At 47.2% G+C, this 215,543-nt stretch overlaps 1 protein-coding gene across 2 annotated transcripts; it reads left to right on the forward strand.

Moving 5' to 3' along the window:
* Nucleotides 1-8,030: 8,030 nt before the first annotated feature.
* Nucleotides 8,031-197,438, forward strand: KSR2 (kinase suppressor of ras 2; the record flags this gene model as incomplete). 2 transcript variants are annotated; one of them, XM_081841791.1, is made up of 19 exons in its annotated part: nt 8,031-8,197; nt 34,098-34,238; nt 41,827-41,977; nt 58,617-59,124; nt 94,094-94,275; nt 112,612-112,681; nt 115,472-115,555; nt 117,612-117,679; nt 123,371-123,489; nt 127,757-127,925; nt 132,474-132,515; nt 133,779-133,842; nt 143,572-143,620; nt 145,013-145,374; nt 167,922-168,018; nt 177,762-177,895; nt 187,595-187,726; nt 190,954-191,083; nt 192,109-192,246. In XM_081841791.1, the coding sequence occupies exons 1-19, from the start codon at nt 8,105-8,107 to the stop codon at nt 192,244-192,246; spliced, it is 2,733 nt and encodes a 910-aa protein (XP_081697917.1). In that variant the 5' UTR covers nt 8,031-8,104. The 2 variants fall into 2 exon arrangements, with proteins under 2 accessions (XP_081697917.1, XP_081697916.1); XM_081841790.1 differs by lacking the exons at nt 8,031-8,197; nt 34,098-34,238; nt 41,827-41,977 and adding exons at nt 55,325-55,418; nt 194,746-197,438 and having other exon boundaries at nt 117,612-117,796; nt 192,109-192,242.
* Nucleotides 197,439-215,543: the final 18,105 nt, after the last annotated feature.

Consider the following 215,543-nt stretch of genomic DNA (forward strand, 5'->3'; position numbering starts at 1 on the left):
CCCGATTTGTTTTGATTTTGCATTTTGACAATATGATGATAAATATATCTCTTAAGATCTGGGCTTTGGAACAATGCTTTAATTCCCCCCCCCCAATTACTCAAGAATAATAAAACACATACCCTCTCATTTTTTAAATATATGAATGTTACTTTCATTTTAGAATACAACAGTGTTTCCAGGCAACCTGTTTATCTGAATTTTCATTCTTTTACCTATTTTATCTCATTCATCCTTTTTTATTGTTTAAAGGTACTATTAAAATGATCTGCTGTTTTCTGTTTTTCTGTCACACAACTTAATGGTAAACATATCTCTTAGGTCTGGGTTTTGGCAGAATGCTTTAATTTTTGCCTTCTCCCTAATACCCAGGATTAAATTGTAAGGCATATACATACCCCAATTATTTTTTACAATATAGAAAAGTTACTTTTATTTCAGGATGTAAAGGGGCTTCCTGGTGACTTGGTTACTAAGTATTCTTCGTGATTTTTTTGAAGTTAGATTACACGACACTGGCTAATTAGTGAGCCTTGATTCTGATTTGTTTGTGGGGAGGTTATATGACGTTTCGCTTATCGCAAAAAGTTTTATCTTTAGTGGAGAGGATTTGTTGCCCAAGAACTCCCAAACAATTATAATTGCAGAACTAGAATTTACTTGTACAGAATGTGATTGAATCCCATCCAAAAATAGGTTCAGAAAAGGGCAACCAAGATGATCAAAGGGATGGAGCAACTCCCTTATGAGGAAAGGTTGCAGTGTTTGGCACTTGCTCGTTTAGAGAGAAATAACGAGTAGCAGGTGACATGATGGAAGTTTATCTATGGAGAAAGTGGATAGTGAAAACTTTCTCTCTTTCATAACACTAGAACTGACAGGCATTCCAGGGAAACTGAATGTTGGAAGATACAAGAAAGTACTTCTTCATGCAGCACATAGTTAAACTATGGAAATTGTTCCCACAGGAGGCAGGGAAGGCCAACAGCATACATGGCTTTAAAAGAGAATCAGACAAATTCATTGAGAGGGTTATCAATGGCTACTGTAGCAGTATGTTTCCGAATAACAATTGCTGGAAACCACAGGAGGGGCAAACTACAGTTCCCAGGATTCTTTAATGTGGGTGGCGCTGTGGTCTAAATCACTGAGCCTCTTGGGCTTGCTGATCAGAAGGTTGGCGGTTCGAATCCCTGCGATGGGTTCAGCTCCCGTTGCTCTGTCCCAGCTCCTGACAACCTAGCAGTTCAAAAGCACGCCAATGCAAGTACCGTAGATAAATAGGTACTGCTGTGGTGGGAAGGTAAATGGCGTTTCTGTCCGCTCTGGTTTCTATTACGGTGTTCCATTGCGCCAGAAGCAGTTTTGTCATCCTGACCACATGACCCGGAAAAGCTGTCTGTGGATGAACACCAGCTTCCTTGGCCTGAGCACCACACCCCATAGTCACCTTTGACTGGACTTAACCGTCCAGGGTCCATTACCTCCTCCTCCTTTTTTTACCTTTATGTGGCATTGTTTGTTGTTTAGTCATGTCCGACTCTTTGTGACCCCATGGACCCCATGGGGTCCATGGACCAGAGCATGCCAGGCATTCTTGTCTTCCACTGCCTCCCACAGTTTGGTCAAACTGGTAGCTTCGAGAACACTGTCCAACCATCTCGTCCTCTCTCGTCCCCTTCTCCTTGTGCCCTCCATCTTTCCCAACATCAGGGTCTTTTCCAGGGAGTCTTCTCTTCTCATGAGGTGGCCAAAGTATTGGAGCCTCAGCTTCAGGATCTGTCCTTCCAGTGAGCACTCAGGGCTGATTTCCTTAAGAATGGATAGGTTTATCTTCTTGCAGTCCATGGGACTCTCAAGAGTCTCCTCCAGCACCATAATTCAAAAGCATCAATTCTTTGGCCATCAGCCTTCTTTATGGTCCAGCTCTCACTTCCATACATCACTACTGGGAAAACCATGGCTTTAAGTATATGGACCTTTGTTGGCAGGGTGATGTCTCTGCTTTTTAAGATGCTGTCTAGGTTTGTCATATAACACAGTAATTTCTTTAGGGCTTTCCGCAAACATAGCTTGACAGTTTGACTCCAGCATATTATGATTCTTTCCTTATGACCAAAGTTTCTCTGCTGATGAGAAATGTGCCACGAAGGAACAAGACATGCTAGCAGCTCTCTTAAATGTACCAGGTGGTTTCCGGGCTCCCCAGCCCTGCCATAGATAAGAGATGTGTCAGGGTGAGGGCAAGAGTATCACCTTTCTTGGCCGCAAGTGGCCTGTTTTGCTTGCTACCTAATTTGCGGGCGGGGGAGGGGGGACGACGACAAAACCTTCTTTGATATGCAGTGATGCAGGACTTTGGAGGCAGAAGTCTGCAGTCCCACACAGGTTTGGTGTCTTTAAGTGAAGCTCGCTTGGGAAGTGCTTTGCTCAGCAAGTGATAACACTTATATCTGCGCATGAATTTCTGCAGATCAAAATGCTGATTTTTGCAGATCAAAATGATCTCCAAAGTGCAGAAGCAAAGCGGACTGCTTTTATTGGTCTGCATCAGATTCCCCCCACCCCCAGTATTATTGTGCAGCTTTCTCACGCACATATAATCATAATCAGGTCAATGGGTTCATTGGGGTTAAGCTTCCAAGAAAAAAAAAGGTGTGTATTGTACCTGGACAGTTTGATCCCACATTCAGTTATATCTAAGGACGCCAGGTCAGGAGCATCCCAGGCCTGGCAAGTACAGAGCCCAAAGCTGAGAGCTAGGGGTAGTCCCCTGGTGATTCTCCCTTTGTGCTCCCTCCCACTACTGAGTCCTGGAGACGGAGGTTAATTGGGAGTGGGGGGAGGAAGGAACCGAGGAGGGCAGACTCCACACTCTGATAGTCTAGGCAATAATTTGCAGCTAGCTTCTACCAGAAGTGTTGGGGCTTAAAACCTTCCTGGACACTATATTGTTTGGCCAGGAAGACCTTTGTCAAATAGTCTGAAGATCTGTGCATCTGAAAGCATACATTCTGCAAAGCTGGTTTCTATAGGATCAGGCCATCGGTCCATCTAGCTCAGTATTGTCTGTAGCAGGAGTGGGGATGTTTCCGTACCTCAAAAACATTTTTTTAGAGTTGGAAAAGGTTTGGGAAAGAGCAATCGAAAGGATCAAGGGGATGGAGCAACTCCAGGAAAGGTTGCAGCATTTGGGACTTTTTAGTTTAGAAAAAGGGAGACTAAGAGGTGACATACAATTATACAATTATGCATGGCATAAAGTGGATAGAGAAAAACTTTTCCTCCATCACTCATAACACTAGAACTTGTGGGCATCCCAGTTAAACTGAATGTTGGAAGACTGGGTCAGAAAACAGGAAGCACTTCTTCCTGCTGTGCAGAGTTAAAGGATGGAACTCGCTCAAGAAGGAGGCAGAGCCAACTCGATCTGGGTTTGTTCCCGCCCTCCCGCTCACTGCTGTGTTCTAGGACTCAGCTATACAGCTGCAAATAAAACGTTTTAAATGTGTTGTAAAGTGCAATGTACAAATGTGACACTAGATGGTGACAGTGAGCTATGCCAAATTTGACATATTTTTCAAAACTTTATATATATATATATATATATATATATATATATATATATATAGCATTTTCACAGCCTTTTTTCATGTGTGTGTAGATTCCACCGTAGCATAGGGCAATGCTGAGACTAAGGAGATGCAGACACACCTCCTTGACAGGTTGTAAGCAGGAAGGCAGGCATATGAGGGCTGGGTGAGGACAGGATGAAGTTGGTGGAATGGTGCTCCATTTGGCGCAATGGAAACCACCTCCACTGGGTCACTAGGTCACTACGTTTTCTAGGTTTCAGATGGACTTTCCCTCTTTTCAGTACCTGGAGATGGCAGAATGCCTGAGACATTCTGCATGCAAAGCAGGTGCTTAACCACCTGAGCTACAGCCTCTCCCATAAATCACATGCAGCTTATGCCATCCTACCATTAAGCAGAGTGAGGCAATCCACTCAGGCAGCTGCTGTTGGATGTCACGAGGAGGCAGCAAATTATTAGTTATTTCATTTATTGTTGGTGGCTTTTTTGCTTCTAGGAACAGATGCGTGTGTGGGATCTTCTGCCTTCGGTGCCAGAACAAGCTGGCTGTCCTTGGCACTGTGCACCTTGGCACTTCGTTGTTTTGCCTAAGACATCCAAATGCCAAGGACTGGCAAAGCTCAGCCAGAGATCACCTGCTTTGAATGCAATGCAGAATGTCCAGTTTTGATCCCTGGCATCCCCAGGTAGGGCTTTCATTGCAAGCTGCATTCTGCTGAGTCAGACCATCGGTCCATCTACCACAATATTGCCTGCGCTGGCTGGCAGTGGCTTTCCAAGCTGTCAGGGAGAGTTCTTTCCTAGGCCCACCCGGAGATGCTTCTTGAGGATTGGACTTGGGAACTTGCACATGCAAAGTAGATGCTCTCCCACTGAGCTATGGCCCTCCCCAAAGTAGCATTGCCCTTTTAAAGCAAGTGATGTTGAGACAGAGAACATAGAGAGATGCCTTGTACCAAGTAAGAACATAAGAAGAACCCTGCTGGATCAAGCCAATCGCCCATCTAGTCCAGCATCCTGTTCTCACAGTAGCCAACCAGATGTCCCACTGGGGAATCCCGCAAGCAGAACCTGAGCGCAACAGCACTGCCCACCTGTGATTTCCAGTATGCCCACATGCATCAGCAAGGCATGATTTAGAAACACTTTTCTGCATGGAAATGCTCCCCCCTCTTTTTTAAAAAATGCTTTTTATTGATTTTCCAAAACAAAGATAAATAAAGCATATACTCTTACATTGAACAATTTTGTGTCTACTTATTTACCATGCGCATTATCGCACCCGGACGTCCCTCCCTACATCGGCTTTCACAATTAACATCCTCTCTTACCGATTCTTATTTACACTCTATCCACGTCACAAGATTTATATTAACCCTGCTACAGTCTTTAAGCTTCTACAATTATTCCGTATGTACTCAACAAATTTACTCCACTCCTCTTCAAACTTTGTTACTTTTTGGTTCCGAATCTTATAGGTCATTTTCACCAATTCTATGTATTCAAACATTTTTGTCTGCCACTCCATTAAAGTTGGGATTTCCTGGGTTTTCCATTTTTGAGCCACTAGAATCTTAGCGGCGGTTGTGGCGTGTATAAATAATTTATGGTCCTCTTTTTTGAATTCATCCCCTATTATCCCTAGCAAAAAAGCCTCTGGTTTCTTTGGGAAAGTGTATTTGAAAAGTTTTTTCATTTTGTTATAAATCATGTCCCAGAATTTTTTCATTTTTTCACATGTGGATGTCTGTCCCTAATGGGATGTCTATCCGGAGAGAACTTCCATGCATTACAGCTGAAAACCCCCTAATGCAGTGGAGGGAGGTCCATTTGGGCACATGGGACACCACCCCGGCCTGCCCTCAGCCAGCTCTCACCTGCCTGCCTTCTTGCTTACAACCAGTCTAGGCGGGCAGCCCTGCCTGTCAGCTTCCTTCTTCTCCTCCTCCTCCTCAGTCTCCGTGTTGCCCTTGTAGAACTCAGCAGTGAAGAAGAAGGGGACAAAACTAGCATCAGTTGGCTCCACCTGTCACTGGATCTGCCTGCTGTTGACTTCCCTGCTTTCTTCTGTAAAGTCCTAATGGGTACCAGTCACAGCTGCTTCTGTTTTCAGCAGATGCTGACCACATATTCCCTCACCTGTAAAAACAAAAAGTTTAAAAGACAGACTTGGTTTGATAAGGAATGTCAGAATAGCAAAAAATGCCTAGCTAGGGAACTTAGAAAATTGAAGTTAAAACAGGATAAGCACAATTTTGCTCTACAAGCTGAGGTAGCCCAATTACGATACAATTATAAATTATTACTTAAAAGCAAGAAACAAATATATTATGAACAACAGTGGAAAGCATTGGGAGACGCAGCACTTCAAAAGGACTCACGGAAATTTTGGCATCTGGTTGCCCAAGGTACAAATGGGCTGGGCTACTTCTTAGAAGCATCTGTCCAAGGAAAGGTTTAGGTGACATATTTTACAGGAATATATGGCCCCTGTCCTGACTCACCCCCCAAGTTTACTCAGTTATTAGAACTGCCAGAATGGCCAGACATCATGCCCAATCAGATTAAGAGGCTAATCACAAGCCAACTAGCTAATAAAGCTCCAGGAGAAGACATGATCCCAATGGAGATCTATAAGATAAGACCTGATTTCTGGCCACCCATTTTTGCAAAATTGTTTCATATTCCCTCACCTGTGATCCCCAACCACTGGTATTCAAAGGCAGAATACTCCTGGCTGTGGAGGCATAGAATGGCAGCAGCTTTCAGGATTGAAGTCAGGTGTCTCTCCCAGCACAACCCAGAGAGCCTGGGGATTGGACCTGGGACAGTCTACTGTATGTGCAAAGCAGGTGCTCCACCATCCTACAGCCCTTCGCCAACCCAATATAAGAACAGAGAAATGGGGGGGGGGGGGCGCACGCGAAGGTACTACACACCAGGTCTACACCACTGGGAAGCGGCTCCTCAGAGTTTCGGCTAATGGTCTTTCCCAACTTTTGCTGGAGATGCTGGGGAATTGGATCTGGGACCTTCTATAGATGAAGTTTGTGCTCTATGCCTGAGCTGTGGTTGGTTCCACTTTTGTATTTCTTCCCAGATGTGTCGACTAGCTGGACGGGCCAGGTGGAAAGGTGGGACAAGGGAAGGCAAACAACCCCAATTGCAGGTTCAATCACCAACACCTGGGGGTTGGTTTTTCTTTTTTTAAAAAGAGATACAGGGATACCTTGGCTTTTTCATCCATATCAACGGATAAAACTTCCTTTCAAGAAGGCAGACCTTTGGTCCACGTCTCCTTAGAAACCGCCCAACCGCCCTCCCGCCTACAAAACAATAACCAAGGTGACAGTGTGGTGTAGTGGTTAGAGCGCCAGACTGGGAGACCAGGGTTCAAATCCCCACGCAACCATGAAGATCGCGGGCTGCCCTTGAGCCAGTCACGGCCTCTCTCAGCCTAACCTGCCTTTCAGGGTTGTTGGGCGGATGAAAGTGTGTGTGGGAGGGAAGAATCACACGCGCCGCCTTGAGCTCCATGGAGATAAAAGATGAGCTATAGATGCAGGGAAAAAAGCCACACACCTAAGTAACTGAAACACTGCGGCCCTCTGCACATGTTCAGAGAAACTCTCTCTCCCCCCTTGATGACTCCAGCCAGGACTAACTACGCTGATGTAGGAAAATGAGTATGGAGGGTTTCTATATTTTTAAACTCCCCTCTACCTCCTCGCGGGAGTCCAGCCGTCTCGGGGACACACGTCTCCTGGGCTGGGGGGCCCGTCCAGGCGAGGCGTGCGCCGCAACCGTTCCTCGCGTGTCGCGGCCGCGCGGATTGACAAGGCAGGACGCCTGCGTGTGTGCGCGCGTGTGTGGATGCGGGAGCCGGGCGGAGCGAACGCTGCGGGCCGGGCGAAGAGCAGCCCCCAGCCCCGATCCAGGCTGCCAGCGAGCGCTGGGCGAAGGAAACCGCGCGTAGCCCGCGGAGCTGCCTGTGAACGCCCCGAGGGGCTCCCCCGGGGCTCCGGCGCGCCCCGCCCCGACCCCTCCCCGGGAGGAGGCGCCGCCGTCGCCGCCGCCGCCGCTGCCGGAGAGATCGCCCAGGCTCGCATGGAGGAGGCTTGACAGCCGGGCGGGCGGGCGGGCGGGCGATCGCGGGCGAGCGAGCGAGGCTGCGAGCGCGCGGGCGAGGCGGCACCGGGGAAGGTCTGGCGCGGTGGGGGCGGCGAGGAGGGGGCGGCCGCGGCGCCGCCGCCGCCGCCGCTGCCGCCGCTTGGGGGGATCGGGCCGGCGGCCGCATCCCCCTGATCCAGGAGGAGGAGGAGGAGGAGGAGGAGGAGGAAGAAGAGGCGGCCGAGGGGCAAGCCATGGAGGAGGCCGCCGTGCCGGCCCCCGGCCACCCCCCGCCGCCGCCGCTGCTGCTGCCCCCCCCTCCGCCGCCGCCCCCGCCGCCCCCTCCGCCGCCGCTGAGCCTGCAGAAAGCGCTGCAGCAGTGCGAGCTCGTCCAGAACATGATCGACATCAGCATCTCCAACCTGGAGGGGCTGCGCACCAAATGCGCCACGTCCAACGACCTCACGCAGAAGGAGATCCGCACCTTGGAGGTGAGGCGCGGCCCGGAGAGGCAGGCGGGCGGGCGGGCTGGCGAGAGGGTGGGGGGCTGAGAGTGAGGGGTCGTCCAGGGATGGACGGACGGACGCGGGGATGGGGGACTCTGGAGCTCAGGAGGGAAGGGGGCGCTTCTCTCGTCCCCCCCTCCACCCCGTCCATCCCCAGTCCGGGCCCTTGAAGGCTATGCCACCGAGGGGCGCGCGGGGAGACGCGGAAGGGGGGGGGTGTTCCTGGTCGTAGCTGTGAGTGTGTTTGTGTGTACGAGAGAGAGAGAGAGAGAGAAAGCGCGCGCCACGGAGGCTGCGCGTCCTGCAGGTGCCTAAAGGTGTCGCTGGCTTTCTTTCTTTTTTAGTAGGGGGGAGGGAAGAGAAAGGGATCTCCCCCATCCTTGCCCTCATTAGGGCAATTTTCCTTCCTGGTTTTCTCCTTGCTCAGCCACAGAACGATAGATCCCTCTGTCTCTCCCCCCCCCCCCCCAGAAGGAGGCCGTCGGTGAATACAGCCTCCCTCTTGTCGTGGCTGCCTTTGCAGGGATAGTTAAAAATAAAACCGTCTCTGTGGACTCTTGGGAAGGTGGGGAGAGGCACCAGAGAGAGAGAGAGAGACCCCGAAGGTGCCTACTGGAGCAGCTGATTGGAAGTGTTCCCCTCACCCCAGCCCAGTCCTGTTGGGAGCCCAGAAGGCGAGATTTTGGTGGGGGTGGGCCTCTTTTTGCCACGCGTGGTTGAAATGTGGGGTGGGGGGGGAGGGAGAGAGAACCAGATCCACGTGTTCGGCACGCATGAGACAGGCGCCATGCGGCCTTTGACTTGGGAGCATCAGCAGGGGCTATTGGGTCAGGCCGAAGGGGGCCCATCTCGGCCACCACCCTGTTCTCACAGTGGCTGGCCGGAGATGCCTTATTGTGGGAAGTCTGCAAGTCCACAACTCTCCCTGCTTGCCGTCCCCAGCAGCTAGTAGGCAGAGGCAGATATGCCTGGACAGCAGAGAGAGGTCAGGGCCATTGTGGCTGGTAGTAGCCACTGAGAGTTGCTGAGAGTAGCCTCATTTCCCCTTAGTTCATCATCTGAATTGTCACCCAATTGTCAAAGGCCTGTGTTTCTTCCTGCCCCCCCCAATTTATTCATTTGCAACTGTGCCTGGCTTTGCATACCTGTTCTCTGAGCAGCTTTGCAAAGTTTACATAAGCACTATCGCACCTTGACCCAGGACCCCAGCCTTTTGCAGCTTCTGCTGGCAGCATGTCTGCCACCTGTCTCAGGTCTAGATGCATGGAGGGTGTGTTATTATTACTACTATTTTCCTTCTTGCATTCATACCCCACCTTTCCCTCCAAGGAGGTGCCTGTTTCTTCCCCTTCTTATTTAATTCCCACAACAGCCCTGTGAAGTAGGCAAGTCTGAGACGTAGAGACTGGCCCCCAAGGTCACCCAGTGAACTTCATGGCCAATGAGCAGAGATTTGAACCTTGCTCATCCAGGTCCTAGTCCAACTCTCTAACCACTGCACCACACTGTTCTGCAGGCTCTTTCAGACTGGTGTAGTGGGGAGCAGCTGGACAGGTGGATACTGTCATTGGTGGGCCCCCTCTCCAAGTGGACTTGTCCCCTTTTCGTTGGTGTCCCCTTGCTTTTCTCTCCCCTCTAGGCCCGATCCATGCAAACCTTATGGTGGTGCAGCAGGCACATTTGCAAAGCTAAGCAGGATCTGGTATGGTTTCAAACTGGATGGGAGACTGTATGTTGAGATTCCTGAATGGGAGAGGGTTGGACTAGGATGATTCTATAATTCCCCTCTAGGCCCAATCCATGCAAACCATGCTGTTGATTGGGTCCTTAAAGAGGGCTGGTGGAGGAGAGCTTGTAGGAGCAAGCAAGAGGGGTGGAATCAGGCCCCCAGACCTCTGTGGGTCAAAAGTGGAGCTATGTAAGCACCGTACCTTGGCACACCCCTTGAATGTAGTTCCTGACCCCTGATACCTGCCCTGCTGCCTTGGTTTGACCTGTTCTTGTAAGTCCCCTTTGCAGTTCCTGGACTCTGCATCTTGAAGAGCTGTGCAGAATGGGGCATTATCAGCTGTGGCAGAAGTGGGAAACCTCCAGCCCACAGGCCAAATGCGCTGCTCTAGGGCTTTCTGTCTGGCCCCTGAAACCTTCTCCAGTTCCACCCTTATTTCCAGGACACACCATTCACAAGCCAGGCTTCACACCACAAGAGTTTTGGGCTGGCTGGAATGTGTCCCTGAATCCTGATCATGTCTCTTGATTGCCTGGATGGGAATGGAGGAGAGTTTTTTTTGTGTGTGTGTGTGTGTGTGTGTGAGAGAGAGAGAGAGAGAGAGAGAGAAGTATCCTGTAGAAATCAGCCTACTGCACAGAAGTAGAATCGACTTCTGTTGCTCCACCCACTTCTGCCTCTGGATCCGCCCATCATTAGCATGTGGCCCCCAGAATGTTGCGCAGGAAGGATTGTGGCCCTCAGACTGAAAAAGTCTCTTCTCCCCTGACCTGTGGGCCTTCCTTAAAGCTACAAGGGTAAAATCGTGGTTCGGTTTGCCAGAAATTAGTAAAACGTGCATCCCTGAACACTTGTCCAGTTGTGGGTTCTCCTGTGGCAAATGCTCATTTAGTGGCTTGTATCTCCCCTCCCTGCTGTAGGTTTCTTGTAGCACAATAACTTTTTCCAAGGAGGGCCAGATTTGATGAAGTGAACATGTGAACTGCCCCAGGGGCCACATTAATCCAGCAGATGGGCCGGATTAGGTCCCCAGACCTGACTTTAAACATACCTGTTGTAGCAGAACGTTCATGTCAGGACTGGCTGCCATGTAAAGGACGAAGCATCTACTGGGGGTTTGACGATGGCCTTGATAGCTTTTATTCTTTTCTTTTCTCAAGCAGCTCTTGGTTATGGCAGCTTAGTGATACCTCCAGGTTCAGACGCAGTCTACCATGGAACTGAGAAACACATATGTAGGAGGTCCCAGGCACTGCTCAGATCCTGACTTGATAAAGTTTAGCAAAGTTATTTCCTTTAGAGCAGGCATTTGTCTGCAGATCTGTTCCTCAGCAGTAGAACATGTACTTGGCTAGTTTGATGTCTGGCATCCCCGGGAAAAAGGGATCACGGGCGTTGGGAACTGGAAAAACTCTTCTGCCTGGGGCTGGCTTTACACATTGCACGGCAGCAAATTCTGTGCTTGCGGAGAACTGCAGGTGATTCCGTCCTTCTCACTAACTTTTCTGTCTGACCTGCGTTTGTGACGACTTCTTTGTTGCGTTCACACATTACATTTTCACATGTGTGCTTAAAACGTCTTTGGTGGATGCCTGGAAAACTGCAGGCGATTCTCAAATTGACTTTGCTGCCAGACAGACAACTTTGCAGACACTTCTCTGTTGCATTCACACATGTACATTTGCGTATGCCTGAAAAATGTCATGTTTGACATAGTCCTTAAACCTGGGAGAAGTGCTGGTGGTTGAGGTTATTGGACTGACCATTCGGTCTGGATGAAGAGAAGGACGCTTAGGTCAGAAGCTTCCTACTGAAGGTTGACCCAAGTCTTGTCCTGTTGAGGGGCCACATGCAAAAGTGCCCACATCTCACTGATCCAAACGAATGGCCGAGGAAGCACCCAAAGTAACAGCAGAGTTGAAAGTTTTGGATGAACATGAATGATAGTTAAAAATGTGATCATATAATTATCAGGTTCACTGTACATCACTAACAAAAGAAGAGTCCTGTTGGGTCAGGCAACTGGCCTATCTCATCTTTGAAGGCCATCCAAGACCTTCTTCATGCAGTGCCTAATTAAACTGTGGAACTCACGGCCTAGGACCCTTGTACCTACGGGACCGCCTCTCCCGGTATGCCCCACGGAGGACCTTAAGGTCCATAAATAGTAACACTCTAGAAGTCCCGGGCCCTAAGGGAGTCAGATTAGCCTCAACCAGAGCCAGGGCCTCTTCAACACTGGCGGAACGCTCTGTCTCATGAGACCAGGGCCCTGGATCTGATTTCTTTCCGCAGGGCCTATAAGACAGAGTTGTTCTGCCTGGCCTTTGGCTTGGAATCAAATTGATCCCCTTCCCCTCTTCCTTTCTCCTTCCATGATGGAACTGCTATTTGGGGACTTCCCTGGCTTTTTTCTGGCCCACGTAGGACCAGTCCGGATAGCTGGCCTTGGTGAAGACTTGACGTTTTCATCCCCCAAAAAGTTTTTGATTTGAGTTCCTGCTGAAATGAGGCTGCATTTTAATGTTGTATTTTAGTCTTGTTTTTGAGTTGTGTTTCAATCAATTGTTTTTGTGCTGGTGTTGGCTGCCCTGAGCCTGGTCTTGGCTGGGGAGGGTGGGGTATAAATATAATAATAATAATAATAATAATAATAACAACAACAACAACAACAACAACAACTCACTCCCACAGGAGGCAGTGATGTTCACCAAGTTGAATGGAGTTAAAATAGGATTGGACAAGGCTACTGGTAGCTACTAGCTATGACAGCTCTGCTGTGCCTCCGTGGTTGGAAGCAGTCAGTGCTTCTGAATCCATTTGCTGGAAACCACAGGAGAGGAGAGGGCTCTTGCGTTCGAATCCTGCTTTCTGGTTTCCCACAGGCATCTGGTTGGCTCCTGTGAGAACAGGATGCTGGACTAGAAAGGCCATTGTGCTGGTCCAGCAGGCTCTTTTTATGTTCTTTACGAGAGTGGTCACACAACCATCGGTCCACTTGCTCTTGCAAATAGATGTGATTGTTCTGAAGTAAACAGTCTGGGGAGTAATTTAGGGAGGGAGTCTATCCTAGCCCTCTTTGGAGATGTCGGGGATTGAACACGGGACCTTCTGCATGCAAGGCTCTACCAGAGAGCAATGGACTTGCCCATGCAAACATCACATGGCTTGGCAGGCTTATTGGAACAAAGAAGTTTTGCAGCAGTCGCCAAACGCAGTACAGTGAAAGAGCCTGAAATCAATGAGCAGGGAGTTCCAAAGTGCACACGCTGTCATAATAAAGGGCCGATTTCTTGCAAGTGCAGAATGAATCTCATTTGTAAAAGTGCCATTTCCACATTTCGGTGATATAGAAAAAAATGCACATTGGCAGAGGAGGGATCCCACCAGAGGACCTTTTAGACTTCAACCAGCCTCTGCCAAAAGCTACGAGGACTCAGTTGAAGATTACGTGTAGAAATGTCTCAGTGTTTAGAGCACCATAAGCAAGACATGCTCAGGAGTGACTACCAAAGTGCTGTAGGCTAGTTGTTCTGAAAGCTTCCTCCATTCCATTTTTTAAAAAAATAATAATCTAGCAAGGCCACCTTAAGGTTTGGGTTTAACAGATGGGCTAAGTAGCCTTGACTTTTTGGAAGTGAAAAAAAGAGATATTATAAGGTTATGTCATTGGCCTTATCAAGGAAAAGCATCAACCCAGCCTTGCAAAAAGCTTCCCCTTGCCGCTTGTTTAGTTACTGGCACACAGAAATTGCTGACACAGAACCTGCACTAGTCTTTTGTGTCTGAAAGGGGGGAAAACAAACAAAAAACACCACCACATTTTGTAAAAGTTCCCTTCTGGGATGCTAATGGGCAGTGATGGTTTAAAACAAACAAACAAACAAACAAACAAACAAACAAACAAACAAACAAACAAACCCACCCTCAAAACTGGGCAAGGGGCAGTTCATATGGCAGCTCAGTGGCAGAGCAGCTGCTTTGCATGAAGAAGTTCACAGGTTCAACCCTTGGCCTCTCCAGGTCCCCTCAAGTCTGTACTCAGATCAGCTATCCTAGTAGCTGATGGGCCACAAGGCAGGGAGCCTGACAGCAGGTGGCGCCGATGACAGGCGAAGCCAGCTGATGCTAGTTTGGTCCCCATCCTCCCCCATGCTGAGTATTATAAGGGTGGCACTGAGGAGGAAGGTGACAGGCAAGACTACCCATTGGACTGCTTGTAAGTAAGAAGGCAGGATGCCAATAGCTCACCGAAGGACCCAGGCTCTCTCTATCCTTGTTGCAATTATGGTCTCTCTTCTTCAGCGGCTACATAGGAGCCTGCCTCAACCCACGTAGCCCAGTACTGGTTGGCTGTGGCTCTCCACAGTGTTGAGCAATGTGGCAGCTGCTCACTGGAACTGGTAGGGCAGAAGGCAGGGAGCCCAACAGTAGGTGGCGCCAGAGCCAATGACAGGTTGAGTCAATGAATTCTAGTCTTGTCACCACCCTCCTTTGAGTTCCACAAGGGCAACACTGAGGCTAAGGAAGAGGAGGAGGAAGGCGACTGGCAGGACCACCCTGTGGACTGGTTGTTAGTAAGGGGGCTGGCTGAGGGCAGGCTGAGCTGGGTAGGGCATTGCCCCATTTCCCCAAATGGGCCAGCCTCTGCTGCTGTTGCCATGTTCTCCACTGCCTCCGTTCCCCTCTTTCCTCACCCCTTCTGTGTCAGTTTTGAAGCTGCAAGATCCTCTGGGCTGAGACTTCTGTTCTTTAAGCTATAAGCTTCACACAGATTGATGGGGCTGTCTAATTAATAAGAAGGACCGGCAGGAATCTCTTAATTAGACGCCTGGTACAAATGATGCTATAGAATGAGTTCCCATTCCTTCCATTTCCAGTGTTGAAGCACTGAGTGATGATGCTTAGGTAGGCGTGGGCGAGGGAGGCTGCCCCAGGATGGCAGTTTTCTGTTTGTCTGTTTGTTTTGGAGTGTGTATTCCGCAACATGTCAATAGTGCAATCATAGTGGAGTTATACTGGACCGTCCACACATCATTCTGCATTCCCAGTTGTTCAGCAATGCCAGCGCATTATTGCCATGCTGAAGAGCACCATTATTTTTATTATTACAGTGGTACCTCGGGTTAAGTACTTAATTCGTTCCGGAGGTCCGTACTTAACCTGAAACTGTTCTTAACCTGAAGCACCACTTTAGCTAATGGGGCCTCCTGCTGCTGCCGCGCCGCCGGAGCACAATTTCTGTTCTCATCCTGAAGCAAAGTTCTTAACCTGAAGCACTATTTCTGGGTTAGTGGAGTCTGTAACCTGAAGCATATGTAACCTGAAGCGTATGTAACCCGAGGTACCACTGTATTATTATTATCCTACCCCAGCTTTTTCCCTGACAGGGACTCAAGGTGACTTACAGATAAAATAATAATACTTAAAAACATGGAGAAAAAAATAATTTAAAAAACAACTAAACATTAATATAATTAAAACACAAACAAACATATATAAATCTACTAAAAACATACTGATGATTACCATAAAAACAGCACAGCACAAACCCTTTCATTAAAAGCAGTCAGTTTCCAAAAACCGGTTGGAATAAGAAGGCCTTCATCTGCCGGGGGAAAGACAAGAAGGTGGGAGCTAGTCCAGCTCTTCTAGGGAGGGAGTTCCAAAGTCTGGGAGCAGCCACCAAGAAGGCCCTCTACAAGCTGAAGGTGACGTGTGGTCCTCACAACAACTCTGTGAGGTAGGATAGGCTGAAAGTAGGCGACTAGTCCAATATCACCCCAGTGAGCTTCATGGTCCTTGGTCTCGGACCTTGGTCTCTCAGGTCCTAGCCCAACACGCTAATCACTGCACCACCACTGACTTTAAGTAACAGGACATGCACAGATTGTAAATGAAGCAGTGTGTCCCCCACAAAAAATAACCTGTTGAAAGTAGGATTTCATAAAACTGCCCTGATTCCACCGCGAGCTGAAATCAACATGAGTGCACAATAAAAAAGGACATCTGGTGTGGGGAACCTTTGGCCCTGTCATATGTTCCTGAACTACAACTCCTACCTCCTGGGCTATTGGCCACGCTTGCTGGGGCTGATGGGAGTTGTAGTTCAGCAACCTCTGCAGGGCCAAATGTTCCATGTACCTGCCTTAGAGTGTGCTTCCGACTATTTTATTTGCAGCTGTGGCTTCGCATGCCAGCTGGGTCTGTTTAGGAGGAACTGGGGGGTGGGGGAAGAGACACTCTTAAGCTTTCTCCCAGTTCTTTCTTTGAAGTATCACCTGGCATCATATCATGCCAGGAGATTGACAGTCGGGTGACCCTGCCCACCTGGCAATGTGGTCGAGTACTGGATCCGGCCTGCTAACTGAATCCATAGCCACACCTGTGCTTTATATGGTGATGACACATGGCGGAATTGTTTTTTTTTTTTGGGGGGGGGTGATAGCATTTTGTTCACACCACACTGAGCGACTGGAGGTGATGACATTTTATTTTCATTTTCTCTGCTGGCTGCCCATGTGCTGTGGGTGTTTGAACATATCCCCGTTTCCAGAGATGGCTCCAGTTTATTATTATTTTTTGGAATCTGCCGGAGGCAATTTTTTTTTTTAGATGTCCTCCCGTCCTATACCTTTCTGAGACAGCAGCTTGGTGAAGGAGGTCACCGGCTCTAAGCTAAGGCAAGGGGGAGAGGGCGTGTGAAATGGATATATTGCTGAGCAGCAGGGATGGGCAAATTGTCAATTTCAGTTTCTCATTTTTCTAAACTTAAATCCAGCTCCCCACATTTGCACACCAGCTTGCAACAGATTTGTCTTCAGTTGGGTTAGGGATCAATGAATTGGTCTGTTTTGGTTTTTCTGAGGTTTCGTACCTGCCAGACATTTAAAGCAGACCAACTTCCCTAAAAGAATCATGGGAACTGTAGTTTGGTGCTGCAAAGTATAGCTCTCTCTGTGTGTGGTGTAAACTACAGTTCCCAGGACTCTTTGGGTGAAACCATGTTCCTTATATTTGCTTTAAATATACAATGTTTATGCAGCCTCTGTGTCTCATTTCCCCCATTCTTCAGCTCAGCTCTTCACATTTCCACATCACTTTGTGCTATATTTATTTTAAAAAGTCTTCATGAAAATAATCCACATTTTAGTACAGATGTCTACTCATGTACATATGTATGTGTGCATTTTTGCTTAAGATACACATTTTTGCAAAGCAGTTCCCTAATATAATTCATTTTGGTATGTTATTTTTGCTAGCATATGCATTTTTCATGCACACTTTCTCTGAAGTATATACATATTTTTTTGTGCACAACTTACTTGGCTAGGAAACTGCATTGCAAAATTCAGAGGAGTGGTGAGGTTCAAAGGAGGCCCTGGTTTCGGTTCGTGGATTGTTTCAGAATGTGTAAATGAGGTAGATTTCACCTCTAGCTGGGAGCTGAATCAAATCTCTCCCCATCCCTATTGAACAGGACCTTTTCTAATAGCCAGAGGAGAGGGATTGCATGCACGGAGTTGAGGTCCGAGGCCCGAGATAACTCTGAAAGTCCCCCGCATATTGCACTGATCCAGATTCTAACTACAGAGATGCAGATCTTAGTGCCACCTGCCCAGCAAAAGCGACACACAGACGAGGCTGTGCCTCTCCAATTTACGGTGAGAAATGCAAATATTGCAAAGCTTGCAAACGTAATGAATGTCATCTGCTTTGCAAATGGATGATAAATGTTCTTTGGCCCACAACTCATTTAGTGTGAGGATATATAGCTTCCCTGGTAGAGCTCTGCATGCAGGAAGTCTCAGGTTAAACAACATCTAGTTGCTTAAATAGGACCGAGAAAAAGTTCCTGCTTAGGCAGGAGTGAGGAGTTTAAAAGTTGGCACAAAATGCACCTGCTGAATCTCTGACAGAGAGTTCCACAGGATGACAGCAAAGGCTCAGTTCCTCAGTGTTGTCATAGTTTTATTTATTCTTGCTGTAAACTGCTCAGATTTTTTTAAAAAATGAATTAATGGTATATAACAGTGCGGTGGTGCTGTGGTCTAAACCACTGAGCATCTTGGGCTTCCCAATCAGAAGGTTGGCGGTTCAAATCCCCGCGACGGGGTGAGCTCCCATTGCTCGGTCCCTGCTCCTGCCAACCTTGCAGTTTGAAAGCACGTCAAAGTGCAAGTAGATAAATAGGTACCGCTCCAATGGGAAGGTAAACGGCATTTCCATACGCTGCTCTGGTTCGCCAGAAGTGGCTTAGTCATGCTGGACACATGACCTGGAAGCTGTATGTTGGCTCCACAACCCCAGAGTTGGCCATGACTGGACCTAATGGTCAGGGGTTCCTTTACCTTTTTTAAACTATCTTTTATAATAAATAACTATCAAGCGTAATCAGCAAAGAGCTGTTAGGTAGGGCAATAGAGATTATCTTCTTTAGTAATGACTGAAGTCCACAGGGGATCCGGTACTGAGGGTCGGACCTCAGTGATAACAGTGGAAAAACTGTGGGTTAGCTGTTGAGAGCCTCCAGTCTCCCAGCATTTTGGGGCAGGGATATGAGCGCCTAGCAATAGTTTAGATTTGTAGAATTAAGGTGCTGTGTCACCCCATCATGACAAATCTACTTTGGAACTCCTTGCATATTGACACCAGACCGGCCCCTTTGCTATATCCTTAAAAAAACAAACTAATTAAAAAACATTTTTGTTTAGACGAGCTTCTCGAGACATGTAGAGCAGGCACCCCCAACCTGCGGCCCTCCAGATGTTTTGGACTACAATTCCCATCATCCCTGACCACTGGTCCTGTTAGCTAGGGATCATGGGAGTTGTAGTCCCAAAACATCTGGAGGGCCGCAGGTTGGGGATGCCTGATGTAGAGGGTTGATATGTGCTTTGATTTCCTTTTAGATTCCTGTTGATTTAAACGATCCCAGATTTCTCTTTGAGGTGGGATTGCTGCATTTCAAGCCTGTACTGTGTGCATTGCCTCCTCACCTGTGTTCTTTGTTGTAATGTCAGAACCTGGGACAGCACCTGGTTAAAGCTAGAGATGCAGATTAGGCCAAAAATCACATAGGGGTTTTGTCTGAAAATATAAATATAAATATAAGTATACAACACCAGCAGGAAGTGCCCGGTGCTGCTTGTAAATTTGAAGAAACCAAAATACATTGTGAATTTTATATGGAAAGGGTAATTTATGAGTTTTAGGGCTGCATGCACTCCCAACCCCACCAATCCTGCACTCTGAACTGACCTGGGCAGCTCCTGCTCCAGTCCTGAATCCATTTTTATTTTTGTGCATAGGTGAGCTAAAGTTTAATTAGGGTTGAATCAGAAATGGCACCCAGTGTCCAAACATAGACAGAAGCTACTGCCTCCACTGGGATGCGGGTGGTGCTGTGGGTTAAACCACAGAGCCTAGGACTTGCTGATCAGAAGGTCGGCGGTTTGAATCCCCGTGACGGGGTGAGCTCCCGTTGCTCGGTCCCAGCTCCTGCCAACTTAGCAGTTCGAAAGCACGTTAAAGTGCAAGTAGATAAATAGGTACCACTCCAGCGGGAAGGTAAACGGCGTTTCCATACGCTGCTCTGGTTCGCCAGAAGCAGCTTAGTCATGCTGGCCACATGACCCGGAAGCTGTATGCTGGCTCCCTTGGCCAATAAAGCCCCAAACTCGGCCCTCCAGCTGTTTTGGGACTACAACTCCCATCATCCCTAGCTAACAGGACCAGTGGTCAGGGATGATGGGAAATGTAGTCCCAAAAACATTTGGAGGGCTGAGTTTGGGGATGCCTGCCCTAAAATATACATGTTGCTGGCATCCGTCTGTCTCTGTAGACAATGGAAGAGTGTGCCTTTGGGGGTAAAGTCAAACCGTTAGAGAGTTACAGCCCCTGCTGTGGCTTTAGAGACCGGTATGGGAGAGACATGTTTTGTTGCAGCCGGGGCAGATGAAGGCATCCAGTTTTGCTGCTACAGGTGCACCATGGGTTTTCTTCTCTTTGCTCTCCGCCCAGTAGTCATTCCTCCTCTAGTCACTGCTGTGAATACACAACCCGACTGTCTCCAGGCACTGCAATTATCTGCAAGGGATTCCCATACAGAAGAGTTAATGTCACGCTTTCAGACATCTTTGTAACACAGAGTTGGTCTGCCAACAGGCCTAGTGCCTGAAGCCAGCTCCCTGCAGAGCACTTCTTTGGGGATCCTGCCATTTTCCATCCTTTGAGCATGACCAGGCCAGTGTAGACGTCGCTGAGACAGGAGTGCAAACAGGCTGGGGATTTGGGCTTGGGAGAGCACATCTTTGTTTGAGATTCTGTCGCGCCATTTGATGCCCAAAATCTCCATGATGCAGGCTCGTGGAAGGTGTTAAGGTGTTGCTCCTGGCGGGTGTAAGTTGCCCATGACTCATTTCTATATAGCAGCGGGCTCAACACACAAGCTTGGTAGACCTTCATTTTGGTATAATAATAATAATAATAATAATAATAATAATAATAATTTATTTATACCCCGCAGATCTGGCTGGGTTTCCCCAGCCACTCTGGGCGGCTTCCAACAAAACACTAAAATACAATATCCTATTAAACGTTAAAAGTGTCCCTAAACAGGGCTGCCTTCAGATGTCTTCTAAAAGTTTGGTAGTTATTTTTCTCTTTGACATCTGGTGGGAGGGCGTTCCACAGGGTGGGCGCCACCACTGAGAAGGCCCTCTGCCTGGTTCCCTGTAACTTGGCTTCTCGCAGCGAGGGAACTGCCAGAAGGCCCTTGGCGCTGGACCTTGGTGTCTGGGCAGAACGATGGGGGTGGAGACGCTCCTTCAGGTATACTGGACTGAGGCCGTTTAGGGCTTTAAAGGTCAGCACCAACACTTTGAATTGTGCTGGGAAACGTACTGGGAGCCAGTGTAGGCCGTTAGCACCACATTGCCCCATATCTTTTTGGAGAGGTGAGCCATTGCTGTAGCTGCCTTGCCAATATGTTTGTCCAGCTCAGCATTGATGGGGAGGTTGCTATGTTCATCGGAACATAGGAATCTTCCTTAGATAGAGGCACATGATGAATGTGTCTGGTGGGCACCCCCCTTGCTTTCATTCAAGATGCTTAGTGCTTGCTTTGCATGCAGAAGTCCCCAGATTCCACCCCTCCATCTAGGACTGCCTGAAACGCTGTAGAGCTGCTGCCAGTCAGTGTAAGGTAAAGGTAAAGGGACCCCTGACCATTAGGTCCAGTCGTGACCAACGCTGGGGTTGCGGCGCTCATCTCGCTTTATTGGCCGAGGGAGCTGGTGTACAGCTTCTGGGTCATGTGGCCAGCATGACTAAGCCGCTTCTGGCGAACCAGAGCAGTGCACAGAAACACCATTTACCTTCCTGCTGGAGCCCTACTTCCTGCTGGACCCCTATTTATCTACTTGCACTTTGACGTGCTTTTGAACTGCTAGGTTGGCAGGAGCAGGGACCGAGCAACGGGAGCTCACCCCGTCGCAGGGATTCGAACTGCCGACCTTCTGATCGGCAAGCCCTAGGCTCTGTGGTTTAACCCACAGCTCCACCCACGTCCTGCCAGTCTGTGTAGACAGTACTAAACCAGATGGACCTTGGGCCTGACTCGATACAAGGCAGCTTTCTCTGTTCGTGTGCCGTAAGGGAAGGGCTGCAGTGCAGTGGTTAGAGCATCTAGCTCAGTTGGTTAGAGCGTGGCGCTGATAATGCCAAGCTTGCAGGTTTGATCCCCGTGTGGGACAGCTGCCTATTCCTGCATTGCAGGGGGTTGGACTAGATGATCCTCAGAGTCCCTTCTATGATCTGAAAGTCCCAGGTTTGATCTCTAGCATTTCCAGCTAGCATTGGCAGACCACCCTCTCTGAAACCCTGGAGAGCTGCTGCCAGTCAGTGTAGACAGCACTAGCTTAGATAGGCCTGTGCTCTGACTCGACAGCTTCCTATGATCCAGAAGAAGGGTTCTGACTACAGTGGTACCTCGGGTTAAGTACTTAATTCGTTCCGGAGGTCTGTTCTTAACCTGAAACTGTTCTTAACCTGAAGCACCACTTTAGCTAATGGGGCCTCTTGCTGCCGCCACGCCGCCGGAGCACAATTTCTGTTCTCATCCTGAAGCAAAGTTCTTAACCCGAGGTACTATTTCTGGGTTAGCGGAGTCTGTAACCTGAAGCGTATGTAACCCGAGGTACCACTGTACTTGGGTGAAACAAGTTTAGCCGCCTTCCTCCCCTCCGAAAGAGAGACCTTGCTCCTGTTAAAATGGCATCTCCCTTTTGTCTGCCCTCCGACGCACAACCAGCTGTCCTTTTGGGAGCCTGGCACAGTCTTGGGGATCATCTGTCACTATAGTCGGGCTCTCACCTAATGTTGGAAATATGCATTCATTAAACTTTCAAGCACAACCTCCCTTTGCCAAGGGAGCTCTCCAAGGTGGGTTGGATTTCTGCTCCTCCTCTGACGGAATCGCTGGTTGACCTGCTGGTGGGGGACGGGCAGACGATTGTACTCCACCTCGAGCGGCTGGCTCCGTGCCTCTAATTTATCACTATTATTATTATTTTTCTCTCCACCTGCGTTTCTCCTTTGTTTTAGCGAGATCTTAATCTCCCAGCAGGGCAGGCCGAGGGAGCAGTTTCCAGCCTTGGCTGACGTCAGTTGCAGCTCCATCGATTAGTTGGCGCTAGGCACTGGGAGAGAGGTGCAGCTGTCGTCCCTCTCCCTGGTGACCAGGTTTAATGCCATCCTTACCACTTCTTGCTTCAGCAAGTTGACACAGTGTGGTCGTCCTCTGAAGCTCAGCAGGGCATGTTTACTCATTTATTTCGTTGCCAAGTAGCTCTGCCCGCTTTGCACAACAACCCTGTGAGGGAGTTTAGGCTGCAGTTGGCCCCCACGGTCATCCACTGAGATTTATGACCGAGTCAGGATTCGAACCCTGGCCTCCCGGGTCTTAGTCTGACATTGTTACCACTACACCACACTGGCTCTTCTGTGCCTGGGGCTTGCACGGAAACAGGGTGGTGCTTGCCTCCTGAGTACATGTTAGTTTTTCCAGCAGTTGTAGGAAATGGAGGTACAGGGGCAGTGACCCAATAATTGTTTACTTTTCCGGCTGGTTCACCAGCTATGACCCCTCTTGGACAGAGGTGACTTGGCCACTGTCCTCCGTGCTTCATGCTGAGTTCTGGACTGGATGACTGCAATGCGCTCTACATGGAGGTGCTCTTGGTCCAAAACGCAGCATGCGGATTACTGGGTGGACTTGCCGATCAGAAGGTCGGCAGTTCGAATCCCCGTGACGGGGTAAGCTCCCGTTGCTCAGTCCCTGCTCCTGCCAACCTAGCAATTCAAAAGCACATCGAAGTGCAAGTAGATAAATAGGTACTGCTCAGGCAGGAAGGTAAACGGCACTTCTGTGGGCTGCCCTGGTTCACCAGAAGCGGCTTAGTCATGCTGGCCACATGACCTGGAAGCTGTATGCCGGCTCCCTCAGCCAATAAAGCAAGATGAGCGCCGCAACCCCAGAGTCGGCCAAGACTGGACCTAATGGTCAGGGGTCCCTTTACCTTTACTTAATCCATTTACAGTAGATCTCATGTAACCCCCTGCTTCCTAACAGCTGTGCTGGTTGTCAGTTTGTTTCTGGGCACAATTCAATGTGCTCACGTTGCCCCTATTTTCCGGAGGCAATCCTGGTTTTACAGAAGCTGTCCCGGTTTCATGATTTGATCCTGGAATGTCCTGCGTTTCCTTAGCGCATCCCTATTTTCATCAGAGAAATGTTGGAGGGTCTGGTAGGACACCCCTATTTTCATCAGATAAATATTGGAGGGTATGGAGTTGTGTGGCCCCCGAGCCAAGGAGATATGTAACTATACAATCTTTGGAAGTCATCTGAAGGGAGCCCTATATAGGGAAGTTTTAAAAAATGGTTTCTTATGTTTTTATCCATGTTGGAATATTTATTTTAAAAGTTCCTCATGAAAATTCCTCAACGTTTTATTGAAAATGTTTCTGTGACACTTTGCCTAATATGCACTTTTTTTTTTGAAGAGCAGTTTTCCCACTAAAACGCTGACGAATTTTCATGAGTAATTTTTTTGTTTAAAAAATAATAATGATGCAAACGGATGTGGAGAACTGCACTTATGACTGGAGAAACTGAGAGAAACCAAAATGGATTGGTTTACACATCTCCAGCCCACCTTTCCTGTGAAAGCGAAGGTGCAATTGCTTCGCCCTCCTCTCCTATGGTAAGGTTCCATCTGCACTACACATTTCAAGCAGTATCACCCCGCTTTTAAACCGTCACGACTTCCCGCAAAGAATCCTGGGAACTGTAGTTTCCCAGGGTGCAGAGAGATGTTGGGCAAAACCCCTATTCCCTTCCCAGAACTACAATTTCCAGAGTTCCTTGGGAAGAGGCACTGACTGTTAAACTACTCCAGGAACTGTCGTTCTCTGGGGAGAACAGGGGCATCCCAACCAGAGATGGAGCTAGCTGCTCCAGCACGCGGTGGGGGGGGCATGGGGGCAAGGCGAGTGTCCCAGGGGGGTACCACAGCAAGCGTCCCAGGGGGCAAGACGCCCATGGGGGTGGAATGGGCAGCCCATGGCAGGCCACACCGCTTTGCCAGCAGCCTTCCTCCCTTCCCTCTTCTTTTGACAGCTTAGGGGAGGATTCCCCCCCCCCCCGGAAGTAGCCCGGGAGCAGGGGGCAATGGCGTGCTTCCCGCCCACAACTCTCAAACCTCCCCTGGGCTGTCAAAACAATTGGGGGGGAGGGGGGAAGGTCGCTGGCAAGGCAGTGCAACTCTGCCCCTTCCCCTGACAGCTTGGTGTTGGATTGGGAGTTGCGGGCATGCGGCGTGCTGAATGTCACCCCCCTCAGTGATGACACCTGGGACGCACCACCCCCACCGCCCCCCTTCCACCGCCCCTGATCATAACAACTGTCAGCATCCATGACAAACTATCCTATCTATCTATCTATCTATCTATCTATCTATCTATCTATCATCTATCTATCTATCATCTATATCTATCTCTATCTATCATCTCTATCTATCTCTATCTATCATCTATCTAACGAAAAGAATCCGTTCCGCGAGTCTCTTCGTCTAGCGGTTTTTTTGTCTTGCGAAGCAAGCCCATTGACGGCTTAGCAGATTAGCGCTATTAGCGGTTTAGCGGCTTTTAGCGGCTTATCGGCTTATCGGATAAGCGGATAAGCGGCTTAGCGGCTTAGAAAAAGGGGGGGGGGAAGGAAAAAAACCCACAGGAACTTGCAAGACATTTTCGTCTTGCGAAGCAAGCCCATAGGAAATTCGTTTTGCGAAGCACCTCCAAAACGGAAAACTCTTTCGTCTAGCGAGTTTTCCGTCTTGCGAGGCATTCGTCTTGCGGGGCACCACTGTATCTATCATCTCTATCTATCTATCTATCTATCTATCTATCTATCTATCTATCTATCTATCTATCATCTATCATCTATCTATCTATCATCTATCTATCCATCATCGATCTGTCTTCTTCTTCTTCTTCTTCTTCTTCTTCATCATCATCATCATCATCTATTTAAAAATATATAAGGCACAGCCCCCATTGGAGAGTTTGTAGTGCCATATCACATTTAAACCACAGCAGAGGTGAGAGAGAGGGGCTGCTTAAAATGGCGGCCGCTCGAGCGCTGCTGCTGCTGGCACCAGCAAAGCCCAGCCCCCTTCCTCCTCTAGGCAGGGCAGGGAGAAGCCAGGAGGAGGGAGGGAGGAGGCGCTGCTGAAGATTTGGGGCAGATAAATGAAAGGGCTCCACACAGCGGAGAGTTAATCTGTGAGAGATTGCTGTCCTGATCCACAGGCCCAAAGGAGGGCTCAAGGGATTGGTTGGGTGCAGGGATACCGAAGAAGGATGTCCAAAAACGTTAGAGGGATCAGTTCTAGTGCTTGATTAAGGAAAGGTGTAGACTTACAGCAAATCAGCCTGCCAGGTCTCCTAGTCTTTACTGAAATGGGTCAGACACCGCAGCAAGGAGACGGCTTGTCCACACCCAAGCAAACACCCATGCATTCTTTATACACAAAGAAGAAAACACCAGTTTGGCTAGGACTACCCATCTGTCCAGGGGAGGGCACAGGTGGCAGATACCCAAATCTTACAGATAGTTCCCCCTTCTGGGCTCAGATCCCAGCAACCCCAAGCCCAGAGATAAGGAGAGCATCAAAGGGAGCCAATTAGCCTATATCAAAGCAAATGAAGAGAAACATCTATGAGCTCATGGCGAACCAATTAATTGTGGAGTTATCTTGACTGCCAAGATGGTGTTTGCAGAGCACCTGGAACGGTTCAACACACTTTCTTCTGCAGGGGGCAGTGGTGGCCATGAACTTGGAGGGCTTTAAAAGAGGATTAGACGAATTTGTGGAGGAGAGGGCTGTTGAAGGCTACCTGTCAGGATTGTTATGTTCTCCCTCCACACTTGGAGGCAGTAATGCTTCTGAATACCAGTTGCTGGAAACCACAGGAAGGGAGAGTGATCTCATGCCTAGGTCCTGATTGCGGGTTTCCCCTTTGGGCATCTGGCGTGCCACTGTGAGAACAGGATGCAGTAATAGATGGGTCATTGCTCTTCTTGTGTTCCTACCATCTCACTGGAGCTTTCTGATAGTATGGGAGCAGAACTCTTCTCAGTCAACCCTACTTGGATCCAGCTTCTTACTCTGTCTCCCCTTCAGGTTCTGATACTTCCTGGGGCCCCAGTTTCACCTCCCACAACCCACTGGGACTTTCCCTGGGGTCATCAAGTGCCATCTTGCCAAACTCCTCCCATTGCTGCCAAGGACTGGACCATTCCTTCCATGATATCTCCAAGGGCCTTCGGGCCTCGGCCCAGTATACCTGAAGGAGTGTCTGCACTGCCACTGTTCAGCCCGGACACTGAGGTCCAGCTCCGAGGGCCTTCTGGCGGTTCCCTCACTGCGAGAAGTGAGGTTACAGGGAACCAGGCAGAGGGCCTTCTTGGTGGTGGTGCCCGCCCTGTGGAACACCCTCCCATCAGATGTCAAGGAAATACAGTGGTACTTCGGGTTAAGAATTTAATTAGTTCTGGAGGTCCGTTCTTAACCTGAAACTGTTCTTAACCTGAGGTACCACTTTAGCTAATGGGGCCTTCCGCTGCCTCTGCGCCTGTGCCGCGTGATTTCTGTTCTCATCCTGAAGCAAAGTTCTTAACCTGAGGTACTATTTTTGGGTTAGTGGAGTCTGTAACAAGAAGCGTCTGTAACCTGAAGCGTTTGTAACCCGAGGTACTACTGTAAACCAACTATCTGACTTTTAGAAGACATCTGAAGGCAGCCCTGTTTAGGGAAGTTTTTAATGTTTGATGTTCTATCGTGGTTTTAATATTCTGCTGGGAGCTGCCCAGAGTGACTGGGAAAGCCCAGCTAGATGGGCGGGGTATAAATAATAAATGATGATCATGATGATGACGACAGTAGCAATGGTTGGCAAGGCTCCCCCCTTTCCTATTTGTGAAGAAGGGAGAAACTTTCAATGGAGTCTGATCCATTAGCGTGGATGGGGCGCTGCCCTCAGCCAGCCCCTACCAACCAGCCTGCCTGGTTTCCTCATAACCAGCCCAGGGGATGGTCCTGGTTGTCAGCTTCTTCTTCCTCAGTCTCACAGAATGGAGAATGGGGGCAAAAATAGAATTAGCTGCCTCTGCCTGCCATTGGCTCTGGCTCCCCCTGCTGTTCGGCTCCCTGCCTTCCGCCCTACCATTCCAGGGGGCACCAGCTACCCCTGGGTGCGTTGACCCATTTTCTTGAAGGAAACCTGTTGTGGAGTCCTGAGGCAGTTGAGCAGCTACTGATTGTCCCCTCTCATCACACTGCTCCCCCCTTCTCCCCCTTGTCTGCCATCTCCATGGAGAATAAGCTGTTTGAGGGACACAGAGAGGGGGCTGAGGATAAATATTTTCTCTTATCGCCTCGTAGCCACAATCTCTATTCAGGTATCAGCTTGCAGGTTGCTCTTTTGAAATGAGGAGAGCCTGGGCTTGTCCTGGGCAAAAGAGATGGAGAAATGAGCACCACTATTATTCTGCATGAAGAGCTGCAGAGCTTTTGTCTGCTTTTACTTATACTTAATATTTGCATACCCTCCTTTTCTGTTTAAACCCATAACAAGGGATGGACAGAGAACCTGTCTATTTCGGTTTCTCATTTTTCCAATCCTAAGTTCTCTACATTTCCACACCAGTTTGCAATTTTTTTGAAAACGAAGTCCTCATGAAAATTCATAAGCATTTTACGTGTGAATTTCTCCCTATACACATTGTTTGCATTCAATTTTCCCCGATATACACACTTTTCAAAACGATTTTCCTAACGCAATGCATCTTTCCATGTTATTATTATTATTATTATTATTATTACTACTAAAGTTCATTTGTGTGCGGATTTTAGTATATGTATATTTGCACAAGTTACTTGGTTAGAGAACTGCCTTGCAAAATTCAGAGGAGAGTGAATTTCAGAGGACGGCTGTGGGTTTCAGTTTGCATATTGTTTTACAAATTGCAAATTAAGGGTTATGATTGCCTTAAAATGTGAACTGAGTTGAATTTCTCTCCCATCCCAACTCATAGCCAAAATGACTTGCAATGCCAGGAGAACAGAATACAATGAAGAAATAAAACACTGCAGGGATGCATCTCTGAGGACAGTGTTTTTTTTTATCTATCTATTCATTCATTTTATTTATTCATTTATTTAATAACTTTATATCTGAATTTTCCTCCAAGCAGCTCATAGTGGTTCTCCTCCCTCCTCCTCATTTTATCCTCACAACAACCCTGTGAGGTAGGGTAGGCTGAGAGGCAGTGACTGGCCCAAGGCCACTTCAATCAGCTTCATTGCTGAGTGGGGATTTGAACCCTGGTTCTTCCAGGTTCAACACTCTGTGCCACATTGGATGTCTGTCCCGCCCCTTCCTCCCTAAAGGGTTAGCTCCCTTACACAGAAGGCAGAAGGGAACAGGACCCTGGACAGCTGCCAGAGAGCCCTGCAGGCTGGCACCCCACTGCCAGAGATGTTGTCTAAGCAAGGAGCAGAGGGTAACCAAAAACTCCATGTAGCCTGAAGGCCAGGAGTGTTGTCTGCTCCATATCTCTGGATTGCAACAGAGGCACCGCCTGATTTTGCAATCTGTGGCTTCAGCAAGGTTTGGGAAATGAAAATACTGCAGTAGACTTATCCTTTGAGGATGGTGGCGTGGCAGGACTTTGCCCTCTGATGGAGCAGTACTTAATAATAATAATAATAATAATAATAATAATAATAATTTATAATAATTTATACCCTGCCCCCTCTGGGCGGCCTCCAACAGGATATTAAAAATACAATAAAAGATCAAACATTAAAATCTTCCCAAAACAAGCCTGCCTTCAGATGTCTTCTAAAAGTCAGATAGTTGGTTTATATCTGATGGGATGGCATTCCACAGGGTGGGCGCCACTACCGAGAAGGCCCTCTGCCTGGTTCCCTGCTCACTTCTTGCAGTGAGGGAACCGCCAGAAGGCCCTCGGAGCTGAATGATGGGGGTGAAGACGCTCCTTCAGGTATACTGGAACGAGGCCCAAGTACTGGGGTAATTTTCCACAAGTAAACAGCTCAGACCAGGGGTAGGCAAACTAAGGCCCGGGGGCCGGATGTGGCCCAATCGCCTTCTCAATCCGGCCTGCGGACGGTCCAGGAATCAGCATATTTTTACATGAGTAGAATGTGTCCTTATATTTCAAATGCATCTCTGGGTTATTTGTGAGGCCTGCCTGGTGTTTTTACATGAGTAGAATGTGTGCTTTTATTTAAAATGCATCTCTTGGTTGTTTGTGGGGCATAGGAATTCGTTCATTTTTCCCGCCTTCAAAATATAGTCCGGGCTCCCACATGGTCTGAGGGACGGTGGACGGGCCTACAGCTGAAAAAGGTTGCAGACCCCTGCCTCAGACTGTGCCTTCATCTGTGTCCACATATATACATGCAAGGTGATGGGGGGAGTCAATCTCAGGGTCGTGGCTTGATTATTGACTGGGAGCGAGACAGCAGTGATGGCTCAGTCGGTGGAGCATGAAAATCTCAGGGTTGTGGGTTCAAGCCCCATGTTGGGCAACAGATTCCTGCATTGCAGGGGGTTGGACCAGATGACCATTGTGGGCTCTTCCAACTTTACAATTATATGATTCTAAGAAGGGAGGAACAGGAAAGGAAACCATTGTCTCAAATGAGGCCTCAGCTAATAGAATCAAACTTTCCAGCGAATTTCCAATTGAGGTGGTTTCATGCTGGCGTATTCACTTGCTTGCATGACAGAACCAGGAAAAGGAAAATGGCAGGAGCTCCCCAAGCTATGGGCAAAGCATGATGGCAGCAAGAACAGCATCGTTACGACAGGGAAGAGATGGTGCAAAAGATGAAGAGAGTGGGGGACTGGAAAGCACAGCAAAAGATATATGTGTGTGTGTGTGTGTGTGTGTGTTTGTGTGTGTGTGTGTGTATATATATATATATATATATATATATATATATATATATGGTTTATATCCCACCTAATGAGAAGCTAACAGCCAGGATTACTCTGGCTGGAAGCATTTGGAGGAATCAACACTGAGATTGGTGGGGCATCTTTCCATCTCTGAGCCAATAGTGTCCATGCTGCTGTCATCGCATACATAAATAATCGTTTCTGCTCCTTTGGAATCTCTGTAGCTAAAATGCCAACCAGAGACAAATGGCTGATGAAGATGATGGGCTATGCCAAAATGGCGAAACTGATTGGGAAAATCAGAAACCAGGAAGAGAAGAACTTTGAGAAGGAATGGGAAAATTTATAATGTATTTAAGAGAACACTGTAAACAACTAAAAACTTTGGCAGGATTTGAGTAATGCTTGTAATGTACGAAAAACTATCGTAAAAACGAATTATTTTTTGTTAAAAAAAAAAGAGAAAGTAAGAAAAGCAGTTGGGGGGAAAAACATATTGATAATGGTAACCCTGGAAGGGCGGAGGGGAGTCAAAGGATTCAGGGAATTCTAAACAATGAGGTGGTTGTTTTGTTTGAATTTTATTTTTTAATGTAAAACTCAGTAAAAATATATTAAAAAAGAAAAAGAGATTGGCAGAGCATTGCTCCGTTTGCCTGGCAGAACAACGGACACAACCCTTTACCTTTCGTATGGTAGGTGACATTCAAGCCACACAGAAACCAGAGGTTTCTACAGATAATTACCTCATAAAGGAAAACCTCTCTCCCTCCTCCATCCAGGCAAGCAAGAGGCGTTATCACAGTTCATGGGGCATATTTCAGCCAGGCAAAGGCTCTGAGCAGCACCAGTGAGAGTTGTGGCCTGGGAAGAGTCCTGAGGTCCGAGCAGAGAGTACTGGAGGGCCACATTCACCTCATCCCTGTGTCAGCATCTGCCAACACACACCTGGTGAAGTCATATCCAGCCCACAACCTGACAGTTATTCTTTTGGGGTGTACACGTCCTCCTGTCTTGTACACTGGTACCTCGGGTTACATACGCTTCAGGTTACATATGCTTCAGGTTACAGACTCCGCTAATCCAGAAATATTACCTCAGGTTAAGAACTTTGCTTCACGATGAGAACACAAATCGCGCAGTAGCGGCGCGGCAGCAGCGGGAGGCCCCATTAGCTGTGGTGCTTCAGGTTATGAACAGTTTCAGGTTAAGAACGGACCTCCAGAACGAATTAAGTACTTAACCCGAGGTACCACTGTAATCTCGACAAAGACCTGAGGAACGAGATCACCACCCCACTCGTACTAATCATCCCAGGGTGCTCAACCACTGCCACAATGTGCTTTCTTCTGTCAGATCAAAATGAGCAGATAACAGCAAAGGTGGCTAGGTTCATAGCAGGAGCAATCAGAATAAGGGCCACTAACTGACGGCTGATTCAGGACTTTAAATTGTGCTCTTATATCAAATTTCCTTTTCTGCGTATACTGTGATGTTTTACTGTTGCTATGGCCATTGGCTAATGCAAATAAAGTTTTATCTATCTTTTGGGGCGCTGCTATGGGACACCCTTTGGTGTCTCTGCAGGGGAAGAACCAGCAAGGCTACGAAAAAGGATGAAGAGGCAGACACCCCTGGATATATAATGCAGTGCCACCTTGTGTCAGGAATGGTGAGCTGCAACTTAGCAGGGATGCCGTTGACGGGTTCATGATGCCCAGCATGGAGAGAAGTTTTTCTCCCCCTCTCATAGCACTTGGACTGTGGACAAGCTAAATGCTGGAGGTTTAAGGGCGGATAAAAGAAAGGACTTATCCATGTGTGTGGCATGTTGTTAAACTGTGGAACTTGCTGCCGCAGGACACAGATGGCCATCAATTTGGATGGCTTTAAATGAGGGATTGGACTAATAATAATAATAATAATAATAATAATAATAATAAATTATTATTTATACCCCGCCCATCTGGCTGGGTTTTCCCAGCCACTCTGGGCGGCTTCCAACACAATATTAAAATACAGTAATGCATCAAACATTAAAAGATTCCCTAAACAGGGATGCCTTCAGATGTCTTCTAAAAGTCAGATAGTTGTTTATTTCTTTGGCATCTGATGGGAAGGCGTTCCACAGGGTGGGTGCCACTACCGAGAAGGCCCTCTGCCTGCTTCCCTTTAACCTCATTTCTCACAGTGAGGGAACCGCCAGAAGGCCCTCGGAGATGGACCTCAGTGTCTGGGCTGAACAATGGGGGTGGAGAGGCTCCTTCAGGTGTACTGGGCAGGAGCAGTTTAGGGCATTAAAGGTCAGCACCAACACTTTGAATTGTGCTCGGAAACATACTGGGAGCCAATGTAGGTCTTTTAAGACCGGTGTTACTTGGTCTTGGTGGCCGCTCCCAGTCACCAGTCTGCCTGGAGGAAAAGGCTATGCTCTATACCTCCACTGTCAGAGGCAACAATGCCTCTGAATATCCGTAGCTGGAAACGGCAGGAGGGAAGAGTGTTCTTGTGTTTGGGTCCTGTTTGCAGGGTTTCCCATTGGGACATCTAGTTGGCCACTGAGAGAACAGGATGCTGGACTAGATGGGCCATTGGCTGGATCCAGCAGGCTCCTCTTACAAACTTATGTAAGTTTTGGTCAACTCTGTGAGCCTGCGTGCCAGTGATGCGCTTGGCCAGAGGCAAAAGGAGTTAGAGCAATGAGGGCAAATTTTTGCCTTTGTGCAATAGGCTGGCTTAACAACAACAAAACGAAATACCTTTTTCAGTCTGCTTCAAAAAGGACAGTGACTAGGAAGTGTTGTTGGTTTTTTTTTGCTTAAATCCTTTTGCAATGATGATAATGATAATGATAATAATAATAATAATAATAATAATAATAATAATAATAATAATAATACATTATTGCATTATGAAAGGGGATCTCTGAGATTTGAAATAGCTGGAACACAGGGTTTGTAACTCTGTTGTGCCTGGATCTTATTTGCATTTACCTGTTGGGCTTTCTGAGTTCTTTTTGATTTTTGATTTAAAAAAAAAAATCTTTGTAAAAGAAAAGGAAAGAAAGAAAGAAGAAAGTGGTGTGGTAAACTTGAGCAAAATTACCAAGAATGAAATACATGCTTCTGTTTCCATGGGAAATAAAATAAGTGTGTGGTGTATGATTGACTCTTAATTTCAGGGTCACAGGTTCGAGTCTCACATTGGGCAAAAGATTCCCAAATTGCAGGGACTTGGACTAGTCCTTCCAACCCTACAATTCTATAGTTCCATGACTCTCCTCGTAACCACTTTTGGGTCTGCCCCCACTCCTTAGTAGCCATGATGGCTAGATTCTTCCCCCACTGTCAGTTGCAATATACCCCTGTGTACCACTTTTATTTATTTATGGAAAATATTTGAAAGAAAGAAATAAATGGCGGCGACACCCGCAGGTGTGATTCATTGGGGGCCAGGTCGCGAACTGCTAGAGGCTGTGGAAGGGAGCATGGTGGGGAGAGGAGGGGGGAACATGCCTAGGGGGTAGGCGGGATCTCCTGAGAGACAGCTGCCTTGACTCTGCCTACTTCCTGTCTCTTCCCAACCCTTTCTGTTTTCCAGAGCAAACTGGTGAAGTACTTCAGCCGCCAGCTCTCGTGCAAGAGGAAAGTGGCCCTCCAGGAACGCAATGCCAAGCTCGAGGGCTTCCCACAGCTCCTGCACTGGTTCCGCATCGTCAACGTCCGCAAGGAGGTCATGGAGGTGAGCTGAGCACGGGGTCTCGGAGGGGTTGGCCCCTGCCTCTTCCCAGGCCTCCCTCCTCCAGCTCCTTGTCCCTCCAGCCCCCCTTCTCCCCTTCCTCTGTTCTGTGTGCCTTTGATGGTGCTCTACGAATCGTTCCTTTTTGGAGAAAGCGCAATAAGACGGGGACCAAACTGGGGTCGCTAAGAAGCACAGTGGAAGAATCATGTGCTGCGAGCTCACAGTGCTGAGGTGTTTTAATTAGTTTAGTTAGTTAATTAGTTGATGTAAAGCACAGGCGGGGGACGCGGGTGGCGCTGTGGGTTAAACCACAGAGCCTAGGACTTGCCAATCAGAAGGTCAGCGGTTCGAATCCCTGCGAAGGGGTGAGCTCCCATTGCTCGGTCCCTGCTTCTGCCAACCTAGCAGTTCGAAAGCACGTCAAAGTGCAAGTAGATAAATAGGTAGCACTCTGGCGCGATGGTAAACGGCGTTTCCGTGCACTGCTCTGGTTTGCCAGAAGCGGCTTAGTCATGCTGGCCACATGACCCGGAAGCTGTACGCCGGCTCCCTCGGCCAATAAAGCGAGATGAGCACTGCAACCCCAGAGTTGGTCACGACTGGACCTAATGGTCAGGGGTCCCTTTACCTTTACTTAAAGCAGAGGCAGTTGAAAGCACACTGAGAAACTGAGGTTCTCTGCAAACCTTCACTTCACTTTTTCTTTTTGTAACATAAAAACTTCATTAGGGCCAAAATTTACAATGTGGTATGTAGTTACAAAGAACCGTTTCTAGGATTGCCGTATTTTGTACTAGGGGCCTTGTAGTTATAACTCTAATACAGGCATAGGCAAATTCGGCCCTCCAGATGTTTTGGGACTACAACTCCCATGATCCCTAGCTAACAGGACCAGTGGTCAGGGATGATGGGAATTGTAGCCCCAAAACATCTGGAGGGCCGAGTTTGCCTATGCCTGCTCTAACAGTAGTTTGATCTCCAGTAATGAGTACATGATCATGTTTAAATCCATGCAAATAACGTATTTCATTGGCAGATCTCCACAGGCTGGTCTTTTTTTGAAAGGCACGAAAGGAGGCCAAGATATGGTCAGTTGGCAACCCCTGACTCTTTTCCAAATTACAATTTCTGCTGACTCTCCAAGGAAGCAGTTTTTGAGATATGAATATACAATGACTCAGCAGAACCCACCTATGGCAGCAGCAGCATCTACCAGTGTGGTGTAGTGGTTAAGAGCAGTAGTTTCGTAATCTGGGGAACCGGGTTCGTGTCTCCGCTCCTCCATATGCAGCTGCTGGGTGACCTTGGGCCAGTCACACTTCTTTGAAGTCTCTCAGCCCCACTCACCTCACAGAGTGTTTGTTGTGGGGGAGGAAGGGAAAGGAGAATGTTAGCTGCTTTGAGACTCCTTCGGGTAGTGATAAAGCGGGATATCAAATCCAAATTCTTCTTCTACTTCTTCTCCTACTAAGCCAATTACCTTTCTTCTCTCTGTCCCCTTACGATTTGAAGCTTGCTCAACAGATGACAACTGGCCATTGATTACTGGTGCTTGAGTGTACTAGTACTGTATCCACTTTATCAAAATGATTGTCGGTTTTATTACTTTTATATATTCTCTGATCAGATCCCTCTTTTAAGGTAAGAGACAAATAAAAGGAAGCACTCCTGAATATAAGCCGCACTCTCCTTCCAATTTCAGACCCTGAAAAGTTAAAAGTGCGGTCACACTTCTTTGGTGCACTGTCTCCACAGGTCCACAAGAGGGCAGCATTGCTCAACTCTGTGAGTCTTTTTCCAAAACAACTTTGGCTTCCTAAAAGGAGCTCAACAACTCTGACAATGGGTAGATCATTGCCAGTTTTTTTTAATACAGACAATTGGAAGTTGGACGCCCCTGATCTAGCTCATATGCATAGGCTTAGCTGGCAGCTCCTGACTAAAACACCTCCTTTTTTTAGCATTAAAGGGAGCAAAATGAGAAGTAGGATTGGATTTTTCTTTTTATGTTGGGCCACTTTCTCAGTGGAAAATCTGAAAAGCGACATAGGACCGTAGGAAGCTGCCTTAGCCAGGCACTTGGTCCATCTAGCTCAATACAGGCAACTCTAACTGGCAGGGTTTGGGGCAAGGGACATTCCTAGCCCTAACGGAAGATGCTGAGAGTTGAACGGGAACTTCTGTGAGCAAGGCAGATGCTCTACCCTTGAAACTATCCAGCAGTATCAAGTTATAGGAAAACTGGTGCTATTTACAGTAATCCTTCTAGTTGGTTAATGGGTTCGGCAACTTCCATGCACGTTATTATTATTATTATTATTATTATTATTATTATTATTATTATTTATACACCGCCCATCTGGCTGGGCTTCCCCAGCCACTCTGGGCAGCTTCAAAAAAAAAATATAAAAAAATAAAAAAATAAAAAAAATTAAAATACTGCAATACATCAAACATTAAAAGCTTCCCTAAACAGGGCTGCCTTCAGATGTCTTCTAAAAGTCTGGTAGTTGTTGTTCTCTTTGACATCTGGTGGGAGGGTGTTCCAGAGGGAGGGCGCCACTACCGAGAAGGCCCTCTGCCTGGTTCCCTGTAACTTGGCTTCTCGCAGTGAGGGAACCGCCAGAAGGCCCTCGGTGCTGGACCTCAGTGTCCAGATAGAACAATGGGGGTGGAGATGCTCCTTCAGATATACTGGACCGAGGCCGTTTAGGGCTTTAAAGGTCAGCACCAACACTTTGAATTGTGCTCGGAAATGTACTGGGAGCCAATGTAGGTCTTTCAAGACCGGTGTTATGTGGTCTCAGCGGCCCTCCCAGTCACCAGTCTAGCTGCCGCAAGACTGGCTTGCGTCATCACATGACGGGTGATGCTAATTATTTTCCCCAAGAGTTAAATGGTAACTAATCAGAGGTAGCTACAGGAGAGCTATGAGATTCAGGTGAGGGTCAGATCCCAGCGGGTATATAAGAGGACAACCTGGCCTGCCCAGGTCGCCTTTTCCCTGTGGTAAGCAAATCTTGAAACTATAAACCGCTACTGATAATACCCAGGAAACACCAAGAGCCGCAGCTCAGCAGAATAGCATCTGTTTGCATGCAGAAGTTCCCAGGTTCAGACCCTGAAGGCATCTCCTGCTAGGGCTGACAGAGAGACCCTTGTCTGTAACTTTGCTGCCAGTCTGTGCAGACAGTCCTGCACAGATGGACCAACTCGATGGATCAACGGTGGCCCTCCAGGCATTTTCATCTGGCCCTTGGGACTCTGCCCAGGTCCTGCCCCGTCTTGTCTTCTAGGGTCAGGCAGTCCAACCTCTCTGACCAGGCAGGCTGCAAGAGTCCTTCGACACAGATAGTATTGTTTATTTTTTTCAATCTCACTCACTTCTTTCTTTCTTCCCCCCCCCACACTTATCTTTTTATACATGAAATTTTCTTAATAAAATATTATTATTAATAGTAAAAACAACAACACACAGATCCCAGGGGCTGCACACTGAATTTTAATTTCCCTATCGTAAATCAAAGCTGCTCGCAATATAGTTAATATTATTTAACATGCACAGTTAAAGGCTCAAATGTGTCCTTGAACTGCAATGGGGCCTCTTAGAATCATAGAATTGTAGAGTTGGAAGGGATCCCAAGGGTCATCTAGCTCAACCCCCTATAATTCAGGAATCTCAACTAGACCATACGTTACAGGTGCCATCAGACCTCTGCTTTTGTTGTTGTTCTTTAGTCGTTTAGTCGTGTCCGACTCTTCGTGACCCCATGGACCAGAGCACGCCAGGCCCTCCTGTCTTCCACTGCCTCCCGCACTTTGGTCAAACTCATGCTGGTAGCTTTGAGAACACTGTCCAACCATCTCTTCTTCTGTCATCCCCTTCTCCTTGTGCCCTCCATCTTTCCCAACATCAGGGTCTTTTCCAGGGAGGCTTCTCTTCTCATGAGGTGGCCAAAGTACTGGAGCCTCAGCTTCAGGATCTGTCCTTCCAGTGAGCACTCAGGGCTGATTTCCTTCAGAATGGAGAGGTTTGATCTTCTTGCAGTCCATGGGACTCTCAAGAGTCTCCTCCAGCACCATAATCCAAAAGCATCAATTCTTCGGCGATCAGCCTTCTTTATGGTCCAGCTCTCACTTCCGTACATCACTACTGGGAAAACCATCCTGTTGTCTTTGTCCATGGAGTTTTCTTGGCAGGGATACTGGAGTGGCTTGCTGGTTCCTGCTGCAGGTGGATCACATTTGGTCAAAACTCTCCACTATGACCTGTCCATCTTGGGTGTCCCTGCATGGCATAGCTCATAGCTTCTCTGAGTTATTCAAGCCCCTTTGCCATGGCAAGGCAGTGATCCATGAAGGGGCAACCTCTGCTTAAAACCCCCCAAAGAAGGAGAGTCCACCACCTCCCGAGGGAGACCTTTCCACTGTCGAACAGATCTTACTGTCAGAAAGTTCTTCCTGATGTTTAGTCAGAATCTCCTTTGCGTTTAGTTGGAATCTTTGCATTGTTCTGTATAACTGCGGTTTCAACGAAAGATCTTTTGTTCAGTTCAAATCTCTCTCTCTTTTTAAAAAAACCATTTATTTGAAAGTTACAATGCAGTACATTTTCAATCAATATATCCACTCCACAGTTCAAATATCTGAAACCACCATTCTGCCTGAGCCCCACAGGAGCCCCACAGGTCAAGGTTATGCTTATTTTGCAGGAGAGCTGTTTGCGATGTCACCAGGTAATCTTTGCTACCCAGAGAAAACTCTCAGTTGCCCTTGGCAACCGAGCAAGTGACTGAACAGCTTGATGTCACATTCAGAATGCAACTTGTTAATACCTTCTTGGCGTCTTGCTTTTTTGCAAAAGTCTCTTGGAGAGCCCAGTACCTGGGAGCGATCTTGCCCACCCCCGCAGCGCCTTAAATTGCCCCGAGGTGCAAAGGCGCACCGACCATTTCCATGGGATTGCTGGCCCTTGGCTATTTCTAGGAATAGAAACTTCATAAATATTGAATCTGTTACTTACCTTGGCTCCATCTGCAGCACACGTTTAAAGCGGCATTGTACCCCTGAAAGCCCTGGGTTCCCTTAGAGAATCCCAGGAGATGTAGTTTGTTACAGGTGCTAAGTGTTGTTAGGAGACTCCCCACACCCTGTTCCCTTCACAGAGCTACTGTTCCCAGAGTGGTTTAACAATCTATCCCTCTGGGAATTGTAGCTCTTGTGAGGGAAACAGAGATCTCCTAGCAACTCTCAGCACCCTTAGCAAACTACAGTTCCCGGAATCCTTGGGAGGAAGCCAAGGCTATTTAAAATGGTACGACACTGCTTTAAATGTGTAGTGCAGATGAAAACATTTTATGATCCATGGAGGAGAGAAAAGCAGCGTGTTTATACTCTTCAACATTTCTCCAAAAAACAGGGACATCTTATTTCATAATAATAATAATAATACAGTCAAACCTCGGATCACGAACGCCTTTGTTTTGGAATGTTCTGGCTCCTGAATGCCAAAACCCCAGAAGTAAATGCTCCGGTTTTTGAATATTTTTTTGGAAGCTGAACGTCTGACATGGCTTCCGCTTGAGAGCAGGAAGCTCCTGCAACCGATCGGAAGCCGTGCCTCGGTTGCTGAACATTTCAGAAGCTGAATGGACTTCCAGAATGGATTATGTTCGACAACTGAGGTTTGACTGTAATAATAATAATAGTAATAATTTCATTAATTGTACCCTGCCCAGCTGACTGGGTTGCCCCAGCCACTCTGGGCGGCTTCCAACATATATAAAAACATAATAGAACATTAAAAAATTTCCCTGTAGAGGGCTGCCTTCAGATGTCTTCTAAAGGTTGTTATCTCCCTAGCTTGCGGGTCTCATAACTCCATACCCTCCAACATTTCTCCGATGAAAATAGGGATGTCCTAAGGAAAAGTGGGACATTCTGTGATCAAGTCAGAAGCTGGGATGGCTTCTGTAATTCTGGGACTGTCCCTGAAAAACAGGGGCACTCAGAGGGTCTGTTATACTCACTAAAGAAGATCTAATGACAAAACATAAGAATTTACTTTTTCGTTTATTTTGTATTTGAGGTGGTGGGTGATGTAAATGTAAGATTTTCTTTTGTTTGTTTTTTGTTGATGTGTAAAATCAAGCATAAACTCAAAAAAGAAAAGAAAAAAGAACCAGCAGCAAGGCTCTTCCCAGTTATTTGTTTATTTATTTGCAAAGATGTCTAGACTGCTAGTGTTAAGAGAGAGAGAGAGAGGGAGAGAGAAAACAGTGGTGAATATCTTAAAAATCAATAATACAATTGCATTCATAAGCACGTCTTAAATCAAATCAATAGACCAATATATATAACTGGATCACCCCTTAAGGAATACCTTGTGTTAGCAGTAGCAGTCATGGGAGCAGGTGCCTCTTGGAGCTGGTAGGGTGCTAGGCATGGAGACCAACAGTAAAGGTAAAGGTAAAGGGACCCCTGACCATTTGCGTCCAGTTGCGCCCCTGTCCAGTTGCAGATGACTCTGGGGTTGCGGCACTCATCTCGCTTTACTGGCCGAGGGAGCTTCCCGGTCATGTGGCCAGCATGACTAAGCCACTTCTGGCGAACCAGAGCAGCGGATGGAAACGCTGTTTACCTTCCCGCCAGAGCAGTACCTATTTATCTACTTGCACTTTGGCGTGCTTTCGAACTGCTAGGTTGGCAGGAGCAGGGACCGAGCAACGGGAGCTCACCCCGTCGCGGGGATTTGAACCGCTGACCTTCTGATCGGCAAGCCCAAGAGGCTCAGTGGTTTAGACCACAGTGCCACCCACGTCCCTTAGACCAACAGTAGGTGGCACTAAAGACAAAGGCAGACAGAGGCCAATTTAATTCCAGTTTTGATCCCATCCTCCCTGCTGGGGTAGCACTGAGATGGGGTGGGGAGGAAGCTGCCAGGCAAGGTCCCTGCCCTAGACATTCTGTAAAGAAGTCAGGCAGGCAGGCAGGGACTGGCTAAGGGCAGGCTGAACTTGATGGGGCAGTGCCCCGTTTGCCCTGGGTTGCATCCAATATTACCATTTAATTTTTGCCTGGTTTTGTGCCTACAAAACAAAAAGAAAAGATTAAAAAAATGTAAACCATAAAGCAACACAGCCTGGAAGGACAGAAGTCCAAAAATACAGTATGGCTCCAAAGGGATAATAAAGTGTTAACTCATTCAAATGTTCCATTTACTAATAACAAAGGTATGCAAAAATGAGAATTTTCTCACAGGATCAATAATAGAGGTTCTATAAAGCCTTAGAAGAGCCAGACATTCGCTTATGCTGGTGACAGAGAGCACTTGTCTGCCTCAATATTCATATAAGAAATTGCACCCAAAATTTGTCCTCCTCTCGGCAAACCCATTGGAATGAAGGAACCTGATTCAAACAGGACCATTAATCCCAGCAGGTCTTTTCTGAGTAGGATTTATTTGGCTGCAACCCTTTACATTTCCGGAGGATGCGATTGAGTTGTTTATCTCTGGCAGATTTGCTTGGCCTGATGAGACTCTCTTCCTCCTTCTTTTGACACTTGCCTTCCCCCTGCCTCCCTCTAGGAAATCACTCCCGGCCAGTTGAACCTGGAGGACCTTCTGGAGATGACGGACGAGCAGGTCTGCATGACGGTGAAGAAGTTTGGGGCCAACCAGGAAGAATGCGCAAGGCTCAACGCCTCCCTCTCCTGCCTCCGGAGCGTCCATAAATCAGGTGCGAAGGTGTGCTCTCCCTCCCTCCCTCCCTCCCTGATGACTGGGTGTCTAACTTTCAGTGGAGAACCTTGGGGCTCTCCCAGTTAGGTTATTATATAATAATAATAATAATAATAATAATAATAATAATAATAATAATAATAATATATTATACCCTGCCCATCTAGCTGGGTTTCCCCAGCCACTCTGGGCGGCTTCCAACTGAATATTAAAAACAATATAGCATCAGACATTAAAAACGTCCCTAAACAGTTGTCTTTTAAAAGTAAAATAGTTGTTTATTGTCTTGACATCTGCCTGGTTCCCTGTAACCTCACTTCTCGCAGCGAGGGACGCACCAGAAGGCCCTCGGAGCTGGACCTCAGTGTCTGGGCTGGATGATGGGTGGAGACGCTCCTTCAGGTATACAGTATATATATATTTTAACCCCAGGCTTCAGGACATTATCTCCAATGGCCCATCTAGTCCAGTATGCTGTTCTCACAATTACCACACTGACCTATGCGCAACAGTGCTCTCCCCTCCAGCAGCTGGTATTTACAAGCAATGCCTTCAGTCATGGCTAGTACCCCCCCAGTAGCCTCCTCTTCTCCCCTGAATTTTCCAAACCCTCTTTTAAAACCATCTAAGTTGGTGGCAAAGGGTTAAACCACAGAGCCTAGAACTTGCCGATCAGAAGGTCAGTGGTTCGAATCCCCACGACGGGGTGAGCTCCCGTTGCTCGGTCCCTGCTCCTGCCCACCTAGCAGTTCAAAAGCACGTCAAAGTGCAAGTAGATAAATAGGTACCGCTCCGGCGGGAAGGTAAACGGCGTTTCCGTCCGCTGCTCTGGTCAATAAAATGAGACGAGCACTGCAACCCCAGAGTCGGCCACGACTGGACCTAATGGTCAGGGGTCTCTTTACCTTTTTAAGTTGGTGACCACCACTGCCTTCTGTGGGAGGTAAGTTTGCAGTTTAGCTAGGTGTTCACCACTGGCGTGCGGCTCTGGTTGCCCAGATGAGAATAAGAGCATAGGAACATAAGACGAGCCTGCTAGATCAGGCCAATAGCCCACCTAGCCCAGCAACCCTCCTCTTAAAATGGGCAACCAGATGTCTCCATGGAAAGCCCCACAAGCAGGACCTGAGCGCAAGAGCCCTCTCTCCACCTGTGATTCGTGGCAACTGGCATTCAGAGACATTACTGCCTCTGATCGTGGAGGAAGAACATAGCCATCATGGCTAGTAGCCAGCCATAGCACTGTCCTCCGGCACTGCCTCCTGTGGGAGTGAGTTCCACAGTTTAACTATGCATTGCATGAAGAAATACTCTCTTGTTTATCTGTCCTGAATCGTCTAACAATGAACCTTGAGCTTCATTGGCTGTCTGTGAGTTCCAGTGTTATGGGAGAGGGAAGAAAGCACTTCCCATTAGCCACTTTCTTTAGGTGTAATTTTTATACACCTCTGGCAATCTCCTTTTACTCGCCTTTTCTCAGAAAAGGTGAAACTAGAGCGGAAAGTAGGGTGGGAAAAGCCTCTTGGCTTCCCTGATCTGCTTATAGCTTCTAGTATATCCTAGAACGGCTGGCAGGACCCTCCGGTTAGGGGTGCCTGGAAATCTTGCAGCTTGTTGACGTTCCTTTATGAATTCTCATCTGCCTCTCTACTTAACAGTTTCTTCAACAGCTGTAAAAAGAGTGTGCAGCAAACTTTGATCGCAACTGCAATCTTGCAAACCTCTTTGTCATTTCGGAAGTGTGTATGTGTGTGTTGGGGGCAGGGGGAGAGACCTAAGTGGATGGCTTCTCAATGCACAGGGAATGGCTGTTGCTCAGCAGCTGAGCAACTCCTTTGCATACAGAAGGTACCGGGTTCAACTCTTGTTGTTTCCAGGCTGGGCTGGATGAGAGCCTGGTCTGATATCCTAGAGAGCCACCACCAGTGAGTATTGACAGTACAGTGGTACCTTGGATTACAGACGCTTCAGGTTACAGACGCTTCAGGTTGCAGACTCCGCTAACCCAGAAATAGTACCTCGGGTTAAGAACTTTGCTAAGCTGGTACGTCAGGTAAAGAACAGTTTCAGGTTAAGAACGGACCTCCAGAACGAATTAAGTTCTTAACCCGAGGTACCACTGTACTGAGCTGGATGGATTAATGGTCACGAGTTGATAAGACAACCTCCTGAGTATGTGTTTTTAACAGTTACTACAACCCTCCCTGGGACTTAAGGTGAATGGAGGGTAATAGTCATCGCCATCACCATCATAATCTTCCGTAAAAAAATAAATAAAGTCTGCCTGCTTGGCCTCTTGCAAACAGCAGAGGGTGCTGTGGGATAACAGAAGCCACGCTGAGCTCAGTGTGGCAGTTGGATGAGGCGGGTCTCAAAATTCGCTGCTCTGGCTATCGGCAACCAGCTGTATTAATGGCATCATAGAAGTGGAGAGATGGAAGGGACCCCAGGAGTCATCTAGTCCTGGGATGACAGAAGAATCCTTGGCAGGTGGCCATCCAACCTCTCTTTAAAAATCTCCCATGAAGGAGAGCCCACCATTTTCTGAGATATTGCCTGTAAGCTTCCAGCAGTTGGAGGACCTGCACCCATGCTGAGATTCGACTGCCCACCACCTGACCGTGTGATCAGCAACTCTGTGGTTGAGGAGGTCTCAGCTATGGGCCACCATGGCTGTGCTCTACCTCTGCCGTCAGGGCAGCATGCTTCTGAATGACAGTTGCTGGGAATGACAGGTGAGCAGAGCGCTGGTGGTCTCAGGACCTGCTTGCGGACATCTGGCTGGCTGCTGTGAGAACGGGATGCTGGACTTGCTGGGCCAACCTGGAAGGGTGTTGCGTTCAACCGCCTCCAGCCCATTGTGATAATCATAATGAACAAACAGTGAGAAGGACCATGTGCGGAGGAGGGCAACCAAGATGATCAAGTGTCTCGAAACAAAGCCTTATGAGGAACGATTGAAGGAGCTGGGTATGTTTAGACCGGAAAGAGGAGACTGAGAGGAGACACGGTAGCCATCTTCAAATATCTCAAAGGCTGCCACATGGAAGAGGGAACAAGCTTGTTTTGTTCTGTTCTGGGTGGTAGGACTCGAACCAGTGGCTTCAAGTTACAAGAAAGGAGATTCGGACTAAACATACAGAAAAAACTTTCAGACCGTAGGAGCTGTTTGAATGTGGAACATTCTCCCTCAGGAAGTGGTGGACTTTCCTTCCTTGGAGGTTTTGAAGCAGAGGCTGGATGGTCATCTGTCATGGATGCTTTAGCTGAGATTCCTGCATTGCAGGGGGTTGGACTAGATGACCCTCGGGGTCCCTTCCAACACTACAATTCTCTTATTCTATGACCTTGGCGTGACCCTAAATCAACTCCTGATGCCTTCCCCTTCTTTGCTTTAAGGCAGAGGAATCTGGCATGGGGGAACGAGGAAGAGCTGGAAGGCTGCACAGGAAAGCGCTGATTTCACCCTTCAGAGGTGTGGCTGGTTGTTGCATCCTGGGACAAGCCCATCACAGTTTTCCATCTTCCCCGCCCAGGGACAAAGCTGGCTTCTGGAGTCTTGATGTTAGAGGGGGAGGAGAAATCCCCCCCCCCATCCCAATGTAATTATACCCTCACATGCATTTGCCTCTCCCTCCACTGGTTTTTCTTCCTGGCTTCCTTCAGGCATGACATTAAATTTGCCACTCTTAACACACACACATAAAGTCGACACTGGATCCTGTTCTGCCTTTCTGCCAATGACACACTCCCTTGGAATCTAGCTACTGCCAGGTCACAGGATTGATTCCAGAGGTGGGGAACCTTTTCCTGTCCGAGGGCCGCAGTTCCTTCTGGGTAGCCTTCTGAGGGCCAAATGCATTCCTTGGAGGCCAGACCTGCTGCCTCTGTGCATCCTGCCGCATGAGGCAGTCCCCTCACCTTGCCTCATGGGTGGGTCAGCTCTGGGCTCCATGACGTCAGGGACAGGTAGGAGGGGGACTCAGCCTTTTTCTGCACCCAACTTGTCCCCAGGTGACTTTTGGGGGGGAGAAAGGTACAATGGTACCTCGGGTTACAGACGCTTCAGGTTATAGACTCTACTAACCCAGAAATAGTACCTCGGGTTAAGAACTTTGCTTCAGGTTGAGAACAGAAATGACATGGCCACAGTGGGAGGCCCCATTAGCTAAAGTGGTACCTCAGGTTAAGAACAGCTTCAGGTTAAGAACAGACCTCCAAAATAAATTAAGTTCTTAACCCGAGGTACCACTGTACAGTGGTACCTCGGGTTACATATGCTTCAGGTTACAGACGCTTCAGGTTACAGACGCTTCAGGTTACAGACTCTTCTAACCCAGAAATATTACTTCGGGTTAAGAGCTTTGCTTCAGGATGAGAACAGAAATTTTGCTCCTGCGGTGCGGCAGCAGCAGGAGGCCCCATTAGCTAAAGTGGTGCTTCAGGTTAAGAACAGTTTCAGGTTAAGAACGGACCTCCGGAACGAATTAAGTACCTCTGTACTAACTTTCTGCTCAGGCTCCAGAGTCTGCGACATTCTGAGGCAGTTGAATAGCTCCAACTCTCGGAAATGCTTCGCCTGTGCTTTCAGTTGCTGCACTACAATGCTTTTCATAGCTAAGGCCTCTTCGCTGTGCTCTGCACCAAGAAACGACGGGCGAGCAGTTTGTCTCGAGCTGCATGGAGTGTCATGATGCCCTATATTTCCGTCCCCCCTTCCCCCGCTCTCTGCTCGCACGTTACTCCTGTAGAGATATGTCCTAGGAAATTGGACCGCTCTAATGAATGACTCATTAACCGACATTGACATTGTACCTTATCCTAATTTATTAATATCAATCTCGACCCTTCCATCTCATCTGCTGCTGACTCAAAGGTGCTTTAAAGGGACAGAAGCTGTTTCTTTATACTGCGCTCGGAGAGCAGAGAAGGCTTCCCAGAACTTTCCACTGACTTCCAGGAGCGCTGTGCCTTCCAGGTGACAGCCTGCCACTTCCCTGAGGCCTAGAAATGTGGTCTTGAAAAGAACCTGACAGTTCTAACAGAGCTTGGCTGCAGGGCCCGTGCCTGGAGGTGGGAGGTCCCCCATTCAATGTACACAAAAGAACCTTCCTGCTGAATCAGACCATGAGCCCCTCTAGCCCGGACATCCTGTTCTCACAGTGGCTGAACAGCTTCTTATGGCAAGCCTGCAAGGAGGACTTGACTACAACAACACTCTTCACACTTGTAATTCCCAGCAAATTTGGGGGCATCTTCTTCTTCTTTGGCGATCCCTCGTAGCCGAGTAAGATTGCCTTCCACAAACATGGTTTTAACATTGAGTGCATAAGTGACTGTGGAGGCCAATTCTGGATCCACACATCCTTCCACAGTGGGGACATAGATTTCGGGTTAGGAGCTGATCATGGTGAGGGTTTGCCAAGTGTGCCTTCCTCTTAGCACGTTTCTCCCTTTTGTCCTGAGTTTGAGTGTCTTCAAAGCCTTTGGTAAAGGCTGTTCTCCAATTGGAGCGCTCGCAAGCCAGTGTTTCCCAGTTGTTGGTGTTTATACTAGATTTTTAAAGACTTGCCTTGAGAGAGTCTTCTAAGCTCTTTTGTTGACCACCAGCATTATGCTTTCCATTTTTAAGTTCGGAATAGAGCAGTTGTTTTGAAAGACGATAATCAGGCATCTGCCCAACATGACCAGTCCAACAAAGTTGATGTTGAAGAATCATTGCTTTGACACTGCTGATCTTTGCTTCTTCCAGTTCACTGGCATTAGTTCGCCTGTGTATATACTACCTCTGACAGTGGAGGCAGAACATGGTTGCTGATAGCCTTATTCTCCATCAGTAAAAGAATAATAACATAAGAACAGCCTTGCAGGATCAGGCCAATGGCCCATCGGGTCCAGCATCCTGTTCTCATGGAAGCCAACGAGATGCCCATGGAAAATTTGCAAGCAGGACCCGAGCACAAGATCTTTCTTCCCTCCTGTAGTTTCCAGCAAGTGGTATTCAGGATTACTGCCTCTGACCGACCATTGAGGCAGAGTATAGCAATCATGGCTAGTTTGGGACTAGCTGGGTGTTTTTAACCTCTCCCTTATTAACTGGCTTCAATTAAGTATGTTTACTGTGATTCTGTTGTTTGATCTCATACGTTGTCCTGAGAGAGAGCTCTTGCCCTTAAAGGCAGGCTATAAAATATTTTAAATAAAAATAAAACAAAAGCTTCCTTTTTAAAGGGAAGGCAGGGATGTTAAAGCCAACCCCGCCCCCATCGAGAAATTCCCGTTTGGCTCTTGAATTTTCCCCAGCCACAAAATAATTGCAGCTTGAACGCCGATAAAACCAGCACCTTTCTGCAGCGGGAAGTTTAGCAGGCATCTGTGTAACTTTTGCATTTCTTGTGTAGAGAAAACCCGATCTTCTGGAAAGGTCCTTGGAAGTGCAGAAGGGCCATTAATGCAGAGGAATTTTATTTTATTTTATTTGTTTTAAAAGAAAAAAAGGGTGGGAGGAAGGGGGTGGGTTGCTCAGGCTTCTCTTTGGCTAATTAAATAAACCTCGCCTGTGATGATGGACAGGTGAGACGAAGAGATGGACAGCCGGCTGGGAGATAAATGAAGAGGGAGGCTGTATTGACTCTGCATCACGACCAGAGCCTCTGCGGTTCCGTGTCGCAGATAAAAGGTCACCCGTGTCGCCACGCCGTCACTTCTTCAGAACGGGCGTCTGACGGATGTGCTTTCCACGCCTGCCCTGGTGACGGATGTCTGGGGGCTCAGAGAGAGGATGGCTGTCAGCTGATTTCCCTCTGCCTCTTTCCCTTATGGTCTCATCCAACTTCTGCTGCTGCCCCCCCTCTAGGGGTGTGTATAGATATCTGCAGCCAAAAAAGGCTCTGTCCTGTCCTCGGTCTGTTGGCGTGTGTCTGTGTGTGTTTTTATCCTTCTCTGCTGCCATTATCTGCACTCGGTCAATCGCTTCGATCCGAGAGGCTGTTGCTACTGAAGCCTGCAGCATGCTGAATTGCTGACAGAGTGGGTAACATTTGGGTTGGCATTGCAAGTAGGGTAACCCTTCAGGTTGCATCGCCATGGGGGCACCAGGTGCCTTGTAAGCATTGTTATCGATGGTGAATATTAATCACAGGGGAGCCATATTGCAATAAGCACGCTGGGCCATTAATCAGCTGCTGGCTCGTGAATGCAGTTGCCAGAGTCCCAGCAATGGGGGTGGGAAGAGGAATGATCCATTATCGCTCCAGACGAAGGAGGTGGGGGTGAGGAAGGAGATGGATGGGCTTCCATTTGTCATTTTTGTGTGATGGCTAATGCCTCTTCATTAGGATGTATAGGACCGCCCTCCTAAAGCATTGGAGAATGGAGAATGGGCTGAAGGCTAATCCTGACCTGTAGGGCATTGGCACTCCACCCGTCTTCCATTTTTAATCTATTAACTAGCTCTGACTTTGCAGTCTAGATTGGGACCACCACCTTGCACAGGCACCCACAAGATTCCAAAATGCTTTTTCTCTACCCAACAATAAAGCTCAGCACTTGAATACATTGAAGCATTCCAGACGCACCATCTTCCTGCTTTTACAACAATCTTATGAGGTAGGCTGGGCTGGGAGAGTGGCTTGCTTTGAGGCAGCAGGGAGGAACTTGTGGTCCTCCATATGTTATTGGGACTACAACTCCCATCAGCCCTGATTACAGGCTCTCCTGACTGGGTCTGATGGGAGCTGGAGTTCAGCAGTTTCAGAATGGCCACCTAGTGAACTCATGGCACTGATGTGTTTTGAACCTGGAGCTTAGTGCAATCTCTCAGCTACTGGGCTGCATCGGTGCTCTTGCAACACAACTGCGGCACATTGTCAAAGAATCAGGGTCCAAGGGATCTGTGTAGGCCAGCAAAAGGAAGCAGAGCCTCTATGTCCAAAGTCAACCCAATGCTTTCCCTCTAAGAGGGTTCGGCAACTTTCAGCAGCCTGGGTCCCTTCAGAGCCACAGATTTGGCTCCAGGTTTTAGAGGAGAGAGGAAGAGCCAGATCTTTGGTTCTTCTGGCTAGTATTTTCAGACAGGGGGTCCCTCCCTGGACGACCTGGAGATGCACCTGGGACCTTCTGCATTTGAAACAGAGGCTCTTTCATTGAGCTGCAGCCCTTCCCCACTCAAAGCAGTTGGCCATTTAAAACAGCGGCTTATAGTCTAATGCAGGGGTGCCCAAACTTCTTCCAAAGAGGGCCAGATTTGATGAAGTGAATGTGTGTGGATTGAAGTTGTTGAGCTTTTTTTTTTTTTACAATTTTACCCCAGGACATATACTGTCACGGGGGCCAGATTAAATCATTGACTGACGAGCCCCCAAAATGGACTTTGGACATGCCTGGTCTAATGAGACATGATGGAAAAGGAAGTGGAATGGGAGGGAGGGAGAAGGAAAACAGGCTGGTACCAAGGCTTCATTTTGTTTCTAATGGCCAGACAGAACGGCTGTGAGTGGAGGTAGTTCTTGGACCAGGCAACTAGCGTGAGCCAAGCTGGTGGATGGTGCCTTGAAACATCTCCTTCTCCACCCAGGCTGATCTATGCCACATTAACACCACACATTGAAAGAGCACCATACCATTTCCCCTTCCCCCAAAGGATTCTGGGAGCTGTAGTTTGGTGAGGGTGCTGAGAGGGTGCTGTTAGGAAACAGTCCCCTGCCCACCTGGAGATGCTGGGATTGAACCCGGCCTTCCTGCCTGCCAGGCAGATGCTTCTACTCACCTGAGCTGCGACTCCTCTGCACCTTTCACTTGCGTTTGGATGCAGTGCGCCCGTCGCGATGAGCAGCAGCCCTTCGTGACATTTTCTGCTTTTCTGTGGCTTAAAATTCCTGGTTGCCGTAGTAACTTTTGCTTTTTCTTGTGGGGGAGGAAAGCTAGAACACACTTGAGGAGCAGTTGCCGTCTCGGAGAAAGCAAAAACGAGGGTTGCTTTCTCACCTCGGAAGACCTAGTGGCGGTCAGCCGAGGGATCTGGGTAAGCCTGCGCGAGGGCCCCAGCGAAACGCAGGGCGAGGGACTTGCGGTCCTGGGTGGTGTGTTTTTTGAGGGATGCCTACCTTGACGTGATCCCGTTGGGTGCTCCGATACTGCTATGGGTCTCTCTTTGAAGCATTGTTAGGGCCGTTGCAGATGACTAGGTAGTATGGGACATGTTATATTCAAAAGAGTCCCTTGGGGAGAACTGGTGAGGCTTGGGAGGAGGCCTGGCAGAAGATCAGCACCACGGACAGCTCCCTGGGTGTTCTGGACAGAGCCCGCAAGGCAGGATGTTGCTCTAGCTGGGACCTATGGCTCACTGAGGTCTTGAATCAAGGGTGGGGAAGCTCAGGCCAGGGGCCACATGCGGCCCACCAAGCTCCTCCATCTGGCCCTTGGGATTCTCCTGGGGCCGCACATCTTCTCACCAGGCAGCATCCCTTCACTGGCCCTCCTTTAGGAAGCTGCCTTATGTTGATTCAGACCCACTAGTCCATCTAGCTCAAAATGCCGTGAGCTCAGCTGGTACAACATGAGACTCTTAATCTCAGAGTTCTGAGCTCGAGCCCCACAGAAGATTCTTGCATTGCAGGGGGTTGGACTAGATGCCCTTCGTGGTCCCTTCCAACATTACAATTCTATGATTCTGTGAAAGGGAGGGTTTCAGGCAGGGAGTCTCTCCCAGCCCTACCTGGAGATTGCCAGGGATTGAACCAGAGACCTTCTAGCTGCTAGGCAGATGCTCTGCCACTGAGCTACGACCCTTCTGTGATCTTTTGCTCCCTCCTTGAGTGCTTCTGCCTGGCTGGGATGTGTCCTTGAGCTGTGATAACGCCTGTTGCCTACCTGGCTGGAGAGCTGTGTGTGTGGCTGGAACGTAGCCTGCTGTAGAAAGGGGAGATTGGTATCCATTGCCTGCCATTGGCATGCAGCCTTTGGAAAGTTGCCTTTTATGGAATGTGGCCCTTGAGCTGAAAAAGGATCACCACCACTGGAGTAGAGGAAATAAAAAGCACGAGGGCAGAAATAAAAGGATGGGGAGGTAACAAATCTGAGGGCTTTTAAATGTCTGCAAATGATGAGGTGAAGAAGGGGCTCATCACAGAGAAGTCACAGCCACGAACTGATAGATCTGCCCATGAGAGCCAGTGTGGTGTAGTGGTTAGTGTGTTGGACTAGGACCTGGGAGAGCAGAGTTCAAATCCCCATTTGGGCCATGGAGCTCACCTTGGGCCACTCAGGGCATCTCAGCTTAACCTCTACCTCACAGGGTTGTTGTGGGGATTAAATGAGGACAGGTGTGTATGCTATGGGTAGGCAAACTAAGGCCCAGGGGCTGGATCCGGCCCAATCTCCTTCTAAATCCAGCCCACAGATGGTCCAGGAATCAGCGTGTTTTCACATGAGTAGAATGTGTCCTTTTATTTAAAATGCATCTTTGGGTTATTTGTGGGACATAGGAATTCGTTCATCCCCCCGAAAATATAGTCTGCCCCCCCAAGGTCTGAGGGACAGTGGACCGCCTCTCTGCTGAAAAAGTTTGCTGACCCCTATGCCACCTTGAGCTCCTTGGTGGAAAAGGTGGGATAGAAATGCAATAAATATACATATAAAATGAAAAACGGTGCTGGAAAAAATAGTAGCTTGAGGGGTTAATTCTGCAATGAAGTTTAATTGGCAAGAGAAGGATTTTGCCCAGGAAGCCAGGAAGCATCATAGCCATGTGCAGGAATGTAGCTGTGACCAAGTTATGCAAGGCAGTTTGAAAATTTTGTGCTGGGTGCTTGGGGAAAAATATATAGAGCTGACACTTGTGTGCTGTGGGGTTTGATCCAGGTGATTCCTTTTTTGTTTAAAGAGAGAAATGTGTTTTTTGTGGAACGTTGGGAGCAGATTCCTGGATACTTACCGCTATCATGACAGTGACTGGATGAAATTAACTAGACCAGAACCCGCTTGATGTGGTTTAGTCAATTGCAACTTTCCACTGGTTTGTATAGAGCCATAGCCCAGTTCAGACCTTCAGAGATCTTGGTGGTGGTGGGATAAAGCATGTCTTGGAAAGGTGCATGTGGATTCCAGTAGCCGTAGTGTGATACTTAGTAGGGGCAGGGCAGGCTGAGGGAACAAGCTTATTTATGCTGTTTTCCTGAGTCCTCGCTGTAGGTGTCTCTCCTGAGCGCTATTCAGGTGTTTGCCTTAAACAGAAGATCAGGGCTGTGCATTCCCACAGGCTGCAGCCTCATAGCTTCCTGAGTCTGGCAAAAGATCTGGGTTCCCAATAGTGGGGACGTTTCTAAGCCGAATGCACTAAAAGTTTGTATTCAAGCACCCCATTCAGCATGGGAAGGTTGAGGGTTATGCCCCCCATGCCTCATACATGCTTTATTCACCCCCCCAGTTCATTGAAGGCCTGAATAGGTCACTGGTTTTGTATGAATCAAAGAGAGAATAATAAAACAAATTCCTTCTAGTAGCACCTTAAAGACCAACTAAGTCAGTTCTTGGTATGAGCTTTCGTGTGCATGCACACTTCTTCAGATACACTGAAGAGAGAATAATAGTTTGTCATGTAAAATATTGGCTATGATGCACCCACATTACGGTAATCTAAAGTCTAACTGCCGCATTCTGGATTAATTGTAGTTTCTGGGTCATCTTAAAAGGTAGCCCCACATAGAGCGCATTGCAGTAGTCCAAGCAGGAGATAACTAGAGCATGCACCACTCTGGTGAGACAGTCTAGCAGGCAGATAGGGTCTCAGCCTGCGTAACAGATGGAGCTGGTAAACAGCTGCCCTGGACACAGAATTGACCTGCGCCTCCATGGGCAGCTGTGAGTCCAAAATGACACCCAGGCTGCGTACCTGGTCCTTCAGGGGCACAGTTGCCCCATTCAGGACCAGGGAGTCCCCCACCCCTGCCCACCCCCATCCCCCGAAAACAGTACTTCTGTCTTGTCAGGATTCAACCTCAATCTGTTAGCTGCCATCCCAGAATCCCTGACAGATGGCCATCCAACCTCCAATGAAGGAGAGGCCACCATCTTCCCAGGTGGTCTTTTCCACTGCCCAACAGCCCTTACCATATGAAAGTTCTTCCTAATATTCAGTTGGAATCTTCTTTCTTGTCATTTGAGTCCATTGGTTTGAGCTCTGCCCCCTGGAGCAGGAGAAAACCTGCTTGCTCCATCTTCCATGTGACAGCCCTTCGCAGATATTTGAAGATGGCTCTCATATCAACACCCAGGGCTTCTTCACACTTTGGACCTGTGCTTTCCAGGCTTTCAATCTTCACGTCCAAGTATTCTTTTTTGTTGTTGCTCCAGAGCTTTCCCTGCAAAAAAACAAAACCCCAAACCCCAATCTTTAAAGCTGAAGTGAAACAAATGGCAATTCACAGATCGCTGTTTGCTCCAATTCAGCGGTAAAGATGGTTTGCACAGGGATAGCAAAAACAAGAGTGCTCGGACTCAGAGCTTTAATGCTGGAAAGCACAGAGGAAAAGTAAGTGTGGGCAAGTTCTCAGCCTTGTCTTCTCCAGGCTGAACATACCCAACTCATTCAAGCCTTCAGCAGAGGGTTTGTTCCACCACCTTCGCACCAAGCTATGCACATTTTCTTTGAGCCGAGATAGACATGTATTCTACGTGCTTGTTTCGGCGTTTCCAAGGGCACAGCACACACAAAAATGTTATGAAAACCCACCAAGGAGGTTTGACAGTCGACGGTGGCAGGATGCAAAAATCTGAACACACCGATTCCGGGTCTGTGACGGCTCAACAATGCCAAAAACTGAGTCTCTGAAAAGCATCCTGTATGCTTTTGTGTGAGCAGGTATTAGCTGAGAATGGGCTCCCCAAACTCTACTTCGATATTTTTAGGCATGACGCACTGGGAGAAGCATCAAGTTATTTTTACAAGGGTGCTCATCAATCATGTAATGACACAGCCATCAAAATAAAAGAGCAGATAAATGAATGCAGGCAATGGCAAGGACATGCCTGGAGCCTGGGCTGTGGGGTTTAATGACCCCAGATTGGGCTCCGATATGAAGAGCCTTTCTTGGTTGGACGTTGGGCTACCCTTCTCTCAGTCGCTCCACACCTCTGCTTAGCAACCATCAATCATAATTAATTAGCAATGTGGTAATTAATCTTGCCAAAGAAGGTGTTCTCCCTGGATAATCATCTCCTACTGACCAAGAACTGCAAGAGTTTGTCTCTGTTAGGGATTGGCCCTCCAATTATTGCATCACAATCAGCTGCTATTTTGCAGGGTGCGGAAGTCTACTCACCTCAGTCGGATTGATTGGGGTTGGAAGGCTCTGTGCAAAATGGGAAATGGTTGCCTTCAACACGTCCCTAAACTGCTTGACGTCTTGGCTGGAGAGTGAGGAGAGGCGCGATGGGTCAGTGTGTCTGGTGGTTAACCAGAAGGTTGGTGGTTCAAGCCCACCCAGGGATGGCTGTGGGCAGAATTCCTGCATTACAGAGGCTTGGACTAGATGACCCTTGCTCCTCTTACGACTCGACAATTCTAGGGCCACCCTCCCCCCTTCAAATACGGTGTAGTTCAGAAGCGGTCCTAGGTATTGCAATGTTGAATCTTTGAAAAAAATGGGGATAACAAAAGTAACAAGGGATTTAAAACATCGAGTGACAGAGAATACAAAAACAAGCTCGATTGTGCAGCGTATCGACTACTTCTGTGGTATTAAAGAAGAAGTTGGTGCCGCTTTCCTCTTCATCACACTAAGCAGGAAGTTAGCTGTCATCTCGGTAATCCAACAGTCAGAATCCTGCAGAAGAAGGGACACTATCCAAGGCTGGATTGGGAGATGAAGCTTGTTCACGAGAGGAGTTAGAAACCGAGATCTTTCATCTGTCCAGTTGGGACAGAAGAGCATTACATGTTCCATAGTCTCCAGAGCCGTGTCATTGCAGGTGCACGTTCTATTTGCGATGGAAACTCTGGAGTAACGACCCGAGAGAACTGCTGTAGGAAAACAGTTGAGACGGGCACAGGTAAAGGCCCTTCACCTAGCCTCCGAGGGAATTGTGAAGCAGTATAGAGGGATCCCTTCAGGGGGTGGAATAGCTAGGGCTAAGCCTGAACACGGCCCTCTTGCATGGGAAGCTGTGTTAGAGAAGTCAAGTTGCTGTAGCTTCTTTTTGATTGGAGGTAGGGCCGCCGGGCTAATACACTCTAGGTTAAAAACAGTTTTGCGGTTCAAGTTGAGAAGAGAGCGAAATTTGAGATTAATTGTAGTTTTCCAAGGAGAATTATGGATATCTCTTAGGATCAGATTGGAGAAACCACCTCTAATTCGAGGATCCGATGCTAGTAGGTGGGAGCTATAGGAAATGGCTCGACTCCATGCTCCATGCAATGTTGAATCATAGAGCTGGAGGGAGCTTTGCAGGCCAGCAGTGGGAAACCTCTGCCCCATGGGCCTTATTAGACTCTCTAGGCTCCCCCATTTGGCCCATGCAGCCATGTTGGATGAGCAACATTCACCTGTTCTATACCTTACATCATATTAATCATGTCCGCTGTGGGACAGGCAAAGGCACGGCTTCCCTGCCAAAAGCAGGGGCTTCCAGGATCCACCAAGCAGCTGATCATCAGCACTTGCAAAGAAATGATGGGGTTTAGCAAGTGTCACTGATCAGCTGATTTGGCAAGGCTGGTCAACTGATTGTCGGCACCTGCAAGGCGATGGGAATACAGGATGCCTGTTGACTGGAGAGGAACATAGCATAACATATTTTTGCCTTCTTCTGAGCTGCGTCTCTGTAGAAGCAGCCTAGAGCAGCCTTTGCCAAGCTGGTGCTCCCCATGGCGGGAGTGGCAGTCCAAAACATCTGGAGGGGGCACCCACAAGACTGCCAAGACTGGTTGGGGGTGTTAGTGGGGCAAGACATTTTCTCTTTTTCATTCATTTCATTTCATAAACTCCTCAGAGATTAGGATGCTAGTTTGTCGGCTGTCTGATCACCCAGGTGGGCAGAGAGCGCTGAGGACATTCCAGCATCCAAACTGGCTGATTCAGATTCCTTTGGGATCAGAAGCAGTCCTCCTTTTGCAAGGAGGCAGATCTCCTTGATGCTTAACTCTGTCAGCTGCCCAAATTCACTTCCAAGTCTTTCTGCAGCTTCTTTCTCCAGACGCCCATTAATTTTCCTTTGGAGAACTCACTTGTCTGATCTGCTAATGCTTTCCACTCCCAATCAGTCCAGCCCCTCAAACTCCACCAGATCTCTCCCTCTCTCTCTCCGTCTCTGCACCAGACCCCTTTCAGCCTCTCTCGAAACATCCTACTGCATTAGCAGCCGAGACAAAGAGCTCTGCACAGGCACCACTTCTCCTTTCATTCCCCCTTCCCGTTGACTGATTTTCTTTTTATTAACCAGCCTTGGAGGGAACAATCCCAAAGACACCCTTGTCACACTTTTTAAAAACTAAAAAACCCCTCCTTTTAATCAACCCTTCTTCCTTTTTTGTCCTGCAGCTCATTGCCTGTCCTTCCCTCTCCCTTCTCAAGAGCTTGAAATAAATTGATTTCCTTGAAAAGGAAGTGGAGATAACAGGGCTATCAATTAATAATCCTGAGTGGCGTAATAATAATAATAAAAAAGAGTCGGGGTCGCTATGGACTTCTTTTTTAGAATGCAAATATCACCTTTTTATTCATGAGTTCTTAAGAGGCGTTGGATCAAGAGTGCTTGGGGGGGGGGGGGAGAGAGATGGACTCTATTATTTTGCCCAGTAGTACTTTTGGGTAATGATGTGCTTCTTAGGATTCCTTCCTGAATGGATTCAGGAAATGGTGGTGTGGGGGGTGCATGAAAAAGAGGGAGGCAGGAGTGGGATTAAAGGCATTCATGGAGCCTAGTTATGCCGGCTACTGGGCCAGCTTCACTCTGCTCACCAACTCCAGCTACCCTCTTACCTGACCAAATCTCCCTCCCTTTACACCTCAATTACCCTGACCCCTCGCAGCTTCCCCCCAAACCTTTCCCTTCTCCCCCAAGCCCCACCCCCTTTTAAATGGGTGGGGAGGTGCTTCACAGAACGGCTTGCTAAACTGCTATAGGGGGAAGTGCAAAAAACAAATGTATGCATTGTGAAAAGGATGTACCAAAATGCATTGTTAGCTTGCAACAATGTGCGTATTTGTCAAAATTACATACAGAAATGTGTATATCAGAATAAATCCTATGCCTACGTTCATGAAACGAATATGCATGACTGCATTATATATCAGGAAACAGCTTGCAAAAATGTGTGCCGTAGTCAAAACTGCACACAAAAAAAGTTAAATTTGCACGAAATTGCTAATTAATCTTGATGAGGTTTTTTTGTATTTTTAAAATTGCAAATTAGAGAATTGGAGAATTTTAAATTGCAAACTGGAGAATTGGAGCCTGGGAAAAAAATGAGACACTGAAGGAAAAGGGTTTCCTGGGATGCTCCCTCTGGCTGCATTGACAGTTTAAATAAGTTCTCAATGTATTTAAATGTGTAGCATAGATTTCCTCTTGTTAAATCACCACTGCTTTTCAAGTGTGCGCATGACAATGATTTCCCCCTCCCTTTCCCGTTTGTACAGGTGGTAGCCTTTCCAAGCAAGACTGGACGATCCAGTGGCCGGCAACGACTGAGACGGGCAAGGAGAACAACCCCGTGTGCCAATCGGAATCCATGCAGTGGATTCGAACCCACCTCTCTCCGAGCCCCAAAGCTCAGTCCAAATGCATCCAGCACTACTGCCACTCGACCTTGCCGCATGGACCGGTGTATGCCCATGTGGACAGGCTGACCGTGGAAGGCTTCCCAGGGCTGTGCCCGCCACTGGAGTCCGGCCACCGTTCTTTGCCCCCTTCCCCACGGCAGCGGCATGCTGCGCATACCCCGCCACGCACCCCTAACATCGTCACCACCATGACGCCACCAGGCACACCGCCGGTCAGGAGGAGGAACAAGGTGAAGCCCCCGGGAACGCCACCCCCATCCTCCCGGAAACTCATCCACCTTTTCCCAGGCTTCACCACCTTGCACCGCAGCAAGTCCCATGAATTCCAGCTGGGCAACCGAGTGGATGAGGCTCACACACCCAAGTAAGTGGACTGAGGTGGGAATATGTGCATGGACAACACGGGTGGAGAAGGGGGAGGTGGACTTGTCCCCCAGGGACTAGGTTGATGATCAGAAGGTCGGTGGTTTGAATCCCTGTGACGGGGTGAGCTCCCAATGCTCTGTCCCAGCTCCTGCTCACCTAGCAGTTCGAAAGCATGCCAGTGTAAGTAGATAAATAGGTACCACTGCAGCGGGAGGGTAAACGGCGTTTTCGTGCGCTCTGGTTTCTGTCACTGTGTCCTGTTGTGCCAGAAGCGGTTTAGTCCTGCTGGCCACATGACCCAGAAAGCTGTCTGTGTACAAATGCTGGCTCCCTCAGCTTGAAAGCGAAATGAGTGCCGCAGCCCCAGCCTATGACTGGACTTAACCATCCAGGGGTCCTTTACTACTTCTTTTTATAATCCCTGTATCTGCAATGGACCTACTGATGACAACAATACATTGATGTAGCACTTTCCAGCATTAAAATACTGCTACTTCTACCAGCACCACCACCATCGCAATTTATATATACTGTGTATATGTTTCTTTCTTTTGTAAATGAGAGCTTTAGTTTCTGGGAACAGCAGCCTGGGGGAGAGTAGGCCTGCTGGTCATGTACCCACCTCTACGTGATGAGGTGGAGGAGACAGGGTACTTGGTATTGCACAGTTCTATGTGTAGGTGTTTCTATTGGTTCAAGTGCTCTTATAGGCTGGCTGTGTACTTAGGAACAATCCAAAGAAGGTGCAAAGTTTGGACAGAGGAGGATACAGAGGTGAAAACCCCACCGAGACCAGGAGAGGGAGCCGGTCAGAGCTGCATGCCGGGAGCTTCTCTGTGGCTGCTGCCACCTGCGCCCCTTGGCCGTCATTGAAAGATGGGATGTAAAGATAACGAACCCTTTTGCCTTCCATTTCGTTTCTTTCAAACGAGCAGGAGGCAGGCCATTTAGCCACCAGAGCTTGGCAGTGCCACATACTCTGGGACGCTGATGGGGTTGCCAGCTCATTAGGTCCGAATGTGGCCTCCCCAGAGGAGAAGGGCTCTCCGTTCCTTCTAATGAATTGTTCCACATCAACAGGGGTGGCGTTGTGGGTTGGGGGGAGCACCTCCCAGCTACTCTGTCCCTTCTCTCAGCCATTACAGATATTGCAATGTAGTCTCTCTCTCTCTCTCTCTCTCTCTCTCTCTCTCTCTCTCATGAATTTTTTTTTGTGTCTTTGTTGGTGAAAACATTTGTTATTTTGTGCAGGGACAGGGGTGAGGAACTGCCAGCCCAGGGGCCAAATACAGCACTTCAGGCCTCTCTGCCTAGACCTCGGTGCTCTCTCCAGGCTGCACCCTCTCCTCAATCACACCCTGCCACTCCTGCCTCGCAAGGGCCCTTGTGGGTGACCACATAGTAGTCTGCATGTTGTAGGCATGGCCTGCTGCAGACAAGGAGTCCCAAAGCTGGTGAAGCTTGGAAATCAGGACCATGGACAGGAAATCAGGACCATGGACAGCTCCCTGTCCATTCAGGCCACATACAAGCGCACACAGGCTACCATGTTGCTCCAGCTAGGTTCTGTGTCTCTGAGGTCTTAAGTCACGGGTGGGGAGCCTCAGGGGTGGCGGCCAAATGCGGCCCCCAAGCCTCCCCATTTAGCGTTCATGACTCCCCCCAGGCACACTGCCTCTCTAGCTCTGCTTCACACACGGCTCAAGTGTTTTAGCTTGGCTGGAAATAAACTTGCCACTGGTCTGGATGGAGGATAGAGAAGGGTGTGCAAGTCTCTGTAGAGAAGCTAGCCTACTGTACAAAGGTGACATTCCTATCTGTTGCTCTTCCCACTTCTGCCTCTGCCTCTGCCCACAGCTCACATATGTCCCCCCCCCCCGAAGGGAATGTGACGCTTGGGCTGGGAAAAGTTATCCAGGTGGAGGAGTAAACTGCCTCTTGAGGAGCAAATGTCCCACTGGCTACCACTTTCTGCAAGGCACCAGAGGAGGGTTTTTGACTTCTTGGTGTGTTTCTCAGAAGTTTCTGGTCAGCTCTTGTGGGATGCTGGACTCGGGACTGGGTGGACCTTTGGTCTGATGCAGCAGTGCTTCCCCCTAGGTTCTTATGCTTGATCAAGCTAGATCATTAAGTTCCAAATCTGGATTAGATAGTAAGTATACTTGGTGGTGGGATGCTTGCTATGTAAAAGGGTCTGGCCATTGGCTCTAAATGAGACATGAACATGGGATGCCAGTGGAGTAATGAGCAGAGACAAGTTCTTTGAGATGAGAGTTCAGTTCATTATGTGTGTTACTAACAAAGATAAGGCACCCCATCTCCCCCTTTGGTTTGACTCAACAGTTTCAGCCAGAATGCAAACTATTTTTGCCCCCTTCTCCATCCATCATTATTCAACCCATTTCCCCACCTTGGCCACTACGATGATTTTGTATTACCTTGAGCTTTTGCAAAAATCGTTCAACGAAAACCTTTTTTAAAAAAACAAGCAAAGAAAAAACAAAGATATATTCTATTCAGGCACAAACACCAAAGGAGGATGCGAAGCAGGGTGTGGCCTGGGCGAAATTCCAGGGGCCAGGTAGCGATGCCTGGGGTCCACTTTGAGGTGCCCCAGCCCTGCCTTACAGTTCTGATGAAGACTCTCCTTCTGCTCTCTTCCTGAATCCGGTCTGAAGTCTTTCTCCCATCTCTTGTGGCTCATTCTGGATGTCTGAAGCATTGCCACCATTTAATTAGATCTCTCTCTCTCTGTATGTGTGCTGGTGTGGGAGTCTGAGGCCTCCTTTCCCCTCTGTAATTAAATGTTTCAGGTGAGCTCGAGTGAGGCTCTGGGCGCGACAACCAGGATGGGAGGTAATCAAGCATTTCCAGTTGTTAATTGCGCAAAGGGACCCTGGAGCCCCCCCCCGCAAGCTCTGTTCCAGCCGGCTAGACCCCCCCCTCCACTTCTTCCTTTCGGCGGGACTCTGGCGCTCGAGGTCAGGCTACCTTAATTTACAATTAGTGAGATGCAGCCCCTCCGCAAGCCCCGGTTCCAAGAGGAGAATCCCCCGTAGGCAGCGGAGTTTATTAAGCTAAATTAATCGAGGGGAGAGAAAACAAATATCAAAGTGTGTTCTGGTACCCCGGCATCCAACCAAGGGCTCATTGCTTCTAGGCAGGGAGGAGAGATGTCTGGAAAGGACCCAGAAGCTCCTCGGTGGAAGAGTGGAGGTTAATTTACTCTAATGGGGCTTAATGATTTTCAGGAGGCAGCCACCGAATCTTGCCTTCTAATCCCATTAGTGTTTTCGGGATCATAATTAGCGCATTAAAGGGAGGGCGTCTCCCCCACCCCCCACTTCTATCCTGCAGAATCGCACAGATGCTCCTGCTGCAGTTTGGTTTTGAGTACAGGGAAGAATGGGCTTTGCTGTGAGGGATGAGGGATGCAAGAAGAGCTCTGCTAGATCAGGATAATGGCCCATCTGGTGCAATGTCCCGTTCTCACAGTGGCCAACCAAGATGCCTGTGGGAACCCACAAACAGGACCTGAGCATGAGAGCGCACACCCCTCCTGTGGCTTCCAGCTACCAGGATTCAGTTGAGCAGAGCATAGCCACCATGCCTAGCAGCCATTGATAGTCCTGTGTATAAGATGATGTTTTTTTGCTAAAAAAATAGTCAGAAATTGGGGGTTGTCTTAAACATGGATGGTGAATGCACAGGGGTTTGGGTTTGGGCTTGGGCTCTGGCGTGGGTGGCCTGGGCTCGGGTTTGGGCACAGGTGGGTTGGTGGCAGATGGTGGGGGGACGGGGGACGGGGACGATCACCAAAAGAAAGCTCAACAACCTTTTGTGCTATCACTCTGAAAAGGCTGTCCAGATGTTTACATCTTGAAATATGGCAGCTCTAACTTTGGGGGACCTCTGCAAAAAAAAAAGCTCAATTTCTCTGACCATCGCTTATGTTTAAATATACAGTACTAAATATCCCGATGCTTTGAATATTTAAGAAAATATCAAAGTTGTTCTGTTTGTTGTTTAAAATATTGATTTATTAATTTTGGGTTCAAAATCCCACAGCACTGAGACCCTGGACTGGCTTTGTGTTTCTGAGGCTGGTCCCGTAGGCGATTCCCATTCTGATTCAGAGTCCTCATTCCCATCCCCAGAAGAAAGGGGACCAGACTTATGTGGGCCTGCCCTTGAAGGTTGTCCAGAGACCTCAACTTGTCCCAATAGCACCAGTCTCCTAACCACTCGCAGCCCCCTTAACAGTATACAGCTCCCAGAATTCTTTGAGGGAAGCCACAACTGTTCATAAAGTGGCAAATACCGCTTACAGTGCTGGCCCATGCACGAGGCAAGCGAGGCAACTGCTTCAGGGGGCAGGATCTACAAAGGGCAGCAGATCTGGCCTCCAAGTAAGGCAGGGGTCAGCAAACTTTTTCAGCAGGGGGCCAGACTATATTTTGAAAACAATAAAATAAACTAATTCCTATGCCCCACAAATAACCCAGAGTTGCATTTTAAATAAAAGGGCACATTCTACTCATGTAAAAACATGCTGATTCCTAGACCGTCCGCTGGCTGGATTTAGAAGGTGATTGGGCCGGATCTGGCCCCCTGGGCCTTAGTTTGCCTACCCATGAAGTAAGGCATCACTTGTTGCTGCCACAGTGGCAGTGACGCCCGTGGACTGATCTGCTGCCTCCTCAGGAGATATGCCCCCCCCCCATGCTGCCCCACAGGACTCATGATGGGACCCTGCACTTATGACTTTGCCACTATGCAGCTGTGTACAGGTCTTTTGTACACCATAGCCAGCAACTTGTTATTTTGCTCGGTAAATGCCAATTGCAGACGTTGATTGATAGGGATCAGCAGAATGCAGCAGGGGCTTCTGTGCGCTCTCTGTATGGTTTTATTGTTCCCTTCCTCTGATTTCTCAATCAACGGAGATGGTTATTTTATTACAAATTTATTGGGAATTGAAGGCCTTTTGGTTTAATGTCTAAATGACCCAGCGCTGGTTCTCTGGAGCACCAGAATATTCTAATTAGCCTTTGCGTTTCTGGCTTGATGGTGATTGGCAATCACGAAATGCTTAAAAAAGACCCAAGGAAGTCATAAGGTGCTTTTCATATATTACCGGTGCTTTCTCTCAGCCTCATCTGTTTTCCAGGCCACCGCTCTGTTGATGATTACGGACGGGGGGGGGGGGGGGATTTCTGAAAGCATAAGGAACCTTTCCAGCACTAATGTTCCAGACCTTGGCATTATGGTCAACAGCCGTAATTTGGGCAACGCAATTCATTATTGTAAGCAGTAACCCACTGGCTTCATTTTGTAGAAGACGGCCCTTAAGTCTGGAGCAGTTAGAACAGGGGGTCAGCAAACTTTTTCATCAGGGGGCCGGTTCACTGTCCCTCAGACTTTGTGGGGGGCCGGACTATATTTTGAAAAAATAATATATGAACGAATTCCTATGCCCCACAAATAACCCAGAGATGCATATTAAATAAAAGCACACATTCTACTCATGTAAAAACACGCTGATTCCCGGACTGTCTGCGGGCTGGATTTAGAAGGTGATTGGGCCGGATCAAGTCCCCGGGCCTTAGTTTGCCTACCTATGAGCTAGAAGCTACACATCAGGCCACTTCAGAAATTAATTGAAAAGTCTGGTTAGTCCAAATAAGTTGGGGTTAAAGTGTAGTTTATGAATCTGGCTTGTGTGTGTGTGTCTGTCTAAGAGTTCCCAAAGTCTGGACAGAACTTGGGATGGTAGTTCATTTAAAACCAGGAGTGGATACTTCTGATCTCTTCCTGTGGTTCATGAATGACGCAGTCTAGGAAGGGCAAATGTCAGGGACTGAACTGAGGAGGAATGATGAAGACTCCCCCCCTTCTCCTGCACTTCCCAGAGAAGAGGGAGACAGTATAGATTTAGAACAGTGGTTTGCAGAAGGTCATAGTTCAGAGGCTGCAGAGGGCAGAAGTGGGAAATATTGGGAGGGGAGCAGGAAGAAGAGGAAGAGGCACCAGGGGAGAGACAGCTGACGGACTCAGTGTCTTTAGAAAGCATCCCAGACCCCCCTTCTCCCAGAACGCGGCGGGCATGGAAAGCAGGAGAACAGAGAGCTCAGAGGCAGAAAGCACAGATCTGCCAACATAGGGATGGCGTATAATAGGAGAGATGGAGGGGGTGGGGCTTTACTCGGAGCAACGCCATTACTGCAAGAGAGGCACTTTTCAAAGTCTCTCTCTGTGAATATTGAATAAAAGACATGGTAAGAACTCTTCTTGCCAAGTTACAGGGAACCAGACAGAAGGCCTTCTCGGTGGTGGCACCCACCCTGTGGAACGTCCTCCCACCAGATGTCAAAGAGAACAGCAGCTACCAGACTTTTAGAAGACATCTGAAGGCAGCCCTGTTTAGGGAAGCTTTTAATGTTTGATGCATTACGGTATTTTAATATTTTGTTGAAAACAGCCCAGAGTGGCTGGGGTAGCCCGGCCAGATGGGCGGAGTATAAATAATAAATTATTTTTATCATTATTATTATTATCATCTAATTCTTGGCTCCCCACCGTGGGAGGAATCGGATTCCCTGAACCCTGACAGAAACAGAGGGTGGTGATGGTAGACCTAAGATCTCTCCCCCGCTCCTGCAGCCACCATTAAAATTGCAGTCCTCAAAAAGGCAGGGCAGCAGCCGCTTGCAAATGTGCTGGTGAATCGAGGGCAGCCATTCCCAGCTCTGCTGAGGTGTATGTTTGGGAGGGGCAAAGGGCACCCAGCTTCAGCGGGAGTAACTGATGAGAAGGGATGCGTGGCACTGTCCGTTTCAGTTTTTCTTGCTTTTATTCATTTCGCCCCAGTCTTAAATGCATTTGCCATAATTTCAAAACTGTTTGAAGATTTTTATTTTTTTTTAAAAAAAGAGTTATCTCCAACTTGGATGGCTTTAAAAGAGGATTGGACAAATTCACGGAGAAAGCTAAGTCTGCTGCTGGCTACTAGCTATGATGGGACGCAGGTGGCACTGTGGGTTAAACCACAGAGCCTAGGACTTGCTGATCAGAAGGTTGGAGATTCGAATCCCGCAACGGGGTGAGCTCCCGTTGCTTGGTCCCTGCTCCTGCCAACCTAGCAGTTCGAAAGCACATCAAAGTGCAAGTAGATAAAGAGGTACTGCTCCAGCGGGAAGGTAGACACCGTTTCTGTGCGCTGCTCTGGTTCGCCAGAAGCGGTTTAGTCATGCTGGCCACATGACCTGGAAGCTGTATGCCGGCTCCCTAGGCCAATAAAGTGAGATGAGCACCGCCACCCCAGAGTCGGTCATGACTGGACCTAATGGTCAGGGGTCCCTTTACCTTTTTACTAGCTATGATGGCTCGGCTCTGCTTCCACGGCTGGAGGCAGTCATGCTTCTGAAACACCAGTTGCGATAAACTACAGGAGGGGAGAGTTGCTCTTGAGCTCAGGTCCTTCTGCAGGTTTCCCGTAGGCCTTTGGTTGGCCACTATGAGAACACAATGCTCTTATTACATTCTCAAAATTTGTTACCATTTTAGCATGCATTTCTCTTAATTTCGCACTTCTTTTGCAAGCAGCATTCTCCGTAGGTTACTTTCCCAAATATAATTATCATTTCATATTAGTTGCTTGTTACCTAGAGGTCCCCAAGTGACTCACAACACAACTAAACCATTAGCACAGATACATTATACCGTAAAAAACCCCAACTCTTTAAAAATACAAATATTTGCATATTTTGTGTGCCTACATTTCTGGGGACTTGGAGAACTGCATTGTAAAAATCAGAGAAGTGGGGATGTCGAAGGATGGTTGTATTTCAGTGTACATATTGTTTCTGGGAAAGATAATTCAGTGGGTTCTCATGAAAATGCAAGCAGAACCCTATTTCTCCCCCAACTTTACCAACTGAAGAGGAAAAAAGGGGATTTTTGCACAAGCCCTGCCCAGTCTCCCTCCCTCCACTGCTGCCCACTTAGTCGATATGACGGTGCCGTTGCTGCAATTACCCACACTCTCTGGCCTCTGGCGCACTGCAGGTATGCAATCCCAGTTAATTATCGCTGTGTGGCATCTCTGTCGAGAGGAGCAGAGGTGGTTTTTATTTTATTTCTTTTTCTGATAAAAAAACACAACCCGCATTTTTGTGAAGAGGCACTTCTGTGGCCTCCCCCCGGCGAGAAGTCTTACCTTCTCTCGCTACTTCTTCAACAGTGAAGCCATGATTGGGAATTTGGATGAGGGTTTTACGTCTCCATGGTGACCCCAGCTGGAATCCAGAGATGCCTGTGTGCAACTGGGATGACGCTGGGGTGGCCGGCGGTGGGAGCAACAGGCAATGTCAGAGGTCAGACATTAAGCAGATGGTGCAGTCATCACCACAGTCAGTTTGTTTACATCCCACAGCCTTTGTCAACTTAGGCCCTGTCTGCACCATTGATTTAAAGCATGCTTAAACCACTTTAAATAGTCATGGCCTTTCCCCCTTGCAAAGCATCCTGGTAACTGAAGTTCCTCAAGGGTGCTGGGAATTTTTAAGGACACCACTTTCCCCCTCACAGAACTACAATTCCCAGAGTTCCCCGCAAAGTGGAATTGTAGCTCCGGGAGGGAACTCAGGCGCTAATTATTTTATTTATTTTTACATTTATATCTTACCTTTACTCCAAGGAGCTCAATGTGGCATGCATGGCTCCTCCCTTCCCTGTTTTATCCTCACAACAACCCTGTGAGGTAGGTCAGGCTAAGAGACAGTGACTGACCCAAGGTCACCCAGTGAGCATCCTAGTTCACTGGGGATTCGAACTCTGGCCTAGTGATAGAAATCTTGTAGTGAACAGGAAGAATGGGAAAATTTGGAGAGGAGTCAAAAGTTTCAAGGGCTGACAGAAGAAAAATCCTAATGTTTTCAATGTTTTCATGGTGTTGGAATGGATTTGAAGGAGATTATATATTGTTATTAACCTTCCTTGCTCACATTAGTGAGATCAACAGAGTACCATCCTTTGCAGCTTAAACTTGGAAGATAATATTGATTTAACCTTCTAGAAACAATAATCTAGGATGCTTTCAGACAGACTGGGTTTTCCTGGTATTACCTGTTTTCTCCCCCTTAAAAATAACAATGACACACACATTGTTTTGTGAAGAAATAAGAGTAGTATTTACTTACATACTCTAGGTCTTGAAGCAGTACTTACAGTAGCAAAATGAAGGCAGGTTTAAAAAGTACTATACAAGTTACAAAAGCACAAAATGTAAGTTCAAAAATGGTGTCTGAGCTGAAGAGCTCAGACATGCACGTGTGGTCAGCTTGGAAGCATTGTGAAAAAAGAGGTTGGTTGCCCAGGAAGGAAGGAAGGATATAGTGTTACAGCTTCCTGCCAAGGCAGACAAAGGAAATGATTTCACAGAGTTCCCTCTAGCCAATTTTACAGGAAAGCTCTGAGAGCCTCAGCCCCTTCATGTGCCCACCTGGCAAAGCATGAATTATTGGTTTGACTGCAATAATGTCCCACACAGGGATGGGGGGTGATTTGGCAAAAAATGGAGGGGGGCAGAGAAGCTTGGGGTTTCATTAAGAGCCTCCTACCTTTATCCTCCAATAATTCAGGCACTGACAAACCTAGACAGCATCTTAAAAAGCAGAGACATCACCTTGCCAACAAAGGTCCGTATAGTTAAAGCTATGGTTTTCCCAGTAGTGATGTATGGAAGTGAGAGCTGGACCATCAAGAAGGCTGATCGCCGAAGAATTGATGCTTTTGAATTCTGGTGCTGGAAGAGACTCTTGAGAGTCCCATGGACTGCAAGAAGATCAAACCTCTCCATTCTGAAGGAAATCAGCCCTGAGTGCTCACTGGAAGGACAGATCGTGAAGCTGAGGCTCTAATACTTTGGCCACCTCATGAGAAGAGAAGACTCCCTGGAAAAGACCCTGATGTTGGGAAAGAGGGAGGGCACAAGGAGAAGGGGAAGACAGAGGACGAGATGGTTGGACAGTGTTCTTGAAGCTACCAGCATGACTTTGACCAAACTGTGGGAGGCAGTGGAAGACAGACGTGCCTGGCATGCTCTGGTCCATGGGGTCACGAAGAATCGGACACGACTAAACGACTAAACAACAACAACAATTCAGGCACTGAAGCAAACCCAGCATGGACCCCCTTCTCTGTTTTCAGCCTCATGTCAACCCTGTGAGGTGGATCAAGCTGTGAGAAATGTGTCTAGCTCCAGGTGAAAGAGGGAGCACATTTGCTGGATGGGAATTTGAACCCAAGTCTTCCTCATCATAGTACAAGACACTTAAGGCAGAGGGTGGGAGACCCTTTCAGATGTCGCTGGACTATTATCATCGCTGACCATTGGCCATGTTGACTGGGGTTTATGGAAGCCGGAGGCCAGGGGCATTCATAGGAACACAGTTTAGTCCCTCCTGCTTTGAACCAGCCTTCTGCACTGCCGCCTAAATGTTTATGATCATGCCGTGAAGATTCCGGCAATTCCCTGCAGCACAAAAGGCTCATTTCAGATGCTGATCACTGATTCCTCTTTGGCACGCCTTTCTCATTTGCTTCTTGCATCTCGTCTGGCTTCCTCCAATTCTAACTTTAGTTTCCAGAAGTCACTGAGATTCTGGAGTTTGGAGCTATGTCCGCCTTGTGTCTTTGAGAGGAAGGAACAAGGAGAAAAGTTCTGCTTGGGTTTGTTAACACTCCCTTCAAAGAATCCCCATTTTTTAATATATATATATATAATCTGTGGCATATTAAGAAGTTACACTTTGTGCAACAGAAAAGGGAATAATAGATCAGTGAGACTTCCACCTTGAAATTCAACCATCCTGGGGGGAGCCAGGACAAGCAAAGGGATCAATAATTAACTGGCAAGCCTTTGATATGAAGAGCTTCCTTTTTCTAAGGAAATTTCCCCGCTTTCGGTCTTGCCCCTCAGAAGAACAAGAACTTATCTCTCCCCCAAGTTCTTTTTGCTCAAAGCGCAGGAAGGCAGTTTAAATCAGCTGTCCGGGGAGTTTCTGAGCTGCGGGGGAGAGTGCCTCTTCTGCCTGGGTCCTGCTTAAGGGTGAAAAAGGCAAATTCCGTGCTAGGGATCCCTAGGGAAAGAACTGAAAATAAAACTGCTGGTATCATAATGCTGTTATGCGCATCTGTGGCTATTGGACCGAGCCAGCAGGCTCTTCCTATGTTCCTATTATTTTATCCATTGAGAATGAGGCTATCAATGGCTACTAAATCAAAGACTCAAAGCAGATGGCTGCAGGGTGGCAGTGCTTGGGGGCTTCCCATCTGGCTGGCCACTGTGAGAACTGGGTGCTGGACTAGATGGGCCATTGGCCTGATCCTGCAGGCTCTTTGGATGTCCTTATGTCACACAACATCTCCACCTGCAGAGCTAGGAGTGCCCCACATGCCGTTGCTGCCTTAAGTCAGGAGTCAGCAAACTTTTTCAGCAGGGGGCCAGTCCACTGTCCCTCAGACCTTGTGGGGGGCCAGACTATATTTTTTGGGGGGGAATGAACGAATTCCTATGCCCCACAAATAACCCAGAGATGCATTTTAAACAAAAGGGCACATTCTACTTATGTAAAAACATGCTGATTCCTAGACCGTCTGCGGGCTGGATTTAGAAGGCAATTGGTCCAGAACCGGCCCCCAGGCCTTAGTTTGCCTACCCATGCCTTAAGTGCTGATTGCCAGCGTTCTTTTCACTTCGTTTCACAACTTTTATATACCACTTGGTTCATCTTCATCAAACTTTATTTCGGTCGCAGACCAGCATCAGATAAAAACATGCGAATAAAGCAAAGCACATGACAAAGAGGAAAGGGATAAAAGATACCGCTTGATTATTAGTTTGCTTCATACCCTCCAACTTTCCTCAGGCAAAAATAGGGACATTTCTCACTCCCCCCAACTGACCCTCCTTGTCCCCCCCATTTTTAGTCATCCCCCTCGCCCACAGAGCATTTCTTATCGAAAGAAGGGAAAGTGCCATCACCAGGACGCAGCATAAACACCCCCCACCATCCGGAGGAAAACCTTAATCCCAATTTGGTTTGATTTTATTCTTTGGTAGATTTACAAAAAGAAATGGGGACATTCCAGGACCAAATCAGAATCTGGGATGGCTTTCGTAATTCCAGAATTGTCCCTGGAAAATTGGGACCCTTGGAGGGTATGCTGTTTTGAGGGTTTTCACAAAGAGTCCTCACCTCAAATCTCGTTCCCCTGTTGGGTGACCTAGAACGTTGCTGGCATGGTTGATGTCCTTCGTAAAGAGGCCTGCTGGGTCTTTGATAGCCAGCGAGGGCAACCTCAGGCCCAGAGCCTCTGTGTGGCCCCACGGGTCTCTTGATCGGGCCCCCGGAGCTCTGAAGAACCAAGACCCCTTTCATTTCCTGAGCTTGCTTTGCGGAGGAGAAACGGCAAGAGTACGAGCTGAGCTCTCCCTCCTGCCTCCCTCTTTCCCTCCCCCAGGAAAGCCTTTTTGTTGAATCCACTGAGCATTGGAAGGTAACACAGCACTGAATTAAACATAGTGGAAACCAGTCAACCTTGCCAGTAACTCTCCTCCCCCATCCATTAAATTGCATCTTTTTATTATTATTTCCCCCCCACCACAGCATAAAATTAATTTGGGAACAACATGCCTGAAGGGCAAACGGCTCTTTGCTTCGCTGCTTCAATCTTTTATTGAACAAAGAGGCTCGAGCGAGCGCCTGCCTCCTGCGTATTGCGGGAAGCCAAGAGGGTGTGAAAGAGGAATGGGCCCAGGGCAGAGTGGGAGGAGAGACTCAGGTGCAATCCATAGCTTGGGTGGCTTGCTGGAAGCTGCATTTGGGGTATGGTTGCTAACTGACCCCTCAAAAGACTACCCTAACCTGGGAGGTTCCTGTGATTATTATTATTGGTGGTACTACTGAGAACTGCTTTTAATATTGTGTTGTAATAGTCTGTTTCTAATTTTGCAACCCACTATATGGGACCTTAGGGAGGAGTGGGCAATTAATGATAATAATAAGAATGACAACAAATTATTATTATTATTTCAATTTATTCACATGGTCCAATATCATCATCATCTTCTTCTTCTTCGTCTTCTTCTTCTTCTTCTTCTTCTTCTTCTTCTTCATCCAATCCAATAAAAACACAAAGAAATACAATAAATTAGATAGCATTCCATCAGGAGGGGATACATCACTTATCTTGCCATAGCAGAATGCCCCTCTGGCCCTGAGTCTTTAGTCTACAGTGAAAGGGAGAAGGGAATGGGATTTAAATGTGCATCATGAGGCAGGCAGTTCCCAAGATTGTTGGCACTACTATGGGAAAGGGCTTGGGCTTTAGCTCCTTCCACTGCACAGGATCATGTACTGCCCTGTGAGAAATGGAGAGAGGAAAAGAAGCAAAAGATCCATGAAGATTTGCTCCAGCTAGATTATCCTGCCCCCAACCAGGCTCTATATATCTGTTGTAAAGGTAAAGGACCCCTGGGCGGTTAAGTCCAGCCAAAGGTGACGATGGGGTTGTGGCGCTCATCTTGCTTTCAGGCCGAGGGAGACGGCATTTGTCCACAGACAGCTTTCCAGGTCATATGGCCAGCATGACTAAACTGCTTCTGGTGCATCAGAATACTGTGACGGAAACCAGAGTGCACAGAAACACTGTTTACCTTCCCACCACAGCAGTACCTGTTTATCTACTTGCGCTGGTGTGCTTTTGAACTGCTAGGTTGGCAGGAGCTGGAAGAGAGCAATTGGGGCTCACCCCGTCATGGGGATTCGAACCCCCAACTTTCCGATCGGCAAGCCCAAGAGGCTCAGTGGTTTAGACCACAGCGCCCCCATGCTCCCATATCTGTCTGTCTATCTAAAAATATATAAGGCACAGCCCCCATTGGAGAGTTTGTAGTGCCTTGTCACAATCCTGGATTTGCACAAGGTGGGTGAGAAACAGAAGAGAAGCCAGGCTTTTTAATGGCAGCTTTAAACCACAGCAGAGGTTTGACCAAAGCAGGGATGGAGAGACATGGAGGAGCTGTGTGGGGATGTGTGGGGCCTGAAAGAGCTGTCAGGGGCTGGGAGGTTTGGGCAAAGTGTCAAGGGAGAGGGTCGAAGGTTGGCAAGGGCATGTGGGGCTAGACAGGGGCTGAGCAATGCGAACAGGGGCAGCAGCCCCTAGTAGTTGATATGACTTGCCAATGGCCTTGAAAAGATTTGTATTCTGGAAGGCAGGATCTGAATAATTGCAAGAAACAAACATTGCTAATCTGCTCAAGGTAGAAAGCTTAACCTTTTAAGGTGAAGCGCAGCCTGTTATTATGACCTTAATTAGCAGGCTGGCTTGGAAACAAGTGGGTGGTCCTTCAAATACCCTGGATCCAGGCTGTTTAGTGCTTTAAAGGCCATAAGCAGCATTTCTAAATGTTGCTGCAGAGGTGAAAGGAAGCACATTCTTTTTTTAAAAAATATTTTTTTTATTCAATTTTACAACGTACATTTGAATTCAAACAGTGATCATAATCATAAATATGTATGATTCCCTGAACCCTTAAGACTCCCCTCCACCTTTCATTATCAAGCTTTTTCTACTGCATTGTATAATTTCTCCAGCTTTCTTTTTAAAAACCCTATTTTTTACCTTAGTCTTTAATACATTATAAGTGTTGCTATAATCCTTCCAAAGTTTTTAGTTGTTTACAGTGTTCTCTTAGGTAACTTAAATCCCCCCCATTCCTTATTAAAGTTTCTATCTTCTTGGTTTCTGATTTTCCCGGTCATTTTCGCCATTTCAGCGAAATCCATCATCATCTTTATCAACCATTCATCTCTGGTCGGGACTTTATCTTCCTTCCATCACTGGGCCAGTAGCACCCACGCTGCTGTCATTGCATACAGTGGTACCTCTGGTTAAGAACTTCTGGAGGTCCGTTCTTAGCCTGAAACTGTTCTTAACCTGAGGTACCACTTTAGCTAATGGGGCCTCCCGCTGCTGCTGTGCCACTGGCATGTGATTTCTGTTCTCATCCTGAGGTAAAGTTCTTAACCCGAGGTTCTACTTCTAGGTTAGCGGAGTCCGTAACCTGAAGTGTTTGTAACCCGAGGTGTTTGTAACCTGAGGTACCACTGTACATAAATAGTCTTTTCTGCTCCTTTGGTATTTCTGCATCTAGGATTCCTAGTAAAAAAAAGCTTCTGGTTTTTCCACAAATGATATTTTATACATTTTTTTCTTTTTTTCTAAAAAATAATATTTATTAACATTTTAAAAACTGCAAAAGAAAAACAAAGAATTAAACAAAGCAAAACAATACAATACAAAAACAAAAACAAAAACAAAAACACCACACAACACCAACCCCCAAACATTAAATTAACAAAACCAAACACAATTTAAAAAACATCTAATAAGTTCAGTATCTTAACTTTCATTTACTTGTTTCAACGACCTCCTCACACCTCCCTTTTTGTATTCCACTTTAATTAACTGTTTCAGCAATTCCTTTCCATCTTCCTCTGTTTTCTGTCCTGTAATTTATCTTAACATATTCTAACCTTATTTTTCCCTTTAATAGATAATTGTCTTAACATATTAACTTTATTTTCCCTTTAATACTCTAATAATCTATTTGTACTTAATTCCTTGTAACATTTCTACTAAAGCCATATAGCTCCTTTCCAACATTTTTCTAAGACTCATTAATTTTACAATATTTTTATAAATAGTCTTTAAACTTTTTCCAATCTTCTTCCACCGACTCATTTTCAACTCATTATATATCATTTCCCAGAATGCTTTTGTTATTTTGCACGTCCACCACATATGGTAGAATGTGCCTTCCTTCTCTTTACATTTCCAACATACATTTGAAGCAAGAAAGGAAGAACATTCTGGGGTGGGGATGTGTATAGGTGCCAGGAGAGGATATCTTTATTAGATATTATCCTTACTCACATTTGTGAGTTCAGCAGAGTGCATCTCTTTGGAGCTTAAAAGGAAACTTAGGCAGGCTAGTTTTAGCCTTTTCGTTTAAGTAATCTAGGATGCTTTAAGGCAGACTGGATTCTCCTGGTACTCTCCTCTTTTCTTCCTTTAAAACAATCACACAAACAGTCTCATGTAAGGTAAAAGTGTTGTGGAAAGGGTGTGGTGGTTATTGGGCTGCCTTTGTTTTTGTTTTGATGATGTGTTCTGTGTTTTTTATATTGTGATTTTATGTTGTGAACCGCCCTGAGACCTATGGGTATAGGGCAGTATACAAATTTAGTAAATAAAATAAAAACATGGGTTTGTAGCCACCAATAACCTGACCTTCCATGATAAATAGTCTGACCTGACCTGGTATACAGTAAATGAAGTTTCCCAAGTTCCTTGCAAGGTGTGATGAACAGCTTTATGCCTTATGGGGACAGGAAGAGTAATCCATCACACCCAGGCAGTTTCAAACATTTGCTGCTCAGTGAAGGCAAACGTGCAGAATAGTCCCCAGAGAGTTGTGTGTTGGGGGACAGTAATGAATGAGCATCCCTGAGGATTCTCTACAAACTGATGGTCCCGTCTCTGCCTTGCTTACATCCTCTCTTCCATGCTAGTGCTGGAAAAAAAGCCTGTTGACTGGTTGTAACTTCCTGCCACCTGAAGTGATCCTTGATCTTGTGAGGAGCAGTGATTCCTTTTATCCTGCTTAGCAAGAGGGAGAGGGGGATTATAGCATCGCAGTCAAAGCAGAAGTTTGTCAGGGCTGCTGTTGACATCCATGGACGGAAGCTGCAAGAAACAAGCTCCCATTTTCTTGAGGAAAGGCAAGGAGTGGTTAGGGATGGAGGGAGAAATTCAGGTTCATTTTTGCATCGAAACATCCTTAATTTGCATTTCCTGAAACAGGCAGTGAGCCAAAGTACAGCCATCCTCGCAAATTTGTAACTCGCAGTGCTGTTCTGCAGCCAAGCCACGAGTACCAAAAGGCATCTGATAGGGTAAAATGTATGCACTAAAATGCATGCATTGGTAAAAACAACGTGTGGAAATGTATTGCACTAGGGAAAATTGCTTTGCAAAAAAGAGAGCGTAGATTAGGGAAATTGCATTAAAAATGTGTGCATTAGGAAAAATTTGCATGGAAATCCTGATGAGCTTTCATGAGGACTTGCTTTCCATATCCCTAACCATGCCCATTGCCCTGCTCAGAACCCATTTAAATGTCTTTCTGCCCCTCTTTTAAAGTTTGACTCCCAGAACTGGACACAGTATTCCTCTCTATCAGATTTGACTAGTAAATATAAGAACACAAGGACAGCCTGCTGGATCAGGCCAATATCCCATCGAGTGCAGTACCCTTTTCTCTGACAGTGGAGGCTGAGCATAGTCATTATGGCTGGTTGTCATCAGTAATCTTTTCCTCCGTGAATTTGTCTAAAATCCTTTTAAAGCGTTCCGATTTGGTGGTCATCATGGGAACGAGTTCCCTCGTTTCACAATGTGCTGCATGAAGAACTTTCTTCCATCTGTCCCCAGTCTCCAGCTTCACCAGATTTCTACAAGTTCCAGTGTTATGGCAGAGGGAGAAAAACTCTCTCCATGCCATGCATAACTGTATAAAATCCTAACATCTTGCCTCCTAATTGCCGTTTCTCTAAACTAAAAAGCTCCAAATGCTACAGGGTTGCAGCTATCCCTATTACAGTGTCCCTCGCTGCTAATATTCTGCACAGCAGCAGGAAGCCCTCTGCCTCTTGCCTCTCTTCACGTGGCTGTTGCCCATCAATCATCCCCCATCATCACTTCTCTGGCAGATGCTTCCAGAACCTAGCTTGACATCCGCCCATCATTTCTCACATCCGAGACAAGAGAATGCCATTGATCGGTGGCATTTCACAGCTCCCCGGCACCGGTCTCTGATCTTGCATGAAGAATCATTTAGCTCTGGCCGTCATGGACCATTTCTATGGCATGTTAAGCAGCATCTCTTACCGTCCCCCCCTTCCACCATACTGGTCTCAGAGACAATGGTTGGGGAAGATGGCAGGAACAGCAGCAATTCCAGCTGGATCTGGGATCCAGCATAGCCCAGGAATAGCCAAGCAAGACCCATATATATGACTGAAGCTCCATTACAAAGTTGGAGAGCCCAGGGATGTTTCCTGGCTGTATGAGCCAGCCAGTATGATCCTATATGAGCCTGCCTGGGCTTTGAGTTGTCCAGAGGAGACCTTTTTCTCAGTCCCACCCACCTTTGCAATCCCATTTGGTGAGGACATGAGAGAGGGCCTTCTTGGTGGCTTCCCCTGGATTGTGGGTCTCCTATCCATAAGAGGCTAAGCTGGCCCCTTCTCTGCTTTCCTTCTGCTGGCAAGCAGAGACTTTGTTTGTTCGTTCAGTATTCAGTTCCATTTCTGATGAGCATTTAAACTCCAAACGTCAACAGTAACTTTGTACAAGTGAACCAGGATGGATGTTCATTAGGTGTGTTGTCTGAAAGTGACTTTCATGAAGGAGTACTTCCTTGGTCTGTCTTGAATCGCTTTCATGACAGCTTGATGGGATAACCTCTTGTATTTAAAGGCAAAAACTTCTCTTGCGACCAAGAGGGTGGAATGACTCTCCTATGTAGGAAGGTGCAATCATTCAGGTCTTTTCAGTTTAGACTCCCCAGGAAAGGCAAGAAAGCAGTGACAGGATAGAAGTCCATAAAATTATGCATTGCATGAAGAGGGCAGAGAGGGAAAACATTTTCTCCATCTCCCATAACCCTAGAACAGGCTTCCTCAACCTCGGCCCTCCAGCTGTTTTTAGCTTCCATGATCCCTAGCTAGCAGGACCAGTGGTCAGGAATGATGGGAATTGTAGTCTCAAACATCTGGAGGGCCGAGGTTGAGGAAGCCTGCCCTAGAACTTATGGACATCCAATGAATATTGGAAGATTCTGAACAGATAAAAGAAAGACAACACGGAGTTAAACTATGGAACTCACTTCCGCAGGAGGCAGCAATGGTCATCAACTTGGATGGCTGTAAAAGTGGATTAGACAAATGGATGGAGGAAGAGGATTTTGATGGCCTCTAACCACAATGGCTGTGCTCTGCCTCCAGGGTTGGAGGCAGCAATGCTTCTGAATCCCAGATTCTGGAAACCACAGGAGGGGAGAGGGCTCTGGTGCTTGAGTCCTGCTTGCAGGTTTCCCACAGGCATCTGGTTGGCCACTGGGAGAACAGGATGCTGGACAAGGTGAGCCATTGGCCTGATCCAGCAGGCTCTTCCTGTGTTCTCTGTGCTCTTGCCCCCTTCCATGTAATGTGAACCTTTATCATCATCATAATAAAATTTTATTTATACCCCACCCTCCCCAGCTGAAACCTGGCTCAGAGTGGCTAACAACAGTAAAAGTAACACAGTTTACATAAAATCCCAATCAATTAATAGAAATACATTCTAAAATCAATTCATTCTAAAATCAATTCAGAATCAAATTAATGGCAACCATTGGGCTAGAGTTCTATGAGGATTACCAAAAGAGGGAGTCAGACTGTGCCTTGGCCAAAGGCCTGGTGGAACAGCTCTGTCTTGTAGGCCCTGCGGAAAGATGTCAAGTTCTGGAGGGCCCTAGTCTCTTGTGACAGAGCGTTCCATCAGATCAGGGCCACGGCCGAAAAAGCCCTGGCTCTGGTTGAGGCCAGCCTAACCTCCCTGTGGCCTGGGACCTCCAAGATGTTTTGTTTGAAGACCGTAAGGTCCTCCGCGGGACATACCAGGAGTGGCGGTCCCGTAGGTACGAGGGTCGTAGGCCGTATAGGGCTTTAAAGGTTAAAACCAGCACCTTAAACCTGATCCTGTACTCCACTGGGAGCCAGTGCAGCTGGTATAGCACCGGGTGAATGTGATCCTGTGGCGAGGACCCCATAAGGGCATTCTGCACCCGCTGGAGTTTCTGGGTCAGTCTCAAGGGCAGCCCCCTTCGTCTCCTCCCCCTGCAAAGCCCCACACATTGTAGTCTCCCCCCATATGAAAGGCTCTCTGAGCTCTTGCTCTTTTCTTCTCCACCATCTGTTTGACACAAGGCAGCTGCAGATTCATTCTGGCTTTATGGGAACTGGGAAGGAGAGATTGCGCCCAGGTGCGACAGTTGCAATAGAAAAAAAAATGGAGCCTTAATAGGAGTTTTCCACGTCAGTAAGTCTTAAGTCACTGAACCCGATGATCTCAAAAGCCTCCTTTGGGGAGAAAAAGCCTGTTATTTATCTCTTCTCAAGAAGTCCCAGTTTGCTCAGGAGCCATCTGCTAGACAACGAGTCAGGTATCGGTACACAATGATCCTGCTTTATTGCAACACTAAGCACACACCTGCACTCCACACCGTTTAGGGGACTGGCAAATGTCCAAGTCCCAGGATAAGTGGGGGGGAAAAAACCTCCCTTTAGCTTTGTAATTTCCAGGAAAGAAATCATAGGGGTGTTCGATAAACGTGCTCCCAGTAGGAACGCGCCTGCTGCACATGCCACTCTCATGCCAGGGTGCCTGCTGGCCATTCTCTGTACTCTCTGGCAGGGGCTATCCAGGGTTCCAGGCAGGACTGTCTTCCGGCTTAACTTGGAGTTGCTGGGATTGAACCCGGGACCTTCTGCATGAAAAGCAAGTGCCCTACCTGCTGACTAAACATCAGGAAAAACGTACTGTCAAATGTTGGACAGTGGAATGTCTCTGGAGGGTATAACTCGAACCAATGGCTTCAAGTTACAAGGAAGGAGATTATGACTAAACATACGAAAAAACTTTCAGACAGTAGGATAATAACAATAACAATAACAATAATAACAACAACAACACTTTATTCATACCCCCCCCCAATCTGGCTGGGTTTCCCCAGCCACTCTGGGTCGCTCCCAGCAGAATATTAAAAACACAATGAAACATCAAACATTAAAAACGTCCCTAAACAGGGCTGCCTTCAGATGTCTTCTAAAAGTCAGATAGCTGTTTATTTCTTTGACATCTGATGGGAGGGCATTCCACAGGGCGGGTGCCACTACCAAGAAGGCCCTCTGTCTGGTTCCCTGTAACATCGTTTCTTGCAGGGAGGGAACTGCCAGAAGGCCCTTGGAGCTGGACCTCAGTGTCCGGGCTGAACGATGGGGGTGGAGACACTCCTTCAGGTATACTGGGCTGAGGCCGTTTAGGGCTTTGAAGGTCAGCACCAACACTTTGAATTGCACTCAGAAATGTACTGGGAGCCAATGTAGGTTGTTCAGGACTGGTGTTATATGGTCTCAGTGGCTATTCAACTGTGGAACAGTCTCCCTTGGGAGGTTGTGGACTCTCCTTCCTTGGAGGTTTTGAAGCAGAGGTTGGATGGCCATCTGTCATGGATGCTTTAGCTGAGATTCCTGCATTGCAGGGGGTTGGAAGTGACCCTTGGGTCACTTCCAGCGCTACAATTCTACAATTCTATGATTCTATGATTCTACCTCTCTCCTAACACCAGAACTCATGGACACCCTGTGAAGCTGAGTGCTGGAAGATTCAGGACAGGTACGACAGCACTCCCTTCCACAGGAGGCGGCGATAGCCACCAACTTGGACGACTTTAAAAAGTCCCCACTTCCAGAACCAGCTGAGCCAGGGCTGGGGCTTGAGCCTGAAGGGTCCTCACCTGTGCTGAATCCTCAGGTGCAGGCACTAGCTGAGTCTGCTCTGGCTCCTGAGGTGGTGGAGGACCCATTGCCTGCAGGTGCTCCACTCCCAGCCCCGTCAGGGGAAGCTGAGGTTGCCTCTGGGTCCAGTAACCCTCCAGCCTCTCCTGAGCTGCAGAGGCTCAGGGCAGAGAGGCGGAGGGAACTAAGTTCCCACAGGAGGAGTGCTCACCTCCAGGCCAGGAGAAGCGAGTCACCTGTGGACCGGGGCCGCCCTATGCCTCGGGGCAGATAAAAGCCAGCCAGCCCCAGTCCCAGGTTGCGGGAGCAACATTGTTGGTAGCCTGTTCCTGCCTGCACCCTGTCCTGCTTTCTGCCAGAGTTCCTGACCTCACCCGACTCCCTGCCTTGGACCCAGCTTCAGCTTTGATGGACAGCCTCCATACCGCACCCTCGACCTCGGACTGGGCTCGGAACTCACTGCACGGTTAACCCTCGGGACCAGCACAGGCTGCTAGCCATGATGGCAATGATCTGCCTCCATGGTTGGAGGCAGAAGTCCTTCTGAATACCGGTTGCTGGGAATTGCAGGAGGGGAGAGTGCTCTTGTGTTCAGGTCTTGCTTGTAGGTTTCCCTTTGGGGCATCCGGACAGCTGCTGTGAGGGCAGAACGCTGGGCTAGATGTCCTATGGGCCTTCTTGCATTCTTGTCACTCACCAAGTCACAGGTGCCCTTAATTGATCGGGGTGGGGCAGCAGGGATGGGAGAAAAGTGCGGGCAAGATTAATTGACTCGCCTTAGCAAGGTAAAGAAGTTCAAAAGTTTGCCTTTCATTTGGGAGCTCGGTAGGGGATGAGTGCTAAGTCCCTCAAACCAATCACTGGAAGTGCTAATAAGCCTTGATGAGTCCTGGCATCAAAGGCCTGGCATCAAAGTGGGGGCACCACCCTGTGGTCGGGGTTGAGGCCAAACCCCTGCGGCTGCTGCCAGGAGAAGGAGGAGGATCAGATTGGGATGAAAGCGCGATGAATATGTTTAGCTGGGCTGCAGGGCAGGATGTGGTCCTGACTGCCCTGCAGTTACCTCCTAGATATTTTTGGTAACTAGGCAACCTGTCACCTTGCCAACAAAGGTCCATATAGCTAAAGGTATGGTTTTCCCAGTAGTGAAGTATGGAAGTGAGAGCTGGACCATAAAGAAGGCTGATCGCCAAAGAATTGATGCTTTTGAATTATTGGTGCTGGAGGAGACTCTTGAGAGTCCCATAGACTGCAAGAAGATAAAACCTCTCCATTCTTAAGGAAATCAGCCCTGAGTGCTCACTGGAAGGACAGATCCTGAAGCTGAGGCTCCAATACTTTGGCCACCTCATGAGAAGAGAAGACTCCCTGGAAAAGACCCTGATGTTGGGAAAGATTGAGGGCACAAGGAGAAGGGGACAACAGAGGACGAGATGGTTGGACAGTGTTCTCGAAGCTACCAGCATGAGTTTGACCAAACTGCGGGAGGCAGTGGAAGACAGGAGGGCCTGGCACTCTTTGGTCCATGGGGTCATGAATTGTCGGACACGACTAAACGACTAAACAACAACAACAAGGCAAGCTTGGGTTGTGTTCAAACTCCAGTTTATGGTGGACTTACTGTGTTTGCAGCACCAGGTGTTTCATCCATGTTTGCACAATGTTTTCCAAAACGCACATCTATCCTGCACTTGTAGGGCTGCGGGTGGTGCTGTGGGTTAAACCAGTGTTTCCCAACCTTTTTTGGGCAAAGGCACACTTGTTTCATGAAAAAAATCTTGAGGCACACCACCATTAGAAAATGTTTAAAAAATTAACTCTGTGCCTATATTGACTATATATAAAGTAACTCTCTTTAATAAGAATCAAATAAACACAAAGAAAGTATTTTATAATTACTTTATTATGAAATAGTAAGTACCGTATTTTTCGTCCCATAGGACGCTCCGTCCCATAGGACGCACCTACTTTTTTGAGGGGGGAAATAAAGGAAAATTTTTTTTCCTTTATTTCCCCCCCAAAAAACCAGTCGGGGAACAGTGGGATGGCGGTGCTGCGCCTCCCCGCTGTCCCCAGAGCTTGTGGGGCTGGCCCATGTCTGCCTGGCGCGAGGGGCGCTCTGCTTCAGGGCGCCCCGCGCGTCCGGCGGCAGGCTACAGTCCGCAGCATGGGGAACCCTCTGTTTCAGGGCGCCCCATGCGCCCCCCGGGTGCGCAAGGCTTGCCAACACGAGCGCGGAGCACGGGGCGTCCTCCGAAGGACGCCCCGTGCTCCGCGCTGCCAGCTGCCGCCCGCAAGCCTTGCGCTCCTGGGGGGAGATCCCCCGGGTGCGCAAGGCTGGCCAACACCAGCGCGGAGCACGGGGCATCCTCTGGAGGGCGCCCCGTGCTCCGCGCTGCAGGCTGCTGCCCGCAAGCCTTGCGCTCCTGGGGGGAGATCCCCCGGGTGCGCAAGGCTGGCCGACACCAGCGCGGAGCACGGGGCGTCCTCCGAAGGGCGCCCCGTGCTCCGCGCTGCCAGCTGACGCCCGCAAGCCTTGCGCTCCCGGGGGGAGGTCCCCTGGGTGCGCAAGGCTTGCGGACACCTGCATGCAGCACGGGGCGTCCTCCGAAGGGCGCCCTGTGCTCCGCGCTGCCAGCTGACGCCCGCAAGCCTTGCGCTCTCGGGGGGAGGTCCCCCGGGTGCGCAGGGCTGGCCTACAACAGCGCGGAGCACGGGGCGATGGGATGTGGGAGGGAGCTCGCTCCCCGCCCCGCGTGTGCTCGCCGCCGCCGCCCCGCCTCTCGCCGCCCGCCTCGCCCGCCTCCCTCCCACGGCACACCAGGCAACGTCTCGCGGCACACTAGTGTGCCGCGGAACACCGGTTGGGAAACACTGGGTTAAACCACATAGCCTAGGACTTGCCAATCAGAATGGTCAGCAGTTCGAATCCCCGCGGCGGGGTGAGCTCCCGTTGCTCTGTCCCTGCTCCTGCCAACCTAGCAGTTCGAAAGCACGTCAAAGTGCAAGTAGATAAATAGGTACTGCTCTGATGGGAAAGTAAACAGTGTTTCCGTGCAGTGCTCTGGTTCACCAGAAGTGGCTTAGTTATGCTGGCTACATCACCTGGAAGCTGTACGCCGGCTCCCTCGGCCAATAAAGCGAGATGAGCGCCGCAACCCCAGAGTCAGCCACAACTGGACCTAATGGTCAGGGGTCCCTTTACCTTTTACCCTGCACTTGGATCTGCCAGCCCTGAGCCGCTTTGCGCAGCTGTGATGATCTATGGGCCACGCCGGCTGGCCAGGCACCCCCCTTTGTGGGTGGGCAGGTGGCACAGCTCAGCACAACGCCACTTGGCTCCTGGTGGGGTGTTGCTCTGGTGGTGGCAGCAGCAGTGAGGGCTGGGCTTTTGTGGCAGTCTCCATCTGCCCTCTGTGCCCTGCTCATGCACCCGTCCCGGGCACCAGCAAACCACGCTACACCACTGCCCTCCCTTCCCCTGTGAAACAATTTCTGGCCTCATTCCTAAGCACTCCCCATGGCTGTGAAGTCGAACTACTTGTTTTAGTCCCTTTGGATGCATAAGGGACTTAAGGCATCTGTGTAACATTTGCCTTACAGATATACGAGAAGGGCATTGAGTAGACAAATGCACTCCTGTAAGTAAATAGCACAGGAACTGCTCCATCACCACATCCCTGAAGAGAGAGCCTCTGCCTTCCACGCCGAAGCACCTCCAAGTCAACTCACAGCTAGGGATCAGGGAGGAGGCCGGTGAAGCCAGCATTTAAAGGCAAATCTGCCTGATTCGCAATGTCCAAAACAGCACGCAAAGCAAAACACAGGCCTCCTTTGAAATTTGCTCTTGTGCGAATCTTGCAATGCTGCTGTCCAACGAAGGAAGGCAGGAGCCAGGCTGAAATGGGCACAAACATGGATCACGTTAGTGGAAGTGGTGTGCAAAAAGGCATTACGTTAGGAGAAATTACCTTGCAGAACTGTGTAGTGTATTTGCACTAAAATGCTGGTGAATTTTCATCAGCTCCCCTCTCCCTTTTAAGTGCAAACTGATGTGGAGAACTGAACTCCAGAGGGGGGAAATGAAAAACCTAGAGAAATAGAAATTGACAGAATTGGTCACCTCTATTCACAGCCAGCAATGTCTCTCTCTCTTATTCTCTCTTGGTTTGGATTGTTTATCTCTACTCCTGGCTGCCTAGGGAAGGAAAAATCTGTCTATTTCCAGTGAGCTATTACTTTTGCATCCCATTTTTGTAAAAGAAAAGTGGGGGAGGGGAACCTCACTTTAAAATGTGCCTTGCAGTATGTATTTACATTTTTAAAAATGTATTTCGCCCCCTCAAGATATGCATGCATTTGGGCCATAAATTCCTTCAGAACACCCAGCAAAGACAAGTCAGCATGTAACTCGGTATTTATTTATTTTATTTATTTTTACATTTATATCCCACCTTCCCTCCAAGGAACTTGAGGTGCTGTATGTAGCTCTCCTCCTCTTCGTTTCATTCTCACAACAGCCCTGTGAGGTATGTTAGGCCAAGAGACAGAGACTGGCCCAAGGTCACCCAGTGAAAGTCATGGCTGAATGGGGATTTGAATTCTGGTGTCCCAGGTCATAGTCTTTACATATGATCTATTATAAACAGATTTATGCAGTAATGTGCACCTGTGTCTAAAAATACATATGTGCTCAGTACCAATGACCCTTCTGAAGTATACATAGCAGGAGATGGGAAGTTTATTTATACATTTATTTCATAAAATTTAAACAGTGCTTGATTGTAAAAAAATCCCCCCCAAACCTTCAAAGTGGTTTACAAAGATGATAAAACAATAACATTATCAGTAAAAATAGTTAAAAACAACTATTTAAAACCCTGGGGCAAAGGGGGGGAAACTGTGAATTCAACCATAAGCTAAAAAACAGATTAAAATACCCATCAACTTTCTACAACTAATCTGCAGCTAATCCAGAATGCAGCAGCTAGACTGGTAACTGGGAGTGGCCACCAAGAGCACATAACACTGGTCTTGAAAGACCTACATTGGCTCCCAGGACGTTTCCGAGCACAATTCAAAGTGTTGGTGCTGACCTTTAAAGCCCTAAACGGCCTCGGCCCTGTATACCTAAAGGAGCGTCTCCACCCCCACCATTCAGCCCGGACACTGAGGTCCAGCTCTGAGGTCCTTCTGGCGGTTCCCTCACTGCGAGATGTGAGGTTACAGGGAACCAGGCAGAGGGCCTTCTCGGTAGTGGCGCCCACCCTGTGGAATGCCCTCCCATCAGATGTCAAGGAAATAAACAACTATCTGACTTTTTGAAGACATCTGAAGGCAGCCCTGTTTAGGGAAGTTTTTAATGTTTGATGTTTTATCGTGTTCATAATATTCTGTTGGGAGTTGCCCAGAGTGGCTGGGAAAACCCAGCCAGATGGGCGGGGTATAGATAATAAATAATAATAATAATAATAATAATAATAATAATAATAATAATAATAAATTATTATAAACAAACAGGTTTATCAGGTGCTGAGAAGAATACAGTGATGGCACCTGCCTGTTGTCAATAGGCAGGGAGTTCCAAAGTTTGGGTGCTGCCCCATTGAAAGATGGATTTCTTGCAAATGAGAAAGGTCTTTTATAACATTTATAACAGAGCAAGCTCCACAGATGGAAGTGGTCAAGTGGACATCTATGGGGCAAGGTGATCTCTTAGCTAAACTGCAACCCTATATTTGGAGAGGGCTGGGGGCAGGGGTCTGCTCTTAAGTAGCTACACCTTCCCCAGCCCACTCCATTGCATGGCCAAGGCTACAGCCAGCCTTTCGTTGGCCTTCACAGCAATAGAGGCAGATGAATGATGTCAGGCACTGATCATCATTCGACTCCCCTCCTCCTCTTTTAAATTTATTTTCCGGAGAAGGGTGGGGGGAGGAGGGGGTTATGGGGGAAATCTCTGCTGAGAATCACTCATCCTTCCTAATAATGAGAGCTGTCACTGGCGCTGCTCCCTAGGAAATGATTTTCTCGGTAAATATTTAGCCTGTAACTGATTTATGGGTGGAGAGAGGGAGAAAAAAGAGGAGCCCTCCTGAAACTTTGTTGGGCTAGGAAGAGGGCTCCAGGGAGCGGGGCTGAGCACGACATTGTGGGGATGGCTTTGTGTACGTGCTGGGGGTGTAGCCCCAATTAGCTGTCCTTACCATGCCTGGTTTGGAGGCTCCAAATGGTGCAAAGTGCCGTGGCTAGACTGTTGGTGGGGACAGTCCATTGCTAGGACATAACCCTGGAACTCTGGGGTTGTGATTCCCGCATTGCAGGATGTTGGGCTAATGACCCACGGGGTCCCCCCTGACTCTATGTGTTATGTACTGAAGTTCTCACCCTGGGCCAGCAGGGGGATACTATAGATAGTTATGCAAATAAGGGATCGAAAGTGACGTTCAGTGATTGGATAGTTTTAGAAAATTGTTACAGTTACGTTGTACTGGAGCTCTATAAAAGAAGGCTGACTGAACCCTTCAGTTCAGTTCAGTTCAGTTCTGGCCTCTGAATAAACAAGAGCTGTTTGAAGAATCGCTGTGTCGTCTGATATGTTCACCCACAACTTAACACTATGATTCCAGATCTATGATTCCATACCCCAGTGGGAAACCCACAAGCAGGGTCCTCCACACCTGCATACTGCCTCTGACATCGGAGGCACAACAGAGCCATTCATGGGTAGCAGCCATTGATGGAGCATCCAACTCCATCAATAAAAGAATAAGTGCACCAGAAGAGCCCTGCTGGGTCTGGCCAAGGGCCCATCTAGCCCAGAATCCACTTCTCACCATGGCCAACCAGATGCCACAATCGGAAAGCTACAAGCAGGACCTGGATGCAGCAACACTCTCCCCACTGGTGGTTCCCAGGGGCTATCCATAGGCATCATGTCTCCTGAAGCAGAAGTAGAACATACTCACCATGCCAAGCAGGACGTGAGTGCAATGGAGCTGTCCCCACTTGTGATTCCCCAGTGACTGAGACTCAGAGGCACGTTGCCTCCCAACAGCAGGAGCTATTATTTTTCATCTCCCTGTCTCTTTGGGAAACAAGAGTGTTTGTGGCTTTGAGGACCACTGCCGACTGCTCCGACTCTCGGATCTCAGGCCCGGAGCGTCTCCCTTTCCTCTTGCTCTCGCATGGAATCACAGCTGCTTGTAGAGATGAACACAAAGGAGTCTCTTGACATGACAGTCCTTCTCACAACTTGTCACCGGCAAAGCGCTTCCAGCCCGCCTGGTTTTCAGAGTTTGTCATTGAGATCTGAGGTGCTGGATGTGCTGAAAGTCTGTGTGTGTGCCTCTTCTGTGGGATGTGTGAGACTGATGGCATCGTTGGTGCTAATGACCCAAAACTGAGTGATAAATGGGAAGATTTTGGGAGAAGAATATGAGCTTCTGCAGAGTCATGTTCGTAGAATAAATGCTGCAGAAAGACGTTGGGTTGAAACTGGAGACTCAAGAAGGAGGGGTTGGCCTGCCTAGCAGGGAATGAGAAGTGTGTGTGCTTTTTGTGGTGGCTTTCAATGACTACTAGTCACACTGCCTATATTTCCCCCCCAGTATGCCTTTGACTTCCAGGGACTGGAAATTGCAGGTGGGGAGTGGGGCTTGTTATGAAGACCCCTGAATGTAGCAGTGCTCTGGAGATCAACTGCAGGGGCACCAGAGCCCACCTGTATAGTAGACCTACAACAATATACTGTATTTTTTGCTCTATAAGACTCACTTTTCCCCTCCTAAAAAGTAAGGGGAAATGTGTTTGCGTCTTATGAAGCGAATGCAGGCTGCGCAGCTATCCCAGAAGCCAGAACAGCACTTTCACTGTGCAGCAATCCCTCTTGCTGTTCTGGCTTCTGAGATTCAGAATATTTTTTTTCTTGTTTTCCTCCTCCCAAAACTAGGTGCGTCTTGTGGTCTGGTGCGTCTTATAGAGCGAAAAATACAGTAATTATGTTGTCTGATTTTTACTCCTTTTTATGTTGTTGTTGTTGTTGTTGTTGTTGTTGTTGTTGTTGTTGTTGTTGTTGTTGTTGTTACCCCAGTTGTTAGGTTTTCTTTGCTGCAATTTGTACTTGTTAGTCGCATCAAGCTCAATCTTATTATAACAACATAAGGATGTAAGATGCTCAAAGAGATCGGTGAAACAATGCTGAGATGTACTGGGTGAAAGATGCTCAATAAAACTGGCAGCTGGATTCCGAACTAGTCCAAATTCCTGAACACCCTTCATAGCCTGGTCTGCATCGATACCCCAACCTGCTTTTGGAGTAATCTCACCTGGGTGTTACAGAAGCATGGAGAAAAGTGACAGAATCTGGTTCTCTTGGGGAAGGCTGCGGCAGCGTGACAGGTTTCAGGGGGTCCTAAGCAAAGTGCCAGCCATTACCCCTCAATCTGGATGCAACCCACATGCAGAGTTGGGGGCTGAAGGGGCACCAGAAGGGGAGCCAGGTCAGGTCCAGGGCTCAAAGCTGACAGATGGACATTAGGAGACCCCTGGACCTGAGGCTATCAGGCAGGAGAACCCAGAATTACTCCGCAGACCACAAGGCCCTGTAAGGCCACAATCAGGACCCCTTACAGGCACCTTTTCCTGATGCACTAGATGTCCCCACGACCCCTTACTAGACCAGGGGCACCTAGCACGTGGGATCCTATGGAACGGAGAAAGAGATCCCATCTTCAGGCCAGAGGCCCTGAAGTTCTCCACAAGCGGATGGAGCCTGGAGGAGATAGCTTGGAGGCAGGAGCTTGAAAGATCTCATTCTGTGCTCCACCTCTCTTGGGGAGTCTTGAGTCATTTACTTGGAGCCATCCATGGCATTGTTTCGGACCAAAATATGGCAGCACTCTTGCTCTCTCTCCTTCTGTGGTTTCCAGCAACTGGGATCCAGAAGCATACTGCCTTCAACCATAAAGGTAGAACATTGCCATCAGGACTAGTAGCCATTGATAGGCTTCTCCTCCATGAATTTGTCCAATCATCTTTTAAATCCATCCAAATTGGTGGCCAACTTTGGTCTCCCATGAGAGTGAGTTCCATAGTTTAACTATGTTCTGCATGGAAGTCCTTTCTTTTATCTTTCCTGGTTCTTCCAACAACATTCAGCTCCATGGCATGCCCACCAGTTTGAGGATTATCAGAGAGGGAGAAACATGTTTCTGTGTCTTCTTACTCAATGTCATGCATCATTTTTTCCACCTATATCATGCTGCCTCTTACACTCTTTAAACTAAAAACCCTGAGCCTGCTGGATCAGGCCAATGGCCCATCTAGTCCAGCATCCTGTTCTCACACTGGCCAGCCATATTCCCCAATGGGAAACCTGGAAGCAGGACCCAAGTGCAAGAGAGAAAGAGACCCCCCCAATCCATTTTCTCCAGGCCAGGCATAATGTTCTAATTTTATAGCACGCAGCTTCTTCCTCAACTTTTCTCGCAACTAAAAAGCCCCAGACGCTGTAGCCTTTTCTCATAGGAGAGCAGCTCCATCCTCATCGATCATTTTGGTTGCCCTTGTTCTGAACCTTACCCAGGAGGACCCAGAAAGGTGGTGGCTGGGCCTTGGCCATAGCGTGGCTATTGTTAGGACAGCATGAATGATCCTGTTCCAGCTGGCAGGGGTCATAGGAGGAGTAATGCCGGCCACCGAGCCTGGAGGTTGCGCAACCTCCCTTTGATTCAATTGCCCTTTGGGCTAATGAAAGCAATTGGCTGCAGTGGGTCCCCTATCCAGCACAAGATGTGGAAATGAGCGTCACATTTTCCTGTGCTAGGAAACAATTAGCACATTAGGGAGAGGTTGCATAATTGTTTTTCTTTCTCTTCCCCCCTCACCTCCCTCTTTTGCAAGCTACTTTGGCCGGCTCTGGAGGTTCTGCAATGCAGTCATTTCCTACGGAGGGCTTCTCCAGATGCCCAGGGATCTGACGGGCATGTGCTGCCAACAGGCACACAGGAAGGATGTCTGCTGTTGGCTGGGAGGGCAAGCACCTGGCACCATCACCTTCCCTTTGCGTGACCTTTTAGGGCCCCTTTCTCTTCTCCGCGCTTATAAAACAAAATGAGTTGGGATCCTAAATCTGGAACCTATAGATTTATTTCTAATGCAGCTTTTCATCCATGCGCAGAACGACAACATTTGCGTAGCGCCATCGGTGCATCACACAACAATGGGGCAGTTCGTTGTGGCAAAGCCAACAAGAGATCCTGGTGCACTTTAATCATCACCAGCAGTTTCATGCTGAAGTCTCCCTTGGAAACTTTTTGTTGGTCAAGACACTGAGGTCCAGCTCCAAGGGCCTCTTGGTGGTTCCCTCACCTTGAGAAGTGCAGTTACAGGAAACCAGGCAGAGGGCCTACTTGGTAGTGGCACCCGCCCTGTAGAACGCCCTCCCACCAGATGTCAAGGGGATAAACAATTATCTGACTTTTAGAAGACATCTGAAGGCAGCCCTGTTCAGAGAAGTTTTTAAGGTTTAATGTTTTATTATGTTTTTATATATGCTGGAAGCTACACAGTGTGACTGGGGCAACCCAATCAAGATGGGTGGGGTACAAATAATAATATATAACAACAATAATAATTTATTATTTATATCCCGCCCACCTGGCTGGGTTTCCCCAGCCACTCTGGGCAGCTCCCAACAGAATAATAATAATAATAATAATAATAATAATAATAATAATAAACATCAATCATTAAAAACTTCCCTAAACAGGGCTGCCTTCAGATGTATTCAAAAAGACAAATAGTTTTTTATTTACTTTACATCTGATGGGAGGGCGTTCCACAGAGTGGGCACCACTACCAAGAAGGCCCTCTGCCTGGTTCCCTATAGCTTCACTTCTCACAGTGAGAGAACCGCCAGAAGGCCCTCAGAGCTGGACCTCAGTGTCTGGGCTGAACGATGGGGGTGCAGACGCTCCTTCAGATATACTGGGCCGAGGCCGTTTAGTGCTTTAAAGATCAGCACCAACACTTTGAATTTTGCTCAGAAATGTACTGGGAGCCAATGTAGATCTTTCAGGACCAGTGTTATGTGGTCTCGGCGGCCACTCCCAGTCACCAATCTAGCTGCTGCATTCTGGATTAGTTGTAGTTGATAATGATAATGATACTGATAATATCAACAACAACAATAATGCAACTGGTATTCAGTATGACCTGGTATGAAGTGTCTTCTGCAGTTTTTATGAGTCCACCAACCCTTGTGAATCATTCACGCTTGCTACAGCTCCCCCCATGATGATGGGTACCTACTGTAGAATCTCCAGCTTCTGATTACATAATGTTTTTTTGTTGGGGAAGGATGGGGGGGGCAAGAGGGTGTCTGCTAACCATCCTTCACTTTTAGAGATCCTATTTCAGTGAAGCATTTAATACTGTGCTCCATCAAAGCTGGCTTACAGGAGTGTGCTCCCCGATCTAGGAAGTTAACAAGGTTTTTGCTTAGAGCTCAGCGTCGCTGCTTGGCTGAACTTGCACGGTTCGAAGGAGGGGGCCAGGGAGAGCTCTCCACAAAGAGGGAAATTGCCTAGGAGACAGAGATGGATTGAGGCGGCTATTCCTAAAACACCTGTCACTTGGGTGTAGGGGGCAGGAGGAGGCGCAAGATGTATCATCCCAGTCTTGGCATAAATCAGGGTGTTTGCAGCCTAGGCAAGATAAATTGGGAAGAGTTAATGGAGAAATAGCTGAGCAGAAATGGCCCCAGTTGACTTTGTCGGGGCTGAGTTCCAGCGGCCCGTTTCCTTTCCCGCCACAAGAGGGCGGAATGATCCGTCCTGGTTCCTAGTGAAGAGGCCCCCTATTCCTGCATAGGCCTCACAGGCTGAGATGGGGAAATAATTCTGCTCCCAGAAATTCTCCCTTGCCAACGCTGAGAGAGTGAATGTCTCTCAGACAAGTGGGACCTGCTGCATAATATAACAGCATTGAGTGCTAAGTTTTAAATTAGCAATAATCATGCCTCAGATTAACCTCGTTGGCTTTTGTTTCAGCCGGGCTCTCTGCCAGCACACCCTGTTCCATCCACCCTCACTTCCATTTTTTTTTTTAACAACCATTTATTTATATGCCACTTTTATCTCCCAAGGATACCCCAAGGATATCAAAGTGGTGTACCTGGTTCTCCTCCTCCTCCTCCCTATCTCATTTCATCTTCACAACAACCCTGGGAGGTTGGCTTGGCTAAGAGACGGTGACTGGTCCAAGGTCATCCAGTGAGCTTCATGGCTGAGTGGAGTTTTCAAACTCTGCTCTCCCAGCTGCTGTAAATCTGGGACTGTCCCTGGAAAATAGGGACGCTTGGAGGGTCCGAGATCTGCACCGTTCTATCCCATTAAAAGCTCAAGCAAACAACTAGAACACCTTCTGTCTGAAACCTGCAAGAGAGCTCCCTAAAAGCTTTTGGTGGCTGACCACTGTCAGAGGCAGGATGCTAAGCTAGGTGGGTCTTTGGACTGCTCTGTTGGAGCTTCTTGTCTGTTTCTTCTGACTTGGCCTCTCCCTTACTTACATGTTGTTGTTGTTTTCCAATCCATGAAAACTACCGTGCTTTTCCATCTATAAGACGCCCCCATGTATAAGACTCCCCCTATTCTGGGGGACTCACATTTAAGAAAATGGGGGGAGATGACACAGAGTTGTTGAGCTTTTTTTAGGGGGGGTTGCTGAGAATCGCTCACCCACACGCATCACAAAAATCTGCCTCCCGTCTGTCCTATCGCCAGCAGAAGTTGCCAATCGCCCGCCCAACTTCCGGAGCGTCAGCCAATCAACCCATTGATGCAGCAGCCAATAACATGCACAATAGCCACCGACAGCAATCAATCTAACGTCCACCCTGTGCACTATCCATGTATAAGATGACCCCCACTTTTTAGCATGATTTTTAATGAAACAAACATAATATCATATAGTGTCACCTTGGTTTACAACCATAATCTGTTCCGGAGATCCGTTTGTAAACCAAAACAGGTTGTAACCCAATGGGGCCTCTAGAAAAATGTGTTTGTAATCAAATAAAAATAAGGTTGGAATCTAAAAAAATGTTGCAACCAAGGACATGCACTTCTGGGTTTGACGTGTTTGTAATCCAAAATGTATGGAAGCCAAGACTTATGCAAACCAAGGTACCACTGTACACAGAAAAGTACAGTATGAATTATCTTCCTTCTGCTGTGGTTCTTCCTCATGCCTTACCTTCTCCTTTTCCCTCAGAGTGAAGAAAAAGAACAAGCCGTTGAACCTCAAGATCCACAACAGCGTCGGGAGCTGTGAGAACATCCCTGCCCAGCGCTCCCCCCTTCTCTCAGAGCGCTCCCTACGGTCTTTCTTCGTTGGACACCCGCCTTTCCTCCCTTCCACCCCTCCCGTCCACACAGATGGCACCTTCTCCACTAGTAAGTCAGCCCTGATGTGGGGCTACAGTGGGAGAGGAGGAAGGGGGGCAGGTTGGTAATCATGCCAGAGCACTGAGCATGCATTGAAGGGGGTGGGGCCCCGATAACCCTATGGAGTCCTTTCCGATCCTACAATTCCATAGAATTCCATGAGGGAGCCTTGGGGCTGGCGAGAGTCTTTACACACAGCCCTGGTTTCCAGAACCGGCTTTCGCTACACAAGGTGGAATGAAAGTAGACACGTTTCTAGATAAGAAAGGCGAACCCAAATTTTTGCAATGGTTTGTGTGTTGGTTTTAGAGAGTGCCCCAAAAGATCGCTGATCAGTCCCACTAATTCCAGTCCCCAGGCGATAAATTGCCATTCGTTACGTAGCCAATAAATTTACTTATTTATTTATTTCATAACATTTCATGCACAGCGAGACCGTAATCACCCCCCCAAAGGAAACCTCCAAACTACAGTGGTACCTCTGGTTGCAAATGGGATCCGTTCCGGAGGCCCGTTCGCAACATGAAAGGAACGCAACCCGCAGCGGCGCATCTGTGCACGTGCGGGTTGCAATTTGCTGCTTCTGCGCATGTGCGTGACGTTATTTTGCGCTTCTGCACATGCATGAGTGGTGAAACCCAGAAGTAACCCTTTCTGGTACTTCCGGGTCGCCGCGGGACATAACCTGAAACAACGTAACATGAAGCGGATGTAACATGAGGTATGACTGTATTTGCAAAAAAAATTATATATGATGAGAGCAATAGTTGAAAACAACTGCTTGAAAGATTAACACATAAAAAAATAATATCGACGATAGCCTAAAAATCAGATTGAAACTTGAAGTCAACATTCAGAATGTCCTGATAGGCTTGCTTCAACAACAATATTTCCGGCAGGGGCTGAAAAGGGCACAGCAAAGGAGCCTGCTCGATGTAAATAGGCAGGGAGTTCCAAAGGCTGGGTGCAGTTTTCATACAAATGGCACCACCCATTCTTGAGAGACTCAGGAGTGTAGTGGCAGACTGTGACAGATGAGGAAGGGGAACAGGAGCATGACATAGAGCAGTGATTCTCAACCTGTGGGTCCCCAGATGTTGTTGGACTACAACTCCCATCATCCCTGAGCTCTGGCCTTGCTAGCTAGGGGTGATGGGAGTTGTAGTTCAACAGCATCTGGGGACCCACAGGTTGAGAAAGGCTGACCTAGAGGGTGAACAGAGGCTGGAGAAGTGTGCTGGACCCGGGGGAAAGGTACCGTGAGCGTAGTCTGAGTCCACACGAAGAGGGGCGAGGTCCGAGGCGGAGAGCCGGGCGGGGAACAGGAACGCTGGAACAGGAGGCCGAGCAGGGAACAGGAACACCGGATGGTCAGGAACAGGAGGCCGAGCAGGGAACAGGAGCACCGGATGGTCAGGAACAGGAGGCCAAGCAGGGATCAGGAACACAGGAAGGTCCAAAGCCAACAACGACGTTGCTCCCGCAACCTGGGACCGGGCTGACTGGGCTTTTATCCTCTTCTAAGGCCAGGGGCGGTCCCGGCCCCCAGGAGCCCCGCCTCCTCTGGCCTTAAGGCGAGCACTCCTCCTGGGAGCAACCAGTTCCCTTCGCCTCTCTGCCCTAAGCCTCTGCAGACCAGGAGAGGCCGAAGGGTTACTGGGCCCTGGAGGAGGCTCACCTGTAGCCACTGAGTCCTCAAGCCCCTCTGGGGCCTGAAGGGTTTCACCTGGGGCCAGCTCCTGGTGCTCTGCCACAGGTGCAGGCTCTTCAGCATCTAGGCCTTGCCCCAGTTCAGCCAGCCCTGGAGGCGGGGACTCCTGTGCAGGCTGGGATTCCTCTGGTTCATCCTCTGAATCGGAATCCCAGGCCATCACAAGAAGGCCGCTACCTCCCCTTCCCTCGATCTGGCTGCCCCCAGCTGGGGAATCGAAACTCCCATCGCCACTCTTCCCTCCCAAGGAAAGGAGCAGAGTGGTGGAAGCTGGGAAGGGCATCCGTCCACCGCTAGGGTTGGGGAAGGGCACAGTGCAGCATGGTCACCCAGGATGCAAAGAGACACATCATGGCCCAGTGTCTGCATGCTCAGCGGTCTCATAAGGCACTAGAGCAGGGGTCGGCAAGGTTTACCTCGCCTGGGCCGGTTCACTCCAGCGGAGATTGCACTCTCTCTCTGTGATTTCTGGCGTCTGTGTCTGCGCAGATGCAATTTTTGGCATCTGCGCATGCACAGACGCGATTTCCGGCACTGTGGAAGCGAGTCCCTGTGGTACGCTGCACTGGTTTACTGCAGCACGTGGGGACTCACCGAGTGGGTGGCTTGGTTCAGGAGTGGCTTGTGGGCTGGTTAAACGCCCCCCGTGGGCCACTTGTGGCCCATGGGCCTTAGGTTGCCTACCCCTGTACTAGAGTCTCATGAGCAAGCATGCCTTACCATCTTTGTAAGCTTGGTGAGCGGGCATGCCAACTTATTGGGACGACTTTGTTGCTTCTGTGCCATTCTGACCTCGTTGCCATTCTTGGACTCCTTTGACTTGGACTGCTGCTTTGATTCTTGCATTGTTGGGGTTTGGACTAGATTGACCTTGGGTTACCCTCAAGCTACAATCTTAGCCCAACTAGCTTTGCCTTTTCTGTCATCAAGCCTGAGTGTAATGGCTGCTGTGACTCATTACCTGTTTCTAAGGGTGGGGGACTCGGGTGGCGCTGTGGTCTAAATCACTGAGTTTCTTGGGCTTGCCAATCGGAAGGTCGGTGGTTCGGATCCCCGTGACAGGGTGAGCTCCCGTTGCTCTGTCCCTGCTCCTGCCAACCTAGCAGTTCGAAAGCACACCAGTGCAAGTAGAGAAATAGGTACTGCTGTGGCGGGAAGGTAAACGGCGCTTCTGTGTGCTCTGGAATTCGTCACGGTGTCCCATTGCATCAGAAGCAGTTTAGTCATACTGACCACATGACCCAGAAAACTGTCTGTGGACAAACGCTGCGTCACTTGGCCTGAAGTGAGATTAGTGCTGCAACCCATATTCACCTTTGACTGGACTTAACCATCCAGGGGTCCTTGACCTTTACCTTCTAAGGGTGGATCTATGCACAGGAAAATAACCACTATAAATACGTCAGAAATTAGATCATTATAACAAAAGAAAAAAAAAAACCTATGGAAAACCACGTAGAAAAATTTTCTGCTCTCTGGTGCCATCTGGTGTTGCATATTCATAACACATTCAAAGCGTTGTTCCTGTAACTAATGTAGCTGAGTCCCCAGTCTATATCTCTTATCTTTACCTCAATAAAGATTTCTTCCTCAAGGAAGAACCTCTGCTGTTGTGGAGTAGACAGGGAGACACCAGCAGGCTTGGGAAGAACACTGCAGTTTGCAAAAGCACAAAACATATTTTTAAACACACAAACCCCAGGGAACCATTACCCCCAAACAGTTGCCTGACTGTCGGAGGGGGCAAGTTGGAAAACTAGGTGCATGGGAGTAATACAATGGAGTGTTCTGGGAAAGGGCAAAGATGGCTGGCTGGAACAGCAAACAGGAGCACTTGGTGCTGCAACATTCTGTTGCTGGATTCACTTCTTTATGTAAAATATAAATGATCCTGCCTCATCAGGCCAATGGCCCATCTAGTCTAACCCAGGGGTAGGCAACCTAAGGCCTGGGGGCCGGATATGGCCCAATTGCCTTCTCTCTTTTTTTTAATTAATTTTTTGAGAAAATTTTTCTTTTACAAATTGTTTGAACACAATCATATTCCATATATTACAGGTTTTTTTTTTTACTTCCCCCCACTCCCCCCGCAATCCTCATACTTTTGTATTTATTCCGCATTTCCTTTATGATTATATTGCCAGTTTATAAATCTTTACAGCTCCTTTCCCTTTTACAATACCCTTTCTCATTCACAAAGCCTCTTTAAATCCAGGCCCAATTGCCTTCTCAATCCGGCCCACAGACGGTCCAGGAATCTGCGTGTTTTTACATGAGTAGAATGTGTCCTTATATTTAAAATGCATCTCTGGGTTATTTATGGGGCCTGCCTGGTGTTTTTACATGAGTAGAATGTGAGCTTTTATTTAAAATGCATCTCTGGGTTATTTGTGGGGCATAGGAATTTGTTCATATTTTTTTTTTTCAAAATATAGTCTGCCCTCCCCCCATGGTCTGAGGGACGGTGGACCAGCCCACGGCTGAAAAAGGTTGCTGACCCCTGGTCTAACCCTCTCTTAAAGCCATCTAAGTTAGTGACCATCACTGCCTCCTGTAGGAGCAAATTCCATCGTTTAACTTTGCGCTCTCTTTTATCTGCCCAGAATCTCTCAACTACATCTGTATAGCAGACCTCCAACAATATAATTCTGTCGTTCATTTTGTTATTATTTCTTTTTAAATTACTTTTGTTAGGTTTTCTCGGCTGTGATTTATATCTTTATTTGTTAGCTGTCTGGAGTCTTATCTTATTGTAACAAGGGAGGATATAAATGCTCAGAGAAAGGAAACAAAACAATTCCAAGTAGCACTGGGTGAAAGATGACTGAATCGGTAGGTCCCTATTCATAAAACTGGCAGCCATATTCTGGACTAATCCAAACTCCCGAACACTCTTCCTAGCCGGCTCTACATGAATTATGCATTAAAAAAACCACCAAATTAATCTACTATAACTTGGACATTACAAAAGCATGGAGAATGGTGGCAAGATCATGCATAAGAACATGGGCTGATAACCTACTTTGTTCATCACCACCACCATCATCACTTTTAATTTGTATACCGTCTTTCTATCTTACAATACCCAAGGCGGTTTACAAGCTGAAGAAACAAAGAACGTACACCTTATAACAAGCTAATGCAATACAAAAATCTGATAATAAAACGTAACTTTAAAATATGCAAGCTACATCAAATAAAGTAACATTCAACAATCATTAGACTAGTATAGAATAATATTAAATATCAACATATAAAAATTAAACAGAAATCCACTCTTAACAATTACAATCAATAATTTCTAAACTACAATCAATAAAACAACCTCAAGCCACAGTGCATAAAATAATACAATATAAATTGAGAAGCAGAGTCTGGAGGTTGGGGCAAGGCAGGTGGAAGGAGGCCTTGCCTGATGAAGTCTCTCCCCTCACCACTCAGCATCTTCATGTCACTGTTTTGTTGTTGTTTAGTCGTTTAGTCGTGTCCAACTCTTCGTGACCCCATGGACCAGAGCACGCCAGGCACTCCTGTCTTCCACAGCCTCCCGCAGTTTGGTCAAACTCATGTATGTAGCTTCGAGAACACTGTCCAATCATCTTGTCCTCTGTTGTCCTCTTCTCCTTGTGCCCTCAATCTTTCCCAACATCAGGGTCTTTTCCAGGGAGTCTTCTCTTCTCATGAGGTGGCCAAAGTATTGGAGCCTCAGCTTCACGATCTGTCCTTCCAGTGAGCACTCAGGGCTGATTTCCTTAAGAATGGAGAGGTTTGATCTTCTTGCAGTCCATGGGACTCTCAAGAGTCTTCTCCAGCACCATAATTCAAAAGCATCAATTCTTCGGCGATCAGCCTTCTTTATGGTCCAGCTCTCACTTCCATACATCACTACTGGGAAAACCATAGGTTTAACTATATGGACCTTTGTTGGCAAGGTGATGTCTCTGCTTTTTAAGATGCTGATGCTGTGTTAAGATGCTGTCACATGTCACTGTGGCCAACATCAAACACGAGTGCTTGGTGCTGCAACATTCTGTTGTTGGATCCGCTTCTTTATTTAAAATATAAATGATCCTGCTGCATCAGGCCAGTGGCCCATCTAGTCCAGCCTCCTACTCGCACGGTGGCCAACCAGATGTCTGTTGGAAACCTTCAAGCAGGACTGAACACAAGAGCCCTCTCTCCTCCTGTGTTTTCCAGCAGCTGGTATTCAGAAACATTGCTGCCTCTGACCACAGAGGCAGAGCATCGCCATGGTGGCTAGTGGCTATTTCTTTCATTTGTCAGCGAGAGAAGGGAGGGGGAGAAACCCCATCCATGCAGCAAATGTCGTCAAAACAGGAGAAGACGCCCGGATGGAAGGGGTCAGGCCATCCGCGTTGCTGCCTGCCATCGGTGTTGCTGAGGTTTCCCTTCTGGCAGTTTTTGCTGACGTCGTCGGTGACATGGCATGCCCCAGATCACCAAGCCAAGCTCCTGCTTATCTCCCTGGGGGGACGGGGGACGGGGACGTGATTTCCTTCACAAGTTAAATAGCAGCTCCAAAGGCATTTCTGTGGGCTGTGTGTGCGCCTTCTGGCTCTTGACATCAGTTGCCTGTTGAGATCTTTCCAGAAGCAGTCAGGCCTTTCTTAGCATCATACAGTGGTACCTCGGGTTACATTCGCTTCAGGTTACACCTCCGCTAACCCGGAAATAGTGCTTCAGGTTAAGAACTTTGCTTCAGGATGAGAACAGAAATTGTGCTCCGGTGGCTTGGCGGCAGCAGGAGGCCCCATTAGCTAAAATGGTGCTTCGTGTTAAGAACAGTTTCAGTTTAAGTACGGACCTCCGGAATGAATTAAGTACTTAATCTGAGGTACCACTGTGTATATATATGGTGTGTATATATATATATATATATATATATATATATATATATATATGTGTGTGTGTGTGTGTGTGTGTATGTTTTTTAACATATCATTTTCAACAATTATTAAACATACTTTTATATCTTACACATTTTTTTAGACTTCCATCAGTCACATCTGAAAATTGTCCAATCTTATTCACTTAATTTACATTTCTTACTTTCACTATTACATTTAAGTATCATAACTAATATCTCTCTTCTTTCTCTTCTTTGCAATATTTCATATATTCCTCCTTACAAAACGTCTTGTAGTCTGACTAGTGTCAAATAACTGGTATATTACTTCCAATCTTCTGTGAATCTCTGGTCCCGCAGGTTTCAAATCCTTCCTGTCATTTTGTCCAATTCTGCGTAGTCCTTTAATTTTGTCTGCCATTCTTTTTTCATTGGTATTTCTTCTTGCTTCCATTTCTGGGCCAACAATACTTTCTTAGCATCTTCTTATCTCCCATCCTCAGAGCTGCAGGGAGAAGGCGGATACTTCAGGAGCTGTTGCCATATTTTGCTTAGATGAGGAAAGTGGTTGAGTGTTGTGTCTCAGTGATGGGGTGTGTGTGTGTCTGCCTTGCATGCACATGCTCCCAGCTTCAATCTTTGGCATCTCCAAGCAGGACTGGGGATGCCCCCCCCCCGTCCATCTGAAACCCTGGAGGGCACAGACTACTGATGGACCAATGGTCTGACTCTGTATAAAGCAGCTTCCTTCGCCCATGTTTAAATCAGTGCTTTCCCCCAGTACAATGAGGACTAGAATCTTGCTGTTATTTTTAAGGGAACCTCCACAGCTTTATGGTAGAGCATTGGCCTTGCCTGGTCCCAGGTTCAATCCCCAGCATCTCCAACTAGGACTGAGCATGTCCCCTGCTTGAAAACCTGGAAAGCCGCCACCAGTCAGTAGAGACAGTGCTGAGGTAGGATTGACAGATGGGTCTGATTCTGTATCAGGCAGCTTTCTATGTTCCTACACTGGATTGAGCTGCAGTTTCCCCAGCTCTTTCCCTGCAGTGCCCAAGATTATTGAATTCACTGTTTAAGGCCACCAGAAAACAGGTTCCCGTGCCAGCAGAATCACTGGCTACCTGAAACATGGCCTTCTCAGTGGTGGCCCCAAGCTTTCCAAGTAAGTCTCATTCTGCCTAGGAATGGATGAATGTGTCAATTTTAGTTTCTCTCGATTTCTCATTTTTCCAATCTTAAGTTTAGTTCCACACATCAGTTTTTTTTTTTTTTTGAAGTCCACATGAAGTTTTGTGCAAATTTTTGTGGGCGTTTCACCTAATAGACATCATTTTGTATGCATTTTTGCCTGATGCCTGCATTTCCCAGCCTGTTTCTCCTATAATAGAATGTACCTTTGTACTTTTTTTTTTTTTTTTTTTTTGCTGGTAGAAGAAAATCGCCCCCTGATTGTTTTTTTTTTTTTTGGACGGTGAGCTACATCTCATAGTTTGGAGAAGTGCAAATATTGAAGAAGAACTGTATTTTGGTCCCTGTGTGTTGTTTTCAGGAAGTATGAATTAGTCAACAAACTCCCCCCCCCTTAGCTCTGCCCCCTCTTTGACAGTGGGCAAAGGTGGTGCTCATTTTCTGACAGCCCTGGCAGTTTCCCTCCTGGTGCTGCATCTAATTAGCTGTTTCCTGCTGTGTCGTGCTATTTGTTCAGTTCTGTATAGTTATAAAAACAATCACTGGTTTTGATTGTTACATACTTTTGCATTATGCAATGAGGCACTCCAAAGTGTAGCATTTCAGCAGTGACCACACCTTGGAAATGATATCGAAGTTGCTGCTGCACAGCAACTCTTTGGTAGGTCGTGTCCCTACGAGCATAGCTGTCAACTTTCCCCATTTTTCAAGGAAAAGTCCCTTATTCCGAATAGGATTCCTCGCAGGAAAAGGGGAAAGTTGACAGCTATGCCTATGAGGAAGTTGCAGGGACTGAAGGTCCATGCCTTCCCACAGCAGCCTAAGTCTCCTCCTCTCCTGGGTCTTTCCCAGGCAGCCTGAGACTATGCTGGTGTGCCCACCTTTGCTTCTTCTGCTTCATACCTCTCCTGTCTGGGAGACCAGTGTTGTCAGTGTGTGGTGGGGAGCTTGTAGCAGCAGGAGGGGGAGACACCCTGGCTTCTTCTGTATCATTTTACTGTTGTTTAGCCGCTCTGAGCCCGGCTTCGGCTGGGGAGGGCGGGATATAAATAAAATATTGTTGTTGTTGTTGTTGTTGTTGTTGTTGTTGTTGTTGTTGTTGTTGTTGTTATTATTCACCAGTCTGACTTATCTCTGCCTCTTGGCTTCCCTCTTCTCCTGCTTCCGCTTCCGGGCTGCTCTCTGCCCCAGCCTCTCCCTGCTCACTAAACCCTGTTGCCTCTTCAGCTTCCGACACCTCCTCCTCCCAGTCTTCTTCCTCTGACCACTCACCAGTGGGGGCAGATTCTTACCGCTGCCCAGCCGATTTAATTATTCTCATCTTTCCTAAGTCTCTCCCCTCTGCCACCCGCTCTCCAAAAATCCTCAGTGACATCCCTCCCAACCTGCCCGATTTCCTCCATTAGTACTCTCTACAGAATTGCGACTTTCCTATTATTAAATTGTCAGTTTGCTTTAAAGGGCTTGACTCGGAGATAATGTAGAAGTGTGTATTTTGCTGGGTGACTTCACGCCTTTTGACCCCCTTTGCTTGCCACCCGCAAGGAGACGCAACAAGGTGTTTAGGACAAGCTGTTTGGCTGCATTTGGGAACGGCAGATCAGCAGGTTAAGAGCTGGGTGTTTTTGAAACATTGGAGTACTTAATGGCTAAAAGCACTTTCTTCTCACTTTTCTTCTTAGATTCCCAACGGGATGGGGCGATGTTGGGTTCCTCCATGCTTTCAATCATTTGTCTGAGTGGCTTCCTATTTTACTGGAAGTGTGAGGTTCATCATTCCTGACAAGATAGATGGATATTTGCACCAGTCATTAGCTGCTGCAATTTCATAGAATCATAGAATCTTAGAGCGGGAAGGCACACCGAGGGTAATCTAGTCCAACCCTCTGCAACACAGGAATCTCAGCTGAAGCATCCATGGCAGATGGCCATCCAACCTCTGCTTAAAAACCTTCAAGGAAGGAGAGCCCACCACCTCTTGTGGGAGTCTGTTCCTTTGCTGAACAGCTCTTACTGTCAGAAAGTTTTTCGAATGTTTAGTCGGAATCTCCTTTCTTGCAATTTGAAGCCATTGGTTCGAGTCCTACCATCCAGAGCAGGAGAAAACAAGAATGCTTCCTCCTCCATTTGACAGCCCTTAAGATATTTGAAGGGACACGGGTGGCGCTGTGGGTTAAACCACAGAGCCTAGGACTTGCTGATTAGAAGGTCGCGGTTCGAATCCCCGCAACTGAGTGAGCTCCCGTTGCTCGGTCCCTGCTCCTGCCAACCTAGCAGTTTGAAAGCACGTCAAGTGCAAGTAGATAAATAGGTACTGCTCTGGAGGGAAGGTAAATGGCGTTTCCGTGCGCTGCTCTGGTTCACCAGAAGCGGCTTAGTCATGCTGGCCACATGACCCGGAAGCTGTACACTGGCTCCCTCGGCCAGTAAAGCGAGATGAGTGCCGCAACCCCAGAGTTGGCCACGACTGGACCTAATGGTCAGGGGTCACTTTACTTTTACCAAGATATTTGAAGATGGCTATCATATCTCCTCTTAGTCTCATCTTTTCCAGGCTAAACCTACCCAGTTCCTTCAAGCACTCCTCATAAGACTTAGTTTCCATATCCTTGATCATCTTGGTTGCCCTTCTCTGCACATGTTCCAGCTTGTCAACATCCTTCTTAAATTGTGGTGCCCAGAATTGGGCACAGTATTCCAAGTGTGGTCTGACTAAGGCAGAATAGAGTGGTACTATAACTTCCCTTGATGTGGACACTATACTTCTGCTGATGCAGCCTAGAATAGCATTAGCTTATTTTGCTGCTGCATCACACTGTTGACTCATGTTAAGCTTGTGGTACACCAAGACACCTAGATCCTTTTCACGTGTACTGCTGGTAAGCCAGGTGTCCCCTATCCTATATTTGTGCATCTGGTTCTTCCTAAGTGCAGAACCTTACGTTTGTCCCTATTGAAATTCATTTTGGTAGCTTGTGCCAAGTTCTCCAATCTGTTAAGGGCATTTTTAATTTTGATTTGCTTACAAACAAACATAAACACGACTAAGCAGTTTGCATTGCCTTTAAAAATTATGCAATATAAAACGTTGAGGGCATAATCTAAATCCTTAGTTTAATGGTGGTAGCCAGAGACTGAGTTGCCCTATGGATAGTGCAGTTGGTTAGAGCATGATGCTGATAACGCCAAGGTTGCAGGTTCGATCCCCAGGATTATGCATGCAGAAATACCTGTTAAAACACAGGTAGTAAAAACAGCACAGCTCTGTTTAAAAGCCATTTCCTTAAAAGCATTCAGCTCCCCAAAGCCTGGTGGAACAAGAAAGTCTTCACCATGGTGGATAGCTCAGTCAGGAGAGCTTAAGACTTTTAATCTGAGGGTCATGGGTTCAAGCCCCATGTTGGGCAAAAGAGTCCTGCAATACATGGGGTTGGGCTAGATGACCCTGGGGTCTTGTCCTACTCTATTATCCTATGATTCTATGTGCATATTCATCAGGGAAGCTGACAACATCTGGGGAAGGGCCATCGCTCAGTGGCAGAGCATCTGCTTTGCATTCAGAAGACCTTGGAATCAATCCCCAGCATCTTCAAAGATGGCTGGGGAAGACCCCGTGCTGGAAACCCTGGAGAGCTGCTGCAAGCCAGTGTCGGCAATATGAGCAGGATGGAGCAGTGGTCTGACTTAGTATACTGCGGCTTTCTGTGTTTCTTTGTATTTAGGCAGGGGCTGCAGCTCAGGAATACTGAGCGTGCCAAAAGCTCCAGCTTCAATCCCCTATGGCATCTTCCAGGTAGGGCTACACGGAACCTTCCCTGGAACACTGGAGAGCTGCTGCCAGTCAGTGTAGACAATACTGAGCTAGGTGGAGGAATGGCTCGGCATAAGGCATCGGTCAGCTTCTCCTGGATGGCGTCTCGGCACAGTTGAGACCAAAGGAGGAAAGCTCAGTGCTCCACGGCGCAGTGGATGTGTCGTCGCAGCTGGGCTGTTTATTTGAGCGGCTCGGGTCACCTGCTTGGCCCCTCTCGCTTTCCAGGCGGGCGAGTGCAGTCCAGGTCTTGGGCCTTGTTGTCACACCTGCCTGTCAATGGGAGACAGCCGTGGCCTGCGGGGGCCCTTCTGCCGTGTCTTCTGTCAGCGCGGGAGCGGGAGAGGCGTGACCTTCCCTTTGTCACCCTCTCCGTTATGCCAGGCTGCTAATTTCCCCCCGCCGTGGCTTCTGTCAAGGCGAGACGGTTGATGCCAAGAGAGGACTATCGCTCGCAGCTCTCCCTCAACTTCGCCTTGGCCTGGTGAGTCCTTCGGCCTCGCTGCCAGGATTCTAAAACTTCTGATGCTATCGAAGCACAGGGTTTGCAGTTTCCAAAGCGGGAGGTGATGAATCGACCTCCCACCACCCCGAGAAGCCACAGGGACTTCTGTGACTTCTGGGAGACCTCCTTCTGAATCCCAGGTTCATTTCTAAAACCTGCTTTCAATTGAATGGAAGATGCTCTCTGCACATGCTCAAGAGCAAGTCCACCCCTTTCTGGATGCAAATTTGAGGAGCGATTCAGCTAAATCCTTGCATGAGCAGAATCATTCCTGCTTCTGTAGCAGGACTCATCCTCCCTCTCTTCCCCTCTCCATGGGCCTTGTGCTGTCCCCAAATCTTCTGGTTGTTTTTATTTTGAGGGGAAACTAATTTTGGGGATTGAAATCCAAGGCAGATCATCATCATCATCATCATCATCATCATCATCAACAACAACCTTAAGTCTTCTCATGCTCGCTTGGCATTGCCAAGCCCCCAAAGTTCATTTGTGTCCCAGAGCCAAGCTAGCTTTGGTGACACCTGATATTGGAATCCTCTCTGCAACTTCATTGTTTAGAGCTTGGTTTTCCAACCTTGGGTCTCCAGCTGTTTTTGGACTACAATTCCCATCATCCCTGACCACTGGTCCTGCTAGCTAGGGATGATGGGAGTTGTAGTACAAAAAAACAGCTGGAGACCCAAGGTTGGAAAACCCTGGCTTAGAGGTTCAAGGAGTGTGTAAAATGGCTTCCATGTTCTTTTAGAGGAAATCGCTGCCAGTCCATCTTTTGAGGATTAAAAACAAAATGAGCTTAAAAACAGCTCTCCCCCCGAAACCCATCAAGGCTCTTCCAGTTCAACATTTCTGTCCTCTCCCTCCCTTGCTGCTCCACTGAACACAGTGTGCATGTGTCTGTGTGCGGGGTATTGTTAATATCTCAGATCCTCCATCCATCATCCCTGTAATGAAAATAATTACCTGCGAATCACGGAGGGTCTCGCTGCTTTGTTCAGAGGTTATGATTCCTGATACACTTTAATAATAATTTTTTGACAATGAGCATGTTACGGAAAGTAATTAAATCCCCTCAGCCACTTCCCCACCCTGCCCCCATCTCTTTTAAAACAGCGTGATTTAATTGAGGCCAGCTGAAAGTTAGCAGAAATAAATTGTGGGTGATAAAGCAAAGGTTTTAATTTAACTTCAGGTAAGTAACTTTAATTGTCCGCTTGTTTGCTTCACAAAGGATGGCGGGGGCAGAGGAGGGGGGGCACATTTGTATAATGTGATTTAGTGATGAGCAAACAGCATTTCAGAATATAAAAGGTCCTTTTGTACTTCTACGGACCAGATCCTTGCATGGTGTAAACTAGCTTTCTTTTGGGACTGTCAGCAGGTAATCTTTATTTAACGCCTAGCTCCCAAGGTATTAATTCCCCAACAGAGAAAGGAGCAAATCTTGTTGATACCATCTTCAAATGGGGGGAGCAGTTACTGGATGAGCAGAACCACAAAGCAGCTGATATGTATCTTGTCCAGGACATCACAGGCAGGCCTGAGGACCAGACTGTCTTGAGGACTTTGTTATTTGCTGTTTGGATCAGAACATAGTTCTTTTTCACTTCTCTGATTTTTTCCCCATGTAGTTGCTAACTCAAGAAAAAAAAAAATCAAAATAAAAGGTAACATATTCATTCATTGCTCCACCCACTTTTGCCTTTGACCCCCACCTATCATTGGGTAATACCTGAAGGAAACTGATTGGCTGCTGTTGGATATGTGTTTGGTGACTAATATTATAATCAGTGCTTTTTTCTGGGGGGAGGCAGGGGTACTCATACCCCTAAACATTTTGTGAATCTAAGTTTGGCCTCATTGAGGGGCAGTATTTCAATATGAGTAGGAAAATGAGAGTACCCCTAAACATTTTGATTAAGAAAAAAGCATTGTTATTATATTTATTATTAATTATTATTATAATATGCTGCCTGTTCTATAGACCAGGGCTCAAGGTGCCTTACACAAATCAAAAGAACACAGATCAACTACAAAGATCTCAAAACACATGAAAGAGGTTTATTAAAAAGTAAAGGTAAAGGGACCCCTGACCATTAGGTCCAGTCGTGGCCAACTCTAGAGTTGCGGCACTCATCTCACTTTATTGGCTGAGGGAGCCGGTGTACAGCTTCTGGGTCATGTGGCCAGCATGACTAAGCCACTTCTGGCGAACCAGAGCAGCACACGGAAATGCTGTTTACCTTCCTGCCGGAGCGGTACCTATTTATATATTTGCACTTTGACATGCTTTCGAACTGCTAGGTTGGCAGGAGCAGGGACCGAGCAACGGGAGCTCACCCCATCGCGCGGATTCGAACCACAGACCTTCTGTTTGGCAAGTCCTAGGCTCTGTAGTTTAACCCACAGCGCCACCCGCGTCCTTTATTAAAAAGTAGTTAAGCTGTAATCAAATTAAAACAATATAAAAAAACAAATGTATTAAAACACAAACAATAAAGGCAGCAAAGTACTATTAAAAGCTCTTTCCTTAAAAAAGTAAGTTCCAAAAAAACACCAAAAAACAAAACAAAAAGCCTGTCAGTTTGTCATGGAAAACTGGTGTCAAGGCTGGTTGGGAGCCGACCAGCAGTAACTCCCACGGCTTCAGTGTAGCTATCTCCTTAGACCTTCTGATCGCCAAGCCCTAGGCTCAGTGGTTCAGACCACAGTGCCACCTGCGTCCCTTGAAAACCGAGGTATCACTGTAATTATTATTATTATTATTATTATTATTATTATTATTACCAGCATCCATGACGGATAGCCAGCCAACTTCTGCTTAAAAGTATCCAATGTAGGAGAGCCCAGCACCATTAAAGTATCAGCGTGCTTTAAATGTATAGTCTGAATGTGGCAGTTCTTGGGTCTTTGCATAGTGGTCGCCTCCCCTCCCTGCATTTTGTTGAGATGCACATTGATGCGGTGGAGTTATTCCTGAGCAGCAGAGGGAGCGCTGCTCTCCTCACAGGAAGCCACATGCAAATGTAACCTTCTGAAATGGCACATAATTAAGAACGCCTCAACCTGCAATATTAAAATGGGATATGAAAGCAAACAGAGGCGTTCATATCCTATGTTAAAAAAACACCCCGGGAGCGTGTTTGCTGAAGGATTGACAGGTATGCATAGGAAACCCAGGGGTCACTGCTGGAGTCTGCCTGGCCGTTTCAGCTGGTCAGATGTCCGTGGGCCCAGCTTGCATCCCTAATGGATGGCATTTGGGTCTCCGAGAATCATGTTTGATTTTCACTTCGGTACCCAAGAGCCTCTGCTGTTAAAATAAAGGCAAATGCTTGTAACTGTGCCCAAATGCTCTTTCTATAAATCGTTCTCTCTAGGGCAAACAATGCATTTATTTTCATTATTATTACAAGTGGAAACCTATAGTATACCCTCCAACATTTCTCTGATGAAAATAGGGGCATCCTATTCAATAATAATAATAATAATAATAATAATAATAATAATAATACCCCACCCATCTGACTGGGTTGTACCAGCCACTCTGAGCGGCTTCCAACATATATAAAAACATAATTAAACATTTTAAAATTTCCCTATACAGGGCTGCCTTCAGATGTCTTCTAAAGGTTGTATAGTTACTTATCTCCTTGGCTGTTTGCATAACTCCATACCCTCCAACAGTTCTCTGATGAAAACAGGGACATCCTAAGGAAAAGCGGGATATTCAAATCAGAAACTGGGAACAGCTTCTGTAAATCTGGGACTGTCCCTGGAAAATAGGGACACTTGGAGGGTCTGCTACAGACTTTCATATTATTTCAACTGGGTCAGAAGCAGAGAGGGCAGGAAGAAATCAGAAGCGTCTGGGTATCAAATGGTTTTGTTGTGATGAAAATAAAAATAATTGAATCAAGCCCTGTAGTTTTCACACTCTGAAAAACCAGCAACGGGGGTTAAATTGTGGTGGAACTGCCAGGACACTTTGGGGTGTCCTGGTTTTTACTTTTTGAAATATGGCAATCCTAGAATGTTATGAAGAGTCCTTTTTACTCATATTTTTATTGTTTTATTCTCTTTGTAAACTGCTTTGAGCTTTTCTTTTTTAAAAAACACACACAATCAAGTGGTGTATAAATGCTTTGAAATAAATAACAAACTAATTAGCATGTAGGTTTTCTCACCTCCGTGCACTTTCCCTGAATTAATTAATTAATATCATTCCTGTATTAAAACTGTTTGTTGGAAAACACTCCCCGAGTGGTGTATGAGTCCCATTAAATATATAAAACATGGTTCAAAGAAACAAACAAATTCAAAAACAATGTATATTCAAGGCGTATATACAACCATCTCTAAAGCTAAAGATCGAATTAATAAAGCATTTAAAGGAAAAGTAACCGAATCATCTGTTCTGGGTAGGCGTGCTGAAACAGAACATTTTCCACCAGGCATCCAAACCAGTATTGCGAAGGCACCTGTCTAATGCCAATAGGCAATATTTAACTACTTTGGGCAGTATCTAGTTTTCTCTGTCCATTAGCGCAATTGGGACTCAGGGTTTAATGTTGCGCAACAGAGCAATCCCAACACAGCAACTCATCACGTAACAGATTGTTCCATCTATTGGGCAGCAGAATTAGCAGCAATCTGCTTATGCATTCTCTTGCGCGGCCACGTTCCTTTGGTGCAAAACGTTTCGCCAGGGGAACAAGTGTCCCACCAAGTCTTCTTGGTAAAGGCCATAGCCCAGTGGTAGAGCACCTGCCTTCCTTGCATGCCTGAAACCCTCACGTAAGAGGAAGTGTCAGCAAACCTAAGGGAGGTTTGGAGAAATAACTAAAAAGCCGTACCCGCTCCAGGCCAGCCCATGGACAATGCCGGATTTACGTGTAAGCTAAACAAGCTATAGCTTAGGGGTTCCACTCTCTTGGGGTCCCCCCAAAAATTTAAAGGAAAACTGGATATACATTTCCAAAATATAAGATAAAAACCAAATAAAACAAAGCCTACATACAGCAACAGTGTTTTGTGTTGTGTAGGCTCCTATGATGTAAGTAATGGGCCCCGCCTGCTAGCCTGCTCCCTAAAATATCACTGGTTTGCTCATTTGTATAACAATTACTTTGATAAAATACCTATTTTGTTATGTGCAAATTGCTTCAGATACCTATTAGGTCCATAAATTATCAAATAGCATATAGGTAAAGGTAAAGGGACCCCTGACCATTAGGTCCAGTTGTGGCCGACTCTGGGGTTGCGGCGCTCATCTCGCTTTATTGGCCGAGGGAGCCAGCGTACAGCTTCTGGGACATGTGGCCAGCATGACTAAGCCACTTCTGGTGAACCAGAGCAGCACACGGAAACGCCGTTTATCTTCCCGCCGGAGCGGTACCTATTTATCTACATGCACTTTGAGGTGCTTTCGAACTGCTAGGTTGGCAGGAGCAGGGACCAAGCAATGGGAGCTCACCCCGTCGTGGGGATTTGAACTGCCGACCTTCTGATCAGCAAGTCCTAGGCTCTGTGGTTTAACCCACAGCGCCACCCCATATAGCATATATTCAACACAAAATTTGTTGTTGACAAAGGACAGCTGGACATATAAAGGGCCCCATTACCTTCCGTAGCTTAGGGCCTCATCAGACCTAAATCCAACCCTGCCCATGGATGAGGCAAAGTGAGGCGACTGCCTCAGGAAGCAGGATCCAGAGGGGCAGCAGCACCAGCCTCCAAGGAATGCATTGCTCACTACTTCTGCTGCAGGATGGTTAACAGCTGCAGCGCACTCCTTGGAGGCTGGATCTGTCCCCTCAATGCCGCCTCTTCAATGGTGTCTTGGTGAATAGGAGGTGCTGCTTGTCTCCTCGCACCACTTGTTCTTCATTCACTCCGTCTTCCCTGGCAGGGAGGAGGTTCGCCTCAGGTGCCAAAATGTATTGGGATGGCCTTGCAAACAGCATACTTAGTGGCCATGGAATCCTGGAGCGTGGAATGAGAGAGTGGGGATGAAGAGAGATGGAATGGAGTACCCAGAAAAGGGCATTCCTGGCTATACTCCACACAGTATGACAACAACACAGTATCCCACATGTCATGCGAAGATGCTGAGATTTGTTTAGGAGGCTATTTTTGTTTTTGTTTTTCAGAATTCATAATGGCATCCCTGATATGTAATAAGCCAGATTATTGTGACAGAAATAATTTTGAATCTGACCGCCTGGGATCAACTCTTTCCCCCTCTAATTTCTATCTTTCAGATACACTCTCAGTACCTCGCTGGTCCCCGCAAATTCCTCGACGGGATCTTGGAAACTCAATCAAACACAGGTATGAGGTGATTGAAAAAACTCAGATATGTCTTTTTCTTTCTTTCTTTTTTAAATATTATGATTGAGAAACAGTTTACCTCAGGAGGGTTATGGTTTCAGGTAAGGGAGAATTATTGCCTACTTTGTTGAGGGTCTAGTGCAAATGGTTACCAGTGAGTAAGGAATGAGCAACCATCAGTTTCCCAGGATTCTTTGGGGGAAGTCATGACTGTTTAAAGTGGTATCATAGTGATTTAAATGTACAGTGGTACCTCGGGTTACAAACACCTCGGGTTACAAACACTTCGGGTTACAGACTCCGCTAACCCGGAAGTAGTACCTCTGGTTAAGAACTTTACCTCAGGATGAGAACAGAAATCGTGCGCCGGCAGTGCAGCGGCAGCAGGAGGCCCCATTAGCTAAAGTGGTACCTCAGGTTAAGAACGGTTTCAGGTTAAGAATGGACCTCCAGAACGATTTAAGTTTGTAACCAGAGGTACCACTGTGTGTACGAATGTGACCCAAGGCAGCTTCCTATATTCCTTCCTATGTTCCTATCACCATAGAATTCTGGGGGGAGGAAAATGTGTGGCTGCATTTCTGTGCTGCCATTTTAATTTCCCACAATGCCCACGGCATGGCATCACTCCAGGGCAAATGGAAGGGCGCTGTGCCAAGGACCCCCTCAAGCCCATCCCAATATCTGCTTTCCCTGTTTGGACAGGGAGTCTGACAGTAGGTGGCGCCAATTTTAGTTTTGGAACCTTAGAGACTCTATGGTAGCATCTGACCTCCAGTCAGTAGGTGGCACTGACAGGCCCTTGTAACCCCATTAAACTCCACTGGGAAGATGGAGGAGGAGATGTCATCTGTGTCTTCAATCTGGATGGAAATACAGTCCCAAGACCTGGTGGGGAGGGAGCAAGCTGTACTGTCCCCCTCCATAGGAATCTGACTTCTTCTGGCTGAGAGCAAAATGGCAGGACTAGCTAGCAGTGGTCTCTCAAGAGCCAAGAGCTGCTGGCTCCTGCTGTGAGGGGAGTTGGACCCCCCAAAGTGTAATGCCATTTCTCTCCCCGCAACAGAAATGTTGTATTCCTCTTAAATCCATTATAATTATGAAGCATCCTTGATTGCTGAAAATGGACTCTGCTGGATACCTCATTTGAAAAACACAGAGATTCCTCTGAGACCGTCTCTCGCCCATTTACTGCTCACTGGTGAGGCATCAGCTGACCAGGCCAGACTGTTTACATACCAACTGTAAACTCTCAAATGAAGGAAACGGATAAGCAATGGCTGCAGCACCACTGGGCAAGCCCCCTCCCTAAGAAACCAGAAAATGCATTGTGGTTATTTCTCCCAGTTACTGGCTTTGGCAACCTGACAGCCTTCTTCAGCTGAATCACTTTAAACCCAGGTCAGGGCAGGTAACTCCCCACCCTCCTGTCAAGGGCTGCATTCTGTTGGGCTGGGTCATCTGTTGTGGGGCGGCATGCCAGCTTTGGGTGGGGCAGAGACCAGAGTCAAAAGCAGATGAGGACATCCTTCTTCTCTCACTTTCTGACTCCCACTTCTCTCTGATATCTCTTCTTTCCTCCCTCGCTCCCTCTCTTTCCAACACTCCTTTTTCTTTCTGACACCTCTCTCTCTCTGACACCCTTTTTTTTCTCCCCCTCTTTTTGACACCTACTGCTATTTTTCTAGAAAAAGAGGTGCTGGAACTCAGGATGAATGCCTGAGAGGAGCTGGAACGGAGTTCCGGAGAGTTCCGTCGGAAAAAAGGCCCACTGACACCCCCATCTTTCTCCTTCTCCCTTTTTGTCTCTGCCCAGCAGAGAGTCAGATCACTCTTACTAGAGGTCTAAACTGATCCCAATAGGGTGCTTTGGAAATTACACCAAGGCTGCCTTGAGCCCCGAAGTTTGCCCTACCCTTACCCACACTTTTGCCCACCTCATCCTATCTGAGGGACAGAGCCACTCAGCAGCATGAGTAGTCTGAAGAAAAACCTTTCTCTGGAGTCTGCTTGGGCTGTTTAATTTGCTGCATTATAATCTTGGCAGCAGAGTGCTGATAAGCGAAAGGCCGGTGCTGGTGTGTGTGTGTCAATGCCCAGTCTCAATAAAGCCCCTTCTAAGCACTATTTCAATTTCTGATATCACTTAGATAAGGCTCCAGCTTCTGTCGATAAAACCACTGTGCTTTATCTATGACCTCCTGACCTTGAGTAAATGCTATGCCAGTAGCCACCCCCCCATCCCCTACTCTATTGGAAGAAATGGGAATAAGATGGACCAGTAACAGGCAGGAAGGAAAGGAACACAGTGGGATGCGGGTTCAACCACCTGAACAGCTTCACTAGACATGTCCTGGAGCAGTGAAGGTATTTTTAAGGTGTTTCCCCACTCGTAGGGCATGCTGAGGTCCTGATTCGTTTCCAATAAAATCATGAGTCCATGCTCTCTTTTTTTAAGATCACCAGTTTTGTTTTACCTCCCTGGGTTGCTAATGAGCAAATACGGACCCTGATTAGCTGACTGAAATTAACAATTGTGATGTGTTTCCTCACATTCTAAACTCCCACTCACGGATAGAGCGGCACATGCTGCAAGCAGAATTGATTCGCATCGGCTTCCTAAACCAGAATCAATAAGCAATTCTGGTGCTGCTGGTCTTGGTGACTAGGGAGAGCAGAGCACAATCAGGTTTATTAAAAATAACACATTTCACTGTTCTGAGAAGGAGCTTTTGCTTAAGACTTAACAAAGGTCAAGCTTTCTCTTTCTCTTTCTCTCTCTCTGCACAGGTTTTCCACCAAGTATTGGATGTCTCAGACATGCACTGTCTGTGGGAAAGGAATGTTGTTTGGACTGAAATGTAAAAACTGCAAGTACGTCTATCTTCCTCCCTCTCCCTCCATCTTTCAAATATAAGTAATTATTATTGTTTTTCATGGCGGGCAAAATACACAACTGTGAGAACATAGAAAAGAGCCCACCCCAGCTCTCTTCCCCTCCGTAACATGTCCAAGTGATCCAAGAAGCAAGGAAAAGAACTGCAGCAATGAAACAAAAGATCCCAGTCATCTAAATAATAGTTCAAAAGTACAAATAAAGATGAGACATTAAATAGCAATTATGAATTCCAAATTGAAGCCTATTGAGCCGGAGGATTAACATATTCCTTGATGCATACATGTGTAATAAAAGCAAAGTAGTTCTTAATGAGTTTGCTTGGTTAAGAAATGCCATGACAGACCCTGAGTTTGTGTGCAAGATTTTCCATGTAGGCTACATGCCAGCCTTCTTGATATCAACAGGGGACTGACTGAGGGAAATCTGCCTCTTTTTTATTGCAGCATTTTGTATCCCACTTTCCCTCCAAGATACGTGGTTTCCTGCCTCCACATTTCATCCTCGCAGCAACCCTACATTAGCATGGCTATCAGGTTGCTCTTACACATGCAGTCTGAGTAGACAAAGGGCCACTGCAGTTCCAAATGATAGCTCAAGGTTGTGTGCATGGTTCTTCCCCTCCATTTTACCTTCACAACAACCCTGAGAGGTAGGTTAGGTAGAGAGTTAGCAATTGGGCCAAGGTCCCCCAAGTGGGGATTTCAAACCCGACAGTCTAACTACTATACCATACAGTGGTACCTCAGGTTACATACGCTTCAGGTTACAGACTCCGCTAACCCAGAAATAGTGCTTCAGGTTAAGAACTTTGCTTCAGGATGAGAACAGAAATCGTGCTCCGGCGGTGCGGAGGCAGCAGGAGGCCCCATTAGCTAAAGTGGTGCTTCAGATTAAGAACAGTTTCAGGTTAAGTACAGACCTCCAGAACGAATTAAGTACTTAACCTGAGGTACCACTGTACTGGCTAATAAGAACAATGATGATGCAATGGGCGCCTATATATTATATACTGTATATATAATATCTTTATTGCCCCAAAGGTCCAAGCACTGCTCGGGGAATAAGTAGCTGATTACTGGCTTCCTTCCAGCTTTCAAATAGTTAAAGAGACAGAGAGAAAAATAATTTAGGCAGAGTCAGCCAACCCTTTGGTCAGGTGGGGCATGGAGGTACTTATGCAGAATAGTTACAGCTGTTTTTGAGACACCATAGAAAAGACTGAGCAGGCTGCATCATACTGAGTCAGATCTATTGGTCCAAATCACTGTTGTCTACACAGATTGATAACAGCTCTCCGGGTTTTAGACAGGGGACATTCCCAGCCCGGACACTGAGGTCCAGTTCTGAGGTCCCTCTGGCGGTTCCCTCACTGTGAGAAGTGAAATTACAGAGAACCAGGCAGAGGGCCTTGTTGGTAGTGGTGCCCTGCCCTGTGGAGCGCTCTCCCATCAGATGTCAAATAGTTAAAGAGTTAAACAATGATATGACTTTCCATAGACATCTGAAGACAGCCCTGTACTGGGAAGTTTTTAATGTCCGATGTTTTGTTGTGTGTTTTTTAAATTCTATTGGAAGCCGCCCAGAGTGGCTGGGGCAACCCATCAGATTTATTAATAAAAACATAATAAAACATCATACATTAAAAACTTACAGATATGGGGCTGCCTTCAGATGTCTTCTAAAAGTTGCATAGTTCTTTATTTCTTTGACATCTGATGGGAGGGAGTTCCACAGGGCAGGTGCTACTACTGAGAAGGCCCTCTGCCTGGTTCCCTGTAACTTCACTTCTTGCAATGAGGGAATTGCCAGAAGGCCCTCGGAGCTCGACCTCAGTGTCCGGGCTGAACGATGGTGGTGGAGACGCTCCTTCAGGTATTATTATTATATTATTATTATTCTACCTGGTAATGCCAGCTGGGATTGAACCTGGGACCTTCTGTGTGCAAAACAGGTACTCTGACCACTGAGCTACAGCCCTTCCTAGTCCAAACTGCGGTTTCTCAAAGTGCTCTTGTCTCTCCTGTCTCTTAGGCTAAAGTGCCACAACAAATGTACCAAAGAGGCCCCGCCATGTCACCTGCTGATCATCCACCGTGGAGGTAAGGGCAGCTACCGCCGTGTCTCTGAGATCTTCCGCCTGATTTGTAGCCCAGGACAGAGCAAGACAGTTGCCTTTCGTAGCTCTTTCTTTCTTTCTTCTTCAAACGCCGAGCCAGGTACATATCTCCTCTGGGCACTCCCAGGCCTGCTCTTCTCCTTTGCTTCGCTCCTTCCTCTTTTCTTGCCTGCAGTGATCATGGCAGGGGGACACGATGAGGGTCCTGAGTCCGGGCCCTGGATCTTTTAACCCTTTTCTTTCTTTCTTTCTTTCTTTCTTTCTTTCTTTCTTTCTTTCTTTCTTTTTAAAAACTGTTATTTCATTTGCTCATGTAGGGATGTAGGAAGCCGCCTAATACTGGGTCCATCTAGCTCAGTATTTTCTACACATACCACAGGCAGCAGATTTCCTAGGATTTCAAGCAGAGGTGTTCCCCAGCCCTACCTGGAGACACTGAGGATTGAACCTAGGACTTTCTCTATGTGCAAAGCAGATGGTCCACCACTGAGCCACAGCCCTTCTTTATACTGAGTCAGGCCACTGGGCCGTCTAACTTAGTATGGTCACCACTACAGACCTTCCAAGTGTCCCTGTTTTCTAGGGACAGTTTTGGATTTACAGAAGCCATCCTGGTTTCTGATTTGATCCCAGAATGCCCCACTTTTCCTTAGGACATCCCTGCAGGCCATGCAGTTATGCAATCCCCGAGCCAAGGAGATCAGAAACTATACAACCTTTAGAAGACATATGCAGGCAGCCCTGTACAGTCGTACCTCAAAAGTCTAATGGAATCCGTTCCGGAAGACCGTTTGACTTCCAAAACGCCGGGAAACCAAAGTGCAGCTTCTGATTGGCAGCAGGAAGCTCCTGCAGCCAATCAGAAGCCGCGGAACTCCCGTCGGACATTCGGGTTCCAAAGAACGTTCGCAAACTGGAACACTCACTTCCGGGTTTGCGTTGTTCAGGAGCCAAAACGTCCGAGTACCAAGGCATTCGGGATCCATGGTATGACTGTATTAGGAAGTTTTTTTTAAAAAAAATGCTAATGTTTTATTATGCTTTATTTATGTTGGAAGTCACCCAGAGTGGCTGGGGCAACCTAGTCAGATGGCTGGGGAATAATAATAATAATAATAATAATAATAATAATAATGGGATAGGACGTCCCTATTTTCATCAGAGAAATGTTGGAGTGTATGCACTAACTGGCAGTGGCTTTCCAGGGTCTCAAGCAAGAACCTTTCCCATCCCTACTGGGAGATACAAGGATCTGAACCAGCAACCTTTGGCATTCAAAGCAGACCCCCCTGCCCCTGAGCTATGACCTTTAGTGCATTGTTCTGGGGATTGTGAACCAGATTGGTTTGGACCATCCCTACCTCCCACCACACGGAGGAGCAGTGCCAGCCGGATGGAAGCTGACATGAGCACGGCTTCATGCAAAAAGCTCCCTTAGCTGTAGGAGACCACTTCATGCATATGAAGAGGAGGCCTCCCAGGCCCCAGGAGGAAGCCTTTCTTGCCGGAAGATGGCTTTGCCTTTTCATTAAAGCGTTCCCCATGCCAAAGTGATTACCTGGAGGGGGACCATTTGGAAATCCAGAATCAGAAATGTGCATTTCATTTAGCTCTAATGAGGCTCCCGCTGCTTGATGCTTGCTAAATACACCTGCACTGGGAGAACACTTGATTTTTTTTGCTAAATGCTTTTAATGAGTTACTTATTTGTGCCTAATTGTAAGGCTTCTGCATCGGGAAACGAAAAGGCAGAGAAGAGTCAAGTGAACACTTTGGTATAGCTGTCCAGGAAAAGGAAAGGCGTTGGCTATAATCATTTAGCTTATCAATGGCAAATTAATTATTTGCAATAGTCAGAATCTGGGGTTCACAATATCTCCCTAAATCCCACCGTAAGTCACAGAAAAGATAGAAGAAAGCATCACTTTCCATCCTGACCCATAGTTGCTGCATGCAGCACTATTTCCATTTTGTTACCATTTGACCCAACGATAATGACATTATTTGTCTCGCTGTCTGCTGGAGCTGATTTTTAAAAAATAAAAAATGTAATTATGTTATTCCACACTGTTCATTTTGATGCAAAGGAAGCACAATGCAGTGGGGGGGGGGGGTGAGTCATAATAATCCTACGATGGGTAGATGAGGCCTTCATAATGCAATCACTGGGGGCTAGACAGGCAGTAATAATAATAATAATAATAATAATAATAATAATAATAATAATAATTTATTTATACCCTGCCCATCTGGCTGGGTTTCCTCAGCCACTCTGGGCAGCTCCCAACAGAATATTAAAAACATGATAAAACATCAAACATTAAAAACTTCCCTAAACAGGGCTGCCTTCAGATGTCTTCTAAAAGTCAGATAGTTGTTTATTTCCTTGACATCTGATGGGAGGGTGTTCCACACGGAGGGTGCCACTACCGAGGAGGGTCTCTGCCTCACTCCCTGTAACCTCATTTCTCGCAGTGAGGGAACCGCCAGAAGGCCCTCGGAGCTGGACCTCAGTGTCTGGGCAGAACGACGGGGGTGGAGACGCTCCTTCAGGTATACTGGGCTGAGGCCGTTTAGGGCTTTAAAGATCAGCACCAACACTTTGAATTGTGCTCGGAAACGTACTGGGAGTCAATGTAGGTCTTTCAGGACTGCTGTTATATGACAGAGTCTTTTCAGTGGTGGTTCCCCAGTTGTGGAATGCCCTCCCTATTGAGTTGTGCCTGTTTCATCATTACTAACTTTCAGATGGAATTTGAGAATGTTCCTGTTTACCCAGACATTTGTTGGTGGAAGAATACTGTTCCTGGCATCCATAAGATCATTGGATGGAAGAAATTTTCTTTAAAAAGATTAAACTGATAACTGTAACTGATTTTAGATGTTCTTAATTGTACTTGTTTTTAGAATGTCTTGATCTGTCTAGGAATGTTTTTGCATTCTTCTTTGTTTTAAATCGTACATTTGCTTGCCACCCTGGGTTCTTTGGGGAGGGAGGGTGGGATATAAATTCAATCCATCAATCAATCAATAAAATAATTACATATCATTAGCAGACTGAAAGTAACAACAGTGAATAGTAATCATATCCACTGGATAAATTTCTGTTTCAGACATGGGACAAACAAAAAACAAAAAAATGAGCATCATCCATTTCTCTTATACTGTATTGTTCCTGTAGGAATTCTCAGACATCTCTAGCCATGGAGCACTGAATGAATAGTTGTTCAGACAAAGGCTCTGTTTGAACAGGAAGTGATTATACTACTTCCTGGTTGGGTGAGGGAACCACTGCTTAGGTGGGAATATCTTTGGTGGAACAGGAATCAGAGCAAAGGAACATAAAAGGATGAGGGGCTACAGGGGAATAAGGAACCTGTGGCACTGTGGGTTAAACCACAGAGCCTAGGATTTGCCGATCAGAAGGTCGGCGGTTCGAATCCCCACGACGGGGTGAGCTCCCTGCTCCTGCCAACCTAGCAGTTTGAAAGCATGTCAAAGTGCAAGTAGATAAATAGGTACCGCTCCGGCGGGAAGGTAAACAGCATTTCCGTGCACTGCTCTGGTTCGACAGAAGTGGCTTAGTCATGCTGGCCATATGACCCGGAAGCTGTACGCCAGCTTCCTCGGCCAATAAAGCGAGATGAGTGCCACAACCCCAGAGTTGGCCACGACTGGACCTAATGGTTAGGGGTCCCTTTACCTTTACCTTACAGTGGTACCTTGGGTTACAGACGCTTCAGGTTACAGACTCCGCTAACCCAGAAATAGTACCTCGAGTTAAGAACTTTGCTTCAGGATGAAAACAGAAATTGCGCAGTGGTGGTGCAGTGGCAGCGGGAGGCCCCATTAGCTAAAGTGGTACCTCAGGTTAAGAACAGTTTCAGGTTAAGAACGGACCTCCGGAACGAATTAAGTTCTTAACCAGAGGTATCACTGTATTGTGACACTCAGGGGATGGGTAGAATGAATGAGACATTTGGAAGTAATTACAACAAGCTTAAAGTGATGGTGGGAAGAGATTTAGCCGGGCTTGAGCATTGCTTACAAATAGCCCCTGTATAACCAGCAGTGCAAGGGATAAGAAACCAGGTCCCAGCATGGATCTGTGACTGGCTGGAAAGATGGAGAAAAAATATTTGGCACTCAGCGGTCAAACTTCACAATGGAGGCTGCAGTGCTCCAGCAGCCCGTATTGGGTAACTTGAGCACTTGACATATTAATTAACCATCTGGAAAGGGCAGCCCATTGAGCTGGTGGCGCAGAAATTGATTTGTCATGGCGAAGGTCATAACAGCTTGTAAAATGTTGCAAAGAAAGGAAATCGCGTGTCTCAGTGTGTGGCAACCAAATGGTGGAGGGAATTTGATTCCACGTTGGTAAAGGGCAACAGAAACACAGGCCGGGAGGAAATGCTCTAGAGTGTACATGTACAATGGATATGATCCAGAGTGCTTCTCTTTCTCTGAAAGAGGATTGTTCTTGTGAGTTAAGGATGCGGACCGATGTGCAAAGTGAAACCGGCTGGCAAGGGAGAGGGTCAAGCAAAGCCAGCTGACCCAACTGTAAGCAGAAGTTGGGCAGGAAGGGGAGTGCAGAAATGAAGGGCAAGGGAGGCACAAAATGCAGCCATCCAGAGCAACAGACTTGATTGTTGGCTGGGAGCGAGACAGGAGCGATCGCTCAGTCGGTAGACCATGAGGCTCTTAACTTCAGGGTTGTGGGTTCGAGCCCCACGCTGGGCAAAGGATTCCTGCATTGCAGGGGGTTGGGCAAGATGACCCATGTGGTCCCTTCAAACTCTAAAATTCTCTGCAGTTCCAACTCATACAATCATGATTCCATGATTCTATGGTGGATAAAAAGGAATGCAAGTACAGGAGGGAATCTTGTTCAGACAAGGCTAAAGAACAGAGAAGAAGCTAGAGGGATCAGAAGAAAGTTAAGCTACACAAAGGGGAGGAGGGCAGGGCAATGAATGCTGGCTATAACTTGCAGCTCCTTCAAGAGCCAAAAAATATTTCCTGTGATAAGGTCCCTGCCCTTCCTTGGAGCTAGGGACCTACCAGGAGCCCCACAAAGTAAGCGAGTGCTGTGGGCCTCTGAGGTTTCTCGTGATAAGGGGAAAACGCTCCAGAGTAGTTTAGCAATCACTTTTTCCAGGAAACTCTGGGAATTGTACCTCTGGGAGGCGCCCTAACAACTCTCAGCACCCTTAACAAGCAACAGCCCTCAGGATTCTTTGGGGAGGGGGGAAGCCACGACTGTTTAAAGTAGCAACATAGTGCTTTAGATGTATGCTGTGAATGTGGCCTAAGTCAAAAGAAGGGGATGGGCCAGCTCTCCTCAGCCCCAGCCAGCATGGCTAATGGAATGATGGGAGTTGGAGTCCAACCACACCTGGAGGGCTGGAGCTTTCTCTACCCCTCATATGAGCAGTTAGGCACAAGGGAAGTTTAGCTTCTCATTTGGGTTTGAACTCATAAGCTCTAGGAGCTTCAAAGGAAGTTGCTCTTTAGATATGTGGATTAAGTGCAAAATTAAAACCTTGATCTTTCTCTTTCTCTATTTTTCTCTCTACCCCCTCCACCCCACCCCACCCTATCTCTCCATCTCTCCCCCCCCTCTCCTCTCTCCTCTCTCTCTGTCTCTCTCTCTCTCTTTTTGATCCAGCAAGGTTAGTCCGGACAGAATCTGTGCCATGTGATATTAACAACCCACTGAGGAAGCCCCCCAGATACTCGGACCTGCATGTCAGCCAGACGCTTCCCAAAACCAACAAAATCAACAAGGTGAGATGTTGCAGAGTTGCTTCGGTGGGACTGGAGTGACTGCAGGCCAGTCACACTGGAAGCCCCAGGGAGTCAACAGCTCCATGGTAGAGCACAGAGCTTTGTAGGCTGAAGGTCAGAAGTGGCTGGTGCCCATTGGGATTGGTGGGGCAGAAACTGGGACACTGACAGTGGGTGGCTCCAGTGCCAATGATAGGCAGAGCCAGAGCCACTGCCAGTCAGTGTAGACAATACTAAGCTAGATGGACCCAATGGTCAGTCTCAGTATAAAACTATGTTTCTATGTTTCCATCAGTGGAACTGCTGGAGAAATGGGAGGGGGGGAAGAGAGACCCTTCCTTGCTTGCCATGGAAACAAGTGCTCTGTAATGAAAATGAATTGTGGTGGGGAGGGGAGAAATTGGCACAGGGTTTTTTTCTGCTTTGAAAAATAGCATCCCCCAGTTTACTTGCTGGTCTGTTCAGCCATCTGCTGGGCCAGAACTTTGCAGATGGCTTCTTGGGTTTCCAGGCATATCTGCCAATTCAAATCTCAAAGGGGCTGGTATACATTTCAGCAAATCTGGTCAAGGCTAAGTAGAAACCTGTTTTGGAAGGGGGTGGGTGAGGTTGGGACAGGCGTTTTTAAGCAGCAAGCTGGTTCAACAGCAGCAGAAGCTGTCAAGCCGAGAGATGAATGAATAATGTTGCATTGCAGTGGGCACTCCTAAGACCTTGGAGAGCTGCTGCCAGCCAGGGGAGGCAGACTGGGCTTCATGAACAAATAGTCTGACTGGGTAGGTGACATCCCACCCCAGCTTTAACAGATAGCCAGAAATGTAGTGGTACATGGCAGCTGAAGACCTGTCCTATTTCTGCAGCAAGGTCCCTGTCTCCTCCAACCTAGAGCTGCACACTCAGCATTTCAAACCATTCAGATGAAGACTTCTCACCCGTTGTGCTGATTTGAGCCAATCAGGTTGAAAGGTGGCTAGTCAGCCACTGAGGGTTGGCTCCTAGGGTCCTTCCAGGGAAGAACACAGAGGAATTGCTCTCTCTGCTTCAAAGCTAAGCATTGTGGAACACCCAAAGCATAAGGTGCTTTAGCTTCAAAAGAATGGTGTGCAAGTTTTGTTATGTACAGTGGAGCTTCAAGGGTGACACAGCTTAGGTAGGTCACTTGGAAAGAAGATTTTGGAGCACTCCAAATCCTTTGCCCATTTACTTGCACAGAAAATAGTAGACCCAACTGAAAGGCAACACATGGAGATCTGCGCTGATCGTTGCAAGGCACCCCTAATTCCCTCCCCCTGCAGAATTATCAGATTATTGCATAATCTTATAAGGGGGTGTGGCTGAGAGAGGGTGTGGCTATGATTTTGCCACTACACTTCTCCACATCACCCCATCATCAAACTTGCTGATGTTCTCCAAAAATTCTAAATCAGAGAAGGGAAACCTGTGACCCTCCAGATGTAGCTAGATTCCAGTCACTATAGCATCTTTGACCCAGACTGGCTGGGTATATTGAAAGTTTTAGTCCAGCAATATTTGGACTAGTGTAGACAACAGAGTGGGCAACACGGACAGAGCTCTGGTATAAACACAACTTCCTACATCTCTGTGTTAACTCTTGAAGGAAGAGAGAAGCCTTTGGGTGAGCTCAAGAGCTTAATTTCTCTGAATCAAAGTTTTCACTCTGCTTTAAGGCAGGATGGTCAGACAGAAGAGACAAAACTTTGCCATGAGCATGATTTTTCATGTCAGTGCAATGGATATATTTTGGTCCTATTATTGAGTTGTAAACCCCAGATAAATGACTATTTATTTGTATAGAAACAAGAGCAAATTGAAGACAGCTGGCTACGACTGGAGGAGTGGAATTTTGTACTATAGTGTGGACTCCAATATCTGTGTGTTTTTGTGTGTGGATATGTCAATACCAATAGCAGCACTTTAAATATGGTCACACCAGCGCTTTAAATTGCCCCTGGACACTAACTAGGGAGTCAATGCAACTGTTACAGTATAGAATCCAAACAACATGTATTCTGAAAGGTGTGAGGAGGGAAGCAGTCATTTATGATATAGCCTAAATTGATATGTTTATGACATAACCTAAGGTGATTTGGTGAGGACCTGGTGTCATTATCATTAATTTGCATATATTTGCATTCTGCCAGTGTGCTTTTATCCCACCTCCCTACCCAACATTTTGGCTAAATTCCGAATTCTCCCTTTAATTTCTAAAATGCGTTAAAGATTTAGAAATGAATGTATCTGAAAATTTAAACCAGCAATCATATGCAAACGTTTGCCCCACTCAGAGCACAGCTATTGAAATGAATGGAGACAACTAATTTGAGATCCATTAATTTCAACAGGTGCAATCCTGTTTTGTTCGGCATTTTCTGTGGATGTCCTCCCACAAGGTCCTTTGCTTTTCAGAACTCGATGAAGAGCAAAGTTCAACATCTGAGAGGCAAAATTTAGTATCTTTTAGACGCCATCCAAATCTAGGTTCATGGCATTAGCATTTTCATTACAAGTTGAGTACAAGAAAAGTACAGAAAAGTACTTGAGTACAGAAAAGAGCGAGCAAGAGGGATGGTGTGAAAGCGATTGTACGGCCGCAGATTAGTAACTTGATTTCACTAGTGTGGGTTAGCAATAGAGGAAAAGCCAATTTATTCAGGTGTCATTTGAGCTGCCATTTCAGATGCTGTATGCGTACATGTATGTATGTATGTATGGGACGCGGGTGGCGCTGTGGTCTAAACCACTGAGCCTAGGGCTTGCCGATCGGAAGGTTGGCGGTTCGAATCCCCATGACGGGGTGAGCTCCTATTGCTCAGTCCCGGCTCCTGCCAATATAGCAGTTCGAAAGCACGCCAGTGCAAGTAGATAAATAGGTACTGCTCCGGCAGGAAGGTAAATGGCATTTCCATGCGCTGCTCTGGTTCTCCAGAAGCAGCTTAGTCATTCTGGCCACATGACCTCGAAAATCTGTCTGCAGACAAACGTCAGCTCCCTCGGCCAGTAAGGCGAGATGAGCGCCACAACCCCAGAGTCATTCGCAACTGGACTTAACTGTCAGGGGTCCTTTACCTTTACCTTTTTATGCATACTTCAGGAATGACCGGTGTCCTTTGGTAGGGCAGAAGGCAGGAGAGGCCAACAGTAGGTGGCGCTAGAGCAAATGATAAGCAGAGCTGCAATCTATGACGGCCATCTAATTCTAGTTTCGTCCCAATTCTCCCTACTGAGTTGCACAATGGGCAACACTCATTCTTAAGGAGGAAGAAGCTTGTGGCCAGGGCTACCCCCTGGACTGGTTGTAATTAAGAAGGCAGGTGGGATTGGAAGAATCAGGACCAAGGTTAGTGGGGCAGTGCCCCATTCACCCTAATGGACCAGCTTCCGCTGTGGATGACATGTCTTCTGAATCAGAAGTAGCCCATGTTTTGTCAAGTATGTGCTATAAGCCCAGTGCTGGCTGCTGCGGCTCACAGATAGAAACTGCTTGAACGTCTCCTCTGCTCAGAACGGAAGGGAGGGAGGGTGTTCAATCCAGGCATCCGATGACACGCAGGCATGTTTAAGGAGGTGAGTTCAGTGAGTCAGTACTGAGCGGAGCACAAACAACAAACAGTCTTTGGTGCATTGCCAATTTTCAAGGGGGTGTCTACTGAGACCTCTGGCAGTGGATGCCAGCGGGCACATTGGCACCCATGGGCGCCTTGTTGCCAACCCTTGCTCTCCCTGTTCCCTGTGTCTTCCTTTCCCTGTGTTAAAAGGAGCTGCTCTCCATTGACAGCCTCAAGCCTATTTCGGGGGGGGGGGGCTGCAGTCCCTGCAGAGCCGCAATAAGAATGTGCAGCATTGTACAAAAATCCCATCTGTCTGCTTACCCTGAAGTGCCCTCTGTTGTCTCCGTAAAGTTAAATGGCCCATGAGGAATAATCAATGGAGAGTAACTTGAGCTGACTTGTGATTTCTCTGTGGGGAACAGGAGGCTGTTCCCCCCCCCCCCAGCTACTCCTCCTCACCCCCAATGTTTGATGCTTACTCGGCTGCCTATGGGAGGGGATCGTTCCCAAGCTCAAGCTGGTGCTTTGCTGCACTGCTGAGAATCTTTTCCCACTCAGTGTCCAAGGTGGTCTGAGATCTCACCAGCTTCTAGTCACTTCACTTATTGGTCCAGGTTCCCATCTTGTATGGCAAGAGCTCACATGCATGGACACTCACCAGTTGCACTCTCACTGGTCTGTTCTTCCTCTTCCCGCAGGACCACATTCCGGTGCCCTACCAGCCTGATTCCAGCAGCAACCCATCCTCGACGACGTCATCCACGCCCTCCTCACCAGCTCCGCCTTTGCCGCCCAGTGCCACACCGCCCTCTCCCCTGCACCCCTCCCCGCAGTGCACGCGGCAGCAGAAGCAGTTCAACTTGCCAGGTATGTCCTGAGCTTTTGCTCTGAACCACAGGAGCTGCCCGTCCTCATCCCTGAAAGCAAGGTTCTTAATTTGCCCCTGCACATTGACCAAACAAGACCCCAGGAGGCTACGGATCTGTTTGGGAAGGTTTCATTTTTAAATACGTGAGCAGAGGACACCAGTGGATGCATTTCAGTTTACAAGAGATATATAAGCATTGTAGGATCACAGGGAAATCAACAGCACATCATGCCATAGCTCAGGGTTAGAACGTCCGCCTTGCAAGCAGAAGTCCCTAGCACCTCCATGTAGGATTGCGTAGAGACTCTTGCCTGAAATTTTAGAGAGCTGCTGCCAGTCAGTGTAGACACTACTGAGCTAGATGGATTAGTGGTCTGACTTGGTATAAGTTTCCTATGTTCCTATCTGTTGCATAGGGGACACACACAGATTTCCTCCATCCTTAGACAATACTGACAGATCAGAGATGGGGAACCTGAGGCCTAGGGACCAAAAGTGGCCCTCCAGGCCTCTCTAGCTGGCCTACAGAATTATTCCCAGGCCACACCTCTTCTCCACAGGCCACACCCATCAGCAGCCTTGCTTCACACCTGTCTTGAGTGTTTTTTTGGAATGTGTCCTTGAACTCTGATCATCTTTCTTTCCTGCATGGAGGATAGAAAGGGGTATATGGGTGTGCATAGGAACTAGCCTACTGTACAAAGGTAATATTTGCATTTATTGCCCTCCCTTTTGCTCCTGGCCTTGCCCACCAGTGCAGTCCTTGGGATGAAAAGTGTTCCCCATCCCTGGTGTAGATAATGCTGAGCTAGATGGACCAATGGTTCGGCTTGCAACAAGGCAGCTCTCTACATTTCCTTCAAAACAGCAAGACCTCTCTTGTTCCTCTCTGATCACTACACAGAGGTAGATCATTGACAGTGCAAACCTGTTGGTGCCTGCCATTCATCTTGGCCCATCATGGTTCTTTCTCCTGCCTCCACACTGATGAGAGCAGTTCCTTCCATCACTCTTGTTTCAAGAGGTCCCTCTACAGTCAGACAACATGGCAAAATGCATGCATGGCCCTTAAGAAAAATGATTGTGGGAAGTAAGGCAACCATTTTTCATCAGCTAGAGAAGGAACTCTAGGAACAGCACACTATCAAACCCATTTGGGTGTCCTCGAAAGACCCCAGACAGTCATTCATTTTCAGACAGGGCTGGCTGCGTCTGAAGGCGAGACTTAGAAAGACAGATTGAATTACCTGCATTTACATTTACACCCAAGATTCTCAGCTCAGAGGAGTGGGGGATTGTTGACCGGCTGGGGCCAATTCATTTGACTACAACTGATGATGGGCAAACTAACTCCAGTCTGATTAGAATTGGATTGATATTTATGAACTTCTTCAAGAAATACTTGGTTTGTAATATAGCTGAGCATCATATTGAGAAATTCAATACCAAATGGGCCAATTCAGAATTGGATTGGCATGTACAGGTTTCTTCTGTCCCAAGCAGCTCCTGGCCAGATGTGTGTGTTTTAGCCCAAGTGGGGGCAAGTTCCAGGTACAGATTAGCAGAATGACAAATCATATCCCACCTTTCGCAGTTCAGGATCCAGCAAGTGACACTGGATCTAGCAGGGGTTAGATTCCAGTGGATGTCAGATTCCAGTGAACATGGTCAAGCAAAGCAGAGGTTAAATTCTTGTGGGATCAGTCAAGACAGAGGATAGGTGCAGGTCAGCAAAGTAGGGCAAAGTAGAGGTTGAGTTCCAAAAAAGGCAGAAAAGCAGTCAGCACCCTGGACAGTTCCAGTTGAGCCACAGATCCAGACAGACTTGTATTGAATGTCACACTAAACCATTGCTTAGTGCAAACATGGGGACTTCCAGGGAGATTGCAGCTTTGCCATTTTGCTGTTGTGCTGTGCTGAGCGCCATGGTTTGTCTTAGCTTGTCATCTGAATCTGGACTCATGGTTCAGCTCTCTCCAGACTAGCCCCAAAGTGTAACCAACAGACGACAGGTGAAGTTGAGAAGGCAGAGAAAGAATAGAAAATTAGAAAGCCCTCTGCTGCCTCATCTAAATAAGTGACAAGCCGCCATCCCCAAGCGAAAATTAATCACTCTTGGCCAACTCCAGGGGGGCATTTTCATTCCTCCACTGAAAGTGATGAGAAAGTCTGGGCCAAAGCATTCAGCCGAGGACTCATTAAAACACAGAGTAGTGGAACGAAACCAAATCAGCTCAACAGGCCAAACGCCTGCTTAAACAGAAACGGTTTTCACTTGGCAGCTGATGTTGAGATCGGCCGACAACTTGTGGCCCTGTGTGCACTTACTTATCAGCAGAAATGTGCAGGGGATTGGGCAGCTGGTTAGGATGAGTTGTTGATGTAGAGGGGAACAGGGAAGCTTGGCGAGATCAACTCGATCTCATGGGAAGAGGAGCAATAGAAAGTGAATGGAATTTAGTTGTGCAGAGAGAGTGATGATTTTCTGGGTGCTGGTGTCATTTGTGCAATTGGCTCATGATTCCCTAACCCAGGGATGGGGAATCTGTCGCCCTCCAGATATTGATGGACTCAGCCAGCATGGCCAGTGGTGAGGGAGGATGGGAACTGGGGTCCAATAACATCTGTCAGAGGGCATATTCCCTGTCCTTGCCCTACCCAAATCCGTAAACTTTTGAGTGCTATATGTGGACAAGCTTTTAGACTCCTGGCTTCCCCTGGCCTGGCAGGGGTATGGTCCCATGCCCAGTGTTCAGTTCTGGACAAGGTTATGCCTTGTAGATATTTGTATAAGCTCTTCTGTTTAGCCCTAGTGCTTGGTTTCTTTGCAGGGCCATCCCATGTAGGAACTAAGTCCTAGTATATTTAGTGGGAATTACTTTGAGCTACGGTGTGCTCAGGGTAGTAGCCTTCTTCTCTGTGCATTTGCCTAATTCCCTTTCAAAGCCATCCTTTGCACAAGTGCTTCTTTTGATGCATTGTGCCTCTGTCCTCCAAAGATGTTCTGTGCTACTAATGAGACCACAACCCATTTTTACAGTAGATTCCCTGGATCCTGGCTACCCAGCTGGAATTTTCACAGCCTGGGGCGACTAAAAATTTGAATGGATCCATTTTACCAATGGAATTAGAATTTTTGAAAGCAAAGCCCTGGATTCTGCTAATAGTGGGATTTTGTTAAAGAGGCTATATTTATTTGTCCATTTGATGGCATTTATTTACTTTGAGTAGTATTCAAGATGTCTCCAAAGTGACTTGCTGGAGCTGAACCATTTTGGTCTGTATCCCTAGCGTGGCTGGGCATTTCCCTCCTTGTTTTCAGTGTATGATCAATCTTTATTGCTTAGTAGCCATAGGCCATTGCAAATAATACAATAAAATGTCTATTAAGACAGACACAAAACATGAGCAAATGCACTTCCCATTTAAAATAAGGGCAAGGTTAAAGCAAATCCTCTAAATGTCCTGGAATTACTCTTAAATTTAGCTTAAACCAATGAATCACCTTTACAACCCACTGATATTTGATTCGAAGTACTCACTCCAATTTCATTTGCCTGCCATTGCAAAAATGCAGCTTGGTCATACGTGTGTGTGTGTGTGTGTGTGTGTGTGTGTACGTGTACTCTCTCTCCCTCGTCAGATAAGAGGAAAAAATATCATGTCCTGTCTTGACAGCCCACAGCACTGAGACACGTAGTGCAAAAACAGTTTTGTTCTAGAACAGAAATATAGTGGACAGAAGCTGTAAATAACTAACTAAACCTCCATACAACCATTTCCTTGATGGGCAGAGTAAACCTAGAGACCCACCCCAGGCCTTTGCAAAATGTAGAAAATGCAGCAGCAATGGTGACAACACAAAGGCACACAAAAGCAACGATGTGTTGCAAAACAGAAGCGAACTGTTTACACCTGAAGGGAAGCCCAGGATTTGGAGCATGGAATCTTCCTCTTTATCAGCACTCTCCCCAGGGACGTCTTTAGTTGGCCTCCCAGGAAGCAGCTTCTCCTCCTCTGTCCCTGAGCTGCTTTTATATCTCAGCCCACAGACAGCAGAAAAAGGTCCACTTTTGCCTTAATCCACTCTACAGACTAGACTGCCCACAAGCCACACTTTACACCCTCATTTTGATGCCTCCTGATCTTCTTACCTGCCAGACCTGGGTTTGCTTCAGGAACCCAGGTTCACCCCGTGATTCCCAAAACAAATGATATCCAAGATTTCTTTTTCTTTAAAAAACCAGTCCAGTTCCTTCACACCGTCTACTCTGTAGAGGGCTGGTCCATTGGGGCAAAGGGGGCACTGCCCCACCAAAAGATTCCTTTCTGAGTCTCCTTAAACATTCAGCCCAGAGAAGATCAGCCATCTAGGTTGATGGCCATTTTTGCATCCTCTGGGAGCACAAATACAAAGCAAGCAATTATTTATAGGGGAGGTTGTTGGGTGATGTTTCACAAGCCTCATTCCTGTCTGATTTCTCAGAGGTGCACTGGTGCTCTCTGACTACTTACCTTTCCTAAGCTATCCTTGTTCTCTTTTACAGCTTCTCATTACTACAAATACAAGCAGCAATTCATCTTCCCAGGTAAGTTTCTCGAGAACGGCTGCAGCCTCCCAGGGGCATCTCCTGCGCAAAAACCCATCTTCATCTGACACGTGGCCACTTTTCCCCACACATTCAATTTCATACCCTGTAGAGATGGGAAACTCAACTCAGTTCATGTTTAAAGGCAATTCCATCTGTGTTTTTTTTTTTTAAATTTGTATACCGCTGTTCATAAAAAACACACACCGAAGCACTGCACAACAACTGTACATAAAACCATGCAATAAAAGCGACACAAAAAGATAAAACCAGTCATCCATTAACTTAATTGCTTGCATAGAAAAGCTTTCAGCAGGTATTTAAAAGTTGGAACAGCATCTTGATCAGAGCAGCTTTGGGGATTGGGGGTTATCTTGGTCAAAGGCACACATTTGTGTACATCAGTTATTAGTTAAATTTTAAATTCTAAAACTAAAACAACCGACAATGAATTTTACATTTGCATTAAGAACATAAGAAGAGCCTCCTCATTTGAAACTCAGCCAGCCTTTGAAATCCAATTCTCTCCAAATTTCTGGGGCTGTCTCAATCCACCCTGACCAATCTTTCTGAATATTCCCAATTCAGCTTTGTTGTTGTTTAGTCGTTTAGTCGTGTCCGACTCTTCGTGACCCCATGGACCAGAGCACGCCAGGCACTCCTGTCTTCCACTGCCTCCCGCAGTTTGGTCAGACTCATGTTTGTAGCTTCGAGAACACTGCCCAACCATCTTGTCCTCTGTCGTCCCCTTCTCCTTGTGCCCTCCATCTTTCCCAACATCAGGGTCTTTTCCAGGGAGTCTTCTCTTCTCATGAGCTTTAGACTCAGCCAAATCTGGTGCACACTCATAGTGATGATTTCATTCTCCTCTACCTCAAAACTGCAACCTATTTTTTTTTACATTTATATCACACCTTTTACCTCAAGGGGCTCAAGACAGAGTACTTGGTTCTCCCTTCCTTGTTTTATCCTCACAACAACCCTGTGGTGTAGGTTTTGCTAAAAGATAGTCACTGGCTCAAGGTCACCCAAAGTGAGCTTCATGACTGCATGAGAATTCGAACCATGGTCTCCTAGGTCTTAGTCTGGCACTTTTTTTAACCCTTTTTGGTCTGGCACTCTAACCACTACACCACACTGGCCTTCCTGTCACATATGCCAGCAGGATGCTTGCTATGCAAACATGTTGAGGGCACTGCCAAGTATGTGAATTGCATGTGCGATCTTTCCCTGTTCTGAACCAGGTACCTGTTTTGCTTTCAGATGTGCCCGAGACGCCCACCCGAGCGCCCCAAGTCATCCTCCATCCAGTGAATTCTAACCCAATGTGAGTAGTCCTCATGAATTCTTGCACTTATTCTGAAGCCCACCTCCATTGAGACCTCTCCTTGGAAGAACCTGCCTCTCCCTAGTAGATATTGTAGTAGATCTGGAATCTGAATCTGGAATGCCCTCTTAGGAGAGTCAGATTTACGCTGGGGAGAGGGAAATGAAGAAATCATACAGGAAAGCCAGGGTGGCGGGTGCACACAAATGTCTTTTTAATATGGTGAAGTAATTTCATAAAAACATAGGATTGTAGAGTTTGATGGAATCTTTTCCCCCAATGTGGAGCTTGAACCCACGATCTTGAGATTAAGAGTCTGATGTTCTTGCCAACTGAGCTGTGTACCAATGGGCTGTTTCCCATGGTGTGCTGATGGAAGGCTCGTTGGAGCAGCAGAGACTTCCCCTAACCCCTCCCCATGCCTCAGGTCTGCCCCAGAGGAGAGAGTCTGTGGTACCATGGGTCTGGCTGCTAACCAGAATGGCAGTGGTTCAAGCCCACCCAGGGACAGCTGTGGGCAGGATTCTTGAATTGAAGGGGTCTATGAGTCTATGAGAAAGTTGAGAGACCCTTTGGGATGTAGCCCAGGGGGTTCTAGGGGAATTGCAAATATTGCCCCCTTTCCCCTTCCGCTGATGCAAGTCTCAGCTGGACCAAAGAGCTTTCTGCCAGTGCAAGAGAGACCATAGGATACAATCCAATCATATAAGGCAGTTTCCCCAACGTGTTTTGATGTTGGCTCTCTCAAAGGAAATCTCTCATGTATTAACCGCTGTGACCAGGAGTGGCTAACATTTTGGCCCAAGGGCTGCATGAATCCTTGACCAAACCTCCTCAGGCCAGTATGGCCAGAAGTGGGTGCAGCCACTGCTCGCTCACACACCCAGTCATGTGTACACAGACCCTCTTTCTCAGCGGATCGGTGCAGATCCGCTGAGGAGCAAGCTATCACCCGCTCTCCGCTCCTCAGTTGATCAACCTGACAACCACAGAGGGGGAAACTTGCATCCCCATCAGGGTGCTAGGCTCTGCCCATACCTATTTTTATTTGTTTGTTTTTATCTTTGCCTGTGCTACCACAATCACTGGTGCTTCAGAGAGCCATTTTTTAAAAAAATTGCTTGGAGGATCAGTTCAGGCTCCAGGCTTGGAGTTAGCTCCATCTCTGGCTTAGACACATCAGTGTTACCTTACAGTTGCTTTTCGGGAAAACAAGCTATGTCTCTAAGTTATGGTGGGCAATAGCTATGTCTCTATGCTTAGAAAGTGGAGGTAATTTTAACCTGTTTTAGCATTTTAACATTTGTATGTTTTAAAGTATGGTTGTGATTTCTTCTTGATTTTATGGTTTTATCTTTTGCAAACCACTTTGAGTGTGTGTGTGGCTGCTTTTTATTTTTTTTTTACAATGAAGCAATGAAATAAAAAAGCAATACATTGTTCTGGGCAAGAGCTACCGTATTTACTCAAGTCTAATGTGCTATTGAAACTAATGAGCACCTCAATTTTCAGAGCATTTGGTGGGGAGTGTAAATGTGCCATCAAATCTAATGCACACCTTAATTTTCGCAGCGTAATTTGGCCCCAAAATGGTGAGCATTAGATTCGGGTAAATATGGTATATATCTAAGTTGTGCTGGGCAAGAGGTGCTTCTCTCAGTTGCGCTGCCTGGGAAAGAGCTGTGCGTCTACATTGTGCTGTGCAAATTTCACTTTCTGGTAAAACAGAGGCTGCTGACTTCACCTTCATGCTTGCTTATGGTGAATGTGAAGGGCTGTAGAAAGAAAGGAAACAGAGCTGTCACTTGTTAAGGAAGGCTCACCACTGAAAGGACAAAAGACAGGAGAACAATAGGAAAAGGGAGATGGGTTTCGAACTAATAAGGTGCACACCCGTACAAGATTCTCACTCATCAGAACTGTGAAGGGGAAGCTGCAGGTGGACAGAACGGAGCTGGGAGAAAATGAGCCGGGAGCAGAGAGAGTTTCAAAACGGGCAGGCAGACTTCTTGTCAGATCTAGTTTGTTTTTTCCCCACTAGAACCCCATGATCTACCAGCCACAGTCAGGTGCCAGAGACATCCAGGCAGAATGAAAGAATAGGTGCCTCTGATCACATCCTGAGCTCAGAGATTTGTTTCTAGTGACTAGGAGTGGTAGGATCTGTCAATCTTGGTTCTTATTTTCCCAATCTTAACTTCACTTCTCCACATTTCTGCAGAAATTTGCCTTTAAAAAAACCCAAAACAACAACCTTTCAACAATTCAGTGTGCATTTCTTCTAACAGACACATTTTTGCAAGGAGTTTGGGCTGAGGATCATGCACTTTTGCAAACATTTTCTCCTGATATAATGCCTGTTTCGTATGTTATTTTTGCTAATATATTCATTTTTATGCACATATCCGCTTCATATGTGCATTTCTGTAAACTTTGGTTGGTTGTAAAACTGTGCCATAAAATTTGGGTAAGCCTGAATTTTGAAGGAGGCTGTGTTTCAGTTCCCATATTATTTTGAAAAGAGAAAATTTGATAGATATTGTGCTTTAAATTCAAATCGAATCAGATTTGTTCCCCATCCCTACATAATTTAACTGGCCTTGCAGTCCTTTCACACAAGAAGAACACGCCTGTTTAGCTTTTTTCATTTTAGCCCCCTAAATTAGGCAGGAAGAGTTACTATGCTCTTGTTGCTCTCAAAAACTTCAGAGTCAGAAACCATTTGCTGTTCTATTGCAAATGACCCTGAGATCTCCATCTCCTGTCTGTTCACCCTCTGGCTAGTGGTGGCTTGTTCCCATGGGGGCTGACTGGAAGTGCAGAAGGCAAGGAGGCGAACAGTAGGTGGCGACAGAGCCCATGGCAGGCAGAGCCACCCAGTCTTCCTCCCTGCTGAGTTCTACAAGGACAAAACTCAAACCTAGGAAGAGGAAGCTGACAGTCAGGGCTGCCCAAAATCAGAAGGAGGGTGGCAGGCAGGCTGACTGACTGACTGAGGCATGGAGAAAGGGAAAAGTTCTTCGCCCCTCTCTCGCAACGCCAGAACTTGTCGACATTCAATGACACCAAATGTTGCAAGATTCAGGGCAGAGAAAAGAAAGTACTGTATTTTTCGTCCCATAGGACGCTCCGTCCCATGGGACGCACCTTGTTTTTTGGGGGGAAACAAAGGAAATTTCCCCCCTTTATTCCCCCCCCCAAAGCAGGTCGGGGAAACCGAACCAGGTTGAGGAACAGCGCTGCGCCTCCCTGCTGTCCCCCGAGCTTGTGGGGCTGGCCGATGTCTGCCTCAGGCGGCAGGCTGCTATCCGCAGTGTGGGGAGCCCTGCGGGGAACTCCTGCAGGGCTCCCCACGCTGCGGATGTCTGCCCGGCGTGCGGGGCGCTCTGCTTCAGGGCGCCCCGTGCGCCGGGCGGCAGGCTGCTGTCCGCAGCGTGGGGAGCCCTGCGGGGAACTCCTGCAGGGCTGCCTAGGCTGCGGATGTGTTCCCGAAGCGCCGGGCGCTCTGCTTTCAGGGCGCCCGATGCTCCGGGAAGCAGGCTGCTATCCACAGCCTAGACAGCCCTGTGGGAACTCCCGCAGGGCTGCCTAGGCTGCGGATGTCTTCCTGAAGCTTCAGCAAAAGCCTGCATTTGCCCCATAGGACACACCCAGATTTCCCCTTCATTTTTGGAGGGGAAAAAGTGCGTCCTATAGGGCGGAAAATACGGTACCTTTTCACACATCACATAGCTAAACTGTGGAACTCCCTCCCGCAAGAGGCAGTGATGGCCATCAACTTGGATGGCATAATAATAATAATAATAATAATAATAATAATAATAATAATAATTTTTTATTTATACCCCACCCATCTGGCTGGGTTTCCCCAGCCACTCGGGGCGGCTTCCAACAGAATATTAAAATACAATAGTCTATTAAACATTAAAAGCTTCCCTACACAGAGCTGCCTTCAGATGTCTTCTAAAAGTCTGGTAGTTGTTTATCTCTTTGACATCTGGTGGGAGAGCATTCCATAGGGCGGGTGCCACTACCGAGAAGCCCTCTGCCTGGTTCCCTGTAACTTGGCTTCTCGCAGCAAGGGAACCGCCAGAAGGCACTGGATCTCAGTGTCCGGGCAGAACAATGGGGGTGGAGACGCTCCTTTAAAAGAAGATTGGACAAAATCATGAAAGAGAGGGCTCTTGATGGATGCTAGCCATGAAGACTATGCTCTGCCCCCGGTGCTGGAAACTGCAGGAGGGGAGACTGTTGTTCTTTTGCTTGAATCCTGCTTGCTGGTTTCCTACAATGGGCATCTTCTTGCCCACTGTGAGAACAGGAGGATGGACTAGATGGGCTGTTGGCCTGGCCAAGCAGACTCTTCCTATGCCCTTATGGTGGGGCAATGTCCACTTGCCCCCAATAGCCCCTGTTTTAAAACATTAGTAATTATTTGGTAGGAAGAGCCTATAGGTGCATCGCAGCCCCATTGAAGTTGGGGTGCAGCAGTTTGTGAATGTGTGCTGTTTTCTTAACAGGAGAAGCTAGAAAGATTCACCTGGTACAAAGCAGCTTCCTATACAGTGGTACCTCGGGTTAAGTACTTAATTCGTTCTGGAGGTCCATTCTTAACCTGAAACTGTTCTTAACCTGAAGCACCACTTTAGCTAATGGGGCCTCCCTCTGCTGCAGTGCCGCCGCCGCGTGATTCCTGTTCTCATCCTGAAGCAAAGTTCTTAACCCGAGGTACTATTTCTGGGTTAGCGGAATCTGTAACCTGAAGCGTCTGTAACCTGAAGCGTCTGTAACCCGAGGTACCACTTATTCCAGTTGCAAATCTGGACACACACTTCTGCTTTCCTCTGCATTATGTGCTCATGGATGGATGAATCAGTCCTAAGAAGAGCCTTGCTGGATCAGGCCAAAGTGGGGCCCATTTAGCCCAGTTCTCACCACCAGATGCCCCAATGGGAAGCCCGAAGGCAGGACTCAAGCACAACAGCGCCCTCCCCCTCTTGAAATTTACAGCAAGTGGTTCCTGCCACTTTTGTCTTTGTTTACTCTGCATCCATCTGGCTCCATTCCTATGTTAATCTGCAGGCTTCTTTTTTTTTAAATAAAGAAAAGTACAGAAATTGGCACTAAAGTACACATTTAAAATGCATTTTAAGCTTACAGCAATTTTGGGGGCAGGGGAAGAACTCACGCGATTAAAACGTTTTCATATGCAAAAACAAATTCAGATCCAATACAGATGCAGACAACTCAAAGCGTTGTTGAAAAGCGAAGGCAAAGAAAAAGACAGGAGAGGAGGTGCCTGTCTGGTGTATAAGGGGAGGGAGTTCCAAAGGCCCAGTTGTTCTGTTGCACAGAATGGATTTCCTGATGAGATGCTACCCACAGGAGACCCTCTCCTGCAGAACTCGGTGACCGGCTGGGTATGTAAAGGGAGAGACAATATTTTATATATTCTCCCTCCACTGCCAGAGGCATTCTGCCTCTGAGTGCTGTGGCACTTATGTCCAGCTTGCAGGCTTTCCACGGGCATCGGGATGGCCAATGTGAGAAGAGGATGCTGGAATAGATGGACCATTGGGCTGATCTAGCAGGCTTTTGTTATGTTCTTATAACCTGGTCCCAAGTTCTATCAGGCTTTGAACCTCAGAACCAATGCCTCAAACATCCACAATGCTATTAAAAGCGAAGAAGTTAGATTTATACACTGCCCTTCATCATAAGATCTCAGGGTGGTTCACAGAATAAAATACAAGACAGAAAGGATAATGAATATGCACAATAAAACAATCAACATTGAAATATAAGTCTCCATAATTAAAATATGCAATGGAACACATCTCCTGTGTCAGTTCTCTCTGCCTTTGGGTCCCACACGGGGATGTACGGACTCCATCCTTTGCTTAAATACAGTAATGATAAAGGGCTGAGAAACAGATCCACGGAGCCCCTGGTTTTGGCCGCTGCTGGTAACTTGATAAGCTTGTGTTGGATTGCAAAGGTCAAAGCGAAGGGAATGCAGAGCAGGGGACAGCGCTCGTGATGCGGGAAGCGACCAGCCTGCCAGTCCCACTGGGAAGGCTTCTTCTCCCAGGCTTTTAGGCAGGAGTAATTGACTTCTCTGCGAGGCTCGAGATCTCAGAGTGGCAGCTGTTTGTGCGCAGCAGATTAAAGAATCCTCCGCTGCTCTAACTCGGGGCTTACAAACGAATTGCCAAAGTCGGCTCCCGCTTTTAAAAATTAATGTCTCTCCTCTCCCTCCTTCCCGCCCCCCCTCTCTGCCCCACAAACTTCCTGAAGGCAATTCAGTTTTTGCAGGTGTTTGTGTAAAGTTGCAGGCAAATGACTCCCAGAAGGCTTTGCTCTCGCTTGCTCTCCCTGCTGAGAAACCCTTGACGGCAAAGGGTCCTGTTTGTGATGGCTGCCGCACCTGAGCTGAAGACAACGACGTTTCTCCTTACAGGGAGGCTCAGCCTCTGCTTAGTTTTTGAAATTTCAACCAAGTCTCAGCTAGGGATGGGCAAATAGATCAATTTTGGTTCTTTTCCATTTCCCAGTCTCCAGTTCTCCACGTTTCCTTTCCTGTTTGTGATTCCTTTCTTTTCTAAATCTCCATGAATATTCATCAGCATTCTAGTAGGAATTTGTCCTAACGTACCCAATTTTGCATGCAGTTTTGCCTAATACTGCATATTTTTGCAAAGCGATTTCCCCTAACATAATGCACTTTTATATGTTGTCTTCACTATCGCATGATAATTATCATTTACCAGCCCTTCACCCTACCATCCCAGGGCAGGTTACAACATTAAAGCACAATATTAAAAACAGTTTGAAACAACTTACAACCACAAAAATAAGGTGGGTCTTAGAAACCTAAAGGACCAAATGTCAGGGTAAAGAGTTGCATCTTTAGCATTCTCCAGAAGCTATATAGTGAAGTTCTCACAGTGAGGGAACTGCCAGAAGGCCCTTGGAGCTGGACCTCTGTGTCCGGGCTGAGCAACAGGGGTGGACACACTCCTGAACTGGGAGCTATGGGGTAACTCTTGATCTGAGGTGACTCTGTAGATCGATGTCATCTAACCAGCCCTGCAAACAAATCAGGATGAATGTTCAGTGAATAGTTTCTCCCTGGAACCTCTCACCATCAGTCTTTATTGGTCTAAGAAGACAATCTCTGGGCTCTAAATTCACTCCTCTCTGTTGCATCATTAAAAGGTGCCCTCTCCGTTCATCTGAAATACGAAATGGAGAGAGTTGGACTGGGAGGAGAAATAATGTTAGGTGAGGAGCTTTGTGCTGCCAGCGCCTCGGCTATTACTGCAATCTCTGGCTCCAGGCCTGGGGGAGATTAGCTGGCAATCAATGAAAACACAGGTGAAAAATGGAATCGGCAACTAGGTGTATTCCCTAGGAGTGAAGCCAAGTGGCTCATACCACTTGTTTGCAATAATTTGAAGATCCCTCCGAACTAAACAGGACTCCGGAGACATGACTGAGGAATCAACATTAGAAATGGCCTCAGCATGATTCTTAGGGGGCTCAAAAGGGATGTTCTTCCCTCCAAGCCAGTGTCAATTTTGTGGCTAACTTTGCCTGCTTCTTAGTACATCGCATTTGGAGACACTTGCAAAATTCTCCTCATCTGCATTTTGGCATTCCTAAATTGCCTGATTTTGTCTCTGCCGTGAAGTGCACTGTCAGGAGTGCACCATGCCCCCCCCCTTAAAACAGCAGCAATGACACCATTTAAAATATAAATAAAAATGCATTTGCTGTTCGCAGGAGTGACACCAAAGGGAGGGTAGAGGTAAGATGCTAGTTTTGGGACACATCAAGGGCAAATGATCTTCAGTTTTGGGAAGTTCAACTCAGCCTTCCCTCTAATGGCAAATGTGGGTGGTTAACTGCCAATCAGTTTGAAAGCAAAATGGGCTTTCAAAAACAAGGCAGTGGTTTCAATATGAGGTACCCAAAAGTAATAGGGGTGTATAAAATTATGCGTGGGGTAGAGAAAGTGGATAGGATATGGTTCTTCCTCTCTCATAATACTATCTCTCAGGGACATCTAATGAAAATGGACATTGGAAGATTCAGGATAGACAAAATAAAGCTCTTCTTTATGCAGTTCATACTTAAACTATGGAACTCCCTCCCACAAGACAGGACCTGGCCTTCATTACATTACTGGACAAAGGTGATAATGTGTCTCAGGCCACATTCTACATTGAAAGCACTAGGTTACCTCTTCTACACTCCTGGTTTCCTCCAAAGAATCCTGGGAGCTATAGTTTTGTGATTGGTGCTGAGAATTGTTAGGAGGCCTCTTTTTGCTTCCTGGAGCTACAGTTCCTAGAGTTCCCTGGGAAGAAGGATTGAAGGTTAAACCACTGCGAAAACTAGTTCTGAGAGGGCAATGGGGGCCTCCAAACAACTTTTGGTGCCCTTAACAAACTGCAACTCCCAGAATCCTTTGGGGGAAGCCACAACTGTTTAAAAGTGGCATCATAGTGCTTTGAATGTATGGTGCGAATGTGGCTTCTGTGCACAGAGAGACGTGTTTCATTCTGCCGGAAGTCCTTGAGATAAAAATGTCCTTCGTCCACAGACACCCCATCTGTCATTACAGCAAACAATTTGCTTGTCAATCAATCAACCATACCTATATAAATTGTTGCATATCTTCCCATTGTTGCACCAGTCATCAGAATGGCTGGCTCGGTCAAACAATCATTTCATTTCAGATGAAAACCCTCATCACAGACATGTCATATTTCAGAAAACTAGTGGCCTTTCTGTTAGTGAGGGTGGGGAGCGTGCAGAGGGAAGAAAAATTATGAGATAAGCCCCAACCTCATATTGGGTCTGGCCTCCCATCAAACTGATTCACAAGAAATGACTCTTTGGCCTGCAGATCTATTTATATTTTCACTGTGCTTCAAACGTATTGTTGCTGTTCGGCAAAATTAACTGTGCTTCGTTGATGACATGCATTATAACACAGGGATAATTTCGTCTATAAGGTTGTTTGGTTGGTGTTTCCTCCCTTCTTCGTATTATAAGCCTTTGAGCAGTGACCCATTCGATTGTTTGAAGGGCGTAAGAAGAGAACAGCATCCCATAATTCTTTTTACGTGACTTGCTGTAGAAACTGCATCCCTTTGTTCATTTGCAAAGGGAGGCAATCTCCCGCGACCCTTCTCCAGCCCCCCATTCAAGAAAATTCGGGGGGAGCTTAATGACTCTTGCCATGGAGACCAAGGTCCCATCTGCATTGTACATTTAAAGCAGGATCATCTCCTCACAACTTTCAGCACCCTTAATAAATTATAGCTCCCAGGATTCTTTGGGAGAAGGCATGACTGTTTAAACTTGTATGATACTGCATTCAATGTATGGTGGTGCAGATGCAGCCTCAGTTAGACATCCTTCAGTCTTGTTGACATCAGCAGGGCAAGTTAGTTACTCATGACAAATTTGGTCCCATTGATTTTCAAGTGGGAATAATTCAGCCCTTAGAGCATCTGTTTTGCATGCAGAATGTCCAAGGCTCAACCCCCTAGCATCTTCAAGTTGGACTGGGAATGTCCCCTGCTTGGAGACCCACTGATGGTCAGTGTTGACAATGCTGAGCTGGATGGACCTTCTGTAGAAGGTAGCTTTCCCTGTGCTCCTGGCGCTTCTGACTTTCAAGTCTTAATAATTTGCAACATTTGGTTTTCTCTGCAGCCTGGAAGGAAACCCATTACTTCAAATTGAAGTGGAACCAACCTCTGAGGTAAGATGCACACAAGGATCTGATGACCACCCCATGGCCTCAATTCAGGGGTCCTGAATCAGGGTGACCCACCCCACCCTGAATTGATCCCAAAGTAGCTTGAGGGCAAGGCTTATTATTATTTTTTACCTAATTAAACATACAGCATCACCTCTCCCACCTCCACTCCTGACCGAGAGCAGGGGGCTTAATTCTGCAGGTGTGCCTTTGCAAAGGAGAACCTTGCAGCAGGCAGAATCGGCATCTGTGCTGAACAGCTGTTCAGCAGAGGTGCTGATGCTGCTTCTTTGCAAGCATCTTCTCTTCCGAAGGAAAGCCTTGCAGCAGGCAGAATTGGTACCTGTGTTCAGCACCGGCACCGATCCTGCTCCTTTGCAAGTGGCTGCTCTCCCAAGAAGTCGCTTGTGAAGGAGCACCCTGCACCACACAGGAAGGAGAATCATGTGGTGGGCTCCCCCCTATTCCTGGGAGTCAGGGGCCTTTTGTGGGTTTCCCCCACCCAATGCCTGCCTCTCCTTCCAGCTTGATGCTTTGCCCACTGACAGTCACAAAATGCTCTGGGCCATCTTACCTGACCTGTAGTGATCTGTGGTTGTCTATCACCAACACATTTGACACCGAAGCCCATCTTAAGAGAGTAGAATCATAGAGTTGAAAGGGACCCCATGGATCATCTAGTCCAACCCCCTGCAATGCAGGAATTTGACCCATATGGGGATCAAATGCATGACCTTGGTGTTATATGCCTGCTTTTTCAGGGCTTGTCGGGTATCCATAGCTTGAGGGCTAGCTGATGCTGTGTTGGAGTGTTTGATATCCTAGATAAAATAGATTCTAAAACAGGTGTGGGAAACCCTTTGGCCCTCCAGATGTTGCTTGTCTGCATCTCTCGTCAGCCCCATAGATCATGAGCAATGGCAATGGAGGATGGGAGTTCAACAACAGCTGGCAGGCCAAAGGTTCCTCATAGCTGCTTTAAAACATCACTGGGTGGCCTCCAGCTTGTGGGCATAATCAGGCCCACCAGAGCTGCACATTTGGCCCTTGTGGCTGTTTTGGTCAAGCCATGCCCATATTTCCTACAACCGATGTTGTATGGGACATCTGGCATAGGGCAGGTAAAAACAAGGCTGGTCCAAAAAGGGGGTTTCAGGCACCACCAGTCCACTGATTTGTGCCACCTGTAAATCCCTGTGCACAGCTTTTTCCAGGCCCTACAATCAGCTGATTGCCAGAGTTTTGAAGTGACACACACACATGGGATGAAAGTGGGTCACCTGACATGATTGTGCCATCAGGTGATTGAGAAGTAAATGGCGTCCCCGTACAGGGACGATGGATATCACCTCCCCTTGCACTAAAACAAATCTCTCTTGTTTTCCCCGTCCCCAGAATGAACAGGGAAATGACGAAGAATCGGAGGATGATTTCGAGGAGATGAACCTCTCGCTCCTCTCTGCCCGCAACTTCCCCCGCAAGGCCAGCCAGACCAGCATCTTCCTCCAGGAGTGGGACATCCCCTTTGAGCAGCTGGAGATTGGCGAGTTGATTGGAAAGGGCCGCTTCGGGCAGGTCTTTCACGGCCGCTGGCACGGCGAGGTGGCCATCCGACTGATTGACATTGAGCGCGATAATGAGGACCAGCTGAAAGCCTTCAAGAGGGAAGTGATGGCATACAGGCAGACGCGGCACGAGAATGTGGTGCTGTTCATGGGGGCTTGCATGAGCCCTCCCCACCTGGCTATCATCACCAGGTAAGCCGTATCACTTAAGTACCACCTTAGGGATGGGAGGAAGCAGCAATTCCCACCCCGTCCTGGATTCCTTGCAATCAGCATTGTTTCCATTCTGCTGCAGTTTGGCTTCTGCTAAAATCTGCACTGTTCTTCTTGCTGTCTGCTATGGCTGATCATTAATTACGTGATTAATTTTGATGCATTCCAGTGAAAGGGAAATGTCAAAGAGCGGCTGGGGAAACCCAGATGGGCTGGGTACAAATAATAAAATTATTATTATTATTATTATTAACAATGCAGTAAATCATATAATAATTTGGATAACATTTGTGGGCTAAGAATAATAGTCATAGCAAATACCAGTTACATTCACTGTTGTTGTGCAGCAGATTGCACGACAAGGATCAGCTGTTGCGCTAGAGAATGGAAAAACTGGCTGTGTGAGAGAAAACAGAAAGATTGTTGTGCAACATACTTCACAACCAGAACCAGCTGTTGCACAACTAGCTCTCCCTCGCAGCAATGGATTCCTTTGTTGCACAATCTCTTGTGCTAGCGGACAGGAAATGTTGAATAAAGCCCCAAATGTGGAAATTTCAGGGAAGCAGACTTTGGCTAAGCATCAGGAGCCACTTCCTGGTAGGATACTGGCAACGTCACTAGGAGAAGCTAACCTGTGGAATTCACTGCCAGTCATACCTCATGTCCGCTTCAGGTTACGTCTTTTCAAGTTGCATCCTGTGGCAACCTGGAAGTACCGGAACGGTTACTTCCAGGTTTCGCCACTCGTGCAAGCACAGAAGCGCTAAATCTCACTTTGTGCATTCGCAGAAGCACTAAATCATGCTGTGCGTGTGTGCAGATGCGGCACCTCTGGATACAAATGCTTCGAGTTGCGGACATGCCTCTGGGATGGATTACGTCCGCAACTCGAGGTTCCACTGTACAGTGACATCCATGGATGGTTTTAAAAGAGGGTTTGACAAATTCACGGAGGATAAGGCTATCAGTGTTTACTCGCCACAATGGTGAGTAGTAATGCTTCTGAATGCCAGTTACTGGAAATCACAGGAGGGGAGAGGGCTTTTGTGCTTGGGTCCCGCTTATGAGATCCCATTGGGGTATCTGGTAGGCCATGGTGGGAACCGAATGCTGGACTAGATGGGGCATTGGCCTGATCCAGCAGGCCTCTTCTTGCATTCTCATCCATACGGCTATGATGGATTTTAAAGGGATAAATCGAGCAAATTCAGAGATGATAAAATGATCAATGGTTACTGCTCATGATGGTTGTATGTCACCTCTGCATCCAGAAGCAGCATATAACAGGAGCCCAGGGAGCGTGCCAGCCATTGGATCAACATCTGAACTTGCTAGCCATAGCCATTTGTGCTGGTAACCCATGCCTTGCTTGTGTACTGTACTGGTTTTAATGTTAATGTTTCAAGCAGAAAACAAAATCCTGGTCCAAGTACTGCAGCCAGTATAGGCCAGGACATTGCACCCCCTAACCCCCCAAATGCCCCCACAACACCTGGGCTCTCCCTCCCTGAACATGGTTCACCTGAAACAGGGATGGACACTCTGCATGCCTTTAGATAAACAGATGGTTCCAGATAACCTGCAAGACTGCAGGATGTGCTCTCCAAAGGAAGGCGTCTGTGCAAAGGTTGCCCCGACTTCCCACCTGTCCAACACCAGAGAGTGCAAAACTGCATTTAAAACACCCCCTTTAGTGTGTTCACATCGAATTGCGAGTTCTCTCTCGGCTAAGAGGCGCTGCTTTTCCGCGTGGAAATCCGCAAAGCACATCCAAGGTCTTATTCTTGACAGCTTGATGAGCCAGCTACGCTACGACTGTGTGCTTGATGCCTTAATCTTGGTCTGCAGGGTTTCCTGCTCGGTTCTCTGTCAGTTCCCAGCCTCCTTTCTAAGGTCAAAGGGCAACATGACTGGATTGCCCTCAGTCTAATCGGGACATTCTCAGGCCACAATCACTGAGTGTTTATCTTCTTCAGCTGGGAGCTGGTCTTCCTCCCGAGGCTTCTAGCTCAGCTCATTAAATCGATACGTGAAACGTTTCTATTTGTGCCTGCTGTTTTCATGAGCTGTGGTGTGAGGTGCACAGGACATCCTGTATGTGTTTTGCATTGCTATGGACACCGTGACTTCGTTGAACAGACCCCCTGATGGTGCCTGGTTGTTGTGGCAAGCTGTGAGTCATGAAGCAGACTGGAATTCTCTTCCCTTTCAATATTGTTACACTCCACCCCAATCTCTGAGTGATGAGAGGTTCCATTGGTTCCGAGGGTTTACCCAGGGTTTGGTTTCCTTGGAATGAAGGTCAGAGGAGACTGTGGTGTCTTTAGGATATGTGCTTTTGTTTACACAGCCTGAGCATAGGATGGAGGGGCTCACAGCATTAACACCCTAACAGATCTTGCTTCCCCATTTGGTTTTCAAGGGAACCCCAAAGTCCAGCTTATCTTCGGCAGAGAGCAAGACATGCTTCATAGGCTTCAGCTTCCAGCAGCACACACTTCTCACCTACCCAGCATCCCTGGCCTATTGTTCTTCACTTAGGAAAAGGCTCACCCATTTGTTTCTATGGCAGCAGAACAACTTCTTTGGATATGCTAAATTGTTAGTTAGCCAGTCTTACCCATTACCTTGACAAAGGAATTGATTGGGCTGGTTTCCTCTTATACATTCCACCCTTACAGATACATGATAACTGCTTTGGAAGGGACCCAAGGTTCTATCAAGACTGAAGCCCCCCAAACTCTTAATTGGACCTCCAGAATGAATTAAATTCTTAACCCAAGGTACCACTGTATTTACTAAAATATTTATATACCGCTGTATCATAGAAATATCTCACAACAGCAGCAATATAAAAACATGAAACCACGCAGTAAAATAATTTAATTTTTTTAAAAAAAGTTGAAAGCAAAAAAATTAAAACAAATCTCAGCAGGCCATTGTGGGGGATGTATTCCTCATTGCCAGCCTAGGCCCAGTGGAATACAAAAGTTTTCAGAAGGTGTTTAAAAGCTGGCACAAAAGGCGTCTGCTGGATCTCTAGTGGCAGAGCATTCCACAGGACTGGGCCGATGACACTAAAGACTCAGTTTACTGTTGTTACAAAACAAGCCTCACCAACTTGGGGAATGACCGGCGACGCTCCTGCAGATGATCTTATTGATTGAGCTGGGATACGAGGGTTCAAGTGGTCCCTGAGGTACAATGTACCTAAGTTGTTCAAGGTTTTGAACCTGGCTCGGTAGTAGCAGTCTGTGCAGCTGCTTTAACAATGGCATCACATTTAAATAGATGGCAGACAAACCAGGTTTTTTAGCTAGCGTTCCATAAATTGGGTCAAATCTGTATTCCAGAGGTGCTGGAAGAGCTGGGAAGCCTCTCAGAGGCAGTCTTCAGAGGAGGAACACAGAGGAGCCTCAAGCTTTGGAGGTAGCAGCAGTCCTGGTCCCAGGGGCTTGCCCCTCTCTGCTGCCTCTGGCAGAGCAGTGTCCCCTGAGGTTCATTCTGCAAAGATCCTTAACACAGGACAAGTTCTCCGATAGCAATGCAAAGTTTCTGTCCATTTTACAGAAGTTGCAAACAAGTTGATGTAGGGATTCCTTGGGGGGTGGGAAGGGAATCAGTAGAATGGTTGGTAGGTTTCCTCCCCCAAGGGAATAACAGTGTGCATGCTTGGCATTCATTTTAATTAGTTTTCAGCAAGAACAGATGCAGACGCAAATGTGGCTTGGTGTTCCGAGATGTTAAAAAAAAAAAAATCTTATCTGACTTTCCCTCTAGCCTGCTATTATTTGTCTGTGACTAGTGGGAAGGTCAGGTAAGAGCTGGGCTTTAACTGCATCAGCTGGTGGGTGGAACTTTCTCCAGCCTGCACTATTTCCTTGTTCCTGGAGCTCGAAAACATCAGGTAGCTGGAGAAAGGATGGGGAGATGTAAGGAAAGGAAGGGCAAGAGGGGGGTGGATCCTGAAAGGGAAACAGGGTGGTGATGGTGATGGGTCTAGGATAAGGTAAGGATTGCAGACCAGACTACAGAAGGCCTCAGTGCCTCTCCTCTGCTCCTGTGCAAGCCTACGAGACTGGGTGGGTTGACCATGTGCCTTGGAAAGAATGGGCCACATCCCCTTTTTAGTCCTACTCAGAGTAGACCCATTGAAATTAATGGCACGACTAACCTGGGTTCACCCGTCACGCACTTGGCATGTTTTTAAATAAACAGATGGTTCCAGGTGTCGTGTCAGTCTCCAGCATTCTCAGTCTCCAAAGGAAAGCATCTCTGCCAAGAATTCCCGGCCTGTCAAGGACTGCAGAGTGCAAAACATTCCCGTTTGGCCTGTTTGCACCAAATTGTGAGTCCTCTTTTGGCTAAGAGGCATTGCTTGTCCTTGTGGAGCCCTGCAAAGCACATCCAAGGTCTCCTTCTTGACAGCTTGATGAGCCAGCTATGCTAAGATGATGTGCTTGATGCCTTAATCTTGGTCTGCAGGGTTTCCTGCTCGGCTTTTCCATCAGTTCCCAGCCTCCTTTCCAAAGTCGAAAGTGTAAAATTATTGTATCGTCCCCAATCTAACAGGGACATTCTCGGGTTGTGATCACCGAGTGCTTCCCCTCTTGTTTAATTACAGTTATTTATTTATTGGTTTAGTAAATTTCTATACACCCTTCATCTGAGGATCACAGGGTGGTTTACGACAGAAAATACAAAAATAAGAAAGGAAACGTGGTAAGAAACAATAACAATATCCTCCTCCCAGTTTAAAGGGACATAAATTGTTTAGTTAGCCAAAGCCTGGGAGAAGAGGAATGTTTTTGCCTAGCGCCTAAATATATGTAGTGACGACTCCAAGCAAGCCTCACTGGAGAGAGCATTCCACAAATGGGGAGCCACCACAGAAAAGGCCCGTTCTCCAGATCTCTTGTGGAGGTGGCATACAAAGAAGGGCCTCCAATGATGATTGCAGGGGGCTCTGGGTTGGTTTATATGGGGAGAGGCGGGCCTTGAGGTACGGGGTCCTGAGCCATTTAAAACCAGCCCTTTGAATTGTACCCACAAAATGATTGGCAGTCTCCTCTGAGTAGGACTAGCATTGGATACAACCCAAAGCATGGAAAAGACCCATCAGTTAGCTGATGTATAATAGCTGGCATACAGGTAACAGCCACATTCAGGGATAATAATAATAATAATAATAATAATAATAATAATAATAATAATAATTTATTTATACCCTGCTCATCTGGGCGGCTTCCAACAAAAGATTAAAAATACCGTATTTTTCTCTCTATAACACTCACATTTTTTCTCCTAAAAAGTAAGGGGAAATGTCTGTGCGTGTTATTGAGCGAATGTGTGGTCCCTGGAGCCGACTGGCCCGAGTGCAGAGGCAAAAATCAGGCAAAAATCAGATCGTGCGGAGGACGGAAAGCTGTAGAGAGGAAGCTGCTGCTTTCCTGCATTCTGCCTCAGGGTCTTACTGCCCACACGCAACAAAGAGCAGGGAAATCCCCTGCCCTCCTGGCAAGCAGAGGGGAAAGGAAAGGATCGCACCTCCTCCTCGGCAGCCGGAAAACATGCAGGTGGGAGAGAGAGAGAGAGAGAAAGAGAGAGGGCTGGCTTGGGTGGGTGGAGGGAAACTTTTGCCTTCCTTTACTCCCTCCCGTTAAACCCCTCTCTTGCATTGTTAGCCAGCTGCACACCCCTCTCGTGCTCTTTGTCCCTTCTGTGTTTTTCCTTCCCTCCCCACTTAAAACATGGTTACAAAGCACGGATCCATATGGATCCTCAGGATCTTTGCATTGGGTCACCCCAAATTCACCATCAGATCACATAGCATGTCCATGGCTACAGCCTGCACCAAAAAAATCATGCACCCACTGTTGCCTGGGGCTACAATGGTGCAAAAACATGGTTACAAAGCACAGATCCACATGGATTCTCAGAATTTTTGCATTGGGCTACCCCAAACTCACCGTCAAATCACATGTCTGTGGCCACAGCATGAAGCACAAAAATGATACATCCACTGTTTCATTCAGAATTTCCCCCCCTTGTTTTCCTCCTCTAAAAACTATGTGCGTGTTATGGTCAGGGGCGTGTTATAGAGCGAAAAATACGGTACATTAAATCCCCATCTCTTCTTCAGTATCTTCTAAGATTGCTTGTGACTTAATTCATGTTTTCGGCATCTGGGAGGTCTGCTTGACAGGCATCTTGTTTATAATAATACAAGGTGATCCAAAGGCTTTTAAACATTATTATTTATTCTGCTCCTCATGTTCCACTTTCTTAAAGGTATAAGCCTCTCCAAGGATAGGAAGTGCAGCTCATGGCTCATTTTCAGAGTTGGGCAGGAAATGTCATCAGCAGGGAGAGGGCCAGAGCCTGTTTCAGGCGGCTCATCCTCATCCACCAGGAAGTCCAGTACCAGCAGGGTGGGGACACCTGTTGGTGGATTCCTTGCCCCCCCCCCCAGCATCCAGTTCAGTACCTTCACCCCATCTCTCCTCTCCCCCTGACCAGCCCACCACTGGGTGCAGAGTCTCGGGGGTGCCACAGGGGGCTGTGCAACTATTATGCAGAATGGAAGGCAAGAGGATTGGGGGGAGGGTGCTGAATTTTGGTGTTGAACTGTTCACTGCTGAAACTTGGGACCCTAAGGTCCGCCACTGCTCTGCAGAAACTGGCAGAAGCTCTCAAACATTTCAGGTAAGGCGCCTCTCCCATTGCTACCTGGAGATGCCATTGGGGGATGGTGTAGTGGTTAAGAGTGATAGATTCGTAATCTGGGGAACCGGGTTCGCTTCCCCGCTCCTCTACATGCAGCTGCTGGGTGACCTTGGGCCAGTCACACTTCTCTGAAGTGTCTCAGCCCCACTCACCTCACAGAGTGTTTGTTGTGGGGGAGGAAGGGAAAGGAGAATGTTAGCCGCTTTGAGACTCCTTCGGGTAGTGATAAAGCGGAATATCAAATCCAAATCCAAACCTGGGACCTGCTGCATGCAAAGCACCTTCTGTTCCCCTGAGCCACAACCCTTCCCCATAAAAGAAGCCTCCCACGTTTCTGCAATGGGGCGGCCGAGACCTGCGACCCGCGCTTCCAGTCTAACTTTGAAAAGTCAGGCTCCTTTTCCAGAGAGCTCCCTCGTAGGAGCTTATCTCCGTCTTCAAAACCGTATTGGATCTCGCGCGAAAGTGTAAACAGCTTCCCAGCTCTAAGGTCCTGCTGTTGCGTTGATTAAACAATCATAAAAGGAAACGCAGTGTTTAAACATGGAAGCCTTTGATGAAATATTAAAGGCAGCCCTCTCCCCTGGGCTTGCTAAAGGGGCCCTCTGGCAATATGGAAGCTGCGATACATGGTGCTCCTCCCGCCCCCCATCCCATTCATGTCACTAATGATGCTCGCTTTTGGAGAAGGTGGTTCGCCTCCAGCAGCTGGTCTCGGGAAAGCCAGGCTTAATTAGGCGCCGCTAGGTCTCTTGCACATCTTACTGTCTCCCATTTAATTATGGCTCTGCCGGAGAAATAACTGGGTGAGACACCAGCCTGATCCTTCTAAGGGGAAACTTCTCTAGATGAAACAGGTCCTTTGCTGTGTCTCTTTTTTCTCCCTCTCTATGTCCCCTTCAAGGCAAAGAAAACATGTTTTAACGACATGGAAATCATTTTATTAGATGTGCGGCACATTATCGGTTGAACATCGAGGGAACTTGTGTTATGGCAGATCTCGGGGTGTGGGTGTTTGTGGCTCTTGGGAACTATTGCTATAATATTGTAGCACTAACTTTCTTACATGATCGGCAGCCACACAAACTGTGGCATGACAGCCTTACATTTTTATGAACTTAGATAGATAGATAGATAGATAGATAGATAGATAGATAGATAGATGATAGATAGATAGATAGATAGATATGGATCCACCCTATTCTCTTGACTGTAGTTTGTTTCGACATATTTTAATAATGTATTTTTAAATCATTGTAATCTGCATTGTGGGAACTCATTGATTTACTGAGTGATTTATTGGATTGGTATTCCATCCTTGCTCCAAGAAGCCCACGGTGGTGTACATAGTTTTCTCTGGCTCCTCATTTAATCCCCACAACAGCCCTGTGAGGTAGATTAGTGACTGGCCCAAGGTCACCCAGTGACATAGCTGTCAACGTTTCCCTTTTTAAAAGGGAAATTCCCTTATTCCGAAAAGGATTCCTCGCAAGAAAAGGGAAATGTTGACAGCTATGCCTAGTGAGCCTCATGGCTGAGTAGCAATTCGAACCCTAGTCTCCTGTGTCCTAGTGAAACACCCTAACCCCTACGCCGCACTGGCTGATCACCCCATGGCGATCTACTAAATGATTTTGATCATACTGCAGCATTTAAGGACAAATTAGTGCAAATCAGGTAAACTCGCCACAGTGCAAAGGATTCTAGAACAGAGGGTTGGGGGCTTTCCCCCCCCCCCCGGTGCGCAAGTCCTGCTGGAACAGTAGCAATGTGCAAGACTCAGTACTGTGCCTGCAAATCAGTATTTTATTGGAGGACATGTCTCCTAATGTCTTGTTATGAGCCATGCTGTGCTATTATTCAAGGCCTCCCTTTAGTAGCTTGATTTGACTTTGCTGCTGAGAACGAATCCCAATTAATAGACAATCCAGGCTGGCTTGTCTCGCCCTGCTTTGCACAGGCAATTCTGCACCCACTTGCAGAGCCACAGTGGGGGTGGAGGGGAGCTGTGGGTGCAGTATATCCTGCCAGGGATATACTACCAGGCCCCTGTTCTGAATTTCTATCTTGCTTTTTCTTAAGAGGTGAGGGTAAGTCTCATTTTAGTCGTGCAGACCTAATGAAAAGCATGCAGGCAATATCCATGCCAACTGCTCACTTAAGAAGCAACTCCGCAAAGATTTTCCACCTCATTAAGCCACCGCACTCCAATATGTCTGGCTGCAGGCCTGGTGGGAAGAGGCCCTGAAATGGACTTGCCAAATCTGGCTGCAAGGGAGTGGGTGAAGAGATCCCAGAAAAGAGGCACTTTTAAACGTGGCTGCAGATTGGAAAAAACACACAAAGCAGTTTGGAATTCCTGGTGTCTCTGGAGCTAGAGGTTTAAGCGTTGCCACTTTGGAATTGCTAACGCTTCGAGAGATGCGCTGACTGTGTGTGCATTTTTGCTTTCTACCTGCTCATCCTGTGTAAGCCTCTTTTCCTCCTGAAGGCAATGACTCTGGGTTGTGTTTGCCCATGAAAGCAGGGATGGGGGAACTTCCAAGGACCTTCCAGAGCAAGGGAGCAAAGAGAAGAGATCTATGTAAGCCTAAGGAGCTCTGCTCCTGTCAGAGATGCTAGAGTCGGAAGGGACCCCAAGAGTCATCTAGTCCAACCCCCTGCAAGGCAGGAACCAGAGCTAAAGCATCCCTGACAGATGAAGGGGAGACCATTGGAGATTTTTAAGCAGAGGTTGGGTAGGCCCTCTGTTTGCATCCATGGGTTAGGAGCACACTTTAAAAAGAGCAGGGTGCGCTCTCCTGGATGAAAGAGAGATCCATGGAAAAGCTTCCTGGGGTGATTTGAGGGCAGCCACAAGGAGATCTCTAAACATAGGGACATAGAAACTTGCCTTATACTGAGTCTGACCATAGCTCATTATGATCTACGTGGACTGAAGGCGGCTTTCCAGAACTTCAGACCCTTCTTCATCACACAGTCCCCCACCATGGAGCTACAGCCCTTCCTTTAAAACATAGGAACATAGGAAGCTGCCTTGCGTCAAACCAGACCATTGGTCCATCTAGCTCAGTATTGCCTGCACTGATTGGCAGCAGCTCTCTGAGGTTTCAGCCAAGGAGTCCCCCCAGCCCTACCTGGAGATGTTGGGGGGTTGAAGGTGGAACCTTCTGCGTACAAAGCAGGTGCCCTAGCAATGAGCCACAGCTCTTCCCCACAAACGAAAGGCATTGGTGGACCTACATTTGGGGGGCTGTGAAGCTTAAACTGCTATGGGGGCCCCTTCACAACCAGCAACGAGGTCTGAGTAACCACTGTTATCTTCTTCAATGGGGTTGTTCCATGACAGATCACCACAGATTTTTTATTTTTAAAAAATTAACTGCTACATCTCAGATTTTGATTAAAATTGCTGCACTGGGTTAGCTCACATTACATGAAGCATCTTTTAAAAAATACTCATTTTTTTCTGGTTTTTCTAGCAACCTGTTCACATACAGTTTCATCATATGAGAGTTTCCTTGCAATGTCATTTTCTAGAGACAATACGCGTAAAGAAATTAAGTGCTCTTCAGCAGAACAGCCAACTTACTGTGACATCTTCCCTTTACAACGCCTGTGCTGCTGACTCTCAAACTTTGGGGTTGTTGAAATATATAGAACAAATACTACTACTACTACTACTACTAATAATAATAATAATAATTGATCGATTTGAGATGTGCAACTCAAATTGAGTCTACTAGACCCAAAAGTTTGTAAGCAGTGTGGGCTAAAGTTGCTTCTGAGGCCCCTCTAGGGTTAGGTAACCCTGAAGCTGAAGCTTCATTCGTTTCACAGTAGATCCGTCCCTGTCTAGAGGATAACGAGGAGACTTGCTCCACAGGGGTGCAGTTGGGGCAGGACTTGGGACCGACACACTAGAGCCCCTCTCTACAGAATGGGCAGTAAGGCTGGCTCACTGCATTTTGAACCCAGCGAAGTGATGGTGCATGTTGCAGTTGAGAACAGTAAGCATGTGGTCAAAACTGCATAACTTTGCTGCTGTTTGATGCTTCTGGGAGATGATATATAATGAGATGAAAAAAATGTTGAAATATACATTTATAAAGAAACCAGAAGCATTCTTATTGGGCATTGTTGGGAGTGATATAAATAGAAAGGAATATAAGCTCTTTTTATAAGCAATAACAGCAGCAAGAATATTATTGGCCCAAAAATGGAAGCAAGAAGAATTACCTATGATTGAAGAATGGAGGATGAAGTTAATGGACTTTGCAGAACTAGATAAGCTAACAGGAAGGATTTGAAACCGGCAGGACCAGAAATTCATGGAAGACTGGAGTAAATTTACAGACTATTTGAAAAGTACTTGTGAAGATCAGACGACGTTTGTAGGTTTGCAAGAGGTTTTGTGAGGAGTATGATTGGAAGTATTGCAAAAATGGAGAAGGGGAAGGATGATTTGTTAAGAGATGTAAAGGCAATATAAAGTTAAGAAATGCATAAGAAGTGGTTAAAACGGTGGATCATCAGAGGTGCTGATGGAAGTCTAAAAAGATTGTATAAGTGATAGGTTTTGTGGTACATTTTATAATTTATATGTTAAAATCAATAAAAATTATTTAAAAAACAACAACAACTTTGCTGCTGTTTGCCAGACCAAGAGGTGACCTGCTTTGGACAATGAGCTGTTGAGCACCTTGCTCGCACCCCCCCCACCTCAGGCAGTCCGCCCCCCCCATCCTCCTGGTTCTCCCCCAAGTCTCCCCTCGCCTTCTGGCTTTGAGCTTGGACATCTCCTGCTCTGCTTCCCGCCTTACACTCTTCTGCCATGTTCCCCCTTTAATAGCGTTTAAAGTAATGAAGCCCATATATCATATAATAAATAGCTATTGACTCCCGTCCACGGTCTGGATCAGGATTGATTGACCTGTGGGAATACTCTTTCCCTCAGTCAATAAGGGGCTGTGAAGGGGGAATAAATCTTGATGGAGACTGACAACCGGGGGGGGGGGGGAGAGAAAGTCAATATACTTATTAATACATACATTAAATGAGCACACATCCTCCTCTGGGGAGACGCCATTTCATTCTGACAGCTGGCGAGTGTGGTGGGAGGCAAGCGGTGGGGGAGATGAGGAAAATGATAGGGCTGGAGACACCTGAAATTTCTGCTGTGCATCTTGCAGAACTTCCATCCTGCGGCCAAGGCTGGAAAGGGTGAACTTGCATAGCAGGTGGGGGGTGGGGGGAACACAGAACCATAGAATTTGAGAGTCAGAAGGGGCCCCAAGGGTCACCTGGTCCAAGCCCCTGCAATGCAGGAACCGCCGCTAAAGTATCCCAGGCAGATGGACAGCCAACCTCAGTTTTAAAAGCCTCCAATGAAGGAGACTCCACATGGGAAGCTCCCTTATATTAAATTGGACCATCTGCCCACCTAGTGTGGTAGTGTCTAAAAAAGGTGGCGCTGTAGTCTAAACCACTGAGCCTCTTGGGCTTGCCGATCAGAAGGTCGGCGGTTCGAATCCCCACGACGGGGTGAGCTCCCATTGCTCTGTCCCTGCTCCTGCCAACCTAGCAGCTCGAAAGCACGCCAGTGCAAGTAGATAAATAGGTACCGCTCGGGCAGGAAGGTAAACGGTGTTTCCTTGCACTCTGGTTTCCGTCACAGTGTTCCATTGCACCAGAAGCGGTTTAGCCATGCTGGCCACATGACCCAGAAAGCTGTCTGTGGACAAACACCGGCTTCTTCAGCCTGAAAGCAAGATGAGCGCCGCATCCCCATAGTCGCCTTTGACTGGACGTAATGGTCCAGGGGTCCTTGATCTTTTTACCTTTTTAGTAGTGTCTGCAGTGACTGGCAGCAGCTCTCCAGGATTTCAGTGGCCTACCTGGATATCCTGGGGATTGTACTTGGGACCTAAGGCAGGCAATAAAGACCCTCTTTCACTGAGCTATGGATTTTCCCCATAAGGAAATATGAAATTCATTATCTGGGTGCTTGTCCATGTGTAGTCCAAAGCTACGCAGTCTGCTCTTGTGCCTTTCCAGTCTTCCAGAGAGGGATCTCCCCCTGCCCTACCTGGAGATGCTGGGGATTAAACCTGGAGCTTTCTGGATGCAAAGCAGGTGCACTGCATCCAGAGAAAAAGGCAAGTCAAAGGTGGCATGATAACAGGTTTATAAGGTTGTGCATGGCATGGAGAGAGTGAACAGAGAATTTATTTTCCTCCCTCTCTGATAACATTAGAACTTTTGTGGACATCCAAGGAATCTGAATGTTGACAGACTCACCATGCAACCCACAGGTAAACTATGGAACTCAGTCCCACTGGAGGCAGTGAGGGCCACCAACGTGGATGGCTTTAAAAGAGGGTTGAACTAATTCATGGAGGATGATGCTATTGAGGGCTATTAGCCCTGATGGCTCGGCTCTACCTCCATTGTTGGAGGCAACACTGCCTTTGAACACCAATTGCTGGAAACCACAGGAGGGGAGAGGGCTCTTGTGCCTGAATCCTGCTTGCTGGTTTCCTAAAGGCAACTGGTTAGTCACTGTGAGAGCAGGATGCTGGACTAGATGGGCCATTGGCCTGATCCAGGAGGCTCTTCTTATGTTCTCTAATCCCTGAGCTACAACCTTCTCCAGATATTGTTGAATTTCCTACTCTCAACTTCCCATGATATGTGGCTCTATTTGGGCATTCTATGGTTTAGAAATAACTATGCCTCTGTATCACTTTTTGAGGGGGTAATATGATGCATCTGTGCCAGTGAATAAATGTGGACCTATCATGCTGTTTCAACTCCCGCCCTCCCTCCCTTTAGCCAGAGGACAGATTTCAACTAAGCAAGGTTTTCTAATCAAAAGGTTCATCTCTAAAGGCAGGGTCCCTGCCTTCCTTCCCCAATATCTTTCTCCTCCTCATATTCCAAAGGCTGCTAATAACGTAGAATATATTAGGAGCCTTCAAAGGGAAAGAAAGGAGTCAAATATGCTTTCCATGTTACTAGACCTCGCCGAGCCAATTATAAGCACATCCCCCTGCCAAAAGATGCAAAGCAAAGGAGGTGACTAGTTTCCCATGGTGTGCAGGGAGCAGATAAGCTAAGGTGACCCTCACCTCTTCTGTGAGTGAGTCATGGGAGCATCTTTGCGCCCCCCCGAATGGGAGAGGTTCCTTCCGCTAAGGACGCACTGTGTCTCTAAATGGCTTGCTCCTAGCCTTCTCTTCAGCTTGGGAAACGTTAACCCGACTTTATCTTGTGTACCAGGTGCCAAGGGCTGCTGTCAAAAACATGCTGCTGTTTAAATAATGTCCATCATGCCTGTGTTTAGTAGCGAGCAGAGCTAGGCAAGTGCGTGTGCGGATAGAGAAGATGGGGGAGAGGAAAAGTCTTATTCCCAGACTCTCATTTTCCCTGCAAAGGCACCTCCACGGAAAGTCAGAAGGCACGTGACAGCAGATGTCTTTCCTACACTCCTTGGCTAGGAGAGACTTTTCTCCTTCCTGCCATTAGAAGTACTTCCATTGAACTTTAATCCAGTTCGTGCTTGTTTTTGCTTATAGTTCCTGGGGTGGGGGGGAAGAGTGGGTGGGAATGTTGTTGTTCTGCACAGGCTTCTTTTAGGGCAGGGATAGCCAACCTGGCACCCTTCTGATGCTGTTGGACTATGGTTCGCATTGTTTCTACCCATTGACCTTGCTGGCTGGGGCTGTAGGAGTTGGAATCCAGTAACATCTGCAGGGCACCATGTTGGGTACCCTTGCTCCAGGCTATTGCAGATGCAAAAATTCTACGATTCTGACATCCAACTTGTTTGCTGGTCAGTTTGCTTTGCGTCAAGGAGAGAGCTGTCCGTTGTCCTGACCACCACCAGCTTATCCTGGATGCTTGCTGTGTTTGGCCAGTACACTGCTATGGGCTCTAGCTTGAAAGCAGACATAAGGTGGGGTTAGCTGTGTTTAGTCATGCCTCGTCTTCTTTTCCTTTACTAGAATCCCCACGGTTCACAGATGTTTGCTTAAGCCACAGTACAAGGGTGCAGAGGTTCACACACCCTTCTCCAACTCTAGGATCAAGAAGAAACTTTATAAATGTGAATGTATTTTTTTAAGGGATAGTTGTACATGCATTTGGAGCAGAGGTGGGCAACACAGCCCCCTCCCAATGTTGCTGGACTACAACTCCCATCACCCTTGACCTTCCTAGATGGGGCCAGAGGCCAGCAGCATCAGGATTACACCCCATGCTGGCTTACCCCTGAGTGAGAATCTCTGGATTTATAGTCACTGCAGTGTAGATTTGTATTTGCAAATCACATCCTGAGGTAGCTTTGTATGGGGCTATGCTTTATACACCAACACTCTGAACTTTGCTCAGTAGCTAATTTGCAGCTGGTTGGTCTCTGTTTGTTTCCAAAAGTCCACCTTTGACTTTTGCAAGCCTTCCCTTGCGTGAATCAGATTTAGCTATCGTATGCCAGAGACAGCAAAGAGCTCTGACTTCCTGCTCTCTTGAGAAGTGCTGCGTTGGGCTCCCTTTCCACCCAATTGGAAAATGCCGGAGGGCCGTGACTCCGGCCCCCTGCCCTTGTTCCTTCGCAGGTTGCGATGGACTTGTTAGCTCCCTTCATATTTTTCTCCCTGCCACCTCCAGCTCACGCAGATAAACAGAGGAGCCTTTCCTGCAAAGCAATTTGGGATTGGGCTTGCTTGGCTGAGCAATCTTCACACTCACTGCAAATTCCTCCAGCCTTTGAAATGGCCCATTTCCCTGGGAGGGTGGGGGGGATGTTGACAGTGGCGGAGGACTGCTATAAACATCTCTAAAATGAGATGCTTTTTCCATGCATACTTAAAAGCCATTCATATTACCCCAAGCCCTCTGAGAGCAGGAACACTGTTAGAAAAGTAATGTTGCTTGCTTTGAAAGCTTAACTCAGGCCAGTGGTTCATGGTGCAGTGGACTGGGCTGGAGTTGGAGAGCTCAGGCCCAGAACTTTGGCTGGAGGCGAAAGCGAGTAAATGACCAAGTTAGGCTAACCTGCTGTCCCATGCCCACAGGACCGTCTTTAGCATATGCACCGCTGGGGTGCAAAGATCCGTCCAGAGCCCCCAAATTTAGTTAAGCCGCCCCCAAATGAACTTTTAGTGAGCTTTTTTGGGGAGGGGCAAACGCAAAGTTGTTGAGCTTTTGTTTCCTGACTCATCGGGAATATTCGACGCTACAGAGTAACAGGGTGATGGAGGAGGGGGGTGGGGACTTTTTCTCCATTGCTTTTCACTGCCGCCAATCGAGAGTGTATACAGTAGGTATACACTTGCCACCCCCCAGAATTTGGCGCCTGGGTGCCCAGCACCCCTTGCACCCCCAGGCAAAGACGGCCCTGCATGCCCACCACCCCTGGCACTCAGCTCAACACCTGGCTTCACCAGGAGTTGTCCAGAGGAGCCAAGGATCAGGTTGGCGTGGGAGCACAGCAAGATGGTGTGGCACCTCTACTGCTGGAGGCAGTATATTCCTCTGAATATCAGTTACTGGAATCGCAAGTGGGGAGACTTGCATTTGGGTCCTGCTTGTGGGGTGGTCACTGTTAGAAGAGGATACTGGACCAGATAGGATCCAGCAGTCAGGATTTTGTTGTTGTTTTTAATAGGATTAGATATATTCATGAAGGCTATCCATGGCTACTGTGTGAGGGCTGCCATACTGGGACGTGGGTGGCACTGTGGTCTAAATCACTGAGCCTCTTGGGCTTGCCAATCAGAAGGTCGGCAGTTCGAATCCCCATGAACGGTTAAGCTGCCGTTGCTCTGTCCCAGCTCCTGCCAACCTAGCAGTTTGAAAGCACGCCAGTGCAAGTAGATAAACAGTGCAAGTAGATAAACTGCTGCGGTGGGAAGGTAAACAGTGTTTCCATGCACTCTAGTTTCCATCATGGTGTTCCAATGTGCCAGAAGCTGTTTAGTCCTGCTGGCCACATGACTCAGAAAGTTGTCTGTGAACAAACACCGGCTCCATCCGCCTGAAAGCGAAATGAGCGCCGCAACCCCAGCATGTGGCTGGACTTAACCATCCAGTGGTCTATTACTTTTACCTTTTTTATGTCCAGATTTTCCCAGACACTACTCTTACTGGGATCTCAAAGGCAGAATTGATGTCCTGGGGGAAGTTCTGAACTTTGGGGTTTGTTTAAAAAAAGCTCAAGAACTTCCAGGGTGTCCTGGTTCTTTTTACTTTTTGAAAGATGGCAACCCTATGCCCCTGAATACCAGTTGCTCAGAATCACAAGTGGGGAGAGTGTTGTTCTGCTCAGGTCCTCCTTGCGGACTTCCTTTAGGCATCTCATTGGCCACTGTGATAAGAAGAGGAAGCTGGACTCTTAGGTTTTTATGAGAGCGGGAGGGGAAATAGAAGTGCCACATTCAATGAATCAGGGGGCAAAAAATCTTCTCTGACATATTAGCACTCCTTGCGGGTAGAGAATCACCCGTATACAAAGGAGCACATCTGCCCAGGTGCTTCTAATTGGCAGATTAAACGGTGCCGGGAACCTTGTGTGCGGTGCTTGTCTAAGCCACGGCATAGTTCGCGCAGGTTGCCGAAGCTGGCTTTGCGGTTAACAGATGCAAATTTCCATTTATAAAGCGGAGCGTGCCTGGGTAAACGACCTGATTTATGAAGGGCCTACTTCAAGAGCAAATCAGGCAGCGCATCTCACAAAAAAGAAGCCTGTGTTTCTTTTCTTTCTTTCTTTTTTTACTTGCTACGCCTCTTAAACATGAGTCTCGATGAGGCTCCGGGTCAATAGGAACCTTGGGAAAAACATCGTATTCCCACCCCCACTCCCCCCACCCCCTGGATGGGCAAAGCAGAGGCGTTGCTATAATCCTTGCCTCCTTTGAGGTCTTTTCTTTGCCTCTTACAGCGCTAAAGAAACTGTAAGAAAATAACCCGGCGAGGATTTGAAAAGATCTTGCAGGTGGCTTCTGCTCAATAGCAACAGGTGCTGTTCCTTAGCAGAAAAAGAAGAGGCAGCGGAGTTATGTATGAGAGGCTCCCCCTTCTCCTCCAGCAAGGAGTTTCCATACCTCCCAAGATTTGCCACCAAAGTTTCTCAACAGGTTACTCATCTGCTGATGGAAAGCACTTGCGAGAGTGACTCAGCAATCGCCTCGCCTCGCTTTGTCTCCAGATCCAACAAGCTTTAGTTTTGATTGTTTTAGTACAGTGGTGCCTCGGGTTAAGTACTTAATTCGTTCCGGAGGTCCGTTCTTAACCTGAAACTGTTCTTAACTGAAGCACCACTTTAGCTGCCGCACCACCGGAACATGATTTCTGTTCTCATCCTGAAGCAAAGTTCTTAACCCGAGGTACTATTTCTGGGTTAGCGGAGTCTGTAATCTGAAGCGTATGTAACCTGAGGTACCACTGTAATGGTATTGATTATCCAGCAGTGATTGGTGAGACGAGTAAGGCAGAAGGAGGTTCAACTGCAGGTGGCGCAAGAGGCAACGATGGGCAAGCCAAGTAATGACACATCTGAATCTTGGGTTTCTACTCAGATGGGATGAGCGGGCCTTGCTGTTCCACCCTTCGATGTAAAACAAGAAAGAAAGAAAAAGGTTCATGTCCTGCAAGAGAAAAGAATGAATCCAGGGATGGTGCAAGATAGCCTGCCCTCCCAGGCAGAGCTGTTGCTGCCACCAATGGTAGTTGGTGCCCAAGGGAACTGGTAGGGCAGAAGTTGGAGGGGTGAGCCTTTACAGTAGCTGGAGATAGAGACCGGCGATTCCAGGTTTGTCCCCATCCTCTTCCCTGCTGAGATCGACAAGAGTGACCCTGAGACTAAGGAGGTGGGGGCTGGCATCCCTGGATTGGATCGTAGACAGGGGCGCCGACTTATAAAAAATATTGGGGGGGCGGGGGCCCATACCGACTTATAAAAATTATTGGGGGGGCCCAAGACCTCCAAACCGCTGCTGCTGGGGGAATGAAAGGGGCGAGCCCCGGGCTGCCCCGACCTTAAGTGAACCTGTGAGGGCCCGCCCTTTGCGGCAGCCAATTGGCTGCCGCCGTGGGCGGTGAATATTAATGAGCTAGGGGGAATCCCCGCTTCTCGCCGGGCTGACGCCAGCCCCGCGAGATTGTTGATGGGTCGAGAGCCCGCAACCCCACCCCCTCTCTAGATCGGGAGTGGCTTTGTTTTAACTCATTACTGAATGTATTTTAAAAGGTAACTATCGTCAAACAAGGAAAATAAAAAATACCAACATAATTTTGTGATTTTACAAAGCATAATATAACTAATAATTTTCTCAAATTATTGGGGGGGCGGAGCCCCCCCAAACGAATTTTTGAGGGGGCTCGGGCCCCCTCAGGCCCCATGGAGTCGGCGCCTATGATCGTAGAATTGTAGAGTTGGAAGGGACCATGATGGCCATCTAGTCTAACCCCCTGCAATGCAGGAATCTTTTGGATGTGGACCAAATCCAGAGTGTAGTCCCTAAGACAGTTGGATGGCGCCTTGCGCGCCTCCTTCAAGCAACTCTTGCAGCCAAGCTAGTGCCAAACGTATTGCTCTGCTTTCCTTTGGACCACATCAGCGAGGCTGAGAATGGGGTCTTGTCACCTGGGCTGTCCAGGACCCTCAGATACATTGCCCAGGTTTGTGTCCTGGAGAGGTCACTTCAGTGCTGCTAATACAGTGGAGGTGCACTCCATTGTCTCTTGAGATGGATGGATGCTGACAAGTGCCACAAGACTCCCCCGCCCCCCTGTAGAAGGCTAGCACTCCTCTGGAAACTTCAGAAAACGGTGCTGCCTGTTTCATAAGGAAAACACAAGTGGAGGGGTTCCCTCCTCCTCCCTGTTTGCATTGGTGCCATTTTTTTTATTACAGACCATCTGCTCAATGATCTGAACCTCCTGACGGAAGGCCAGGCCATTCCTTGAGTCATTAATTTCCACCGCGCCTTCCTTTGGAGTTGATGTGCATGCCCTTCCGAAGCCTCGTTGTGGACCTGATTTGCAGACGCTCTCAGAGGGGTGGGCTGGGACAGCCTCACAGTTGGGTTCGCAGTTGCCCCATTGCCCGTGAGATGGGCCGTGACGATGAGGAATGCAGAGAAGGCCTTGCAGGGCGGGGCAGGAAAGAGCTCGTTTGCCAAGTGGACCTTGTGCTAGAGTGTGGTGTGGAAACATGAGCAGGGAAAGTGTCCCTGGAGAAAGCTCTGCCCTATCTCATTCACATTTTGCATTCCCTTATGTGCCCAGTGGATTATTGGGTCCTGTTTTGCTTGTCAGAAAGGAAACCAGAGATGATCCCAAACTGGATATTGGGTGCATTCACACTGCCATTTATCAGTTTCCTGACATTTCCCTAACTGCTAATTTCTGCATTATATCCAGTGTTTGTTTTTTTCCTGGGGGTACTCAAGGGATTGCAGTACACACATCTTTTTCTTTCTTTTTAGAAGAAAATCACTGGTTATTTCTCAGCTTTCACTTGCAAAAGCCGCTTCCAGAAATATAGAGAGATATAGTGCAAGTTTAGGGCTCATTTCTGAGTTATTTGCTTCCAGGGGAAAATCCGTTCCTGGGGAGAAATTATTAGATAACAGTCAATCCTCGTTTTGTGAGGGGGTTACATTCTGGACCCCTGCGCATGTTGGCGGGGCCCGCATAAAGCGTTCTTCCTGTTCTGCCCTTTTAGTGACGTTTTAGGGTCACTTCTGGGTTCGGTGCCATGCTTGTGTGCACCGTCACTTGTCAATTGGATACATGTAAATTGATCATTGCCTGTGCTCTGAAAATTGTAGCTCTGCATGGCGAATGGAACCCCCAAACAACTCTCAGTGCCCTTAACAAACTACACTTCCCAAAATTCTTTGAAGGAACCTGCGGCTGTTGAAAGTGGCAAGAGACTGCTTAAATTCAGACGGGACCTGATTCGGGCCAGTGGTTCATCTAGCTCATTATTGTCTACACTGACTGGCAGCAGCTTCCTGGGGTTTCAGGCAGGGCTCCTTCCTGTCTCTAACTAGAGGTGCCGAGGATTGCATACCCTCCAACATTTCTCTGTTGAAAATAGGGACGTTCTATTCCATAATAATGACGATGATAATTTTATTATTTATACCCTGCCCATCTGATTGGGTTGCCCCAGGCACTCTGGGCGGCTTCCAACATATATGAAAAACATAATAAAACATCAAAGAACTTCGCTAGACAGGGCTGCCTTGGCTTCAGGTGTCTTCTAAAGGTTGTTCTACTAATCTCATGGGCTCAGGGGCTGCATAACTCCATACCTTCCAACATTTCTCTGATGAAAATAGGGACGTCCTAAGGAAAAGTGGGACATTTCTGGGGTCAAACCAGAAACTGGCTTCTGTGAATCCGGGACTGTCCCTGGAAAATAGGGACACTTGAAAGGTCTGTTGTGGTGACCATGCTAAGCTAGGTGGCCCAGTGGTCTGACTCGGTATAATGAAGGGCTATGGCTCGGTGGTGGACCACTGGGATTGATCCCGGGACTTCTGCATGCGAGGCAGATGTTCTGCCACTGAGCCCCGGCCTTCCCCCCACCCCCGGTACACCGTCCTCCTACGGCTTCTGGAGAGCGGCAGGTCCTGCCTCCGGTGTCGCGAGGAGGGGGAGGCAGGAGCAGAAGCTGCGAGATGTCTGCAGGGGCGGGAGAAGAAGAACAATTAAAAGCTGTGGCGCTCCTGTCATTAGCGAGAGAACCAGATGAAATTAACACCTGCGATCCACTCGGAGCCGCTTTTATTTCGGGGGGGGGGGGGCTTTGGCTTATTATCTGAGCCCAGGTATTGCCTTTGCCCTCTCTCGCTTCACCTGCAATGTGTGTAGGTGGGCAGGATTGCCTGGAGTGGGGAGGCAGCCTCTCTGGTGGGGAGAAAGTTGCGGCAGAATCCGCCCACAGGCTCCATTACATGATTCAAATGTCAATACAGGCTTTAATTGGTTTCAGTGTCCCCTCCTTTCCCTCCCCACCCCCCACTCTCCGACAGCTGCATTTGGTAATTAAGACTCCACAAATAGATTTCTCGGCAACAGGTACGGGAAAAGGGGGAAGTTTGGTGGTTCGTGTCTGGCGTACGGAGGACACTTTCCTTCCTTCAGCAAGAAGTCTCGTTCCAGGCTACGTCCATACCATACCTTTAAAGCCCTTTAAAGAGTTGTGGCTCTCTCCCAAAGGATTCTGGGGGCTGTAGTTCGTTTAGGGTGCTGAGACTTGTTAGGAGATCCCTATTTCTTCTCCCAGAGTTAGAGTTCCCCGGGATGAGGAACACTCTGGGAATTGTAGCTCTTTGAGGGGAATTCCTCCAGGAGCCCAGTTCTTGCAGTTTTCCTTTTTCTTTCTAACAAAGAAAATGTCCATCTGGTTCAGTGTCCTTTTCTCACAGTGGCCAACCAGATGCCCCAACGAGCAGCCTGCAAGCGGGATCCGAGTGCGACACATCTCTCCACTTATGATTCCCAGCGACAGGCATACAGAGGCATGCTGTCTCTGACAGAGGAAGCAGAAGACAGCCATTGTGGAGCTAAGAAAAGCATAAAGCTAGGGTCCAGACATCCCAAACTGGATTCATGTCCTTCTCCCTGCATCCTGGAGTGTACAAGTCCCAGACCATTTTGATTACCTGGATGAGAAATTGCAATCCTTCTATCCGTTTAAGTGCTTTTGCGTTTCCTCTATGTCCCGATCTTACAGCAATTTCCGTGGGTTTCGTTAATTCTGATTTCCCCATCTTCCTTTCCAGCTTGTGCAAAGGACGGACGCTCTACTCGGTGGTGAGAGATGCCAAGATTGTCCTGGATGTCAACAAAACAAGGCAGATTGCTCAAGAGATCGTCAAGGTATGAGCAATGGGGAATAAAAACTCAGAGGACACACACTCAAACACTCTTGAGACTGGTGCCTGGTGCCTGGGACCCACTCTTGGTGTGGATGCTTTGACAGATGTGATGCAAATGGTATGAAGAGACTGGTTCAGAGGGAAAGCAGACATCTTTCCCAACCAGCCAGCTTCTACACACACATTCATAGCAGGAAGCAAAGTAGTCATGTCATGCGGACATCTGGTGCTATGTGGTGTGTGGTGTGGGGTGAAGCCCTATTTTACTTCATCTGTGTCCGGGTGAATCTTGAAATAGGCTGAAGGAGCCTGGGAGTAGTCAGTGGGAATCGCTTCATGACGTTTCAGAGATGAAAGGAGCAGTAGTGGAGTGTCAGATTCAGGGTCCTTTCATGATAGTCACAGCCATGCCTCTTCTTCCTCACAAGCCACGCCCCTCCTAAGATTACAGAATCACAGATTTGCAGAGTTAGAAGGGTCATACAGTCTAAGCCCCTGCAATACAGGAATCTCAGCTAAAGCATCCCTGACAGGTGGCCATCCAACCTCTGCTTAAAAACCTCCAAGGAAGGAGAGGCCACCACATTCCAAGCTCTTATTGTCAGAAAGCTCTTCCTAAGATTATACAAATGTCTATGATTATATACAAGGGACACGGGTGGTGCTGTGGTCTCAACCACAGAGCCTAGGGCTTGCCGATCAGAAGGTTGGCGGTTTGAATCCCAGTGACGGAGTGAGCTCCCGTTGCTTGGTCCCTGCTCCTGCCAACCTAGCAGTTCGAAAGGACGTCAAGTGCAAGTAGATAAATAGGTACCGCTCTGGCGGGAAGGTAAACGGCGTTTCCGTGTGCTGCTCTGGTTTGCCAGAAGTGGCTTAGTCATGCTGGCCACATGACCTGGAAGCTGTACGCCGGCTCCCTCGGCCAATAAAGCGAGATGAGTGCTGCAACCCCAGAGTCGTTCACGACTGGACCTAGTGGTCAGGGGTCCCTTTAGCTTTACCTTTATGATTATATACAATAACCTTACAATTAAATAATAATAATAACAGTAATGATGGATGGATGCATTGCAGTGATCAATGGATGTGTTGCCTTCCAGCTAGATCTACTATTTTCTGTGCATGTGCAAATGATTTGCAGTGCTCCAGTGTCTTCCCTTAGAGTGGCTCAAGTTGTGTTTTCCATGGCGTTCCATTGGACATAACAGAACTTGCCCACCATTCCCTTGAAACTAAAGGGGTGGATGGAGATGTCAAATTTGGTTCTCTCTGTTTCACAGTTTCCCCGTCTAAAATTCAGCTCTTCACATTTCTGCAGCACCTTGCAATGTTTTCAAATCCTCATGAAAACCCTTCTGCAGCTTGGTCTGCGGTTCTGAGTAACGTACACAAGCCTGCAACCGATTTCCCCATATCCAATACATTTCTGTATGTTATTTCCACAAGCATCTTGATTTCCACACTGGTGTTCCCCTAGCATATGCATTTTTGTGAACATCTCAGTTAGAAGGACTGCATTGCAAAATTTGGATATGTGCCAATTCCGCGGGATGACTGTGTTTTTGTTCTCTTATTGTTGCGGAAAGCGGGGATTGGTTAAATGTAGAGTTAAATGCAAACTAAATCAGGCTTCTTTCCCATCCCTAGCTCACAGACGCCATGTTGGGGGCCCCTGTGTGCAGTCTACAATCCTGCATGGAGTCTGGGACACTTTACCCCGCCCCCAGGGGTGCCGACTTATAAAAAATATTGGGGGGGGGGCCCATACCGACTTATAAAAAATATTGGGGGGGCCCCAAGACCTCCAAACCGCTGCTGCTGGGGGAATGAAAGGGGCGAGCCCCGGGCTGCCCCGACCTTAAGTGAACCTGTGAGGGCCCGCCCTTTGTGGCAGTCGATTGGCTGCCGCCGTGGGCAGTGAATATTAATGAGCTAGGGGGAATCCCCGCTTCTCGCTGGGCTGATGCCAGCCCCGCGAGATTGTTGATGGGTCGAGAGCCCACAACCCCACCCCCTCTCTAGATCGGGAGTGGCTTTGTTTTAACTCATTACTGAATGTATTTTAAAAGGTAACTATCGTCAAACAAGGAAAATAAAAAATACCAACATAATTTTGTGATTTTACAAAGCATAATATAACTAATAATTTTCTTAAATTATTGGGGGGCGGAGCCCCCCCAAACGAATTTTTGAGGGGGCTCGGGTCCCCTCAGGCCCCATGGAGTCGGTGCCTATGCCCGCCCCAGACCACACTTGGGAATGCTGGGCTTTCATTCATCCTCCTCCACATCCTTCCATGTCACATTGAAAGGTGGATTATCATACCAGGGCTATTTCTGTCCTATTAAACTCAAACCCAAAGCCATTTTCATTTCATTGGCTTTCATTAATTCCCTCCCCCCATCCACTGCCTAATGAGCAGATACGAGTTCCTATCTACGCCAACGCGGCCCATGTTTCTTAATAGAGCTTGGCCAGAATCTCTCTCTCTCTCTCTCCCTCTCCCTATCTCTTCCCCCTCTTCAGTCAAACTTTCCCAAGCAATGTATATGCCAAGGCTCCAAGACTTCTCTAAAAAAAATTGCTACATGGGGTGTGTGTACCTGTCTGGCAGTTAATGCTCGTTAAATGATAAAATACTATTGCCCAGTGCTATTTGTCTAGAAAAAGAGGTGCCGGAACTCACCAGGAATGCCTCCCTTGTTCTCTTATAATGGCAATGGTGCCCACCTGAGAGGTGCTGGAACCGAGTTCCAGTGAGTTCTGGCTGAAAAATCCCCGTGCTGTTTCCCAGTCAGAAGAAAGAGCATGCCAGATCCTTCCTTGCTCTCGGTTGTGTCCAATGTTAGTCAGTTGCAGTTAACTGCAATGGCTAACTTAGGTTCATTTATTTCACTGAGTCTACTTGGATCAGAACTTGGTTGGATGCAGCCCTCTGCTTGTTGAGGCGCCTCACTCCGAGAGCTGATTTTGCCACTGAGCCAAAATAGGGGGCAGAGTGCATGCTTTGCCTTAAAAAGGCCCCAGCTTCAGCTCTGATATCTCCAGTTAAAGGAGTGGTGGGGAGCCTGTGACCATCCTGGGCTTTGTTGGACTACAACTCCCATCAGCCCCTGCAAGCATGGCCAATGCTCAGGGATGATGGGAACTGTAGCCCAACAACATTGGTAGGGCATCAGGTACCCCACCACTGGGTTTAAAGTACTCAATAAGCAGTCTGAGTTGGGGGGGACTCTCTTTCACCCATGCGGTTGCCCTCTGCCCACACCCAGTATCTGAAACCCCCCTGATCCCATTTCCCCCACTGCTTTCTAGGCTTATTTCTGGTCCCAGATTGCCAGGTAGGGAGGGATGTAGGTGTAAATACGCACCCTCTCATCATCTCTCATGAACAGTAGTCCCTGATGGTTCTTGGACCTGTTAGGGTGGAAGGCATGGAGCCCAGCAGTAGGTGGTGCCAGAGCCAACTTGTTCTGGTTTTGCCTTCATCCTCCTCCCTGCTATGTTCTGCTGCAACTACGGAGGAAGAAGCTAACAACCAGGACCACTCCCTAGGCTAGCAGTAAGGCAGGGAGGGACATGTGGACTGGCTGCTACTGGACAGACATAATGGACCAGCTTCTGTCCCCCAATGCTTTCACCCATTAGCACTAATAGGCAATTGTGGGTTGCTAACCTTACATCTGCCTTGTCCCAGTGCATAGTTCTAGCCACACCAGTATATTCAACAGGAACCGTGGGTCTGATAGGAGCAGAATATTTGGTGGAAGACCCACAGCTACCACCCCCTGTTGCATTTGTCTTGACTTAAAAAAGCTCCTTGCAAACTTTCTGGGAACAGGGCAAAGGTGTGGAACCACCCTGACATAAGGACAGGTTGGCAGTTTAAAAAACCTGCGAGCCAGTAGGGGGTGCTAGCTACCCATCTAGCATGCAGAGAAACCTGAAGACAATTCAAGGCTGCCTACCAGAGGCAGCCTCTTGTGTCAAAGAAAATGGCATGCTCAGATAGATGGAGGTCAAGCTGGGATAGGGAGTTCCAAGGGAGAGAAGCTTTAGCTTTCTAGGGCTCCATTCACACGGCACTTTATTCCATCTCCCCGACATTTCGTAAATGTCAATTTTTGTATAGCAGTTGAGCCTCAACGCAATGTAAATGCCAATTCCGGAAAACAAGTGGAACATTGCACATACCCAGGACTCGTTTCTTTGTTATTTGCTTCCAGGGGGAAAAATCCATTTGCAGCCCCCTTTATCTAGAAAATTGTGGGAATAAAGTGACAAGATCTGGGACGGCAGACCAGCATACAGTTCTTTCTTGCCTTTTCCATGGGGGAATCACAGGGGAACAGAAGCAGGCATTTGCAGAAAGCGTGGGGGAGTAGCAGCGTGGTCCAACAGTGTTTGTTGTTGTGCCAAATGCTTGCAATTCAGCCAGTATAATGGTCAAGAAAGCCACTGTTTCTTGTTCAACAGGTACTGTAGTAAGAAAGCAACACCAGAAAATGAGATAGAAGCGTTAGCATTATAATCAGGAAAACTAACACAATATTCCTCATGTCTGAATGCACCCTAGGCCTTAAGGCACACGTCAGGTGTGGAAGGAGCTATGGTCCCCAGCCAGAGACCCAAGCATATTTTTAAAAATATGCAAATTCTCAAACAGCAATTTTTTAAAAAGCAAAACATCTTAATGCAAACCTACCTAGAAACAATAAGCAAACAGAGACACGGCTGTCCTTTGAAATTCACACATCTCTGGGTTCCACAATGGAGTTCTCAAACCAACACAGGTATACATAATGGCATAGAATTGTAGGACTGTCATCTCTAGTCTCACCCTCTGCAATGCAGGGATCCCAGCTGAAGAATCCCTGGCATACAGCCATCCAACGTCTGTTGGAGAGAGAGAGAGAGAGAGAGAGAGAGAGAGAGAGAGTCCACCACCTTCTGAGGTAGTCCTTTCCACTGTCAAACAGCTCTTACCCTTGGAAAGTTGTTCCTAATGTTTGGTGGGAATCTCCTTTCTTGTCATCTGAATCCATTGGTTCTGGTGCTACCCTCTGGAGCAGGGGAAAACAAGCTTGCTCCATCTTCCATGTGACAGCTGCTCAGATATTTGAAGGCATCTCCTTGAACAGCAGTAGACATTACGAAAGGCAGTTATGGTGTCTGGGGAAGATTTGTCATATAAAGTAAATCCAGTTTCTTAAAAGGGCAAACAAATCAGGACACATGCTCAGCAACAGGTCATCTGGAGGCGACCAGTCTTGAAGGCATTTACAAAACTCTTTACACCGTTTCCAATAGCATCCCACAGAAACGGCGTAAAGAGTTTTGTAAACGCCTTCAAGACTTTTAAGAAACTGGATTTACTTTATATGACAAATCTTTCCCAGATATTTGAAGGCGGCTATTGTATCACCTCTGTCTTCTCATCTCCTGTTGGCTACACATACCCAACTCCCTCAACACGTTCCACCTTGTCAATATCCTTCTTAAACTATGGTGCCCAGAACTGCACACAGTAGCCCAGGTGGGGTCTGACCCAAGGTATGCAGTAGTGGAACGAATGCAAATGTCAGTGAAAAGCAACATGCACAAATACCTTAGGGGAAATTGCTTGCCCAAAGGCGTATATTGTGAGGAACGATGCAAAGGCTGCTGAATTTCCATAAGGACTAAAAAAAAACAACTGATGTGGAAATATAGGGAGCTACAAGTTTGGCAAATGATTGTGCTGGAAAATGAAATTGGACTGAAAACTGGTTGGGCAGGAAAAAACTGAGACAAACCGAACCTGACAGATTTGTGCATCCTTTGCACTAAGGAAGCCTAGATGTTCCTACAGCAGGGAGATAGATACCTGCCACCAATTACTCTTTTTCATGTTGATGCAAGGCACCTTGTAGCTTTTTTGATGGAAAAGCTGAGTGAGTGATACAAATCCCATAGGTCAAACCAAAAACATAAATAACATCAGCGCCCAGGCAGATAGATTCCTTCTCCAGCGAAGGCTGGCTGACTGTGGCGGTTTTAATGAGCGCGGAGACCAGCGCTTTGTGGAGACAGCAAGGTGAACGATGCCTCCTACACCTTTCTCGCTTCTAGACCATTAGCGCCAGGCCTGTAAGCAAGTTGTGGGAGGGTGTCAGGGAATAATGGGGGGGGGGTGGTTGGTGAGCAGTGAAAGCTGTTTGCATCTGGGCAGTGGGTGCTTTTTCTATTCTTTTCTTGAATGATGAGGTCTCGGCTCATCAAACTCAAAGAAATCCCTACAGTTACAATTCGCTTTGCCTTGATCTCCCCAGCAAGGCGAGCACTTTTGCAGTAAGCTGCTAGTGTTTTATCCTTGTTCTTCTTTGACTAGTTGATGGATCAGAGGGCCGAGAGGTACTGCAAGTGTTCAGTGATCTCATAGTTCAAAGCTGCACAGATGAGCTTCAAAGGGTGTGCGTGGGGGAGGGATTCTTGAGGAATCGAACCTTTTACGGATGCCAATACACACCAAACCATCAAGAAATTCCTGGACTGATGCGTGGTTTGGAGGAGGGCTGTCTGTCAGATTTTTATTTTGTTTTGTGCTACCCTGAACGTCACAGCGCTTGGCTTACATATATGCATTTCTTCCTATATACATAGAAAGGCAAGGTGTCGTCACGCTCTTCAGTTCACCTGGCTGCTCATTGGCGGCCATGGCAATTGCAGCAGGAGGTACAGCAGACAGGAAAGAGGGGTAGGGTGGCGAGGCGATTCACATAACTGTTTAGCAAGCCATTCTATGAAGTGGCTTTTTAAAGGGAGTGGAGAGGGAGGAGCTTGGAGTGAGCTGTGATGGGACAGCCAAGGGCGTAGTGAGGTATAAAGGGGAGGGGGCTGGTCAAGGGTGATGGAACAATGCTTGGTGACAGTCCCTAGTATTTAAAGAAGTTTTGAAATGTGCGTTTTAGGAGAAAATACCTTTACAAATACATATTTAAAAGCGAGTTTTAGTGCAGTCTAGCATAAGAACATAAGAAGAGCCTGCTGGATCAGGCCAATGGCCCTTCTAATCCTGCATCCTGTTCTCACAATGGCCAGCTAGAAGCCTGTGGGAAACTCTCAAACATGATCCGAGCACAAGAGCCCTCTCCCCTCCTGTGGTTTCCAGGAACTGGTATTCAGAAGCATTGCTGCCTCCGACTGCAAAGCCATAGCCATCATGGCGAGTGGTCTATGCTTTCAAGTGCATCAGAGGAATTATGTGGTATTCTCTAAGGAATACCCCCTTAGAGAAGGCAAGAGGAGGGGTGTCTTCTTTTCAAAGAAATCCAGATGGTCAAGAAGTGTAAGAGTTGGAATGTCCCAGTATTATGGAGAAACACGAAGGAGTGCAGAATCCCGTCAAACCATGAAGGATGCATTTGGTGGGAATCTGACGCAGGGCTGTCTTTAGCAGATGTGGCGCCGGGTGCAAATATCCGCCCAGCACCCCCAAATTACCACGGATAGTGGGGGGGGGAGCGAAGCTGTGCACTGCCAGCCATGCCCCCCCACAACTCTCACCCATGCCGCTGCGGGAGAGAAATCCCCATGGAGGCTTGGGAAGGAAGCTGCATGCCCACCAGCCAGATAGTTGACGGGACGCAGCTGGTGGGCATGCAGGGAAAGGGGAGGCCGCTGGCAAAGCCGAGCAGCTCCCCCACTCGCTGGGGCGCCCCTGAGAGGCCGGCGCCCTGGTGCAACGCACCACTAAGCCCTATGGGAAAGACGGCTCTGATCTGACTCACTCCTCCTTTCAACCACTGTTGATGAATACATCCCAAAGAAGAAGAGTTTGGATTTGATATCCCGCCTTTCACTCCCTTTAAGGAGTCTCAAAGCGGCTAACATTCTACTTTCCCTTCCTCCCCCACAACAAACACTCTGTGGGGCTGAGAGACTTCAGAGAAGTGTGACTGGCCCAAGGTCACCCAGCAGCTGCATGTGGAGGAGCGGAGACGCGAACCCGGTTCCCCAGATTACGAGGCTACCGCTCTTAACCACTACACCACACTGGCTCTCTATGGGTCTCTAAAGGGGTCAGTCACTATGTTAGGCCCCATCTGCACTATGCATTTAAAGCACTATCGTACTCCTTTAAACAGTAATGGTTCCCCCCCCCCAAGAATCATGGGAAGTGTAGTTTGTTATGGGTGACGAGTATTGGGGGGGGGGGCTATTCTCCCTCCCAGAGCTACAATTCGAAGAGTGGTTTAACCACCAGTCCCTCTTCCCAGAAACTCTGTGAACTGTAGCACTGTGAGGGAAATAGAGGCCACCTAACAACTCTCAGCACCTTTAACAGTTCCCAGGATTCCTTGGGGGAAGCCATGACTGTTTAAAGTGGTATGATCCTGCTAAATGTGTATATTGCAGATGGGCCTTTAGTTTGTTCCAGCAAAAGCAAACAGAGCTGATATACAACCTGCATTTTGATCATGTCACAAAATATGACCCTTCTGGGCCACAGGACACAGAGAAATAGAGTATATGGCAGGATATGTGCTACCAGGAAATCCATTAATTGTTCTACTGGAGTATGTAAAAGAAGATGTTCTGTTAGAAGACATGGAGATGGTAAAACACTTTCTGACAGCATCCCGGAAGGCAATTATTCCTTAAGTGCAGGGATAAAGCCTGGGCCAGATTATGAAAATAGGGACAGTGTCCAAATGAGAAAATTAAGTAAGAGGGTGAGGGAATGGAGAGATATTGATGATCAGGGTACTGAAAAATGGGCCTCATTTGCTATGTGTGGGTGTCATAAAACTCAGGAAAAATGCTGAACCGAACATTTTATTGGGTGCATTGTAAAACATGAGGTTTCCATTGCCATAAAAAGATGAGAAGTGCTTGTAAGGGTGTTCGCAAATTGCCTTGTAAAAGAATATCCTGCTTTTTCTTGTGTTTGTTACACTATTGGTTGCTTAATTTTACCATATTATTTGCTACCTCTCAGTAAAACAGCAACAGTGGAGTCCCTGCCACAGATAGCTCTCCCCTTATGCAAAAGAGCAAGTGAGTGTAAGGGAGGATGGATGGAGACAAAATCAGAACGAGTTGGCTCTGCCTGTCATTAGCTCTGGCGCCACCTACTGTTGGGCTCCATGCCTTCCGCCCTCCTAGAGCCAGAGAGTGCCTGCCATCACTGGGTAACCTTATCTTCCATGAAGCTGTGTAACAAAGGCCACTTTCACACCATACGTTTAAAGCACTACAATGCCATTTTAAACCAACATAGCTTCCCCCAAAGAATTCTGGGAGCTGATAGTTTGCAACAGGTGCTGAGAGTTGCTAGGAGGCATCTAGTCCCATCACAGCCAATTCCATAGTTCCTGGGAAGAGGGAATGCTCGTGAAACCACTCTGGGAATTATAGTTCTGAGAGGGGAATTGGGAATCGCCTAACAGCTCTCAGCCTCCTTAAACCACAGTTCCCAGCATCCTTTAGGAGAGGAAGCCATTACTGTTTAAAGTCGTATCACAAAACTTTACATGTATGGTGTGAATGTGGCCAAAAGTCAATAAAGAGGAAAAATAAAATACAGTCAACTCAAGCTGGTGTGAGAGAGAGGTTCAGATTTCTCTTGACAGAACTCTGATTTGTAGAGGGCTTTCCACTCCTCCTCCTCCTGCTGCTGTCACTCAATTCATTTCAACTCTGCCCTGTCTTTTCCCATGACACCCTTTCAATGCCTTTTCTGTCTCTTGGCTTCTTTTGCAGGGAATGGGCTATCTCCACGCCAAAGGCATCCTCCACAAGGACCTCAAGTCTAAAAACGTTTTCTATGACAACGGGAAGGTGGTGATCACAGACTTTGGCCTCTTCAGCATCTCAGGGGTTCTGCAAGCAGGCAGGTAGGTGACCGGCTCTGTGGACCCATCGCACTGCCTCTTAAATGTTCTCTTTTATTGGTAACAAACTGTTCGTTTTCAGGACAGAACTGGGCAGGGTGCAAGAGTTGTGAGAACATTCAACAACAACTGATAAGCAGCATCAGGCAATGAGGTGGCAGAGCCAAAAGGGGGGAGGGTTTCTTGACACAGGATGCGTCCCTCTGGGCTTCTCTGGCCCTAAAGAATCTCCCAAGCCACACCTTTCTCCAGGTGACATCTCTCACCGGTCCAGGTTCACACTCCCCTTGAGCTTGTTTGTCTGCCTGGGGTTGTGCTTTTCACCTCTGTTAGTGCTTCTGCCTGAACAGAAGATGGAGAGGGGTAATGTCTGGACAAAATACAAAGACTTATTGGAAAATAAAACTCCAAGGTGGCTTTCACCTCTGGAAGCTAAGGCCCGAAAAAGACCCAATATGGAGGCCAAATGGTCAAAATATTGGGAAATACTAGAAAAAGATGGAGACAATTGGAAATTGCAGAGTTTGGGAAATTGGAGAAAATGAAGGATAAAGTGCGAGACTGGTTACATTATGCTCAGATTAAAGAAGTCTTTAAAAATGACAAAAAGTTAGGGTTCCAGGTGGAGAAATCGAAGCTGGAAACAGAATTGTTAGAACCAAAGACTAAGGTACTTTCAAGAATGTATAACTTGCTGTTAAAATGGAATACACAAGACGAAATGGTTAAATCAGCTATGATAAAGTGGGCACAGGACATTGGGTATAATATCATGTTTGAGGACTGGGAAAAGTTGTGGACCACTGGGTTGAACTTCACTGCATGTAATGCTTTGAAGGAAAATGTAATGAAGATGATATATAGATGGTACATGACCCCAGTTAAACTTGCTAAGATATACCATTTGTCTGATAATAAATGTTGGAAATGTAAAGAAAATGAAGGAACATTCTTTCACCTCTGGTGGACCTGCCCTAGGGTGAAGGCCTTCTGGGAAATGATATATAATGAGCTGAAAAAGGTATTTAAGTATACCTTCACCAAGAAACCAGAGGCCTTCCTTCTGGGCATTGTCGGCCAGAAGGTGTTAAAGAAGGACCGAACATTTTTCATGTATGCAACAACGGCAGCAAGGATACTCATCGCTAAGAATTGGAAAACTCAAGAACTACCCACACTGGAAGAGTGGCAGATGCAACTGATGGACTATATGGAACTAGCTGAGATGACTGGCAGAATCCGAGACCTGGGAGAGGAGAGGGTTGAAGAAGATTGGAAGAAATTCAAGATTTATTTAAAAAAAACTGTAATTTGGTTGAATGTTAAGAAAGGACGCCAGATCATAAATAATTGTGCACCACTAAATTAGAAGGAATTAAGATGATAAGTAAATTTGAGAAAAAATTATAAACCTATTGGAGAATTCATAGATTATATTTAAATGAATTTGACACAAGAGTGTAAACGAGATGATAAATTGCTGGCAAGAACTGACAATGATGTAAATGGGAGCGGGAGGCGTGAGGGAGTCCAAAGATGTTAAGAAAAGATGTTATGATATATGTTATACTGTTCTTTATTTTTGCACTTATGTTTAAAAACCCAAATAAAATTTTTTTTTTTTAAAAAAAGAAGAAGATGGAGAGGGGCATGTGAGCCCTTTCAGGAATTAGCCAAGGGTACAAAGTCGAAATTTGCATTCAGTGCTCCATCCACTTTTTCTTCTGGCCCTGCCCACTGCTGGCAAGCGGCCCCCATGAGATTGACCTGAAGGGAATGCAGCCCTCAGGCAGAATAAGTCTCCGCTCTCCTCTTCTAAATGCTCATCCCTCCCCAGAAACTCCTGCAATCTGTTCTGAGATTTCCAGGTGAAGCTTCGCCTGCTGGCGACTCCTGATTTAGATGCAACTTACTGGGCTCTCAGCTATTGTGAAGTTTTTCCTCGCTGTTAATTTTTGCTCTATTGCAAAGCCGCCTGTGAGATAAATTGCATATTTTAATCTGTCTGTAATTATGGGGTGTCAGACGTGCCGGATTAGAGGAGGAGATAATGGGTTGCCCATGTCTCTCCCTCCTTCTGCAGCGGTGTACGGTGTATTCGTTGTCAGATTGAAGTGGTAAACTGTGCTGTGGGTGGGTTTAACTTACGTATTCCCCTCAAGATGCTTGTCTATTTATACTCTCCCCCCTTCCCCCCCCCATCATGTTCTCTCGGTCTATTTCTTGGACTTTGCCTTTTTTTATTCTGCCAATTTGATATCAGGGGAAATTGAAGGTTTTCCTGCGATCCACCTGCACTATGCATTTAAAGCTGCATCCTGCCACTTTAAATAGTCAGGGCTTCCCCCAAAGAAGCATGGGAAGTGTAGTTTGTTAAGGTTAATGAGAGTTTTTAGGTGGCCTCTATTCCCTTAAGGGCCGTGGGTGGCGCTGTGGGTTAAACCACAGAGCCTAGGACTTGCCGATCAGAAGGTTGGTGGTTCGAATCCCCGTGACGGGGTGATCTCCCGTTGCTCGGTCCCTGCTCCTGCCAACCTAGCAGTTCGAAAGCACTTCAAAGTGCAAGTAGATAAATAGGTACCACTCCAGTGGGAAGGTAAATGGTGTTTCCGTGCAGTGCTCTGGTTCGCCAGAAGCAGCTTAGTCATGCTGGCCACATGACCTGGAAGCTGTACGCCGGCTCCCTCGGCCAATAAAGCAAGGTGAGCGCCGCAACCCCAGAGTCAGTCACCACTGGACCTAATGGTCAGGGGTCCCTTTACCTTTACCTATTCCCTTCCCAGAGCAATAATTCGCAGAGTGATTTAACCAACAATCCCTGTTCTCAAGGAACTCTGGAGGGGAATAGCTCTGGGAGGGGAATAGAGGTTTCCTAACAGCTCTCACTACTCTTAACCATTCTCAGAGTTCTTTTTGGGGGGCAATTTTTTATTGCATTTATATCCCACTCCACCCCCTTTTTTTGCCAAATTGTTTTTATTGATTTTCCAAATTTTAACAAAGCAACCACAAATTAAAGCAAATCTGATTCAATTTTTCCAAAATTTGGTTGGCCGCACTCCACTCTCAACACGTCCATAGTTTCCTCTTGTTGCTGCATTGTTTTCCCAGTTATTTCTAATTCACATTCCATTCCTTACAATCAGCCTTATATTACGGAAGTAAGTGTTCTGGTTTGCGAACTTTATTCAGAAGCTGAACATGCTCCGTTTTGAGTGTTACACTTCTGTTTTGAGTGCCACACTTCTGTTTTGAGTGTTATGCTGAAATCTGTCTGTTTTTGCTATTTGTTTTGCTATTTGTTTTTGTGGCTTCTTTTGTTTTTGTTTTTGTGACTGTGTGGAACCCAGTTCAGCTACTGATTGATTGATTGTGTGACAGCAGTACATTGTTTGTTGCTTTCATTTTATGGATCATTGGTCTTGTTAGATAGTAAAATTCATGTTAAATTGCTGTTTTAGGGTTTGTTTTTAAAAGTCTGGAACAGATTAATCCATTTCGCATTACTTTCTATGAGAAAGCGTGCCTTGGTTTTGGAACGGACTTCCGGAATGGATTAAATTTGAAAACAAAGGTACCACTGTACTGAAAATGAGAACCTGAGAACCCAAAAGAAGCCACAGTTGACTGATCAGCCTCTCCCGACTCCCCGCTGCTCTGCACCAACCTAAGCCCCCCCCCCCCAGCTTAGCCTGGATTGTGACTCAGTGAAGGCGGTTCACAAACATAGGCAAACAGATCTGAAAACATCTGTCCCAGGGACAGCTCACCCTACCCCGGTGTGATTCATGCCTAGCAGAGGCTACTGTAGCAGGGAGTCTTGGGTTAGCTGTGGGCTCTCTCTGTTGCTGGAGCCCTTTGTTGGAGTCCTGCTAACGCACCACTCACAACCACGTCTTCCCATTTATTTGTTGTTACTCTGCGGAGGAAATTGCAGGGTTCCTCTCCCTGAAGAGCAAGAAGCGCTAATTAGTTGCGATACGTGAGATCCTTCTTTTGATTGGCTGGAAGGAGAGCTTGAGAAACTTGGAAGATAAGGAGGCATCTTCTAGGGTTGGTAACAGCTCCCGGCATTGCCAGGCAGCTGGCTGTGTCCTAAAGCAGGGATGGAGAATTATCTCCATCCTGAGAGACACAATTCCTTCCATGCAGGCTTCTGGAGGCCATGTGCCACTGGTGGGTGAGGCCAGGAGCAAAAGCGGGGGGGGGGGGGGGCAAATGTGAGGTTCTTCACACACCTGCCCATGCCCCTCTCTCACTTCCATCCAAGCATTGCCAGAGTTCAAGAAGACTTTCCAGTGAGGCAAAGACCATCAGTGAGTGTGACAAGTAGGTCTTGTGAGGGATGTGGCCTGGGCAAAGTCCCTAGGACCAGACAGAGAAGCCTGGAGGGCACAAATTGGCCCCTCGGCTTGAAAGCCTCCAGCCCTGCACATGAATGAACACTCATGTGTGGCTCACCAACCCACGACTCTGCAAGGCTCCTTTAAAGGTAAAGGGACCGCTGACTGTTAGGTCCAGTCTCTGGGGTTGCGGCGCTCATCTCGCTTTATTGGCCGAGGGAGCCAGTGTACAGCTTCCGGGTCATGTGGCCAGCATGACTAAGCCGCTTCTGGCGAACCAGAGCAGCGCACGGAAACGCCCTTTACCTTCCCGCTGGAGTGGTACCTATTTATCTACTTGCACTTTGACGTGCTTTCGAACTGCTAGGTTGGCAGGAGCAGGGACCGAGCAACAGGCGCTCACCCCGTTGCGGGGATTTGAACCACTGACCTTCTGATCAGCAAGTCCTAGGCTCTGTGGTTTAACCCACAGCACCACCCGCATCCCTTGCAAGGCTCCTTTACGAACTGTTAATAACAGGCTGCGAGGCCATTTGATTTTGATTTTGTATATTTCAACCTTAACAGCAGTTTCCCCCTGGCTTTCCAAATGAACTGCTGAAGAGTAAACGAATAAAGCATTTGCAGTGGAGCTTTCAGCCATATATATATAAAATTGGAGGCGGGGGGATACTCCGAAGCAGTGACTCTTGAAATTAGCATAGGGGTTTTTACGAGTCCCCATTTTCATCTGTGGTTTCATGGGTGTGGTGGATGGAATATAAGTTACTGGAACAAATTGTTAAGCGAACAGAGCGATCCAAGCTATAGGAAGCTGGCATCACTTTCTTCAGTGGCTTCAGGTAAGGTGCTGTAATATACTCCTGTTCCAAACTCCGTTCAGGAGAGGGGCTCCTTCTGGCTGAGCCAACCCGAGCCTGGCAGACAGAAAACAAATCTTTCTCCTGGGCATGGTCGGCCAATTGGTGCAAAAGAAGGACAGAACTTTCTTTATGTATGCAACAACAGCAGCAAGAATACTCATCGCGAAGTATTGGAAGACACAAGATTTACCCACCCGGGAAGAATGGCAGATGAAGTTGATGGACTATATGGAATTGGCGGAAATGACTGGCAGAATCCGAGACCAGAGAGAAGAGTCGGTGGAAGAAGATTGGAAAAAATTTAAAGATTATCTACAGAAATATTGTAAAATTAAAGAGCTATAGAAAAATGGTGGAATGAAGTTATATGGCTTTGGCAGAAATGTTATAAGGAACTAGGTACAGATAGACTGTTAATGTATTAAAGGGAAAAAACAAGGTTAGAATATGTTAAGATTAATTATAGGACAGAAATTAGATGAAGATGGAAAGAAATTGCTGAAACAGTTAATTGAAGTGGAATACAAAAAGGGAGGCGTGAGGAAGTCAATGAAACAAGTGAATGAAAGTTAAGATTGAAAATATTGGAAGTGTTTTTAATTGTTTTTGTTTTGTTTTGTTAATTCAATGTTTTATGTAGTGTTTTTGTTTCTGTTTTTGTATTTTATTATGTTGATTTGTTTATTTTTTCTTTCTTTCTTTTTGTAATCTTTAAACTCTTAATAAATATTATTTAAAAAAAACAAACAGAAAACAAATCTTTAAACCAGAGTTTGACTTATACCACCCTTTTTTGTCAGTGCACATTCTGCTGGGTTTGCCAGGTCACGTGGTTCAGCTGAAAGAGGATTGAAAGAGGTGTACATCTCTCCTCGTCCTCTCCCCCCCCCATCCCCGTCCAGCCATGCCCCTGGAACACCCATTTTTTTGAAGGGGGGGACTTATACCAGCTTAACTTTTGCCAGCTAAGCCCTGACTGAGCCAGCCTAGTCCTGGCTGGGCAAGGTATTTAATATTTACTTAAGAATACGGAGAAACTAACCAAGGAAATGCTGGGTTGAGGGAGCTACATCGAGGTACCCCTGGCTGAGCCAGGATGAGGGACTTATGCCAGCGTAGCCCTGGCTCAGTTAAGACCACCTGAGATCTACCTCCTCCGTGCTCATCCTGGTGGACCTTGCCTTTGGATTGACCTGTAAGCCAACATTCAGAATTCATTTGAGGTGCTGGAATTCTTAGCTGGATAACTCCATAACAAGCACAGGAGCCAACTCCCAGCAGCCGAGGTCCATTTGCCCCTCCGATAAAATATTAGAGGAGGCTATGGCCCCCCAATGTTAATGGGCATTGCCATTCTAATTGTGTGTTTGCACTACGTCATGTGATTGATTATGCAGGGCGGGGCTTACCTGCTCCCCACCCAATATTTTATTCAGGTTGGCACCCCTGATAACAGGCATTTTTGTTTTTCTGCTTTGCTGAGAAACGCCATTTCTCCACGTTGTCGGCATAAGACAGGTATCAGGATTCAAACTCGCAGCAGATCCCAAACTGGTGGCCTGAGAAGTATGAGGAGGGACTCCAGTTCTTTACCCAGCTTTGGGCAAAGAACAGAACTCCAAAGGAGGACAGCCAGAGAAGGTTGACTCATGACCCCTACAGAACCTTTGACCCTTTGGGTGTTGATGGACTCCAGTTCCCATCTGCCGCAGCTAGCATGGCCAATGGCCAAGGGTCATAGGAGTTGCAGTCCATCAACATCTAGAGAACTGAAGGTTCAGTAGGGCAGAAGGCAAGGAGCCCAACTGTAGGGGGAGTCAGAGCTAATGACAGGCAGAGCTAACTCGTTTTGTTCCCATCCTCACTACTGAGTTCTGTTGTTGTTGTTGTTTAGTCATTTAGTCGTGTCTGACTCTTCGTGACCCCATGGACCAGAGCACGCCAGGCACTCCTGTCTTCCACTGCCTCCCGCACTTTGGTCAAACTCATGCTGGTAACCTCGAAAACACTGTCCAGCCATCTTGTCCTCTGTCGTCCCCTTCTCCTTGTGCACTCCATCTTTCCAATATCAGGGTCTTTTCTAGGGAGTCTTCTCTTCTCATGAGGTGGCCAAAGTATTGGAGCCTCAGCTTCACGATCTGTCCTTCCAGTGAGCACTGAGGGCTGATTTCCTTAAGAATGGAGAGGTTTGATCTTCTTGCAGTCCATGGGACTCTCAAGAGTCTCCTCCAGCACCATAATTCAAAAGCATCAATTCTTCGGCGATCAGCCTTCTTTATGGTCCAGCTCTCACAGGGGTGTAAAACCTGAGACCGAGGAGGAGGTCAGATCTGACAGCTCCAAGGAGGAGGAAGTTGTGGATGGTGCAGTTTTGACTGCAGTAGGATCTGTAGTCAGGGAATGGGAATATGAAGATCATTGGTGGCTGCTGCTGTCCACTGGGACAGTGAGGATGTAAGGCAGGAGGCCAGCAGTAGGTGGAGCCAGAGACAATGGCAGGTGGAGCCAATTCCAGTTTTGTCCCTTGCTTCCTCACTGGTGAGACCTATAAACATGACACTAAGACTATGGAGGAGGAAACTGACCAACAGTGGCACCCACTGGGCTGGTCATAAGAAGATAGGCAAGGGGGCGGGGGCTTGCTGAGGGTATACTGCAGTTGGTGGGGCACTGCCCCATCTGCTCTAATGGACCAATGTCCTCTGCATGGGAGGTCTGCCTGGCAACAAGGCAATGAAACCACGATGTGATACTGAGCACGGAGTATAATATGGCTGCAACAGTGAGAGGGGGAAAGTTGGCATCCTCTTACCTTACACGTTCCGGCACCATCATTTTCCTTTGTGTCCCGCCGCCCGCCCAAGTTCTTAAAATGTATCCCGTCTCTTTTTAAATTAATTCCTAAGCCTCGGAGGTCTTGAACAAATCCAATTACAGTAGCATATTCTCATTGGCTCTTTCAGTTTTTTAAACCAGAAAGCGAGCAGGGTGACCCCAAATATATATATATAGAGAGAGAGAGAGAGAGAAGAAGAAGAAGGCAGCTTACTGTTTCTTAAAGGTTTTATTTGGCTTTAAAGCAATGCTTACAAGATTAGCGTTATCTTTTTCTGAGAGACCTGCAGATGTATTCTTCATAATCCTAGGGAAAGTTACTTATCTAGTCATTCATTTGCAGTATTTTTCAGTATTTTTAATACTAAAGTTAATACTAATTTAATACCAATTTCATACTAATTTCTGTATTTTTCAGTAGTGATACTTTTATTTAGTTACTTTAATGATATTAATTTTAAATCAATAAATCAATACATTTAAATCAGGCTTCCTCAACCTTGGCCCTCCAGATGTTTTGAGACTACAATTCCCATCATCCCTGACCACTGATCCCTCTAGCTAGGGATCATGGGAGTTGTAGGCCAAAAACATCTGGAGGGCCGAGTTTGCACCACGGAAGGAAGCCTGATTTCAATGATAGTCATGGAGCCCCAGACTTCTCTGCTTAGCCTCTGGAACTTTCTCAGACCATACCCCCTATCCTCAGGCCACACCCCTTGTTGGTGCTGCTTTACAGCCTCCATGAGTGCTTATTACTTAGTCAGAATATGTACTTATTTATTTTATTCCGGCATACGTAGGATATAAACAGAAACAAGAACAATGAATGTAACATACCTTCCAACAAAAACATTTTACTGGGTTGCCCCAGCCACTCTGAGAGGCTTCCAATATATATAAAAATGTAATAAAACATTAAACATTAAAAAAACCTCCCAATACAGAATTGCCTTCAGATGGTTCGGGGGTCAGATAACTTTATACCCTCCAACATTTCTCCAAGGAAAATAGAGATGTCCTAAGGAAAAGCGGGACATTTTGGGATCAAATCAGAAACCGGGATGGCTTCTCTAAATCAGGGACGTCTCTGAAAAATAGGGAAACTTGGAGGGTCAGATGTAATAATATAACAATGCCAGACAAAAGACAGGGTAAAGAGGTGCGTCTTCAGCATTCACCAAAAGCTGTACGATGAAGGTGCCAGATGGATCTCTGTGGGGAGGGAGTTCCACTGCTTTGGAGACAACACAGAAAAGGCCCTGTTCTGGGCCACAACCCCCTCAGCCTCTGTTGGTAGTGGAACAACCGAGAGGACCCCCTCTGCTGATCTTAGGAGCCAGGAACATTTGTGGACAAAGAGGCAGACTTTTGGGTATGAGAGAAACTGTAATAGACAGATTCACCAACCTGCTACTTGTAACACCCATCTTTACCTGGAAACAAAGAAATATGTCAATCTCCATAGCAATATGCCATTGCATTATGTTATAATCTTAACATAAACTGCTGTGTGAGGTCATTTGGAAAAATGGCATATATACACTGTGAATAATTAAATTCATAAATGGTAAAATGGTAAGATAAATTGAAATGTGTGGAAATGCCAAGACCAACAACAGGCTCCCTGACTGGATGTTTCTCTCTGTCTCTCTCTGTAGGAGAGAAAACAAACTGCGGATCCAGAACGGCTGGTTATGCCATTTAGCCCCGGAGATCATCCACCAGCTCTCACCTGACACAGAAGAAGACAAGCTTCCTTTCTCCAAGCACTCAGATGTCTTTGCCCTTGGGTAGGTGTCTTTGTTGCGTGGGGGTGAGTTGGGGTGGTGGCAACGGAATGCAGTGGGTCAATGTGTTTGTACCAGGCTCATGTGCCCACCGAAGAGATGAGCAAACTTGGGTCCCATCTGCACTGCACATTTAAAGCAGTTATCATCCCACTTTGAACAGGCATAGCTTCCTCCAAAGAAACCTGGGAGCTGTAGTTCGCGAAGGGTGCTGAGAGTTGTTAGGAGGTCCCCTTCGCAGAGCTACAATTCTCAGGGTTCCCTGGGAAAAGGGACTGGTTGTTAAACCACTCTGGGAATAATAAAGGGTCTCTTAACAGCTCTCAGCACCCTTAGCTGACTCTTCTCTTGCCCTTGGAGTGTTCACCAGCCAGTGTGGTGTAGTGGTTAAGAGCGGTGGACTCGTAATCTGGGGAACCGGGTTCGATTCCCCGCTCCTCCACATGCAGCTGCTGAGTGACCTTGGGCTAGTTACACTTCTCTGAAGTCTATCAGCCTCACAGAGTGTTTGTTGTGGGGGAGGAAGGGAAAGGAGAATGTTAGTCGCTTTGAGACTCTTTAGGGTAGTGATAAAGTGGGATATCAATTCCAAACTCCTCCTTCTTCCTTTGCACTACCCTGAGATGTTTTTGGCTAGATGGAATGTGTCCTAGATCTCTGATCTAGATCTTGCTTGGGTGCATGGAGTATAGAGAGGGGTGGGACAAGCCTATGGTATTACACACATGCCTACAAATGCACATATTGGTGAAAATGATGTATGGAAGTGCATACAATTGCTTGCAAACAATTCCTCAAAACTGCATGTGTTTGTTAGGAGAAATTTGCACAAAAATGCTGGTGAATTTTCACAAGGCACTAAAAACAGATAAAAGTGAATTGTAGGTTGCTGAAGAAATGCGGAGAACTGAATTTTGACAGTAGAACAGACTCCGTAGGGGGGTGGCGGACTCTCTTTGTAAGCAGAGGTTGGGTGACCGTCTGTCAGGCATGCTTTAATTAAAAATGCCTGCATTGCAGGGGGTTGGACTAGATGATCCTCGGGACCCCTTCCAACTTTACAGTTCTATGATTCTATTATCCCATCCCTGCTGCTAATATACTGGCAACATTAGCATGCATCCCCAGATGTTGGGGCAAGACAAGTGGGGGGCGGGATAGTTGAGTCTTGTGCAAGGATAGACGTCTCTTGGGTGAATGTCCTGAACAGAAAAAGTTTAGGAGCTACAGTGCAAAACTGTGGGCATTGTGTCTCCCCAATGTACTTTTCATTTGTGTGATTAATTGCCCTGCTCTGTAGCAGAGGGAGGTGGAGACATCCCTTTTGTAAGCAGTCCTATTGCCCTCTGATGATATCTTTGTTCAGGCACAGAGAAGACTATAGCTTTTTATTCGATGGATTAATTTTCCCCTACTCCACTGTGATAGACACCTTAAAGAGCGCAGTGTTGAAGCGATTAGCTTATACTGAGTTCTTATCTGATAGCTCAGTTTCATCCAAAAAATACAGCAATTAAACCCAGTATATGCTTTCAGTATAACTTTAACCAAAAATACAGCGGGGGAAAGTAATTATAGGATTTTTTAAAAAATCAGACTAAGCTCCTAGCAAACTTTTTCAATTTGAAAGTTTGCATAGAAAAAGCACCAGGCTTTTTTTATTTTTTTAAAAAAACACAAAGTAACAGGCGCTTGGTTCAAAATGGCTGCTATTTTTCAGCAAACTTTGTATGATTCCACAAAGGGCGAACCACAGGGGTTGTCAAGCCTTTGGGGGCTTCTGACACAGGTTGCAATCTTAGAAAGCATCATGTCGCACGAGGGCTGCTGTGAAGGGGAAGGCATGGCAAGTCACAAAATGGCTGCTGTGGGGACATGGCATATAACAAAATGGCTGCCACATCTAAACAGAAAAGTGACAGAACCACAAAATTCCCCCTCACAAGTCCATACCCCCACACCCCAATCTGTATCACAGGAATGAGAATACAGTGGTACTTTGGTTCTCAAACTTAATCTGTTCGGGAAGTCTGTTCCAAAACCAAAGTGTTCCAAAACCAAGGCGTGCTTTCCCATAGAAAGTAATGCAAAATGGATTAATCCATTCCAGACTTTTGAAAACAACCTGGAAAACAGCAATTTAACATGAATTTTACTATCTAACGAGACCATTGATCCATAAAGTGAAAGCAAGTAACAATGTACTGCAGTCACACAATCAATCAATCAATCAATCAGTAACTGAACTGGATCACAAAAACAACAAAAAAGCCGCAAAAACAAAAACACAAAATAAATAGCAATAACGGACAGACTCTCAAATTGGAAGTGTGGCACTCAAAATGGAAGTGTGGCACTCAAATTGGAACAGTAACTCTCAAAAGAGAGCACACTGAGCTTCCGAAAAAAGTTCGCAAACAGGAACACTTACTTCTTGGTTTGCTGTGTTTAGGTTCCAAGTTGTTTGAGTAACCAAGGTACCACTGTACAGATCAAGCAGGATGTTGATACAGATCCATGGAAAAGCAGTCATTCAGAAAACAGACAATTTTACCCAACCCACGCTTCAGATGTAGACTGGATATGGAAACTGAAACAAAGTTGTCCCTTGAAATCTGCACTTCTGTGGATTTTCATGCTGCAGTACTCTAGCCAAATAATGCATAAATTATTAGTGAAACTTTTGCATACAAAAATGTGGATGCTAGAATAAATGTACAGTAAAATGTGGACAACTTTTCCCGAGGACTTACAGGAAAAAAATAATTCTTGCAAACTGATATGGCAATGTGGAGAACTGAACTTAAAAGAGGAAACATGCTCCTAAACATGGAAGCTCAATTCTGCAGCTATTCACTCGTTTAACGTTCCTCATCAAGTATAAATGATAAGAGCTGCCTTGTACTGCTGAGTCGCACCAAATGGGTCTGACCAGCACAGTTCCTGGAAATGTACTGTAGGCTCGTAGACTTATTAGGAGAGCTGATTGATTGCATACCCTCCAACATTTCTCCTATGAAAATAGGGACATCCCATTCCATAATGATTATTTCACTATTTATGCCCTGGGGAGAGTCCCGAAGGGCCATTTTGGCCCAAGAGACCTGAAGGTCCCCATCACTCGACAGGGATGATGGCGCAACCCCACACCTGAGCTCTGGGAGTCTCTGCAGATGTCACAGAGAGGTGTAAGGTTTGTGCGTTACTAACGCTGCTTTCTCTCCCAACAGCACCATCTGGTATGAACTGCATGCTCGGGAATGGCCATTCAAGACGCAGCCTGCCGAGGCCATAATTTGGCAAGTTGGCCGAGGGATGAAGCCGAATCTCAGCCAGATTGGCATGGGCAAGGAGATCTCAGTAGGTGGTTTGGCGCTCTTTGAAAGGGGGAGGGAAGGCAGAGAGACTTGGAAAAATGTTGATATTTGCTCATCTTGGTGACTCACAGATCGGGGGAAGGGAGAGAAATTCAATTCAGGTCTTGTTTAGAGGCGAATCAATCCGTTTTGCACTTTCCGATACAATACAAGGGTTGAAATGCAACCATCTTTCAAGGGTCACACTCACTCAGATTTGGGGATGCCATGCTCAAACCAGCTAGGCTTTCCAAAAATGCATATTTTAGGGTATAGCATGCATGAAAACAAAGGTATTTATGAAAATAAGAGATAAAGATGGTCCCTATTAAGAAAAACTGATTGCAAAAATGTGTGCACTACTTAAAACTGAATACAAAATATGTGTTCATTAGGGAGAAACTATCACCAAAATGTTGATAGATTTTCATGATCAAGCTTTAACTTTTGTGCAAGGTGCCCCATGGGAGTCAGATTTTCTGGAAAGGAGATTTAAGGAAACCCCGGGGATTGGTAGCCGCTGGCTAGAAGACACCATACTTTACATTTTACATTGTGTTATGAGTTTTTGGGGAGGGGGAAAGATGGGTGTGTGCAGAGACCTTTCTAACCCCTGGATCCAGCAAGTGTTAAAACTAGCTTCCTGATGAGGTGATCGCCTGGGTAATGGGCCATTAGGAGAACAAAGGAAATGGACTTATGTGAGACAGCAAATGGTTGGAGGGACCCCTTCCCTCAACTGGCTGGTAGTTAGAAAAAGGCAAAGGCAAATGTTGAGAGCTGGAAATAATGTGTGCTAGAAGCAAAGCAGCAAGCTGGGTACTGAGAGAGACAGAACAACACTTGATTTCTGCTGGAGTCCAAGGCTGCGGCTATGGGAGAAAAAGAGAGAGACCCTTTTGGGGTGGTAATGCTGTGAGCCCCTCCATCGTTGGCTCAGTTTGCATATATGTGTAAATAAACCACACGTGGACATGTGCCCATGCACTCTCCTCCTTTGCACATCCTTTCCTTCCCATTGCCTTGCAGGACATCCTTCTCTTTTGCTGGGCCTTCGAGCAAGAGGAACGGCCGACCTTCACCAAGCTGATGGAGATGCTGGAGAAATTGCCAAAGCGGAACCGTCGCCTTTCTCACCCCGGACACTTCTGGAAGTCAGCAGAGTAAGACCGACATCCTCGGAGCAGAGGAAGCTCCTGGGCTGATCATTTGTCTCTTCAATTTGGCATTGTCTACACTGACCGGCAGGGTCGCGGGTGACGTTGTGGGTTAAACCACAGAGCCTAGGACTTGCCGATCAGAAGGTCAGCGGTTTGAATCCCCGCAACGGGGTGAGCTCCCGTTGCTCGGTCCCTGCTCCTGCTAACCTAGCAGTTCGAAAGCATGTCAAAGTGCAAGTAGATAAATAGGTACCGCTCCGGCAGGAAGGTAAAGGGCATTTCCATGCACTGCTCTGGTTCTCCAGAAGTGGCTTAGTCATGCTGGCCACATGACCCGGAAGCTGTACGCCAGCTCCCTCGGCCAGTAAAGCGAGATGAGCACCGCAACCCCAGAGTCGGTCACGACTGGACTTAATGATCAGGGGTTCCTTTATCTTTACCTTTACAGTGACCGGCAGCTGCTCTCTAGGATTTCAGGCAGGGAGTCTCTCACAGCCAGATCTGGCAATGCCGGGGATCAAACTTGGCAGCTTCTGCGTGCAGATCAGATGCTATGCCACTGAGTTACAGGGTTTACATATGCACTATACAGTGGAACCTTGGTTCCTGAACTTAACCCGTTCCAGAAGTCCATTCGACTCCCAAAACCGTTCGAAAACCAAGGCACAGCTTCCGATTGGCTGCAGGAGCTTCCTGCACTCAAGTGGAAGGTGCGTTGGATGTCCAGCTTCTGAAAAACGTTCAAAAACTGGAACACCTACTTCTGAGTTTTTCTGCATCCGGGAGCCAATTCGTTCGTCAACTAAGCCGTTCAAGAACCAAGGTTCCACTGTACATTTAAAGCACTAGGAGGTGACATTGCAGGAGGTTGGGCTACCCTTTGGTAGATATTACAGCTGTCTCCTGATGGTTAAAGAACAGAAGGGCTGCAGTGACAAACATATGTGTTTAAGGAGGAAGTTCCTTGACTGGAATGTCTCGACGGACAGAAGTACACTCTGCAGGCACTCACTTGCTTCTTCCTTGATAAATCCTCATGTTGCTGAGCTGGGTATTTTGAGCAGGTTGCAAGGCAGTTCCAACTGGGGTCCAGTTAAGCCATCAGCTTGCACAGACATTTATGTCAAGGGCTTATCAGCAGCCCAGCAATGATAAAATAGCTGGCTTTAGGAATTCTAGCCGAGGCCGCCTGGTGCTTGCCTCCAGCGCCACTCACTGCGCTGACAGATCTCCCTCGGGTATAAATTTGGGGCTGTCCCCAACACACACTCACATCCGTTGCTAAGCCAACTGCCTGCTCACAGCTTGAAGTGAGCATTGCAAGATGTTTCTTCTCCTTCCCGGGCTCAGAGCTTGGGGAGGGCTTTCAAGAGGGGAAGAGAGAGAGAGGCCTTTGAGCAGGAACTGTGCCTGTTGCAAAAATTCTTTCCACCCCAGACTTTCTGCTAAGCAAATAACTAAGAGCCAATGTGGTGCAGTGATTGGAGGGTTGGGCTTGGGAAACCAGGGTTCGAATCTCCACCCCACCCTGCCCTTGGGCCAGTCACTGCCTCTTAGCATAACCTATCTCAAAGGGTTGTTATGAGGATAAAATTATGGGGGAGGGGATCATGTATACCACCTTGAGCTCCTTGAAGAAAAAATTGGGACAGAAATGAAATTAGATAGGTAGGTCAGTAGGTAGAGCTTTTTGGAAGACCGGGCCAATGGTCCACACACTTTTATATATATATTAAAAAATCTCTTATTTATTTATTTATTTCATAAAATTTATATAACATGTGATTATATATTTTTTTAAATCCCTCAAATAATTGTCATAAATTTTTAAAAAGAAAGTCAGTGAAAACAGATGAAAGCAACTATTTAAAATTTAAAACATTTAAATATAATTAAAATCAACGATAAGCTAAAAACCACATCAAAATACCTGTCTGGATAGGCTTGCCAAAACAAAAAAAAAATGTTTTTATCAGACACCAAAAAGAGAACAATGAATCCAGCTGCCTGATGTCAATAGGCAGGGAGTTCCAAAGTGTGATTGGAAGCTCGATAATAATAATAATAATAATAATTGGAGTTCTTTCCGATTATTAGGACCAGCGGTTTTGGGATTGGCATTATCGAGCAAAAAGACTGGCACCATGGTCAACGAAATAAATACCCCACAAACACACAGTGAGGTTGGTGCATTAAGGCAAGTGGGGCAATGCCCCACCAACCTTAGTTGGCTCCCACCAACCTGCCTTCTGGTTTACCACCAAATCAGGGGGATAGCACTGCTCGTCCGCTTCCTCCTCCTCCTCCTTAGTCTCAGCATTGCCCCTTGTAGAACTCACAAATCTAGCATCAGTTGGCTCAGCCTGCCACTGGCTCTGGTGCCACCTAGTGTTGGGCTCCCTGCTTTCTACCCTACCCAGGATGCAGTGAGATGAGCCTCCAAAGGGATTGCATTGTCTCATTTGCTCCATCCTGTTTCACCTTCCTTCTCTCTGCTTCCTTCCAGGCTGTGATGGATGGCTCAAAATGACGGTGCCTTTCGTACGCTTTTCTTCCTCTCCTCGACCACCACCACCACCTCCTCCTCCTCTTCTCCTTGTTCTGCGAGAAGGCCGGAGCAGGGAAGCGAAGCTTGGGAGCACTCCCGAGGACAAGGAGACATGGCCTCGCTCTGGTCTCTGGAAGGGGGAGCGCCTCCTGGCTAGCCGGAGGAGCACCACGCTCTGCTGGGGGTCCAGAAGGATCCCATGAGCGGGTGAAAATCAGGTTCGATGCCAGATAGCCCCTGCCAGGCAAGCGGCAGAAGGGGGTGCCCTCTGCTCGCCCCCAGGGTGCGAAAGACATTGGAGGGCCAGTTGGCGGCAGGTGGTCTTTGAAACCCTCCCCAGTGGTGATTCTTGCTTAAGTGGGGGCAACAAACTTCATCAGACTGTCAAAGGTTCTTAGGACCTCGCCAGCACCCTCTGAAACCAACGGAGGAGAGGGATAGAAAGAGTGTGTGTAATATTTTGTTTTTGTTTCGTATTATCCTGTTTCATTGCACCTAGTGGTGGAAGTGAGGTTTTCAGCTGTTTCCCAACATAGGGGTGTGTGGTGTGTGTGTGTGGTTTATTTGGGGAAAGAGGCCTTGTCTCTAGAACCTTTCAAGAACTCCTAAAGCCTCAGGCCCTCGGAGATCTAATGTGGTCCTCTGAGCCTCTCTGCTTGGCCCTTGGAACTCTGCCCAGACCACGCCTCCAAGGCCACACCCCTCTCTGCCCCCTGCTGTGCCCCCCCCCATTGGTTAATTTTCCCTGGCCGGAATGTGTCCTTGAATGGTGGTAATACCTCTCCCTTGCCTGGATGGAAAGTTGAGGGTGCACATGGACTTTTGGTCACACCCACCACTGGTATGTGGCCCTCAGAAGGTTGTGCACAGGGGAATGTGGCCCTCAAGCTGAGAAAGGTTCCGTCCATGCCATCAGTGATGGTATATTTATTGTTTCAGCCCTACTTCACTGTCTCTGTTGCTTCATCTCTCTCTCTCTCTCAGTTACACATGCCAGATGTCAGGGTGTGAGAACAGGATGCTAGACTAAATTGAACCCATGGATTGGCCTGATCCAGCAAGGCCATTATTATGAGGTCTCCTCCAACTGTATGATTCCCAAATTTGCCAAGAAGCTATTTCACCAGGAATAATTCGTTCTCCTTTTTGAAAGCTGTCACCAGCTCAGCACTTAAGTGCTGGAGAGTTGGCTAGCTTCCTGTTGATGGACTGGGAACAACAAACCCTCTTCCTGCTCTTTTAGCACCTCGACTCCCCAGAGGAACATGCTGGTCTCCACAGTCGTTTCTTAGCCCTTGTCGGCTGGCAGATATTCAGCATGGTGAGAAGCGAGGCAAGACGATCAGGATGCCCCAACAGAGAGGCAGTGCAGGATCTTCAGGAACAGCAAATTGGTGCAGAGACGTGGCCACTGTCGGTAGCACACCCACATGGGAGCAGGTATGCGTGTCTCTCTCTCTGTGTGTGTCTCAAGCTCTTGTGCAAAAGCAAATCATTCCGCTATAGGTGGCACAGAGCAACTGCTTTGGTTATGCTGATGGTGGTACTTCACTAGCTAGCTAAAGTCATTACCTTAATTAAGTGACTGGCTTGGCAAGCTTGCTGTTATGCATTCCTCCCCTACAGATACAGGACCCCAAGGATTAGAAGAGACTCGGGGCATCATGCAGACTGACCCCCCCCCAGCAAACTCATAATAGTGTGCATAAACGATGGTCATATCTTATGTGAATTAATCGGCATGTGCCTTGTGTTCAGACCAGGGTTTCCCCAACTTGGGTCTCCAGCTGATTTTGGACTACAACTCCCATCATCCCTGACCGATGGTCCCACTAGCTAGGGATGATGGGAGTTGTAGTCCCCCAAAACAGCTGGAGACCCAAGTTGGGGAAACCCTGGTTTAGACCCACAGCATGTGGTGGCAGAAACCCTAGAAGCTGACATTGTCGAAAGATGCGGAGAAGCCTCTCTGTGAAGGCTGGTTAGGAGAAGCCCAGCCCAACTGCCTGAAATCGAGAGGGGGCGGGTGGGGAGGGGGAAAGTTCTGCAGCTCATCGAGGCAGATCTGTAAATAAACCCACGTCTCTATGGAGCCTGCACATAAATCTGAGCTACCGGATGACCCGTGCCCCTCCCTCGGATCTCCTATTAGATGGCATTGTGGTGATTTCCCTTATATTCTGAAGAGGGGGCTATTTTTACACTGGATAAATATCAGTCGATAAAAGCTGGGGTTAAAGAGGGCTGGTGGGGGGAGGGGCTACATAGCAAAGATCAGGGAAGGGTGTAGAGAAAAAAAATTAAAAGATTTCTTATGATTAATGAAGACTTTCAAAAATAAGAATGCCCGGTGCAACTGATAGGCTGGCATCCTATCAATTCATGGAAATTCATGCCGAGTGCTAGACAACTCCCTCCCCTTCTGCACCATTGTGTAGCAGATGGTCTCCTCTTGAACTCCTGGTTCTACCCACCAGCACATCCAAAATCACCGGCAGTTTTTGCTGCTTCCAACCTCCCCACTGGTTCTGGATCCAGGGAGTGAGAACTGAGAAGAGGCACGAGAACCTAAAGGCAGCCCTGCTGGCTCAGCATCCTGTTCTTACACAATAGCCAAGTAACCACCTTTACGAAGCCCACAGGCAAGACCTGAGCTCTCCCTTGCTTTTTGCATTTCCTTTCAACAGTGGATGCAGAATATAGCCCTCGTGGCTAGTAGCCACAGATAGCCTTTTCTTCCTCCATGAACTTGTCGAATCCTCTTTTGGTGGCTGTTGGTGCTTCTTGTGGAAGGGGGTTCCATGGGCTTCATTGGGTGACTGTCTGACGATAGCCTAAGCAGAGCTTTCCTGGATCAGGCCATCTAGTCCAGCATCCTTTTAGCACAGTAGTCGGCTAGATGCCCCAATGGGAAAGCCCACAAGCAAGGCCCTCAGCAGCGACAGTGGATAGGCTTTGCACTGGGAGTCCCGAGTTCAACTCCTGACATCTCCCCCTGGAAGAGCATGCAAAGCAAACATTGTATGTTTAAAGTTGCAAATTAATTTTTGTTTGGTCTTATGCAAGAGGTGTGTGGTCGCCAGGAGCTGGAGTCTAGCGTAGATGGGCAGTTGGTGCTAAAACACGGTGTCAGTGAAGTGAACTCTTTATTCGAGAAACCAGAATGCTGCAGGCCTAGTGATCCCAGTAGGTCTTGCTCCAACAAGGCAGTTGTGAGGACTGAAGGTCCCTGCCTTCCTGACGCTTCCTCAGGCTCCTCCTCTCCAAGGTCTTTCCCAAGTGACCTGCACACAACCCCCCTCTGCTGTGCCCTCTTAATTTCTCTGCGTGGTTTAGGAGACCAGGGAAGGGGGGAGCTGGTCGCAGCAGGAGGGGGAGACTCCCTGGCTTCTTCAGCAGCCAGCCTTGCTCTCTCCTGACCGTACTCCCCTCCTGCCTCCATTTCTGCCTCTGATTCTGGGCTGCTGTCTGCCACAGCCTCTTCCTGCTCACTAAACCCTGTTGCCCCTTCAGTTTCTGACACCTCCTCCCATCTGCTCCCTCTTCTCCCTCTGACCAATTAGCGTCCTCCCACCACCAACCCCCTGGCTCTGAGCCTCCTTCCCTTGGGGGTGTCTCCCACCACTCTGCAGCCAGCCAGTCCATGCAGCGGTCAATTATTTGTTGTGAAGGGTCCAGAAGTTTCCTTCCAGTTGTTTGTTTGTTTGTTTTGTTTGTTTGTTTGTTACATTCATATCCTACCTTTTTCTCCAAGGAGCTCAAGCTGGTGTTCACGGTTCTCCTTGTTCGATCATCACAACAACCCTGTGAGTTAGGCCGAGAGTCAGCGACTGGCCCCCATGGCCACCCAGTGAGCTCCATGGCCGAGTGGGGAGATTTGAACCCTAGTCTCCCAGGTCCTAGTCTGACAGTCTAAATGCCACCTTGAGCTCCTTGGAGGAGAGGGGGCGGGGCTATAAATGTAATAGGTTTTTTTTGTTTAAAGGGAAGTGAGAATACGCTGCAACATTTTGCTGCAGCTCCCATTAGCTCAGTCCATTTGCAGCTCTTGAAGTTCCTGACATTCCGGATCTCAAACTCTAAACAAGAGACTCATGTGCAGATGTTAAGCCGGGAGGGCTTGAGGGTGACCAGGACATTTGAAACCTCTGCAAAACTCCAGGGATCCCATGCACCCTTGTTCTCAACGTCACCCTTGGAAACATGGTGCACATTGTGTGCGTGGGGTGGGGGGTGGGGTGGGGGTTACGACGTTATGAAAACACTGAGCATTGGGGAAACTTCATTGGCCGTTTCGACTCCATTATCTGTAAAATACACAGTTTCCACCTTCTGTACATATGAATATAGACTCACAACCTGTATGTATGTATGTATATGGCAACATGCATACGTATTTGCCAAATCTCAGACACTGTACAGGTTCTTTTTCTTCTTCTTCTTCTTAATTAATGGCTGCTTTTTGTTTTCTCTGTGTTGGTTCTGACTTGAGTGAGCTGTGGTACATCATTGCGGGCACAATCAAAAGTGGAAGCTCCCCTTTGCAAATCCCAGTAAAACAGAGCTGAGAATGAGCGATCCTGTGTGGCAGAGCTCTTACGCAGCTCCCATCCTTACAATCACAGAATCATAGTCACTCTGGCCAGTGACCAAAATAAACCAATTCATTCGCAGAATCATAGAGTTGGAAAGAGGCCTCCAAAGGTCATCTAGCCCAACCTGCGATGCAGGAATTGAAGCCTTCATTATTATTCAATCGCAGAATCCTTCCCCCCCCCCGCCACTCCAAAAGCATTTGCAACAGGATATGCATAGCAGAGCATTCCCCTGAGAATTGTGTCTCCCTCCCACTTTCCTTTAGAGATTTCTTTCTTTCTTTTTTTAAAAGAACATTATAAATAACTGTATATGGAATATAAATATATCTATTTTGTGGTGGTTGTTGCCGAATTCTCGTCACTGGAAAACTAACAAACCAACATTGACTCTAGTGCAAAGGGGGGGGGATCACGCAGAGAAAAAAATACCCCGCCCCAAACTCTGAACTGGAATGAAAATATAAGGCACGAGGGTTCTTCTTTGAGGATTGTAAATTTTGTACAGGACCATTTCTAAAAGTTTTCTACACTCGAAGGAAAAGTATTTATTATTTCTGCCGTCTGACTGGGGTGTGAGTTGCCGTGGACTGTAAAGAATAAAAATAATAAGAAAAATGGGTTGCTCTCTTCTTCTTTTTTCTCTTGTGCTTTTGTGTGGTGTTCGGTGAGGTTAATTCTGTATGACTTACTTATGCCAATAAAGACTTTGAAAATGATGCCATTCCATTCCATTCCTTTCTTTCTTTCGTTCCCACCCTCTGTATTTTTTAAGAATGGTATATTTTTTAAATTGGTTTTCAATGATGCCTAACAAAATATAAGCAGACAGCTTGCTTGCTTGCTTGCTTGCTTGCTTATTTAGATCCCACCTTTTTCTCCAAAGAGCTGAGGGCAGTGTAAATGGTTCTACCCCTCCTCATTTAATCCCCACAACAACCACCCTGCAAGGTAGGTTAGGCTACATATCTTTGAAGGTGACCCAGAAACGACAACTAATCCAGAACGCGGCAGCTAGACTGGTGACTGGGAGTGGCTGCCGAGACCATATAACACCGGTCCTGAAAGGCCTACATTGGCTCCCAGTATGTTTCCGAGCACAATTCAAAGTGTTGGTGCTGACCTTTAAAGCCCTACACCATGGGTAGGCAAACTAAGGCCTGGGGGCCAGATCCGGCCCAATCGTCTTCTCAATCCGGCCCACGGATGGTCAGGGAATCAGCGTGTTTTTACATGAGTAGAATGTGTCCTTTTATTTAAAATTAATCTCTGGGTTATTTGTGGGGCATAGGAATTTGTTCATCCCCCCCCAATATAGTCTGGCCCCCCACAAGGTCTGAGGGACAGTGGACCGACCCCGTGCTGAAAAAGTTTGCTGACCCTGCCCTAAACGGCCTCAGCCCAGTATACCCAAAGGAGCATCTCCACTCCCATCGTTCTACCTGGACACTCAGGTCCAGCTCCGAGGGCCTTCTGGCAGTTCCCTCACTGTGAGAAGTGAGGTTACAGGGTACCAGGCAGAGGGTCTTCTCGGTAGTGGTGCCCGCCCTGTGGAACGCCCTCCCATCAGATGTCAAAGAAATAAACAACTATCTGACTTTTTGAAGACATCTGAAAGCAGCCCTGTTTAAGGAGGTTTTTAATGTTTGATGTTTTGTTGTGTTTTTTAAAATCCTGTTGGAAGCTGCCCAGAGTGGCTGGGGAGGCCTGGCCAGATAGGTGGGGTATAAGTAATATTGTTGTTGTTGTTATTATTGTTATGAGAGGCAGTGGCTGGCCCAAGGTCACCCAGTGAGCTTTGTGCACAAATGGCCCAACTCAGTATAAAACAGATTCCTGAGTTGCTGTGGCTTCCTATGTGTTTGCTTAATGCGAAAGAAGTCCAAAGTGGGGAGTGGGATTGTCAGCAAAGGGGTAAACATGATGTCATTCATCTCAGGCAAGAAAACATGGAGGAAGGGAAGGTGTGGTGCTGACCTTCATTACCACTGATGCCGAAAATATTTTCAGCTTCCTCCTGGCATTTTGCATTTGCAACGCGATAGGGTGACAGATTCCCTTACTATGCCATAATGTTTGTGATGACACGGTCTAGACGACTCGGTTCCTCTAGAGAGCCGTGGCACATAAACAGCCCGTTGCAGGCCCCACTGAAAAATTGGGTCTCGATGGAACCTAGGAAGCTGCCTTACAGAGCATAAGACCATTAGTCTAGCTAGCTCAATGCTGTCTACACTGACTGGCAACATCTCTCCCAGGTTTCAGTCATGGACTGGCTGGATCAAGAGGACTGGTGGGAGGGACCAGCCGGGGAACCCCCAAGGGGAAGAAAGCTCAGAGCCAGGGGATTGGTGGTAGGACGACAATTAGCGGGTGTCAGGGGCTGGACTGAGGAGGAATGGTGGGAACCGCCTCCCCTTCTTGCACCTTCCTGAGAAGAGAAGGACAGTATAGATTTAGAACAGTGGTTTGCAGAAGGTCACAGTTTGGAGGCTGCAGAGGGGAGGAGCTGGGAAATATTGGGAGAGCAGCAGGAAGAAGAAGCACCAGGGGAGAGACAGCTGACACACTCAGTGTCTCTTGAAAGCATTCCTGACCACCCCCTTCCCAGAACCAGGTGTGCCTTGAGAGTAGTAGAACAGAAAGCTCAGAGGCAGAAAGCACAGATCAGTTGGCCCAGGGGTGACGTAGAATAGGAGGGGCTAAGGGGGTGGGACTTTACTTGGAGCAATGCCATTATGTAAGAGAGACCGCATTCCTTTGTCTCTCTCTCTGTGAATATTGAATAAACTACTTGGTAAGAACTCTTCTTTTTTATCTGTTTCTTGGCATCCCACCGTGGGAGGAATAGGATTCCCTGAAGCATTGACAGTGGTCAGAGGGAGAAGTGGGAGAAAACTGGTAGGAGGAGGTGTCGGAAGCTGAAAAGGCAACAGGCTTTAGTGAGCAGGAAGAGTCTGTGGCAGAGAGCAGCCCAGAACCAGGGGCAGAAGCGAAGGTTGGAGAGGAGGAGGGCCAAGAGGCAGAGATGAGGCAGGATGCTGAAGAAGTCAGGGGGTCTCCCCTCCTGCTGTGACCAGCTCCCCTTCCCCTGGTCTCCCAGAACCAGAAGAGGGAGGAGCAAAGACAGGCGTGATGACAGTAGCCTGGGAGACGAGATGTAGAGAGCTGTGGGAAGTCAGGGACCTTCAGTCCCCTCAACTGCCTCATGAGGGCAAGATCTACCGGGACGCATTGCTGTGCTCACTAGGCCTGGCCACCTGAGCAGTTAGCTTCACTTACACCGAGTGATTTATTGCTGACCAGCACCTGACACCTGCTCCTGACAGGTGAACTCCTCCATCCTTACTTGGCGAGGCCACTGGGAATCAAACCTGTGACTTCCTACATGCAGAGCAGATGCTCTACCACTGAGCTACCATGGCTCTTTACCTTAGGAGCCATAGGCATCCCAGTTCTAGCGTATGGGCAAAAGAAAAGGCATTTTTAAATACCAATCTGCTTGGAGGGGAAGGAAGGAAGCAGGGTAGAAATCAAAGAGACATTACTGAATCGGAGGCAAGACAACAGAAGCAAATGGAGCAGTAAAATGCCCGACTGGATGGGATTAAAGTAACATTAGATTTCCCTTTCTGATCTGGACTGCTCTCCATTGCTGACTCTGCAAATGCTGGGACTTTGCAAGTTATTTCAGAGGACCGGCTCATCCGAGTGTGGCTTCCCAAGGGACAGGATTCTCTGATTAGGGTGGGCTGGGCTCCAGAGGCGAAGCCAGCCTGAGGGTAGCATTAAGGAACCAGGGCTCACCGCACAGACTGCAGCTAGTCACCGTGGCAAAACGACGCTGCTGACGCGAGCACTTCCTTCTTCATCACCTCCCTCCTTTAATGCTTCCTTTCAGTAAATAGTTTCATTAGCCTGCATTTAAGGACAAGAAAAGCAAAACCCTTTGGGGTAAGTAATGAGATAAATTGCCACCCTCCCCATTCCCCTTGGGAATTAAGGCTGCAGTGCTTGGGCAAAGCGCCTTAGTCAGCACTTCCTTCTTTCTGAACCTGGGGAAACTCTGGCAGAAGTTTGGGGAGAAAGTTCAGTGAAACTTGAACGAAGGCAACCAGGAGCTGATGGAGAGGCGCTGACAGAGGCCACAATCACACTATACCGCCAAAGCACTAGGGCGTCACTTTAAAAAGCCATTGCTTCCTGCAAGGAATCCTGGGAGCTGCAGTTCATTAAGGGTGTGAGGAATTGTTAGAGCTACAATTTCCAGAGTTCCCTGGGGGAAGAGGGATTGGTTGTTGAAGCCATCCATTTAGATGGCTTTAAAAAGAGGATTAGACAAATTCAGGGAGGATAAGTCTATCAATGGCTGCTAGCCAGGATGGCTATGCTCTGCTTCCACAGTTGGAGGCAGAGATGCTTCTGAATGGCAGTTGCTGGAAACCACAGAGGGGGGAAGACTTGCTGTTGTGCTCAGGTCCTCATTGGGGCATCCAGGTGGCCACTGTGAGAACAGGATGCTGGACTAGATGGGCTTTTGGCCTGATCAGAAGGCTCTTCCTAAGTTTCCTTATGGAGAGGAAGAGAACCTTGTACAGTCATACCTCTTGTTACATTTGTTTCATGACACGTTTTTTCAGGTTGTGTCCCGCGGCGACCTGGAAGTATCAGAAAGGGTTACTTCTGGGTTTTACCACTCACGCATGCACAGACGCGCAAAATGACATCACACGCATGTGCAGAAGCAGCAAATCGTGACCCACATGTGCACAGATGTGGTTGCGTTCCTTTCAGGTTGCAAACGGGGCTCCGGAACAGATCCCGTTCGCAACCAGAGGTACCACTGTATGTCATCTTGTGCAACTTGTAAGAAAGGTGCAATATACATGAAACTAGGTGGTCATTGGCCTGATCCAACTGGTTCTTCTTATGGTTTGATTTAGAGAATCTATCATCTATCTATCTATCTATCTATCTATCTATCTATCTATCTATCTATCTATCATCTATCTATATCTATCTATCATCTATCATCTATCTAATCTATCTATCTATCATCTCTATCTATCTATCATCTATCTATCTATCTATCTATCTATCTATCTATCTATCTATCTATCTATCTATCTATCTATCTATCTATCTCTATCATCTATCATCTATCTAATCTATCTATCTATCATCTCTATCTATCTATCTATCATCTATCTATCTATCTATCTATCTATCTATCTATCTATCTATCTATCTATCATCTATCTATCTCTATCATCTAATCTATCTCTATCTATCATATCTATCTATCTATCATCTATCTATCTATCTATCTATCTATCTATCTATCTATCTATCTATCTATCTATCATCTATCTATCTATCATCTATCTATCTATCTATCTATCATCTATCTATCTATCATCTATCTATCTATCTATCTATCTATCTATCTATCTAATCATCTAATCTATCTCTATCTATCTATCATCATCTATCATCTATCTATCTAGAGAGAAACTTGTATCTCTTGCGGTGTCCATTTATTTAGGAAATGTCAACCCAAGTTCTAAGCAAGTTAGGGAAAAGCTCTTCCTTTGTCAAGTCTCTCTCTCTCTCTCTCTTTTGCAAAGAAGGAAATGACACACTCCTAGAAGGACCCCTCCCTAAACCCCCAGTAAGAATCTGCCGTTTGGCGATAAATTACAGCCATGATCATAATCTGCCCTGAACGTTTGGACAGCAACAGCAGGGATAGACGCCGCAAAGATGTCACGCTAATGAAAATTATGGCTCGGTTGCGCAGATAATGCCATTGTTCGTCCCATTTATAGAACTCGCCTTCCAGGCCACGTGCCACGTACCTCCAGCCGGTTCCGCAGCTGCCGTGAAGCAGAGATTTGAAAAGGAAAAGGGCAGGGTGGGTTGATGGGAAGCAGCTCACCCTTAACAAGCATCCTAGACTCAAGCCCAAGTCAATGTGTTAAGTTTATTTTTCCTGCAGATGTTGACACAACAGTAGGGATGGGGAATAAATCTTTTGACCTCTGCTTGCATTTTAATGCAGAGCTACTTAATTTGCACTTCTCAAACATATACCGTATGTGAACCAAAACTCATTCTTCAAAATTATTAAATTCTCTGAATTCTTGACACACTTCTTCAGCCAAAAAACATGTGAAAAATGCTTATGTTGGTCAAAGTCATGTAGGGTACAGTAGCATGTCCCTATTTTCATCGGTGGGTATGGAGTTAGGAGACCCTTGACGCAAAGAGATATGTAGCTACATAACCTTTAGGAAACATCTGAAGGCAACCCTGTATAGGGAAGGGTTTTTTTTAAAAAAAGGTTCAATGTTTTATTATGTTTTTATATATGCTGGAAGCCACACAGAGTGGTTGAGGCAACCCAGTCAGATGGGTGGGATGTAAATATAATAATAATAATAATAATAATAATAATAATAATAATAATAATAATAATTTACTTGGACATCCCTATTTTCATTGGATAAATGTTGGCGGGTATGTATATACAACGAAAAATCAATCAATTTGAGTTGTGCAACTCTACTAGACCCCAAATGTTTACGTAATGTGGATTAAAATCACTTCTGGAGCCTCTCCAGGGTTAGGGGTCCTGAAGCTTAATCTTCATTAGCTTCATAGTGGATCCACCCCTCGTGGATCTTGCAGGATTTCTAGGGGGGGAAGTGTGATTTTTTTTCTTTCCGCCTTCTCCTTTCTGCTCATTCCACAACCCTGCATATTTTAAAAGGCCATGAATAAACTATGAAAGGTTGCTCACACCTCACACTGGCTCTGCCTGGATCTTTTCATCTTCAAAAGCCATCGAGGAGACATTAACAAATGAGCGTACGCAAACACCCAGCGAGTCTCCAGGCGCTCTCGCCATCTTCCTACATTGTTGGAGGAACTCCAGAGGTTGAGAGAGAGAGGGAGAAAGAGCTGGATGAATATGTCACATAGAGCCGCCCACAGAAGTCTGGTGCATAAGGAAGGAAATCCCCAATTTGATGATGATGATGATGATAATTTATTACTTATACCCCACCCATCTGGCCAGGCCTCCCCAGCCACTCGGGCCGCTTCCAACAGAATATTAAAAACACAATAAAGTTTCAAACATTTAAAACTTCCCTAAACAGAGCAGCCTTCAGATGTCTTCAAAAAGTCAGATAGTTGTTTATCTCTTTGACATCTGATGGGAGGGCATTCCACAGGACAGGCGCCACTACTGAGAAGGCCCTCTGCCTGGTTCCCTGTAACCTCACTTCTCACAGTGAGGGAACTGCCAGAAGGTCCTTGGAGCTGGACCTCAGTGTCCGGACTGAACGATGGGGGTGGAGACACTCCTTTAGGTATCCTGGGCCAAGGCCGTTTAGGGCTTTAAAGGTCAGCACCAACACTTTAGTGATCCACTGGATCACCCCCTTGTGCGATGCACATTTGAAATGGGTTTGCATGGGCGAGCTTCTCCATGGGCTGAACTTTTCACCCAGTTTTCTGGAGGTGGTGAATGGTGCCCGAAGGATGCCCACTTGCCATTTTCATTCCAGGGAGGGTGAAAACAAAATGTTGGGTGGCACAGGACTCACCATCATCCCCCTGGTTCCCATGGGGAACCTCAGTCCCCAAATGTGGCTCCCCAGGCTTTTTTTCTGGCACGCTACCACTCCCTCAAGGGACGCGGGTGGCGCTGTAGTTTAAACCACAGAGCCTAGGACTTGCCGATCAGAAGGTCAGAGGTTCAAATCTCCACGACGGGGTGAGCTCCTGTTGCTCAGTCCCTGCTCCTGCCAACCTAGCAGTTCGAAAGCACGTCTAAGTGCAAGTAGATAAATAGGTACCACTAAGGCAGGAAGGTAAACGGCGTTTCCATGCGCTGCTCTGGTTCGCCAGAAGTGGCTTAGTCATGCTGGCCACATGACCCAGAAGCTGTATGCCAGCTCCCTCAGCCAATAAAGCGAGATGAGCACCGCAACCCCAGAGTCGGTCACAACTGGACCCAATGGTCAGGGGTCCCTTTACCTTTACCCCTCCCTCAGCCACATCTCCCCTCCTGATCCCACCCTTCCTATCAACCTTCAAGTTTTTTTGCCTGGCTAGGAACGTGCCCCTTGAACTGCGAAAATGCCACTTGCTTGCATGGCTGCCAAACAGAGAGGGCTGGGTGAGCATGTGTAGACAACGACCCCGCTATACAAAGCTTTTGTTACGTTCTTGTTTTTATTATGTATTTTGTGTTTTTATCTCGTGTTTTTTATGTTGTGAACCTTCCTGACATCTGCGGATGGAGGGTGGCATACATATTTGAATAAATAAAAATAATAAAACAAAATGTCCCAAGAATCTCTTTCGACAACAACTTCTGGATGCGATTAATAAATGTGCCCCTCGTTACGCCAGCAGATAATTCAAAAAAAGTAATCCGAAAGACCCTGATAATAACATAATGAAAATTGCATAGCTTTAAAAGGATATTTAGTTTATCAAAGGTTTCTCTCTCTTTGTTTTGTTTTTTAATACTGTATTGCAGCTACAGGAAAAGCAGCCTTAAGGGCATCCAGTCAGGAATAAGTCAACAATAAAGAGTTTTCACGTTTATTAGCCTAGTTTGTAAGATCTATTTGACGGTTGCTCCAAATAACATTTGTTAAGGCTAGCCTCATTTCTGGTGTACGCTGTGATTTCAAAAAGCGAGGTGGTGTGAACTCTGGATATTACTGAAGAAATCCCAGCCGCAAATCTCATCAGGGCAACAGAAGTGTCCCAAGGAGCCAGGCCAACAGTTCAGACTCACTTTTGGGAAGTGCTATAGCTCAGGGGGAAGGCTAATAGAGTTCTGTCAAGAGAACAAAAGTCCATATAGTTAAAGCCATGGTTTTCCCAGTAGTGATGTATGGAAGTGAGAGCTGGACCATAAAGAAGGCTGATCGCCGAAGAATTGATGCTTTTGAATTTTGACTAAACAACAACAAAATTTATTGGATCATTTAATTTATATACCCACCTTTCCTCCAAGGAGCTCAAAGTGGCATACATGGTTTTCCCCTCCGTGTTTTTTCTTCACAACGACCCTGTGACGTAGGCCAGGCTAAGAGACAGTGACTGGCCCAAGGTCACACCCAGTGAGCTTCATGGCTGAGTGGGGATTTGAACCCTGGTCACTCACTTCCTAGTCCAGCCTTCTAACCACTACACCACACTGGGGCCTTAAACCCTGGAACTTCTGCACCTTAATCTCTCCCCCTGAGCTATGTTGTTGTTGTTTAGTCGTTTAGTCATGTCCGACTCTTCGTGACCCCATGGACCAGAGCACACCAGGCACTCCTGTCTTCCACTGCCTCCTGCAGTTTGGTCAAACTCATGCTGGTAGCTTCGAGAACACTGTCCAACCATCTCGTCCTCTGTCGTCCCCTTCTCCTTGTGCCCTCCATCTTTCCCAACACCAGGGTCTTTTCCAGGGAGTCTTCTCTTCTCATGAGGTGGCCAAAGTATTGGAGCCTCAGCTTCAGGATCTGTCCTTCCAGTGAGCACTCAGGGCTGATTTCCTTCAGAATGGATAGGTTTGATCTTCTTGCAGTCCATGGGACTCTCAAGAGTCTCCTCCAGCACCATAATTCAAAAGCATCAATTATTCGGCGATCAGCCTTCTTTATGGTCCAGCTCTCACTTCCAATAAATAGGTAAAGGTAAAGGGACCCCTGACCATTAGGTCCAGTCGTGGCTGACTCTGGGGTTGCGGCGCTCATCTCGCTTTATTGGCTCATCTCCTATTTATCTACTTGCACTTTGACGTGCTTTCGAACTGCTAGGTTGGCAGGAGCAGGAATCGAGCAACAGGAGCTCACCCCGTCACGGGGATTCGAACCACTGACCTTCTGATCGGCAAGTCCTAGGCTCTGTGGTTTAACCCACAGCGCCACCCGCGTCCTTTTCCAATAAATAGAACCTAATAATTGATGGCATCTCCAGGTAGAGTTGGAAGAAACTCTGAAACGTTGGGGAGCAACTGGCAGTCATAGAGTTGTAGAGGTGGCAGGCACCGCGAGGGTCATCTAGTCCAACCCTGGGCAATGCAGGAGTCTCTTGCCCAACATGGGGCTCAAACCCACAACCCTGAGATCAAGAGTCTCATGCTCTACTGACTGAGCTGTCAGGTCCATGTAGACAACACTGAGCTAGGTGGACGGATGGCCTGGCTCAGTATTGGGCTGCTTCCTATGTTTTCGCCCATGATGGCGGAACCTATGACTCAAATCCCTAGCCATCAAGGGTAACAGTTTGGCCAGGAAAGATCTGTCCAAAGTCCTGGTCATGCGCTGCAGTCAGAAGGCATCAGGGAGCGGCTCCCAGATGGTCTGCAAAGAGGACAGCTCGAAGCACGTCTCTCCAGGATGCCGGAATGTGCAGCTTCAATAGGCTTGAACTAATGTGCAATGACGTGAATCGGGTCTGTGAGTCATTCCAGCAAAGGCTGCTCATATGGCAGGGGGGACGACCCACTTCCTCTGTGAGTAGCAGTCATGCCCCAGCCCCTGCCAGATGTCCACACCCTCCTTTCCCACAACACAGCGAATTGGTGGCTCTCTCAAGTTCAGCTAGTCTGGCTTTCTCCCAGGGCTGGTAAACGCTTAATGCAGGGGTGAGGGACCACAGGTTGGGCACTTAGTGTGGCCTTCCATGCCTATTCTTCTGGACTTCAGAACATTCCCAGTCAAATCCCTCCCTGCCCCCTGAGTAGGAAGCCAAGCCTTATGAGGAACAGTTGAGGGAGTTCAGCCTGGAGAAGAGAAGACTGAGAGGTGATAAGAGCCTTCTTCAAATATCCAAAGGGCTGTTGTGTGGAAGATGACACAGACTTGTTTTCTGCTGCTCCAGAGGGTAGGACCCGAACCAATTACAAGAAAAGAGATTCTAAACATTAGGAAGAACTTTCTGGTAGTAAGGGCTGTTCAACAGTGAAACGAACTCCCTTGGAAGGTGGTAGACTCTCTTTCACTGCAGGCTTTTAAGCAGAGGTTGGGTGGTCATCTGTCAGGGATGCTTTAGCTGAGATTCCTGCATTGGATTAGATGATCCTTGGGACTCCTTCCAACTCTACGATTCTAAGGAGGTAGGCAGGAGATGACTGAAGGCAGACAGAGCTTGGTAGGACAGCTCCCTCCTGTCCTGTCCAATGAACTATCCTCCTCTGCTTTAGCATTGCACTTGTAGAACTCAACAAGGACGAGGTGTGCAACCTGGGAGTCATATTGGACTCACAGCTGTCCATGGAGGCACAGGTCAATTCTGTGTCCAGGGCAACTGTCTACCAGCTCCATCTGGTACACCTGCTGAGACCCTACTTACCCACAGACTGTCTCACCAGAGTGGTGCTCTAGTTATCTCCTGCTTGGACTACTGCAATGCGCTCCACGTGGGGCTACCTTTGAAGATGACCCAGAAACTACAACTAATGCAGAATGCGGCAGCTAGAGTGGTGACTGGGAGTGGCCACTGAGACCATATAACACCTGAAAGACCACATTGGCTCCCAGTACGTTTCCGAATACAATTCAGATTGTTATTGATGACCTTTAAAGCCCTAAATGGCCTCGGTCCAGTATACCTGAAGGAGCGTCTCCACCCCCATTGTTCAGCCTGGACCCTGAGGTACAGCTCCGAGGGCCTTCTGGTGGTTCCCTCACTGTGAGAAGTGAGGTTACAGGGAAGCAGGCAGAGGGCCTTCTCGGTAGTGGCGCCCGCCCTCTGGCATGCCCTCATGTCAGGTGTGAAGGAGATAAACAACTATTTGACTTTTTGAAGACATCTGAAGGCAGCCCTGTTCAGGGAAGTTTTTAATGTTTGATGTTTTTATCGTGTTTCACATATTCTATTGGGAGCCGCCCAGAGTGGCTGAAGAAACCCAGCCAGATGGGTGGGGTATAAATCATAAATTCTTATTCTTATTCTTATAACAAGGATGAGGATGGCGGCAAAAAACAGTAGAATTAGTTGGCTCCACCTCCATTGTCTCTGGCGCCACCTGCTGTCGGGCTCCCTGAATCCCACCCTACCAGTATCCAGCAGCCACCACTGTCAAGAACCAAGTTGCAGCCTTGCCTGCCTGCTCTTTCCAGGGGGAATACAGTACGTCGCTTTTAGCTTGAGCTCAGTTTACTGGGTCGGAAGCTGCACACAGTTTGCCCTGCAAATTGCCCACCTGCTCAATGGGAAGGAAGAGAAGTAGAGCACTGACCCAGATCAGAAAGGCCCCTGCAGCCCCAGCGACTAATCTGGCTATTATTGGAGCAAGTCTCTCCGCTAAAGGGATTGTTGCTAAGAACGCCTCTTAAATGCACGAGGGATTATCCCACTTTTCAGGAACTATCCGGCACATTAGAGGGATTAAGCATTAGCCTATCAAGCACAGACAGTTGGAGCTCCCAAATGGTATGGCAGGCAGGCTGGATGCTCAATGCATACTTAGTCTTCCTTGAGGCAGCCGCCGCAGCCACATTCCTGCTCTGGTTGGGACACATTGCAGGATCATAGGAAGCTGCCATGTACAGTAAGTCAGATCATTCAGTCATCTAGCTCAATATTGCCTGCTCTGACTCACAGCAACCCTTCAGGAATCCCTTTCAGACAGGAATCCTGGTATGGAATTGGACCTGGGGAACTACTGTTGGTTAGTGTTGGCAATACCGAACCAGATGGTCTGACTCAGTATAAGGCAGCTGACTAACTTCCTATGTTGGTAAAATGGGTGATATGCAAGAGTTGAATCTGAGAGAGGATTTCAACATAGCAACAAGTTAAAGTTGTTTAGGGGTGCCCTAGTTATGCTAGGAGGATGGTTTGTGCAAAAAGAGATGCAGGAAGCAAGCATGGCTGGCGGGAGTTGCTGTCACACCAATGCTTCCCCTTGCACAACTTGTTGCAGAAGAATCTTCTGCCTGCTAGCACAACTCTTGTGCTGGATTTTGTATTGCACATCAGCTCTTGGTGTGGCGGTCAGAGAACATGAGCCTGAATATGCAATTTTTGACAATGCAAAACAAAACAGAAACAAACAAACAAAAACAGAGCTCCTACTTCTTTTGCAATGTAGATGCCATATTTTGGCCAGCCCATCTTGATGGACTTGGGTTCTTCAGATTGCTAGGGTGCAAAGACTCCAAATGCAGCTAGCTATACTTGCCCTGGCAGCCTTTAAGATTGAGAGTACGCTTCTTAATTGGAAGAGAGAGCGAGAGAGAGGATCCAGGCATTGTTATGTTTGCCAAGCACTATTTTTAAACATATTGTTATGTTAGGGTTGCCAATATGTCCGGACATAGCGGGAATCTGCTGTCAAAGATCAACAACTTTGGTGTCCGGATTTTCACTTTTTGAAATATGGCAACCCTTGTGTTATGTGCCACCCTAATCTCTGAGCGGTGAGAAGCTCCATGGATTCCTGCACTTACCCAGGGTTCTGTTTCCTTGGAATGAGGGTTAGTGGAGACTGTGATGTCTTTTAGGATATATGGTTTTATTTGCACATATATATCCAGGCTGAGCATACAATGGAAGGAGGGGCTCACAGAACTAACACTCCTGTAGATCTTGCTTCCCCTTTAGGTTTGCAGGAGATCCCTGGAGTTCAGCACAGAGCAAACAAGTCTCTTTCTCTCCAGCTTCCAGGTGACACCAACTCTGGCCCTTGTTCTTTTACCTACCAGCCACGGCTCAGCATCATCTGAGGTTAAACTTTGGACCTCTTGGAAGCTTGAAGGTTCCCAAACCTTCTCTGAGTTACTAACAACAGCTGTATCTGCTATCACTGTTTTAGCAAACTCTTCAGCATACCTTTTGGGTGGTTTACCCTTTGTGGTCCTTTCAGATCTGCACACTATACAAAAATCTTCCATGATAGGCTTCCCCTCTTTAGGCGAGCGCTGGGCAGGCCACAGGCCTGGGCAGGCCGGGTCATCCTCTTATATACCTGCTGGGATTGATAAGGCATCTGACCCTCACCTGAATCTCATAGCTCTCCTGTAGCTACCTCTGATTACTTATCATTTAACTTTTGCGGGAAATAATTAGCATCACATGTCATGTGGATGGAAGTTTCCGAACCAATTAACCAACTAGAAGGATTACTGTTAATAGAACCAATTTTCCTATAACTTGATATTGCTGGATAGTTTTGATGAACTGCAAAAGCATTTTAGTTTGCTTTCTGTTGCCACCCTGGAACTTTTCTTTATTAGTGCCACTTTGTTTTGTACAATTCCTTGCAAACGAATGAAAACAACTTTTCTGCTTGATAATATAATTTTGGTTACTGGGGACAAACAAGATTGTACAAAAACAAGATTGGGTGCAGGCCTGGCCAGGACATAGCCGTCCTGACTGTGTCAAAGGTGACCTGTGTGCTTGCTTGCTTGCTTGCTTAATTAACAGCTGTTGGGAACTTCAAGGCCCCTGCTCTCCCTTCTTATGGTCTTTGTACTGGACCTGGGGACTCCAATAGAGAGCATTCCATGTCAAGAAGGAGGGCAAGTGGGCACGCTATCAAATGACAGGGCAGGTGTTACATGGAGCAGGGCCTTTTCACTGGTGGTGCCCATTGTATGCCTCACTCTTCCCTGTATTTTGGAGCTTTAGACCTGTATTTTGGAGCTTTAGAATTTAGGAAGACTTTGGAAGAACTGGTTGACAAGTCTTATCAGCTGCTGACGTATGAGCGGATTTTATTTGCTGCTATTCTGGGCTTCTGGTGCATCAGGGTTTACACCAGTGTAATAGAGTTGGCCAGGATGCCAGAAGGGATACAATTTACAAGTTTTCTCCATTATCTGCACAGCAGGGGGTGTTCAGTCAACAGTGCAAAGGCTGAGCTGAAGCATTTCATGCTGGTACCTGCTTTCAGCAATAGGGGTTGCTCTTTGATAGTACCCAATTGGTTAGCTGTCAGATTCTAGAGCTTCCTATTGGTGGCTCTTAGGTAATTCACAAAATACAAAGTCCATTCATAAAACACAGTGTTCATTCATAAAGCAGTAACATAAATCTCCATTGATACATATTGAGTACATATTTCAGCGGTTGAATGTAAAAGTTTATGGGCATGCTGTAGTGTAGTGCTTATAAGACTGTGAATAAAAGGTGGCTGGGCTCATTGCCTCAGGGTTTTGGGGGGAAGAGGTGACAAAACTGATTTCCAATAAGTGCCCCCCTTTATTTCCATAACAAGTCATTGAGTCTGTACTCTGAATGGTGACACCAGGGACCTAGAAGGTGCAGGGCTTGTCAGTCCAACCTCTGCACAGTCTCATCAGGACTGACCTTAAGGCAATTGGAGCAATTGGGCCAAATTAGGCCCTGCGGGCCGCTCCTAAAGAGGCCCCTGCACCAGGGCAATCTAGATGGATTTTAATATAGCTATAAGATTTTGCAGACTTTGGCTGTGAACTGAGGCCCTACCCCCCCAATAAATAAATAAATAAATAAATAATCAAGTTGCACCCCACTGCTTCAAATTGGGCTCCACTGGCTAGCCCTGAGTCTAATAGTTGCTGGGCCTGAGTTGCCCTGCCCTTGCATGAAGTCTTGGGTTTGCAATTTTGGGAGAGGGGAAACTGCCCGCTGGGGAGCGGGAGGGCTGGCGAGGCCCCCTAGATTTAGAAGCCCTAAGCTTCAGCCTACTTAGCCTATACATAAATCCGGCACTGCCTGCATCTTTGCTAACCCAAAGACTGCAATTAAATGTGATTTATTGTAGCCTAAGTATTTTCGGAGGGAATATTTGTTTAAAGGTGGACGAGGGCAGATGTAAATCTAATTAAGTTTTAACGTGCTTGGAGCAATCACTGTTCTGCTTAACTCTGCTGGGAGAGAGTAAGGATTTCTCTCCCAAACCTCTCTCTCTCCAACAGTGAGTTCCATAATGTAACTATGCACCGTGTGAAGAAGTCCTTTCCTTTATCTTTTAACCCTCAAGCGGGATCAGAAAACAAGGGAACTCTCCTCCTCACCTGTGGTTTCCAGCAACAGGTATTCCAAAACATGGCTGACTCTGACTGTGGAGGTGGAGCATAGTCATTGTGGCTGGTAGCCAACAATAGCCTCTTCCTCCACAAATTTTGGGATTATAGCTCACCTGGTGGGGGT

This window comes from Podarcis erhardii, assembly GCF_964252035.2.
Source record: "Podarcis erhardii genome assembly, chromosome: 15".
NCBI classification, from domain to species: domain Eukaryota; kingdom Metazoa; phylum Chordata; class Lepidosauria; order Squamata; family Lacertidae; genus Podarcis; species Podarcis erhardii.